The 284,406-nt window shown below is 37.6% G+C and overlaps 6 protein-coding genes and 1 long non-coding RNA gene across 15 annotated transcripts; 5 read left to right on the top strand and 2 right to left on the bottom strand.

The window, feature by feature from the left end:
* Nucleotides 1-1,871: 1,871 nt before the first annotated feature.
* LOC117399373 (ubiquitin thioesterase otulin-like) lies at nt 1,872-9,610 on the bottom strand. Of its 3 annotated transcripts, none has more exons than XM_059023072.1 (8): nt 9,537-9,610; nt 7,691-8,135; nt 7,107-7,144; nt 5,891-5,931; nt 5,238-5,363; nt 4,799-4,918; nt 3,946-4,215; nt 1,872-3,458 (listed from the first exon to the last, which is right to left on the bottom strand). In XM_059023072.1, the coding sequence occupies exons 1-8, from the start codon at nt 9,565-9,567 to the stop codon at nt 3,420-3,422; spliced, it is 1,110 nt and encodes a 369-aa protein (XP_058879055.1). In that variant the 5' UTR covers nt 9,568-9,610; the 3' UTR covers nt 1,872-3,419. The 3 variants fall into 3 exon arrangements, with proteins under 3 accessions (XP_058879055.1, XP_033854363.3, XP_058879056.1); XM_033998472.3 differs by lacking the exon at nt 9,537-9,610 and adding an exon at nt 9,293-9,530; XM_059023073.1 differs by lacking the exon at nt 9,537-9,610 and adding an exon at nt 8,541-8,620.
* Nucleotides 9,611-14,561: 4,951 nt separating this feature from the next.
* Nucleotides 14,562-35,849, top strand: LOC117399890 (transcriptional repressor NF-X1-like). Its single transcript, XM_033999323.3, has 24 exons — nt 14,562-14,812; nt 15,478-16,440; nt 17,330-17,491; nt 17,813-17,890; nt 19,194-19,299; nt 19,543-19,614; nt 19,811-19,950; nt 20,539-20,638; nt 21,144-21,361; nt 21,728-21,825; nt 21,921-21,951; nt 22,302-22,384; nt 24,687-24,795; nt 25,039-25,158; nt 26,858-26,937; nt 27,047-27,277; nt 27,827-27,900; nt 28,294-28,395; nt 28,483-28,524; nt 31,762-31,860; nt 32,081-32,147; nt 32,574-32,719; nt 33,036-33,140; nt 33,659-35,849. Exons 1-24 carry the CDS (start codon nt 14,791-14,793, stop codon nt 33,732-33,734), a joined length of 3,324 nt encoding a protein of 1,107 aa, XP_033855214.3. The 5' UTR covers nt 14,562-14,790; the 3' UTR covers nt 33,735-35,849.
* Nucleotides 35,850-36,365: 516 nt separating this feature from the next.
* Nucleotides 36,366-62,022, bottom strand: LOC117399888 (versican core protein-like). 4 transcript variants are annotated; one of them, XR_009328562.1, is made up of 16 exons: nt 61,733-62,021; nt 57,315-60,701; nt 54,108-54,333; nt 53,646-53,776; nt 53,341-53,509; nt 52,903-53,045; nt 50,661-50,795; nt 49,273-49,430; nt 48,432-48,558; nt 47,576-47,761; nt 41,730-41,879; nt 41,412-41,566; nt 39,615-39,741; nt 39,288-39,473; nt 36,538-37,289; nt 36,366-36,486 (listed from the first exon to the last, which is right to left on the bottom strand). XR_009328562.1 is itself a non-coding variant. In XM_033999320.3 (15 exons), the coding sequence occupies exons 1-15, from the start codon at nt 61,812-61,814 to the stop codon at nt 37,270-37,272; spliced, it is 5,382 nt and encodes a 1,793-aa protein (XP_033855211.3). In that variant the 5' UTR covers nt 61,815-62,021; the 3' UTR covers nt 36,366-37,269. The 4 variants fall into 4 exon arrangements, 3 of the variants coding, with proteins under 3 accessions (XP_033855211.3, XP_033855212.3, XP_033855213.3); XM_033999320.3 differs by having other exon boundaries at nt 36,366-37,289; XM_033999321.3 differs by having other exon boundaries at nt 36,366-37,289; nt 52,903-53,042.
* A 2,099-nt stretch (nt 62,023-64,121) lies between these two features.
* LOC117399695 (charged multivesicular body protein 5) lies at nt 64,122-70,798 on the top strand. The gene is made up of 8 exons (XM_033999035.3): nt 64,122-64,318; nt 66,162-66,266; nt 67,259-67,305; nt 67,873-67,966; nt 68,053-68,124; nt 68,971-69,079; nt 69,874-69,989; nt 70,345-70,798. Exons 1-8 carry the CDS (start codon nt 64,250-64,252, stop codon nt 70,393-70,395), a joined length of 663 nt encoding a protein of 220 aa, XP_033854926.1. The 5' UTR covers nt 64,122-64,249; the 3' UTR covers nt 70,396-70,798.
* Nucleotides 70,799-100,605: 29,807 nt separating this feature from the next.
* Nucleotides 100,606-223,066, top strand: LOC117400529 (transcriptional activator GLI3-like). 4 transcript variants are annotated; one of them, XM_059023069.1, is made up of 16 exons: nt 100,606-101,100; nt 109,442-109,534; nt 117,778-117,940; nt 143,722-143,967; nt 163,697-163,802; nt 183,573-183,778; nt 189,202-189,357; nt 193,932-194,133; nt 199,598-199,814; nt 200,601-200,714; nt 202,129-202,269; nt 211,656-211,805; nt 213,122-213,286; nt 214,640-214,927; nt 216,441-216,768; nt 218,760-223,066. In XM_059023069.1, the coding sequence occupies exons 3-16, from the start codon at nt 117,817-117,819 to the stop codon at nt 221,057-221,059; spliced, it is 4,743 nt and encodes a 1,580-aa protein (XP_058879052.1). In that variant the 5' UTR covers nt 100,606-101,100; nt 109,442-109,534; nt 117,778-117,816; the 3' UTR covers nt 221,060-223,066. The 4 variants fall into 4 exon arrangements, with proteins under 4 accessions (XP_058879052.1, XP_033856520.3, XP_058879053.1 ...); XM_034000629.3 differs by lacking the exon at nt 109,442-109,534 and having other exon boundaries at nt 100,607-101,100; XM_059023070.1 differs by lacking the exons at nt 100,606-101,100; nt 109,442-109,534; nt 117,778-117,940 and adding an exon at nt 126,496-126,718.
* A 25,672-nt stretch (nt 223,067-248,738) lies between these two features.
* LOC131736966 (uncharacterized) lies at nt 248,739-252,139 on the top strand. The gene is made up of 2 exons (XR_009328561.1): nt 248,739-248,947; nt 249,455-252,139. It is a non-coding gene; the product is annotated as an uncharacterized LOC131736966 (long non-coding RNA).
* An 18,120-nt stretch (nt 252,140-270,259) lies between these two features.
* On the top strand, nt 270,260-279,175 carry LOC117399556 (inhibin beta A chain-like). The gene is made up of 2 exons (XM_033998820.3): nt 270,260-270,896; nt 277,229-279,175. The coding sequence occupies exons 1-2, from the start codon at nt 270,500-270,502 to the stop codon at nt 278,005-278,007; spliced, it is 1,176 nt and encodes a 391-aa protein (XP_033854711.1). The 5' UTR covers nt 270,260-270,499; the 3' UTR covers nt 278,008-279,175.
* The last annotated feature ends 5,231 nt before the right edge of the window (nt 279,176-284,406 follow it).

The raw sequence follows: 284,406 nt of genomic DNA, 5'->3' as shown, positions 1-284,406 counted from the left end.
ATAAATAATAAAATACTCCAAATATATTTACCAGACACAAAAATCTAATCAGTAATAATAAAACCTTTTTTTTTTTTATTACGTTACATGCCTTGCCATGTCTGTTGTATGGGTTTTTAAAAATATGAAACACTTTTAATAAATAAATAATAAAATACTCCAAATATATTTACCAGACACAAAAATCTAATCATTAATAATAAAACCTTTTTTTTTATTATTACGTTACATCTATGCAATTTTGATAATGATTTAATGAATGTAAAATGTAAACATTTTCACGCTAGCATTTTACTAAATATGAACACAAGAAGTTACAGTAAACAGATAATGCTAGTCTGCTGTTTAAGATACAGTACATGCAAAACCATGTTAGACGTGTGGCAGTTAATGTTAACTATTAATTACAGAGATTTTAATGGAATTTTAAAGCTGGAGGAACCCTTTTTGTGAAGTGGAACATTTTTAAATTGCAAAATTGCATTGTGTTAATAAGGTAAGGGTGAATAGAAGACAAATATTAACCCAACTCTGAGCATCTGGTGCTGTACACATCAGAAATTGTAACATGATGACAGAGCTCTTCAAAGGTAGTTTTTACAGTGGAGACACAAGACTCCATCCCTTGAAATTAGCTATGAAGCAAATATGGGAAATCCATTAATGCTGTGCACAATGTTCATGTAGACCAGGGGTGCCCACTCCTGGTCCTGGAGGGCCGATGCCCTCCTTGTTTTTGTTCAAACTGTACACTAAATTGATTAATTGGACCAATTAAGCTTCTAACAAGGGCTTGATTGGTCCAATTAAGTAATTTAGGGCACAGTTGCAACAAAAGCCAGGAGGGACATCGGCCCTCCATGACTAGGATTGGGCACCCCTGATGTAGATAGAAACCCAAGGCTGGACAGAGTAAATGGACAACCATTGTGTATGAAGACAACCAAATGAATGCACTTTAGCTCTTTTATGAAAATCTGTGATTATTATAAAAGGACCAAGAAGCAGAACAAGATTGTTCCCATATTTCCACTGCCTATTTCCTATCGCAGATATTAAAATGCAGTTTTGTAGTATCAAGATCTATTAAGAAACGGATGGAATTCGAACAACTGGACCAGCCGAGGCAATACACTTGATTTGCCCTGAAATTCTGTCCAGTATACTGTACAGTCAAAACATTTCTAACTGGGCTGGAGTCACTGCAGTCTGTGACTTTAGATTGAACTTGGGAGATAAGCAGCACCATTATGTCAAGTGTACTGCCTGAGGAAACACCAGGAATAATTCATTCATTTGAACCATGCAGTTTTGACACACGTGCTCTTTTGCCACATTTAATACTGTAAAGATATATATTTTTTCCTAGTTGCTTTCTATAATTTGATACCGCAAACTGCATTGTATACAACCAAATAACACTAGCTTAGCACTAATTTTTCTTTGGTCACATATCACTTAATCATTGTTACAAAGTGTGGAACTATAATGGTACCAGAAAACAACTCAACTTTTCTTCTGAATGGTTAGAGCGACCCCTAGTGTTTTATTTTTGTAATCATGGATGTTCAGCCAAAAACAAATCTCAACTGCTACACCCTACATTACTATCATTACTTTAATAGGATTTTTTTTATGGCAGCTAAGGTACGACAGTTTTATAGATACTGCAGCAAGCACACATATGTTTGAAGTACAAAAAGAACAGTAACCTACCATTTAAAGTTATTTAAGTTGCACAAGAGAAGCAATGTCATATGAAGAATTCCACTTATCAAGTTATGTTCTTACAGTATCTAGTTTGATGCTATTCATTTAATAGGCTGTTTTATTTCACCAGTTCTGTAAAATATTCTTTAGATGTTGAAATGTAAATTGTCAAAAACATAATTATTTATTTTTAATAAATGACAAAAATAAAACAATGATGAACATGGTAAATATAAACGAAGGAAAGAAACCAACAACCAAAACTTATATTTTCAATAAAATGCTGTCGTTTACAAACTCCACGTTAGGAAGAGAATATACAGAACATATTTATACTATACATACTGCTATACAAAGTGTTCATATGATCTAATTGATTTATAGTAACATTACATACATTACTCAGGACAGACCGAGGAGGAATGATGCCTTATGAGAAGTTATACATTTACGTATTTTACAACATTGTAAGGTATCAGTAAACCAGGTTGGCATGGACTCAGAGTGCTCTGTATATTTTACCTTATGGACATATTCTGAAGAAGACAAAGTGCTCTTTTCACATTTAACTGTACAAAGACTACATCAACTACACCACGTGTTTGTGCTAGGCTGCTGCAATAACCCAGTGTTTACCTACATTATGTACCAGTATTTTATCTTTAGCACTACTGGTCTGTTGCCTATTGACTAAATTTAAAAAACAAATCATGCTTTTTTATATATTACACTGCCTTCCTTTTTGAGATTCTAAACGACAGAAGTCACATCAGACTGTATTTAGGTAAGTTAATGCAGGAGAATATGTTGTTTATAAGTATTCTAAAGGCTGCCGACACTGATAAACTGTATTTTACATATAGCCATTGACATATTTCTTCTGTATTAAAATCACTGCATAAACTGTGTAGATTATAACAATTGATTTTTGTGGAACATGATTTATGTCTATATGTTTTTAATATTTAAGCACAAAGACAAGGAAACAAAGATATATAGAAAAAGAAACAGAAATCTGCTGGATTTTTAAACAGGCTTCCAAGCACTAAAAACTTTTTTTTTTTCATATAAACTGAAAGTATTTCATATTCATATTCATATAAAATCATAATTGGTAAAACTTAATAAACACGCTGTAAAGATGTAGAAATGTTACCAAACATACAGTATCAATTTCTTACAGAATGACTGGGGGTGGGGATTTTAGTGCCCATTTTTCCTCACTCACCCTTACTTAGTAAATATGGTCCACCAAAATGTTCTCCTTTTTCTAGGAAAACAGTGTAACAGAGTGTTTTACCTGATAGCCTTACTTAAGCTGCTTGCTCAAATATGATCCAATTATTATGTATGCTGAATGACAACTTCTCTTCATTTTACCTTCAAAAATAGGTTTCTGTCTAAGGACTGCCAAGGACAACACTACAACACGTTTAAAGTTTTTATATATCATGTGGAAAATTAAATTAATTTAAAAGTCGTTTGTGAATAAATCAAAGTTGATATCCATATCTAATTTTGCTGTAGGGGGTCTCCGTTTCTTAGTTACAGAATCTTGAATTTAAACCGTGCACTAAAAATAGGAGGACATATGTGGTTTATACTGTGTTACACAATATTTATTTAAACAATTTACCAAAATTGTACCTCCATGACTTGTTAACATTGTGTTGGCAGCTTTAAATATAATTCATTTTAATATCTGCAGGTCAACTGAATAAGGTGTATAGAAGCAGCTCCACTTCCATCTAAAAAACAAAAAAAAAAACACACAAAATGAATTACTTTCTACATCTTAACTAGAAATTAACCCAGACTCCTATTTACTTGCTGTATATAGGACAAAGTCATGTACTGTGCAACACAAACTGACACAACACCATAAAAAAGAAGCATTTGTATTCACAACCCTATTGTAGATCCTAATAATTAAGAGTGCTACATAATAAGTATAAAATACAAGTAAAGTTAAAAAATAAAAAGATTTCCAACAGAAAACGGGACCCAAGTGTTAAAAAAATAAATAAAAAAAATACTCAAGCATGCTTTTTAGTCCTTACACAAACCTTACACGTTGTTTTCTACTTGTATGGTAAGATTAAGAGTTCCATTTAAAAAAATGATACAAATTGCATTTTGTTGTATACTTTGATGAATGTAACCCATAGTGTATAAATAAAACCTTTGGCAATGTCACACATTTATAAGAGCGTTCATCTTTAAGATGCACATTACCTGCTTCAGTCTGCTTTCTAATCCCAAGATGTTGAGATGATTAATCATGAAGTGATAGGGGTGGCGAGATGTGCTCCTTGCAAAAAGCAAAGTGCAGAAAACAGGCACGTCTTCTCCATCCCCCATCCTGTTATACATCTGAATGGATTTGCATAACATCAGGAACTTCAGGGCTTCACATATTCTTTCCTCGATCTCTTTGCTCTTTAACATGATTTCACAAGCCCGTTCTCTAGCGTGTTGAGGTTCTAAATTACAAATCGGTGCCCACTGACAAACACAACACAAAACAAAACAGAAAAACGGGTTAAAAGAAGCAGAAAAGTACCATGGAAAAGGTGTCACTTTAAATCGACAAAAAATCTCAGAAGAGTATGTGCTTTGTATTTGCCAGGACTATGTTCGTGCTTGTTCATATAACAGTTTATAAAAGCCTGTATCAAAAAGATATAATGCAGAGGAAGCCATGTAAAAAAAACAAAAACATATTGTACTGCACAGAAGAATGTTCCTCTCCTTTCTTTAATAGATAATTTGAGGTACCTAGTTTCTATTTATTACACTATTCCAATTTCTGTTTACATTTTTTTAAATATTCGAACACAAAAACCTATTTTCTCTCAGCACTAATAAATATCCTATGCTGCTGTCAGTGGAATATTTAATGCCATGCTCTGCCAAAATCAATGTGACTAGAATACCACATCCTCTCTCCACATGCGAAAAGCACATTACTTTTCATTAACATGTTCATGAGTTTTATACAGAGAAAAACAAAAAAACACTAAAAACAGATTTGGTCTGTGGAGGTTTTCTTCCAAAATAAGGAACCCATGATGAGCAAAACACTCACCTTTTTCAGAAAGACATCTAAACTTGCTTGAAGTTTCTCAACAGGATTTCCACCAGACCTATACTCAAAGTTCCACTGATTAATCCAGGCATAGCCTTCCTGGAACAACTTATTTGGCAACTTGAAGAAATATAGAGAGTAATTTCATTATGTTTAATTGGAATTTTATTTTACAAGGAAATGCAAATGTAAACCCTTATAAAAGGTTACCACTGTGAATTGACATGGTCATTTAGCAGTTTTTCTATGATTTTCCCATGGTTGTACTATGCATTTACCATAGTTTGCCATATTTTTTTTAAAAATATGCTTTACCTTGCTTTCACTATGCTTATTACACATTGCTACGCCTTTACTATCAGAAACTTTTATAAGGCTACTCATGTGATGTATGTGTTTATTCACACATTAAACACACTGATCAGCAGACTTGTCACACCTGCAAGGTTTCTTCTGTGTTGATCCAGCATGGCAACTCCCTGCCTGTGACCATGACTTTAAAAACAATCTTCCGTAACTCAAAGGAGGTGTCCTTCTTCAGGTTTTCTAGGAAACAATCATCATCCTAAGAAATACAAATAAAAATAAATTAAGTCGCTTTGTTCTGATATATTTGGGGGGGGGGAGGGGGAGGCGGGGGGGGGGTGTGTGTATCACCAGAGATACATGGCAGAACACTGGGCAACAACATTCTAGCCTAAGCTAGGTAAATACTGTGTGTCGACCTCTGCTCCCGTTGTAGAGATAACAGCACAAAGTACAGTTACCGTTTTCACAGAAACACACAAGCCCTCTTGATGAATGGCATCCTTTAATTGGTTTTCCACAGCAGCAGGGAAACATGGCCAGCTGAACCACAAGGAACTATTGGTCCATAATAAATTGGCTTAAGTCGGGGGAACAACATTCTTAATTTAAATGTTCAGTTTACCTTTTTAAAAAGAGTGCCTATGTAAAGTATTTTGAATATGAGCTACTTCAATTGATTTCTCGCTGTCCATTCATAATCAACCCCAGCTGCGTCTGGCAGAAATCTGGGGTGCCGAAAGGGGACAGGGTGGAGAAGAACAAGCAAATAAGGAAAAATATTACCGTGTATAGCGATGGCTGATGATACATATTACTGTCCAGCCCTGTAATGAAAATAACAGCAGTAAAATTGACCACGGGGACAACAAGCAAAGTGCAGGTTTCTGCCTCACAGATTCAGAACACTGGTTCACAATACAAAAGAAATGTAATGTTATTCGTAGAAATTTAATGTTATTAGTAGAACATGAAATACATGACGTTTTTAAAACAATTTCAGTCAATTGGCTACCCCAGACATGGTAGAGAAAGACAGTTACCTGGCTGTAAAACAAGTTGTTAATTAACCTTAAATCAAAATTGTACCTCCAAACTTAATCCTAATAAAAGTCACTATCAGATTGCAAAATGTTAAATTCAGTCTACCAGCAAAAAAACATGAAATGTGACTTATCCTTATAAGAAATGCTATTCAAAGTCTGAACGTTCCCAGAGCATTTAGTACCGGATTTGTTTTACCAAAGCAGAAATACCTAATTGTATTTTGCCTTTGTTTGCCAAAATGATTGAGTCACAGTGAATGTCTGTTTTGTGCGATCTGTCCACATCACACTGTCATGTGCCTTTTGACTTAAATGTCCGGGAGCAGATAGGCCTGATGAATATGGCTGCAGATCAACTTCAGATAAGAGTTGTTAAACTTAATCCCACAATATACCCTAATAAAAGTTTTCCATGGTAAATTTGCACAGTAATTTTGCAGTTTTCCTGTGCTTTTCACATTGTTATACTACACCTTTACAATCGTTTACAATTGTTTGCCATGTTTTTCTTAATATGCTTTACCGTACCTCTATGTTCTTCACAATGCTTACCTATGATTTAACATGCTTTATTACACTTTGCTTTGCTTTTACTATGGGTCACTTTTATAAAGGGAAACGAGGGATAATAACATTGTAAGGTCATCTTGTTTGCAAATATTTACAGTGGCTCATTATCATCTTGTTAGCAAATACTTACAGTGGCTCATAAAGGACATGGAAAAAAATGAAAATAAATATGTGGTATGTTGAGATCAGTTTGAAATGTCAAGAACCTGAAATAATTAATCTGGTAATCTGGACATAACGGTTTGAAAAGTCGAGTTCCTGAGCTAATTTATCTTGTGATGTCGACAGCAACACATTTCTATTTATTTCCCCCCCTGTCCTAATGAGACTCTGTAACTATAAGTCATCCAAACAGTGTACCCTAAAGAGACATCGTTAAATATTACCTTTGTCATCCAGATCACAGTAGAGATCTTCATCAGCACTAGAAATAAGGAAACAAATCCATGTAAATCACAAAGAAACTGTAAAGAAAATATAATAAACTATAGTACTGTTAAAAACCATCATTCTTTTAACATTATTGTACTTGCTTAATACCACACTATGCTTAATACACCAATGTCCACATATACTGCACATTATATTTAAAGAAACAGAATATTAGTTGAGTTATAAATTGAATTAATTAAATTTGGCCTAAATATTATATACATTTCAGTTCTCATTAGAAACTGAGATTTGCAAGTTATCTATTCATTTCCTGTAAATGTGCACACATGGTTTCAATTAATTCAAAAGTGATCTGAAGTTTATACAGCAGGTGGTTCAGGATGGCTTTCCCTTTTATATTCAAACTGGATTCAGAATTAAATCATTTATTTTACAAAATGATTCATCAGTTTACAAACAATTTTTTTTTTTTCTAAATAAAATTTTAAAAAATCTAAAATAATCCTAGAATGACAACAACAGAAAAAGACACCACTAGCTTTCATATATGATGCATGTTGTTCGTATCTAGGCCTACCTTGTGAATGGCTGATCACTGGCACGGCTTGTATTGCTCTGGTTTCTTCTGCTTAAACACCCATTGTCTTTGTCTTGAACACACAGCTCTACCATCTTCATGCGATGCACAGCGTCTCCTCCATCAGGACAATTTGTGACCGCTGTGGCCAAAGTCTCCTTGGATGTGACCGAGTCACTTTGGGTCTTTTTCTCACGCGCTGTACTGTAGTCACATTCTGTTGGACTATTGATTTGATGTTCAGGGGGAGATGTGACCACCATCTGTCCACCTGAGTTGTTTTCCCTGACATTTGTATACAGGTATCCTGTTAAAAGTGTCAAGATCGATACCAATATAAACACATTCAAGCAAGAATGCCCAGCTTCCCACATGAAATGACCTGTAAAGCACATCCAGTCAAAGATCCACACAATGAGACCCATTCCTATTGTTCTGAGTTGGCCTAGAAAACAAGGTACAAAGTGTTACTGCTGAAGGTAAAAGCTAGAAAAGAAACTACAAAAACAGCAGATCTTTGAAGGTCCAGTCCACAGTCCTTTCATTCTAACCAAGGCACGTTTTGTGCAAAAGCTGAAACAAAAAAGGTTATTTTATATATAAAAATGAGTAAATTGTCTCGACCCTTTGGAGACGACTATTTCAAATGGAGAACTGAATATCAGTTTGACAGACTGTATATGCCATTTAGTAGTATTTGTTAACACATTTTTTCTCATACTGTAGAAATAACAAACATACATAGCTTTGCAACAATGCATGTGCATCCAATCAGTTACAGTATAACAGAAATAACATTACATCATGCACAGATGACAACAAGGCATATTGCAGTTATCTTCGTCCTCACCAGTAAAGACATGATGGCACAAATGCATCTGACATAATTATCTGCAGCTAACAAATCAGATAGCAGGATTTTTCCAAGCAGATTTATAATGAAGTACAGAATGATTACATTATCTCTATATGGAGAGCTTGTGTGACGTCAACCATATAACCAGCGTTGAGCACATCAGTTCTGACTTTGAATAAGTAAAGCACGATTCTTCTGTAAATTGAACAATATACTGTAAAATCGATGATCTAGGTTGCATCAAAAACAAACTGGGTCCCTTTGCTCGACTGTGAATGCAGCCTTAAACTGACTTACTCGAAAAAATAAGCTCAGTGACAGTGTGAACGGTTTCTGTTTAGAATAACTGTGCGCATGAAACATCAATTTCCATACTTCACTGCACTGTATTTAAAGGAGATACACAGGCAGCGGCGAGACGCCACGATTTGCATTTCAAGTGGTGCGATTGGATTGGTCATGTCAGCTGCTCCGATGTACCACAACTAAAAAATAAATATGTATTCATTTTTTCTGGCTTTGTTTATTTTTAATATGTACATCATTTTCAATATCTTCTTTTAACAACAATTATTTTCTGCATGTGTACGTTATACTGGAACTAATGGAAACTCCCTCCTTTTCATTTAGAACAAGAAAACAAAGTTTCTTCCTCTCTCAATTTGCAGAATTACTCTTAAACATGGTACACTGAAACAGCAACAGATAAAATCGTGAACACTACTAAGCTCCAAAGTGCTGGTTACCTTCTCAACGCCGCATTGTTGAACCTGGCTTGTTTTCAATACGGAAGTTACAAAAGTGAAAGTAAAGACACTTGGCTCTTAGTTTAAGTAAATACATAAATGGTTTGAAAACTGCTGTTTCAAAACCATATTTGTTCGACTAAATAAATAGTACAGCGGAACGGACGGCAGCTTATATTATAAAAGTATAATTATATTAGTATCTGTGTCACGTCAATTTATGCTACTTATGAGTTTTTCCTACTTGCAGATTGTGTTCCCCTTGCACTGCGCATGCCCAGATATTTTTTTCTTCGTAGAACGAGACGCTCATCAAAAACAAAATCTTTGGATATGACGTGTTTTGTAAACCACACGCAATTAATCAGTTTTATATTAAATAAAGACAGCTGCTGTTAACAAACTTAAAAGTGTACAACAGAGGGAGTTAGTTAAAACATTTTAAAAGAAAAATAAAAAATGCAACTGCAAATGTTTTACATTGAAGCGTAGCATTTTCTCGAAACTATAATATAAGTAACCTCAAGTACACGTTTGTAAAATTGTTTTGCAAAAGTAGCATACTTATTATTATTGGTAGAAAAGCTTGTACTGTTGCTACTGTATGTTATGTGTGTTTTACAATAAGAAGTCTGTGACTCGTCCTTCGGATAAATGCGTCTGCTAAATGACTCATATATATATATATATATATATATATATATATATATATATATATATATATATATATACACACACACACACACAGTGCCTATAGAAAGTCTACACCCCCTTGAACTTTTTTCACATTTTGTTGTGTCAGTGCCTCAGAATTTCATGCATTTAAATGAGGATTTTTTCCACTTATCTACACACCATACTCCACACTGTTAAGGGGAAGAAAGTTTTTATTGAGAAAAAAATTCTATATTAAAAATACAAAACTGAAACATCATAATTGTATAAGTCTCCACCCCACTTGGTGGAAGCACCTTTGGCAGCAATTACAGCTGTGAGTCTGTTGGGATAGGTCTCTACAAACTTTGCACACCTAGATTTGGCAATATTTGACCATTTTACAAAACTGTTCAAGCTCTGTCAAGTTCCTTGGGGAGCGTTGATGGACAGCAATCTTCAAGTCATGACACAAATTTTCGATTGGATTTAGGTCGGGGCTCTGACTGGGCCACTCAAGGACATTTACCTTTTTGTTCCTTAGCCACTCCAGTGTAGCTTTGGCTGAGTGCTTTGGCTCATTATCATGCTGAAAGGTGAACTTCCGTCCCAGTTTCAGCTTTGTTGCAGAGGGCAGCAGGTTTTCCTCAAGGACTTCTCTGTACTTTGCTCCATTCATTTTCCCTTCTATCCTTACAAGTGCCCCTGCTGATGAGAAACATCCCCATAACATGATGCTGCCACCACCATGCTTCACAGTAGGGATGGTGTTCTTGGGTGATGCACTGTGTTGGGTTTGCGCCAAACATAACGCTTTGCATTTAGGCCAGAAAGTTCAATTTTAGCTTTGTCCGACCACAAAACTTTTTGCCACATGGCTACAGAATCTGAGTGTTTTTTTTGCATACTTATTATTATTATTATTATTATTTATTTCTTAGCAGACGCCCTTATCCAGGGCGACTTACAATCGTAAGCAAATACATTTCAAGTGTTACAATACAAGTAATACAATAAGAGCAAGAAATACAATAACTTTTGTTCAAGTAATAGTGATAGTTACATCAGGATATGATTAAATAGTGATAGTTACATCAGGATATGATTAAATACAAAATACTACAGGTTAAACACTTGGCAGATTACAGTATTCTGAAGTACAGGATTAAATGCAGTAAAATAGGGGGCAGATAAGAGCAAAATAAAGCACATTTAAATGAAGGATTCTTCAAACGGGATTCAAGGTGGGCTTTCTTGAGTAATAGCTTCCTTCTTGCCACCCTACCATACAGGCCGGATTTGTGGAGTGCTTGGGATATTGTTGTCACATGCATACTTTGACCAGTCTTGGCCATAAAAAGCCTGTAGCTCTTGCAAAGTTGCTATTGGCCTCTTGGTAGCCTCTCTGATCAGTCTCCTTCTTGCTCGGTCATCCAGTTTGGAGGGACTGCCTGATCTAGGCAGGGTCTTGGTGGTGCCATACACCTTCCATTTCTTAATCGTCTTGACCGTGCTCCAAGGAATATTCAAGGCCTTTGATATTGTTTTATACCCATCCCCTGATCTGTGCCTTTCAACAACTTTGTCCCAGAGTTCTTTTGAAAGCGCCTTGGTACTCATGGTTGAGTCTTTGCTTTGAAATGCACTACCCAGCAGAGGGAACCTACAGGAACTGCTGAATTTATCCTGAAATCATGTGAATCAATACAACTGAACACAGGTGGAGGCCACTTAACTTGTTGTGTGATTTTGAAGGTGATTGCTAACACCTGAGCTAATTTAGGATTGCTATTACAAGGGGGTGGACACTTATCCAACCAAGCTATTTCAGTTTTTATTTTTCTACACATTTCTAGAATATTTTTTTCACTTGGAAGTTGTCGGGTAGGATGTGTAGATAAATGAAAAAAAAAACAATTTTAATGCATTTTAATTCCAGACTATAATGCAACAAAAGGTGAAACTTTAGAAAGGGGGTGTAGACTTTCTATAGTAGGCACTGTATATATATATATATATATATATATATATATATATATATATATATATATATATATATAATTTATTTCTTAGCAGACGCCCTTATCCAGGGCGACTTACAAATACATTTCAAGTATCACAGTACAAGTAATAATACAATTAAGAGCAAGATAAATACAATGACTTATATATATATATATATATATATATATATATATATATATATATATATATAGATATAGATATAGATATAGATAGATATATATATATATATATAGATAGATAGATAGATAGATAGATAGATAGATAGATAGATAGACAGATAGATAGATATTTTGACAGTCCACACACCCATCCAATTTTGCTACCTTCAATAAAGAGCATTATCAAAGTATGATATATTTTAGCCATCTATCAATTGGTAGACCTAGAACAATTACTAAAATACTGTATTACATTTTCACAACACGCAGGATTTGGTATATATGGGAACTATATTGATTTATTATTATTATTATTATTATTATTATTATAAAATAATACTTTTGAGCTGTAAGTATATTATACTGAATGTCAGGACAGCTTACTTAAGATGGATGTCTCAAAATGTTTTGCAGTTAAACTAATATAAGACAGAAGTTTTCTCAGCAACAAATGGAACTTGCCAATTCTCTAAAAACAGGGCACTCTGTGGCTGGCACTGGGCACTCCCGATGTGGCAGTGGTGCTGGCAGCGGCAATGCTGGCAGCGACAATGCTGACATAAGCGCGGGGCACTCCGGCAGTGGCGGTGGCGCTGGGCACTCCAGATCTGGTGATGGTGCTGGCAGCAGCAATGCTTACATCAGCATGGGGCACTCTGGTGGCAGTGGCACTGGGCATTCTGGTGGCACCGCTGGGCTGTCTGGCTGTGGCGCTGGGCATTTTGGATGTGGCAATGGATCTGGCAATGGCGATGGTTACATCAGTGCGGGGCACTCTGGACATGGCGGTGGCTCTGGGCACTCCAGACATGGTGGTGGCTCTGGGCACTCTGGACGTGGCGGTGGCGCTAGGCACTCCGGACGTGACGGTGGCTCTGGGCATTCCGGACGTGGCGGTGGCTCTGGGCACTCTGGACGTGGTGGTGGCGCTGGGCACTCAGGACGTGGCGGTGGCTCTGGGCACTCAGGACGTGGCGGTGGCTCTGGGCACTCTGGACGTGGTGGTGGCGCTGGGCACTGTGGACGTGGCGGTGGCGCTGGGCACTCAGGACGTGGCTGTGGCGCTGGGCACTCAGGACGTGGCGGTGGCGCTGGGCACTCAGGACGTGGCGGTCTCTCTGGGCACTCTGGACGTGGCGGTGGCTCTGGGCACTCTGGACGTGGCGGTGGCTCTGGGCACTCTGGACGTGGCGGTGGCGCTGGGCACTCAGGACGTGGCGGTGGCGCTGGCAGCGGCAATACTGACATCAGTGTGGGGCACTCCAGCAGGGATGCAGGGTACGTCAGCAGCGGCAACACCTCACTCTCCAGCACTTGGGCGGGCAGCACCTCCCTCTCCAGGACTCGTGCAGGCAGCATCTCCCTCCAACGCTTGAGACGGTACCAGCTCGCTTATTTGCCTCAGAGAACGGCCAGCCCTCCTCCTCTTTCGCTTTGGGGCAGGCAGTACGTCCTCTTCCTCTTGGAAGGGACAGCTTACCACCTTGTGCCCGAACTCCCCACAGGCAAGGCACCAGCCTTGGTCCTCAAGGCCACTGAGGAGGTCCTCCAGTCTGTCACCCCACTAGGTCTGGAATGGGTCGGGGTTGCAGCAGATGCACTGGTCCATCTCCCGTCTCTTAACTGCTCCTTCTTGAGCTTTTCTGACGCCAATGCAGCGTTCTTACAGGAGGCAAAAAACAAGAGAGATGCTGTTTCTTTCAAAGGCTTGAGCGGGGAGGGAATAAACACAGCACATCAAACACATATAGACCGGGGATTATGTACACAAACACAACTGCACGAATGGCTACATTAAATACATACCTTTTTTACTGTTTCCCCTGTAGAGCAAGCCAGCGGGCGAGGTGGTGTTGCTGAATTATGATATATACAGTACCTTTTTTTACCGTTTCCTCTGTGGGACGGGGAGGCGGGGTTGCTGAATTAAGATATATACATACATGTTTTTAATGTTACCCCTGTAGAGCGAGTGGTAATAATGCATTACAATTGCCGATCTAAATTATCGGAAGTTTCTTGAGTCTCACCGGAAGACAGGCGATCACGTATATATCGGGAGTATCCCGACGAAATCGGGAGACTTGGCAGGTATGCTACACCTTTGTTTGTGCAAATCTTTATATTATAGTTTATTAATTTGCGTTTTATCAATATAAAATTGTATCTGGTAAAGTAGGCAGACGTTTAATAAATAATGAATCAAATCTTATTTTGAGCAAACACTGCAGTTTACATTTTTTGGGGGGGTCAAGTTGTTGACTCTCATCAGTAACCGCATCTTCAAATATATGCTATAAAGTAGGTTTGACAGTGTATACTACTAACTCGCTTAAAGTTATCATTCTTTTAAGTTTACAGTTTTTAAATTGTTTGAAAAACACACCCTCTATCGCCTCCTGTCAGCATTAGCAAGTTTCAATAAAGTTTTGGTTGTTGCAGCTACCATTGGGCATGCGCGAAGTTTTCCGCAGTCACTGAGTAGTGGTAAGGAAGGTAGGAGGCAGTGTAGTGAAATTATATACTATATTTTTATATATATTTGTATATATATGTAAACACGTTTAAAAAATATATACATTGTTATTGTAAAGACAAGGTGGTTCTGGTTATACATACTGGAGGAGGAGTCGCGGAGGACGACAGCAAGACCCAGACTAAATGGCTGAAGCTCAAACCTCAGGTCGGTACACTCAGTCACTGGCACTAGAGTTTTACATTATCAGCACTTCTGAAACAGCGTTTAGTTTCACTATTAAACTGGGGAAAATCAAGTTATGTTCTCTGTTTAAGAAAGATACTGTAGTTTATTTTTTTGACAAACAGATTGATGTCTAGTCCTTAGCGCTGCCTGGTGATGATGTATAGATGTAAAACAAACAAACAAAAAAAAAAAAACACAAAACGGTAATACAGGACATATGTTCACCAGTTTTATACCAATAAAATTGACATTTGGTCACGTTTCATTGTCGCAAACGTTACATCACAAGGATATATAAAATAAATAATTGAATATACAGCTGACTGTAGCCATTTTCAGTGCCGGTTGTTATAGAAAATGTAGTTATGCATATTACTTTTGAGCGCAGGTGATTTCGTTTCATAGGAGATGAAATACAATTTCAGTAGTGACCTTTGCAAGTTGTTATATGTGGAATAAAAATCTCATTCCTGTTGACAGTGATCAAAGAAACAAGAACATGGACTGCAACAGAATATTTCAATCTGAAATATAATGTATTTCGTTTAGGATATTATATGGACCAGTGATTTATTATGTTATTTAGCCCTTTTTACACTGTTACTGTGTTATAATTATATTATATCTAATTAATTAATTGACAGGTGAACTGGAGCTCAATCCAGATGCTGCAGATTTTGTTCCTGGAGAACGACAGAGCCAGTTTCAGTCTAGAAGTCGGCCAAGACCAGATTTCAACAGGAACAGAGGGGGTCGATACGCAGCCCCTCACCAGCAGCGTTATAACAGATCTTATTGCAATGATGAGCCCTTACATGAAAGAGGCTACTACAATCGTCAAACCTACAAGACCTGGGAGGCTCCCTTAGATGGTCGAGATGGCCCTAGTGCTAGAGGAAACCACAGCTTTCAAAACCAGCGGCAAAACAGATCCAGAAACATTAGAACTTTTCCAACAGACCATTCAAGACCGCTTGGTGGCAGCCATTCAGAGTCTTTCACAGAGAAACCTGACAATGATGGGCCTAGCTGGCGGACAGAGGACAAGAGGCAGAACGACTTTAAAAACGGCTTTGGGCCTGAAGACACTAGAGATGCCAGACCTAAAAATCCAAGGAAGTTTACTTATGAGATGAGAAGGGGTCCTGGTGAGAGGGGAAAGCCATCTTTATACAGGGACAATAGAGAAGATTTGATTGAAGGAGACAGGGAAAACTCATTGGAAATGGGTTCTGTGGAAGCTGCTAAAGCAAGATCAAATGAGAGTGCATTGAAGCACTCCCATTATGGCAACAAGAGAGCAGCCCAGGGATCCCAAAGACAACGGCAGCAGAATAAAGATGAACATCAGACAAGGCAGGAACGGAGTAGGAGTACAAAACCTCAAAGTGCCTCATCCCAGGCTGATCGCAAGGTAAATGAGATGGTCACCTCTGGGAAGACTCGGGAGCCTGATAGTAGATCTTCATGGAGAAGTGATGTGGAGAGAGGGCAAGGAAGAAAGATGCCATTACAAGATCATGGACCAAAGAAACATTTGAGTTCAGGCAGAACACCTTTCTGTAAAAAGCAGCTGGATGTTCCCAAGAGCAAAGAAACACATACAGGTATAATTATGGGATTTTTTTCAGAATTGAAAGAAGTTTGTCAGGTGCAGCACCACTGTTGAGTCTGTCATGTATTGTAGATTAACACTGTGGAAGATTGTGTTTGAACCGCAGTCATGCAATAATTAATTATTGAGCGATAATGGTGTGGAATAAATCAAGCTCAATTTAAGGCAATGTCCCCAACTTTAATTTCTATAACAAAATTGAATTGCTTGATGACTGTTTACTACGTTATTCCATGCCCTTCTGAGACACCCTGAAAATAAGAAACATTACTTTTATTGCAGTCCTGTTGGCTTATATTGACTATGATATTGCCAGATGTAGGCACATAAACTTCCTCACTGCTTGAGGTCTTCTTGCCACACTGATGTTATCCTGCTACTTTTTAGCAGGATCTTCTGAATTCAATTTATAGTACAAGCTTTTCTATAGCTCAGGAAAAAAAATTGAAAACTGAAGTGTAAGTAAACGTTTTTAAAGGAGATTTAAGATCAGTAAAAAAAAAAATTAAAAAATGATCCTTTTGATTTTTGGGTATAAGAAGTCTGGTTTTTGGTACTGCCAGAGCGATGGCTCAGGTATTATGCAATACCCTTTCTGAGTAAGGTGCCAACTTCCACTTTCAAAGAGACAGAATAGGGATTTGATAATGGCTGAGTTAACTTAGCAGGGAGGAATTTACATAATCAGCACTTGCTTTGTTGTGATTTTCCTGATACATTAGGAGTCACGGTAGTCACTCCAGCCAAACTAAAAAAAGGATGGAGGCTAATTTCCTTGGCTACCTTTATCTAAGATATTGCCACAGCTACTCCAGTTGCTTTAGCGGCATTCAGATCATTTTTCAGATCATTACCCAGTTTACCATTCTCTCCTCCTGCAGGGTGTCTAATTGAACAACTGACTGAAGAGAAGTATGAATGTATGGTGTGTTGTGAGGTAATTCGTGTGATGGCACCAGTCTGGAGCTGTCAGAGCTGCTACCACGTCTTTCATCTAAACTGTATAAAAAAGTGGGCCAGATCACCAGCATCACAGGCGGAGGGTAAGTATGGGGCAAAATTCGTGGTTGGTGTCTTTTAAAGTTTTCAATCAATGTTAAAGCGATTGGAGTTCTTCCTTAACTTCCAGAAATGTGCTTGCCAGGGTCATACATGGGCATATTAGCATGAGTTGTTTAAAGAATATAGTTAGTTTTATTGCTGGGATACAAGTCAGTTTAGTTATAATTCACTCAAGCAATGCACCAATACAGTGATTGAGAATTCCTATTCCAACAGTTGAGAAAAGAACAGTTACCCATGTATTATATATAATACTGAGAAAAGTTGTGTATACAGCAAAGATGATGTGTTTGAATTTCTAGATGGGAATGAGGGGTGGAGGTGTCCTGCCTGCCAGAATGTATCTGTTCGTGCACCAAACTCTTACACCTGCTTCTGTGGTAAGTGATGCATGCAATACATTTTATTGCAGAAGAAATAATTTAAATTTGTTCGTTATGAGACCATTGCTTTTTAGCATACAGAAATTGATAGTGTGTTTTTATAAATGTTCGGTAGCTACCTGTAATCGGTGTATTTCTTTGTTGTGTCAGGTTTGCCAGCAAAGCGAGTCGGGTCTCTCATGCAAAGAGCGCAAGAGAAAATACTCTCAATATGATTAGAGGTAGCCATCAGACACTTCCAAACATAATATAAATAATATTATAAAACAGACGAAAAGCTGGTGTTAACATATTTAATCTGTTTATTTTAGAATTAATTTGTTTAAATGTTTTGTCATTTGTCAGGGATCTGCAAGATTATAATTAATTGTAGTTGCTGTTAATACGTTCTAATGGAAACGTGACTTATAATTAGGGCTTTTCATTTTCGGTTTAAACCGATAAAACCTGATAACACCTCCGATACAAAAAAATGAAATCGGTGCATAGCCAATAAACAGGAAAAACACTGGAAACGGGTACTCAATTCACGGTGACTTCACCCCTTTCCCTGGAAAAAAATAAATAAAATACAGTAACCTACAAAAAAAAAAAATCTTCCCCAGTGCAGTTAGGCAGTGTTCCTCCTTCCTTTAAACCTTAAATCCACCCCAACTGCTGAGTGACAGCACATTCCTACATTTCTGTTGGAGGTTGTAACATGCTTGCGAGATTTGAAATGAAATTACAATTACTTGAAGCAGTGGGTTGTTCTTGCTCGCGAGGTTAAAAGCCATATTACAGTTCGATAATATTTACACGCTCGTGGAATTTAAAACAGAATTGCAAATTGTGGTGAAATGTAAAACTGTATGTAAGTGCAAGTGTCAATGCCTAAACACACAGAAAACCCAGGAGAATGTGCCCGTGACCATAACAATTTCATTATGGAAGACAGCAAAGGAAAAAAGGTTCAATCGAAATGTACAAGTTCTGTCAAGTTAAAATTGTGACAGAAAACAAAAAAAAAAACGGCTGCAAATTTTGGTAAGTAACCGAAAACAATAATTTCATACGCTATAGAAAAAGCGAAAGCCCCGAAAAAAACATAACTTGAAAATAGCTAAAAATAAGCACTGAAAAATTGAAATTAATAAAAATTGAAAAACAGAAGCCCTGCTTATAATGTACAGTATGCATGATTGAATTGTATTTTCTTGTAATAAAATATCAAGGTAAAACACAGTTTAAATGATTTACAGATATGGTTAGTTTGTTATCTAACGACACTCCACTTGTATATATTATTTTGTACTTGTAGGTAAAGTTAATAATCCTGAATGGAACAGAAATGAGATTCCACACAGCTGTGGAGAGCTGTGTTGCAAAAAGCGTTCTGGTCTGGACTGCAACCATCCCTGTAATATGTAAGTAATCCTCACAACCTCAGAACAAACAATGTGTGATGGAAACACATGATGGAAAACTGCAGAACTTGTGTCCATTTCTATGCACTGATGTGCCACGTTGCTTATGACCTAAGCAGGGGAAGTTGCCAAGCTTCTGAACCCTGTTGTCTGTGTGGCGCAAAGAGGCAATGCGTAGCGACGGTGACTGTAGTATAATGCATGGCATTTTCACACAATTTGAACTGTAGTTTTTTTCCGCAGCTTGTGCCATCCTGGACCATGCCCATCTTGCCCTGCATTTGTAACCAAAGCCTGTGTTTGTGGAAAAATAAGGTAAAAAAAAAAATATGTAGCAAAGTTATTTCGTTCATAAACTGTAAAATGTTACTTGGTGAATAAAATATGAATAATATTAATTTCTTTAAAAGTGTTTCAGTTGTGCAAAACATACTACTTTAACCATAAGGTCTTGGAGTGTCTTGCATAGATTTAGTAATTGTTGTTTTATCCCCGTCTCCCCTCCCCAAAGTCAATCTGTACGTTGTGGACAGGCAACTATGATTCGTTGTACTGATGTGTGCGGCAGCCTGCTAAACTGTGACAAGCATACCTGTGCGCAGGTGTGCCATAGCGGAAAATGCCAACCCTGTCAGCTCCAAGTCAGCCAAGGTAAGCATAAAATATTTGTTATGAAAAGGACAACATAAAAAAAAATAGACAATTTTAAATGTGGAATAAATGGATGTCAACTAAATGTAAATCTGATACTTTTACGTGATACTTTTTTTTTTTACTTTTACTTCACTTTTAATGATACTTTTTTAACGGCAAGTTTATTCCTGGCATCTGTATTCCAAATGTCCATAGCTAATTTGCATAAACAAGGAGTGCTACAGCTTTTGTTGTCTTTATTCCTTGTAAAACAACGCTGCCTGTTGCACTATTTTCCCCTTTTACCTCTGCGATCAGCTGTTTCTATGACATCCGAGTTACGGTAACAGGCAGAGGCTGGGCACGAACCTGTGACCATGCACACTGGAAGTGAGCATCTTAACCACTATACAAAAGTGCCAGGCTCATCTAAAGGTGTGGTTACAGAGCTTTTAGCATTCATAGCAGTTCATCACAGCAGTGCCTGTTAGATATGTATATTTGTGACTGCATTTGTATGTGGTGTTATTCTAAATAGGAAGGGGTAATTTGTTAGCACTAATTGGAGCTTTGTCCTAGTTAATCATTGCTTATTTTTCTCCACAGTTTGCTATTGTGGAATTAGTTCTCGGGAAGTGCCTTGTGGGACAGATAAAGAACATTTTGATGAGTCTGGACATTTTTCCTGTCAAAAACTGTGTGGAAAGTAAGTTTCAATAGCAGCTGGTACAGCCAGTGCTAACATAAGTAATGTAATCAAGCTGTTTCACATGGCTCTAGGTCTCTATAGACGTCCATCTCCAAACTACAGAATGAAGACGCATTTACTATAAAAATTATACCCAAATTGAATTCTGAAGTTGCATGATGCACCTGCATTTAGTTAGTATAACAGTGTTTACAAGACACCCCAGGGTGGCACAAACTGGGGAAAAGCCTTCCTCCCCCAAAAACAAAAAAAACAAACAAATCCTGCCTATCATGCCCTGCTTCTGTAACCAAAGCCTGCGCTTGTGGAAAAAGTAAAGATACAAATAAAGAGAAGTTTCTTTGGATGTAGGTCATGGGTGACATATCTACATTTATACTTTTTATTTATCTATTTTTTAAATATACCAACAAATGTAATGTATTACTTTTATCTTTAGCATGGAAAATGTTTGTAAAATACCCTTTTATTTTTTTTTATTTCTTGTTTGCCTCTCTTCCAGAATGCTTGACTGTGGCAAGCACACTTGTTTGCAAGTATGCCATCCACAGCCATGTCAGTCTTGTCCTCGTCTTCCAAAAGTGGTACGCAGCTGCCCTTGTGGGCAGACTCCCCTCTCCAAACTTTTGGAGCTTGGTTACCCTGAGCGCAAGAGCTGCACAGATACCATTCCATCATGTGGAAAAACCTGTGCCAAGCCGTTACCATGTGGATCAAATGGTGAGTGCTATCGGATTAACATTATTGATATGTATAATACAAACATTTTAAACGTCCCTGTGAGGATCTAACTACACTGCCACATTGTTTTTAACTTCTGAAGATCTTTTTCATGTTTTATAACCCATTCAATCTAATTCGACTTGCCTCTTAGATCATGTTACAGCGGATGCTTTGTTTTTGTTTACATTTGTTCCATTTGTAGTTTGGAAATACATTTGTGTGCAGAACCTCCATATCATCAGTTAATTGAACACTATTGAACTAATATTGTTACATGCAGCATTGTTAAATGGTAGGTATTGATAGTGCTTTGTTAAATACGCATGTTCATCTTTCACCATTGTTCTTTTAAATCTATTTTAGATTCAATTCATTTGTGTGAAAACCTTTGCCATGAAAAGGAATGTGGTCCGTGCTCGCTTACTTCTACCATCAAATGCAGATGTGGCTTCAAAACTAAAGTAAGTGAACAAAACCTAACAATTGATTGGCTCTGAGCAAAAACATCCACACGCATATAATTTTCTTAATATGCATTGCTTATTTTAATTTTTAGGAAGTTCCATGTGCCGTTATCCAAAATGAAGGTACGTTTTTAATTATTATTTTTTGTATTGTTTTGGGAAGATAAACCGCCAGATGTTTTATTGACACAATGAACTAGTGGGCTAGATCCTGAATGAGTATTGCAGATAAACTAGGTCCACTAGTCTCAGTAAGTTGCTTTGGATAAAGGTGTCTGCTAAATAAACAAATAAAAATAATATATATATATACTACCCCTTTCAGACCTCATGGTTTTGTAGAATGCATTTAGTATAGTTTATTTTGCATTTTTAAATGGGTGAGACCGTAAAGCACCTTAATTGTAAGGGGACTTTACATTTTTATAATTTGATCAACATACTAACTGATTGCATTTATTTCCCCTTGCTAGCTGACTTTATGTTCATGTGTGACAAGCGTTGCAATAAAAAACGTTCTTGTGGCCGCCACAAGTGTAATGAACTTTGCTGTGTGGTAAGTAGCATAACATATTTTTTGGGTCATAAATATGTAATGTGATCAAATGTCTTAGCAGTAAAAGCCTTTACACACCGGAGGCAATGCGACAAGCAAATGTGCTGTATGACACACCACACCACGACAAAAATGCGATCGGCAATTTTGTCGCACGGCAGCTAGGGAACTGACCAATGAAGAACAGCTTCCCTTGTGCATTTTCAGTAAACAACGGTGGAAGAAAAGATAATTCTTGTAGTATCAAAATACCCAGAGCTGTACAATAAAGGACACAAAAATTATAAAGACATGGCAGTGAGGGAGAACATCTGGCAGTCCATTTCCAGGGAACTGGATGTAGCTGGTGTTTATGATTCGTTTACCTTTACTGAAATAAGTATTCTGAAAAGCTATTATGTATTCTACATTTTTATCAGCTGTATAACAGGACTATCTGTCGCCACTGGTGTGAAAGGTAGTGTCGCAGTGAAAGGACAAATCGTATCGTGTCCAGTGTGTGGAGACCATAAGTGTTAAATTTCCTGTTTTAACTTGGTGTGCCAAAAAATCACTTTCACAGGCTAGCTTAATTTGTTATTACAAACCTATAACAAAAAGTGTTCCAGTTGAAGAGCTTCGACAATAAAGTAGAACTTGTCATATCCGATTTAATTGCTTCCAGGGGTACATTGGATATGTGAGTGGTTAAACAATAGGTTAACCACTGTTTAAAATAATGAAGTACAGTACTGCACATACACAATACAAATGTTTTTTTTGCACTGTGAGTGTATGTTAACCTGAGTCAAAAAAGTTTAAGAAAACAACAAAAAAAACACATGCACAGACTGTGTTTCAGCTTTTTTTAATGGTACAGTAATTGTATTAACCTGAGACAGACATATGTGGCGTAGCACACAAGACATTTTGCCTCCTGAATCGCTGCCATTGAATCCAGAGTGATTTTCTCCTGGCTGCCGTGTGGTACCGTCGGTGGATTAACCAATCACAGCCAAGTGCTGACAACACGTACTTGCCAGGAAAAATCACGAATGAAACTGCTGTCTACGGAGGTGTCCAAGCACCCTGAAGTGTTTGATCCCTCCCATGTTTCATAAAAGGACAAGCAAGTCAGTATTTTATACATCGCCTCTGATAAGCATCCTTCCTGTAGCCAATTTGATACTGTTATCACGTTTTGCCTTTTTTAATTCTGTAGTTCACTATTGCTAAATAACTGGCTATAAAGGATATATTTTTGAACACTTTAGTAGTAGGCTACTTGCTGTCAGCATCGTATTGTATGTTTCTTTAAGTTGATCACTCATTTCATACACCTGCAAATAGGTGACAGAAAAACGACGTTGAAAAACAGACCAGTGTTTTTATTAGCAGATTATATGGGGGGCATTACAGCTATGGCCAAAAGTTTTGCATCACACCCTATAGTATTGAAATTACATATCGCTTTGTAGTTTTCCAAACATTGAAAAATGTGACATTTCGAAATCTAACATGAAATACTCTACTACTATTGTAGTTTCCGGTAGACTTTGAGATACCATTTTGTAGTTTCTTAGATTGCACGATGTTAAATAAAATATCAATTATGTTCATATAGGTTTTTTTAATTATGTATGCATCCTAATGTTCTACTAGGTGTTGCAAAACTTTTGGCCATATACAGTATGTACATTATATTCAAGAAAATAGCCTACGGTGTGGTACTGACAACTACTCTACTGCGTAGTGTATACTGCTCTTGTGTGTCCAGGTGCAGACTAGCGGTACCGCACAGTGAAAATGCCCAGTGGTGCCACGCCGCACCTGTCTGTCTCAGGCTTTAATCCCTTGTTTTCTTTTATTGAACATGGTTAAACTGGGCAGTTTGTGTTATGTGAGTGGCAACATGTAAGAAGTGAAACTGAATTTCCAAACACTATTTTTTTTTTATCTGCAACTATCTGAGTCTATTCTGTCCTGCTAAGATCTGAATTTACTGTTTTAGACCCATATAATATCTGCATTGATCACTTTCCATCTGTATTGTTCAGTTGGTAGCAGCTTGTGTAAATGACACCTGCCATAGGTCCATCGGTTAATAGAGCGTATCGTATCTTACAGGATATGATATGATCGATTCTACTGTTGTGTTTATCCTTCTCTCCTTTTTAGGAGCATAGCTATAAATCTGCAAGCACTCATTGAATTAAGATTTTTTTTTTCATATATTGTTAAAATGATAATTGAGGAAATAATGTTTTTGGAGAGTTTTTAATCATGTTTTGCATTATGTAACGAGAAAATCTTCTTATCAAAGGACAAAGAGCACAAATGTTCCATGATCTGTGGGTACAAGCTGAACTGTGGACAACATAGGTGTCAAGAGCTTTGTCATCGTGGGAACTGTCACCCGTGTTGGCAAACCAGTAAGAATCCACTATCATCTTCCTCATTGTGAGCAATACAATGTTGCCAGGGGTAATTAGTCACTCGGACAGTGTAGTGGAGAGATTGGAAACTGTGTTCTTCCGAGGTTTAAATAGATTGCAGTTGTAGTTTTCACACAGTGTATCAATTTAAAATATATATATATATATATATATATATATATATATAATCTAATGTGTCTGCCTTTCTATAGTTTCTTGTTTATGTATAATTTCATGTAGGTTTTGATGAACTGACATGTCACTGTGGTGAAACAGTGATCTATCCACCTGTTCCCTGCGGTACAAGACCACCTGAATGTAAAAATCCATGTACCAGGAAGCACGAGTGTGATCATCCAGGTCAGGACTGTGTTTTGATGTATTATGTTTGTGGTAACGTACTTGGAGTTGACCTTGCACATCTTTTAATTTTTCTCTCAATAAAGTTACAGGTGGTGTCCAGTGAACACTGACCTTGTTTTAAGCTCTGGACAGATCTTTTTCACGCTTCCATTTCACCTTTCGATCGAGTATGATATTTCCCTGAGATTATGCTCCTGGTGATGCTCTGTTTGTTCACAAAGCTCGCATTTATAGTTATTAATAATTCCACTTGATGTGTTTTAATATGATTGTTGTTGTAGTGTTCAGTTCCTTTTTGCGTCATTCTCTGATAAAGTGGTATAAAACAAAAAGTCCAAAATTGTCAAATGTAATATACAAACATAGTAAGATATATTTAGAGGTTCTGATTTTTGGTTTTAACCGATTTAAACACAGCTAAAACACCCACGAAACCAAACAAAAATGAAACTGGTGAATATCCAAAAAACACTGGAAATGGTTAGTCACTTCACGTTAACGTGCCCCCTTTCCCCGCGAAAAAAATAAATTAAATACCTACCAAAAAGATCTCGCATTGATTTGTTCTGACTACTTTAAACCCACCCCAACTACTGAGTGGCAGCAAATTCCTACATTTCTATTGGAGGATTGTAACACGCTTGCGAGATTTAAAACGAGATGTTCTTGCTAGCAAGATTTAAAGCTATATTACAGTACGTCAATAGGGAGTATTTACACACTCATGGAATTTAAAACAGAATTGCAAATTGTGGCGAAATGTAAAAATATGCCTAAATGCACAAAACCCCCACAAGAATATGCCCATGACCATAAAGATTTTGTTGAAGACAGCAAAGAAAAGAAGGTACAATTGAAGTGTGCAATTGAATAGAAAAGTACTATTGAGTTACTATACATACTGTGACAGAAAAAAAACAAAAGTAACCTAAAACAATAATTTCATACTTTATATAAAAAGGCCTGAAAAAAAAAGAAAATTAAATAAAACTAAAAATAACTCAAAATAAACACAGAAAAATACAAACTGAAAACAGAAGCCCTAGATGTATTCCAACAGACAGATTTAGAAAAATGCGTTTATTATTATTATTATTATTTGTTTTTTTAGCAGATGCCTTTATCCAAGGTGATGTACAGAGACTAGGGTGTGTGAACGATGCATCAGCTGCAGAGTCACTTACAACATCTCAATCTCACCCAAAAGACAGAGCACAAGGAGGTTAAGTGACTTGCTCAGGGTCACACAGTGAGCTGGGATTTGAACTGGGGACCTCCTGGTTCCAAGCCCTTTTCTTTAACCACTGGGACCACACCGCCTCCTATTGCTACATTCCTCTTTCCATGTGTAGGCACACGTGTGCAATTGTGTTAATTAAGAGGTTAAGATTAAGAAATGGAAGAATGAGCAAAATTGACCTACATAGGATTAAATGCACATGGAGAATGCGGCGATAGACAAGTTCATTTTTGCAAATATAGCCTATGGTAGTTGATTTTAAATATTTATTAAATTATCAAAAAGGAAGCTTATCTTTTGTCAAATCTACACATCCATTATTGGACGCATATTGAAAAAACATGTATTAGTTTTTTTACTGTTTTGGTATATTTGAATGCAAAATGTTGTTAGTTACTTTTTGCTGACATTTGGTCAGGCTTTTTGTTTAAATAAATGTATTGTTTTTATTAATAGTTTTTCACAACTGCCACAGTGAGGAGAAGTGCCCACCTTGTACCTACCTCACTCAGAAGTGGTGTATGGGAAAACATGAAGTAAGTGAAAGACTATGCCAATGTCTAATAAAAATGTATTCATGTTAAATTGACTTTCCCATGTGCCAAGATATAGTAAAACCTTATTTTATTTTTTAAATTTTTACAGCAAAGAAACAATATTCCCTGTCACTTGGCAGATATATCCTGTGGCCTGCCTTGTAATAAACAGCTGCTGTGTGGTATGCACAAGTGTCGAAGGATCTGTCACAGAGGGGATTGTATGACAGAGGAGCAGTGTAAACAACCCTGTTGTGCCATGAAACAGGAATGTGGTCATGCCTGTTCAGCACCCTGCCACCAGGGGTCCCCCTGTCCCAGGGCTCCATGTACAGCAAAGGTGTGTGCGTTTTTTTTTTTAATTGTTTTAATGGTAAAGAAAATCATGGGTTTCTTTTTTTTTTTCCGCTTATGGTTTGGTAAGTTGCACACTACAGAAAAAAAATAACACTTCATGAGCACAGTTCAGTTGGCAGATGTGTTGATTTGCACACACAAACCATTTAGCCATTTTGAATGACTGCTTTTGTTTTATCATGTGTTTTTTTTTTTTTTAATTACTGGTTCTTGATACATTATTGTTAGATTGTGACTTTTCAACTCTATTGGCTCCACCAGAGGGAACCAATAGTTAAAAAAAAAAAACAGGAACCAAAGATCCTGTACATGGTAAAACAGAAGATGTGTGCTTTAGTGCTCATGTCATGTCACATGATCAATCTATTTCTGGGCTATGCCAGATCCATGCAGTGGGATATGTTGCATTAAATAAATACCTTGAGCAAAAACTAGCAGTGAATTTGATCTCTCTGCCACTGCCATAGGTGCATTTCTGTGACCCTTTATTTTACCACAAACATTCATGCCTGGCTAACTGTTTTCTTTTCAGGTAGTGTTACAGTGTGACTGTGGGCGCAAGAAGGAGAGCATGGTTTGCTCTGAGGCTTCAAGCAATTATCAAAGGTTAGCAAAGTTGTACAGTGCTCCTGGTTATAAGACTGGCCTTCATATCACAGAACTGGTTATAAGATGGTGTGGTCTTGGCTCCCATTTGCCCCATAATGCCATTACACTAGCACTTGTGTCTCGTTATAAGGAGTAACACAAATTGCACAGCCTTTTATCTTTTGGTGCTTAGAAAAGAGGAGCACTATCGATTTTAAACAAGCATGAGACACACAGATTTATTAACCAAAATATATTTTTTGTCTTCTATGATGTTAAATGTAACTTGTTTTTAAATTATGTAATAATCTATTGTCATATTCTAGAAGTAAACATCTACTGTTGATATTAATGGTTGCTACTTGTAATTGATATATTTCCTGATAAACCTCTGCTGTCTTCTATATCTAGAATAGCTGCTATAGCCATAGCCAGCCGACTTTCTGATATGCAGCTGGGAGACTCTGTGGAAATCGGTCAACTAATTACAAAGAAGGAAATGAAGCAAGCCAGGTAGCTCAAATGAGCTGTTTTGATTTTGAAAATTATACAAAACCTTTCTGTAGTGTCACATTTAATCGCTCTCATTTTACATTGTAGGTTGCAGTGTGATGAGGAATGTGCTGCACTAGAAAGAAACAGGTAGGTTGAACTAAGTCTCAGTATCTGTAACTGCAGTATTAAACCAAGAGACCATCAAGAGATCATTCACACTTTATAAGTCGGTGGTGGATTCCACCTACCCAGAGGTATTATGTGTTCCCGAACTCATTTTCGACATCGAGAGACTTGCAGTAAGGAGCTTGTAGGAGTTTCTCAACCCGCTGCTACCGACACATTTACTACTGCATATACCTCATAAAACCATTAAAGCTGTCAACTTCAAATTTTTAGTTGTAAAACTGCACTTTAACCTATGACTCATGATAGCTGCAATTTTGGAGTCATATGATGTACACAGATGTATTCTGTGATTCTGTAGGTCGTTAAATTGTGGAGGTTGTTCAAGAAAAACTAACCCTGACTCCACAAAGTCAAAGCCATTCGAGGTACTAGGTAGAGACTCCATATTTGCAGCGTGAAGGTCTCCACACACCGGACGCGATGCAATTTGTCCGGCGATAAAATGGTATTTTTGCTGTGACACTACCTTTCACACCAGTGGTGATTTCATGGCAGATTCCCCCCGCCATAAAAAATATATTAAATAACATTATTAATATGCGTCAAAACAACTATCGTTGTGTCTGTAATGAGACGAAATGAGTTAAAATGCATTCAAATGAGGTTTTTTTAATATATTACAAATAATATACACATGCATACCTACGATTTCATTATCATTATATATACAGTACTGTGCAAAAGTTTTGGGCAGGTGTGAAAAAATGCTGTAAAGTAAGAATGCTTTCAAAAATAGACATGTTAATAGATTCTATTTATCAATTAACTAAATGCAAAGTGAGTGAACAGAAGAAAAATCTAAATCAAATCCATATTTGGTGTGACCACCCTTTGCCTTCAAAACAGCATCAATTCTTCTAGGTACACTTGGACAAAGTCAGGGATTTTGTAGGCATATAGTCAGGTGTATGATTAGGCAATTATACCAAACAGGTGCTAATGATCATCAATTCAATATGTAGGTTGAAACACAATCATTAACTGAAACAGAAACAGCTGTGTAGGAGGAATAAAACTGGGTGAGGAACAGCCAAACTCAGCTAACAAGGTGAGGTTGCTGAAGACAGTTTACTGTCAAAAGTCATACACCATGGCAAGACTGAGCACAGCAACAAGACACAAGGTAGTTATACTGCATCAGCAAGGTCTCTCCCAGGCAGAAATTTCAATGCAGACAGGGGTTTCCAGATGTGCTGTCCAAGCTCTTTTGAAGAAGCACAAAGAAACGGGCAACGTTGAGGACCGTAGATGCAGTGGTCGGCCAAGGAAACTTACTGCAGCAGATGAAAGACACATCATGCTTACTTCCCTTCGCAATCAGAAGATGTCCAGCAGTGCCATCACCTCAGAATTGGCAGAAAACAGTGGGACCCTGGTACACCCATCTACTGTCCGGAGAAGTCTGGTCAGAAGTGGCCTTCATGGAAGACTTGCGGCCAAAAAGCCATACCTCCAACGTGGAAACAAGGCCAAGCGACTCAACTATGCACGAAAACACAGGAACTGGGGTGCAGAAAAAATGGTAGCAGGTGCTCAGGACTGATGAGTCAAAATTTGAAATATTTGGCTGTAGCAGAAGGCAGTTTGTTCGCCGAAGGGCTGGAGAGCGGTACACGAATGAGGGTCTGCAGGCAACAGTGAAGCATGGTGGAGGTTCCTTGCAAGTTTGGGGCTGCATTTCTGCAAATGGAGTTGGGGATTTGGTCAGAATTAATGGTCTCCTCAATGCTGAGAAGTACAGGCAGATACTTATCCATCATGCAATACCATCAGGGAGGCATCTGATTGGTCCCAGATTTATTCTGCAGCATGACAACGACCCCAAACATACAGCGAAAGTCATTGAGAACTATCTTCAGCGTAAAGAAGAACAAGGAGTCCTGGAAGTGATGGTATGGCCCCCACAGAGCCCTGATCTCAACATCATCGAGTCTGTCAGGGATTACATGAAGAGAGAGAAGCAACTGAGGCTGCCTAAATCCACAGAAGAACTGTGGTTAGTTCTCCAAGATGTTTGGGCCAACCTACCTGCCGAGTTCCTTCAAAAACTGTGTCCTAGAAGAATTGATGCTGTTTTGAAGGCAAAGGGTGGTCACACCAAATACTTTACTTTACAGCATTTTTTCACACCTGCCTAAAACTTTTGCACAGTACTGTATATATAAAATATTAAACCATATTTTTATGTTTTATTTTTTTTACTGTAAAGGTTATGTATTTAATCACATGCAGATCAATGTAATGTAAAGCATCCAGAGAAGAGAAGATAACAAAAGCAATACAAGTACTGTATAAACATTACGATTAAATACCAATAAAAAACGCAAAAATATGTTTAAGTTTTTACTCTGATACGATGTGATAGGCACTCTCCTCTGATTGTATCATCAGCTGGAAAAAAATCACACGTATGTTAGTACTGTTATACAGCTAATGAAAATGTAGAATACATAATAGCTTTTCAGAATACTTATTTCAGTAAAGGAAAACAAATCATACACACCAGCTAGATCCAGTTCCCTGGAAATGGACTGCCAGATGTTCTCCCTTATTGCTGTGTCTTTATAAATTTTGTGTCCTTTATTGTACAGCTCTCTGTATTTTGATACTGCAAGAATTATTTTTTCTCCTGCCATTGTTTACTGAAGCCACGCAAGGGAAGCTGTTCCTCATTGGTCAGTTCCCTAGCTGCCGTGTGACAAAATCGCAAACCAATCCTATTTCTTCTGTGTCACCTGTCGCGTCGCAGGCAGTGTGAACGTCTCGTATCAAATACATGTTTTATTTTTTTTGTTGTACTACACATTCGCTTGTCGCATTGCGTCCGGCATATGGAGACATTTATACAAAAAGCCTTCATGCTAAATGTGTAGCTGACCTCTGGCCTAATATGGCTGCCGTATTGAGGTGACTTTTGATGTTACAACTTTGCATAGAGACAGTATACTTTGAGTTATTGTATTCATGTTTGGTACACAGCTGGACTGATTTTCTTACTTAAGTTCCATTACCAGTGTTGTCTAGAAAATATGAACCATTTCCCTGATTCATTGCTTTAAACTGTGGCATGTACAGTTGGTACACAGTTGTATTGCATGTTGTTTCTAACCTATGGATATCTCAATGATACAGTCTTTTTCACATTTCTATTTTACTTCATGTTTAATGATCAAGCTTTTTCTTTTTTCATCTCAGACGGTTGGCTGAGGCTCTAAATATAGACCTTAGTTCTGATCCCTTCAACACCCGCGGCTCGACCTCCAAATTCAGCGACAGTCTGAAGGAAGACGCAAGGTGAGAAGCTACTCCATTTACTTGTATTGCATTTTAGTGTGATTTTTATTTTGTTATATTTATGTAAAATATATATAAAATGTATGTGTATAGCACGAGAGAGAGGCCATGATTGCAGTGAATGTGTTCAAAATGTACGAGATATAAATTAAAACAGACCAAACAGCCGTGCCCTTTTTCACAACATTTATGATCTTGTAATTGTATAATTTGAACGCAGGAAGGAATTAAAGTTTGTAAGTGAAGTGGAAGAAGTGATGAAAAATCTTGTGGAGTTGGCAAATAAGGTAAGTACAGAAATTAAACATTGTAATTTAGTAGAAATTTCATACATATTATATTACATTTGATATTACATTTGAGTACAACTTAAGAAAACATTAGTCATGTGCACCTCTAAAAGACAACCAGCACCCGGGAGGAGAAGAGCCTTTTTAAGGTTGGGAAAACAAGTCATCAGTTGCCTTGCTTTTTCACAGTTCCATCATTTACAAATTTGGTTAACTGAGTAAAGTGAAATAACAAGAGAGCGCTATAGAAATAAAGACTGCATGAAGATAATGCTGAATGAAGGGTGATAAGGTGAACGTTGTGTCCAGGTTGTACTTAGAATGTTGTTTCTCATAGATGAAACATGTCTGGCTTGTCTTGGTGTTTCATTTTTTCAGCATTCAATGTGATATCTTGACCGTATCCATTTAATTTCTTTCCAGGGAAAACAATCAAAACGGAGTCATTGCTTCCCTCCAATGAACAGAGATCACCGCAAGATCATTCATGAGTTAGCTGAGGTCTATGGGATTGAGAGTGAGAGCTATGACAGTGAACCAAAGCGCAATATTATCATTACAGCAGTAAGGTAACAGCTTTTTTTTTTTTTTTTTTTTTTTTTGGGGGGGGGCTATTAACCAGGTAAGTTTGATAAATGGTGCCAGATGTGTGCAATTAAAGTGTGTGTACACAAGCAATAATAAAAGCAAAAGCGTAAACTATAATGGGATTATCTATGTTGGCACAGGGTAGTTACCAGTCAATCAAATGTTTGTACTTTCTGTATGAGAATAATTTATTTATTTTAATCTATTAGCAGTCATGCAGTTTCCTGAAGAGTCCGACTGGTCAGGAGACTGCAAAATATAATGTAAACCTCTACAACAGTACATTTTGTTTTGCAGAGGGAAAACGTCATGCCCGAATACTACTCTGACAACGCTAATAGAACGTGAAACTGCCACAAGACCTCCACCACCCATCGCCCACCACAGGCAGCACATTGCAAAGTAAGCATACCTCGGGTCGGATTACAAACCATTAGATGAAACTCTAAGTTTTATTTTATAAAACATAGAAAAACAAAAGCTTCTAACAATACAAGGTTTAAATCCAAGGTAAAATTATGAATAGTTGTCGAAGCTGAGGTTTGCACATTCAGTCATCCCACCAGACATCTTTACAAATTAAACAGGTCTGGTAGCATAGCGGAAGTCAATCTGTGAGTAGGTGCAGAGTAAATGGAATTGATACAATAACCCAACCTCTGTACCAAACAATAGGGAATAGTGAAAAGCTCCCTTTCTAAAACTAGCAGATTTGCTTTCCAAGTATGCCTTGTTTCAGTGGGTAACTGTTCCACATTTTTATACCCATTCATTATGGTTACAGATCCTCATGTCTTTATATTTAAAACCTGGGTGCTTTTGGGCAAGTGTATGGAAGTTAAGCATTAGTGCTAGACTAATCCAGAAGAACATTTCTGTGTTCCCAATTTTCATGTGTTATTTTTTTCTGTGTTTTTTAGTTCTGGCAATTGCAGCGTCATGCAAAAGGTTGTTAAAGAGGAGCCCGTGATTGACTACTTTGATGTCCAGGATTGAAAACTTGGAAGTTCTTGCGCTAAAGAAAAACGAATATAAAAATGAAGCACACTAGCTTGAGAAAGCTAAGTCACTTATGCTTGTTAAAAAAAAAATATATATATATATATATATACAGAAGATCATAGTTCCACGTTTAAAAATAGTTTTCTTTTACTCAGAAATCCATGACCAAATAGTTAACTATTAGGCCCTGTATGGTTGCAGATGTTCATTCCAGTGTTGAGTGAGATACTAGCTAGGGGCCTGTGTTTTTTTTTTTTTTGTTGTTGTTTTTTCCCCCCTGCTGAGATTCATTTTAATGTCTGGTTTTGAAACATTACTGAATAAACTTTTGGTTTAAGTAGGCTGTGCAAAAACTGATTTGTTAAACTTGTCTGAGGGGAATTGAACACTGGACTGCACAGTAAAATTCAGTCAACGTCCAATAAACACTTCTGTTCCTGAAATAAACTTAAATAAACCCCACTGACTACTGTACAGCGATCTTGAAAGCCTCTGGAACGCAGCCAGATACCAAGCAACTGTATGAAAAGGTTTGTAAGGTATGCGGCACTAAATCAGCCATTTTACCAGGAATTGCCATTGTAATTACGATTGCATACGTATGTGTTTAAAGTTGATGCGTACAAATTAGGTTACATACATTAAGGGTACACTGCATAAGTAAAGTTTATAAGCACATTGGCACGTCAAACTCACGTATGACTTGCTGATTTAATAAAATATCACAGGTATATCCAGGGGAGAGAACAAAAAAAAAAAAGCAAGTTAAGTATTTTCTAAATACAGGTTAGCTTTAAATAATAATAACACAATTGTAAAGCACATTGTTTCTAATGGAGTTTATCTTGAGTAGTAATTTACACTCTAATCGCTGTGTAAAACATTCACTAAATAGGGTTCTTGGTCTTCTGTATGATTATGGTGTTGTGGGATGGGAAACGTCTCTGTTTGAGGGAGTATTGGCACAAGTAAAAATTAATTGACTAAAAGCAGAAGTCTGTATAACCCATACACAGGCGTAGTATTAATTGGGGGGGGGGGGGGAGAAGCAGTAACATTGCTAATTTCAGTGAACATTTATAAACTTTTGCAAGGGAAAATCCAGTCGTGACATTCAGCAGCGCTAAATATCAACTTGTTTTGAAATCTAAACACAATTTTGTACTGTAACATAGATAGTTGTCAGAATTCTTGATTCTATCCAAAGTATAGTTTTATTGACCTGTTTTTTTTTGTATCTCAGACACATGGTGTTGCTTGTGATTGTGTGTCTCTCAGCAATTGATTGGGTTATTCTAATTGCAGCATTTACGATATCACATTATTTTGGTCGATTTTGCATATCTGGACATGTTGAATTTTTGCACTGATAACTCCAACTTGCAATGTTCGTATTCTCTGTCAATACATGTCTAAATCCGGTTAACAAATCCCTTGAAAGTGAATGAAGATGCACAGTAGACCCAAAAAAATATATTTCAATTTTGCAACCATGCACAAAATTACATTTGAAGGAAATATGTTTCTATCAAGACTTGTTGCAGTCATCGGTAACATTCTATTTAAAATAAGCCTATTTCAATCAATCTATGTAGACAACATTCTAATTGATGTAAACATTTGGTTATGGTATCGGTATTTTGAGAGAGAATGGTCTTAAACATGTTTTAGTTGTAGTGATCCTGAAAAGACAGATAAAATAAGTTTATTTGTAGTTGATACAAATCGCGCTTTGTGTCCTTCTTGGGGATCAGAAGATATCAGATCTGCGGTGTAGACTTTGGGCCATCTTCATTATCAATTAACGCTATTTGGTTGAGGAAAACTGAAGGGGTTGTGCCTGAGTGTCTTGTCATCAGACAGAGGTAATATTAGGTTAGTCCAAATCTAACACCAACTAATAACCATCACCCAAGAATAAATATTTTTTTTAAAACCAATAAATAGCCCAACATAGGTGCTATTAAAATATATTGTTAAAGTATTCTACTGGCTTTATCTACTCAGTTGTGTGAGACTATATTTATGATTTCACTCATTTGATGTAAACAAAATAAAATTGATGTGCTGCAATAGTTTTCAAATAAAATGGCTCTGTATTTAACATAATTTTGTCTTGATTTTGTTACGTTCTGCATTTGTACATGCGCCATTAACTTTAATCTGTGTTTAAAAACAATGTTAAAAAAAAGCTTGAAATACGAAAAATGTCAATGGGAAGGGTTTTTGTACTTTGTGTTAGGTTTAGTGTCAGTGTCTATCCTTTTCTGAAGCCTCCATACTGTTAATGACTGAAAAGGTGGATACAAAAGATGATCCCATGTTATCTGGCAGAAAAAAATAATGTTTTACTGGATCATGGATTCATTAATAAAATGTTTTTTTCTATTGTTTGCATTACCATTAGAAATGCGTCTTAATGGAATAAACTGGGCTTCAATGTTTTGTTTAAAAAGTGTTGCCAAGATTTATCCTTGGTTTGGTGTGGCTTACTCAGAGTCAAGTGTAATTGTAACAGTATTAGAGACTATTGACTATTTTAAACTATTATGCCTTAAAAGTACATGTATAAACTGTTTTAAAGTGGTGCCTTCCCCCTCTCCCACACACAAACACACAAAATCATAAAGTTTGAATGGTTTCACTTTTTATTTCAGAGGTTCCAGGTTCCAACTCTTCAGTGTCTAAGACAAGAGTCTGGGATGCCACCACAAGTCTCTTACAGGCCCCCCAGATAATCTTCAGTCTTGCATCCATTTTTCTCTCTTGAGCATCGCTTATCAGCATTTAATGAAACTTTGCATGGGCATTTGTTCAGAAGTTTCCAATGTCCTAACATGAATTGCTTCATTTTTTAGTATTTATTTATTTATGTATTTATTTATTTATTTGCTCCAGGATAGATGACTAAGTACACACACAAAAAAAACTTTTACATAAGAATCTGTATGTTGTACAATTACTTACCCGCACAACAATCTATAGTTAAATTGGGAGCAAGCCACAGGTCCAAAAAAAAAAAAAAAAAAAAAAAAAACAGATGAAAGTAACAATAGACGTATAAAAGATGTGTTTTACAATATTTTTTTGTTCCTTGAAGTTTGTAAGATACAGCCATTTATAGTTTAACTAACCATGTGTCACTGTTAAATCATAAAGTGTGATCACAACAACCTACAGTCAAAGTACATATAATACATTTTTTGTAAAAGTATGAATAGTGCAGGTACCAAGATACAACCTTCCACTGGTCAGTCAAAGAAGTGTTCTGTGAAAAGAAGCGAGTTAACACCTGCCATAGCATCCATGAAAAACTTTGTGAGCATATCATTACAACAAGCAAAACCTACATGGTGGTTACAATTCATTTTGGTGGACCTGGAAACACAGTTTTTAAAGTCATTTATATAATGAAGTTTCTGAACTTTGTTTAAGCAGTGAAGGATTATATTGTGAGCTGTTTCTTGATAGGAGACGTCTACAGCTTGTCCTTTATGCACAGGATCCACTGTGCTGTAGAATGCATTCTTTAAAGCCTTTTGCATGAAGCTGTGTAATTCAGAAAGGAAAAAATGTTAGGACAGTGGCACCTACACTAACTGGTCACCAAAGGTATAAGACATGTATGGATGCTGAATCCATATGTCGGTCTCAACCTGGTGATAACAAAAACAGCTGCTGGATTTACTGGCTGATAAGACTAGGTGGATTTTCAATACAGGTGTCAATGTATTCCTGACAAACATATTACTCAATCACTGTCCAGGATGTTCTCTCTTTGTATTTGTTACTGTTTTTAGTCAAATAATTCAATAAATCTTACGTATTGTGCACTTTCTTTAACTACGTACTGTAGGTCTCAAATGTGCTGTCTTGAAAGAAACGCATGTTATAGGAAAGATGTATTTTCATTTTTAAAACATGTTATCTTTTACTTTAGGTTAAAGAAAGTTATCAGTTGCCTTGTTAGAGAATCTGTTACACTTGCACTTCCTTGGTAATTGGTCAACAAAGCATGTCAGTCAATATGGGAAACAGCTGGTTGGTTAATGACAGGAAAGAAGCCATTGAAGGGGTGGGGAGAGTGCCAGGTGAAATGACAGAACAAGTGCAACACTAACTGAAAGCACAGCTTGCAAACAGGTGTCTTTAACCAAGTGTAGTACCGCATATCATGCCCTATGTATCATCATTTTTTCCTTCATATATTAATTTTATTTTCAACTTTCACAGCACAACCCATAATGTATAATATGATGTTTTCATTAGCTTCTTTCATTTAGTTCCTGAAGCGAGCATTTTTCAACTCATTAAAGTTAATTTACATGTGATGTTTCGTTCACCCTATTTGCATATGTGTCCTTGTTACTTACTTATAATGTATGATGTGTTTTGTGGATCATAAATGTATTTTTGTTCAGGTAAAAACTTACCCAAGTATATTACTGGCGTAACTGGTGGTAACTGGTCAAGTTTCTCATTAAGTTGGGAATGTTTTTCTTTCTGACACATGCATACAGTAATATGATTTTTTTTTGGTTTCAGTTAATGTATGATTTATTTCCATTAATAAATAAATAAATAAATAAATAAATAAAGCCACAACCTTTTCAGAGTCATTAACAGTATGAAGGCTTCAGAAAAGGATAGACACTGACACTGAACCTAACACAAAGTACAAAAGGATCTTCCTGAAGCCAGACCTGGTTTGTTTAAACCACGTAACACATCCCTGGATTAACATGGTATGGCATTTAAGCAACGCTTTCGGTTACATTAAGATCCTCCAATCAACGTCAGATGCTATCCAATGACTTGCAACAGAGCACTGTACTCAGAGGAGTTTCTACAATTCAATTTTTACAATAAATGTCAACATGGCAGAGGTGGTAGAGATAGTGATATTCATAATCAAGTGTGACATGGTAACCTACCTGTGCTGTGTGTAGCTTTTGATAGTGCCATTTATAGTTTTATTCTGCTGGTAACGAGCGGATGGGTCAGATTTATTGAGCTTTTGTTATTGCAATGTATATAAACAATTTCGAGTTGTACAAAAGGTATTGCCGTAACCATACAAAAAAAAAAAGCTCTGAAAGAAAGAAACGATGTACAAACAATACATCCCTTGGGAAAAAAAAAAATATTTGAAATGAACGAAATTACAGCAAACACTATGATCCTATGATACATAGGGCCCAACATGTTTTTAAAACAGAAATACATGTAGCGTGTTTCTTTCAGACCTATATATCAAACAGAAGTGCACATCAGGTAAGATGTATGGAATTATTGTGTTAGCTACAATCACTTTTAAATATAAAGGCAATGTTATTCCGTTTTTTGCTGGGGGCAAAGTGTTGAAGTGAGAAGTCCTCAGAGAAAGGATTTTGGATTGAAGAGATAAACCTCTGCATATAAGGCATATTCACAGGAGAACCAATCTGAACGATGCTGAAGGATCTTTCAAAGTGGTTTCCAGTTACACAGCTTAGGGAATCTGACTCACAGTAGGCTCGTAACTCCAAGCTCTTCTCACAATCTTACCTTTTCCTTTGCAGGTCAATTTTCCAATGGTGTGAAAGGCCATTTCTAAAGGAGCGTCTTGTGTGTCACCAAAGTGCACAGACTTCACTGGCAACAATGATTTACCCCGCAGATAGCCTTCATCTGTTCTCCAAATGTGATCGTTACTGTCACAGTTACAGAGCCTCGCTGGACCAGAACATGTGCCTGAACAGGAAAACAAACAAAAAAATCTACAACGTGCTGTTATAATGTAGCCTTCTATTGCTATGATGTCACTATAATTGTTATGCTTTTTAATATAAAAAAATTTCAAAATTGTGAATTCTACACCAAATATACAAATACCTGTCATTCCACAGGCACAGCTACTGCTGTTGACCTCAGCCCCTCCCCAGTGAAACATCTTTTGTCCATTCCAGGAGACCCACCACCCCCAACCGGACTGAATGAAACGAATGTGTCGACAGTCAAGCTGTGAGAGAAAAAAATAAAAAATAACACATCTCTTGAGCTACTCTGTTTCTGTTTGCCAACATTTAAATTCATTTGACGAGAGATTGATACCGTAATTAACCCGACTTCATTTAAAAAAAAAAATCCTTTATGTTGTACTTTAAAACAATCAAAAACACTTATCTAAAATGAGTTTGAAAAAAAAAGTTCTTAATATAGCCTGGTCCCACTAGGCAAATATGTAATCAAAGATCATTTTCCATAGCTCTCTACTGAGTATGGAATGGAAAGAACCTGTCAAGGCACCTTCCAACTCAGCACTTGCTGTGCTCTTCAGTGGGAATGACAAGGTGGTCCTGTCTGTCAAACCGAATCTCGACGGACACCCGTGAGTGGGTAGTGCTCCCACGCGATGTAGCTGGTCGCCCAACTAATGATTCGTCAAAGTCAAGTTGTTGCACATGCTTGAAGTGAGAAAGAAATCTCTTCCTAAACAGATCAGGTGGTTCTATATAGAGCTCTTGTGCATCCTCCCCTTCAGCCTCAAGTATATCAAGGGTCACCTGCACTGTCAACCTCCTAGACTACTGTCTTACTACCAGTATTGCTAGTTTGATTGCTGTTTTACTGTGATTTACAAAGTGTCTTCTTTTATGCTCATCTGTGTGCAAGAGGTGAAGCAGGTTAGCAGATCCCAGAACAACAGAATAATCCTAGAGAGCCATAAGTGAGGTCTTAGACAATAAAAATAAAAAAGCACTTCTACTGTTCGTAACCCTCCTAACCCGAGTGTCACTGTGACCATATGGTAACACACATTTTTATGCGATCCGGAAAAGACAGCAACTGTAATATTTGAAAAAAGATTGTTTCAAGTTATAAAGCCGATAAGGGCGATAAAGGGCGTCGGCTAAGAAATTAATAATAATAATAATAATAATAATAATAATAATAACAAAATCGACATTTTTGGCGACCAAGCAGCAACTGAGAACGTTTGCTGCTGTGCATGACCTATGTGGTCGGGCCACCGGACTCAAACGATGGAATCTCAAATAACGATGTCTATACTAAGTGCTGAATACAAAATTGGACAATTGTTTGCAATATTGGCCAACTTAAAAATGCTTTTACTGTAGAACCTCTTAATTATCTGACCCAGTGGTTCTTTACTTAATACATACCAGTCCAGGAACTTTTTTCCAACCATGTCCATAAGTGTTGAATTGAACAGTCAATAGAACCTGGGTGTTGATAGAACGTAGGTGTGCAATTAAATAATGATGACCCTGGTCCTGGACTGGACTGAAAGAACCACAACTGTGTGCCACTGATCTGATATTCGTGTACTTTGGGGTCTAAAATATAGGACCTGGGTTATACGAACAGTATGGTGAAATAGAGTGATGGACCAGAGCAGGCTTTATGGAACAGATCGTTCTGAACAGATTGGTGCCAACTCGCAAACCACTTTTGAAGTAAAATTAAACTTGGCAGATATATAACTTGGAGTTGGCCACCAGGTGGGGCCAGAATGTAACTCTATCCAGGCATGCACACACACACAATAATCTGCATTGAGAAAGTGGGGGAAGTGGGCAGCTCAGCAGTGCCATCAAACACATCCCAGGGGGAGCTCACACTACCACATGACGGTATGATAGAGTTTAATGGATTTAAAGATCTCACCTTGACATACTGTTGGCAGGATTTAGAAACTCTAGTAAGCGCATTTATTTGAATCAAATCTGCTTCATATTTCAGCTCTCTGCCATAACAGCCCTGTTCTTCACAAGGGGCGACACGCATGCGGCTTTCACTGTCATGACTCACCACTGTGATACCTGCATCAGAGGAAACAGACAAATGAGGCTCAAATACATACTGTTTAACAAAACCAAGGGATGCTGGAAATATAGTATGTATGGTGGTTGCAGGTGGGCGATGAAAACCTAAACATGGTTAAATTATCTTTCTGCTAGGCTTCCATTTTCTGAAACGTTTTACCAGTCGTGGGGTTTGAGGTCATGTCACAATAAACCTCAAACTGGAAGACTCCTTGTCCGACTCCGTCAGGATCAATGACATAGCGTCCTGATTCAGCAAAGCCTTCCTCTTTGAGTGCTGCACAAGACTCAAGCACTGGTACTCTGTTCTCTGTAAAAAAAAAAACAGCCATTCAAAAATAAAATCCATTTTGTCCTACTTAAATTACTTTAACTACTAATTGGTCATTTAAAAGTATGTTTGCATTCTTATCAGTATCACATATCTCATTAGTCAGAAAAGGCCTGAGTAAAAAGATAGTGTGACAGGGCAAAGGCTGCATAGCTCCACTTGAACTTAGGGGGCCATAGCTTTTTTCCATATAGTAGCCTACTAACACTCGCCATATTTAAGGTGGTACGGCTGAATTACATTATTAGATGGTAAATTCTGATTTAAGTTTATTTTAACAATTCCTGCTTTGAAATAGTATGTTGTGTTGCTTTATGTTGATGTAATAACATTGTATTTAACCATAAATAAATTGACATATTTAACCATAAATATGTCATTTATTTTTATTTATGTTTTAATTACCAATGTTTAATTTTACCGTTTTGAAGCCAGTCTAATAAAGACACGTTATATCAGGGCAGCAATAAGTAACTTACCTAGTGAAAAGTTTATATAATATAACGACAAATATTTTAAATGGGAAATGTAAATATCTTAGAGAGGTTACTCACTACAACACTTAACATGGTTATCTGGAATATAATAGAATGGAAGCGAAAACACACCCAGATAGCAGGTTAAAGGCCAAACTTTCCAAAGAAACTCTGTTTGTATTCCTCTGTGCAAACTCTGATGCAGTTGAGGTCATATCTGTCAGGGTGAGGGTGTCCTTATGGCAGTACCCACACATTAAGTCTCTTCTGTGTTATTTTTGATCGTAAATAATTTTTTATGCGACAAACAGATGAAAAGCACCTTTAGTCAAGGATCGCGATCACGGCACCTGTGTGGACAGTCCATCGTGCAGGACAGAGAGTTTGCAAGTTTTGAGTCTCTGGTGACATGTCTTTCTTGAATGTTTCAAACAAGTGGGTTCGATTCAGGGATAACTTGATAAGGTGAGTCACCTCTAACTCTAGGTCCAAAGCACTCAAGCAGCTTCACACCTTTTACTTGCATCTTGTAGGCACAGGTTTCTACAATGTGCCAGGCAGGGAATATAAATGGCTGCAGGGTTTTGTTGCTTGAATTGTGTTGCAACACCACGGATGTGACCAGACATATTTGCTGCACCATTATATGCTTGTCCCCTGCACAGTCGGAGTGGCATGTTGCAGCGTATTAGAATGTCATTAAGAAGACTGTAGATAGTAGCCGAGTGAGTCTGAGGCTGGCTAATTAAACCAATAAAATCATGTCATTTTTTGCATTTTTGACATGTCATTTTTGTCATTCAGCCAACAACAGAGATATGGACAGTCTTCAGCATGTAGTTGCAAAAGCTGAAACAGATTTCCACTGTGGGCATCAAGCCCTTCTACTGCTACTCCTTGATACATGAGGTAACGAAGGGAGGTCAGTTGTTTCAATAAGTCAGTTGGGCCTTTAGTTGAGAATCTAGCTGTATTGCAATGCTTAGTTGTTTTGAAATCTGCGTTTGGACAACATGCCCCACATGTCGACCTGTTCCTATCCAATTTTAAATAACTTTAGCATAACAGAGGCAGAAGTGTTAAAGGGACCAGGAGCTCTTAAAATAAACAAATCCCCTGGGCCGGATGAGATCCTCCCAATAGTACTCAAAGAAGTTATTTACAAACCGCTAACCAAGATCATGCAACAGTCTCTTGACACAGGTTGTACCGACAGACTGGAAAATTGCAAACGTAATACCGATCCACAAAAAGGGAGACAAAACCGAACCAGGTAACTATAGACCAATAAGCCTGACTTCTATTATATGTAAACTTATGGAAACTATAATAAGATCTAAAATGGGAAATTACCTATAGGGTAACAATATCCTGGGAGACAGTCAGCATGGTTTTAGGAAAGGGAGATTGTGTCTAACTAACCTGCTTGACTTTTTTGAGGATGCAACATTGACAATGGATAATTGCAAAGCATACAACATGGTTTATTTAGATTTTCAGAAAGCTTTTGACAAAGTCCCGCATAAAAGATTAATTCTCAAACTGAACGCAGTAGGGATTCAAGGGAATGCATGCACATGGATTAGGGAGTGGTTAACATGTAGAAAATAGAAAGTACTGATTAGAGGAGAAACCTCAAAATGGATCGAGGTAACCAGAGGTGTACCACAGGGGTCAGTATTAGGTCCTCTGCTATTCCTAATCTACATTAATGACTTAGATTCTGGTATAGTAAGCAAACTTGTTAAATTTGCAGACGACTCAAAAATAGGAGGAGTGGCAAACACTGTTGCAGCAGCAAAGGTCATTCAAAATGATCTAGACAGTATTCAGAACTGGGCAGACACATGGCAAATGACATTTAATAGAGAAAAGTGTAAAGTATTGCTGCAGACAATAAAAATGTGCTTTATAAATATCATATGGGAGATACTGAAGGGAACTATGAAAAAGACCTAGGAGTTTATGTTGACTCAGAAATGTCTTCATCTAGACAATGTGGGGAAGCTATAAAAAAGGCCAACAAGATGCTCGGATATATTGTGAGAAGTGTTGAATTTAAATCAAGGGAAGTAATGTTAAAACTTTACAATGCATTAGTAAGACCTCACCTAGAATATTGTGTTCAGTTCTGGTCACCTCGTTACAAAAAGGATATTGCTGCTCTAGAAAGAGTGCAAAGAAGAGCAACCAGAATTATCCCGGGTTTAAAAGGCATGTCACATGCAGACAGGCTAAAAGAATTGAATCTATTCAGTCTTGAACAAAGAAGACTACGCGGCGATCTGATTAAAACATTCAAAATCCTAAAAGGTATAAACAATGTCGACCCAGGGGACTTTTTTGACCTGAAAAAAGAAACAAGGACCAGTGGTCACAAATGGAGATTAGATAAAGGGGCATTCAGAACAGAAAATAGGAGGCACTTTTTTACACAGAGAATTGTGAGGGTCTGGAACCAACTCCCCTGTAATGTTATTGAAGCTGACACCCTGGGATCCTTCAAGAAGCTGCTTGATGAGATTCTGGGATCAATAAGCTATTAACAACCAAACAAGCAAGATGGGATGAATGGCCACCTCTCGTTTGTAAACTTTCTTATGTTCTTATGTTTCTTATGTTCTTATTTAGTTTTTTCATGTTGTCTAAAGGATTCAACCGAATTTTTCCAATTTTGGAAACCATCAACTGTGAATGCCCTCTCCGTGTTTTTGTTAACGTTTAAACCCTTAGCTGTGCAGAACCGACAATATGTACAAAAAAGTTTTCCCCTTACTGCACAGAGTTTTAGCCAGTCTTTAAATCATTTACACTGCACCGTTTGCTGAGACGCTCCCGTTGCTTTACCGTCTTTGTTGTTTACAATATCGTAGGGTCCACTAGTTGGCAAGGCCTGATAAGATCTATACAACATTCGGAGGAACACACTACAGCGGTAATTGTGGAAGTCATCAAGACTGGTTCGGATTCAGTTTCTTCAGTTACATATTGGTGTGTAGTTGCTGCTTCGTTGTCAGTAATTGATTTATTTCCACACTTCATATTTGTAGCCTAGGACAATGCTCTTGTTGAATTACACACAGTCAGTGAAAATGACATAACACTGTTGTGCCACAAAAAAATCTTTCAGCGGCTCCAATAATCATGCTGCTAATTCTTTCTAATCTTGCGTGGTGTTGTGGGGGAGGGGGTTCCTGAATGGGGCTGAACGGAGACGTCACGGCCAGGGCCATGGCCTGTGTGCCCCCTCCACCCTCCCGCAACCCCCCCCGGCCACTGTGACAGGGTATCTGTCTCTGAAATTAGTTTCTGCCTACACACATACACATACACACATTTCCTTGAATCCCTGTTTTTTGTTTTTGTTACAGTAAAAAGGAATAGGGCATGAGGGGTCACATGACCAATTTAAAACAAAAGGAAAATGACTCATTTATTTTGTTTTTCTTCTGATGTAATTATTATTTGAGTATGCACTATTCACTTCTATGTGACTAACAGGGTGTGTATGAAAGCCAGCAGTTCCTGCTTCCAAGGGAAGAGGAGGCTGGCCACTGGATAGTGGAGCACATGGGCAGTAGCACACTACTAGTGTTAGTTTGATTGCTGTTTTGTTGTTTTACTGTGAGTTAAAAAGTGTTTTCTTTTATGCTCATCTGTGTGCAAGACAGGTTACCAGCTCCACAACAACCTAATAAAGTCTATTTATCCAAAAGAACTTTGTCTGTCCGAAAGCTAATTCTTACAGATAGATTTTTAGTAGTTACTTCCTGATACTTTGTGGAAGCACATTCCATTGCGTCCCAAACTGTCGCAGTGAACTTTGACCCACATGGTTACCCTACCAGTTCGAATCAGTGCAATCCTGACCGATCACCATGGTGGTCTTATATCCTATTGACCATTATGGCAAGTGTTCCAATCCAAAATGTTTAATGTTTATTTCAACTTGTGTATAAGCCTGCAGAGGTGAAAGTATAAAATAGTCTATGCAGTACAATGCAACATGCTTCTGCAAACACTTCTGCTGGAGAAGCTGAGGAAGTAATTTTAATGATGATTTTTTGGGTTTTCTCCAGACTTGTAATCAGGACATCTGCAGAGAGCAATGTAATCGCTTAGCTTCAAAAGCAGACTGCAGGAAGGGTATTTAGTGACTGATCACAAAGCACGGCTCACCAGGGCCCACATACTTCCTTTTTTTTCCCTGGGCGCCACTTTTCGTTTGGGGTCAAAAAATTGGCAACAGCTGGGAAACTTGGCATTGTAAAAGAGCCTGGCCTCTCTCTGCTCTGGGGGAGACATGGGGAAGTACTTACGGCCACATTGTGTTCCTGACCATTTTAAAGTTCAATGGATTTTCAAATAAAAACACCAAACTTTTTAATTCCTGTTAAACTTTCACAAACATTTCATTGAAATGTGTTCTAAGACAAATCAAATGGAGGTGGAACCCAAAAGTTCTATTCTATTATGCACCAGTTAGTGATACTAAAGAAAAGAGGTGTCTGGATTCATAAAGAGTTTCACATTTATTATACTAAACCATATAAACCCTTATTTATGGTGTTATTTATAAATATAGCGTCAGTATTTATGGTGCCTATTCTGCCTAATGGAAACCTTTTCCCTCCAATTATTATGTAATGTATGTCCCAGTATGTATGTCACACTTTACAATTTCTTTTGCATATATCTGGAAAATCACTTCTATTTTATTGCTAATTCTTACTCTACATTATGTAATATTGTTGACATACAGTATGACATGGTCATTCACATTTTCCCCACACTGATAGCTCTGATTTTGAATTTACAGTGGCTGACAAACTTGTTTAATTAGTTCTAATCAGCACAGCCAATCAAATCTGGACTAAAAGAAGGCATGCAAGCCCATATCACCACTTACCTGGTGCCTTTACTAAGTAATAAATTAAAGAGACTCCATTATTTCCCAAATAGAAAGAATATACCATAAAATATTCTCGAAGTTTGCAATTTTGGTGATTGCTATGTTTTGATGCCAGTGTGAAATTCATTCTGGTGGTCTGAAGCTGCACCCTCAGTCAACACTTCTCTGTAATAATTATAATATTTTATACAGGAAAGTATTCCTTGGAAGGTGTGTAAGGTAGTACTGAATTATGGGCATATAATTCTGGCCTGCATGTATACAAATTAATACTTGTGGGATCTTACTTTGTCCTCTACAGCGTAGCTTGCCTATCCTGTGAAACGCCATCTCTACCGGTATATCTCTTGTGTCGCCAAATCTTACTTCCTGAACTGGCAGAGAGGATGCATCTGTCAGCAATCCCTCATCAGACCTCCACACTTCATCGTTCGCATCACAGTTGCATGTAGATAATCCACGGTCACAGTCTCCTATCGGCACAAATACACATCATTAAAAATGAGAATCAGGCATTATAAGAAGAACTAATTCTTAGTTCTTATTGATGTATTCAGTTCATGGCTTCCTTCTCCAATCAAAATGGAGCTAAAGGACCCTGCACTTACAGTAATGCCTTCCTAACACATTTATACAAGACTAAAATAGGATTTTTTTTTAATTGAGAAGGACCTCATATGATCAGTTTTGAAATAAAAAATATTTTCATTTTTAAAAAATGAAATCTGGCACAATACTAAATTTAATAAAGTTTGATTGCTTTTCCTTCAGGTAATATCTTACTGTTTCACTTGGCATTTTGATATTATTTCATGTAAGGAATAACTGTCCCTGGGGACATGGATATGGTGGAGGAGCCATTGTATGCATTACACATGTTAATTTCCTGAGAACTGCTCATCAAACTGTGAGGAAACTTGGTTAAGCCATTCCTTAGTTACTATGCTTTCACTATGCTTCATTACACTTTGCTATACTTTTACTATGGGAATCGTTTATAGTGAAGACAGAAGCGATCAGCTCTCAAGATCACAAAGAATGACCGTAACTAAGGGATCTCCTGGGTTAATTCTTCAACAGTAGACACCAGGCCTGACATCTTTCTTGCTCTGAGCCCAAACGTGAACCCTTCGTTAAGGCCACCTCTTTCTCCACAGCCACATTTCCCACTGTCCGTGATGGCACCACCCCAGGAGTTTACTTTCTTCCCATCTCTGGACACCCACCACCCCCAGCCCTCCTGTAAAAAGCGGATATGGCGACACTCCAGCTGAAATAACAACAGGGAAATTATGTTAACTGTGGGCAGGCATTCACCAGTTACACTCACTATACTGTACATTCACACACATGTCTTGTATTATAGCAGGTGGCTTCTGTACTTTTTATCATTTTACATTGTGTTTTAAAAACATATTTCCCATAAAGTACAGTTATGTGTGCAGTACAGTAGTTGTCTATTTATTTTTAATTATAAGTATTATTGTTGTCTTTATTGAGTTTGTCTTCACATAGAACTATATTTTTTATTGTATTTAATTGTTTTTATTCAGATAAGAATTGGAATAAACTAAGCTTATTGAACAGTGTCACATTAGCTGATTTCTCTCCATAGTTTTAATCAAAGTAGGCACTGAGTATGTTGTATGTTCAGTTGCTTTACAGAAACGTACAGTAAGGCCCGAATTTCAATGGAAATGACAAAATCCACTACTTTTTTACACTAGCAAATCTGTAAATAAATATCCCTGTTTTCAAAAATGATCCTCCATTTTATACATGGATTGCATTTTATGCATAAGGTTCTTTGGTTTGTGAAAAATGTTAACATAATAAGCATTACTGCAGTTTTATCTGCTAAGTGTATGTTTTCCACTAGAAAAACAAACTAGAAAACACAGCTAATACCTGTGAAACAAAGTATGAAAGCAAAGCTGAAAAATACATACTTCGTTACTATATGATAATCAATGCTGATACTTACTCTAACAAACTGTTCACAAGACTCAGAGACCTCCGTCAGGGCCCTTAGCTGGTCTATCGATGCCTGGTTGTATATAATATGTCTGGAATAGCAGCCAGCCTCCTCACAGGGAGCAACACGCAGTCGACCCTCTGAGTCATGACCCACCACCGTGACACCTGAACTCGAAGAAACAATCATTTCATCCACATGAAGACTCCACCGAGCAGTACTTCATAACACAACCACTATTACAGCTTCAGACCTTTTTCAAAACAGCCTACAGTTCCTGTTATACAGTGCAATATACTGTATGGAGGAGTATATGGGCTAGAGACCAGTTTATATAGCAAACTCTGAATATCAGTTTTAAAGTCATGTTTTAAAGTTTAGAGCCACGACTGTGTTTAAAGAGCCAGTATCACACATATCTGTGTTATAACAATGTCTGTGAGATGTATTGGGCCTTGCTGTGTTGTTTCCTATCATCCAGAATAACATTCAGTGCTTTTTTCGGGATTATGAACAGCTTTGGACAACTCTGATCTATCCTGAAGTTTGGTTGTAGTGTTTACATTCTTGTTCCCGTGCCAGAATTAGCACTTTCACTCTTTCCGGTCAGGGAGCAGTATGGTGCACACCGATAAACGTCAGTGGATGCACCTATTCTCACTCAAGAGTTCCCCTGGGCTAAACTACAGACAGCAAGGCTGCAGTCTCCCTGACGTTGTGTGCAGCAGTGAGGGGAATGTCAGTCTATGAGTGTATTACTGCTGTGTATTCCTGACGACATCAACCAGTACAAACTCCTGCTCGCAAAAGGTGTAATCTGGGGTGCAGCCGATGTAAGAAATATAACAGCCTGTCGGTTTCAGACATGTTTTAATATTGTATCCTTAGACACCATTATATTGTAGCATTAAATACAACAGAATGGCATTTCACCTTCCCTTTCAATACATGTGTATCATTATCATTATTATTGTCGTTGTTGTTGTTATTATTTTATTACTGTTATTATTATTATTATTACTATTAAAAGGGATACAACATTATAATAGCTGTCCTGATGACTGGCCTATGGACAGACTAGACATTCTTTTGTTATATTTTTTACCCCACTTATTCTTTTATTCCCTGTATTCTTTAAGATTATGCAAGATTTGTGTGTTTTTTCACTATATGCTGGTTAAAAAAACACAAACGGTGTAAAACAACCACAGCGGATTGTGAACTGAATGTATTATAAACCTTCCAGCTCTCTGAATATTGGCACTGTCATTAACTTTATAAGATGCATGCAGTTAACCTTTAAGCTGTCTGTAATGATGTACACCGTTAATTTGGCTTTTCTTTCAGGAAAAACTGGTGAAAATGCAGCACTGGATTAAATACTTTGTGAATCTGACCTGTTGCTGGCTCAATGTCCATGTCACACTGGACAGCGAAGGGATCAACCCCCAGTTCCTCTCCATCAGGGTCAATAACGTAGGTCCCAGACTCCAGGACACCTGCATTCCTCAAGGCTGAGCATGACTCCAGAACTAGAAAGAGGCAAAGACAATAGTTTTATTACACTGATTGGTATCAAAGAACAAGTACAGTAAACTGAAATTTAAGAAAATGCAGCAAATTTTGTTTTGCATGGTTTTAAAGACTGAATGAAAGCTAGTCAGATAAAAATGTTTTAAAGGTACACCATTGCAATTTTCTGAATCAGGAACCTATATGTAATAACATCTTTAATGCTGCAGAAGTTCCTGATCTTTCCCAAACTTGTTTTTTTTCCTTATGCAAGATGGACAAACCCCCCCTTATACCCCCTGATTCTGATCATTTGTAATAAAGGATGGCCTAAACAAATAATCATGATTCATATTCAAGTAATATGCAAGTAATTTTCCAGCAAATGCACAGACACACATGTGCATAATACATGAGCGACATTACTTAGTCAAGTCTTTAACTAAAATAAAGATCTGTGTCGTTGACATATCGAGATGTAACAGCAATTGTTCACTGCACACCACCTGCAATGGAACTTTAATGAGAGAATCATAGAATACAACCGTGTACCAACTATATAGACCCTATGTCATAGCATGTGGTCTGTGTAATTGAAATGGCCAGAGGTTAAAGCAATGCGGCAGTGATAGGGTTAATTTTTACTGGGCAACACTGTAATGGAACTTAAGTACGAAAATCAAAGAATACAGCTGTCTTAAGATGTTAACCTAAAGTGTACTGTCTCTATGCAGTCAAATGGCCTCAATATGGCAGCCTTTATAGGTCAGAGGTCAACTTCATGGTCAACAACACATTTAGCAAGAAGGGTTTATATGATGCTGGAAATATGAAGTCACCTCAAACGGTTTCTGACATACAAATGTTCAACACTGTGGCAACGGCAGCTTTGAAAAAAAAAAGAAAATAGGAAAAAAATTGTTAATATAATAATAAACTTTATTTTAGATAGTGCCTTTAAAAGCAATCATCTCAAAGCACTTTGCAAGAAGAACACAAATCACAACAACAAAGAAACACAGAAGATAAAAACATTCACAAAAATGCCTTTCTAAAAAAGTAAGTCTTTAAGCCAGATTTAAAATCCCTGATTTCTTTAGATACCAAACAAACTCTCTAACCTGTCAAGTAGAATATCAGGATTTACAGTGTCAAATGCAGCACTAAGATCCAGAAGAATTAAGACTGATAATGCACCTGAATCCGCTGCCATAAGAAGATCGTTAGTAACTTTAACAAGGGCAGTTTCAGTGCTGTGCAGTTGTTGAAAACCGGATTGCAAAGGTTTGTAGAGTTTATTTGCAGTAAGGTTGCAATTTAATTGCAATGTGACAGCACGTTCTAATATTTTAGCAAGATAGGGCTAATTTGAAATGGGCCAAAAATTATTAAAGTTATCCAAAGCTATGTTTGGTTAGAAATAGCTAGATCTAGCATCCCTATATTCAACCAATGACTCCTTCCATGAGTGCAGATGTACAGTTAAACCAGAGTCCTGCCACCTACGCTCAATTTTACGACAACAAGCCTTAATAGAGCGTAGTTGGACGGTATGGAGCACGGCGAGTATAGGAGATAGACCAGACTTGACTGGGCCAGGGTGTCAAGAGTACTTACTAGGGAGCTATTGAAAAGCTGAACCTTTTCCTCCAATGTGCCAGAGACAGAAAAAACAGAGAGTGAAGAAAGAACAGAATGTGTGCGTGAAGGGATAAAGTGAGAGACAGGAAGTTCCAAATCAAATAAACTAGCCATGTGGTCAGATATGCCCAAGCCTAGATTAGTCAGATGAGAAGCAAGAGGGCAGCAGTTAGTGATAGCGAAATCCAACGTGTGGCCTTTGCTATGTGTCGGAGCATGAACAATCTGTGTAAGACCAACACAATCCAAAAGAGCTAAAAATTCCCTTGCCAGATTTCATGTGAATAATGCAGTCACCTATGATTAAAATACAGCAAAGATAGAAGATCAGAGAATTCTTAGAATCCTTAGGTAGTGTAGACACAAACAGCAAAAACCGGTATGAATTTATCAATTAAAATGTACTGTCAATAGGTATTATTTTGTAACTTTCATTTGAACTGCTTAGCTTAGGGTACAGTGCAGCTGTCAGACCCAATAGCTCACCTTGACAGTGGACTCCAGCTCTCTCAGTTGTCCCACATTCTACTCCCCTCTTGACCTCACAGCCATCCAGAGAGGTTTCATCTCCACTGCACTTCACATATGAGATGCTCACCGGTAAATCCCCTTCCCGCAGTTTAATCCTGCTAATTGGTAATCATTATTTTTATTAGCTATATATCATCTATATATCATCAGGAAATACATGCTTAGTCCAGTCAAATACTAATAGGCTGATATACTAGCTACTTACTATATAAAACACGTTCTGTTATCTAAGAAGCACTATTTAAGCCACAAACCAAAAAGGACACCTAGCCAATGTTTGACTCTGTGAGGTTTATAGAGCTTTACTGCTGTGGAGGTTCCTGATCTTTCCAAGACAGTAAATAATAAATACCAGTGCGGTATATATAATATGATTTGTAATTTCTGTAGTACCTGGTAGCCCAAGCCATTCCAGAGAATCCCAACTGCCGACAAACCACTGCTGCATTCCTGTTGTCCCATTGTTTGGCACAAATTCCTCCCTGGTGCCCCCCGTACTCCACTTCTACCAGCCCTTCAAATCGATTCATCCCTCCTCTCAGGCTGATCTGACCTGTAAGGACTGCATGAAGTTTAGTGAGAAAATAAAAAAAATTATTTGGCAAATTGTTTAACTAGTCTCTCTTTTTACATGCTGTTGAAAAATAACCCTTATCTCTTGTTGAGAGTGTGGAAAATTTGACATCCAGTATATTTACCTGCTAGTGATTTAACAGTACTGAACTGGGCTGAGAAACCATCTAGTTCCACAGAGGAGTCGCTCTTCATGACCACCATCATAGCATTGGATGTTGCTCTGAGCTGCGGGGGCAGTTCTGAGCCACAAAACCTGGTAGAATTAGTTTACTGATGAGTATACAATTGAGTTGTCATTTCAAACATGTATTAGATTGTTGTGAATACTACCTAGCACATTTGTGCCTCATTTATATCCGCACCATGTAATCCTTTAAATCTCATTTCATTTCACTATGAAACTTGGGGGGCAGCTGGTCTACCTGTAGTAAAACAATCCAGTCGAATACCGGTATACAAAGGTGAACAATCACCACTATAATAGATATCATATTTTTGGAGATTTCCTATTTAAAACTACCTTTAATATTTACAATAGCTCAGTCTCAGCCATCCTAGTTTAAATGAATCCCAGTCACTGTCACCTGCCCAGCTCCTGCTTTGCAGCTCCTCTGCCATCGTACACAATCACATAGTCATACTGGCAGGTTCGGTGCTCCTCCAGGACCAGGGAGTGAAAGTCCAAGTGGACGATGTGTCCGACTGGTGCTTCGATCACCCAGGTGCAGTCCATGTCACTCAGATAAGACTGAGGAAACCCGGGGCTCTGGAACTCTCCCATCACTCCCCTGAGAACCCCACCGCATGAAGCTGATAGAAAAGGAAATGATTGGTTACATTACGTAACAAAGCAGTCAGATAATTTTTCCTGCCAGGCATTGCGTATGTTGCGTCTATGTGTGCGGACGATAAGTCTTTAAAATGGAAATCAGCCCTGGGAATCTTGAAGTAGTAGTAGCTGACAAAATAATTCCATAATGCATAGAGATGCTTTTTCCTACTAAGCCAACACCAGCCCCCAACATGATTAATTAATAGTGTGTAAGCAATGTTTGTTGCTGATATGAATCAATATGGAATTTAAGAATGAAGAGGAGCGAGTCTTAGACAAACCAGTTTTTCAGATTTCACAGAAAGGTATTATACAAAACATTAACAAAACTAATGAAGAGAGGGAAAACTTGCTTATTATTTGTGGGACCAAAGAATACAATGAGTGGGGTCTACTCAAATGATCTAAAAGCCAGCTTCATTTAAAATGGTCCCTCTGTGGTACTCAGCAGTCACAGCAAGTGAAACAGACCCTACACAGGGAGACGAGCGCTGAGTACTACGTGCTCCAGTACCACCTACTGTAATGACACCTACTTACTGATAATAAAATCTGCAACTTTACAACCCTGCATTGGCCTTTCTCCTGGGGCTACCACCAGAATAATCAATGGGTGTCCATAGCATTTCCTTAGTGTATTTATGAGGTAATACATACCTTGGAAAACACCACAAGGAGAAGGAGACAAAAAAGGAAGCCAAGAAAGCTGTCTAAAACAAATGCCTTGACAGAGTATACAAAACCAGTACACTAAATAGTACATTATTGTTGTTTTTTATAACTTTTGCCCTATTTTAATGATCTAAAGAGCAGCTGGATGTAGATCCCCTGCAGTCTGTAACATTTGCAGAATCATGATGCGTCTTGAACTTGAGTGGTGTTCCATCTCAACACCAATAACTTTTTTTTCTGTTCTCAATTCTCTGTGCAAATAATTATTTTTATGTGTTTTTATGCCGTTTGAATGATTTCCTTTGGCAGTATCCCTAAGACACCCAGAAGCTTAATGAGTTCAGCAGGGTCCGTTACTGGCGTTACTGGCCTAACCCACTTCTCTCTGACAGTGTGTTTCACAGCTCAAGGCAGAACATTCTGGAGGAATAGACTACACACGCAAAGCAGCATGACTGTTGACCTGCTATTGGATTGATTTCTAATCTGTTACCATTTATTATACACACACAACCTCTTCCCAATTCAGTTTTATTTTGTTTCTGAGATTTGAAACATAATTATATTCACTTTCATTGGGATTCCAGATTCTGTTCTTGCAAAAACACAACACAAAGTGCCTATATACGCACAGCGACTGTTGAAGTTGGACAAAAGTCATAGAATAACTTTAAGTGTACTTTGTCTATCCAATCTCCATGCAGTTAACACCTAATTCGCTGCATAAATCAGATTTTCATAGCAATACCAGACACACTTTGCTAATGGATATATTGTAATTTCTGGCTAGAAAGTAAGAGTTTAAATATAAAACAGCCACGTTTTCAAAAATGCATATGCATTTGAAAATATTGTATCTTGAATGTGTTTTTATAATTATGGGTTCAGTGCTGTTGTATGTCCTGTAGGTTTGTTGTGTAGTAATATATAAAGTTTACATAAAAAGGGTGACTCTACAGAGAGTCAAAGTCCTGTGCACATTGTGGATCATGTGTATTGTACTGTAGATATCATGGGTAGTTTCCCATGGTTGGTTACACTGACTGTCATAAGAAATGTAAGTATTTTAGCTTGCAAAGTATACAAATGAATGTGGCCCCATGACATACAGTATTGTCACTACAAGACCTATATAAGCAGTGTGAGAGTTGTGTGAATATTCACCAACAATCATGGGAAAAAGTGACTTTACAGGGGGTGATATCAATCGTTTCGCCCCTTAACCCCATGTGTACATTGACCAACGTGTCCATCAAGACAGTCTACCAGATATTTTTGGATTGGCAATGTTTGTAGAAAACCACTACAGGAAAGCACAATTCCAGTCGCAAGTGGGACTAAGCCCACAGCTGTTTGTAATGTATTGTGATAAGCAACAGGAACTCTACAGGGGCCCAAATAACAGAGCCTGGTGAATGGATACAAGCCAGAAAGTAATCTGGCCAGCACAACAGGGTCAAGATATCTGCCGTCTCTGACAAGACCATCATTTAAAAAACATATCTCTGAGTTAGTATCACGAACATATTTTGGTTCGATGAAAGATACTTTAATTTGCCAATACTCTTTAAATTACATCCAAAGAAGAATAAAATGATAAACCATTGAACAAATCTTGGATGTGGTTCCCATTCATTTAAACTAATAAGATAATAATGATTCTAGAAACTCATACTGGTGTATCCTGAGCTGAAAGCAGGAAATGTTTGTATACCATGCTTTGAACAGGATAGCTTGTGTGTGATGTCAGACCAGGAAGTGCAGAGACACAGTACTGTGGTTGAATGCTGGTGCACGAGTTTCATTATAAAAAAAAGATTTAAACAAAACACTTTCACAATACAAACAAAACGGCACAGTGGCCAAAATAAACAGACACGGAACAAACAAGTATTGTGCTGGTGTAAAACCTCAGCCTGGTCTCTCATTCCGCCTCTGAACACACTAACCCCATTCAGCCAAAGCTGCGGGTTTTTATACATGTGACCGTCTCCAGTTTAGCAATAAATTCATCAATCTGGAGAGGGTCACATAATGCACGGGTTTAGCATAGATGGGAAATTTTAACCCCATCCATGCTGTAAAACAACAGTAACAAAACATTGTGTTTTTAAAATACCAAACCAGACATTTAAATAATAATACATTAAATACAAATACTAAATAACACACAAGGGCGGGCGGGGTTTACCCTGTCACACATGCATACATATTAACTATGCACATTGTTTTTATTTTCTTATTTTCACTGTAAATGATAATACCGGTACATATGAAAGCCTCTTACCTGATTGTACATTTGAAGATGGCATTGATGTGGGAACATGAGTAATTGTGCTTCCATCAGTCATAGGAGAAGCTGTCACAGTTTCTGGTTGAGAAGAGTGAGACTCAGGGAAAGCACCAGTGGGAGAAGATGATGGTGAAGCTTGCAGTGACTCACTGTTAGATTCTGTGATGGTTTTCTCCTCTAATTCAGCTGTAAAGTCTCTTTGATCAAGAGTCGTCCTGGTAGGCTTCATGGTGGATGATTCTCCTCCATAGTTCAGTTCATCATTACCAGCCTGGAATTCATTGTTCCCTTTGTGACTTCGTTTAGTTGCTGACTCTTCTGAAAGTAGAGAGCTACCTTCTGTTATCACAGGTACAGTTGTGATTGGGGTTCTATCCCAGTGTGTTGACAGTTGGATATGTTCTGTATTGTTGTTAACAGCGTCCAATCTTTTAACTATGGTCTCAAGAGATATGTTCCCTTTCTTAACTACATTCAGCGTAGACGCATCATGTTTTGAATCTTCTCTCGATCTCACGGTGGAAATATTCTGTGCTGTTTTTCCATCCAGGATTTCCTGCGATGATAGTTTGGGCAGGAAAGAGCCATGTGTCAGAGCAAATTCTTGTTGTTCTATATATCTCGGGCGAGAAATAACAGATTGATCATCAAGTTCAGGATTCTTTGTAGGAGTGTCACTAGATATTGCTGATGAAGTCTGCTTGTAATGATTTAAAAATCTTACAATAACTTCATCCTGTACAATTGCACTTGCATTATCTTTTGACAAACTCATATGGTCCTTGTGTATTTTATATAGTGCCTCACCATCTTTAGAAGTGATCGCTCTGTTGTTAAACAATGGTGAAGGTGACACACTACCAGTTCCTGTGTGCTCCGATACAGGCCCTGTGGAATTCTGTGCACTGCTGGTAGTACTTTCATTGTGTGCAATAGCTGTGAATGGTTTAGTTATGCTCAAAGTGATTTCAATACCTTTATTGAACTTGAAAAGATTGTTATGAAATGCTTTTAAACTGGTACTGGTAGCCATATTGCTTGAATGGTCACCAACAACCATGGAACTGCTTTGCAAGGTTTCCCTGTCTTCAGGCACCTCTTGAAAATGATCAGAAACAGGCATGGGGGGCTCTTGGGTGTGTGCATACAATCCATGATGAGCACTAGAAAAAGTTTCATTATGTGAAGCTCCCTGGGCTGCTTTTAATGTTGGCCTTCTGTCACCAGGAGTGGATGTGCTTGAATCTACCCTTTTGTCGGCCGCAAGAGTATTTTCAGCATTCTGCTTACTCATGAAAGATGCCTGTGTACCATCTTTATACAGTATCTGATCATTTGAGTCGCGACTGTTAAAACTGGTTGTTGTTGGAACTTGTTGCCAGCTTGGTGTAACCAGCTCTTCAGCTTCACTGTTTTCTGTAGTGAGCCCGGGTTTCATTTCATTGTTTTTAGATATCTTACCACTAGCATTTATTTTTATCTTTGCCTTATCCATGGTATTTCCTGTTTGCTCTGAATTTCCTATTTCTTGGTTTTCTGAAATAGAGATTGCATAACCTGTGTGTCTATCTGCACTGCCCTCTATGTGTTTTGGTTTAGCAGTAGCTAGGTAGAAAAAACTACTCTTTGTTGGTTCCACTGGTTTGAATAAAAACCTTTTAGCAAAGGTTGTAAACTCTGTTAGCTGTCTCGTATCAGATACTGTTGTTGAGACATAAGACTGTGTATTTCTTATAGATTCATTATATTTCATAGACATATTACTAGCAGAATCTGTAAAATCCACTGGCAGGTGGACAACTGATTCCTGTTCTTTGTTTTCTGCCATTTCTGTATTTAGTTTTAAAGGCTGGTGGTCAGAACTGACAGTGGTGGCTAAAACTGATTTAAATACTGCTGTCACTGATCCATAAGCAGGTAAAGCATTGATTTCCGTAGTTTGGGTAGCAGGACTTCCTTTCAGGTGCACTTTGTTACTTGACTGTATATCCTGGCTAGTAAAAGTTGGGTTAAATGTATTAGGATGTGATGAGTTATTTAGGGAAAACTCTTTTTTTGTAGGTAAGTTGGGTAAAATAGATGTGCTATATGCAGCTGTTCCCTTTTGCAACAAACGCAAGTTGTGATCTTCTGACTTGCTAACGTTAGTTGATGGAAGCACCTTATTTACTGAGTTCTGCACACCACGTCCTTTTATTTTCAGTGAACTCTGATTGTCAAAACGTTCTGATGTAGAAAACGTTGTGGCTGCTTCAGTATGCTGGGTTGTGAATAAAGTAGTTTTGCTTTCTGGTGCAGCTGTAGAGTTTAATGTTGATGTATCAGTCATGCTAGTAAAACTATTTGAGTATGGAGTCTTGGTCCTTTGCAGGACATCTTCTCTTGTAGAGGTGCTTAGAGTGTAATTTGTTTGAGTTTGTGTTAGTTCTGCATAACTTTTGTAACTCGCATCTGAGATTCTGGTACTCAAGGAAAGCACATCTGTTACCTGGGAAGTGATAGTATTTGCAAAAAAATTATTCAGAGCCTTGCCATCTACTTTTTCTGCAGGATTGTTTAAACTTTGTTGGGTGCTGGTTATAATCACTTCAGGTGATGCTAGGTGATGCTGTGTTAAAGATGATGAGTCTTTTGTTTGCTTTTTATTGGTTTCAATGCTGTATTCCTCAGTTATTCCTTCTACTTCTGAGGTTGTTGAATAGTTTTCTGTTGATAGCAGGGGGACCTCTGTTAGTGTATGGCTGTCAAATCTAAGTTCCTGATTTTCATCAAAGATGGTTGGAAAATGTAAGGTCCCATCTTTTCCTCTGGTAGTTCCAGTAGGACCCTCAGTCGGAACAGTTTTTTCTATAAAATCATTTAAAGGTGCTGCATCAATAAGTATTTGATCAAACTGTTCTGTGTCTTGGACAATATGATTATTCTGTAAATTTGTTGCTGCCACTGACACATACTTCAAGTCATCGCTTGCAGTAAAGCTAGCGTTAAAATCATTAGTTTTCAGAACACCATTCTCTTCTGTTTTTACCTCTTTCGGTGTCTGTGTATTAGGGAATAAAATACGGTACGCTGAGCAGTCATTATCATCTTTGTGACAAAACACATCCCATTTTTCTAGCAGATTTTTCCTGATTCCATATGTGATGACACCAGTTTGGTTCTGACCACACCTCCAATGTTGACTAACTCTGGGATATGCAACTTCTCCAGATGAGATCCAGCCTGCCCGACATTCTTCAAGTCCCGCCTTGTATGCTGTATACATCTGCTGTCTGTCAGCCATCGTGGCACCAAAGTTCCTTTGACAAACAGCCTTGGCTTCCCAGAATGTGAGGCTATATCGACTGTGATGATCATAGTGAAATACACCAGCCACACGTTCTGAACACAAATAAACAACAAAAAACATTCAAGTTAATGCAAACATAATGATTCCTGTTACAATTAGGCCATTCAACAAGTTAAGACACCACTGACATTTTTAAGGAAACCACAGGCCATTTGTGCTCTATTCACTAATAACAAGTACAATGTGTCTTCCATTGTTATCACTTAGTATGTCAGTAACATACACCCCTCACCATGGCTGTACATTTTAAATTAGAGCTATCAGTATGATGAAAATGCTGATGACTGTGACATACATATTAACAATATGCACAGAATAGTATAGAACAGGAAATGGCAATTAATATTTTAATGAACATTGGATAAGTGCTATTTGGATGTCATTAGGTAAGCAAATTAAATGTTATTATTATGGTAAAGTATATTAAAATGACTGAATTACACCACCATATACCCCCACCATTTGAAATTAATGTTAATATAAAGTTTAATCAGAACTGGATAAGCTTTTTTTTTTTTTTTCAGATACCAAAATGCCAGTCAATGCTTTACATGTCACATTGGAACAAATGGGCCGAGCACCCATCCCTCCAACCCTATCCTTCGTCCTGCTAAAACATTTACAACTTTATTTTACAATGTGTAAGGCGCATAGAATTGTCTGTAACAAGAAACCTGGCAGATTTATTGTTTGCATATCAGAAGGACTAAATCTCACTTCCCTTGCTCTGCCTTCCCAAAAAAAATATATATATTTTTGTAACAGGTTTTGTCTCGAGATATACTTTAACGTATACTATTCAATAACGAAATAATAATACAGTAATATATTGCACAGATGAATGTCCACCTAACTCTATGCACAACTAGTAGTAGTACACACGCAAGGTTCTAAATCAATGAGACTACTTTAAAACACCCAAGGAATAAAACTGGATTTTGTCTTTACATTTTTTGCAATACTATATCACTTTTATTCATATGGGAACAATATAGTTTGCAAGATATTCTATTTAACGATCTATTAGCCAAGGACAGTTATGTTTCCTGGTTATTTTACTTACTGTTTAGGTAGTACTCGCAGCTGGGAACTTCGCTGAAGCCTGAATGAATCACGGTCTGAATAATGAAAAAAATCAGCAACATGCCTTAATGTCTTGGTGAAAACAACTAAATGATTAAAAAAATACATACAAAATACAACAAATCACAAAATATCACTGAAAACTCACACCCATTCCAGAAAAAAAACGTATCAATAAAATAACAGTCCCCAAAAAAGCACTCTGATAGTATCACTTGCTGCGCAGAAGACTGCGCGTGCAGGTTTTCTAGTAGAGTCAGTACTATGGGTTACAACAATTCCGTGGTCTTGATATAATCACCTACAGGAAATGTAATCACAGCCACGCCACTTACTGGCTGTAAACATAGCAGAAATGTTCCGGGCAAGCTTATGAAAAAAAGACCATCGGCAGAGGTATCCATTCTGTAATACTACAAGAATACTGTATGGAACTATAGGGCCAGATAAGCATGGGACTGGACTTAACTTGATAGATAGTATTAACACTCATGAAGAAATTCACGCCTTCTCGACCTCAAATAACCTATATATTATTTCTGACTCAAAATAATGGCCCTATCCGATAACATCTGAATATACTGTAGTTCCTGAGACTATGCAATTTAGTATCTATTTTTAATTAACACCAAACAATTTGGGTAGCAATTTCTTCCCTGTTGCTATTTTTTATTCCATGTACAGTATAGGAGAATGTAAAAATATTAATATCCAACACACATTTACACACACGCATAGTAAGAATATAAAATGTTTACAGAAGTTATATTAATTTAAGTTTGTAGGTAGTCAATGACTTTCTAGTTTCAGTAAGGTCATTCAATTTACGTTTTCTATTGCCCCAGGGTCCGAAACGACCAGCAAGTGTTCAGAAATAGAAAACCTTAAATTGTTTTAACTGGCATATAGCACCCAATATACTCAATATTGAATTCCTAAATTATAATGATTCATACTTTTTATTGCATTTTCTATAACTTTAAATATTTCAACGAAATAAATACATAACAAATACAATTAACTATATATATATATATATATATATATATATATATATATATATATATATATATATATATATATATATATATATGCAGGAATTGTGTTTCAAACATATATCCTTAATTGTTTTGCATTCAACACTTGCCATGTTTCTTCATCTTGTTATTTATTTTTAGAGATAAACTGCTTTCTTCCTGAAACTCGATGAACCTTCCTTGAACATCCGTCCCTCATGACACTCAATCTGGTGCTGTTCTCTTTCTCTTCTGTTTTTTTTTCGTCTACCAGATCTCCTTTTGTTAACTATCATTCCACTGTTTTGAAACGTCTATGCTTTAACTGAACAGCAGAACCCCAGCAAAATGTGAGCGGTTCTTAAAGTGTTTCATTCTGTTATAACTAGTATCTGGCACAGACTTTTTAATATAGTTAGTTTTTTTTCTTCTTTTTAACACCAGGTGGTTAGACTTTAAATATTGTTTTCAAGCACAATTAGCTGCGAAATACTTTCTACAGGTGTATTCCTCACTAAGTCAATTGTTTCTGTTGAGTAAATTTGTAATGCTATAAATTTGTTTGTTTGGTTTGCTCAAATCTCCATTAAAAAACAAACAATCAATTATGATTGGCACATCAAACGTTGAAGTCATAAAAGGACCGAGAGCTGTGCTATTTATTTGTAATTGTCAGTAACACTTAATAATATAATAAGGGAATGGCAAAATTATTTAATCAATGAGATAAGGCCTTACAGTACTTACAAGGCAGATATAATGCAAAAAATGCATTATAGTTATGTTTTTTTTTTTATAACAATGAACTAAGGAATTTAGTTTCTGTATAAAGATTACATTTTAAAAACAATAACATATTTTATTAAAAATAAATAAATAAATAAATAAAAATTATATACCATGTTTTTTGAGTAGGGGAAAAGTATAACACTTTACCAAATGAACAACTGCAAAGTTGTATATATTGTTTACTGCAGGTGTTATTAGGACTTTTGAAAGCAATGAATAAGAATTTCAAGCAAAAAGATACTTTAACTTGACCTGTTTTTTCCTTGCAACACATGAAAGCCAGCATTATAAACTGAAAGCCAGCAAATTACCATCTCTTAGTTCAATGCTGGTCATTGTTTCAGCATTGTTGACATTGGATTAAAAAATACGTTTAATGTAATATTTTTTTAAAATCCTGGTTTAATTCCGTTTCTATATTTTGAACCTTTTCTAACAAATCATCAGCATGAGTTACATATGTCTGAAAGGCCACTCGAGAAATTACGAGGAAAAGTTTTTTTTTTTTTAATCATGTGATACTTATCCTCAACACGTGATGGAGGAGATACACGGAGGCTTCATTTTTTTTGCGAGTTTCCGGTTTGTTTTGCCAGTTGAAATATTTTCTTGTTTAGAGGAGCAGTGTTTGGTTATTGTTTCTTTATATTTTTTTCTATTTTTTTTTTCAGTGAGTAGTTTGCTGTGAAAAAATGAACCGGCTTTTTGGACGGGGGAAACCCAAAGGTCCTCCACCGAATCTGACGGACTGTATCGGGAACGTAAGTATAATAAAATGCATTCTTTGTGCTTAGATCACTGTTTTGTTTCTGGTTGGCACTCATTAACATATGGCCACTTTTATTGTCCCTGCCCCGTGTCTTATGACTATGACACTTAAACGTTTTTGTTTGACTTGATCATATGTATGTGCCTTGTATAGTATTGAAATAAACAAACAGATTGAATATTATTTAAAATATTTGTTCAACAAACACACGACCAATGTGTTTAACTGTCTCCGTGGTACTGTATCGCAGGCTTCTTCCTGTTAAGATTTTCTTTCAACATGACAAAAACAAAAGACACATTACATTTTTGTATTGTATGGATACTATGACTAAGCACATTCAGGTCACTAGTTTAACACTCAGACTCCTACTCGGGACATTAATGCTACAATATACAGTATATTTATTTTTGTTTGTTTGCATTTTAATGATGTAAATAACGCACACCTTGCTTAGTGATGATTTAAGTTTACAGTAAACAATGTAAATGTTTACATATCTATTTAAAGTTAGATGATTATCTTTATCTCTGTGATAACAATGACCAAGTAACACTATTGGTGTGTTTTATTTTAGTTTAGTTTTTTAAATATATTTATATATGAATTGATCTGTTATTTTATATTAAAAGTGAAAAATAATGTCACACCACCTTGCAATTACTTTGTTAGGATTCACAATGTCATGTTTCATTTGAGTGAATTTCATTTTAATGACGTCTGCCATCAGATGACATGTATCCCTCCCATGATGTGGGTGCAGTTTACCTGTAATTCTGGTCTGAGAATAAGCATTCATACTTGAAGAGAGACAGAGACTACAGTTCAGTATATGAATGCAAGTACTGATTCTCTGACCTGTTTAGGGCAAAGGTGTATATTAATCTACTGTAAGATACAAAATTATGAACTCTACAGTGCCAAAAAAAAAAAAAATTCTAAATAAAATTGCCAAGAAATGTGTTCAAAGATTTGGAGGCACCTATAGTATTGATAAAATCCTCCAAGACAGCCCTGTTTTATAGGAGGTCAGTCAAGATCGCTGTGTCCCTGGTGGTTGTTGTTACACCTTCCAAGTTCAAGTCAGGCAAACCCTTTTAAAAACCCATCAGTCATTCAAACACATAGTGCTAGATTTTCCCTCCTCCACCCTTCACTGAAACTCTTGTATTATTACTCCAGGTCAGTTTAATAGAGCCCAACCCAAGCTGCATGAATATTACCCAGGTTGATTACATCACTTTCTGGATCTCACGTAAACAGGCCTATTGCTTCTGTTTACTGTTGGAGAACAAACCGCTGTTTGTTTTCAACCTCCATATCTCAAGATCCCCAAATTTGCTACAAATATAGTTTAACCTAGAATTATTATAAACCTCCCAAATGTTTTTAAAAATAATACTGTTCATACCTAGGCACACGTTTACAGAACTATGAGTTTCCTGGTTGTCATTTGAGATACCTACTTTTGGTAACCACTGGGATACTGTACAGGAGGTGGTATCTTAATTTAGCTGTGGTATTACATTTATGTATTAATTGGTTTATTTTATGTAAAAGCAGTTTAGTGATGGGGCACAAACTAGCTTCATTACAGAATATATCTTAATTGAAAGACATTTTTGTACCACAGCCTAAATACAAATGAAGAGTGTATAGATTTTTTTACTGTCGTGTGGGTCTCAGACATACCTGAATATAAAGCATTGTAGATTCTGTCTCATGCTTTTAATGCTTATTTTGAGGAATACAATTGAGTTTTATGTGTTCCTAAATATGATGTATGTCTTCATACCCAGGTAAACAAGCTGTCTTTTTTTTCCTCTTGTCATAAGGTGGATGGAAGAGCAGAGTCTATTGATAAGAAGATTTCCAGACTTGACGCAGAGCTTGTTAAGTATAAGGATCAAATGAAGAAAATGAGGGAGGGGCCTTCAAAAGTAAGAATTTGTGTGCTATTGGAGTTGTCCCCGCTAGAGAGCTGTTTCATTTGAGTGATTTTTTGTATTTTATTTAAAAATATGGCTGGGTTACTTATTGGCTCCTACTTCTTGCCATTATAATGTTTAATAGGATTATTCCAGCGTTTAAAGTTAGAGTTGAATCTTTATTTACCATTGTTACCACTTACATTGTTTTTTCTTTTTCAAGTCAATGACTTCTTGATTCAGATTTTACACAAAACACTAATGAATATTTCTGATTGTCAATTATTGTTTTTAATCAGTAAAAGATCAAACTAAACTTGCAGTGTTTGAGAAGGTGAATTTGATAATCTGTGAGGAGTTTATATGTACTTGTCAACCCCCCCATCTCCACGACTTGAACTACTATCTAGTAAAAGTATTGTACAAGGAAAGTGAACCATTCTTTTTGACAGTGATTGCACACGGTTGCTACCGCACTGCCAAAGCCTCATATCTCAGAGACCATTTGAGCTATAGATTTCATATAAACACTGCATGTGTTGGTACCAGTAACATTGACCTCTGACCTAATATGACTGACATTGAGGTCATGTGAATTTTAAGTTTCTGGGGTAGAGACAGTATTAATCTTGTACTACCCAATGTTACATTATGTAAAGTAATCCAAGATTGGTGCTATTGAGTGTCTGTGAAACCAGCTGTTTGAACCGCCTTATTTTTTTGCTACACAGCTTTATTCTAAGATTTTCTTTTTATCCAAGTAATTATTGGGATATACATACCCCTACAATATTTCAATACGTATGCACTGCTGGACTAGAGAATAAAAAAATAAGTAAATCCATATTTTGTTAGAAATACCGTACATACGTTATTGCTTTTTAAACATGGTTTTTGAAACTCCAAAGTAATGTTATGCTCTACAAAAGCATCTGTCAAAATAGTTTGGACTGGCACGCAATGTGTCTTTTAATAAACCACTGAAATTTATTTTTACTTAACAGAACATGGTTAAACAGAAAGCTTTGAGAGTCCTGAAGCAAAAAAGAATGTAAGTACGTTTTGTTTCCTAATGGGGAGGGTCTAACCAATGGAATCCTGTACACACTAGAGTGTACTCTATTGTAAACAGCTAATCTTCTGTGTGTGAAATACACTACACTATTGGTTAAAATAACCCAGAAATATGTGTGTTATTTCTAGCTGCTCAGGGATGTATATTCAATTGATCTAAACAGTGGCAGAATTACATACCTCCACCGCTTAAGTTATTGAAAGGGGACTTTGTGATAATCAACATTAGTCATCTGGAGCACAAAGGCCAACCCTGCTGGTGTCCACTGGAGCTCACCGGGTGCCTGGCTAGTAGGGTCTGTCGTAGCAGCGACAAGGAGAAATGGTTCCTGTTGATTTTGCTTCCCTACCCAGTGGGAGCACCAGAGCCCGAGCAGTGACATTATTGTTCCCTGTTGAAGCCGCAGTGAAGACCAGCAACTTCACACAGTCAGGATGCAAACCTGCATTCCCTTGACCGTATGACTCAACCTGTACACCACGTGACTCACAATTAAGGACCCAGATTGATTTTTGAAATGAATTGATATTTTTCTATTATAAGGTATGAGCAGCAGAGAGACAACTTAACGCAGCAGTCATTCAACATGGAACAGGCCAACTATACAATCCAGTCTCTTAAGGACACAAAGACCACAGTAAGAATTACAAAGGCTTTTTTTGTATCATTCAGTGTTCATGGGATTGCTCCTTCATTAACTGACCAATACGTTGTTCTTTTTAGGTGGAGGCTATGAAAATTGGTGCCAAGGAAATGAAGAAAGCTTACAAGCAAGTGAAGATTGATCAAATTGAGGTAACTTGTAGCAATATCGCCTTCCTAAAATCTTATCCCCTTGTTGTGTTTTCATTTCCCCTTAATCTCTGTTTAGTATAACATACATTTTAGGTAGTAAATAGAGAGACAGTAGGATTGGATATATATTTTTTACACAACAGTTATATTCAAGTGCAGTTTTGTCAGGTGTTTTCAGCAAAACCGGTTTCAGACCTCAAATTATGTGGCTCAGGAGATCCCGAATCCCCTTTCCTACTCTTAGTTTTCTTAGAATTATAATTTTCAATTTGTTTTTTTGTGAGCTCTAATGAGACTTCTGCTGTGGAAGTAACCATGAGTTCTGGTCTTGCTTCTCTCAGCGATGTCATAATAAAGTGCATTACTCTTGAAGAAGGGGAATGATGACACTTCACCCAGCTTATCTGTTAGGTTAAACTGCATTCCTTCCAAGTACCATGTCACTGATGGAGAAACTGGATAGATGTACAGTAGAGTCTGTTTGTCTTTACACACACACACAGTCACAGTGTGTAGCCAAGCCCCTATTTATTATCCTGATTTACAACATGCCGTAATTTGGAACAGTGCGATTCGCCCAGTCGCTCTGTCTTTGAATTTTAATGAAGGCAAGGATATATTAAAAAATAATTGGTTAAAAAAATTTAAAAAAGATATTTGAATATGCAACAATTATTAAGTTGCATGCTTTTGTGGTACCATTTTTTGTTTATCATAAATACATTGTTTTGCAAATAAATGAGTTAGGCTTTGTAGTTCTTGGTCTGTGTAAACACATTTTCTTGAGATTATCGTCAAATTGATAGATTTCAGGGTATCCTTTTAATAATTGCTTTATTCTCAAAGGATCTGCAAGACCAGCTTGAAGACATGATGGAGGACGCAAATGAAGTCCAGGAGGCCCTGAGCCGCAGTTATGGAACACCAGAAATCGATGAGGATGATCTGGAAGCAGGTCGGCACTACAGGCTCAGCCTACATTTAGGGTTAAAAAAATATATATATATAATCCTGCTGCTAGATCGGTTGATGAATATGGCAAGCCGTTTTAACATTTAATCCTCAATTTCTGTTAAAAACAATTATTTTACTGATAGCAATAATATTTTGTTGATATCAGTAATACCATTTTTTATATCAACAATTCTCAATATTATTTTTTGATATCAAAAATAAAATTCTTGATGTTAAAAATAGACCTTTTTATTTTGATATCAGAAATAGTTGTTGATATCAAACTGGATTTCTGATATCAGCATAAAAGGTACTATTTTTTAATATCAGGAATTCTGTTTTTGACATATAAAATGGGACAAAATGACTGTTATCGAATAGAATTATTGATGTGAAAAATAGAATTGTTGATATCAGAAATAAATGATTGAATGTTAAAATTACTTGCCATAAAATTAATTTGGAGGTCTGGGACTGACTTTAAGCAGTCTACCTATCCTTAGATTCTAATGCTGTGTAGAATGAATGCTAAATAATGTTAATGCCAAGTTGGATATGCCATCACAACGGTTTTCCAGATATATGGAAAAATATAAAGTGTGACATTCATATATGAACCGCCACTATATTCCCAGTGCCAGAGATTTTATCCTCTGCTGGGGATAATTAGCAAGGGTAGGGTTTTTATTTTTTATTTTATCTCTTCACACATCAAATACATTTATAAATAAAATAAAAATAAACAAATTGTCAAGTGAAGTGACCATGATTAATATTTCGTTTTCTTTTATTCAGAACTGGATGCCCTGGGCGATGAGTTGTTACTTGATGAGGACACTTCATACTTGGACGATGCATCATCTGTACCTGCCATTCCACAGGGGGTTCCCAGTGACACAAAAACAAACAAGGTACAATTTCAATGTTGTGGCAAGGCTTTTGTTTCCTGACCAATGCTAAGAGTGCTTCTAGCAGGCAGGTGTCTATATAAGATGGTTTTCAGGGTCATATTTTTGTTAGCATTTACACAGTCATATACAGTTTAGGATAGTCTTAGGAGGTAAACTATCCCCCAACCCCTGTAAGATGGATGTGCAGAGCAGTGTGGGGAAGCTTGATTTGTGCCAGCTTGTACTTCCAAGCCTGCAATCTGTTTGTCAGGACAGTGCTTTGAATTATGCTGCTGTCAATATGATTCATTGAATTTAAATCATATCATTGGTAGATTACATTTCATTAACTAATTTGCATTTTTGTATTTTGCAGGAGGGTGTCCTGGTGGATGAGTTTGGCCTACCACAGATCCCTGCCACATAAGAGGCAAAGATTAACTGAAATGTAAAAATCCTGAACATTCTTTTATATGTAAAATGTCATTTATAGCTTATATATTTGCTTCTAAAAAATCTTTACTGAAACCTGTTGGCAAGATCCTTGTCACTACACTGGAATGTAGGTTTAAACTATTCATTGATATAAAGCAATGTTTTTAGTTTTAACTCCTTAGCAAAAGGTTATTTCTAACCTCTTACTTCATGCTTGGTGCATTTACGGCAGAGGATAGGTACTTGTCTAATGGATAATATAAAGTGCTTGGTGATCGTTGCTCATCCTTACTGCAGTTGTAAGCTTTTTTGATTTGTAAAATTTCTTGGTAAGTGGCTGCTTACATTCTGTAAGATAAACCTGAGTAACTCATTTAATAAAAATATAAATTGTACATTTTCAGACTGCTGTGGTGTTTAATTTAGGCTATACAACTTTTTAGTTTTTAAATTTGGGAAAAAAAAATGTGGTGAATTAAATGTTACAATTCCATTTTAATTCTGTTTTCTGACATTCATTTGCACCAGCTTAAAATAGAGGTGCTATCAATAAACATCACAGGTGCCACTTAATCGGGACACTGATAACCTGAATTTCTGCTTAAATGGGACAGAACTCTGGGAGACGGTTCTTCCCAATGCTATGTATGTCGTTTAATTGGGACATCACTTTGTTTAATTGGGATACGGTATTTTCAGTGTTATATATTTTTTTAATTATTATTATTTTGTATCTATAAATGGAGGGGTTATAATCCTTTGTCAATTTACACAAAGGTGTGTGCTACATGTCTTGTAAGTGATTTACATAAAATGGTCCTACATTGATTAATATCACAAGTGAATTATAATAGTTTATATATGAAACATTTTAAAATCAAGTTTAAGTAAAATGTAGAATCAAGGGGGGTGGGGGCAGTTTAATGACAAAAGAAAAACAGTTTTACATGAGATCACAAAGCTATGTCTGCTTGTAAGTTGTTACCATTTCATGCTGGTAGAACCACATTATGAAAGCATGATACTCTGATCAATGACTGGTAACACTTTAAAAATTTAAATAGGCACATAGGGGCTGATGTAAGGATAGGCGCAGTGCAAACAAAATGCAAATTAGTTAATGAAAATCAAACCAAACAAAAAAATGTCAGGCAGGGCAGTAAAGTCTGCTTGGCGCACAGAAAAGAAAAAAAGTTTTCCAAGGAAGAGCTGAGAGTCTACTGTCAAGGTCACTCTGCATGAAATTGAGTTATTTGGAAAAGCCTCAGCCAAACATCAGTTATGCTACCAAAGGTGCTATGATTCTCTATAGTGGAGAAAGTCAATGCTGTCAGTGTTCCCAGGATGACAGTAAACCAGGTGATGAAAAGGTGGCAGGAACTGCGTGAACAAAAACGAAACTCGCAATGCAGCACAGGCATGCAGCAGGAACAGGAGGAGGGCCTCCAGCCACATCACAGCTGACACTATTGGAGAGGTAAGCGGAGAGGACAGTCCATCCCAAACAAAGTGACCCAGGCTTCTCCATCTTGCCATTCTCTGAAGTTTTTCCTGCCTGTCCTGAACAAGAGCCAAGCGTTGCTGCATCTGGAAGTGTACAACAGCAGTCACCCTGAGGCGAATGACAGGTCTCGGAAGGTGAGTGGTTTTATACAGCCCTTAATTACTTCTACAATGGTTTTCACCTTGTCAGCACCTTGTGATTTTGCCTTACACCTTTGTAAGTGTATTATTATTATTATTATTTGTTTATTTAGCAAACACCTTTATCCAAGGCGACTTACAGAGACTAGGGTGTGTGAACAATGCATCAGCTGCAGAGTCACAATTACGTCTCACCCGAAAGACGGAGCACAAGGAGGTTAAGTGTCTTGCTCAGGGTCACACAATGAGTCAGTGGCTGAGATGGGATTTGAACTGGGGACCTCCCGGTTACAAGCCCTTTTCTTTAAGCACTGGACCACACAGATGTAAGGCAAAATCCTTACATCTCTTATAATGTTTGCGCCCGCTTTGTATTCCAGATCCCCACCCAATTCCATGCTCTTTTCTTCATTTGAATGCATTTCAATGTCATTTAAATTCATTAATGATGGCAAAGTGCTAATTTGATAGCAGGTGCAGAACGCCAGGTGAAAAACATTCTTCACAATACGCATTTTTAGTTGCCGCTGAAGTCCCACTTTATGCCACATAAACACGTTTTTTGGCAGCAATATGGGTGTGAGCCACATAGTGTTTTTGTTTTTGCTTTCTGCTTCAGCTGTAATTTTGCCAAACAAATAGTAATAGGACACTATTGGGTGGTTTCACAGACTACAATTAGCTATAGTCAGACTACCTCATTTTACCAAAGGAGAGGGACTTCAGAATTAGGGTCTGCAAAACCAGCTGTATAACATAAGAATACATCAACACCACTGATTATACTAATTACATTACATTGTTTTGAAATGCTTTATTGTTGGGGCCGCTCTCTACTTTTTTTCCAGATTTCTTCTTTCCACTAGATTTCTTGTTCTTTGCAGATTTTTTGGATCGGCTGCTCCCAGCTTTCTTGTCCTTTGGGTCTGAAGGTCTGGGAACGTACTCAGCCCTCTGACCTTGACATTTCTTCTGTCAAAAAGAAAAGTAGTATGGTATGTTTAGAACTAAGGGCTTTCCAATTTGGAAATGTCTTTCCCATAAAGAGACAACCTATTTCAATTTCCCTAGATTTCTAATAAATAGCCATTGTTAAATCGGAGGTGCTGCAGGGGTAAATTCATAAGAACCAAAAGAGAAGGTACAAATTTTCAGAAAAAAAACATCTGAAAATTTTAGGCTAATGAAAACATCTCAGGCAATTTCCCCCTGCATGGAAAACTTTTTATTGTCAAACTGTTACCAAGCTGTGATGTCTTGCATAATTTATTAGCAATTCAATGGATTAAATTGTGTGCGTGCTAATTGTTTTTGCAATCCACTGGCATGTTGACTGATACACCACCTTTGTTATGTCCATATTTGTTTGTATATCATCAAATATATCCCAATTGTAGGTCATTTTCACTTTTAGTCCAACAGTAGTGTCAACTGACTATTCTTGACAGAATAAAGTATACTGAAGATACTCACCTATCATAAATGGAGAATATTCAAGTGCCGGTGAAGTTAACTTTGGTTTTCCACTTGCCCTTATTAAGCATGTGAAATATACATAATGCATGTGGTAGCAGAATGGAGTTGAAGATCAGCTGGACAGCTAGTACATATTTAAAAAATATCAGCTCTTTCCTCTAAAAATCATTATAACAAAAACACATTACTGTAATTACTTGTTTAGAAATGCTTTTTATTTGACAATTGTATTTAAAGAGTTTACATGCCTTTTATTTACTCTGTAATTAATTATTAATCGAAATAGGTTTAAAAGTTCCTTTTTAAATTTGAAATTGATGGTAACCAAATATTACTTTTTCCTTGCAGTCATGGTAGCTCCTCCATAACTTCTAACACTGAATCAAATATTATAGAAAGTCAAGTTGTGGCTTATGCCTTCTTTAGGTGGTACTTCGCAAGCCACCGCCTCCCTCACCTCTGCTGTTATAACTACCACGTTTTCCAAAACAAAACGAGGGAGAGTGGCGGGGGACCAATAGTCTTTTGTCTGATAACCTCTCGCCCTAGGGCCTGGTAGGTTTGAGACAAGTTTGAATGTAACAAATCATCCATAACTTCAAAATGCTCACTCAAAACATAAAATAAATGTTTCATATTGTACCTTCTGTGCTTATCAAGTAATATCAATTATATATGGTTATCCCACAGAGATATTATTTCCTGAAATTTTCTAGCCGACCATCAATTAATTACTGAAGACACTGGACTCACATATCTTATGAATAGGGTTACCAGATTCCCAGAGTGGAAAACCAGGACATTTTTTTTTCTACCCCACAACTACCAAGTGAAAAAAAATATTCTAGAAATTTGTAGAAAATTAATTAAAAATAAAAACTGAAATAGCTTGGTTGGATAAGTGTCCACCCCCCTTGTAATAGCAATCCTAGCTCAGGTTCAACCAATCGCCTTCAAAATCACACAACAAGTTAAGTGGCCTCCACCTGTGTTCAATTGTAGTGATTCACATGATTTCAGGATAAATTCAGCAGTTCCTGTAGGTCCCCTGTGCTGGGTAGTACATTTCAAAGCAAAGACTCAACTATGAGCACCAAGGCACTTTCAAAAGAACTCTGGGACAAAGTTGTTGAAAGGCACAGATCGGGATGGGTATAAAAAATATCAAAGGCCTTGAATATCCCATGGAGCACAGTCAAGACAATTATTAAGAAGTGGAAGGTGTATGGCACCACCAAGACCCTGCCTAGATCAGGCCGTCCCTCCAAACTGGATGACCGAGTAAGAAGGAGACTGAACAGAGAGGCTACCAACAGGCCAATGGCAACTTTGCAAGAGCTACAGGCTTTTATGGCCAAGACTGGTCAAAGTGTGCATGTGACAACAATATCCCAAGCACTCCACAAATCTGGCCTGTATGGTAGGGTGGCAAGAAGGAAGCCATTACTCAAGAAAGCCCACCTTGAATCCTGTTTGAAGTATGCAAAAAAAACCACTCAGGAGATTCTGTAGCCATGGTCTGACAAAACTAAAATGGAACTTTTTGGCCTAAATGCAAAGCGTTATGTTTGGTGTAAACCCAACACAGCGCATCACCCAAAGAACACCATCCCTACTGTGAAGCATGGTGGTGGCAGCATCATGTTATGGGGATGTTTCTCATCAGCAGGGACTGGGGCACCTGTCAGGATAGAAGGGAAAATGAATGGAGCAAAGTACAGAGAAGTCCTTGAGGAAAACCTGCTGCCCTCTGCAAGAAAGTTGAAACTGGGATGGAAGTTCACCTTTCAGCATGACAATGACCCAAAGCATACAGCCAAAGCTACACTGGAGTGGGAAACAAAAAGGTAAATGTCCTTGAATGGCCCAGTCAAAGCCCCGACCTAAATCCAATCGGAAATTTGTGGCATGACTTGAAGATTGCTGTCCATCAATGCTCCGCAAGGAACTTGACAGAGCTTGATCAGTTTTGTAAACAAGAATGGTCAAATATTGCCAAACCTAGGTGTGCAAAGTTGGTAGGGACCTATCCCAATAGACTCACAGCTGTAATTGCTGCCAAAGGTGCTTCCACCAAGTATTAACTCAGGGGGTGGAGACTTATCCAGTTATGATCTTTCAGTTTTGTATATTTAATACATAATTTTGTTCTCAATAAAAACATTTTCCACTTAACAGTGTGGAGTATGGTGTGTAGATAAGTGAAAAAAAAAATCCTTATTTAAATGCATGAAACTGAGGCACTGACAACAAAATGTTCAAGGTGGTGTAGACTTTCTATAGGCACTGTGTGTGTGTGTGTATATATATATATATATATATAAATGGCTGTATTAACAAAGCACAAGTGGAAAAAGCTAACGTGGCTGGTGGCACTTCCAAGAAGTAGCCATGGTCCACGAAGTTAAACAGAATATGAATTATTGAACACATAATCAGAATTATTAAACAAATAATCCATACTTTTCTTAGCTTTATTTTTGTATAATACTGTAGCCATCTGTACTGTTATGTGTTGTATCATTTTGTGTCATTGTTAAATGTTTTGTCTATGTCCAGAGTGCCTGTGCATGTGAGCAAGTGCACCTGTGGGGTGGGGGGGGGCGTGATCGAGTCGTGACCCCAGTGTGCTTGTGAATGTTGTCCAATCATGTTGTGTTTGTCCCTTGTTTGATTTGTGGGGTCCAGTAATGTGTCTTGTTATGTCTACATTGTAAGTCTGGTTATGTCATGTTTTCGCAGTAATGTTGGTAATGTGGTAATCACATGGTAATGTTACATGTTTTCGCAGGGTTTTTCTGTATAAAGGGGCAGCTTGCACGTTGCTGTGGGCTGTGTTGTGGTGTGCTGACCTTGCTGAATAAAGTGTCCTTCTTTGCGAACGAGATATTGCTGCGGTCGTCTGGGAAGAGGTGGCCCTGGAGTTGCCCGCCACAAGAGGGCTGTGGGCACAATGGACCAGCCTGAGCATGAGGGATGTGGTCCTACAGAGACAGTGGAGAGATCCAGTGACCAGGGAAATGAGGTGGCAGGTGGTGGTCCCACGCACCTTGAGGACAGAGGTGCTGAAGGCGCACCATGGCACTCCAGGCACCGGCCACTTTGCCATAACAAAGACCCTGCGACGCCTTCGACAGAGCTTCTACTGGGGACAGTGCCGGCAAGATGTGGAGGACTTCTGCCGCCGCTGTGATGACTGCACCGCTTGTAAAGGACCCACGGACCAGTCGCACGCCCCCCTCCAGCAGTTTCTGGTTGGAGGACCCATGGAGTGAGTCAGAGTTGACGCCTTGCAGCCATTTCCGCGATTTGAGAAGGGGAACCGGTTTGTCTTGGTAGTGATGGACTACTTTACCAAGTGTCCAGAAGTGTACTCCTTGCCAAATCAGGAGGCGGAGACCATTGCTGAAGCCCTGCTGGAGGGGTTCTTCAGCCGGTTCGGGGTCCATCAGGAGCTCCACTCTGACCAGGGACGGAACTTCGAATCCTGGGTCTTCGCGGAGATGTGCCAGATCTTGGGGAGCCACAAAACCAGGACCACCCCTCTTCACCCACAAAGTGATGGGCTGGTTGAGCGGTTCAGTTGCACCTCGGCTGTTCAACTAGCCATCACCACCGGAAGTCACCAGAAGACTGGGATACCCACCTGCCACTGGTTCTGCTGGTCTGCCACTCTGCCGTACAGGAATCCACCTCCTGCACCCCTGCCCTGCTAATGCTGGGACGTGAGTTGCGCACCCCAGTGGAGAAGGTGTTCGGCCGGCTGCAGGACACACCTGCTGTTCCCCTGGTCCTGAGTATGCCTGGAGGGTACAGGATCGCAGGGAGGAGACCCATTGCCTGAAACCAGTTGGAGACTGCGGGCTCACAGTAGAAGCGCAATTATGAAGTCCGGGCCTGGGGGCGGCACTTAGAGAGTGGAGAGCTTGTCTGGGTCTACAGTCCCAAGAGGAAGTGAGGCTATTGCTCGAAGCTCGACACCCACTGGCTTGGACATTGCCGGGTCCTGGAACGCATCGGAGAGGTGGTGTATTGGGTCCAGATACCATCTCGAGGATGCCGGGTGGTTCTCCACAGGGATCGACTTGCCCCCTATAGAGGACAGGATTCATCACGGCCTGACCCGGCGCTACCTGACCCCTTCGTACCATACAGCCTCCTTCCAGTTCTCCTGCCCATGACGCTCCTTTGCCCGACAACCCCCTTCCTCAGCCCCCAGTTCCTGAATCCCCCTTGCCGGGGAGTCCCCCACCACTTGCCCCTGACAGCAGTCCCCCGGGCCATCAAGGAGACAGCAGCCCAGATGACAGCGCAAACTCCCAGGTAGTTTTCTAGACTTTGTCAGTCCCTCAAGGATGATGAACTAAGGAGGGGAGCTGTGTAGCAACCCAGGCATTTGCACTGCAAAATGATTTGTTGACTGTCCTGTTTGTTTGTCCTTTATGTTTTTGTGGGCTGTGTTGTTGTGTGCTGACCTTGCTTAATAAAGTGTGCTGCTTAGCGAACAAGATCTTGCTGCGGTCATCTGCTCCTTATTTTTCCTCAATGTTACAATACATTACTGTGTTGGCAACTTGCTGAGCACACTGCTACAGTTTTGTGCTTCTAAAAAATGTGAATACAAAACAGCAAAACCGGGACGATTGAACAATTTTATTGTTTCTGACTGGGTCAAATATGAAGGCTGAAAACTCGGACAATCTTAGTTTTCACCGAACGTCTACTAACCCTACTTATGATGGAATACATTAAAGTACTAGTGAAGTTGACTTTGATTTTCGACATGACCTTATTAAACATGCTGAATATCCACAAGGCATGTGGAACAACAAGTTAAATGTAATGTAATAGGAAAAACAAATATGAAACGCATGTAATTACAGGAAGTGTGATTATTGTGGAGAATATGGGTATTAGTGACCTAATCAGGCAGCAGGGGGCAGCAGGGAGCTGAAGCCATTGCAGTCTAAAGATTCTCCCACTTAAATCACCAGTTTAATCAGAAGCTAAGTACTTTACAGCAGAATGTAGTTGAAAATCAGCTGGACAGCCAGTACATCAGCTAAATTGTACTTGGCCATATTTCAATAATGGTTAGTACTGGTACTGTGATATTTTGAATGTTCCACGTTTTTTGTAGTGTAGATCAATTTCTAGTGTTATTATTTAATGCATGTTTATTTATTTATTTATTTATTTATTTTCTAAATGAAGTCCAGTTAGCACAGTAATTATGTATTGTAATTACTTGTTTATAGAAGCTATTTATTTGGCAATGTTGTTTAATAAGTTTACACGCCTTTCATCCATTCAGTAATTATTTGAAATATGTAAATCTAAAATTGACGGTAACCAAATGTTACGTTATGAATAAAATGTAAATTATCTTGGAACCATGACATGTGCCAAATAAAATGTCCTCAACCCAAATAACACCAGATTCTCTCGTGTGTATTTGGAAAGGCTGGGAAACTCCTGATTGCTTACATCCTACTCCTTCTCACTTTCACATACATTTGTTTTAAGTAGTGGTGCAAATGGGGCCCTAATTTCTTATTCTTATTTTTCAACAATAATCGATGAATTGGCATTTTATTTTTCAAAATAAACAACAAATATTAGTTTGTTTTTTTAACAGAAGATCCAATAACAAAAAAAACAAAAACGTTTTGATTAAGTTAAATAAAAAGGCACAACTTTATATTCAAATTAGAACAATTCCGATTATATATCAAAAAATAAAAATACAAAGGACTTGAGTTTTTAAAAACTGAAAAGAATATGCGTGCGTCCGCATCATATGTCCCCTTAACATTGTAATAATAAAAAATACTATATTTTAACAGAAGTCACTTCTATCTGAACTATGGTTGTTCATTACTGTTAACGTTTTTATGTCCGAAAGAAAAGCAAAACATTCGAATTAATCTCACAAATTCTAACTAATGTAACTATCCTAATAAATTCAGCTTCTTTTTATATAATATTGCCATAAAATCCAAACACATCATGCTTTGAAACAAAATAAGGTGATCGGTAAGTTTAATAGATTTAAAACAAACAAAAAAAAAACGTATTGCCTTAATTTTTAAATCAAGAAAACGTGAAAACAATAGGCCTACTTCTGATTTCGCTTGTCCAACGCGAATGTACAGGCCTACAGTGTGTATCCTAGTAACGCGCAAATCTACCGTACTAGCAATAAAAGAAGCGCACTCTCTCACACACGTTTTTAATGCAAACCGGCAACAGGAGACTTCAAACTGGGTTCTAATTTGATGCATCGATTCACCAATATGTAATCGAAGCTCAGGAAATTTAAGGGCAGATGATCAATAATCAATGCATCTATTAATTGTTGCATCCCTAGTTTTAAGCTTTTAAGTTTAAGACCTAGAAATATGTTGTGTGCACTGACTCTGTGAGCAAAGTATAACAGCCTTTGGCAAAACCTGGTTCTTGTAAATATTTTAAAAAATACTTTTCTCAAATAGAACGTAGCCAATCTAATATTTACTAGTTGTTTTTTTTAATCATCTGGTTACCTTAGCATATATTATTGTTATCAATGTTTTAGCAGAGTTTGGGAAGTTGAGTTTCTCACACTGAACTAAGCAGTGTTTTGTAAATACTGTGTTACAGTAGTTACAGTAGTTTGAGGAAAAACTTTTATACCCTCTGAATTGGCATATATGTGTCTGTTTTTATCTCTTGAAATGTATTCTTAATTATGATTTACTACTGTTTTGACACTCATGGATATCTGACATATACTTCAATAAAGTTATTTTACCTTAGAACCAGGACGGATTTCAATAATGAGGCCAGTATAATAATCATAACTAGGGGTGAATGTAGGTCATTTCTTTACCTCTGAAACAGCTGGCTTAACTCTAATTGCACTCATTTTGAACTACCTTACCTAAGGTAACATGTGAAATTACACACTAGTAAGATCATTTTTGTACTGCCGATGTTTAACAAGCTCAGTGTTTAAGGGGTAAGAGAATACACTGTTACAAACCCCTTGTGGTCATTTTTTTACTGGGCTGAATATGGAAACCCCATATTGCTCAGGTTTGCACAGACTGCTCCCAAAGGTTAAATAATTCTGGTGTCTTTATGAAACATGCCAAAGATATGAATGTAGAAACAGTGATCAATAATTATTAAGAAACACATATCATTGGATAACAAACAGATACAAATATAATTGATATAGTTGTAAAATAGATGAATTCTCTCAGATGATAACTGTGGCAAAAGACTTTCTCAGCTGCCTTTACTTGTTTTTGACTTATCACTATTATTTAATTTTCACACAAATTATGTAAATTGTACTTTTGTACTTTGGAAAAGGAGCTTGACTAAGGGTATATAAAATACATATACAGGGGTTGGACAAACTAGCATACATTTTCACAGTGGAATGAACAGAGAACTTCAGGTAGCTCTGTATCAAACACTTGAAACATTTGCTAGCTGCTAAATGGACTCTGTAATTGTTCTGTCTGTTCTACGTTCAAGCTTTAAACATGAAGGTTGATTAGTCAGGCCTTCTATCTACTTTGATAGCAAAATATGCACTGTAGCTAGATGTTGTGTCTGGAAGCTATCTGATTTGGACTTTATAGTTTATTTTGTTCTCTTTGTTAAGCAGCTGAATACCAGAAAACCACTTAACATTTTGAAGTGCTTTCTTCTGGTGTACATTAATACAACTATAGTCCTAACCCATAGCCTTAAATACACTGCCCCACCTGTGACCTCACTTGAAATGCAAGGACTACTTGAAGCTGTTGAACACTCACTGACTGCATCATCTTTTATTTAGATAATTTTATAATACAAAAAAGACAACTGAATAAAACAAAAATGTGCAAGTTACTGTCACATATGCTTGATTTTTCCCACTCCACCTTTCAATCTATAAGAAGCAATAGTCCTGTAGCACCTCATGTCACTCTTAGTATTACCAACAAAATATCATAAGAACATAAGAACATAAGAAAGTTTACAAACGAGAGGAGACCATTCAGCCCATCTTGCTAGTCTGGTTGTTAGTAGTCCATTGATCCCAAAATCTTATCAAGCAGCTTCTTGAAGGATCCCAGGGTGTCAGCTTCAACAACACTACTGGGGAGTTGGATCCAGACTCCCACAATTCTCTGTGTAAAAAAGTGCCTCCTATTTTCGGTTCTGAATACCCCTTTATCTAATCTCCATTTGTGACCCCTGGTCCTTGTTTCTTTTTTCAGGTCGAAAAAGTCCCCTGGGTCGACAATACCTTTTAGAATTTTGAATGTTTGAATCAGATCACTGCGTAGTCTTCTTTGTTCAAGACTGAATAGATTCAATTCTTTAAGCCTGTCTGCATATGAAATGCCTTTTAAACGCAGAATAATCCTGGTCGCTCTTCTTTGCACTCTTTCTAGGCAGCAATATCCTTTTTGTAGCGAGGTGACCAGAACTGATTACAATATTCTAGATGCGGTCTTACTAATGCATTCAATTTCTGTATCTCCCCTATGGTATTTATAATGCACATTTTTATTGCCTGTGTGCAGTACCTTACACTTTTATCTATTAAATGTCATTTGCCATGTGTCTGCCCAGGTCTGAATGCTGTCTAGATTATTTTGAATGACCTTTGCTGCTGCAACAGTGTTTGCCACTCATCCTATTTTTGTGTCGTCTGCAAATTTAACAAGTTTGCTTACTATACTAGAATCTAAGTCATTAGGAAAAGCAGAGGACCTAATACTGATCCCTGTGGTACTCCACTGGTTACCTTGCTCCATTTCGAGGTTTCTCCTCTACTCAGTACTTTCTGTTTTCTACATGTTAACCACTCCCTAACCCATGTGCATGCATTTCCTTGAATCCCTACTGCATCCAGTTTAAGAATTAATCTTTTATGTGGGACTTTGTCAAAAGCTTTCTGGAAATCTAAATAAACCATGCCATATGCTTTGCAGTTATCCATTGTCGATGTTGCATCCTCAAAAAAATCAAGCAGGTTAGTTAGACATGATCTCCCTTTCCTAAAACCATGCTGTCTCCCAGGATACTGTTACCATATTGGTAATTTTCCATTTTCGATCTTATTATAGTTCCATAAGTTTACATATAATAGAAGTCAGGCTTATTGGTCTGTAGTTACCTAGTTCAGTTTTGTCTCCCTTTTTGTGGAACGGTATTACGTTTGCAATTCTCCAGTCTGTCAGTACAACCTGTGTCAAGAGACTGTTGCATGATCTTGGTTAGAGTTTTGTAAATAACTTCTTTCTTTTCTTTGAGTACTATTGGGAGGATCTCATCTGTCCCAGGGGACTTGTTTATTTTAAGAGCTCAGAGTCCCTTTAACACTTCTGCCTCTATTACGCTAAAATTATTTAAAACTGGATAGGATGAGGTCGACATGTGGGGCATGTTGCCCGTATCCTCCTTTGTAAAAACTTGTGAAAAGTCATCATTTAATACATTTGCTATTTTTTTCTCTTTGTCTATGATTTTGCCATTTGTATCTCTAAAGGGGCAGAGCAGCGCTCTTCCTTGCACACCGCTCTGCAGTCGCCGCAGACCACTGTTCACACCGAACGCGGCAGTGAAGCAGCAGGGGAAAGTCAGTGGGCAGTCTGTTGTTACGTTACGGCTGCATGTAGTTACTTTTGGTCAGGGCCGGATTAACTTTTTGTGGGCCTGGTTCCCCTTGTAATAGGGGGTTTGGGGAAGCGCTGTAAAAGACTGAAGATCAAGACAGAAGTTATCTTTGACACGCAGGTGCAACAGTATTTACAAGTTTGAGTTGCAGATGCAGGTGGCTGCCACTAGGGTACCAGCAATGGTAGTCTTAATGCAGAAGGACATACACACAAGTGTACATACAATAAATTATTAATACAAAAATACAAAACAAAACACTGTGGGTAAAAACAGCTAACAAAAGCCAAAGCTGGCCAAAACACCAGCTGTGCGCTGCTCCCACTAAAAGGGAAACTTTACACTTTCTCACCCTTCACATTTCTCACATGAACTATCAGGGTGCCCAAAACACTCCATTTTGAATGCAAGTTGATAACACTCTAGACTAGAGTGTAATGAGGGTACGTTCAAAACACTGTTCTGCTCTTTAAATTCATGTTCGAAACACTGCCTTTCAAGACCAAAACACTATAGCTAGGTACTCCAAAAACACTCCCCTGTAACACAATCATATCAATAAACAGTTTAATACTAATACATACATATACCATATTTTCTAACCAATAAAAACAGCTACATCTAATACATTTAGCCTATTATTTTGTCAATGTGTTTTGTTGTTAGTAGCCTATATATACTGTGTATATATTGTTTTGTGCCTCTAGTACTACATTTCCGTGGATGTTTTCTCTATTCAATGATCTTGACAACTTTTGCTGTCTAAGACGTACTGAAAAAATAGTAATTAAAAGATCAATATATTTGCTTTACTGATCTTGTGACATTAATATGGAAGCTTACTTGATGTCATCTGGCTACAAGGAAACAGTATATACAGCTATGGCCAAACGTTTAGCATCACCTAGAAATGCAGATATTTTAGTTAACATCATGTAATCAAAGAAACTACAAAATGATATCACAAAAGTCAACCAGAAGCCATAATAGTGGTACAGTATTTCCTGTTAGATTTCGAAATGTAAAATTTTTAAATGTGTTAGTTTTTCATTAAGTATATGGAAAACTACAAAGTGGTATGTAATTCAACAAGTATAGAAAATGGTAAAAACATTTTCATCCAGAAACAATGTGATAAAATGTATTGATGCATTTGTCAAGTAGGCTACTGGCCACAATTTGAAGTTAGCATTGCAATAATAGAGTAAGATAACACAATGGATTGGTGCGCCGTCTCAATCCGTGGAACAGAGGAGGTACCAGTAAACAGAGACAGGGTTCCATTCAGGGTAAAGAAGTAGAGGAGCAATGCAAAACACAAAAAGACAATGGGAAGCATATTCTGGCAAGTTTCAATATTGCGGGTTTTGAATCTGGTGGGTTGCATTGTCTGGCTGACATTTCATATACAATCTTATTGATAGTTATTTCTTATTGTAAATCAATTTCTTGACGTGTTTTGTTAGAAAATGACAGTTGTGTGTTACTGGGTCAGGTTTCAGTACTTGTTATGAGAGCATAGAGCTCCCTGCTCCCTGCTCTCTGAACATGCAGGTCACATTTATATTCCAACAAATGTGTTGGTAAGCTAGGGATAAAAAAAAGCTGCATTAGTATTATTATTACTATTACTATTATTATTAATAATAATAATAATAATAATAATAATAATAATAATAATAATAATAATAATAATAATAATAATGTAGCAGAAATAAACACACTGGAAGCTTTAGTTTTATGTTGATGCCCTCCTCTGCTTGGGTGGCATGGTTCAGTTGGCAGTAGTCAAAAAGAACTTCATCTTGACGTCCTTCTTGGGGGCGGCCCAAGAGTTGGAGAGAAGGGTTTGACCACCTCTTCCCTCCAACTCTTCCTCCAGCTAAATCAATACCAACAGCTGAGGTGCTAAACATGATCAATGCAGTTTTAGAAAACAGTTATTTTACATTTGTTGATTTGTTTGTTTAAGAATTACAAACAAAACGATGGTACAGCAATAGGCTCTAAATTAGGAATGCATTTTGCCAATACATACATGGGGAAATGGGAAGAACAATTATTTTAGAACCTTTAGAATACATTCAGTTTGTAGATGATATTTTTGGGGTTTGGACACAGAGCGTTAAGTCATTTAAATCTGCTGAGTGTGCTTTCTGAGCGTTCCCATTGGGCGCGTTAAGTAATTGAGCCGCTCAGAAAGTACACTGAGCAGATTTAAATGACTTAACGCTCTGCTCCACGAGAGCGCTGAGGGACTTTTAAAAATGGTGAATAATAACGATTTGCTTGTTTGTGTTTCTGAGGTGATGGTAGATAAAATGGCCCCGTGTGAAGTTACTGTCCCCTGCTGTACCTCGCTGAGTTTGGCGCTCTGTTTGGACTGAACCTCATATCTGGCTGTGTTTAATACCGGCAATACTGACGTTAATAATGAAAATTATGAATAATATTAATACTACAAGCCTAATAATAATACATTAATAACTATAAAACAGCTCTACATTTAAAAAAAAAAGAAATTAAATGATAAAAATTCGAAAACAACAATTTTTACCATCTTATTTAGCCAATTTAATACATAACTTCATAACTCGAAACCAGTTCATCGTTCTTGACAAACGTATTTGTCAATCCTGCCTGTCATCTCCTCTTGTTTCCTGCAGGTGGCCATTCCATCCGCTCACTGTGATCACTGATGAAAAATGCTCAGGAGCCTGTGAGCGGCTCAGCGGGAGCGGAACTGAGCGAGTCGTTAAGTTGATTCTTTTACTGAGCCGCTCACTTACTTAACGCACCCAATAACAAGTAGTTATGCCTATAAATACCTCCAATGTTTTGATTCAAACACATGCGCCCTTGAGAAAAATATATACAACATATCGAAAGATGGGCAGCTGGCTCTTTGAGCTAATATATATATATATATATATATATATATATATATATATATATATATATATATATATATATATATATATATATAACGATAATAATCGAATTATTTATCGATTGGGACCCCACGATAATATTTTAATGAAATCGAAATCAGTCCCAACTGTTACGTCTGTCTTGAGCGAAACTAATAATATTTAACATTACTACGTTGTCAAGTGGCGCGGTTTCAGAAAACTTTTTTTTTTTTAATCTTTTCGTTTTGAAGCAATGCACTATCCGCAAACTTTTTCGTTTCTGATTGCTGTCTCAGGCTAAATGCCGGACTGTAGCTCGACGTATGTGATCTAATGAAACATTGCAGGTTGTAATGTAGAATGCAAAATTATTGTAAACGATCCACTGCAGTAACTATTGTAAAAAAAAAAAAAAAAAAAGTTTACTAATTTTGGACACTTGCAACATGTTCACTCGCTTATAAATGTTAGCCTTTAGGCGTAATTCGGGGGATGACATAGAGGGCGCGCTCCCGATTTTGCGCTGCTTTTTTCTTATCCTATATCATTTTCTTTAACCAATCTTACCTTCCCTCCATGGCGTCCTACCCAGTAGCTTCCGCCGATCTCTTCCGGGTAGAAGCTGCTCCCAGTTCAGCCTCATTTAGTATTTCCAGCCAATCACACAATGCAGCGCTCGCCTCGTCAATTATTAGGGCATGGCCAGCGCTGCTCCACGTATGTTATTGGCTGCCCCTCCTGTCTATCTCTCTCTCTTTTTCTACTTGACCCAGCACTATTTCTGCTTCCTTGTCTGTGTTTGTTTTTTGTTATTCGCTCCTTTCACTGCAGGCCATTTCTCAGCTCAGCGGTCGCAAGATAGTTTCTGCTATTTTCCTACCAGCTCAGTCTGCGCCGTTCAAAGCACAGTGACATTCTCAACTTGGTCTGCGTTTTCATCAGAAAGACTGTTTCAACGTCTCTTTCCCACCGGCGCCTCACAGACCATGGTTACCACGGCAACGCCTCATCGAGTCACTACTGGGAGTGGTAAGTTGCCACGGCGACCAGGCAGCTTTAACAGGCAATTCGAGCCTGTGCCTCACTACTGAAATCTTCTGGTTCCTGCTTCTGCGCTTTTGCAACATGAGAGCTTCAGCTCGCCAAATTGTGACATCTAAATACTGCAAGCTCCTCTTCTATACCTACGTTAACGTACTTATATCATCACTAACTGTTCTAAAGCAAATGTTTTATACATAGACGAGGATTTTAATCGCTGTAACCAAATATATGCTTCACTGAAGCCAATAGTTTCAATTCCAATCGCAACCTCTAGATGGCAGCATAACACCACAAGCTCTACATAATTTAAGCTGCTTTGCTATCGCTGTGAATCTCGCACACTCCAAACTTTCTATCAATTCCTGCAGTTTGTTGTCATTCCAAGGGATTCTCAGTACCCTCCTGCCTCAACCTCTTTTACTACATTATATTAACTTGAATTTTTCAAATCCAAACCCCTCCCCTTGAGGACCTCGTCATGAAGCCAAGCTTATCAGCTTTCTGAGATGTTAAGAATCCACCGTCACATTAATTTCCAGCTTCCCTGCATCAGGCCATTCCTGCAACCTTCTTGTTCCCAGTTTTGCACTTCCTCATTTTCCCCCAACTTTATCAAGGCACTTAATATAACTTTCAAAGTCCATTTCATTCAATTTGGGCTACCAGTCACATACGGAATCCTATGTGCTACGATTATCAACATTTCAGTCAAGCGTCCTCCTACCCTGCAATAGACAATGCACTCTTAGACTGCTCCTGATCAAATCAATAGGTTTTGCAGCAGCCTCCGAGCAACGCATTCCTATCCTCTCAGGTTCTGCAGCGGCCTCAGATCTATGCATTCTTCATCTCTGCCCAAAGGCAGCCCCATCGCCGACATCATCTAAAAACGCCTTAACTCTCAAATACCAATTTCCACCACACTCAGCAGCTCTCTGCTCTCTACAGCAGGCCACTGCACACTACTGACAGCATTCCATCGTCTATTCCCGCAGATCTTGCCTCTACTGTTAATATCTCCTCATTACAGCAAATCTCGGCTCCCTCTTCAGATCTGCTCATTACTGCAGCATACAAAAGTGGCTTTAGTTTACTGTTTAAATCTGCAACTGCTCTCCTCTAGAGCTTCCAACGCTCCAGCTTTCCTCCAATACCTGGATCTAAAATATATATATATATATATATATATATATATATATATATATATATGTATATATATATATATATATATATATATATATATATATATATATACACGGAGAGCTTGACTTCCTAAGCAATTTAGTCATGTCTGCTCACCCTCTCAGATACTACAAGCTTTAATACATGGTACGAGACTGGAAATCTGTTTGATTTATGAATTAAGGAGTTCCACTATCTGGAGAATGACACAAATCTCTAATTTATGAGTTCACCTTTTCCATTCCAAACAGACATGATGGTAGTAAACCGCTGATCAATCCCGTATTAAAGAACACAGGATGGTCGGCATCTCATCTCTCTTCCTTCGTTTTTAGAAACAACTCGGCAGTCGATTTCAGATATTTGTTCAGGTCCAGCTGCCACTTCAGCCCTCATCAAACTCTGCAACACCAACATCTGCCGTTCAACTAAATACAACACTCTCCAACCTTCTGCAATCTGCTCATCACTACATGGCCACACCCTTAGCCCCAGCGACCAAATCTTCATTTACCACTGGATGGAAAATATTTACAACTTTCTGCACTCAAAACAAAATACATCCCATTCCGATTTAATGAGCAACAGATTCTAGCCTCCATCGCCCATGCAAGGGATTCTCTTCACTTAGCCCCCACTACCGTTAAAGCCTACATCTCTGGAATTCAGTATTTCTGCCGCCTCATCTCCGTCCCTTCTCCCACTCCTATCCATCCCATCAGTTTGCTTGACACTCAGAGAGATCCTCAAGAGCCCCCCCCCCCCCCTGCTGCTCCCTCCTGGCTCCCTATATCAATAGACATCCTTCACTCTTTAATCTCTACCCTCAGAAAAAGCTGCTCTGTCTATTCAATGACCTGACCTTGGAAGTAATATGTCTAACTGCTCTTGTGAAGCACTTCCTCTGCAGGATCTGAAGGAACAGAGTGGACTCTGTGAACTTACCGTGACAACACCAGTGATTTACCGTTTAAAAAAAAAAAAGCAAGAGTTACCAGGACATCAAGGGGAATACAATGGATAGACTTGGAGCGTTAAGCCATTTCAAACATGAGGTCTTGTGAACCATTCCGTGCACCCAGATACTGGACTTTGGCCAGCTGTAGTAATTACTACAGAATACTACACCTTGCAGTAAAAAAAAAAAGTTAACCATGCCCAGTGTTAAACATGGTGGAGGTTGTTTGATGGTCCACAAGTTTCACAGTCTGGTCCCAGAAGCAGACCCCAACCCGCGACAAGTTCCTCCTTTCAATCAGCTGGTTTTCCACTAAACTCCACACTCTCCAGCCTCCCCAAGTCGGCCTGCAGCTTCAGGGAGAATTGCCTTCGCCCCTTCCACTCGCTCTTCTTATTCTACTGCCTGGTCTTCCTTCATCACATTCTGTGCCCTGATTCGTATCTCTCTCACCACCTATAACTAGGGGTCTACTTAAATTGCTGTAAATTTACGTATTTTTCACGGGTATGTTGCAGAATAAAATTAGGATTCCGCAGACATTTTGCGGATATGTTTAAACATTAAATAAAGCTAAATAGACAGTATTTCAGAACACTATAAAGCCTAAAAATAGTGGTACTTGCTTCCTTACTAAAACAGTGCTGGCATTTGTTAAAGGCGAGTATGCAACATCCCCCTTCAGTTGACTTGCCCATACATTGAGACTGCACGTTCTGCATCCACTGAATTGGTTGGAAGTTAAGGCAAAGCTTTGTCAAGTTATTCAGATGTGGAAATCGATTAGAAACAGCTCAAAAACTTGGTTACACAAGGGCATCTGGCATACTTTAATAAAGTCAATGTATGCAGCACGTTCGTTGTCATGTTATTTGTCCCATCCAATAATTTATTTTATTAGTACCGAGTCAAAACAAAGAAGACGTGGCTATTCGGGTCTAAAATTCCAACTGTAAGCAGCAGGTTGAAGCGAAGTGGCTGTGCTGGATCGTTTTAGTACTGATTTAACTTGCAGACAGGAATACTTCTTGTCTGGGCTGACTTTCCAGTTTGGTTTCTGAAGCTGTTTATTTTACGTTCTGTTCAGCAGCCTCTGAAGTAGGGTTGGACGATAATGACATTTTCAGTTATCAATTATCGGCTGTAAATTATCACGATAATCATGATTATCGGCTGAAAAAATAACATATGTAAAATGTCTTGGAATTTATCAAATTTAAAGCTATATATACTTGAGCAATATGACAACTGCCTCTACGAGTTTAGAAGAAATAAAACTAGACAATTTTCAAAAAGACCAGCATCTTTAATAAAAGTTATGAAACAATGGTTGGTTACAAAAAAGCACAAATAATATAACCAAATGTTTGTTTGGTAGCTTTTCAACTTTTGAAATACAGGCTACTTATTAAAGTGTTTTTTAAAAAAAATAAAAAAAAATAAATATAAATTGCGATTAAAAAATATCAGCTTTTCCACACTGCCTACAGACGGGCTTATTACCTTGCGGATCACTTTCTGTCACTCCAAAAAAACTGCCACACTGGACTGATGCTGTTTCTTTTTTTAAAAAAAAATCTTTTCGGAAGGTTTGGTAGTTTCTGCAGTTGCCATCGCCATTAGCTCAAACGTTTGCCTTTACTTGGTGAATCTTACGTCACATGTTACAACTTCCCACTACACAGTGTGCACAGATCATGTGTTGCGTCTCACGCAGACAGTTAAGTCCTGTCTTACTGCTTCAATGCAGAGTTACTGTTACAGACAAGCATATCATAGTGGATAACGGACGATAAAATGATTATCGATAATTATTTTTCAACACAATACAATTATCGATGCAAAAACATTATCGATAATATCACGATAATCGATTATTGTTCCAACCCTACTCTGAAGTAGCCTTTTGTTTAATGGGTGATTCTGAAGCTAAATAGTGATCGATCGTATTTTCTCCAAATACACATTAAGATATGGAAAACCATTACCTCAGTCTGCATGTAGTTTATTTGGGAAATATCTTGAAATGATCATCAGCCGAAATATACTTTGCTTTCTTTGTCGTCCATTTCTACTATTTTATCTCCAATGCTGAAAACTAGATTTTAGCAACCTAAATCAAAACAATGCAGCACCAACTTTATCCCTCCCCCTCCTGCACAGTACAGGTCACATAAAAGCAGTAAAGATGCACTGATAGGCTGATTAAAACTTTGTCATTTGAGTAGTAAACAAGAACGTTAACTGCTTTGGAGAATTTATTTTGTAAATGTTACTTGTGGACATTTTTTGTTTGTTTGTTTTTTGCTTAAGTGCAATGCACACGGGACAGCGAAGGAATAAAAAAACCCTATCTACAGAAGGAAGACACGTAGTTTGCGTCGCTTGCGTTGTGCAGTAGTTCATTTAAACGTTTTGTTTTTTTTTCCTCTCCGTACTTGTTTGTATGCATTGGCCCCTAAGAGGTGAATTTTGCGGTGACCCCTCAATTTCACGATCCCTACCTATAACCTTCAGCACCTCCTTGCCTTTGTGACAGACCTCAGGCTATCCCTTAACCTGGCCCCTTCCTCCATCAGGAATTATCTCTCAGGTATCCAGCACCAGTTCCTCCTCCGTTCCCCCCCCCCCCCCCCCCCCCTCCTTTCAATCCCGGAGGTCTGCCTGAGAGTCTCGCATCCTCCTCTCCATCAAGACAACCAATCTCATCGGAATCTCCAGTTTCCCAGCCATCAGCCTGCGGCACTTTGACCTCACTCAGGTCCCCGGAAATAACTTCCTCCTATTCATCAGGACTTCAAAAACAGACAGTTACATCAAGATCCAGAAGTTCCGCAACCTGGTCCCAGGAGCAGACCCCAACCCTTGTCTCGTACCACCCTTCAGCAAAACAATATTCAACTGAATAACTTTCTCTCCGGCCTCCTTCAATCAGCACGTGGATTCATGGAGAACACTCTCGCCCCATCTACCCGTTCCTACTACTTGACTGCCTGGTCTTCATTTACTCACTTTTGCGAGCAAAAAACTGATCTCTCATACCTCTTTCAACCTTCAGCACCTCCTCGCCTTTATCACTCACCTCAGGCTGTCTCTACGTTTAGCCCCTCCTTTATTTAGATGCTACCTAGCGGGCATTCAGTATCAATTTCACCTCCAATCTTTCTCCTCTCATCCGTTCCAGAGATGGCGGATCTCTAGAGAGAACGCTCAGAGGTATGGAGAAAAGCCTGCTCCCCTCCTCTCCATCAAGTTAACCAATCTCTACACACCTTCTCCTTTGTCTCATCACTGCTCTCCAGCAAGGATGCTTCAACCTATTCAACGACATCGTCATGGAAACCCTGTGCCTGATCGCCGCCTTTGGATTTCTCCGCTGTGCAGAATTCTCAACTCCATCAACTTCCAGCTTCCCAGCTCTAGGCCTCAAGTGCTCCGATCTCTCTCAAATCCCTGGAAACCACTTTATCCTCCACATCAGATCTTCAAAAACGGTCCAATTAAGCCAAGGATTCAGTGTCTTCCGTTGGATCCCCTCTTCATCGACAGCTCCAGATCTATACTTACGAGACACTGGTTCTCATCCCGTTTATGCACCCTCTTGTCACGGATCGGGCTTTCTTCGAACTATTTCTCCCCCCATTCATTCTGGATCGGAGCAGCTGCCTCCGCGGCCAGGGCAGGAATCAATCAACACTTGATTAAGTCTATGGGGCGCTGGATCTCTTCAGCTGTTGAACTTTATATTAGATCATCCTCTGCAGACATCGCCACAGCCCGGAGTGGGGGGCGCCCTCTCCGCCAGGCCCACCACAGGTTTCCTCCCTGCAGGGGGATTTTTCCTCTCCACAGTGCGGACGGCTTATAGGCATAGGTTGTCTACTAACATCTCTTGTCTTTTCTCTTTTCTTCTAGCTTTTGTCTGTGTGCGGCTCTGTGATCTCTTTTCTATCCCACGGTATGGTTCTTGCGGGGAGCCGGGGGTCCTCTTTTGGGGGGGAAGTGAGTCTCACTCCCCCGGCTGTCCGGGTCGGCCTCTCGTCTCAACCACTGCTGCCCGGCTGTTCCTCGCCAGCCTGAGGGGACCCCCGGCCACATCCTATTCTTCTGCTGTTTATGCGCTAAGCCTTCCAGGCCTCAACCTTGCTGTCCCATCTCCTGTCTTCCATTTCAGGTCCAGGACCATTTCAGCCCCCTCATGCAGTTTCTCTGTTTTCGTCTCTTCTCCTAAACGGACCGAGACACTTTTTCCTAAGCTCTCCACGCTGCCCAGCTGCCAGCTTTGCTGCAAGCTTAGCTGCCTGAGGATGCTGCACTGAGTTGCGAAGGATCAGTCCTTTTTTTTTTTTTTTTTTTTTTATATAAATTTAGTCGTTGCCAATTTATTTTTTATTATTTTCTCCCAATTTGGAATGGCCAATTATTTTATTATGCTCAGCTCACCGCTACCACCCCTGCGGTGACTCGGGAGGGCAAAGACGAACACACACTGTCCTCCGAAGCGTGTGCCGTCAGCTGACCGCTTTTTTTCACACTGCGGACTCACCATGCAGCCACCCAAGAGCTACAGCGTCGGAGGACAACGCAGCTCTCGGGCAGCTTACAGGCAAGCCCGCAGGCGCCCGGCCAGACTACAGGGGTTGCTGGTGCGCGGTGAGCCGAGGACACCCTGGCCGACCTAACCCTCCCTCCCCCCGGGCAACGCTCGGCCAATTGAGCGCCGCCCCCTGGGAGCTCCCTTCCTCGGTCGGCAAAGGAATAGCCTGGACTCGAACTCGAGGATCTGTCCTTTTGTCCTGTTCGTCCCCTTCCTGTCTCTTGCTCCACTAAACGCCCAGCAGCCAGAGGATGCTGCCTGACCCGTCAGGAGCGAGAGTCAGTTTGTTGTATGTTATGTGTCTAAACTTTTCTCTCTCTCTCTCTCTCTCTCACTCTCACTTTTAGGTCACCCAGCAGTCTGAGGATGCTGCCTGACCCGGCGGAAAGTGTTTATATCTAATCCTTTGCTCTTCTCGAGTCTCCCTCTCTACGTCGCCCAGCAGCTAGAGGATGCTGCCTGACCCCACGAGAAGGGAAAACTCTTCGTCCACCCTATCTCGTCCTGCTATCAGTATCTAACCTCAATGTTACTAAGCACCATTCCCAAACTCCAGCCCTCAATCTCGCCATCTCTCTCAAACTCGTCTCACTCTTAAACTCTCAAATGTCTCGCCCCTCTCAAGCCTCCTAAGCAACCGGAGAAATCCTCTCATCTTGTCTCATTCTTAATATCTCACTCACAATTTCGCCTCCTCTCAAGCCCTCGTAGGCAACCAGTGAATATCAGTTGAGGTCTCGTAAGATACTAAACCCGCCCCGGATGCCCATATCTACCAATCAGTGGGGAGACCCCAGAGTGGTTATTGGCTGCTGTTAAGTGTCAATCAATATATCCTGTCCAGTTTCCTTTTTGAAATTCAAACAAGCTTATAATCGCATCAGTAACCTGAACCGATACACATAACTTAATTGGATTTAAGTGCAGGGTAAAAGTACACCAAATAGACAGTTTTCATGGTAATGAATGAATTTCACGGTCCGTGTCACGTTTTTCACGGCCATGAAATAGGTAGGGCCTTAGTAATGTACTGTATAAGTGTAAGCGAATCTACGTGGGCGAAACTCTTCTCTGAGCACTCCAGTATGTGACACATTTTTGGTTGCGACGTGGTATGAAGATTGATTAGGCCTATACATGATATTCAACCTATCTTGGTTGCGATGTGGGCAGTAAGTCAATTAATAATAAATCCACATACATGTATGAAAGATATTATAAATATTAAAGTATGGAGACGCAAAATAAAACTATCAACCAGAGTTGTTGCTGTTGAAAGTTCAGTTGCAGGAAAGGGTAGGCTACCTCTAATGTACTGTTTGGAAAAATTAAGATATAGTTGTATTCACAGAAGATAATGCAAATCTAAGTGGCTATGCAGTCATGTAGAGTTTTGATTAAAATATGACAGCAAAAAGTGAAATGCATCTCTGCAGCCGCGGCACACTGGAAGGGACTGCTGCTGCCACTAGAAGCTGGGCCACGTAATTCATACATTATAACCAACAGCATTTTTTTTTTTAAATGAGAGATCAAGTTATTTCCATGTGAATAGACCATAATGTTAATGTAATTTTCAAAACATGTTTTTTTTTTTTCTCCTTTGGACAATGTTTTGTTTTTTTTTCGGTTTTTTTTATGGTCTTAATTTACAGTAATGTTTTTATATATATATATATATATATATATATATATATATATATATATATATATACAGCTCTGGAAAAAATTAAGAGACCACTGCAAAATTATCAGTTTCTCTGGTTTTACTATTTATAGGTATGTGTTTGGGTAAAATGAACATTTTTGTTTTATTCTATAAACTACTGACAACATTTCTCCCAAATTCCAAATAAAAATATTGTCATTTAGAGCATTTATTTGCAGAAAATGACAACTGGTCAAAATAACAAAAAAGATGCAGTGTTGTCAGACCTCGAATAATGCAAAGAAAATAAGTTCATATTCATTTTTAAACAACACAATACTAATGTTTTAACTTAGGAAGAGTTCAGAAATCAATATTTGGTGGAATAAGCCTGATTTTCAAGCACAGATTTCATGCGTCTTGGCATGCTCTCCACCAGTCTTTCACATTGATGTTGGGTGACTTTATGCCACTCCTGGCGCAAAAATTCAAGCAGCTTGGCTTTGTTTGATGGCTTGTGACCATCCATCTTCCTCTTGATCACATTCCAGAGGTTTTCAATGGGGTTCAGGTCTGCAGATTGGGCTGGCCATGACAGGGTCTTGATCTGGTGGTCCTCCATCCACACCTTGATTGACCTGGCTGTGTGGCATGGAGCATTGTCCTGCTGGAAAAACCAATCCTCAGAGTTGGGGAACATTGTCAGAGCAGAAGGAAGCAAGTTTTCTTCCAGGACAACCTTGTACTTGGCTTGATTCATGCGTCCTTCACAAAGACAAATCTGCCCGATTCCAGCCTTGCTGAAGCACCCCCAGATGAGTCCAATTTTCAGCTTTGCCCAACACCTGGTCGTCTAATGGTTAGACAGAGACCTGGAGAGGCCTACAAGCCACAGTGTCTCGCACCCACTGTGAAATGTGGTGGAGGATCGGTGATGATCTGGGGGTGCTTCATTTGAATAGATTTTATTGGACTTCCTCCAGGCGATATTGATTAGACCTATAGGATTTCCCCCAAATTGTTGAAGTGTCAGGTAGAGGTGGAGACAATAGTTCATTTTTGTTGGTTAATTTTGGTCTGAGGTTTACAAACACAAAAGTGGATCCAAACTTTTGATTGAGAGAAAACTCTTAGTGGATAGGTTGAAGTCTACTGATGCCCACTCTCTGCATGAATGGCAGTAGCATCTGGAATTTCTAAGGTAGAAAGGTTTAATATATACTAATATTAGTTTATGTTTATATTGTTTCATTTTTTTTCAACTGGTTATGTAGTAATGTAATATGTGTCATCCTAGTTCCTATTGAATGAGCAGTGCCCTAGACTTTACTTGAGAAAATTACAGAGGCCTGTGGATGGAGGGGGCTGGGAATTCCTAAATTAATATTTTAAAATCCTCAATGAACTTCAATGAAATTACCAAAAACATTTGTGAGAACCCCTTGTTTTATTGCATACAGTATATTGACCCACAAAGGTATCAATTGCCTTGAAGTGTTTGTAACTGTCTAAATCTATTTCTGCAGATGCATTTCCATGCATCAGGAATTGTCTTTTATTGAAATGCTCAATAATTCTTTTTTTAAACGACCTGACTAATGGAAACTGTCAAAAGTGGGGTGTTGGTGAGGCCTTTGCAAACTGATGACATTTCATTGCTGCTTGTACACATTGTCAAAAAAATGGATGGAAGATAGACGATTAACCCTTATAAAAGTTTACCATCATAAATATATAGCAAAATTGTAATAAAGCATAGTGAAAGCATGCTAAAGCATAGGTAAGCATTATCAAGACTACTGAGATATGGTAAAGCATGGTAAAACTACAACAATACCATATAAGAGATAAAAATAAACCTTTATAAGAGGCTCAATATTTTTGCATTTTATTGAATATTTAAAAATATTATACTTTTGCTAACACAGATCAAACACACACACATAATGACTTTCTGCAGCATACAGAATTCATTTCATGAGAGAAAGCCCTCATACAGTAAATGCCGTGGACATAAGGCTATGAAAGGTCTTCTGATTAAGTGGAATTAACATGGTTTCCCATTGGAAGCCATTAGATAATATATTCATACCACACAAGTCTACGAAACCTTCCATATCATTCTTTTTTAATCCTTTCTGATAAGGGATACTAGCGGTTAGGCTGTATTATGATGTCATCTGGAAGCTGCACAAAATTCCGTGGAACATTATCAAAGAAATTGCCTAAATAGAAATGGTGAATATACTTTGCATTATTTACACTGGATTCAAACTAACCCCTTAAATATCCAAGTGATTATGAATCCACTGCAATGAGCTACTATAAACACGTTGGACTGCTGTAGGACACCAGATTTGCCTAATGAATGAAGATGATCTCATAGGCATGTTGCCAAACTGACATGTTATTTTGCTCTTTCTTTTTCCTTGCTGCAAAGACAATTTCCACACATTTTAGTTGATGTTATGTTGTGTTCTCTCCAGGATTGAAAAAAAGTGTACGGTTGGATTTTGATGGCCAGTTTTAAAACACAAGAACATAAGAACATTAGAAAGGTTTGGGAACAGGAAAAGGCCATTCACGTTAATAAGATTTACAATATATAGCTCATAAAGTGTAAAATGTTAAATAGCAGTAAAAGTAGGGTTACTGATTCTCATCAACTATGGAATAGTAAACATGAAAGTTTTGATAGCTGGCTGGACAGGATCTAGAAACCTATTCATACATTTTTAAAGAAAACTTAAATCAAAGTCATTGTATTCACTGTCAGAAGTAGATTCAACCAAAAAGTGCCTGAATTTTATCTCCACTATGATGGCATTCATTTCAACATTACAAAGTTGGTTTGGGAGGAAAAAACTATAGAAAACTATACACGACTATAGATTTTTTTGGATTCCCCAAAAAAACTTTATTCACAGTATAGAAAGTAAAAAAAAGAGCAGTGAAAAGGTAAACATGAGGATAACATAAAAAATCAAGGTAATCGTGATAGCCATGAATTCTTGAACGCTATTGTTGTAAATCACAAGTACTGTGAGAAACATGAACGTGTACTTATATGGGCGTTCAGTTTAAAATAAACCACACATTTTGCAATTCCCGTGCAAAAACAATTAATCATAAAATCGTATTTAACTACAGAAAATAATCACTATAGTAATAATTTGAACACTTTGATATAAAGTCTTTCAGTGTCTTCAAAAAAACTGCTTGTTTAAACTTTGTCTGCGTGACTAAAATTTCTTAAAAGTTTTACCATTTATTCAGGAATGTAAAAGTAATTTATGCTGCATTAAGTGGAAGTCTCAGAAAATCTGACTTGAGCCAGGGGTCTGGAGGCATGTTTGTTTAGGTCAGATGTCATAACCTTTAACTCCATCACCTTCTTTTACTTCATGCATGGCCAATTAGAGAGACACTTTTCATTGTTCGGGAAAAACAGCTCATTACAAACGATTGTATTCAAGAGGGAAATGTTTTCTAACTTAATTTAACTGTAAAGTTCTATGCAGATTATTGTTAATTAGACTTTACGATGAACAGTTTTGTACATAAAAAAATGTAAGTGCTAGCAAACATCCAGACAGATATTTATTTATTTATTTATTTGTTTATTTATTTAAGAATAAAGATATTAATTCAGGATTAGTCCACTGAGATGCAAGGATGTTGTCACAGGGACTTCCTGAAAGCAGCAGAACAATACAAAAATATAAGGCAAGCGAATTACGTTTTAAAAGAATATCCCCTTCTTTAGAAGGCCCATTCTAAAAATATATCCCATTGCCCTACTCTATTGGACATGGAGTTGAAAAAAAAAAAGTGGTTTTAAATTAAGCAAAGATGTCCTATAACAACAACAAAAAAATATCTGTATGATGTTCCTTTCTGTTTGTTCTGAATAACTATTAGGATTATTAGGACTATACAGGGATTATAAAGATATATTTTGAAATGTTTACAGTTGTTGTTGTTTGTTCGGTTGTTGTTACTGAAAGAAATTTGTCTTTGTTGCTTCAGTTTTGCTAAAGGACAATATTTTATACACAGCCCTAAAAAACATAGTTATTTCAACCCTGAAAAATATAACCCTTCCTGACATTATTTTCACAGGCAGAAATACTCTGACATGCACTGTCAGGGGGTTGCTTTACTTAATTGTGGTACACAAAATGCAGTTTTTAAATGATCTAAACAGTGGTCTGGCTGTATTAAGATCCCTCTCTGTTAATTGAACAACATTCTTTTTTAAATTGAAAAAAGAACCTCATTAATTTAGACTGGGACTTGTAATGGATTATTAAGATATGCCTTTAAGTGGAGTTTTTATGAATATAGGAAACAACAACAGATTTAAATTATATATTTTTTATTCCCAAATGAAATACACTTTTCCACAGAGGCATGGTCATCCTCCCTTAGGGATTACTGGGAATAGTAACGGCATACTGTTCTGTTGGACTTACATTCCTTGGATAACTGATAAATGTGAGTTTTTTTAAATTCTCCTGTTACCTCTAAGTTGACTACTATTATTACTCCTACAGCAAAGAATGAAAAAATATTTGAATATGAGAATTATTGTTGTCTGCAATGGGAATGACATGCGTTTCCAATGATAAGTTCATGAATTACCAATGGTATGCTAGTTCACCTTACATAATGTTCTGAGACATCAATAATCGCCTATGACTTATTATGGGCAACACAAAATGTATGGTACCAAATTGAGTAAGTTAAGGTGTCTGGATAGTAAAAAATAATGCAACACAAATCTTAAGAACATAAGAACATAAGAACGTTTACAAACGAGAGGAGGTCATTCGACCCATCTTGGTCGTTTGGTTGTTAGTAGCTTATTGATCCCAGAATCTCATCAAGCAGCTTCTTGAAGGATCCAAGGGTGTCAGCTTCAACAACATTAAAGTATAACAGTGTTATTAATGATGTTATTAGCTTAAGTTTTGTTTTACAACTTGCAAATAAGTTTGTAACACCACTTCTCCGAACTGCTGGGTGAACTGAGCGTTAAGTCCCAACGCGGAGTGATCCCAGCGTATCTGAGGCTGTGCTGTGATTGCAGGCAGTGAGGCGGCGGGATGAGGAGAAGCAGAGAGAGTGTGTATGTGTGAGTGTGAGTGTGTGAGTGAGTGAGAGAGAGAGAGAGAAACCGAAGGGAGGAGTCATGGAAAGGAGAGCAGCTGGAGCTGCACTCGTTACTTCATATTAACCAAATTTACACTAAATACAGTAACACGCAAACCAGAAAAAAAAAAAAATATATATATATATATACTTCTTTCTGTCATTGTCCCAACTGTAATGGTAGAATGCAGTCAGGCTAGCGCTGTGGCTAAATCTGTGAAGTTTGAAGTTTAGGTGAAGGAGAAGGAAAAGTTTTGTTGTTGAGCGGTTTTGATTAGTTTTTGAAGTGGAGGTTGGGGAGAGCGCAACATTTTGGCTCAACGAAAACATCTGCAATTACAGAAAAACCGAAATAACTTTAAACAAGCAAACAAAAAAGGAAGCAGGAAAATTGTCTGGGAGAGGGAACTTTCAACCACGTAAGTACGAGATGAAACTGTAAAGTTACTAGGATGTTTTTTATACATCTTTCGAGAACAGCAAGGTTGTGGCAGTTTATGAAAGTTTTTTTTTTTTTTAAATAAATGTCTGTTGCAGAGTCAGTCAGAGGTATCAAATTACAAATTAGTGAAACTGCAAAATATGCAAAAGTGCAGGAATTGATAGCCAAGAGAGGTAAGATGAAAGTGAACTAAACGCATGCCTAAAATAGATTTATTACCTGAATGGTGAATATTATTTTTATTTCCAAGAATTGCGCCTTCTGTCTATATTCAATTAAAAAAAAAATTGATCTCTTCCAAAGGTCTTTTTAAACATTTAAAACATTTTTAACACGCAAGCGTTTTAACATTTTGTTGGGATTTTGGTTTTTCCTTGGTTCCAATAGAACTCCATCTATGTGGTTTCCCATAAGATCTGATTTTGATGCGTCTTAATTACTTTCAAATATGAGAAGATGTGTTTAACTTCTGACTTTGATCTGCGATGTAACAAAGGTTCTGTTTACTGTACTTTTGATACAGGTGTTTTAGCATCACTCCTATTATAGAATATATTCGTAAGGGTTCTACTCTTGTTCAGAAGTGGTTTGAAAGTTTGCTATGCTGTCAGATGCATGCTCCTACATTTTTAACGGCGCGCCCGCGCATAAAATGCTTGTGGGTATGCTTTTAATTTTCATTTGGGATGTGTTCAGCTCCTTTCATCCTTCACCTTTACTGTGTCCCTCAGCTTTCTCGAAGTTGGTTCTGTTATTATCGATTAGCTTTTCATTTGGTCCCCTGGAAGCAATTGATCCCTTGCTGTGTTGATTCATGTATCGCATAAGTTAAATGAATAATTGACACACTGTTCGTCTGTTTGTGTTTTTATAGTGTACGTCACATCAGCGTACGGCTACATTATTAGTCAAAGCAGAGATGTTTTAAATAATTTGCAACATAGTGCCAATCCAGCTAAACGTTGAATGTACTATGCATCTTTAAAACGGAGTTTTAAATTAAGAATAAACAAACAACACACCGCGATTTAATTTAAGTTTTTTTTTTTTCATAATGATTGCATGGGTTGTTTCATAAATAGCCAGACATGTTTTTACAGTTGCCAGATCAGTTTATGTATGACTGGTGGACCGTGAATATCTCAGATTTCATTAACAAACTCAAATTGCAGGTTGCGATGTTAACCACGTAATCAAAATATCGACATCATTAAGTTATCCTTAGAATAATTAACAAACAGGGCCACAGTTTTAAAGTATTTTCATTCAGTTTTCCCAAACTTGACAATAAGTGAATGGAAAGTTGCGCCTTTTACGAGCAAAGTACTTTTCTTATATATATATATATATATATATATATATATATATATATATATATATATATATATATATATATATATATAAATTCAATTGATTTTACTTAAAATAAGAAAAGCACACACACACACACACACACACACACACACACACACACACACACAGTGTTCACTGATTGTATTCCTTAGTTAATTTGTAAAATGCCGTTATTTTCCTTACAGTAATTTAAATTCGTATGTTATTGTTCCTACAATTCTCCGCTCAACACTTGTTTTGCATACAGTATGTAAGTTTTAAATTTCATTATTTTACTTACTCTTGGTGAGTGGGATTCTTTTTTTTTTTTTTTTTTTTTTAAATGTGACAAAGCACAACATAAACCCTAAAGGAATCTTTTTACCCAAAACAAATTCAACGTGCACACTTCAGTTTCTAAAGCCACGACTTGTATGAATACATGTTAAATAAACGGGCATCCTGCTTAGGTATTATTTTTCAGAACTCGACATATCCTATTTATTCTGGATATTTTTCTTCAAGACACAGTTAGTGCAACCACCATATTTTTTAAACCATCACAATACGTTTTAACAAGAACATTATTTTTATATGTCTGATATTTTTATTCTATATTTGTATTTCGTCAGATTTTTTTTTTGATGAATTGAATATAAAGCAAAATTCGTTCTTTACAGTGTTTGTTTTTTTTATTTTTGTTTTACTATTTTTATTTTAATGAGACATTTCCTTAATTTCTGATATTACATAAAGTTAAATTAGTTTAAAAGTAAACTATTTGAAATTTAGAGATTTGTTGCTTTTATTCTGCTTACAAAATACCTTTCCTGTATGTATTTGATGCATAAAACACAAAACTATATTCAAATAAGATGTAGATTGACAATGATTACACACACACACACACGCACACGCACACGCACACACACACACACACACACACACATATATAATCATAATAAAAACACTGCCAATCAAAAGAATAACTTTTTTTTCAGGAAGTCAGGAATGTGTTTTGCCAATTTGTCTTACAAATGTTTAGTAGACATATTCATGTGATGATATTTTGATTATGCTTGTATGAGTGAAATATTTATGGGTGACTTCAAAGTTGCATAAAATGATAGATGAGAAACAGCCACACAGTTAATGTATGCCTCTGTTCGTTTCATTTTAATATTAATTGTCAAATATATATCCACATTAAAAAAAAAAACAACTGACAATTAAAAAAAAAGTAGCTAAAAAGCTGTCTTGTAAATTATACCAGAGGTCTGTGGTTTTTTTTCTATATTGTTTCAAATTCTACATAATAAAAAACAAAACATGATTGTAGCATTAGGCTATTCAAAAGTACCTGCCATCTTCATTAACATTGTACAATATTTGTGTCATTTCGTGTGTATGTGGAATAACACACCTTTAAAGTAAGTCAGTGATCGCTTCAGGACTGAAATATTCAGAACACTTGTGTACCAAGTGGGGAAAGTGAATTGATGGCTCCTCATATCCTCAGGAAAAGCTCGCTAATGGAATGTTAATGCATTTAGACTACAGTAGATTATCTTAAAAGTCAGCCTTTTCATCTTTATGCAGTTGTTGTAAATCCCTGGCTAAAGGATACTTTGAATGAGGTGTTTTAGCTGGCAACTGTAGTCTTCAGAGAGCTCACCTTTTTTTTGTTGTAATTTTCAAGGATATTAGGTGTATATTCATATTCATACAAAAGGAGCAGCAGTATGAGGACCAAGAGAAGGTAAACTAAATGTAATCTTTCAGTTAGAATAAATACAATTGTGTGCATGCTATCTTGAGATTTCATGTGGTAACTGAAGCCATTGTTGCACATCTTTCTTGGTACTCTGTGGTCATGTATATCAATCATACAACTGTGTTAGACCTTATCTGAATAAAAGCAGCAAAAGAATACGTGCAGCTGCTGTAGGTTATCTATATTGAGCATCTGTACCCAAAGGAGTGTATATAACATGTCTTGAATTTATTTTTTGTTTACACTGGTGCTGTATTATTTTGAACAATTTAGTTGCACAAAAATTAGTCCGTTTTGCAGAAGTGTGACGTGTAACATCATTTACCACAGGAAACAGTTAAAAAGCGGATAATAATGGGAGAGCAGAATCAAGTCAATTTTTTTCGGTCGCTTTTATTTCACAGTTCTCTAAAATAGAGCTGTAGTCTACGAAGGACTTTAAATGAAATTTTACACTTTGAAGATTTTTAACTTTGATATATTGACAGCAAAAAAAAAAAATGGAGCTCCACATCTTTCATGAAAGTTCAGCAGCAGCACCAAGCAGCAGTCAAGTGTCTGAGCACATTTGTGTTTAACTGCAGAAGAGAAACATGTCTGTGGGCACCATGGCTTCTTATCAATCCCCTAATCCCAGATCCCAGCAAAACCTGGAGGGCATGCCTCAGATCTTGCTGAAATCGCTGTAGACTCTCTCTCTCTTTCTGCTTGCAGATTAAATATGCTATGTGTTCCTGGCTCCAGTAACATTTTTACAAGCTCACTGGGCTTCCTGTTGTAAGACCCCCTTCTGCAATTTTAGTAGCTGCTAAAGGCAACTTTTCAATGGTTGTCTGGAATAACTGGCCCACATGAGATCTGGGGGTCAGTGCAGTGAAGGAGCCAACCCACAAATGTTAATTGTAGAACTGCTGTTCTATTTATTTTGACTCAAACCTGAAACCAAGTCGATCACCAAAAAAAACTTTTTGAATCTGATCAGGGGAAAAAAGGATGGCAATATCTGTATTTCTTTTAACGTGTCAGGCAGGAGAGAGCTGGTCTTTCTTTCTAGTTATCTGGCAAGTCTGTGACTGAGACTTGAAAATAAACAGTTGATTTTATAGTAGCGCTTAAACAACATTTGTACCCTATAGTACATAATTCAACAGCAGTTCAAAGGAAAGAACTATATCCTCGATAGCATTACTTAATGTCTTTACATTATTTTGCACATTTTGCTAGTTGGTTGTTATAAACCATTGTGATTTGTAGCACACAGGGGTGAGATGATCGGACATAATTTATAGATTGTTCTGGAATAATATAATGCAGTGTTTAGAAATGTTAATGATCTAGTATGGTCATTAAACACACTTTGAGTCATTTGCAGTAGCTGATTTCTCACTGTTTAAAGGTGACCATTTAGCATGAGAAAGATAATGGCCTTCCTTGAAAGAAAATAATACCTGAGACTTTGCTTTTCATGAGCAACTTTAAGCACAGGTCTGAAAGAACTTTCAGCAATGTCATTTAAAGTCAAATCTGACTTTGTAAATGCAAAGTGCCCTTTAAAATACTACGTGGGGTGACTGTATGTTTTAACAATACTTAGCAGGGAGTCTGTGGAGCGAATTGTTATCCCTCTGTGATACAAAGCCTCAGTTAAAGGAACCCAACTGTTAAAGAAAGTGGCCATCCTTAAGAGTTAGCTTCAAGCATGCCCTATGCTGGCTTCTTGCTGGTACTATATAAACCTCATAAGCAAGTTGTAATTAGACATGGCAAAATAGCAATATCACTGGCCAGTAGCATATGTCATGCAATTCCTGAGAGATTTTGAGCACATTTTGTGCTTAAAGGTTACTCAATGAATGGAATTGTGAAAGGCCATTTGTCAAGGTGCTGCATGGTTTCTGTTAGGTTCCAAGCTCCAAACTCATTGTCTGCAAGGCCTGGCCATTAGTCATCAGTGTATTAGTGCTGCCTTCAGGCTGCACTGCCCAGCACCTCTTCACACCATTACAGCTCTGAAAGAGTTTGTACTTGGCCGACTTGTAGAATTACTATTCTTATTTCTGCTTGGCTGGTTTAGAGGTAAGTCTCCTCCCTACCTTCTAGCTCATTGTAAGCTCCGGATTCTGTTGAAAATTCCTTTCTGATGGGATTTAGAAGGATTTTTTGTCTGGTATACATTGTGCCGGTGTCTTACTATGGTTTTGAAATGGTATGCACTATACATATAAATTGTACCTGAGACAAGTTGTGTTTCCTGTGTGTAATATAAAACTGGCAAGCCTTTTGAAATCTTAATGCAATGGCCATCAAGAAAAAAAACAAAAAAACCCCATAATTTTACATTTTGTATTGATGCAAATCCAGAGAAACCCAGCTGACTCACAAATCCCTAGTTAAATATTGTTATGGAAAATCTTCAGAAAGCTGTTAGCTTTCAGAATTATTTATAAACTGGGTTTGTGGTTTTTAAATTCCTGTCTACTCGGATTATGTTAGTTTACCTGTACAGTTCTATGATGTGCGAGCTGGCTCCTAACAGAAGAGAATGCTGGATCCCTGAGTGTATTCTGCCCCACTCTAGAGTAGAATGACCTCTGTATATCCAGCTGAGAAACAGAGTTTAGCTGTGCTTGCCCTTAGAACCATTATAGTTGCTGCCCCCTTTGTTCTGGAAGTTAACACTGATTGTAGTAAGACCCGTTTAAAAGCCAGAATCTTTTTAAAACAAACTGATCAGAAAATGTGTTACCATTCCCCCACTTTCTAAACCAAGCTCTCATAAACTCAATACACTTCTTGACATTTGGAATGGTTAATGCATTTTGGTAATCTTACTAGCCTATGAATTTTTAGTGTTTTTAATGTTGTCTTCTTATTGCCCAGCGTATTTGTATTTTTTATAATAGGTGTTTGCATTCAGAATCAAATTATTAACACACCTCACTAGGTTCTCCATAGTATATTGCTTTTGTTGTGAAGACTACGCTAGATGTTCAGCTCTGTTTATTAGTGAATGTCATCTCTAAGCCACGTGGGGTTATTATTGTTTGGCATAGGTTTAGAAAGGCCATAGTCTGTGCTTCTACAACTGTATGGAGACCTTTTAAGGAGGTTTTTGTTTAGTGTCTACTGACAAGCCATTGACAGAAAGTATACTTCCTAAGTGAAGCAATGTGCCAAGTGAAACTGCAATTTTTCTCTAATTTCAAAACAATTTGCACAACAGTAGAGGAAGCTATGCTGTTTCCCATATTATGATATTTGTGTATTTTTTTTATTTACATTTTCTGCCGCTATTTTAATAGGTCCTTGCTATTATGTTACAATACCTTAATTGCATTATGTAATTCTAAAAATTCTAAAACTTACAGAAATCGACTAAAACATCAGTTATCTTGCTTAGATTTCTTTTTTGAGTAGGCTACTTTTTAAAGCTACTGATAAGGTGATACTAATTTCTAAGAAACTTAAGTAGACAAATGATTCAACAAATAATGCCTTAAAAACAAATATACATGACGTGAAATAGCACACAGAAAATGACCTGCTATAGTCCTAATAGAATGAAAATTATACTGAGCTCAAATGTATTTTTAAAAATTTAAAAGAAAGCTTTGCAGAAACAACAGGAATTGCAGATTTTACCATAACATTCAGCAATTGCATTCAGACCAATTTTCTCTCCGACTTTGCCCAAACACAATCCTATTATACCACAGGCCATATGGCTTTATCCGTGACCACAGTGCTACCTGAAACTGCCAGTTCTTTTTTAAAAACTGTAGATGACGTTGTAGTTAAAAAAACAGACATCAGGAAAAGTCTTCATATAAAGCAAAATAATGCCAGTCTAAGCAGAAGTGTAACAAAGGACATCTCGAAGAGTGAAGTGATGTTACGCAAAACACCAAAATAAATCACAGACTCTTCTGGGTTTTTAAATGTAGCTCTATTTTTTAAGTGTGGTGATGTACTGTAATTCTGAATGGTGGATACCTGCCATTGCAGTAATACACCGCGGTAAAATAAAGTATACTATTGCAGTAGTTATGCCTGTCACATAAACATTATGTGCAGAGGTTTGGCAGTGTCTAGTAAACTCTTTCACATTTTCTGAGCTTGAATGAAGAGGTAATGCTGAATCTGTTTTCAGGAAATTATGTATAGGTCAAATGGGAGGAATGTATGCTTTACTGCAGTATATATTTGTGCCAAGATGCACTGGTAGTTACTAGCATTAGAGCCAAGACATGTCAACCATAATATTTTCAATTTAAGGAGTATACTTTACCAGATTGCTTTAACATTAGTCTGTTTAATCCAGCAAGCACTGAAATGAAAATTATTTAGATTATAAATATGGCTGAGAAAGGGGTACAACTTTTTTGGCTATTACCACTGCACAAATTAGAGTTTCTAGTGGCCGGGAAGCATTTTCATTCAATTTCAAGTAGCTGGTAGCATAATAGTATTAAATTCTCTTTTAGTAGTGATAGTTATTAAAATGAGATTTATGTAAATATGAATGGTGTACCTGATAATAGAAAATATTGAAGACTGTTTCTTTTAAACAGGAAAATCAATCCAAGTGAGTCAGTGAGGTTTACTTAAATGATCTAAATAGTAGTAGACCTTAATACTTCTACTGTAAAATATATAAACAATACCTTTCCACTGCATATGTTTTGTATTTGGTAAAGTTATTAAGTGGGCCAATATTTCACCCCTGTGGGAAAAAAAAAACACTTAGATTAATGTAAAGTTTGGATCATTAAAAAAGACCCCGGAGTTTCCTATGAATTAGAGGGATTACATTCACAAACATGTCAAGACATTACAATTTTGTATTTATTTAGAAAAATATATTTAAACAGGTACAATTCTTTTTGAAATATCTCATATAATTTCAGAGAGTTTGTAGTTAATAACCAGGCCAGGTATTTGTGATGTTTTACTTAAATTTGCATGTAAAACACCTATAAGAAAGAATCTGCAATGGTGGTATGGGCAGCAGTTTAGTGCCTATCAGTACCAATGCTTAGCTCGTTCTTGTGGGTTGATCTGCGCTGAACAGGGATGTACATATTGCATTGCTGTCAATTAATAAATGATTACATATGCACATGTTATTTTGCTGGAAGTATCTGCTTCACCAGTACATGCTGTAGACATGCACAGCCGATAAACTCCCTGTATCTCATTACTGTTTTAACAGATGTAGATGTTTAATGGTTCAGTTTTCTCTGTCGCTGCCAGAAGCATCCCAGTGGAACCAGGCTGTCTCTCCTTGGAGTAAGCGATGATACAGGTACTGCCATGTTGAGACGCCGCTCGGGTCATTGTGGATCTTTAATGGAAAGAAGTGAATGGTTCCAGATTACTATGCTCTAGTCTAAGCGAGCCTGTTTCATCCTGTCAGAACAAAAAGGGGGAAAGTGTTTAGCATGAAGCTCTAAGCGTGCAGTTTATTTCATTCATCTTTAACTGTGTCTGTATGAATTGGTGCACTTATTATTCTTGTTACTGCAGTACAGTGGCAGCAGATGTTCTTATGTTTGTCAATTAACCTGAGGCATAGATAATAGAATTGGATTAACACTTGTTTGTTTAAATGAACTTCAGTTCTAATGGTTGAATATGTATGCACTGTATATAAAACAATAAGCCAGGCTGAATTTTAGGGAAAAAAAGGTATTTTGCCATACATTTAAATATAAATAAACAACAAGTTCTGGTGAAAATGTCTGATTCATTAATGTATGATTTATATTTACACGGTAATACTCATATGTGTTGTATAATTAACCATCCCCATAAGGGGGGCTTGTTTGAGTTTGTAAACCTGCCACACCTACTAATGCTAATATCATGTAATGTCATTTGCATTTATTATTATTATTAATTTCTTAGCAGACACCCTTATCCAAAGCGACTTACAATTGTTACAAGATATCACATTATTTCACATTATACAGATATAACATTATTTTTTTTACATACAATTACCCATTTATACAGTTGGGTTTTTACTGGAGCAATCTAGGTAAAGTACCTTGCTCAAGGGTACGGCAGCAGTGTCCCCCACCTGGGATTGAACCCACAACCCTCCGGTCAAGAGTCGAGAGCCCTAACCACTACTCCACACTGCTGCATTTGGACACAAGTTGTGTCACTTCCACCACCTCCGCGACTGGGGCAAAACAAATTCTCTCAGTGCATACTCAAATCTCGTGCTGTCTGAGCCCCAGTTCAATCCGTGCTGAAATCATTCTTCTGCCAATGGAAACGAACATGACAGATTGGCTTTCAAGTAGAAACCAAGTGGAAACAAGGCAAATGGAAGCTGGGCATAACACTTTGAGATATTAGTGCTGGGATGAGTGTGGGATTTTCATGTTCGGATGTCCGGTCAAGATTCAGAAAAGTATTTGACTATTCATTTACTTGCAAAACGTTAAAGCCATTACAGTATATGCAACACTGTATAAAGTAGAAAAATATCCCAGAACTAAGAAAATGTTGTAAAGGCCTAATTCACCTTAGTTAATTGACTACAAAACAAAGGATGTAATTTCTGGTAGACATGTTTTTTTTTTTTTTTGCCTTTGAATACAAGTAAAAAAATATCTGTTCGGATATTTGCCCCAGCACCAAGAGATTCTGGCTTCAGGTAGTGACTTACATGGCATTGACCTCTGACCCATATTTAGGTCATGTGACTTTGTGAAGTTACTTCTGCATTGAGACAGTACGCTCTAAATTATTTTCCTTTTGTTTGGTACACAGCTGCATTCTTTGATTTTCTTACTCCTTCCCCTTTTGACTGATGCATTGATTGAACCTCTGGCCATATCAGTGATACAGACCACATACTTTGACTTATGGACTTTAAGGCTGGTACACAGTTGTATTCTATGATTCTTTCAATAAAGTTCCATGATAGGTGTTGTCCAGTAGAAATTAACCTTTTCACTGCCACATTCTTTTTAACATCTGGATATCAATTGATCTCATTTCCATATTACTTCATGATTACAGCCATTCAATCTGATAATGACATGCCCCTCAGATTATACTACCAGTGATGCTTTGTTTTTGTGCACAAAATCTTCCATTTTTAGTTTATTGCATACATTTTGAATGCTATAGGGGGGAAAAAAGGTTTGTAATTAAATCAGTTTGCCAGGAGAGCATAAACTTAAAAAGTAGACTGCCACAGACATATTCAAAAATAATAATTTTAACAATAGACAGGTCTTTTTATAAAGTCTGACCAGATTAACTCTAATGAGATATTTAGCTGGCAGCAGTGTAGACCACTTGTAAGAGTTTGCCAAGTGTAGCTCCTTGCTAACGAGCAGGATACTTTTGTGCATTACACATGTAAGGCTACTGAAGTCCATTATTACGGACATGACCATTATCTTTGGAATTCATGACATCTGACATCTGGGATTTGCAAAGGGAATATATCCCTTTTTTTACAGCATGAAGGTTTTACATTTTTTCTTGATCTCCATGAATTTATGTCATGTGCTCACTGCAGTGTGTCGTACAGGACTTGGTCCAGTTATTAGTGCAAATGTACGTAAAAGTAAGAACCGTACACATGTTGTAATGTTTCATTGTCGTGTATAAAACATTCAGATGTGTTTTTTTCTTTAGCTTTAGCCGCTGCAGACAGCTATTTAAACTTCAAACAAATAAAGACCTTCCTTTGTTTAAAGGAGATTGGAGAGCTGGTGCTGTTTTCTGATGTTTCTTTTGTAGCACCTTCCTACACTGTTGTTAAAAGGATATCATGCTACCTTCAATACAGGGGAATAGTTTTTATAGCTTCTTCTTCTTCTTCTTCTTCTTCTTCTTCTTCTTCTTCTTCACTATAGCAGTACAGGATTAAAATACGATTTTTCTAGTCTGATTAATCTCTTTTTGTTTTTTATCTAGGCAAGAACTGCTAATTAGGGAATTGATAAGCCTGCAATAATTCTGTTTAGAAATCTCCAAGAGAGTCTTTAAATAAATGTTATACTTAAGGGAGGCATCACTTACACTTGATAAATAGGTCTGTGTGAATGCAGAATAATTTCTCACTTAGAGTCCTAATGGGGCTGATAATAATGCTGTTTTGCCTAGCTGATTGCCTTTTTGTTTGCTATTCCACATGATTGTTGCCCGTAGCCATTTAACTTATCAGAGGTAGATGTAGCTATCATTAATCAATCTTCCCTGTGAGTTTAAAAAGTTCATTTAAATGACAAAATGGCAAACTGTTCAAAGAGGGACCAAAAGTGTGGCTGTAGATACCTTGACCAGCACAAGCTCAGTCTGATGCATTGGTATAAAATGTTGGCACAAAAGGCATTAACCGTTAACCACTTATTGACAACAACCTGCAGTATGAATGGGTTACAAGCTACTGATTGTGCAGTAAGACACCCTGTAAGAAATGACTTGTGGTGATTCATGCAGCTATAAACAATTGTTATTTCAAAGTGTTTTTAATTGTAATATAGATATCAGCTTTAGTGTTGACATAGTTGCATGTCTACAGTGTGATTTCATTTTTTGTATGCACACAAGTGTTGTGCAAATATAGGACCCCATTCGTGAAACTAAGAATTGTTTTAAGGAATGTTTTGGTAAGGACTCTTCTTTTAAATCCTCTTTTAATTAATTCAATCACGTTTGCAGTTCATAAAACCCTTTTAACATCCCAACATTCCATACTTGCACAATTCGCTGAAAAATTGGTCTTTTTGTCTTTTTTTTAAGTTTAACTCCCTAAAATGTGTGAAAGATATTTTTGTTTTGTGAGTAAAATACACTTGACCAAGGGTGGAACCTAGAATAAAGGTGATATTCTGCATTGTAAGGTGTTTTTTGTTTTATACTGCACAACCTCTATATTTATCCAGAGTACTCATCATGTACATTAAATAAGCACATAGTCTTGAAAGCAGCATCGCCCAGTTTTGAATTTTACCATAAGGGGAGTGTCATTTTGAAACCCATCCATTTTGACAGGTATGAGGACTTCAGCCGCTGGTATATAAAAAATGGCAAGTTGTAGAACAATAACAGCAGTCTTTGGGTGTGGTTTTATAATAATTTACAGGAAGCTAATTTTGGTTTAGAGACAAGAGTTATTTAAATAGCAACACATGAAATTAATTGATGGAAAGACCCCCCAGGACAATTGCAGGTGCTTGGTTCAGCATCCCTGATGCATTAAGAGTGTCTACAAAGCAGATTTCTAAGAGGCAACGGAAGGTATGTAATACCAGGACTGTTACAATGCTCTGAGCCGTTTGTGGATTGATACCACAGTAATAAAAAGTCAGTTCTGTTGCCATTGCCAGTGATGCTGTGGTCTGCTATGGTTTCTTCAGGGAAATACACTGTGGTATACCAATGGTATTTTTCTAACATAGGTTTCTGTATAAAAGTTTACGCAGGTACATTTGCAAGTTTACCCTGCTTATGCCATGCTTTTACTATGCATTTGCCATGGTGTACCACGCTTACATGGGCTTTACCATGCTTTCACAGGGATTCAGCTATGATTTACCACACTCTTTTGCAGATTTACTATGGTGTACAGCAGTAAACTCTTAGTTCATCAGACCTGATCACACTGACAAAGCTTTAATGTAAAAATTGGGTTAAAACAGAGAACCAGAAGCCTTCCTCGTTATCCCTTAATCTGTTTGATATAGTCTTGTTTGAATTGCAGGCTGAACAAGTGTGGTTGTTTCTATTGAATTCCAAAACCAAACACACTTGGTGTATCAGAAGGAATAAGCTGTTCCAAATGTAAGTTTGACTTATTATGTGAAACTGATCCTTGAAATGCAGAAATTAGACTGTGATGGCTGCCATTGAAACATGGCTCTTACAGGCATTTAGATACATGTTCTAGTCCAGATTGGTTGAATAGGTTAAATACATTGTGTAATGAAGATATAACCTCAGCACATTTATTTAGTCAAACCAAAAGAAGTCCTGCAGATATCTGAACCAACAGAAGATCATTAAAGAAAAATATCCAAATCCGCATTCAGATGTTAAATGTGAAATGCAGAGACTTAACAACATGAAAGATATATTCATGTGTTATTTTCGCTTTGCTGTTATCTATGTGCTAGCAAGAGCAAATCATTTTGTAAGCATTAAGATTACATCATGTCTGTTTGTTACCCACAAATCTAAGATGCTTACAACTCATTCTGTCACGAAATTCATTCGGTCCCATACCAGCTCACTAAAGCATCTTAAGTGGAAAGGTCTGGGACATGGAGTTGCACACAAGGATAATCTTATTAGAAATACTGGAAGCTGCTAACTGCTTGCTGAAGCCAAAATGCAGAGTTGCCCTTGAAAAAGATAAAGAAGGATTTTCCTCTCTGCTTAAAAATTATTTGAATTCAGTAGCCGTCGACTAGATTGTGTATTAAACAGTTTTGTTGACATCTTTCTGTATCAAATTATTTTCTACCTCACTAGTCCATCTCACCTACGGTAAAGAAGTGTACTCTTCTTGATTTCATTGTTTTACTTAAGGATTTAGGAAATATTTGGTAATTTTATTTTATTTAACCTGTATTTAACCAGGAAAGTCCTGTTGAGATTAAAATCTCTCAATGTTGACTAAACATTGTCAACATTTAGATAAGTGAAACTATAAAATAGGTTAGTTAGTGTTTTATTTGTAAATATGTAGACAACAAAGATGGCACACCTAAACTAAAACATTTGTGTTATTTTTTGTAATGGAGGCCATTTGTCAAAAAGGTACTTGCAGAAACCCACCAAAAAACTAAAAAACATCATCCTCTAGATTGTTATCTGCCCACTCTGGCCCTTGTAATGAACTGTGTTGGGAAGTTAAAAAGGTGTTAGATATGAAATTCCGAATCTGTGAGAGTTTGGCTGATGAATAGCACCCATACAGCTAAGAGGAGAGAAGTGTCCCAAGTGAAGTAGCTCTTTCATACACCGCATGCAGTTCAGCCCAGAGTCGGAAAGGTTGTTGAGCCCAATCAAAGGTTTTATTAAAAAAAAAAAAAAAAAAATTAGCACGAAGGGTTTATCACTGCAGGTGAGCAGAATCTCAGAATCTGCACCTGGGTTTATATTGTTGCTCTGCAATAGAAGGCAGTAAGTACCGGAAGCTTGGGAATGAGCCCCCACACCCCCTAAAAGACAGAATTTGTTGTTTTATTTTTAAATTCCCAAGATGGGGTGTAAGCAGTTTTGATAAGATTGATAAAGAGTCCTTTCTGCTTGAGAAACTCCTGTGCTTTCCTGCTTGTTCTCTCCTGCCTCCCCCCACGCGACGGCTGTTCACACTTCACACTGTTTGAGGTTTTATTGTATCCCTGAAGAACGCTCCCAGTGGTGCGGATCAAAGTGGCACAGATGAACCCCCCGAATACCCAGAGTCATTTCTTAAAAATTAAACATGCTATGTTTGCTTGCACAGTGATCAGAGTGCTCTCGATGTTGATAACCATCAGTATGAACTTCCCCGCTGCTGATGTAATGATGATGAATGCTGTGACACTGCTGTTCCAGACAGCTCTTCCCAGTGGATGCAATGCATTGGCTAATGAAATGAATACAACTTCAGTCCCGTAGAATAATATAATAGGAGGGGGGTGAGATTAAAGAAAGGAAACCGATATGAAAAAATAGTGTGTGGCAGCAGAAAAAAAAAGGAATAGATCACACGATAGAAGTGGTAAAAGGACGGGTTTTGTAGAAAGACATGGTATCGTAATTATCCGTGAATGTAAAGGGACGTCATTTATTTTCTTGATGTTTTAATACAATGACATAATAATATAAGCATGTTTTTGTAGCAAAGCATTAATTTCTCCAGCGTTAAGGATTTTTTAGAAAACCTTACTTAAAGGATTTCATGTGGTCCCTATTCAGTGCAGCACACGCCCATTAAAAATACTTTAAGAGGGCGTCCTTTCGAAATCAGCCGTTTGACACACCAGTCTTCTTAGTTTAGTATTTTGAATGTTCTTCGTGTAATTTCAATGACAGTGTTAGCGACACCACACTTTAGCTCAGAGATCAGGAAATCTCCTAATTCTGTTACTCATTAGTGGCATGTTTCTTTACTAAGAGGAGGTTGGCCCAAGTCCACATTCATCGTTTTAGGAGAAAAGACACACCTGCTGATTGCTGGTTTGAGAAGGATTAAGTTGGAACAGGCCTGGATTTAATTGTGCTCTGTATTTCAGGCCTGTTGGAAAAATACAAAAGAGCCATCCACGGTTGAATGCAGAGGAACTGTGAACATTTGCTTTGAGAGAGGAATGTTTATCCCCTCTCTTTTACCTGGAAGAACTCTGATGAATGGTGTATAGTGAAGTATAGGAAGGTTGGGTGTAACTGGTATTGGTTTTGCGATGAACACTTGCCTTCTGTCCTTCATGGACCTTGCTATATAAACATTTCTATTTGTGCAGTGTCATAAGTCATTTCTATATGGTTTGTTTCTTACAGTATATCAAACATACATTTTGTTGTCTGTCATTATCATGTGTCAACTAACTGGATGATAACAGGCTTCTCTAAATTTGCCAGTCCTTATGTGAAAGAGGATAACTTTGACTATTTTATGATTTGCTGCACAAATATTATTTTGCAAATGTTCAGCATGTGTACCCGCTAGTTGAACTTGAACATATGCTGTAAAGTGTAATATTTGATTGAACAATTAGGGTAGTCCAAAGTGATTCAATTGATTAATACTGTTGATTTCATGTGCAAATGATTAAAGGGGAGATTTTTAAACTGTTTTGTTTGTTTCATATTGCTTTGTTTGGGCTATGGTATAATTAGGGTGCTTTTACAAGGATTACTTGCAGATGTTGTTATTGTGTTGAAATTCAAGTAGGATGCTCTTCAAAGGGAAGATAAATACTCTACTATTCAAAGCAGATTTGTGTTTTGGGGTAAAGTGGGTGAAAAGCTTATATTCATTAATATAATTGCAAACTTACCTTATCTAAAGTTATCCCCAAAAAAAGATTAAATGATAGTATGTACGGGCATTTTACAAACTGGGCCTGTAATTTTTAAAGCTTAGATATGGAGGGTTAATTGTGTTGTTTGCTAATCATGCTGTTTTATCAAGTGGAAAATACACACAATTAATATTTTAAGGAAGGTCAGCTTCCTATTATTCGTTAGATGCTAGTTTTATTTTATTATTATCATTTTTTGAAATGTTGAGCGTGGTTACTGATTGTTTTAACTGACTTGTATGTTGTGCTTATATTAAAAATCAGAAAACCTGGGCAATTTGTATTTGAATTTTGCTGTGAAATTATGTTTGGCTTTACTTGTATGGAGTTAACATATCACTGTTTTATCTGTTTTTATGTTCACGAGTAAATGTTAGATAAAATTGATCGACCCAACCCAACTATCTGATAAGCTAAACTAACACAGATTCTACAGGCAAACTCAGGTGACATTTAAGAAAAGAATCTAGCAGGTTAGTTGAAATGGTTTTCTCTGTTCTCCTAGGAGTCAACGCAAGGAGAGTTTAAGTAATGAGAAGCCATCATGGAAGCCCAGTCCCACGCCACCACCGCAGCTGAGAAAAAGAAAGTTCAAAATGCCATTGTGAAGGGCTCCACTCGAACAGATGTTAGTGAGAAAGCAGTCGCCTCCAGCACAACTTCCAATGGTGAGTAACTGAAGGGATTTACAAGCAGCCAAAACCATTACTTTCCACTTTCTGTCTGTCTGTCTGCCTGTCTGTCTGTCTTTCTTTTTTTATCGGTTGTTTGGTATCTAGTACAAAATAATTTGTTTTTGGTTGTATGTTTATTATTTCTTAATCATCGGGTATGGTACACTTAACTCACACACTCAAAAACACAAAATTCTACCAAATTTCTCAGGCCTTTATTATATTAATATAAAGAAACAAAAATGCAGACAATAAAAAAAATGTATTTACAAAAATATAGTAAAACAAAATATAGCTGTACCATACATACAAAATATATCATTGTACCACACATACAACTACGGCTCTCTTTGCGCTCGTGCAGCTTCTTTTTTTAAGCACCCAAACAAAAAACTCAACTATCCTTAAACGGGATATCTTTTAAAATCTTCTTTTTTCCCCTTCAACAGAACTAATTTAACTTTATTAAGTCGATATAATCAGTAAAATTTGTGGATTATAAAGAAATTCCTAAATACAGTGCTCCGTCACTGTAACGCGGGTCTCGGGGGACACACAATATGAGCGTTGTAACCGAAGAGTGTTATAAACAGGGGACGGGGTGGGGGGCACCACGGGACACATAACAACACACATCTGACTAAAATACAAAATAAAACTCCCTCTCTATAATGCACATATAGTAAAGCAAAAATGTAACTTTCTGTGAATTAACCATGCATAAAGCACCATGTACAACCAAACAAGCAAGATGGGCAGAATGGCCTCCTCTCATATGTAAACTTTCTTATGTTCTTATGTAATCAACTATATATTTTTTACCAAAAAAAAAAAAAGGTAACATTCCTGCTCGTGGATCATTTTAATTAGCAGTTTTTAAACTATAAATAGCTTGGTTAAATGGCGGTCGGGAGTTCAGTTCAAAGCGACAGACAAGCAAACCAAGTGTGAGAAGGAGAGCGGGTCGGGAGAGGGGAAGAGGGAATGGGCTCGCCCCAGGTTTGGCTGCCGGAGCGGGGATGAAGAGAAGCTGAAGCGTCTCGTCTCCCAGAGAAAGCCGCAGCTCCTCTCGCGCAAAAGAGTAAATACATTAGGAAAGATAACCACGTAATAGGCCTAATATTTATTTAGTTATAAAACGAATGTTGAATTAGGTGTCTGTGTTATAAAGTGCCAGCGCAGCTTTTCTTCAGTTCAGATATCAAAAGGGAGTGACAGAAACAGAAGTTAGACTGAGAAGTTGTTTATAGTTTGAACAACAGCGGTACTTTATTTACTGCAGAAATATTGCATGAATAGTATAGGGAACTGGGGGACATGCTGTAGGAGCGTTATATCCGAGATGCGTTATAACCGAGAGCCTTATAGCAAGGGAGCATTGTATATTTATAAAATATAGTGCTACAAGATACAGCTGTACCATTGGTCTATTCATTTTTGAACACCATTTGTTTGCACATCTTTTGTCAGACTGAGTTAATTAATAACAATAATTAATAACTACTGTCTTTCGTTGCATGTGACGTCAGTAGCACGGCTCAGCTCTGCAGTGGGAAAAAAAACCAGGCTCTCCTTAACCACACTGTGAGGACTCGGTATGGCCCCGGCATGGCTCGGTTCTACAGTGAAAAACAGTCACACAGCAACCAGCCTGGTTCATGCTTTACAAAGCAGCTGTTCAGTTTGCAAAACACATCAAATGCTTATTTGAGAGCAGCACAGCACTGGGGATGTCTGCAGTCATAATTGTGGGGTGATTTGTAAGTTGCCAAAATGTTGTCATTAGGAGTCCTTACTTGAAGACATCAAAAGCTATCAGTGTGTAGACAGGGTTAATGACTTTGTAGGTCATTTTGCACTCCATAGGTGAGATTTTAATGTTATTACAAGAAGTTAGTCCAAGTGGGGGCTTGGAAATGTATCTAAACCTCTTTGGATCACACTAATGTGAGCTTGAAGGTGATTCTTACATGCAGTTGTGGCTTGGCAAATTGTTTTATTAAACAGATTTTATTGTGTGAGGGTAGGTATAAAAAAAGCACACATACATTACAGACTATCTTGCATCTTGTATTTATTTAGAGGCTGACAGAACCCCAAGTAATGCCAAGGCCCTGGCACGAATGCTGCTTGGTAAAATTCCCAAATTGCTTGGAAATGCAGGGGGTACACTCTTTCATAATGTATTTAATATGTATGTATTTAATCACATGTTGCCTGGCTGCTAGGAGCCGGACGGGGCAGGTTAAAGAATAAAACAATTACTTAATAACATACATTATAGCCAAGTCATTCAGAGCATGTTGTTTAAAGTCACCCAGCCCCTCTCCCTCCCCTTTCTGTCATTGCAAACGTACTGTCATTGCCTATGCAAAACCAAGATGTCTAGCTGCGCTCAGCAATTTCTATACGTGTTTATGGATGTGTAGTTTAGACAATTTAAATAAGTTTAAAAATGTACACTGGAAAGAAAGAAAGTAGAATTTAAACAAGGCTGCTGAAGACAGAAACAAGGAAAGTGACTGTCATTTAAATGAAAAAAGAAGCTGATGGTATATATTATTTGAGATTATTTGTGATTTGTTGTATACTCAAATAGTACAAATAGGGCTTCTCTTGTAATCGGTATTCTATTTCTATAGGTTTGCTAAGTCTATGGCAAGCTGGGATCCTGATTTTTTCTTTCTTTTAGTTTTGGGTTCCCCTTTCAGCTCTGCAAAACATGCTGAGTTCTTATCAAGTGAAATACAACACTCCTCCTTTAACCCTTCCCCCACCGCTAGGAACAAAAGGTAATTGTTGCCAGATGCCAGTGATCATGACTGCCACTTCTCAGGAAGTGCCTAAGAAAATATTTTTACCATGATATAAACCAAACGTATAGCCTAGTCAGAAAGTAACTTGAACCCAAATGAGAAAGCTAACTCAATTAAAGCTAATTAGATAGAGGTCTACAGGCATTCCTTCTAATAGGGTCCTTGTGAAGCGGGACATAAGGCAATGTAGTCAAAACAGAGAGCTTTTAGTAGTATTATTTTTAGGCAGAATATATTATTACTGGAGGTGCTGCATGAGCTAGGAAATTAGTGCAAGATGGTTGCTTTATAAAAGAGAACTTGGCTGTCTAAGTTAAGCTCCCATTGGGAACTGGACAAACCAAGGATTAAAAATGAAAGATGCATTTAGATTTGAGGAAGGGTGTGTTTCTTTTGGTATTCCTGGGGTTGTTGGGGTGGAAGGGAGAGACTTGTTTCTGCAGACTGTCCAGGTTGAAGAAACGGGGGGAAAAGTATCTGAACATTATTTTAATAAGAGATGTCTGAAGAGCTGACTTGAGGATCATTGCTCTTTGTGCAATCTAATTGCAGACTGCCTTGCTCTGAAGCAGCTGTGATGCCCTTTAAAGGCCTCATGGCCAGTGCAAGAAATGACTGGTCATGTTGATTAGGTCAGAGGTGAGATGAGGTGATTGGCTCTGGAGTAATGTGGCCTGTGTTTCAGTCATCTGATGGGAAAAAAGGGGCTCCATGAACTGCAGATTAAGGAATGTCCCGTAACCGTATCCAAAAGTGCTGATAAGATTTGAAATAGAAGGAAATTATACAAGCACTTAAACAGACGGTATTTCCCCTATGCTTTTCCTTGCCAAATTCAGTCAGAATTTATTGAAGAGAAAAATAAATACTCTGCCATATATAGAGAGATGATGGTTTGTGTCAGGTCTCGAATAGAGGAATGCTTAAGGTTTCCATTTACTTACAGAATAAGAAATATATCCCATTCCAGTTGAGAATACAACATGTATTTGTATTTCATTTGACACTGGCAGATTCCCATAAGTCGTCTTTTGTACTGTAATGTGTTTGTCTTTCTTTTAAAGAGAAATTGTACGTTATTTTTGTTGTTGATGGAAATATTTAAGATTATTTTGTTAATTAATCTATTGACTACTTTTTTGCTGCTTTGATCCCACTCCATAACACTGCTACTGTCTCTCTTTGCTGAATTAGCTTGCTGTAAGATCCCTGGACTTACACCTCAAGTATTGAATTTGCTGGCTCTGAATCACCCTAACTAACACCTTTGAGTTGAATATACTGGCTATAAAATCAGTCTGCTAACAAGTTTTGTATTGAATTTACTGTCAGTAATATCCAAGCACTTTGAGAAATCACTTTTACATTTCCCTGCCTGTGGCTCAGGCTACAATGGTGCATTTTCTCATTAATTGCAAGAGACCCAGTTACGCTTTCTTTGTTATGGGTTAAAACAAAGGACTTGTTCGCGAGACATTCCTTATAGTAATTGGAAACCAAAAGGTTAACACACTAGTCGCGTTGCATACAGTTTGATATATAGGAATTTGATGTAAACATTTGCAAAACAGCTGTTTTAAGAAAACTTACTAGATATAACAGTAGATCCTATCATATGGATCCTGTAAGATACGATACCCTCTATTAACTGATAGACCTCTGGCATGTGTCATTTACACAAGCTGCTACCAATTGAACAGTACAGATAGAACCTGATCAATGCACATTGTGTTATGTGTCTAAAACATTAAATTTAGCTTTTAGCAGGACAGAGTAGATTGAGTTGCATATAAAAAACAGACTAGAAAACACAAGAGGGGTATTAATGCAGACCCACAGGCACTGCGTTTGGGAATGTAGTTTCACCTGTTATATGCTGTCACTGAGTTCACGTAAAACAGAACAGGAAAGCAAGGGATTAATACAGTTACTGTACAGTTAAAAAACTTAAACAATATTTTATTCACAACATTGCCGACCTTCAGAACCTATTTTTTCTTATTTTATTTTTTTTTACTCCATTTTCTTTGGATTAACACACACTTTAGTTGCAAAAAAACCTAAATTGTCAGATTATTTTCGGATGGACTGAGAAATTACGGTAAGAATTGTGTACAACAGAAAATAAGTAATGTTTTAAATGTGTGTCTACACCTTTAAATCACAGTTTTGAATTATTGTTCCCGCATATTGCATGGGGTTGACCTTTATGAAGGGGGATACAGGAAGTGAGAATGAGAGAGAAATATGAGTGACGCTTGTAAGCAAGACTAAACAGCTGCTCTATACCTTTTGCACTCTCCCAGTAAAGCCTATTGAACCACTTATTGTGTATTGACAATTAAACACAAGCCTTACAACTGTTTTTGGAATGCTGTTTTGTAAATTGCCAAATGCTGTATTACTGCACTTTTTTTTTTGCAGATTTTCTTTTGTATAGTATACATGCAGTACTGTACTTTGGTGTTTTAGACACACTAATGTACTTGACATTGTTAATTTATAATGCCCCGAAATTAATAAAGCAACTACAATGTTTCAATCAGATATATGGCAGGTTCTGTGGTACTATATTACACATGTATGAAAAGCATTATGCATTGACATCAATTTTCACATTCAATTCTTCAGGTTACTTTTTAATGTTGAAATTTATTTTATGCTCGGAATCACAATTACAATATATTTAAATTACACTGTATAAGTCATTTTGGATTACATTTCCTGTAGAGGGTTTTTATATGGTGAGGGTTTTTATTTGGTGAGGGTTTAGTCATCAGTAGATAACTGAAGAAAAGGTTAATCCTAAAGAAATAAACTTCAATAAATGACGTAGGCATTAGCCAAAACTTTTCTCAATGTCTAATAAAAAAAAAAAAATTAATAAGAGACCAGTTTTCGAAACAGTCGTGGACGTCAGCAGAAATTACCAAAGTGGATTTTCGAGTTCTCTCTGGAGCCGACTGATGCTGTTTTTCCCCCCTTCTCTCAGTAAGTTATAAAAAGTTGAGTTCCATTGCAATTACTAAGTCTTACGAGAGCATTCCCACATGGCTCAGTAAATGGTAGCTTCATCCTGAGTTCTTTCATCTCTTTTCCTGCTCTCCTGGCTTGACAGTTGAAAAGGTCTGACTGTGCCACACAATGGTTTGATTGGTTTCTCTGGGGGAGGCTTTTCCCTGCCTCATCATTCGCCAGGCAGGTGGACCAGAAAGTCTCTTGATTCTTTTGTTGCCTCTGAAAGTCTGCAGTCTTTGACTGAATAAATCCGCCGTCATGGGATAATTTGCTAAAAAAAAAAAAAAACGGAGACTGAAAGATGTGAGAGAAACGCCTCCACTACTTGGGTGCTGAATTAATGACATGCCGGTACAGGAGAATTTGCAATTGAAAAATCACGGGGTGAATGCTAAGGGGGGAGATGATCTTTAGAATGCATGAGTGCAAAGCCTTTTATTTCATATTTGAGGGCAAGTAGGCCTTAAAAAATGACGTTACTCAAAAAATTGTATATGTTGTTTACATGGCAAGCACATTTAAATGAAAAAAAAAAAACATTCTGTGCTTCTTTAAGGCATTTAAATTATTAACTGCAATCTCATATGACCGAAATAAAGTTCAGTTAACACAGGATGAAAAGTAATTTACAGATAGGGTGTCCCCGGCCATTTTTGTGGCTCCCACAGATAAGGTTTCATTTTAAAACGGATAGACGACAATTCCACTTACGGACCCTATTCTGCGACACCTGTGATAACAGCTTGTGGATCCTAATTGAAAATTGGTTTGAAAATGGATTTTCACTTTTCTTCCCCCGTCTCGGCAAATATTGAATGGGACTTGAGCTGCCACGTTGAATCCCAGATTGTGAAAATGGAGCAGAAAGCTGTGATCATCTTTCACAGCTGTGTCAGTGATATGACAGTTTTGTGATCTGTCTTATTAATGAAATCATTGATCACTTGATGGAAGCTGTAATGAACTGTTTTTTTTTCTGGGACTTCAGTTCTGGAGCCTGATTAGATTCTTTGAAATGAAAAAAATTGCAGTCAACGGACGCATTTTTCCAGCTACCCTAATAGCATCTGAAGAAAAGCATAAAACTCTGTGATTTGTAAAACAAACAAGGTCAAGTATTTCTAAAAGCATTAGCGTGTAAAACACAGCACCTGCTATCGTGGCCGTGTTATAGTTTCTTCTTGTGCATCTCAATACAATTAGGTACTAAATCTTACAGTCATACTTAGGAATTCTGCTACAATGTACAATGCTTGGGGAAAAAAATTGAACTGCATGTTATCTATTGATTATCAATGAGCTGTACAGCCATCAGAACTGACAAATAACTACTATAAATTGATATTAGCAGTACTTTCAAAAAGCTGATCTCCGATCCAGTTATTTCTTTTCATTACTTGTATGTAAGTGCCTTTGCATTTGGTGATCTATTTACAAGGCATTGAATAAATGTCAAAAAAAAAGAATTGTGTCTCTTTGCAGAAGATGTGACGTTCAGGGGTTAAGAAAAGGATTTACAGTCTAGCATCCAGACTTTAGGTTTGATAAGAGGCCATTTACTTGAAATGCTAGGAGTACTCTGTAGGGCTTGACACTGAAGTACCTGCAAGGTTTTCTATTTTATTAGCGCTGCGGGGTGACCTCTGCATCCAGTATTGTCTCTAAGCATGATACTTTTTTGCAGTCAACCTATACATGCATCATTCCAAGTCTTTATTCAAGAAAATACTGACCTTATTCAAAGAACACTTATTATCTTTAAGTGTACACTTCAAAAAAATGTATTTGTCTAAGAACAGCTTTGATGTTTATGATATAGAATATCTACTAAATGCTGCACAAATGTAAGTATTATACATAGATGTATACATATATGTGAGGTATCCAGAATTTTCATCATTAAAATAATGATTAATTATAATTTATTTTTAATTTCGGAATAAAACAATTTTCACCACCACAAGCACAACCAATGAAAGTGTTTCTTTGATTGAACTTTTAATCCGATGATGTTTAATGCTAGTTATAATCTCAAATTTGAATACATTCACAATTTAATTTGAGACAATGAGACAAGTGGCATTGATAAAATAACCAAAGGGAGACTGATACTTTTTGCAATCCTGTAACTCTTCACAGGTCTGCCTTGCCTGTGAGACTGGTTACAGAGACCCAGTTAGCATTTTTGTATTACGTTACAAATAAATTAAAAAAATTAAAAATCCATTAAAAATAAATAGCTCATTATTCACTGAAACGACAGCTCCGGATGCTGTTAAAAAAAACCAAACTTGGCCATACTAAATAAATTGGTACTAAAATTCCTTCCTTAAACCCTCTTTGGCATATTAGTTATTCATTTTCTTTATAACGATTAACACTAGAGGCAGAGTCCTAAAAGGATTACCAGAATTGTTTTTCTTTTTTGTGTATGTGTTTAGATGCGGTGGAATGTGGTTTCTGTTGTTCTAGGGCAGGATGGTTTTCCTGAGCGGGGTTTGGAGTCTCGCTCATATTTCACTGTGAATTGTCTCAAGGGTGTTTCCTCACTCTGTCTGCGTGGGTCACCCCAGCAGTGCCCATTCTGCGCTTGAAAGGGGATCTGTGATCAAAGGCCCTAATGATGTCACTGATTTCTGGTGATTGATTAGGAACAGAAGTCTTAAAGCATTTTACACTTCAGATCCATTAGTCTCTGCTGTTAAAATAGCTACAGTCTAGAAGGGGAAAAGGCTGAGTGTGAATGTCAGTAATGTTCCAAACACTGCTGTTCGGAGTTCTGTGGCAAGAAACTTTAGATTTTTGAGTTAACATGGCAGCAGAAATAAGTCTCTAGAAAGTAAGGAATTACATTTTATTGGACAGAAAAAGGAGAGTTAAATAAAATAAACAAAAGGCCTTCCTGAAGAAAAACACTTTGAAAAGAGGGGGAAAAAAAGTAAGTCTACTGACTTTTCTATTGTCTACAAAGGCGCTTTATATTTGAAATTGTTTTCTTTTTACATGTATTTAAATTAACCTTTAATTGGATATTAATATGGATTCTAAACCATTTAGCCGACATAAGAATACTAGACTTTCAAATCTGATTTAATCTTTTTTACTGATATTTTAAATAAGATAGATAATGTAGATAACTCACTGCTATGAAGCCAACACTAAAACACAGGTTAATAACAGCTACAGGGCTTTCATCAGAAAACAAAACATGAGGCCAGACTGATCATGGCCTGTGCAATGAAATGAAATTTAAATTAAGCATCATGCTTGTTTTGTAAGAGTAACCACTTTGACTTTTACAATGTGCTTGGTGTAATGACCTTGCTAAATCTGGTCCATGGTGTATTTTTAAAATTCGTAGTTACTAACTTTATGCAGTCTTAGTGCAGCGTGGGTTGTTTGAAGACTCAGTGACACGTGCTGCAAAGGCTGCTGCAATACCTGGAATTTACAAGGACTATTTACTAAACTAAATTCCTCAGTCAGTCAGTGGTTTGTTTAACAAGGTATGTTTTACGTCTGCTTAAGAACATAATGGTCACCCTCCTCCCCCCACCCCACCCCACCCCACCCCTGAACCTTCTCCCCCACTAACCACCTCCATTACTGGAATTGGGTTCTTCATTTACACTGTTGTCCGTTTCACAGCAGGAGGCGGCAAGTCTTAAGACTGCAAAAAAGAAATACAATAAAAGGGGGCTCTCTTTATCTGGCCGGGGCCCCATGCACACACCGTAAAGACTGCATGAGCCACACCCAGCGTTCAGTTTGATTGCACCTTCAATGGGAATTAATAGTGCTGTGAAAAAAAAAAACTCCTTTCATAAAAATGTGTGACATAGAACAAAGCTGTAAATCACCATTAGAGTTACTTCCTATGTTTTACCATTCACTGTCAAGGAAGAATGCCTGGGGCTTGTTTGGAGCTAATTCCCTCTTGAGTAAACTTCATTTTGTGGACTGGCCCAGCACTGAACTGGACTGATAACTTTGTTTATGGACCTGCATGAATATCTTATAGATAAGTGAGATCATGCAAATGACCCCGAATAAGAAATCTAGGAAGCAATTACAGATACAGGCAAATTGGTGTGTTTAGAAGGCCAATATCACTGATAAGAAGAAATTTCTCCAACTTTCTTCCTCCCCACTTGAAAGTTGGACTTAACTGTGACCGTGTTTTAGTTGATCAGAAGCTGGGAGTGTTTGTAACAGGAAGAGATACTACTTGAGATTGATGTATATTAACATTTTTTGAACATTTAAGATAAAATGATCTTATCTACAGTACTCATTTAAAACCTTTTGGAAAAGCATGTAATGGTTTGGGGGTGGGGGTGGGGGGTCAACATGGAGATGCAACACACATGTGAGGGGTGCCATTACACCAACACATCTGTGAGTGATAGTTTCCACAAGTATGGTACATTGGGTTTTCCATTTTCCTCAGCAGTAAGGACTGGAATAATGCCAATAAACATAGTTGTTTCAGGTTTATGCGGAGTTACTTTTAAGGCTGTCTATCAAGCAAAGATCAGTCAATTCTAACTCCGCTAACAGAGGTCCTTTATCTTCTTTGCATAACTGTGGACCATGCTTTGTTATGTTGGTGTTGGTTTATTCACCAGTTGACATGCACCAGAGATAAACAGCAGTTGGCTAAAGTCTGTAATGATAATAAAATGTTTGGCAGCTTGGTAACTTTTACTAAGGGTATACTAGAGGCTTAGTTTAAGCACTTAAATCATTTCATTTAATGGTGAGAATGATTTTTGTATTTAAAGTATAATTAAACTTGGAATTCTTGCGTGGGATTCTGGAACCATTGTATCAAGGTATATCAATTTACACATTTTTAATGAATGGAAAATAAAACTCAGTGTTGCAAACTTGTAACAAGCTACTTAAGAATTCTTAAGTGTGCGCTTAAGGTATTTGTTGCCATTTTATTTTCTTTTTTTTACACAAAGAATGGAGCGAATTGCACTTTGGTGTGAATGCACTGTTGTTGTTTTGCATGATGGTAAACAAACAGCAAACTTGTCCTTCTTTTCTATTTAATTGTTTTTGTATAAATTGGTGCTGTAGACAAGAGGGTAGGCTGCAGCACAGACAACCAAGCAGCTGAAACAATAGATGCTGCACTCCAGTCCAGTAACTGACAATTAAATTCCATTCCTGGCCTGAAGGAAGCGTCTGCCTTTGTTGGCCTCATTTGTGATGTGTTTTGGTAAATGTATGACTTTGATAAAGAGTAACTGTATTTAAACAACTAAGTTTCCTTCAACTATGTGCTTAATTTCTAAAGACTAGCAGCTGCCACATTAGTATCATCTTTTCCTGTACTGACTGCTTGGCAAGCAACTATGTGCTTAATTTCTAAAGACTAGCAGCTGCCACATTAGTATCATCTTTTCCTGTACTGACTGCTTGGCAAGCAGGTAAAAAACACTTATTGTATTTCTACAATTTCCCAGTTAAAATAGCAAAATGTGAAACCGTTTCTAACCATCTTTAAACTATGGCTTTGAAGCAGCAATTCAATTTGTACTATATCATTAAATGTGATACTTATCTTTGTTATCCAGTGCCTTGTAATGTTTAATATTTAAAATAACTACCTCAGAAAATACTTGGTTTCAACCCTTCGTCCTGTGGCCTATAATACCAGGTGGTTTGTCACCACAGTACTTAAGTTGTAATTAGAGTGATTGCCATAAGAACATAAGAAAGTTTACAAACGAGAGGAGGCCATTCAGCCCATTTTGCTTGTTTGGTTGTTAGTAGCTTATTGATCCCAGAATCTCATCAGACAGCTTCTTGAAGGATCCCAGGGTGTCAGCTTCAACAACATTACTGGGGAGTTGGTTCCAGACTCCCACAATTCTTTGTGTAAAAAAGTGCCTCCTATTTTCTGTTCTGAATGCCCCTTTACCTAATCTCCATTTGTGACCTTCGTCCTTGTTTCTTTTTTCAGGTTGAAAAAGTCCCCTGGGTAGACATTGTCAATACCTTTTAGAATTTTGAATACTTGAATCAGATTGCCACGTAGTTTTCTTTGTTCAAGACTGAATAGATTCAATTCTTTTAGCCTGTCTGCATATGACATGCCTTTTAAACCCAGAATAATTCTGGTCACTCTTCTTTGCACTCTTTCTAGAGCAGCAATATCCTTTTTGTACCGAGGTGACCAGAACTGAACTGAATATATAACAATATTCTAGATGAGGTCTTACTAATGCATTGTAAAGTTTTAACATTACTTCCCTTGATTTAAATTCAACACTTTTCATTATATATCCGAGCATTTTGTTGGCCTTTTTTATAGCTTCCCCACATTGTCTAGATGAAGACATTTCTGAGTCAACATAAACTCCTAGGTCTTTTTCAAAGATTCCTTCTTCAATTTCAGTATCTCCCACATGGTATTTATAATGGACATTTCTATTGCCTGTGTGCAGTACCTTACACTTTTCTTTATTAAATGTCATTTGCCATGTGTCTGCCCAGTTCTGAATGCTGTCTAGATCATTTTGAATGACCTTTGCTGCTGCAACGGTGTTTGCCACTCCTCCTATTTTTGTGTGGTCTGTAAATTTAACAAGTTTGCTTACTATACCAGAATCTAAGGCATTAATGTAGATTAGGAATAGCAGAGGACCTAATACTGATCCCTGTGGTACACCACTGGTTACCTCACTCCATTTTGAGGTTTCTCCTCTAATCAGTACTTTCTGTTTTCTACATGTTAACCACTCCCTAATCCATAGACACGATCTCCCTTTCCTAAAACCATGCTGGCTGTCTCCCAGGATACTGTTACCATATGGGTAATTTTCCATTTTGGATCTTATTATAGTTTCCATAAGATTACATACAGTATAATAAAAGTCAGGCTTATTGGTCTGTAGTTACCTGGTTCGGTTTTATCTCCCTTTTTGTGGATCGGTATTACATTTGCAATTCTCCAGTCTGTTGGTACAACCCCTGTCTCAAGAGACTGTTGCATGATCTTGGTTAGCGGTTTATAAATAACTTCTTTCATTTCTTTGAGTACTATTGGGAGGATCTCATCTGGCCCAGGGGATTTGTTTATTTTAAGAGCTCCTAGTACCTTTAACACTTCTGCCTCTGTTATGCTAAAGTTATTTAAAACTGGATAGGAACAGGTCGACATGTGGGTCAAAACTTGTGAAACGTAATCATTTAATATATTTGCCATGACCACATACTTCCTTAAGGTTTGTTTCAAGACACACTGGCCAGGATTTTCAAAAGGTCGTAAATGATAACTCCAGTGTTAATCAACAAATTGGTATGTAGCATTGATTTTGGCATTTTCAAGCAGTCTTTATGCCTATTTTGTTATTAAATAATTGTTCTAGTGTGATTTTCGAAATTATGTTGATTTACAAAATAATGTTAATATCTTAACGAGCCGTGCTTCTTGTGACGGTTTCTTTTGTTTGCGTGGGAATTTAAAAGGAAATCCGTGTTAATTGTCATAATTTTGGCGTTAATTTGTGCTTGGAAAAGGAGAAGTTTAATTAACGAAGGAGTATATAACTCGCCTTAAAACAGAAATTTAACAGACCGCGGCTCTGACGCCGATGATAGAGAGAGAGAATGTGTAGGTTAATTTCTTACAGACTACCTAGATAATTCAATTTTTTGTAGTTAAGAAAGTATTTTAGCTTTTTCTATACTTGTGGTTATGAATGCGATTTCTTCACTTGTTTTAACCATTTGTAACATTACAGAACGTTTGTTGTATTACTAAAATTATATACCGTTATTTGCACCCAGTGTAATGTTACCACGAAGAAATTATCAATGAACTCAGATAAGTACATTATATGACAGCTAACCTCCACTGTAAATTTTATTCGAATAATACAAATAAAAACCTAAGAGTAAAAAATGAAATCTTGGTATAGAAAACAGCATATTAGATATTACAATAAAGTTTCCTTAGGTGATTGCTGATTTGCAATGCGTCCTTGGCTTTTAACACCTGTGTCTAATCCACACAAGAACGAAGAACAGGCGTACAAGGACACACAGATCTACTAGGAATGTGATCGAGATCATTGACATGGATTTTGCCTAAATGTATTTGTAATGTTGTCAGATTCCTCCCACACGTTATGTACAATGTACACGTTTGTATGCGTATAAAATGTTCTTATAATACTGTAAGTGTTCGGTGGCTACTTCTAATCATGTTGAGTTTATTTATCACGGGGGTGAGCAAAGAGTACCAGAGAAAATGCATGATTAGAGGAATTCACTGAACAATTACTTATAAACAAATTGTGTATTGGGTTAGGGAGTTCGATTGTAATTTGAAAAACGTAATAAATATATAATGAAGCGTTACATACATGGTATACATGTATAATAACGAACAGCTATAAACACAAATTACACTTCAAACGTATTAATTTATAGCCTACAATCGTACATACTAAAATACATCAAAAAAAAGATATTTTTTTTCTTTTTAATCAAAAACCGATTGCAAAATGCACATTAAAAGAGTTGTATATAATAAGTTGTTGCAAATCCCCCTGAATGAGGGTAAATGACTAGTGGGATTTAATTATTTATTTATTATTTTTAAATCCGTGCCGTTTGATTTTCACCCACACACCAAGTAATCATAAATCAGCATTTTATATGTGAAGTGTTCTAAATAAATGTACATTCTGGATGACAATTTTAAATGAAGTTTACAAATGATACACAAAATCGATGTTCCCATTTTTTATTTCCGTATGGCTGCTGCTCGCTGGTGGGAGAGCCGTCTCCCTCTACGCTAGTAGTTTCCATCACAGCGAATTATGCTTCCATTCATTTTTCTTGATCTTGTTAACATGTATTTTGATTAACGAGTTCCCCTTATCTAGTCGTTGAGACAGGAAGTGATGTACGTGACCTGCGACAATTAAGCTTTTTAACGAGAAATGCGTTCATTAACAACCTCATCGACTCGATTTCAAAACATTAACAGATTCATTTTATTAACAAATTTTGTTTGAAAATCATTTGCTACGAAAGCTGTTGTTACTATACCATGAGTTTGATACAATGACACTGTTTTTTGAAAATCCTGCCCGTTGACTCCAGTTGAACCCAAATAGGTAAGAATACAAACTGCTAGACGGTTAAGCTGTTAGTTAACTTAAAAATAAAATCATAGTGCCAGAAACACAGTATTCCACATACCGCAAATAATCTTACTGTAGCTTCAAAGGACCCCCACAGCATTTCCTCTTAAAGACAGTTGCTCTTAAATCTTGGCCTTTGCTTGTATAAACCTGCTTGGTTTCACATATACATTCCAGTTTTTTGAGTACTTACACCTTTTTACTATTTAGTTTGCTTCTGGTAAAACACACCTTTTACACCTGGACCACAGTAGATATTCATGGCTTGGATTTCACGGGATTGAGGGAATCGCGCATTTTCCAAACTCCCGCATATCTCCAACTTTCAGTGTGGGAAAATCCCGCAGAGATATTTTAAGACACCAAGCTACTGTATTTTTCACCCAATTTAGAATGCCTGAATCGCTACAACAATCTATAAGGAAGTGGGTGTCAGTGATGAAAGCACTATGAGCTGCATTCTGAGTAGTTCTGGTTAAATAAATAAAAATAGTCCTGGATATTTTAAGTGCCGTGAGACTTTATTCTCTCATACGTGATTCTCGGCCGCTATCTTTAAGGATTATAGAAACTTAGTACACTGCAGTAAGTAAACAGTTTTGTGTGTCTAAAAGTTGTTTAAAAGTACAGACTCAGACATATTTAGTGTGTGTATGCGGTACTCCTAGCAGGAACTACCATCGCCTGGAGTTAAGCCTCTCATCATGTGACAGAGTTCACAGCTTAGGTTTCGTTTTGAGTCTTTTGCTCCGTCATTGTAGCAGCTAGACTGAAAGGGGCGGTATCGTTGGAAAGCTTAGAATCTCAGCTTCCCCCCACCCCCAATGTTCATTTCATATTGAGGTTCAATGGTGCAGTGTTTTTTTTCTTTTTTTCTTTTTTTTTTTTTGAGCTATCTATGATTACAATATATATACATATATTCTCATTATTACAACATATAGTATGTCTGATCCTGTTGCAACTTGCGTAATATGAAAGGATATTTTGTGACCTTTCATTTGATATCTTAGATGCATGCAGTACAAACTACCCAGTACTTAAACATACATAAATGAAAACAGTGAAAAACAAGCAGAAATACGGCTGAGCGTAAAGAGTTAAAAAAAAAGAAATGGAGCGCTGGTTAAAAAGAAAAGCACCTTTTTCTTCGGCTGCATGCAAAAACTTCACGTCAGGCAATGACAAAAGCAATGGAGAGTGCTCTGTCTCACAGTGATGAACAGCTTAGGTGTCCTGAAAGCAGCTTATTTTAAAGCAACACCAGTGTGAATAATGATGCAGTAAAAAAAAAAAAAAAAACTATATATATGCAAAAGTGCCTTTTCTTTTGCCATTCCCCCCTAAAATTTTGGAATCCCCCCCATTGGCTGCAGCATTTCCCCCCAGCACACAAAAATTACATTCAAGCCCTGATATTAATATTAATGTCAACAGACTCTTCACAAAACTAGGCCTTTGAATTTTTGCTACAGCTTTTGAGTGCATATGAGGCACATGCCAGTTGTATTTACTATCATATACATTCTTTTCTAAATTGCATTTCAAGTTACAACACAAACAGACATGTGGCTGTTTTATAGACGTGTGGCTTTAATTTGGAAGAGCGTTTATTTCTTTCTTATTTATTTTTTTACCATCATTTTACAAGACGAAATTGTTACCTGAGGTTAAGTTTTCTTTATGGCTTACCTGGTAACATCTGTAAATTACTGTGTGCATGTGCATCTGCAGATACTATGAAAGGTGGGTTTCTTGGCAGTGGGAGTTACTCACAATGCTTCCTTTAATACACCCTATAATTCTGTGAAATCCTCCCTGCTCTGAACACCTACATTTGTTTACTCATTAAGTTATCTCACGCACCACGGATATTTAGAAGCTCAAATCTCACCGTAGCCTTCACCTAATTTTATATAATCATTTTTTAGTTAGGAGTTTTATTTAGTATTAGAAATCAAAGTTTCTTGAAATGTATTATTCAAAAGATGCATCACTATTCAAAAGATGCATGCACAGGCTATAGTTACTGTTGTTGTATGACTTTAGCACAGTACCAGGATCTTTCTTATAAATATCTTAAACCAGGCTGTGAAGATAGACCAGGATGACGAAAGATCTGAGAACTCGATTTGGATCTGTTAATTATTGGACATGTTAATTATTGCTGGTAATGCATGCTGAAGTTTAGTTCTTTCTAAGACATGTGTGCAGTCAGATTTGATATGGTAACATGATATGCAACATGATTCGCATGTAAATCCTGATGAAGGTGCACGGCACTGAAACATTGATTTGATTTGTTCACTTTTTAATCTTGATGTTGCACAATAAAAGTTTGAAAATATTATGGTGAACAGTGGATACTCTCTGTTGCATATATACTTATTTTATCCAGCACCGGATTCTAGCGAGTGGCACAAGACAGCTTGACTTTACTGAATGATTCACATTTTAAAAAATGTATGTATAAGTCTTAAAACATATTCATAAGGAATCAATGCACTGTACATCACATTCCTCCCATGTGTAAATTGTTTGTGTTTTAACTACTGTAAAGTGAAAGAAATTAGCCTCATGGAGTTATAAATGTGTGACACTTCATTCACATCAAAACCTCTTCTTAGAAAAAGTGTAGTGATCTACTACACTACAGGGCATAAAACAAACAGTAGCAGGCACAGAGCTGTGAGTGAATAATGAATGAATTACCAAAGTGGAAGAAACAGCAAAAAAGAGTAAGAGAAAAACAATCACAAAAATGGAACTGCAGATACCAATGTTGATATACTTTTAACTGGTTGATGAAAGTCATATCTTCCAGTTATTTTTTGAAGAATTTGTGGGACACCTTATCACACTGTTTTGTAACGGATGATACAAGCTGGTTAGCAAGGTGCAGGTCTCTGGGTAGTAAATCTGATTAAGAGTTTTGTGAGTGACCAGAGGGAATTCTTGAGATTTTTCTCAGTTGAATAGGGAGTGACCTGTTAGGCCAGGGTTCATCTTCCAGTAGGGGGTTTATGGCTTTCTAAGCCGAAGCAATTTCTTGATAGAAATCTACAGAAGAGTCTTGCTTTTGTCTCTACTGTCACAAGCTGTAATTATATATAATAAGGCTAGCATGCTAGATCTTGTACTACCTACAACACACACAGTTGTCACGTGTAGTGAATTGACATAATAATTGCCCAAAAGCAATATGCATTGCTCAGTTTATGATTGAATTATATGGTGTTCAAATTGTTTAATACCATTTCAGGTGATCCAGTGGAAAAGGTAGGTGGCAAGGAAAGATCAAGAAGGAGAACTGATAATAACCTTGTAAGTCTACACTGAGTGTTAAAAGGGATTTGTTGTTTTTGTAACAGATCAACAATTAAGTTCTTCTCAAAGGATGGAGTCTGTAGATTAAAAAGACACTACCTTAGTGGGCTGTATACTACGAGATTAATACAAATAATACATTATAAATACAAATAATTTCATACTTTAAAAAAAAGTACAATCTATGCTATATGGGTATATTGTCATGTATTTGGCGGCTTTTTAAAAAAGCATTCCTTTTCTCAGCTCTTAAAAACTTCAAACACTTTCAATTGTATAATTGATAGATTAAAAAAACATTACAATTGTATGGAATACTCACCTTAAATTCTGGGAACACCCTTGCAATTTGATTGGTGACTAAAAACAAAGAGGAAATATAAATTAAAATATCCCATACAGAATGTTTACAAGCACAGTTGACGTGTGTCCAAAACAGTGAAAATGCTCAAAAAGAAGAAATAAAACTGAGCAAAGAAAAAAAAATTGAAATGTTTCATTTCACATCACAAGCTCATAATTAGTGATTTTTATGACGGAACATTTTTAATACATTATCCATTGTAGGCAGTAACATTTTTAGTCATTGATAAACTGCTTAGCATGATGCGAATTAATGAATTTCGCCAGCTTGAAAACCTTGTTTTTCGGGAGGTTCTTAATCCTGTTCCAGTTAAATTGCTGATCCCTCTCATTTTCAGATATCAAATGTCAAAAGTTAAATTAGCCTGCTACCCAAAGATAGGCGTAAATGTACTATTAAATGGGTTGAAAATAATTTTTTACCCTCCTGGGAGTGTATTGTAGTTTCTTTGAAGTGTCTAATTAGCCTGCTCAAAGTAAGTGGTGACTAACAGCCTAATAGAAGCTTCTTAAAATACTGCTTTACAGTATTCACATTTGAATCGTGTGTGCTTGTATGTGTGTAGGGGGTGGTGGCATTAGTCATTTTGTTTAACCCTCTGTGCTATTTTGTCTATGTTTAAACATATGTATTGGATAATGTTATTTAAAATGGTTTATGTTGGGATAAACACATTGGCCATTTTCAAAAGGGGTTTCATTTTTGGTGGAGATTGTAAAATCCACAGAATTTTTCCACCTGTTAATCTGTTCTATTTTCTAACGTGATCCTAAATGAATAAGTAATGAGCACTTAAACAGTTTTATCCACCAATACTACAGGATCAATTGTGTTAGCAAATGCTATGTAAACGCAATCGAAAATCGCAAATGCAAACACGAGGGCAAAATCTTATTACCATTCAGCCTTACCAATCGCAGGTTTAATTAGGACAACATAAAACAAACAAACGTGATCAGAACAAATTCTGGGAGTTATAGGTTTGAAAGGAGATAACTGCAGTGTGCAAAAATGAAAATGAATGAACACTTTTTTTTTGGATGTACGCAAAAGGTTTAAATGAATCATTTCTCATTTATTTCAGGACGCGTAATTTGTTCTCTCTACACAGATGAAGACGGGCTGTAGTCTAATACATCCTGAAATAAATCATGTAAACCTTCTGTGTACTTCCAAAGAAATCCCAAGCCAAAATACGACCCCATTGGGATCGGGTCAACCCCATCGTCTTGAGGACTGTTCATTGACATTTTCAGAAAATCTTATTTTTTATGCAGACAATTTACTTTACCCAAAGCCGACCTGAATAAGAACAAATACCAGAACAAGATATAACCACCCCTTTGTGTCAAAGTGAGACTAGATTGAATTATTTAACAGGGTAGCCCCAAATATGTCAAAATATACTTTGGAAATAAAAATTGAAAAAGTAATAAATAAATAAATAAATAAATAAATAAATAAATAAATGCACGCATTGCAGACATATGTTTTAAATAAAATAATCAATCATCCGATTTATTTATTTATATATTTCAGAAGTACTAAAGTGGGCTAAGTAATATTTAATTAAGTCAATATTGCAACAAGCATAATATTCCAAAATCATAAATATACACTAAGAAAAGGAACAGTGCTGAAACAAAATGGTACAGCAAGTAGTGTATATGCATTGAAATACTGAATACTGTATTGTTAAACTGAAGACGGTCCCTGAAGAGAAATGAAAGCTAACTTACTTTAAGGAATGTATTGTATGTATTGTATTCATCTACTTTAAACACTCAATTATAAACTCTACTTAAAATGAAAAACAACTGTATACATTTCTACTCAAATACCATGTTTATATTAGGTGGATGGATTGGTCATTTTATTTAAAAGCCTATGTCTGCAATGTATTTATTACCGCATTAACATGATGCTGAAGTTGGCTTCTTATTCAGCCAGTTTCTTATTCGCATCCCAGCTTCTTACTCCCTAATATGCACAAATGTAACTAAAATTGAATAAGTAACTGGGCCCTGGGGCTTGTTAAATAGACTTTTTCTTGTTCAAGTCTGTGTGAGTATTTTGTGTAATTATCCAGAGTAACCTATAGTTTGACACATTGGGGGCTACCCTGGAGAATAATTCAAATTAGTCTCACTTTGACACAAAGGGATGGTCGGATCTTCTTCAGATCGGCTTAAGGTGAATTGTGTGAATTGTGTGCATTGCAATGGGATTGTATTTCAATTTGGGATTGTAATACACACACACACACACACACACACAAACACACACACACACACAGCTGCTTCTAACACAGGATCCACGTTGAATGTCGGGGAGACTCGGTCTGACCTGCTGTCACTCTGTTTTTTACTGGCTGATAGAGGTATTGACGCAGGCAGAAAGCTAACTGGTGTAAGTTTACATTATCCACCACTTTTGTCTTTAGAAAATAGACACAGATTCTTAGACCATTACGCATTCCACCAAAAGAAACCGTTAAAATAACTAATGAACCAAACTAGCGGATAGAGTCCTGCCATGCTTTACACAGCTTTGTACTGAAAAAGTGGGAAAAACGGGTGCAGAAAAAAAAACGACTAAATAATGCGATCCTTCAGCGGATCTCCTTTGAAAATAACCCCCATTATATTTCAATTTCAAATGAGCAAATGCTGCTAGTTGTCTAGAGCTTGACTTGTAAATGCTTTTGAAATAATAGTTTCTCTGAAATGTATGTTTGAACAAACAGTACAGCAGAATGTTTAATAAGATGCCTAAAAGGCTGAAAATGGATCAAATACCTTTTTTGACTCCTGCTATACAGTATATGCACCCTGTGTCCTGATCATCATGTTACTTTTCACAAGAATGTCTTAATCTCTTTAATACACCACTAAACAGATGCTTAAGCGTTTGGTGAGAAGTGCAGTTCGCACACGTTATTAAAAGATTATCAAGGTTGAGCCTTGCACTTCTCAAGTGGGCCTGAGCAAACAAGCTCTACTGCGTCTGTTTCTTGTATGTTTATAAAGCCTGTGTGCTTAAGCTTGTCTTTCATAGGCAGGTCATGTTTGCTGAATTACAACAGTACAAGTTCAATAATAACTAAGATGTACATCGCAGAAAGCGCAAACAATGAAAGCTTCATACATACATATTTCAAGATAAGGATTATTTAAATACATTAAAAAGTGGAAAAATTTACAGTAAAATATTGTTGCTTATCACTTTTCACCCCTTCAAAAATACATAAAAACTCTAAAAGTAAAAAGTTGTTGCAGTATGAACAAAAAGTGCTTAAGTGACCTATATCAGGTTTTAAAAATGAATTTTCTTCCTAGTTCTTATGTTGTATAAGGTACATGCTGAAAATGTATGTCCAATGTTTTCTGCAACCCATTATAAACCATAATATACTTTGCTCTGCGATAGCTTCCATGTAGAATTTGTTTCATGTTTTTTGTGTGAGCAGTTTTCACCAAGTGATTGAACACATGTGAATGAGATTTACTCATGGAAAGAGCCATTTTGCTCATGTGATGCATAGGGCCTCATTCACAATGTTTTAATACATCAGTTATTTAGCAACAAGTTTAGAACAGTTTCATAAATCAAAATTTCCATTTAAGCAGTTTGGTGTCGGTCATCCGGGATTACTGTACCCCAATTAAAAAAGACCATCTAATATAATACACCATATCTGGGACCCATTTTGTCAGTGCATTGTGACTCTGAAATAGGATTTTAGAGACACCTTTCCATTAAATTTAAAACACGGGTCTCTGTGATTTGAAGATTCTTGAGTTTAGGAGACCTTTTTGCATGTATCAAAGGTTTTATATGTCTGAATAAGTTGGATGCTTAAGTGCACGTGGCGCAGCAATAAAGGTACTACATACATTTAATTTTATGCCCTTGAGGTACAGTAGTTTTGCAGTATCTCTTTTACATTTTCTATAGTGTTTTTTTTCCTGAAGAATCGTTTGCTAGGTAAACTGATTTTACCCATATCTTTCTTTGCATCTGTGCCCCTGACACGACTCATTTACGACTCATCTAATGAGCAATTGGAAGAGTGCAGGCTGGTTAAAGCATGGAGCACTATTATACTGCAAGAAAGATTCTGAAATACCAGAACTAGGACGTAAGCTCTGATCAGGGAGACTGAGAGCACAATTACCTTCTTTTCAAATCCTTCTGTGACACTGCAGGAGGAAAAAAAGGACTTTGAAACTTGAAAGGCAAGAGCTTGCTTTCAACCTCAAAAGCAAGGAGGAAAGGGCTCTGAAATGTGTTCATTACTCCCAATTCACCATTAGCCTGTTTCTTCCTTTAGCCTCAAGGCATTTACTGCTTTTTGAAAAGATGTTAAGAAATTCAATCACTATAGAGAGCCCAGTTTTTGAGCATGTTTCCGTTGGTCCATAGAGGTCTTGGCTGGAGTCTTTGTGTGGGGGTGAATAGACCTATGAACTGAGCCTGTCCAGCGCAGCCATGAGGCTTGTGGGGTTTGGGGGTGGGGGTAAATTAGTTACTGTCAACCATGTATTAAAAAAATAGACTGTTTTGTATATATATATATAGATGTATTATTGACTTATTAATGACACTTTGTTCTGAAATGATTTCATAAACCCAACTATTCAATTTAGCCCCCTCCCACCGCCCCTCCTGCTGTTAGACAGTGGTGTGAGTTTGCCCAGTAGGAATGATCCGGGGACTGGAGTTTTGAAGAGCTACAAACCACACTGAAAAGAGCTTTGTGCAGCATCTCTACAGACACTAATTCAGAGAAGTTAGATTAGCCCCCTAGAAATCCTACCTGTGGCAGTGCCTTAGGATGAGCACTTGCTAAAGTCAATAAAAGAGCACTCTTAGTTTAGTCGATAGTCCAGATAAGTTTGCTTTGCAATTCAAGCTGCTGTTGACCCTGCTTGGGGAGTATTTGTAAAACCATTTATTTTGCATAAACTGAAATAATAAACCCTTCTCTCTGTAAAGGCTGATTGTGATGGTGTGACATGAGTTTGATTTAATGATTAGCCGCTTGACCCCCTCAGCTAGAATGAGCTGCCTGAATACAGAGTAAGTTCGCTGAAAGGAACAGAGGGAAGAATACGAATGAGCTTGGCAAACTTAGCAGGGTTCCAGCCACTTGTGAATATTCAAATGGGTGAGGGAGAGGGAAGAGCAAGAGAGGGAGGAGAAGAGGAAGGGTATGGCAGAGGGGCCAGGGTCCTAAGAAAGAAACACACTGCTCGCTCACATGAGAGACCACATGGCTTGGGAAAACTCAAGCACAACTTTCAGAGGCTGAGTCGGTGGGTCTATTGGAGTTAGCTGTAAGTATTACTGAAGAATCTGGAGTCTCTTTTTTATGAGCAAAACAATGGTTTGGGTTTAGCACCAAGGATTATCTTCTGTTAGCAGATTAGAAGAAAACTGCATAGATAATGAAGCCTGGGCATAAAATATACTGTCTTTAACATGGGTTTCATTATAAAAGCATTGTCTGCTCCGGAAATAATGCATGCACCTGGATGAATAAGCTTTTTTTTTAAAAAAATAAAGTATTTTTCTTTTCTTTTGCACATTCGATATCAAATAATTGTTAGTGTGTTTCATGTTGTGGTAGTGTTGATTGTTCACAAAAAAATCATGTCAAATAAAAACTTAGATGGGGCACTCATTTTCTAAAGCCTGTGTTGGTGGTGCATTACACATTTTTAAATATTGCAGTTTTACTAAAAAGAAGGCTTGTTATGAATATGCATATTTAGTAGGAGTGAACAGTGCAGTTGGGAATTCACCTCAGATTCCCTAAATCAGTCAGTTTAAAAACATGTTTTAGGGTAAGAAAGCACAAGTAAAGACAAGTCATTTTGATATATAAGTTGGGCATTCTGATAGCAATTCATGCCTACCCACTGAAGTGCTGTAAAGTAATAGCAGTGCTGAATTCTGTCCTGAAGTTTTTTTTTTGTGAATTGACTGTATCTCCTGACCCTGTAGCTGGCTTTTGCCCAAATCCAGTGCAATAACAGTTGTCTTCTGTTTGTCTGTTTGAGTTCACTGGCAGATGCTGCTGATGACTGAGTTGTTTTCTTACATATTTGCTATGGAGTCACACTTGTTGCCATGGCAGGCAGCGCCTTTCTGTCAGTAATTTGGCCTGGCTTCAGCCTTGCCTGCATTTACTTAAAACTTATTGAACAGAACAAGACGGGACAGCTTGCTTGCCCCTGTGTTGTGTTGTGGTTAATGCTCTGGAGGAGAACTCAGAATAATTGCATGAATAGTTTCAAACCCCTGCAATGTGGACAGCCCTTCAACATGTTTTGCTTTCTACTCGTTTGCTTGAAAAGGTTCACAGACCATCAGATTTTTCATTTGGCCTCAAGAGAGAGGCAATGTATAACAAATGTTTTATAGCTTGCAAGCATGCAAAACTATTGTTTTTTTTGTTTTTTTTTAACGAGTTAAACATGCTTTCTATCTCAGTTCCTAGTTTGTTTAAATTAATCATTTGATGGAAAATATTTATAGGTAGATGTTTGTTTTGAGAACATATGTACATTTCAAAATAAAGCTGGGAGACTTGGACTCCCTTCTAACAGAGACCTACTGATATCAGTTTGCTGTAAAAGACTGTTATTGCCATCTCAAACTCAAAATGACAAAATATACTGTAAAAGATTTTAGTCATGGACAAAAAAAAAGAAAAAAAATGTGATTAATATTTTGTAAGAATCACCATCTGTGTAGGAAATGTGTTGCATGCTGAGATTACAGAAGGAATTATTGGCCAAAGTGGAACTCACTAATGAATATAGATGCACTTCATCAAAACAGCTGATGAGTGTCCAGAGCATATAAAAACATTACAATTCTCAGATCACACATTAACATTACAGTTACACACAGTGATTACATGTTGCGCCCTAACCTACTGTAACAGCCTTAATGAGTTCTGTGACTGCAGTAATACAAGATATTTTACATTTCTTTTTGGAGTGGAATGAAAGCCTGATTCTTAGGCTATATTCTTGGAGATTTAAAATGCTTTTACTTACTGTCTTTCAGAGGATGAAAGTCCTGGACAGCCTTATCAGAGAGAAAGAAGAAACGCAATCTCAATGCAGTCGCACTCAGGAGGACAAGGTCTTGGAAAAATCAGTGAGGAGCCCTCAACATCTACTGAGGAGAGAGCCTCACTGGTGAAAAAGGAGATCCATGGATCCCTTTCCCACCTGGCCGAACACTCGGTCCCTTACCGCGGGACGCTATTCGCGATGGACCCAAGAAATGGTTATATGGATCACCATTACCGTAAGTAATTGATCTAATTTAGCCCAGCACTACATCAAATTACCTTAAACTTTTCTGTACAATTTTTTCTGCAGTACCTAATGCACCAAATATGAACAAGCTCATTTTTGTCTCTGAATAAATTTCAAACAATATTTAAATATTTGTTCCAGCCCTAATATACAAATGTTTTAAATAATGTTATAGCCTAGTGACACAATAAGTGACATGCAGCTCAGACTAAGGGTAACAGACTTAGCTACTTGAAGTTAGAACTTTCAGCTATGAAATTTAGCTCAGACTTTCAAATCAGAACTTAATGCGTCAAGAATTTGCAAGCTTCACAAGATTCCATAGAAAAAAATTACAAACATCCAAAAAAGAAAATGTATAAAAACAGTATATGCACTGCCCATGCAGCTCACACACATGAATACTGTAGCTTCCCCAGACTTACTTTGAATCACAGCATAATAGAGATGCCTCTGGAATGCTCAACATTACATGAAAAAAAGAAGATATAATAAGGTTTTGAAATAAGGTATTGAAAAAGGAGTTGACAGGCCTCAAGTTATCAAGTTTATTTTTGCTGAGCAGTGATATAAAACGGTGTATGCTTAAGCACCCTACACAATCCTGAAGTTAGATCTAATTATGGCTTCAAGTTCTTGGAACTCCCTTCCTCTTGGAACAAGACACACGGTTTGTTTTTTTCAGTTTTTAAAAGAGAGTGATAATGGACTTCTTTTAACCACTGGGCACTTGTCTTTACCTTGATTATCGAATTTTTATGGCACAAATCAAGGGAAGTAATGTTAAAACTTTACAATGCATTAGTAAGACCTCACCTAGAGTATTGTGTTCAGTTCTGGTCACCTTGTTACAAAAAGGATATTGCTTCTCTAGAAAGAGTGCAAAGAAGAGCGACCAGAATTATCCCAGGTTTAAAAGGCATGTTGTATGCAGACAGGCTAAAATAATTGAATCTGTTCAGCCTTGAACAAAGAAGACTACGCGGTGATCTGATTCAAGCATTCAAAACCCTAAAAGGTATAGACAATGTCGACCCAGGGGACTTGGGACTTGACCTGAAAAAAGAAACAAGGACCAGTGGTCACAAATGGAGATTAGATAAAGGGGCATTCAGAACAGAAAATAGGAAGCACTTTTTTACACAGAGAATTGTGAGGGTCTGGAACCAACTCCCCAGTAATGTTGTTGAAGCTGACACCCTGGGGTCCTTCAAGAAGCTGCTTGATGAGATTCTGGGATCAATAAGCTACTAACAACCAAACGAGCAAGATGGGCTGAATGGCCTCCTCTCGTTTGTAAACTTTCTTATGTTCTTATGTTCTTATATGCATCTCCTCATAGGACTATCCTGTAGAGATGAAAGAAAGAAAGAAAGAAAGAAAGAAAGAAAGAAAGAAAGAACAGTATAATTGGATGGTGATACCTGCAAATCTTATTAAAGATATGCTTAATTCACTGCAGGATTTACTCATTTAGTTGCACTATTTTCACTCTCCTGACCTTACTTTGATTTAAGAAAAACATCTGTTGGTCCTGTAATTCGACTAATATACAAAAGTATAATATTTCTTCAATTGCACAAGCTGGGAAAGTCTGGCTGCCGGCAGTTCTCACACCAAACAGAACAATGACTTTTGAATTACTGTCTGTGGAGGAGAGGCCTACTGTAAATATGGGGGGCTGGAACCCAGGGGGGTTGTAGGTTATACAGAATGTTTACAATTTGAAGGTAAATGGTCATTAGCGAGATGAATGATTTCTGAAGACATCTGATTAGTGAACAGTTTATCGGCAAAGTTAGTATGAAAAAAAAAAAACAGCTCATTTAAGTCCTTCATTAGCTGTCTGGCAGCAAATGGGAATGTTCCCCCATCAGGGTTCGCATCAAAGTGCTCGACAATTATTTTTTTTTCTTTCTAGAAGCAGTGTGACTGGTGAAAGAGAAACAGGAAAGGAAAGGAGGCTATTGTTTCTTGCATTTGTATAAAATGAGTACTTGTTTAGTTTTACCTTAATTTGACTGCATATCTTGCTGGTGGAGTTTTTAATCTTGCAAATAAATGACCAGCACTAGTAGCAAAAAAAAAAATTATTTCTTTTTTTTTTTCAGGGGTGGAACATTTGTTCTAGTGGTCTTAATTCAGGGTCCCTTAATCAAGTAGTTACTAAATGAAATTGTTACGCCAACCTTAAGAAGCAATCTTGAAACCAGAGCATTATTGTCAATTATCTTCACATAACCCAACCAAGCTGCCAAATCTAATTTACTGTAGGGTATCCAGTTTTACAGCTCAGTGGTACAGAGGCACAATGAGGTTAAGTGACTTGCCCAAGGGTCATATAGCATGTCAGTGGGTGAAATGGAATTCAATACAGAACCTCTCGGCTCCAACTTTTCAACTCTTGGCCTTTTGGCCACGACAGTGTCTATCATGAAGTGAATGCATTTGGCAGGGAAACAGTAAGCAGCACAGGTAAGATTCAGGCTTGTCGCTACACACGCTTGTGCACATATGGGGTTTTTTTTTGCATCAAAAGGTTACACGTTTGGACCCTGGTGCTCCATCGTTTCAGGCTGAATTATGACGGATGCTTTCTCTCCTTAGCAATGGGGTCAGCAGTTGCCTTTTAAGGGCAAACCTGGTAAATGAATGAAGATCCTTCACTGACCCACATGCTGCCAGCTGCTTATTAGGACCAGACATTGGTTATTAGTTCAGGCAGTGGCTAATTCCCTCTCCTCTCCCAGCAGCGCCAACAAAGTGATTGGATCTGCTAGAGGTAGCGCAGTAAGTGTAATAGCTGAAGAAACATTACATTTGGAAAAATCAAAAGGCAAAATAAGCTATATATTTTTTTTAAACCAGAAGTTATATCCAAATTAATTGCAGAAAGTATTTAAAACTATAGTTTTGTTTTGTTTTACCTCAGTGTTTTATAAGTCATGGCTCAATAATGATTACTCATTTAAGAATAAAAGTAGAACTCTACAAAGACAATTAAATTAAATTGCCAATTAAACCCACAGTCGGACACCATTTTTTGGGGCACTGTTTGCTCAAAAAATCTATGTGAATCCAAATTCTGACAATACAAACCCCCTTTTTATATAATATGTGTATTTAATACATTGAGGACATTAGAACTATGTGAAGAGACGAGAGTGGTGCCAGATACTGAAAACCTGCGGCACAATGAGTGTGACCTTTACACTAGCAAATGCCACTTTGACCTCAGCGACCCTTTGCTTCACCTCCTAAATTTGTCACAGGTGTGAACCCTGCCATACTGCAGCGCTTGCAAAGAACACTGTTAGAGCTGTGACTGGGGCAATTCTTTGTTCTCTGCTGTCAGTGTTTATTGTAACTAATATGCCAACACCTGGAGCCATTAGCACCTGGCTGTTGTCTTTGTGATGTAGCACTTCTTTAGAGACACCATGCTAGCCCTTACAATACTGTTTTATTGTATGTGTGTGTGTGTGTGTGTGTGTGTTTATATACCCCTTGAAATAAAATACATGTACCTTATACATTTTTGCCCCTGGCATTGTTTAAAATTTAACCAAATTAACTTGTGAAAAAGCTTGGAAGTGTCAAGGCAAATTTTTGGTGAACAAAAACTACACTACTTAGTATAACTATTTTATTCACATGGTGTGAATAAGTGTTAAAAGTTAGTATGGTATAAATAGATTTTCTTATTTTACATTTTATCCAAGATAAAACTCCCTCCCATTAAAAAAAAAATGGCGTAAACAGTGAACGAACATCAGATGCAATTATATATTTTGTATTCACAGGGGAACGTTGGTAACTGTGTTACCCGGCTGTGCTCAGATAGTACAAGAAATAAAGCATCAACATTATTTTTTTATTCTGATTTGAGGAGTTCCCTTTCCAGATGGTATAAAAACTAAAAGCCCTGATGAACACATATCTACAAAAGAAAATATAAAAAAGATCTAATAATTTGCAAGCAACAATACCAATACCATGAATCATCTGTTACTGTAGTGTCTAGATTTGGATCTTGGATTTCAAATCAGATATTTACGTCCATTCAAGTAGCCAGTTTGGTGCTTATACTACATGTTGTTATTATTATTTATTTATTTATTTATTTATTAGCGGTCGCCCTTGCCCAGGACAAATTACAGTTGTATACAAAAAATACATATTAAGAATTACAGTACAATTAAGAGCAAGATACAAAATACAATGACTTCAGTCCTAATAAGAGCAAATACAAAACATTTAATATCGGGGCAGTTCAAGAGCATAAGAGATAACAGTGTTGATAGTTACATCAGGGTTAGATACGAGTGCAGGTGTGTGGCGTTCTTGCGTGTTGTCCCTGCACTGAAGCAGGCAGACAGGCAGGTGAGAGCTGGAGTGGAGGCACGGAGACACAGAAGTGCAGTGAAACACGCCAGCACGGCGCTCAGGATTTATTAACACATAAAACAAAAAAGCAAACAATAATGTCATGTGACGCTACCAGCAATGGTAGCGCACAGAGGACGGTACAAGACTGTAAAAACACTAAAAATAAAAACACAATACAACAAACTATAAATCAAAGGTGCCGTGAAAACGGCAGGCCTTGCAGCAGCCCTGATCACAGTGATCGCTTTATTTTTATACTAACGCACCACTGAGACACGCCCACCTGCCTGCTGGAACAGCTCATTGCTTTCAGCTGCTGCTCCACGCAGACAGGTAATCATCCCCAGCGGAGCGCCACAGCAGTTAAACAATTAATTAAATCAATTTACAACAAATAACGCAAAAATATACAATAAAATTACATATTTACCATGTGTAGGGCTTCCACCCTGCCACAAGGTGAAAATACAAAATACTACTATATGTTCCAGAAGGGAAGAGTTGAGTTTTACAGGTGTTGTCTGAAGTATGTCTTGAGGAGGCGCCGGAAGGTGGTCAGGGACTGGACAGTCCTGACATCTGTAGGAAGGTCGTTCCACCACTGCGGGGTGAGGGTGGAGAAGGAGCAGGCTCTGGAGGTAGGGGAGCGTACAGGAGGTACAGCCAGTCTTCTAGTGCAGGCGGAGCGGAGAGGTCGGGTGGGGGTGTAGGGAGCGATGAGGGTCTGGAGGTAGCTGGGTGCATATTGTTACCAGTCAGCTATTTTGATTAGCCATGATAATCTGTGGGTCTCTTCTTCATCATTAAACTTGCTGAATAAAGTATTTCATTGCTCTGCACGGTTTCCTTCAGCTGACTAACATTTGGGCATGTAAGAGTTGGATCTTTTATAACTATTGTTTGTATATCATTTATATAGACTAAGGCAGCTGTGTTTAAATTACTATCAATGGTGAAATAATTTGTTTGGCTCTTGCTTCGGTTAGAGGTAATTGTAGAGGAACATGTTTTCAAAACCTCAGCAACTATCAAACATGAGTTGTTAGCTAGACAAGTGCTTTAGTGTTAAAAAGCCAGTTTGCAAGCTATAAACCGACTGTAATAAGTGGAGTTAAATACAGCAGGCAAAAGACTCTTAGCTCAATGAGCTTTTAATAGCTATGAAAAATCCCAAGCCTTTACCGTTTTAGTGCCCCTGGTATGTTTTTTTCTTTTTTTTTGTTAATCACATCATTAGCGCACACAAAGGAGAAATGAATAATTTGTATAAATTAATGGAAAGTGCAGTGTTTTATAAACAGCTTATTACATCAATTAACTACCACTTTTTTCTACAAAATTGTATTCTTTCTTATTTCTGTAGTCCACAAGTACAACTCCGGTCACAGGCAACATGAGTCAGGTGGCCTCAACTCTGTCATTATTGGGCATTAGTGGGCTTTGGTATAATGGCCCCCAGTGACATATGGAGAAACCATGTACTTGTGACATTTTATGCAAACAATCCTTTTCCATCTTGTGGCAGTTAAGTGAAAACCTTGAAGTACGGTAGTTAAAGAAAGTTTAATACTTGAAGTTTTCATCTCATTATCATTAGAAACCACCACCAATTGCTGTTTATCTCTGTTGCAGACCAGTTGGTGAATACAACAATAGCAGGTCAACAAAGAAGGGGGACCTAATCATGCAAAAAGGCATACTAGTCCCCCTGTGAGTTAGTATTGACTAGCCTTTCTCCCTGCTCAAGCATTATTCTGTTGTGAAAACTTCACAGTGATGCTTATAATGAAGTGTAGCTTCTCATTAACTATGTTAAAGTCTTCTGTACTGTGTACCAATAATACAATTACAAGGGATAACTCAGCTGTTTTAGTATTGTAGAAAATAAAAACATGAAACAACTTTTTCAACTTATGTTCAGCTCCTGGCTCTTCATCTCATAACCTAACGTGGTAATTATCACTAGCAAATATTTGACTGTTGTGAAATTCCCTTTCTAAATTAAGCCCTGTGGATCAGTGTGTAAACATAAACTTTTATAGCAAATCAAATCATCAAAAGATAAACACAGCCCTTCTTTAGTCAGCGTAACATTGAAATACAAATGTATTGTTTTATATGAACAGCATCTATTATGCAAAATCAAGACATTATGATAGATTGTCCAGCTTTTTGTTTGTAAAAGGTTAGATTATTGTAGGATTTCTGATCTTGAAGGAAGGGGAAATCATTTTTGGCAGATTGAAGCGTGTTTAATCCTAGAACCAGAATTTTGGAAAATGTGTGCTTTCTGTTTATCCTACCAAATGCCTTCAGTTGTAATTTTCCAACTCTAACAGATTCTTAACAGCTGGGTAAAATAAATGATTTGCTGGGAGACGTGTTCCTTTGCAGAGCTGCGAGGGTTGGTGTTTAGGGTAAAAGGAATTTAATTAGGCCCACTCAGAAAACAAGCTTGAGTATCTCGGTGCCAGGAGCTGGCCTAATAAAAGCCAAAAACATGAATCATGCAAAGCAATTCGTGCTTCTCATCTTGCCATTGAAGAGTCAAAGTTGTGTGATTTAACAACTTTTGAAAGGTGTAAAGTACTATGTTTTTGACACCCTGTACCAGACCAGTACTTCAAAGACTTGTGCTTTTCATCAAAGGACTTATTCTACTAAACGATAAAATTGCCACATACAACCAAATGTAATGGTACGATTGTTTTTGTCAGTTACTTTTTTCGTCCAGAAGCAATTTCTCATGTTTATTGAAAATGTATGAAAGGGATTCATGGCAGCTGTTATGTATTTGGGAGAGCCTTTAAAATGTATTTAAAATTGAAAAACAACATGTAAGGTGAGTCTCTCCACCTAACTTCATATGTGTCAGCGTTACTTTAACTTAGTCTCTGTCTCACAGCCACATTTAACTCAAATTTAAACAGCAGTGGCAAGTTTTATTTTTAATGATACATCTGCACTTCAAACACATTTTCACCAACTAAAAGTTGATCTTGTTGGAATTGTTTAGATAATTAGGGATACCTTAAGTTTGTCTTTTAAAAAAAAGAAAATAAAGCTGCATTAATTCTAATAATGCCAGGGGCATGCTGCAGGCTGTTGGAAAGACTTTCTTCCATCTTCTCCCTTTTTTTAAAACCAGAAAATATTTTACTCACAGATGCAAAATTAGACTTTAGTTTTCAATCACCATGTATGAAAGCATCAGGCAAATTCATATTCCTTATTAAAGGACGGGCTATAGAAAAGTGAGGTGGTTTGTAGGTGTTTGAGTGATTGTTTTATTTAAATTTATTTTCATATTTAAGGTATACTTCAGCCTTTCGTTGCTAAAAATGTATGGCATCTAATTAAAAACAAAGAGGCTGTGGATAGAAGGGGTTTACAATATTGCTATTTTTTTTAGTATTATTATTTGGCCTATTCAATTATGAGGCATTCTTTTGAATAGATTTGCTTATTTCATGCAAGCTTTTGTTAAATTTGATTTGCTGCTTCTGGTGTGATCCGAATTCCCCCGGATTACTACAGGATTAGCATCCCTGCCATCCACCACTCCTGGATTTATTAGAACACAAGAAGCAGCTGAAGAATGTTCATAATTAAATGTTCTTTGGAGTATGGGTTGTCTTCCATTGTGAGATTGTGAGTGTAAAGCATCTTGCTGTATCACAGCTCCCTGTGCTCCATGTAGCGAGCGGCACAAGAGAGGGAAAATGTAACAGACCAGAAAATGAAGAAAGACATAAAAGAGTCTGAGCTCAAGGAGGTCAGATCCATCACAGGCTTAGCGTTGCCTTCAAAGATGCCTGGGACAGGTGGCAGTTCAAGACAATCAGAGAAGCATCCGCTAGCACTGAGATAAGGGATTCCTGCAGAATCCTGCTGTCTGCTCCCAGCTCGCTTTGATGTAGCTCAGCTAGAGGAGACTTCTGGGAGCAGACTGCCGCTTCCTCAATCACAGACTGCTGCTGTTGAGCCTTTTAAGGTCTCATTACAGTGGTCCTTAAGGATTAATCCTCTTTAAGGTTTACATGGGATGGTTTTGTCTGTTTGCCCAGCCAGGGACCTTGGTACCACCTGGGTGAACTATAACACAAGACTTATTTTTTTAATTTATTGTTATTATTTTTTTCCAGTCGCTGTCTCTGTGAAAATGTGTGCTGATGGTAGCATTTTGCTATTTATGGAGTTACCTTTGTTTCTGTTTATATTTGTCATTGGAAGCAATTGGAGTCAATTTAAGAAAATGTATCGAGTGCACCTTTCAGGAAATTCCCTTCTTTTGACAATTCATATGCCAGCGACTCTTGGATCTGTCAATGTTTGGATAAAGAGAATAGCCCAGAAGACTTGAATTGTAGGCTAATGATTATTACACTAAATTAAGTTGTTTTTTTTTGGTATAACAACAAAGGGCACCTTTCCTTTATTAGGTTACAGTGCTTGCAAATGCAGTTTGGACAGCAGAGGGGTTGAAAAGATAACCAGCTTCAGCATATAGAACACAGTGAGGAGAGATGGGAAGATAATTATCAAGAAAGCACTTAATGCTTTGCCAATTAAGCTTCAGCGAGTTTGTAGTGCAACTGTAGAAGGTGATATGTATTGGATCTGAAACAACCTATTTATTTTGCTTGTAAATGACTTGCTAAATATGTTTAGCCAGCATAAAGCGGCAGTATGATTCACACCTGCCTCACTAGGTTTGTTTCAGCTACGTGTGAAAAATGTACAATTGATTTTCTCTCAAGTATCTTAACTCCTAGCAGACTATAACGCTTCACAGGTTGAAATCTAAGGGAAGTATATCATCAGGTCTCAGTATATCTATGGGCTGTCTAACACAGTCAGAGAGAAAGGCCACTGGTATGGAAAGATTCATGCACTACACCTGCTGCATCTCAGCATGGATGTTCTCATACCGTATGAATAATAATTCTAAGACAGGCAGTGTGATACCATTAGGTCATTTTGGGAAACAACTGATTTTGCACCTGGAGTCCTCAACACATGCATCAATAATGTTTAAAATAATCTGGTTTACATTATGATTACTCCAACTACTAAACAAACCTTGCAGTTAAAAATTAGACAAATTCAGTCTTTCCATGCTCCTGTAAGCTTAATTAGGCACACACCAGAGCCTTTGACCTCTGCATTTTGTGTAATTTAACTAGGGTATGACTTATTAGGCTCTTAGAAAAATCGAATGACTAAAATGCTGTGGAATGGAGTCCTGTTTTCATCATTGATATATGAGGGATAAAAACCTACCTGTACAAGTGATAACTGTTTTCACTGTATATCCTACAAGTAACAACTGAGTAAAAAGTGCCCTGTATTATATTTATGAGAATAGGTGTGTTGAAGCATTTTAGGTGAAGGTCACCCCATTTTAGGTCACCCCTGGAAGATTGGTCCATTGGTTTCAATTTGGATTTCTCAGAGCCAGTTAGAGAAATTGGTTGATGAATTATGGCCTGAGCACTTGACAAGCAGGAAATGTGCCCATAAAATTGGCCTGGGGGCACAAATGGTGTTAAGAAACAAATCAGCATCTTTGTGAAGTGTAAATACACGGTGCCCCGGGATCGTTTTTTTTAAAGCTTTACTTTTTTTTTTTTTTTTAACATTGCTATAGTTATTTTATTTATTTATTTATTTATTTATTTATTTATTTATTTATTTATTTATAAATTTAGTCGTTGCCAATTATTTTATTTTTTTTATTATTATTTTCTCCCAATTTGGAATTGACAATTATTTAATTATGCTCAGCTCACCGCTACCACCCCTGCGCTGACTCGGGAGGGCGAAGACGAACACACGCTGTCCTTCGAAGCGTGTGCCATCAGCCGACCGCTTTTTTTCACACTGCGGACTCACCATGCAGCCACCCAAGAGCTACAGCGTCGGAGGACAACACAGCTCTCGGGCAGCTTACAGGCAAGCCTGCAGGCGCCTGGCCAGACTACAGGGGTCGCTGGTGCGCGGTGAGCCGAGGTCACCCTGGCCGACCTAACCCTCCCTCCCCCTGGGCGGTGCTCGGCCAATTGAGTGCCGCCCCCTGGAAGCTCCCATCCTCGGTCGGCAAAGGAATAGCCTGGACTCGAACTCACGACGTCCAGACTATAGAGCGCATCCTGCACTCCACGTAGAGAGCCTTTACTGGATGCACCACTCAGGAGCCCCCTACATTGCTATAATTATATTACTGTTATTTATGGGCAGCTTAACCATCACACAATTATTTCATGTTCATATGTAGCAGAATCTGTGAGCAAGAATACATAAAGGAAAGGAAACATTTCAGTCCATGTTAAATTTTACAAACAAGAAAGGCTTGCAATTTTTTCCAGTGTTTCTGCTATTAAATCTCTGAGTAAATCTTCCCAGTTGGGAGTTCAGTCAGCCTTTCTGTTCTGGAAGCAGAGCTTTGTTCTCATGTTCAGCTCAGCTCAATCTGAAATAATTCAGAAAATGTATTAGATAGATTGCTGCTCCCCAAAGACCAAATGAAATAACCTTCACTCCAAGCCATTAGGGGGGAAAAAACAGGAACATACAATCAGGGGCCGTGCATATTTTTCGATTAAACAAAGAGCTAACTGTGTGCAAATTGCTTGGTAGAAATTTGTTAAAAGCGAGTCCACTTTATAAATTTCTTACAGATGCTGAGCTTATATTTGTAATCAGGATGACTGGACTGCCAGAAGAAATAACTACCCCCCCCCCCCCCCCCCCCACACCTTTTCAACATTGAAAATGTTGTGTTTTCAAATCACGTAAAACTTTAAGCCATGTAGATTTTTCAAGCACTGATCTGCCTGGCACAAAGGCTAAATGTCTTTATTTACTTGTTAATCAATTGTTGCAATTCCAGGAACATGTGTTTGAGTCACATTTTTACCTTGGAGTGAATTATTTTCCCATTACAAGCAGGCACTACCTGCACCCCTTGTCTCCTGTGACTTTCCGGTGGCATGGACTTCCTCAGTCATTTTTTTTTACCTATAAACCATATACTAAATTTCAGACAAGGGACAGGAAAGAGGATTGTATTGATTTACAAGTAAAGGAAATTCAGACCCAGACAGTGTGTAGCACAGTGATGAATGGCAGTGTTGGACGTTAAAGTCAAGGGGCAAGGTATCCTGTAGTTTTTCCTCAGTATGTACTCATCTCTTTAACTTGAGGTTATAAACCATGAAAAAGAAACTTGAAAAGAAAGTTCAGTTTGGAAAATGTCATTTCCTGAAATTGTCTTAGCCTAATTGCCTTAGCCTACTCAGACTACTAGAATGTCTACAGATAATGTAATTTAAAGATAATTATGACATTCATAATTATCTTGCAATAAATCCAAGGGTACATGAGCACAAACAGAAAATGCCCCACTATGTAATGGATGTTGTTTTTAAAACATAAAGATGAACTTAAATCATTTTAAAATCAGTTTCTTAATCCAACCACTATGAAACGATCCCTATTAGCGGGATTCAAGCGTTAACATCTATTTTCTATCCATATTTTTTTTCAACTGTACCATTAAAGCTACAAAAATAATTATAAATAGAGGATTAGTAGATATATTTAATATTCTTGTGCACTAGATGGCACAGAAACTGTTTCCAAATACACCTAACAGGAGAAACAGCTAGGGATCTGTAGCGGCATGCAACACAGGAAGACCAAACTTGAATTTCTTTCAAAATTACACTTAAATATACACCAGATTCCCATTCATCACTTGAATCTAAACACCACTGCAAATTAAGATGTTTAAACTGTGAGATCATATGCTTGAAGAAAAGAGCTGTAATGAAATTTGGCAGCCCTAACCTAGTAGCATCATTTGTTCCAACCAAACAGCGAAAGCAGGCCTTGAGCAAATCTCAACAGTTTTTTCTAGTAGTGAGTTCCATTAATGATGCTTTGCACAGCTTTTCACAACCTGCCTATCCTGCTTTATGACATGGCTCACTGTAGGTACTGTATAGCTGAACTCCTATCCAAGAGGAACATGTCTGTCAGGCTGTATTTGCATGTTCGGTTATATAACATAAGTCATTCATAAGTTAGTGACCAAGTAGATAAAAGAAATGGCTTTATACTCGATCTTTGCCCCTCTAAGACACTGCCGTTCCGTTTCTGTGTTGTCTGCAGTGTGAAGGAGTGAAAAAGAATCATGCTGATGGTTGTAAAAGACAGGCCAATGTTAAGGCATTGCAGTTCAAATGTACTATTTTTTTCCCCAGCTCAGTCATCCTTCACATAGATGAGAAAATAGCTACCAGGTCAATATTTCAATGGCAGTTTTCTTTAAAAGTATTTTATTGGAACTTGGGGAGATCTTTAACTTACTAGCATTCAGTGTTTTAGGTTTCTTGGCATTATATGAAAGTCAAGCCAGTAGTTCAAAAACTTTAATTAATCATTTACAGTGGCTAATTGAAAACAGATCACTCTGTATGTATAGAATTTGAAAGGCTTTGTGCTTCTCATATTAGAGATATAGCTGCTTTAGAAACAATGAAACCCAGTAAACAGGCTTTTCTGGTTTACTTATGTATTTATTTATTTATTTTTGTACACCGTTTTAAGTGTTCTTCAAGATCTGGTACATACTAAATGCACATTTCACATAATCTTGCATACAATAATTGAATCAGGTTCTTAATATATCTTCACTGTGAGTGATGATTTGTACAGGCCCCTTCGAATTCTGACTCTCCCAGGCTTTTGTGAAAGACGTGTTATATTCAAAACGACTGACAGTAGTACCACAGAGTTTCCTGCATTTAACTTCATTTCCTCTTATAAATCATTCCACTTTCCAATAAAAGTGATGCAATTATCCTTTTTTTTTATTACCATGCGGGATAACCCTTTTAAACCACATTTTGTTAAACTCAGTGTTTGTTTAATTAAAACTAATGAGACTGGTCTTAGTTTATCTTCAATTACCCTTTCATTAGGGTTCTTTATAATCATTCTTAATTGACCCATATATATATTTAAAAACAGGAAAATGAATGGCAAAGGCTTATGGTAAAAGTCAGTTCGTTTTTAGACATTTGGGCTAGATCCGAAAGCTCCAAATTGCCATAAGCGCAATTTCTGTTCTCAAAAGAAAAAAAGCTGCAATACAATTCTAAAATGAGTAAGAGACAATTGGACACTGTTCACAAGCCCCTACATTAAATGTTAGAGTTGTTTATTTCTAGTTTGGTAACTTTGTTGTTTTTTTTTCCTTTCTGAAAAGACATTGCAAATGAGGAAGATTTGGAGTTAAGAGCTTTCAGACTAACTCTTAACGATAGCCTTAAAACTTTGCCTATCCAAGTGTGAAGTGTGTTCAGGGATTTAAATGTGTAGAAGTTAATCTGCAATTTCTGTAGAGGGGATGGACAAAAAAAAAAAAGAGAAACATATGTCATTACACTGTCAGTGGGACGTGACGCGACCATGGTCAACCAAAATGGCATTTCAGATTATTGCCTCTAATTATGTTCCTAATGAATCATCAGAAATTTGTGCACGTCATCCAACTAAGAGCATACTGGCCACGCTAAGGAAAAATACAGACTTTATATCTAACTGAATACATGTCAGTTACTTCCTGGGTAAATCGGGCATGGGCTTGTAAATTTGAACCTTGAGCCTTGACAATTCTTCCCTCATGAAGTTAAAAACCACAACTGACTGGAGTGTTTTTTCTCTCCGTTTGTGATTTGAAGCCCATGTAACTCACATTTTTGTATGTCAAGATTGGAATGGGGTGGAGGTGCAGTCAAGAGCAAATACTTTACTATGCAGTGCTTAAATACTCCAGTACCTCCCCTGTCTCCTGCCGTCCACTTATTACTTTTCATCAGATTTTATCCTCCTCTGCTGTAGCCCACAATTGCCCAGTCAGTTCCAATTCAAGGAAAACTCTAAACACTTACAAGACTGCGCCAATGTTTTGTCAGCATCTATTTTATTTCAATTAGAAATCTGGGTGATGAAAACAGAAGGTGGATAGAGTAAATCCTCAAGCTCCAGACGCTTCACTTTTGAACTTAAAGATAGCAGTCAAGTAAAAAAGAAGAAAAAAAATCAAATGCCTTTTGAAAGTCTTTATGTGTCCACTGCAGAAACCAGCGTGATAATAAACCAGAATCTGGTGGTTCATAGGAATTTGTTGCCTACTTTTAAATATATATTTTTTGTCTCATTGTATGTTTTTGTCTGGATCATGGGTGTCACTCAAGACAATCATTTTCCATCTTGCATTGTACTACTCTTTCACTCTAGGGTACAGTATGTGTGTATATATTTACATTATATATTTCTCAGTGTTTAATGCCTTGATAGATACTTTATAGAGTAAAACATCCTTTCTATATCATTAATATGATATGTGGCAGGAAGGAATGCAACTATGTGGTTAATAAATGCAACACAAATGGTTGGAACATAGAGAAGCTGTTTTAAAGGGGCAGATTGTGTTACTAGTAGCTACTAGGATTCATTTCAGTAAAACAAAGTCTGTGTATGCAGGTGATACTATTGGACTTGGTTGGTCATGGATTGTTTGGATTCTGGGGTGGGGGGGGGGGGGGGGGGGGTTGTATGTTTGTGTGTGAGTGTGTGTGCAGAGCCCTTTGCTCCAAGGTTTGTAGATTTCCAAGGGGGCCAGTTCTATATTTACATTCCGGATGTGTGAAGCATTTAAGGGAAAAAAAAAAGTATTTGGAAGTGCTGTTGCACATCACTGCCATGCTTTGCGACGAATGCAGCCTTTTTCTTTCAGCTTTGTTTAATTCTCTTCAAGTGGTAGTATGCTGCTGCTAAACTGTTTGCCTTTCTAATGAAGTGAGCTGTTTGTTTGAAATAGGTAGTAGAGGGTATTTAAACAAGAAGCTAAAGTAAACTTCAGAGCTGTTCAAATAAGCTGTTCTTATCGGCTTCTCTGGACACAGCCTGGCCACTGCTTACCTCAGGGAAGAGCAGTCAGGAAACTATGTAAATAATAAAACTGAGAGCAGCGGATGTCATTCAGATAATTTCTAGGTAATTGAATGACAATTACTGCTGTCCAGATGCATTTCAGTTTTCCAGTCCCAAGTTCTGGCCCCTGTGCTTTCTATTTATTGTATAAAGGTTTTGTAGTGCTATTCATTTAGCCTTCACGTGAGTTGTATAATCTGAGGAACCATACAGCTAAGTTGGATCCCCATAATATCTCTAGCAATGCGGGCTATACTAGCTCATCAGATGATCAAACAGCTATCATCAGTTTAGGTTTATGCCTCCACTGAGCCACCCTTGGCTGGTGAGCAGTTTCCTTGAAAGTTAAACAAATACTGTAGATAGCATTTCTCAGACCAGAACCCTGAAACAGATCTTTATTACAAGAGCAGAATTTACTGTTAAGGTAATAAAGTGCTCCTCAGGTTTTTTTTTTTTTAATGACTGCATTCCCCTTCTGCCTAAATGTTGTATTTATCTAATGTATAAAGGCAGACATAGTGTAAAGCTATACCACGTCTCCTCTCAGGTTCAAGTTTCTTAAACAAAGTTTACTGACATTTAATTATATGACTTTTGAGTGTAGACAGTACTGAAAGATGTCATATGTTTTTATTATTATTATTATTATTATTATTATTATTATTATTATTATTATTATTATTATTATTATTATTATTATTTTTTATTTATTTATTTCTTAGCAGACGCCCTTATCCAGGGCGACTTACAAACGTAAGCAAATACATTTCAAGTGTTACAATACAAGTAATACAATAACTTGTATTGTAACACTTGAAATGTATTTGACACTTGATATGTATAAAAGCTTATTAAATTTGATTCAGTTTCACTGACAGTAAGCAATGTGATAATGTTAGAGTGGGTAGAACACTGAATCAGGACTTCCAAGTGCAGCTAGAGTAAGGATTGCTTGAGAGGCAGTGGGGATGTTTTAAGTTTAATTAATAAATGGTAAAAAGCTGTACAAATGTTAAATAAGCTATTTGAAAATGACTCACTAATTTAGACTGCATTCTTTTGGCAAGGTTTTAGACATACTTTGTGTGAATTGGAGACATCACTGTTGCCCATGGCACACAGAAGACAAACCTGGTGAATAAAGGTTATTACTTTGCTGTACTTTTGTAAATATCTCATATATCCATCAGAGCTGCTGCTTAAATAAGAAAAAATATCACTCATGCACTACTATACAGCCAGCAATGGTCAGCAGTGTCTCAATATTATCCCATTACTGGTTGGAAGGATGATGTACATTTCTGTGGCAATCTCTAATTGATTAAGGGTTTTAATGAATTAATAATTAATCAATGAATCATGCCTGTGGGCTTTGATCGATTAAAAAATAGTTGATCAATCTACTTGAGTGCGGTATAAAAAAATGGTGCTCGAAAAAGAAATCTTGAAAAATGGCAGAGGGTACTTCCAAAGATATTTTATATTACCAAGACACTCAACTCCCTTTACTGCTGCGCAAGGGATCATGGGATATAAAGACAGCTCCAGGGCTTTTTTTCTATTGATTGTCTATGGAGAGGGCTCAAATTGGGCTGATTTTCCCAGTTTAAACATTTTAAAATGCTTTTGTAGTCTGTTTCACTGTTGCCCATGGCACACAGAAGACAAACCTGGTGAATGATGACATAACGTCATTGATAATAAAAAAAACTTGATTCTGGAGTTCACAATTCTTTTATTGGATTATATAAAAAACGTCTCCCATGCAGTTTAATTAAATACAATTGCAAAAGGGTAATCAATTAATAAGGGTCTTTGTTTTATTAATTTATTGTTTTTTTATATTTACAGAGAAGTTACAGTAATACACAATCAATGTGAAATTAGAATAAATGGTAAAAAACTAAAAATAAATAAAAACAGACTTCTAATACCAATAAATCCACATTTTAGAATTACATCTGCAGTAACCTCTGCTCTAATCTCTGCTTTCTGTGTATTTGCCAACTGATATTACAGACTGTTTTTTTTCAAGATACCCTGGGCAGCAGTAAAATAGACTTTTTAATTATTTTTAAACATCAATAAAATCAGCTCAAAGCAGCTCAATCTGACACCGCTCCATTGACTCTCAAAAGAAAAACTTCTCACCAGCTCTCTTTATATCCCATATCTTTGCACGCAGCATGACGGAAGTCCCCATTGAGAATCAGCAGAGTTAAGTATCTTGGTAATATAGAATATCTTTGGTACTTCTAAAGACATTGGCAAAAGGGCAACTGGAAGATACAGGCCTACCCAATATTTCAAAACATCTCAGAATGAAGAAAAAAAGACTGCAACTTGCAACGTTTGCTCATCGGTGCTTTCCTTTCACAGCATTAGCTGATAGTATTTATGTGCTATTATTTCTTTGATAAAGTAAAACAAATACATTTAAAACAAATCAGTTGTAGGAGAGCTATTTCAAAAGAGAATAAATTAAAACAAAAACAGTTCTATTTAAATGTAATGTTGTTATACATCTTTGTACTTAACAGAACTCTGGAAAGTATTGAACAAAATGTTCAAAAGGACATTTTCGTAAGGACAGTACTAAAAGTTTATCGTACCATCTTAGTCACAAATATTTTCTAACTGTCAGATTAAATTTAACTATATGTATATTAAACATGGAAAGCTGGAATTTTGAAGCATTTGCACTAAATAGCATTATGTTAATTATTTGTATTACTTGTAAGTGTCTTTCAATACAATTTCATATCACTAGCAAACGGGCAATTAATCGATCATATGTCGGATGAGTAATCGATCAATAGAACATGTCAAGATTAAAACCCCTAGTAAAAACACATCTGTGTGATGTGGCTCTACGTGAACGAGCTTGCATTACAAGTAGACAGTTGATATCATGAGTTATAAAATGGATAAAACAAACTGAGCAGTCTTTATGGTAATCCTAGAAGTATGTTAGGTAGTGACAGGCAGATTTTACAGTTGAATAAGCCAGAAGGGCTTTGTATGTGAGACATTGTTAAACATAAAGTTACAGCAGTGAGAAGCTTCTCTTAAAAATAATTTAGAGGCCAGAAAAAAGTGCTAATGTGCTATACAATTCAGTATAAAGTGTATGAACCAGAGTTTATATATATATATATATATATATATATATAATGTCCAATTGATTCCATTGCTGGTGCACATTACTCTCCCTGTCTCCCATTTAGCGTGTTAGTTTGCTGACAGTAGAGTACACAGCACTTAGCAGCTGGTTTGTGGAACCATCAGTCAGGAAATTATATGATAAATAGTAGGTAGCCAGGTTTAGTGGCACATTGTTCTGCTTCAGCAGTTTTAGCCTGACTTTGGAAAAGTCATCATGCGGCATTTTGTCAGAGGTTACAGTGGGAGACGGCGTTACACTGGTAACTTATTACACAGATCCTTGAGTTACGATGTCCAGCAGATGTATTGTTCATGTGTAAATAATAAACTGTGAGATGTGTAGTTATGCTGGGAGTGGGGATATGCAGGTTTGTGAAAACGAGTCCCTTGCAGTCTTATTTGCCAGTGATGAAGTACATTGCACTGCTTGGAAAACTACTGCGCATGCCCTACAGCTTGCAACAATTGAGAAATGCTTTTGTAGAAACTGGTATTACTCTGCCTCCAATTTGTGCAGCATCTTTAAAGATTGGCTTAAAATCAGAACAGCAAAAGTAATCTTTTCACGCACTGCCTTGAGAGCTTTTAGTCCAATTGACTTTGAATGTCACTTTGAACTGCTCAGTGAATTGGGTGTTACTGTCAGAGTAATTAAAGAAATTAGGCGTCCAAATTTAGACAAAGTAATTCTGAATCTGTTACTGCTGTTATGAGCATAGCTTGACATCTGGAATTCAGTTTCTTCCTGTACGTTTGTCTATATAAATTTGGAAAACAGTAAATAAATTACAGTAAGCCAACATTCACTTTTATGAGATTCTTCAATTGAAATGGTGAACAATGGCCTTCAGTTCTTAACCAACTGAAATTTCTCAGCTAAATTTAAATTGTACCAACAGTGTGCATTTTAGATTTATTCCTCCACTGAGGCCTTTTAAAAATGAGTTTGGTGCTTGTGGCACCAGGAAATATGGAGTGATGACAGGTATGCTAAACACTCTGAGCATTGGTAGGCCCGTGGGCATTTAAAATTGTCTTCAGTCCATTCCCAGCCAATGTAGAAGCCATCGCTTTTTTTTTCAGAAAGTTTAGTTTGGATTGAGATGCAGAAAGAAGGATCTGTGTGAATCTTACTTTTTTCTTCTCCTCGTTTCCAGCCCCACCACATCTTTTCCCAGCCTTCCACCCTCCTGTTCCGATCGACGCCAGGCATCATGAGGGCCGCTACGTGTATGAACCGTCTCCTGTTCCCCCGCTGCATGTGTAAGTATTATTTTGCAATCAGTGTTTTTATTTGGAAAGAGGCTGTATTTTATCCTTTTTTTTTTTTTTTTTTAAACTCGAAAGTCCTTAGATATTCAGTCAGATGTGGGGTGGGGTGGAGGGGTGAAGACATTTAGAGCAAAGGCAGTGCTTTCATTAGGCAGTGCTTAGTAAGTAAAGCAGAGAAGGTGTAATGTCAGTCAATGGTAGTCAGTTCAGAGATTTAAAATGATCACAACTGTGGCCGGAAGAGAGCTCCAGGGCAGACGTTATAGTCCCTTTATAGCACAGGCCTGGTCTGCACAGAAGGGAATAGTGCCTGCATGATTAAAAAGTGCCTTCTGCACCTTAAATCACTTTTCTAAAAAGCCTCAGCTGCTTGATGTCTCTGCTACAGCACCAATGTGTGCTTCTTCATTGATGAGTTTCTGGGGTGTACTTTGAGTAGCTCCTCCAGAAGTGGGCTACTAATAACAGGCTGAGAAAAGGAGAGAAAAAAGGTATTCTAGCTGTATTACACTGTCTGGCTCTCTGAGCTGTGGTGAGAAAAAACTCAGGGAAAGAAGCAACGGGTGTTATTATGTTTGATATTCTGCATCATTATATTTCATTGTGTGGTGTCATATCTTTTCTTAGCGACTGTTACTAACAGTAATGAATTTTTTATGCTACATTTTCCCAGTTCCCCTCCTCTGGATTTAGAAGCAACGGGTGATTGATAGCAATGTCACCATAACAAAATGGCAAATATAATTTAGCATTTAGCTTACAAGGAGATAATAGAGGAAACATGCTTGGGTATGGAAACATTAAACAAACATCCACTGTACATCAAGCAACAGAGGTTTCATACGATTCGAGTGTAGGTGTTGAAAGTTTTTTAATTGGTTAATACCATTTATTAAAGTTAGGTGAATATTTTATTTCACGATGTGTCTACTACTGAACGTAAGCATTGCCAGCTTTGTGACTGCTGTTATATTTTCTCAAATAAGTGCTTTTCACTTATTTGTGCCTATTTCCACATAAGATTCTGGTTTAGAAACACTTTTTGCTAAATATTCCAGCAGTTCCACATTTCAGCAGAAAATATCGACAGTCCTCCATAAGGAATTCCAATAAAAAAATACAATTTCATTTGAAGAATACTGATTAAATCGATAACAAATATTTTGTAAAGCAACAAAAGACAATATATACTAACGTTTTAACAGTTAGTTTTAACTTACTTTTGACATGTCGATGTATTTTACCTTATTTATATGTAATTATCATATGAGTTTATGCTGACATAACTTTATCATACTTTGCAATTAGATTTCTGAGACACGTCTCCTATTGTGCGTACAGTATGTTATATGGAATAAATTGAAGATGCACATCAGAAAGGACTCAAAAGATTTCAATTAAAGCATAAAAATCAAATGATAGAAATTATAAGCCAATAAATGCTTACATGATCTAAATAAATGTGACCCCTGGGACTCAACCTCTTCAAGTCAATTAGGTGCTTCAGAATCCCAGGCTGCTGTGAGGGGCATTGAACTGCTTCAGAAGTAACACAGGAGATAGAAATACTTGCATATACCAATACATCTGTAAACTGCTAGTACTCAATTTTGTGTATATTTCACATGTTTTATTTGCCATAGGGTACATATACACATATGTGCAAAGGCAGCCCCATAAATATTTAGAAAAATGAGCATACTTATATATTAAAACAAAAAAGAGGACACAGAAGCTTTATGTTTTAATAACTTCTCAATGTGGTTTGTAAAATTGCAAAAGATTGAGGAAGGGTATAGAGCATTTGTATTTTATAATTCCTTTTTTTTCTACTCTCCTAAGCAGTATTTTATGTTATGTGGGGCAATATGAATCCCTTGTTGAAAGACTTGGCACTCGTGTTTAATCATGTCTTATAATCACTTGTCACATCCAGACAATAAAAAGAAGAAAATCACAGATAATAATACTGAGCTGGATATTTAGATGGCAGTCTGCATATTTGCAACAATTTGTTAATGCCAGTATGATTACATATGTACTGAGGGGGGAAAAAAAATGAAATTGTTTTAAGACACGTTAATCGTTATTAACACTCTTAAATCTGTGCCAAAGTACACATCTAATATTATTGCAATACTTTCCTGAGTTCCTCATTACTGAGTTGTAATTACGGTTCTGATTCGCCTGGAGCTATGTAATAAATCCGTGCTACAGTCTCTGGTACACATTAAAGCAGAAGTGGGCATTTATGTTCAGAGAAACTTGTGATTGTGCGCTCAAGTAATATATATATATATATATATATATATATATATATATATATATATATAATTATCATATAGCATAACATGAAGTCATATCCTATTATTTAAAAATCTAATTGAAACATGTTTATTTATTACCCTCCTCTTTAGATAAAGCATCATACATTAGGGTATCAACGATATGAGGCAGAATTAAATTAAAAGCTCATAAAATGAAATATGTCCTGTATTAGCTGTTTGACACTTAATTTGCTTCTGAATGAGGGGAGGAAATCACAAATGAACTGTCCTTTGTTTTTCCAAGCATGCCCTATTAGGCATTAGAAGAACTGCAATTACAGCCCAATAATAATCTGCAACCTTATGAATATATATTCTAGTTGTGGCGTTTTACTTGACAGGAAAAAACAGTATTGTAGTTTCATTGTTTTAGCACTGGTTTATGGTTTATGGTTTCGTTCTTTGCAATCTTTAAAAGAAAAATAAATCCCATACTTAGGAAAAAAACCATTATTTGCATTCATTTGTATCCAAATGAGAAGATGTACACAAGTCTTGCTGTAAAATTTTCGGGCACCCTGTTCGTGGCCCTACCAGGAAGAAGGACCTCCTGGTGAATCTGCTCCTGGCTCTTGGTAGACTGGCCATTTACAAGACCAGGAAGCGTAAGTTCACCGGGGAGGGTCTCTTTGACTGTGGGGCCATGTTCAGGGCCCTAGTCTGGTCCCGGGTTACGTTAGAGCACGCCCACGCGAAGTCCGCTGGCGACATGACCTCTTTTGTCGACCAGTGGGCTCTAGGGGGCGTGCTCTGTACGGCCTCTCCTTTTGTTTTGCAAATTTAATTTACAGTCCTTTTTAAACCGGTTTTCTGTTAAATTAGTTAAGGCCTAGTCCTTGTTAGCACCCCTATTTGTTTACGACTACGACTAATAATAATAATAATAATAATAATAATAATAACCAGCAGAAATTGTAAACAGAAATTGTGTATAGATTAATCATCCATATCATCAAGAGAGACATGTTAACTATGTTTAGAAAAACATGGCATTACTGAAGATTAATTGCTAAAAAAAACTAAATGAAACAAAACAAAACAAACAAAAAAACAAAAAAAATCCACAGTTTCCCTTTTTAGGTAATGATCGGTTTGGAGAACTTGCAAAGGAAAATGGTGTAATCACTGTACAAGTACTGATTGAAATATCTAGCTCTGTAATCAGTGGCAAAGAAAACGGCCTGTAAATGTATTGCGTGTTTGAAGGGCTGGGCCGTTGCTCCTTGGCTGAAATTCCTCTGTTCTTTGTGCTGTAGTCAGCAGTACTAGTTGAGTGAGCAGATATTGACTGGGGGTATTCACGTTCAGTGAACCAGAATCAAGCCAACTCTATAGAGGCTGCTGTCAAACCTGTTGCAGTGGTCTTGTGAGGTACTGGACTGTGCCCTCCAAATACAGTGCACTTACTCTGGGCCTGGAAAAGTCCCCAAGCTTCAATGCGTACAGTGCCAGTGCTGTGTTTTAATAAAAAAGGGATGTTAGTTACCTGAAATCTTCCCTTATGACTGAGACATGGCATTGTTGCTCCATACTCCTTTTTATTTATTAAAAAAAAAAAAAAAAATGCTTTGAAGAGATGTCTTTCAGTCCAGTCCATTGTCTGAGGCTCAGTGACTGGAAGTTTGATTTAATTTGGAACTTTTGCTTTCCTCAAAGCACCGTGTGTTGTAGCATTTATTAACGGTGTCCAAGTAACAACCGAAAAACAAACAGAAGAATCTAACAGAACGTTAATGATCATTTCCCACATTAGTATATGTCTAATTCTTCAGTCATCATCATTTATTTTTAAAGAAGCAATCTTGTACTAAGCAATACTAAACATTTTTTATAGCTGTAAATAAAATTAAATAGTACTTTTTTCTATGAATTCACAAAGATTAGGGTCTTTTTTTTCTCAATAAAATCTTATTGTGCCTAAAAAAGGATCTAATCCTAAAACGAGGAATTAAAAAAAAAAAAAAAAACTTTCTAACGTCAATCAACATCTCAGAGCAGACATGGAAGGGCACGTTCATTTGTGGTAATGTGAGAGCCTTTCCAGGCAGTAAGCCAGAATAAAGAAACATCTTTTCGACTAGTTTAGTAGTAAGGGAGAAGGGCGTAAAAGAAGGTCAAATCTGTTGAAGTATTGCTTTATCCTAATTTAATAAACCTTTGTCTTTGTATTAAAGAATAAAAACGGTATTCATCCTATATACCTTCAACAGAATTCCTGAGATCTGGATTTCCAAAGCAAAATTCATCCTGCAAAACCATGTGTTGATTCAATTCCCCAAGCTGTGTTTACACAGCTGCTACTCTTAGATTTGACCTTTAAGTATTAAAATGTACTTTATTGAATGAATCGTGCAGGCATTCATAATTAAAGCTGAATGCAAAATGCCTACAACAACGACCTTAACTAAAGCAGACCTGTGTTGATTGCATGCACAGCAAGTTTGCAATGTCAAAAAAGAAGTGCATTTATACAGATTTAAATTGCTTAGAATCATAGCTATCACATTTTATTTAATGTAAAGAAAATAAGTACCAGTGCGCCAATCCCAGTTGCTATGCCAAGAAATAGTTTTCTTGCCAGAAACTACCAAAGCCACTGCTGCTTTATGCAGGGTCATTTAAAAATTAAATAAAAGCATTATTCAAAGTCTTTAAGTGTGACTTTTGGGGGGTATAAGCTCCAATATTATTTACATAAACACTTGTCATAGAGCCTAAACTAAGCATTTGATGTAGTGCACATTTAGCATGAAGACAGTTTAATCTTAACACCTCTTTCCAGATGGAAAGCTTTGGATGCTTGAACACTCGACAGACTCAGAGGAACAATTCACAAAGTTTATCAGCTCCTATAAGCGGTAAACACGCGCACACACACACACACACACACACACACACACACACGCGCACACACACACACACACACACACACACACATGTATGCTTGTTAAAGGTCTCCTTTGATGAGGTTTTCTTTTTGGTTATATTCATCCAGTGTATTCAAGCATTAGAAGTGCCTGTATTTGAGGGCTTTTGTTTTCTTTGTTAAGCTGTTTATTTAGCTTTCTTCCCACGCGGCTCCCTGGCCTCGCTCTGACAATTGCTTTTCTGCATGAATTCCATTCCTCAGGGCCACAAGCCTCCTAATTCATCCAGCCGATTTGCTCCTGCCTGCATGATTAGTCCTTAACTCAAAGTCGCAGGTATCCCAGGCAGGGGCAGTCCACTCACTAACTGCCTTTAACACGAGGGAGCCAACTACATTGTTAACCCCATTAGTGCATAGGGCACTGCTTCATTCTAACTTAATGAAGAAGCATTAAAAAGAAAATGTGTTGCTGTTGTAACTGGCATGTACTGCATGGCGGTGGTGTAATGCCTTAATAAGGGAGCTCAGTTGATAAGCTACCCAAATGTACATTTTTTTATGTACTGTGATTTGAAAGTATATCTTCCCTTTTTTTTACCACTTTGAAGTATTACACACTGATATTCATACATACCTTGTTCGTTTTTTTAATTATCATTGTATGTATTTTATTTATCACCAGCAGCTTCATAAACCTGCAGCTAATACAAATGTTTCTGTCTCAGCATTTAAAGATAAACAATGCAATTTGATACTGCCAAAAGGACCCAACTGTCATGCCTTAATTCATGTTGTTGATTTTGTTTTTTAAACTGGGCCTAACATTTTTGATTAATTGGTCTACTATTTAGAGGGAAAAAAAAATTATCCTGTAAATTGAGTGAATTAAAAAAAAAAAAAAAAAAAATGTTGTTCAAAGGCTTGACATACAAGGGGTTTCCATGCAAGTTTTTTTTTTACATGAGAAAAATGTCCTGTGTAAAATGCTTTTTTGGGTTTCCATTCGCTCAATTTATTTTACTTGAGTAAACCGGGCTTTTCACTCGACGTCATGTAAAATTAATGGGAAAGGTGGAGGTTCATATGTAAATTAGCTATGCGTAAAGTACTCGTGCTGTTTTTGAAGATTACTAGTGAACTTTTGTGAAAATGTGGTTTCCATGCGCAGAGACCTGGTACACAAGTGAATCTAAGCTACTGTAATAAAACAAAATACCTAAAATAATGTGTTTTACTACTCTTGCCCAAATTGTTTTTTAAATATCGTTAGTAGTGAATACTGTTTCAAATAATGTATCTTACGACTCGTTAATTAAAAATAAACTCAGAGGTATAAAATGAAACTGACCAACTGAAAATCGGCAGAGATGTTAATATAACTGTGTTTACTTTTCTTTTTAAACAGCTGAAGATTTTTTTATTAATCTATTGTACATTTTAAAAAAAACCTTTTCTTTCATATGCCTTAAATTTTGTACACTGCAGTTATATATATATATATATATATATATATATATATATATATATATATATATATATATATATATATATATAGTAAGATAGCAGGCAGAGGGTTTGATTCCTCCCTGCATAAAACATGTGCGTATGCACATTTTGTTTAATTGTTTAATTATTTTTGTTAATTGTTTTATTAGTAATGATCCCCTGCACCTGGCTATCATTGTAAATTACAGCCAGGTGCAGGGTATTTAAAGAGAGCAGCCAGTCTGTTTGGGGCTGCTGTGCGGAGAGCCCGCTTGTTAGTGTGCACAAGTGAATTACAAGAAAAGGTAGTGTAAACCTGTCTTGTTTTTGTGTTACAGGTAAACAGGAAACTTAGCTGTCCTGTTTTATAGTTGGGTTCCCGTGTTGTGTTTAGTTAGTGCTCAAGAAAGAGCTAGGTGTTTGTTTTGTTTATTTTGTTTTTAGTGATTATTAAAAAAATAGCGCAAAAGCGCTTGGGGGGGGGGGGGGGAACTCAATTTCTGTGTCCTGGGTCTATTTATAAAGGGGCAAAAAAACAAAAGTGGTGAAGTTTTATTACTATATATATATATATATATATATATATATATATATAATATATATATCCCTTCATTCAGGCAATACAGCATATAGGGGATCAGGTGATGCTGCTTATACTACCCTGGCTTAGAAGCCCTACTCGACTGGACGGCTGACAGCTGCTGAGGAAGCATTCAACATCACGCTTGGGCAAATACCGGTAGAGGGCACTTGAAAGGGAGGTGGCGGATACTGATGAAACGGACTGAAGTGCAGCATTAGTTCGTTCCCAAAAGTGGCACTGCCTGCTGTGAGACTGAAGGTTACCAGTGTTGCCAAGTCTCACGAGAAAAAAAAAAAGCGACACTGCCTTTCAAAACAAGCGAACCGTGTTAGAGTATGGGTGTTTATTCAAGTTCCAACCAGCGACTCTCAAAAAACAAGCCCAATTTTGTTTATTATAAGCAGACTTGGCAACTGTGAAGTTGACCTCGATAGCCAGTTACAATTTGACAGGAGCGATCTGAGGAGGCTCATGCTGTCAGAGACTGTTACTGTTGTGTCAAATATTAATGATGCAAACAAGTAAAACACAGTCAATACGTTCATTTATTTAGTCAGTTCTGAGAGAGCATCAACAACTTGTTGGATGTTGTTGCGCTGTTTTGGGCGATCGAGCTTGCTCATGACATCCAGTTCACAAACTATATTTACTAACGTGGAGGGCAGACACACGTTGTCTTTGGACATAGCTGGGATCAAAAAAAAAAAGGACGGGAATTAATTCAGTTAGAGATTTAAGCAGCAGGGGTTTTCTCAAACAGCTGCATTAATACTATAACACAGGTATAATGCAGTTCATGGTAAGTGGTTTTATACAGAACTGTAAACCCACAAGAGATATACAATATGACAGGCCAGGCACAGCAAAAAACAATAATAAAAAAAAAAGCCGCCCGCAATATCATTAAGGTGAACTACACCACTGCTAACCATAAAATCACCCATCAGCCACTACTTTCTGCCATCTTGGAATCCACAGTAACAACTGACCTGCTCCCTTGCAATATTTATAGTTAAGAATAAACACACTCATTAACATTTACACGTGAAATGCGGGTTTCCATGCGAAACTGGGTGTGGTTTTCTTGTGTGTTTCGTCATTTACCCTATCCCTCTCTTTGGCCGTTTGTTTTGGCCACAAACCTGATTTACCCAAGTAATTCTCCCAAACGTGCACGCGCATCGCCATTTCACATGTAAATTAACCTGCATGGAAACCCCATGATAGATGAACACACCTCTGGTCTAAAACAAAAAGGCCATGAAACTAGTTAGTTGTAATACTAGAATGAGTCAGGACTAGCTCATAAAGGAGACTTGTATGGAGCTGGAACTGACGCAAGGTACTAATTAATGCTGTAAAACCATGTGGAACATATCTGCTTCACTTCTTAAGTAAAAAAAAAACAAAAAAACACAAGGGCATGTACAAAGGCAGACAGAGAACTATGTGTTTTAACCATTATAAATGAATACAATAAATGTAAAGGATTCCCTCAGAAAGACCTGTTTATTTAATTTCCAGGATGCCCTACAGGCACAAAAAAAAAAAAAGTCGCAAGCATAAACACACACAACAGTAGGTCGATGATCAGTGGAGTGTGTTCAGCCTTTAAAGATGTCTCTGAAAAAACAAAAGTAAACTGTTTTACCCTGGTGCTCCCTGGGGTATCTGTAGGAAGTGATAGTTGTTCAAAAGAAACTGTTTGGCTAATTTGAAGATAGCATTATTTTTCAGATCATTCGCTTAAACATCATGCGTTATACCATGTATGCCACCCTACACTAAAATACATTTTTTAAATCTTTAATAAACGAGCTAAAGTACTCATTAGAGAGTTGCTTGGGAACAAGACATGGTTACTGCTGTTTTCATTTTGCATCTGGAGAACCCTTCATTTGCTGAAGAAGTAAAAGAGCACAGGTCACTTGTAAAGTCAGGAGGTTTTTTTCCCTCTTGCGAATGCAGAGGACAGCCACTCACAAGGCGAGACCTCATGATTAATGGTGTTTATTCTTGACAGAAGCTTCCTTTATTTATCTGTAATGCAGCTTTACTGATATTATCAGTCACCTGAATGAAAAATATTCAGTCATACCAATTTTGCAGTATAAATTGAGTAGAGTCACTTTTTCTTCTCTATCTCAGTGCCTTATCATCTACACAGTAATTTTCTAGCAGGGTTTGTGATATGGAGAGGCAGGATTTAGGTGTATTTGACACAAAGCCTCTTCAATTTTCACTAAAAAGTTGGGGCCTGCTCTTAGTAATGTGTGAAGAAAAGTATCTTAACCAGGCAATTTCAGGATTTATGGAGATACCAGGATCGAAAAAATATGTTTTTCTCATTCTTAATACAAAACTAGGATATACTTTAAAACAGTCTTTTTCACACTTTTTTTTATGGACCTGGGTAAAGCAGTACGATTTTGAAAGTACAGTGCATATTAAAAATGTAGTACAAAGTATAACTAGAAGAAAGATTTAATGTTTGTGGCAAAATGCATATAATTACAGAGGTCCCTAAATACTAAACGAGATGTACTTTTAGAACATTACTCTCAGGAGTCACATTAACCTTGTCTTCGCATCCCAATGCAAACGATGATGGAGGAAAAACACTGCATTTGAACTTGTGCCCTGGTCTCTGGTTTTAACTTTTGCAAGGTGTGTGCAATTCAATGTTGTTTTTTAATTAAAATTAAAATTGAACTATATAATTATTACCATATGAAAGCCTCTTACTAAAGTACATTTAGTTGTAAAGTGATAGATACAATTGTTATACTGTAAAAAGAGATATTAATATTTTCTCATGAAATTTTCAAGGAAACAAAACATAATTATTGCATTTTGTTTTCAGTTCTACCCTAAACATACCGGTACTCCCCATGCGCCATATAGGTAGTGGACAAAAAATGGAAACACCTGGGTAAATGAGGGACACCAAGTATATTGAAAGCAAGGGCTTCCACACAGGTGTGGCTCATGCGTTAATTAAGCAAATAACATCCCAGCATGCTTAGGGTCATGACAGGCGAGCAACTGCAGATCAATTGACTGTAAATTTCAACATGGGGCGTGAGCAGCCAGTTTCATCAAAAACGGTCCGCAGAGAACTCCACTCCACAGAGTGGGATACCATTGTGGCCCAACGCCCTATTAAGTGACTTTACTTTGGTGTTTCTATTTTTTTGTCCACTACCTGTGTATATATATATATACACACACACACACACACACAGTATTTCAATTCCTAATATTATATTGAACCAGCATTGGAATCTATAGATAAAATAATTGGGTTTATAATTCAAAACATTGACAACATTATGTATTGCAAAGCATTACAAGATTGAAAAATCCTGTGTTGCCCTATGATGAATGGGATGGGCAATCAAGATAAGTTAGTAGGGTTTTGTTTGTCCTGGGGAGTGGATCTTATCTGCAACTGACAGCAGAAGTATCTTCTGACACATCTTATTTTTCTGTAAAAAAAAAATGCTTTTAGCATTCAACCTGTGCCCAGGAAAAACAAAAAATGTATGGTTGTGACTATAGTAGTGGTTAGCATAGCAAAGAAGTCTATAAGAGTGACCTTAAAGAGTCTGCCCTGTCTTTACCTTTTCAATACTGATAGAAGCCCAAGCTCCTTGATTTTACAAACCTGTTGTGCTTTTGGGGTCCAGGAATTTCAAACATCCTGCAGTATATTAAAATGGATTACAAGTAATATCCGTCTTCTTGCTTTGAAGATGTACTAGTCCTATTTATTTTAATTAAGGAATATGTACTTTTGGCTTATGGCTTTGGATAGCTGGAAAAACATTCTACTGGTGCAAAATGAACCCCTCACCATTTAGCAGTTTAGAGTGTGTGCTCCAGACATATTTCACTTTTACTGAGAAACATTAATAATTCAACCCTCAAGATTCCCTTATTACAAACAAAAATGACAAAATAATAGTCTTTGGTAAGGCATGTGAGCACAGCTCAGCGAGTATTCTGCAGTGCTGAAGGCCTAGCTAAACCTTGCTATGAATGGGTGCGCACAGTATCTAAAAAGTCCTAAATACACTGGCATGATTGACGCTAGCTTCATCATCCTGTTGTGTACCAATACCACTGACGCATATCCTTCAAACACTGTTTTTCCTGTGAACTGTCAGGCTTGAGGAGTTTTCAACTGAGAACTGCAGATTCTAATAGATATAGGAAGCACAAATAATCATTAGAAATAAAGGGTTCCTTTATAACCATGATCAAGTGTGAAATGATGGATGAATGAACAGACAGACACTTCCAAATATTTCCAGGATCTGTTACTTATGTTAAATGTATGCTAAATAATGTACACACCAAGTTCCATGGCAATTGGATAAGCTGTGATCCAGATACTGTATATGCAGAAATGTACGCGTGACATACAGATGGGCGGATGTATGGACACAGACAGACACTCCTATAGACAACCACAATCTGATATTCCCGATAACGTATGCAACATGATACCAAGTTTCATGAAAATGGATTAAGCTGTTCACCAGATATATGTAAACAATGTGAAGTGTAACATACATGCAGATGTACTATCTTACGATGCCTTCACTATATCCCCTTTGCAGGAGATTTCATCCCCAGCTGGGATAATAAAGCTAAGTTGTGCATAACAAACAGCGATAGGCTTTGTGAAGCAAATTTTTTATGAAGCAAATAAACAGCCCATTTGTTGTTCATGTATGTAGATTTCAAAGTTTATTCTCTGGCTAGGGCAGACTCAAAAATGGTCACAGAAAAACACTTTGCTGCTCTCAGAGAATCTGCTGGAGAAGAAACAGGGGCAACCAGCAGTAGAAGCCTGTGAAGTTCAGTAGGTGAATTGTTATTAAGACATGTGATATTGGATGGGTAGCAACCAAATACTGCAGTCTCTTCATGCAGAATACGGACAGTACAGAAGTCATCAGTCGTCAGTGGTGCACTTGTTTGCCTACGTAGTTATAAAGCCTCACTCTCTTCTAATCAGTCATCATCTAAAACCAATCAGCACACAAGCAGACACAATCATTCATCCCAGGAGTCATTTCTGAGCCGGGCTCCATAATGGTCGCACAGCACATTAGTCAATGCGATAAGGACCTGTGACATGTGGAGAGAATACCTCATAATTCTCAAGACAAACTCGAGAATCGCGGACAAATGTTAAACAAATGTTTATTTGATTAGATGGCTCAGTAGCATGAAGTGTGAGGAGAGGACCACTGAAGTGTGGGTGTATAAGAGACCTGCAGCTCGTCCTGGAAGTGCAGTGTCCACACATTAACACAGTGACATGTGAGTCCAGCACTTCAAAAGGTTGCAGTTGGCAAGTGTGAGGGAGGGCCAGCAGCCTGTGAAGTAATGAGCAAAGGGGGGTAATAACCCTTCCACCCTGCACAGCAAGCAGTTCGTTACATTGACACCCTACTGGGTATACATTAGCCTGATACCGACAGCATAAGCTTGTTCGACTTGACAGGCTTGTATTGTTAACCTGCAGTAGTCTCTGGGATGTTTCCATTCTTTCTTATAAATGTTTATTTAATTTTAGCTAAACTACCGCAAACTGCTTCCAGTTTTATAATATGTAAGGCATCGTATGTGCGGGTATGTTACATAGCTGCTTCAAAACACTGTTTCTGAGGCCTGCCTTCCTCACTGCTTACCTTGGTCTAGAAATACATGGCGAACTAATAAAATGTTTTAAACATATTCCAGGGCACTTAGCAGTGCTCCTGGCCATTGCTGGAATGTTTTAAACATGTTCCAGGGCACTTAGCACAGTTCCTGACAGTTGCTTTACAAAAGAGAAAGATGTGAAGGAAACCGACTTCACTGTCTAACACTGAGAGTGAACAGGGGACATTCCTGTGAACTGAAGAAGCATGTGCAAATCTGGAGGAAAAGCAATTCAGAAGGATTTTATTCTTTGGCCAAGACAAGCAGTTTGAAGCGCTTTCTCCACAAGATGCTCTTATTGCTTCTTTGGTTCAAGGGAAACTGGGGGAATTTTACTTGTATGTTTTAGTTTGAAATGTGCCGTGTTTGCATAACTGAAGATTAGACATTGAAGTGAAAAGTAAATATGAAAATAAGCATGTTTTATGTGTGCAGACTTCAATGAGCAAGATAAAAAGAAAACATTGCTACTTCTAGCTGTTTTAATTATTACAGAAATGAGTTTACAGGCTTTGAAATAAGAAAAGTATATTCTGTATTATTCTATGCAATATTTTAAGCTAAGCCTCAGATAGCTATTTTAAAAATTGGGTCATTAAAAAAAAACTGCCCATTTTATTTGTGTGCGAAGAGCTATAACCATGTAAAGGAGCATCATTTAATATTCAATACAAACTTCATACTGTTCTATAGCATGTATTTTTAATGGTCTAACATAAAATATAAAGACTTTCTTTTCATGGTACAGCCTTAATCTCTATGGTTAGACACTTGACGTATTACACAGAGGCTTTGTTGCAATGCTGATTTAAGATTAAATATCAAGGTACGGTATGAACTGTGACATTTTATTAGACTAACAAGATGGATGAAATAGCAATAGTAAAGTAGGCTATATCTTGTTGCTGCCTCAGGTGGCGGCTAGCATTTTTATTTTATTTTCCTGACAACGAGAATAGCAGGAAAACATTCCTTTTTTATATCAAATTATACTTTCATTTGTTTTTTGTTTTTTTTTGTTTTTTTCTCCCTGTGCTACTTGGTGGCATAAGGGCTTAGTAATTGCTGTGGCGGACTTGCATGCTCTCACTGTGCTAGCCGGCCAGGTCCATTATCTCAAAAAAGAGCTTAAAGACTGTTCTCCCAAAGCATTTTTTCCCCAGTCTTGTCAGCAGCTTCTGGTGTTGGTTCTTCTTTGAGCTCTATGTCTGCTCTGAGTTTAACCCCCTGTCCAGGGATCTAACCTCTTACCCATCATTTCAAAAAGACCTGTGATAGCTACTGAGGCAGTTCATTAATTCATTCACTTAATGCATTCTGAAGTCGAAGATCACTCTGAGCTAAGCAAAGACCTCTTCTGTCACACATATATATTTTTTTACTGTATTTAGTTCAGCTTTTTCTTGCTTCAGATGATGAATTTCCTCTCAACACCAAATTTTGAACTGAGTAACAATAGACTTTTTCACGGAAATATACTCAGCTACACCAGTAGCTATTAATGCAGTCTTGTATAAAATATATAAAACTCAGTGACTCTGTTTGTGGAGGGGATGGGTGTTCATTTATGAGTGTATTGAACAATACACACATCCAGTACAGGCGAAGGCAGACGTCTCTTTTTTTAGTTCAGTTCCAACCAGGTACTCAGTTATTTAATTGATCTTCAGCAAAGTCAATTCAATGATCGAGGAACTGATTGGAACTAAATCCTGCAATGGAATGGACTGGAAGAGCTAAGGTTGCCTAGAATATCTATTACCGTGTTGGCAGAAGAGGTCACAATGCTAGATATAGTATTCTACTTTCCACAAAGTAAATATTTTTCCATGTAAAAACAAAATCATTAACAATTGTTCAACCACGCTCCTGAAAATACCTGAAATAACCAAAGCAGAATAGAAAAGGTTAAAGTTACTTTTTGTATTTTATTTGGTTTGCATTAAGTAGGCTGCAACAAATAAATAAATGACTTCTTCATCATAAAAATTGAAAAAAAAGTGATAAAGAAGTTATCTAAGGACTTGGATTCATTTGACTGCTTGGATGGACAGTAGCAATTATTATTTATTTCTTAGCAGACGCCTTTATCCAGGGCAACTTACAATTGTTACAAGATATCACATTTTTACATACAATTACCAATGTATACAGATAGGTTTTTACTGGAGCAATCTAGGTAAAGTACCTTGCTCAAGGGTACAGCAGCAGTGTCCCCCACCTGGGATTGAACCCACGACCCTCCGGTCAAGAGTCCAGAGCCCTAACCACTACTCCACAATCACATATTAAAATAAAAAGAGAAACAGCTTTTTTCTTTAAAAGCACCAACATACTGTAGACACACTTAAAAATACCCATCCACTCTGATTTCATTCCCTTTAGTGTTAGTCCAGCAATATTAATGTTTCATAAAGTGAGAAAGACTATGACTAATATTGAAAATACAAACTTTATTTTGTAGCACATACGTAAGTGACATTCTACACTCGTCAGCAGCAAACTTTAACTTATAAATTAAAGAAAAAAGCTGAACAGTTTTGAAGTTCTGGAATGATTTTTCAATGATAATTTTGTTATAAACACTTTGTACTCTGCATATTTAGCAGTAAGTGCCACACGTTCGCCATTGTATACAGAAAGAAAAACTACAAAAAATTATATTTTTATTGCATATGGTATCTTATCAAATAACTAAACAATAAAAATAAATAACGAAACAAAGAATTTGTCAACAATGAAGAATTGTCAGTAATGCATGCCTCAGTATGAAGATGCATTACCCGGGCTCACTATAAAACACAGATACTGTCTTTTCATTAAAAGCTGGTTTGCAGCAGTTTGCAACTCGCTGGGGTGGATTTGCACCCCCTGTTGCTGACGAAGGGTTAAAAGATTACATTTTATAATGTCATGGTATGCAGCATGGCTTAAGCCAAAAAAGAAATTGCACTTTTTTTTAACTTCGCCATTACAACAGATGCATGCAACAGGGGAGTTTATTGATGATACTGCTACTTCTTTGCTTCTTTAAACAAGATTATATCAGCTGCACAACAGAAGCTGAACAGAACTTTTTGCATTGCAAAGTTATTTAAAAGATACTGTCGCAGCAGCAGTGGCACTCTAATCAAGGGGTTTGAACGTGAGGTTTGACAGCATTCCTCCTTTGCACAATTACTACTGTATCTATGACTTTTTTTGTACAATTTTGCTTATAGTTTCACACCATGCAGTAAGTGCCCCTGATTTTTAAATACAATCAATGTATTTCTAAACCAGCACTTTAGCATGTTTTAACAAGAAATTTAAATAAGCCATATATCATCTGGAAGCACATGGTTAGCAGTTTTAAGCTCTAACACTCCAGAGCCTTGTAAACCAATATTGAAATAAGACTTAATGAAACACACATGGTCCTCGGAGCTGTCAAATGCCAATGTCTTGCATTTTGGTCATTTAACCCTTATTTTAAGGGTTTCGTCTCTGATTGATTGACCTTGAAGTTAAGCAGTGCGCTCATTACTGAACTGAATGTAGACTCTCTTTAGACTGATAACTGTGTGTCTTGAGGGCAAGTCTCTTTAGTTTAGCAACCAGTGACATCACCCTCCAGATATTTATGGTGAAGGGTCTGCTTGAAGCTTTAATAAAAAAACTGGTCTGTAACCAGTAAAAAATACCTCTATAAAGATCCCATTCTACAAGCCTTATTCATGATCTGTGGCTAATAGAATCCAAATGTGAGCCAAATAGCAGCAGCTTACAGCAACCAATAAATGAACACAGAATGAGCACGCCGCAAGCCTATCTTCATTTTACTGGTTTAGTTCCCTTTGATCCAAACGAATACGAACACCTAAAAGGGCCGCTGTCTCCTTTTCACTGGCTTCATTTGGTCAAAATCCCAGTCTTCTCTAAAACTATAGTTAACGAACAGAAAGAAGTACGTATGTTTGTCTTGCAAACTTTTTAAATGTTTGAAATGAGAATTCCCCCATTGAGTTTGAAACTAATTGGCTGCAACCTTGAGTTAAATGGTACAGCGTCTCCTTTATTGCACAGCTTCTCATTTTACTGAGAGTGATGAGAACTTTGTTTTAACCAAACACCTACTAATATGCATTTTTTGTTGATAATGGAGTGTTACTGCACTTTAAATTGTGGTCACCATGAATAGAATTGCAGTCTCTGTTGATGTATGTTTAAGGGCAAATCATTTTATTTACAGGTTCAATTAAAATTGAAACAAATTGTAAATGCTTAGGATTTAAATACATTAATATCCAGGTGAATGATTTTAAAATGTTTTACTTTTTTGTATTTTGATTACGTACAAATAAACTAAACTGTTGTAGCGTTAGCTCAAAATCCTGTAGGAAGGACATTGTATTTTAGCAAAACCCACTAACAACCCACTAAACTTTTCAAATAAACAACAGTTTTCTTAAAGGAGCTATAAATAGCCCTGGATATCCTTGGTGCTAAACCAGAAATGCCATGTGTTGTAACAGAAAATACTTTCCTTATGCTCAGAGGAGACAAATAGGTTGTTAAAAAAACAAAAATGACTGGCTAAAGTTATAGATAAGAAAACAAAAATAGAAAGTTGTTATCCAGCGTTTCATGACCCCCATACACTCCGGTGAATAACTTTGATGTGAGTCTTAAGTCAGATACAGCTAAAACTATTTGCTGGAAGCTGATAACTGGGCAGAAACTTCTCTCCCATCAGATTACATTCTATCATTTTAACTAACTCCAAACAGAAAGCCAGATGATCAAGGCATCAAACCCCCCTCATCCTACCAGCAGCACTGGCATGCTCTCCCCACTGCTTTCACAGCTGCTCCTGGTGCCTTTATGATACATGCTAAATTAATTGGAAAAACAAAGGACAAAAGGCATTTAGTTGGGGTCATCTTGTTGTGCTACAGCTAGAACATGACGGATCCAATCACTGTCACACCAGCATTGCTCATCTACATGGAAGGAGATAGTTACTAAAAGTGTTTTGGCTGACTAGTTTTCATGCAGTTATGGGGAGTTTTGTGACTCAGTGGCTTTGCAAGTGATCATCTGGCATTTTGAAAACAAGCCAAGGCTGTTGGAGGAATTCTTCTTTCTGTTTATTAAAAAAAAAAAAAATAATCAATATATATATATATATATATATATATAATATAATATATAATATACTATATATATATATATATTCCATTTAGTGTTGACTTATCCAAGGTGTCGAATTAACCACGGATTAGCCACGAGGCATTAACATGCATATAATTAACAGAACTCACACGTTTACAGTATTACAGTATTTACAAGTTTATTTTTAGTTAAATGTCCTTATGAAAATGGTTGAAAGAACTGCAGTGAATGAATCAATAACAGTATACAGAACTATATAGTTCAATTAAAATAAGAATTAATAAAATAACTACAGTGTTATATTTAAGTTATATTTAAGCAAGATTTGTTCTCTGTTTCACCCTCCCCAAAAATGTGTTGGCAGTCATTAGCCAGAAACCTATTTTTGAGGATAAAATGAAGAGAAAATGTCATACCCAGTAATTTTGCATTGGTAGTAAGTGGATCATATTTGGGATTTCATTGCACGTGTGGGACAGATTGCTCATTAAAATCTTTTGTATATTTTTTAAAGAGGTACAAAATATAGTAAGCTGAGTGGCGTTATCAGGCAACACTCTCCATCCCTAGCTGTACTGCTTTCCTAGAAAAAGGAGAGCATTTTCATAGCATTCTACTTGTGAGATGGCTTGCTCATTAAAATCTACATAAAAGGTATTTAATAAGTAAGGGATCAGAGTGAGGGAAAATGGGCAGTAAACTCCCCACCATCAATTGTTCTGCAAATGCCTTGTTGCTTCCAAACTCTTGAACTGTAGTGAATATAGACACAGAGAAATTATTTGTATTTTTTGTTTTCTTCTTTTTTTCCAATGAATTTAAAGCATATGAAGTTACACACAATAATAAATGCTGTAACAGCTTGCTGATTAAAATGTGTTATACATAGACTCTTTGGAATTCCCCCACTTTCTCATCTGCACTGCAAAATAGCTTGTGAAGCCGTGCACAGCGCTTTCCTGAGACCTCTGCAGCACGCCTGCTTTGAGTGCAGGTATTCACAACTGAGTGCAGGCACGGCATATCATAAGGGGCCGATGACAGAGGCTTGTCAGGATAGACGTGCTTATCTTCAGGTTGCAGCCTTAACTCTGTTATAGCCAACTGTTGTTGCCTGAGCAACAACTACCACTATTTTATATCTGTATCATAGTTGCATATGTTATTGAATTTGAGCTGGAAAGACTTAAAGGGGGGCATTATTGTTACACACCAACAATAGCATATACAGTAGCATTCCACCCTGTCATTCAGACGTTAATGAAGACTTGTTGTAATGTATGGCTAATTTTATTGCAAATAAAATAAATATTCAAAGTTACGGATTAATTACCTACCACTTGCAATATCTCACACACACAGATCAAATAATTCCACGACAGTTTTCTAACATATTTGCCATTATATCTCATACAGACTTCTTTGTACAATATTGACTTTGATGTTAAGGGTATTCTCTGATTACCACAAATGTACCTGAAGCAAATGACACGTTGTGAGATCTAACATGTTCAGCCTTGCTATTCTGTCCATCTGTTATGTGTTCTCAGATGTTGCAATAAAATAGACTGCATTGTGCGTGAAACACAAAAGTGACATGCTGTGCTGTGTTCTATTTGTTCCAGGCCTCCTGGTATCGCAGGCAGTCCCGCATTCTCCGACATCTCCCTGATCAGGATTTCCCCTCACAGGAACCCTTCAGCAGCGGCCGAGTCTCCCTACAACCCTCCTCACCCCTACATTAACCCCTACATGGATTACATAAGGTCCTTGCACAGCAGCCCTTCCCTGTCCATGATCTCAGCTGCCAGGGGACTCAGCCCCACCGATGGTGAGTTTAACCTGATTAACAGGCTTTCACTGTGCATTTTTTCCCCCTTCTACTACTTTGAGAACTTTATTTTCCTATAATTTAGTTTAACAGTCTTAGGGATAGATTTTCAAGATGTTTATTCCATATAGTCATTGCCATCATTTTTACATAGGAAAAACTGCACCCCCAAAAAATGTACAAAACCATAAATAAATAATATTCATTTAATTACATTTAACAAAAAAAAATGAAGTCACATAAGTTGGTGGCACTTGGTTAAATTCAATCAGACCCATTACTACAATAATTAAAAAGATATATATATGTACAGTTCTGCAGCAGATCATTTTCTGGTCCGTGATGGAATCATAGTCTTATAGATCTTTAAAGGTCTTTCTTTCTCTGGTGGATGTTTAGTTGGTTTAGTCATTTAGTTCCAAAACAGAAGCAAGTGGTTTAGGTTCTCAACCACAGTTTCCGCTCTGAATCTCAAATGGATTACATTGCTGGCAACACCTGTTTTTTCACATAAAGAAAAAAGAGGCTTAGCTTTAACTATGGTCTCTAAGGACGTTTTTTTTTTCTCTGTAGGAGCTGTATCAGAAAGGCAAGCTGCCGACCCTAGAGTACTGATATTGTAGTCAGCTCAGCATACTGCAAGGGTTAAGAAAATTATCCCACAGATTGCAAATTATAATAGTTTCTATAAATCTTATTAAACAACACTGCATTTGTTAAAGAGAGGTTTTTATAACTAAACAAAAATGTGAATATATTCAATTGTATAAATTAGACCCATAAAGTCATTAGTGAGGATATATACAGTATATACAGTCAATCTGTGTGTTTTTTAAATGGCGGAATCTATATGACCTGATTTCTGTTGTCGTTTTTTTGCCATAGCTCCCAAATGATAATCAAAGTTGAAACCGACATCCATTATTCAACTGAGTATTGAGCTGGGGCAAAACCATTCTAAAGGAGACCCAATTCACAAGGCTTGTGGGTTGTTTAAAGTGTTTGAATTAATTAGGTAGACATTATTACTTTAGGAATGTACCAATGTTAGTACCAGTGTTACTAGGCGACTTAGGTAATGGTGCCTGGAGAAGCAATAACGTGCTTGTTATTCCTTCCTAAACCACACCAAGCTGGTGGCAAGTTTGTGTTCTGTACTTCTGTAAACATCCATTTCTACTTTTAACAAGAGAGACGGAAGTCTGAGTCACTAAACACCCAAAGTTGGCTCTTTCCCTTCTTTTGTGCAGGGAGAAAGGCAGGCCAGGTACTTCTCACACAATGTTCCTTTTTAGATCACCGCCACCTGATCAATCTGGTCACCAATGCTAACCACTAAATCATTTGAGCTTGGGGTTTCGTCAGAAAGCACTCACTAAACACTAAGAATCCCGTTGTGCATCTTCAGCAAAACCACAGCTTCTCCTTATATAGCACAGCGCCTCTGTTGTTATTAGTTAACCCAGACACTCATGTCAGAACACTCAGGAAGTATTTTAAGAGTGTCTGGAAAGATACCACTGTGACTAGAAGAAAGCTATGACCTAATGCACTCTGCTTCAGTGCACTTCTTCATTCTTTGCATTCCCTTTCGCCCATGCCTGCTTACTGCTGAAACTATTGTTTTGAAGTGTCTCTTTGCAGTCATTTTCAGTGAGGTCCATGCACTTTTATACTGCTTTTACAGAAAATGTGTGTTAAGAGCTGAATCAACAAACACACTTTTGTTAGGTTTTGTGCACTGGGTCCATTTTGTGTTCTGTTTATTCTGCTCCCCCCCCCCCCCCCCCCCCCCACACACACACACTTACTTTCACTTTCTTAGGACAAAGATTAAATGCCTCTATGCAACGATAGAAGAATCTGTAAATAAATCATCAAGTATCTACGGTAGTTCAAGGACAGGCATTGATTGACTTGCAGTGTGAGTGAAAGGAGATATAAACAAACATTGCAAATACCTACAACCTGGGTTAAAGCCACCTCTTTTGTCAAATTGTATCACAGTAACAGTATCAAACAACAGTTACAAACTGAACATAATCCACTGTGCCGTGTTTCTTAGTGGGAATCTCACAACAATGATGGGTAGAGTGGTAAAAAGTTGTCCTTACCACTTTTGTTCCTGAACAGTGTTTTTACCTTTCTTCTTCCTAGCTTTTCTTCTTGCGTCTGTTCTGTAGCTTTCTAAATTGTTTAGCCTTGAGAGCCAGAGTTGTGACATTGCAGCTTCTTTATAAAAGGATCTGCAAACATACCTGAGATAACGCAAGCACAAGGGGCAAAATGACTGCCAAATTTGGCTTCCCTTCCCTTCAGAGAAGTGGTTAATGCTCATTACTTAGAGATGTATTTAGCCCAGTCATTCATTGCTGAATAATGTTCACAAATGCGTAGTAAAAAAAGTATTAAAAGCAATTGTGGTAATACATTAACCTATATATACGATGGTGTTTTTTGTATGTGCAGCTGCCTTCAGTAAAGCACACAAAAAACTATTTGATATATTTGGACAATTACATGTTTTGTTGACCAATCATAAGTGGGAATGCATTGCTGATTGAGAGCATTGTATGCATTGTTTTTTACTGCATCTTGTAAAGCACTTTGTGATGATGGTCCACTATGAAAGGCGCTATATAAAATAAAGATTGATTGATTGCTTGACTTACCATTGGTTAACACTAGAACCGCTGATAGCAGTCATTATGACGGTTACATTTTAAACAACATCAATATTAAAATAAAAGACAAACTATCAGATACAACTCAAAAGTTTTATTCAAGCACATCATATCAAACATCAGCACAGCCGGAACACAGTATTTAAATGAACAATAAACATAAAAGGGGTTATTTGCTAAATTACCACTTATAAAATTTAAAACAAAGTAACATGTTTTCTCTTGCGTGTGTCACTCGGTGCAGCACTGAATCCAGGTTGAGCTGCAGCAGCCTGCTGCTTTGCAGTTTTCTGATCGAAATGTTTCTGCTGAAGCGCTGTGGCTAGCTTCAAGATGAAATCTCTCCTACTGATATTTTCCCCGTTGCATTCCTTGTACAAAACGAAGGAATTGATGGCTGCCAGGTCCAGTAGAGAAAACAACAGGCTTGTGTATATATATATATATATATATATATATATATATACTGTTTTGGTGGTTCTAGGTTGGCGGGATTATAACTTCCTTATTTTCGTGATCCTGCCTTTCAAACGCTGTCAGGGTATTTATACATGTATTTAGGAAAAGTCATAAAGGGACAACGGCATAACTTTCAGACACGCAGAGTAATTTAAATTTAAAAACCTCAAACCGTCAAAATGATTCTAGTGGATGTTTGCTGCAGAACAAAGGGTTCTGGGGTAACAGTGTTGTTGGATCCTCCCAGGAAGTGGAGGTCAGAGGGGACATTTTGTTTTCTGCTTATGCTTATGCATTAAGAAACTCATACAAGATGGTGGATAGCCAAATTACTGCTTCCCATGTTTCCCCTTGCTTTGAACTCTCCGTTCATTCTTTAAGTGGATGATGGATGGTGGTGGTTGTTGACTTGAAGATATATATATATATATTTTTTATAAAGCTTCATCACTAAGCAAACTAAAGCCATTTGCAAAGATAAATGGCAGGCTCTTTCAATAGCCAAGACTCCACTTTGATTTGATAGAACATGTCCCATACTTTTTCAGCAGCTACTGTGGACTGCACAATATCTGCTGGTGTGTGTTGAGACAAGTTAGTCTTTGGGTTTTCCTTTCATCAGTCAGCAGGAGTACAGTAGATACATAATAAACTGAATGTTTGTGTGTAATGTCTTCAGAAGAGAGAAATAGAATCAGCCAAGGCATGCCAATGTATAATAAACAGAATGTTCTAATGGACATACCACAGGAAATGTGCACTGATCGCTCATATCTTTTGTTCCCATATTAAATAAATACTCTTGTAACACAACACATTCACACTTCCTGTATCTGACATGAAACAGTGTAATTCATTATGTTTACTGAATTATATTCAAAGAGATTACTGCAAGTTGATTAAAGATGTAAAATATCCCTAGGGGTTTAGTATTTGTAAGAGGTGAGTTGGATGACATGGGGGAGGCCAAGTTAGACTTCTCACTCCACCCACCACAGCAGCATATAGCTTTAAGCACTGAGCTGCCTGTGCCCTTTGCAACAGATTTTTATAAACAGTGTCTAAGCTTGAGATGGTCCTGCGGTACAACAGCAAAATCTAATATTCTGGCAGACTGAGTCAGACATCGTATGTAAATAAAGACGGAATGGGACACACTAAATGTCTGGAGCAAAGTACTGGTTTGGTAATGTTAGTGTTAGAGGTTACAACAGCTGCAAAGCATCAGAAAAAGTTTGGATTGTACAAGTTTAATGAAAAAGAACAGTCAGTGTTAACCTATTCTTTCTTCAACTGCCACTTCAGTTTTCAGGAAAAGTAATTTTTCTCACAGGAAGTTATCAGTCAGACACCTCGTATTTATATAAATGAACTTGGATAAACACCCTCATACGTGTGCATATGGAGTAGAATCAAAATACTATTGGACATCTACATATTTGTGTTTGTATTAGCAGCCAGTGAACTCAATTACAATGAGTGTAATGGTGCTATTGTTTCAATAATGCCGTGATCTCTACAGCATAGTTATAATTTGTATTTGATCTCGACCTAAATAAGAAATTTCTACAATAGGACTTGCTTAAGGTAAATCCAAAGTGTAGAAGAGCAGCAGAAAGACATCATACCCAAATCAAATTCATTTAGAAATAATTTCTTACATATGCAAAATGAATCATGGATGCACATTTTGCATATATATAGACTAGTCTTTAGAAAAAGCTTTTCACACTTTTATGTGAATTGTCCATGACATTTTCTGGGCTAAATTGACTTTCCATTTGCATATAAAACTGTGTGAATTTTACACCGTTGGTGACAGCATTTGCATAACAGATATGTTGCCAAATCTTTATTTTTAGGTTATAGGAAAACACTGAAGCAGTTCAAGCACTTTATAGTCTATGACTAAGAAAAAAAAACAAATGTGTGTAGATGTTGCTTACGAAAAATGTATGTAGATCTGTAAGGCTTTGGATTTTGGATTTATTTCTTTTAAGTAGCTTTCTAAGGATGTAAGCAGAAGTATGAGATGGGTTTTGCAGCATTGCTGTTTAAAATGATAACACCATGGGATTCATTTCCAGCATCCAGAGTGGCTTTAAGAACAATGCAAAAATGCTATTGACGGTGGGTAAGAAAATGTAACAAGAGGTGCTCCATATATGGATAATCTTATTTCTGAAGATCAGGCACAGGTGTGGAGTTCCAAAGGAAATATATAGAGCACAAATGTTGAAGTTGTTTGTTTACTTATTTTTGTTTCTTTATTTATTTTAGTACCACATGTGGGTATTGGCCCAACTGAATATTACCATCAAATGGCCCTGCTGGCAGGTCACAGGAGTCCATATGCTGACATAATTCCTTCAGTAGCAACCACAGCAGGGGTGGGGGCCACTGCTCTCCATATGGAATACCTACAAGCCATGGAATGTGAGTAAAACAAGCTTTTTACAGCACTAATCAAATCCTTTGCCCAGGCCAGTTACATACTTTAACACCACTCACCCTATTCCTTATTTATTAAATCCTAGTAGAAACTAACAAATGCCTTATTCTGGAATGCACATGTTTTTGTGAAAGATAAATACAATTTGCAATGCTATAAAACTAGTGAAAGAATTTTGTAACTGTACTGGTGTTTTTCGTTCACGATAAATGTTACAAAATGTAGGGAGTTTTGTACTGTAAACGGGCCCTATTGCAATATTAAAATGCGAAGAAAAGGCCTTTATTTTCAATCATTTATTCCTGTTTTTGAAACAATTCAAAAGCAAATACTTTTTTAAAGGAATAAAGCAAGATGTACATATTATCAAACAAGCAACATGTAAGATGTAAATACATTTTTTGCTAGCATTATATATTTTATTTGCTTTAACAATGAGCCTTTGCCTTTTCACTGGCATGAAAGTAGGGTGTTGTGCATTATGGGAAATAAACACAAAAAAATGAAATCTTGATTTAATAAAATCTTACACAATAAAAAAAAAAAAAATCCTTTCAATACTATTAGAAATCATTTACACAGATCTCAAACAGTTCTTAAAGGTGATATGTTAATCTTTTTTTTTTAAGAATTACTAAAAGTAGGTTCAGTTTTATGGATAAAGTACTGTTTCCTTTTTTACAACCATTTTGGGGATGCAACCAAATCATGGTATGTTTTTTTTATTTTTTATGTTCAACCACTGTAGAGATATTAAGCTAATGGCAACTTCACTTACAATACAGCATTTAAAAAAGAAAATTATGTGTGTGGTTGTCTTGATAATAATTTGATGTACTTGGTTTTGTTCTGCCTACTAAAACATTCCCTGCACCAGACTGCACAATTAACAACACTATTTAGCTCCAGTTAAAAATTCATGCACCAGCAACATTTAAATGAGGTACTGTCTTAATATGCTAGGTAGGAAAATGTGTAGCAGTAATATGCTAATGAGTTATTTTAAAGTGTAAATAGAAAATTAAACGCACAGTGAATCCCGGGAAGGTCAAGCCGCCTCACCTCCCCGTATTTGATGAGAATGTATTTAGTCAGGCAGTAGCTGCTTTTATATAAATAGGGGGTGAAGTTACCCTTTTACTGTACAAACTAATTAAAACTATCTAAACTTGCATGGGTATCAGAAAATTAATTGCTATTAAGTGGGAATTGGAATGTCCCATCATTCATCAGTGTAGAAATCCTTTCTTCTGTGTCAGAGTTTTAGATGAATAGACTGAAACAAAACAATTAGTGAAAATTGAAATGGAGATGTTGGCTTTTTTTAAATGTAAAACGTCTGTGATCATGGCTGATCATGGCTGGTAATAATTCATTGCATGTTTTAAGAATCTGTGTTCTAAGTTGGAAAATTAACACTGTGTCCTTCATGAAAGGACTGTGAAGACTATAATTTATTAAAAGAGCCTTTTTTAAAAGGCTGGCACACATCTGTACTTAAAAAGAGTACAACAAATTCAAATAGGAAACATTTCAAGATGCCATTATCAGTATAAAGAGTTGTTGTTTTGATGCATTTCAATAGCTTCCTTTGAGCTTTAATTTGTGGAGCAATGCATTCATAAGAACATACATTTCAGTCTAGCCTCCCTAATAATTGTAAATTAGATAATTATGCCCCTGACAATAGTTTTAAGCATTCATACTGTTGGTTTTTTTTTTCTTGCAAGCCAATTACCAAGTGAAGTCTATTGATTTCCTTTAAAAAATCAAATTTGATGCCAATAATATACTCTTACAGGATTGTCTAGTTTATTGATGTTACTCTCTTGGATAGCTAAGAATCATGTAATCTTACCAACAGTGAATAATATACTTGTTTGAATCCATTATTAATAGCTGTACACCAAAATAACTACACAATACTAAAGAATTTCTTTGCATTTTTTTTGCCAATGTCACTTGCCATATGATCATTTCAGATACATCTGGCACAGTTTTCCTCTGTTTATTTCTTTATATTTTTTAAACTTAAACATACATTTTTAGTTAATGTCAATTATTATATTTGCAAGCTTCTATTTTTTATGTACTACTTTTCCTTGGGGCGGGGGGGGGCGGGGGTCTTTTTACACTGGCTCCAGGTTATACATCAAGATCTTCAAAACCAGTCTATAATGTATGCATAATGTATACAAGTTTGTATGCACTTAAAGCAGAATAACAGAACTTGGCATTTGAAAGGGGATAATGCAGTAAAGGCGCACTAACCCCCAGCTACAGAAAACGGGTCTGACTTTGTGCTCAGGAGGCTGCTTTCCCTGATGTTTATTTTCATTTTGTTCGTTTCTGTGATTGAGGTTTCGTCTTATTGGTAGCGCTAGTCTGTACTAACACTGTCTGTCCGCTTGTAGTGAATTAATGATGTGAATGTCTAAGCAGCCGTCACATTCATAAATCACCTAGAAATGAGAGGGGTAATACATAGAAGCCTTTTTCTTTTTGTTTAGCCATTTATCATTTTGCACGCACATTAATAAACAGAGCTCCCCTGAGGTAAGCCACGGGAAGATACATTTTTCTTCCTAATTTCCCACAATTGTAGCCAGTAGATCACAGGTGGAAAGTAAGGCACTTGTCAGAGAGAGTCACTCTCTTGCCCTTTATCCTTTGGAGAAGACGTACAAAATATTGTCATAGGTTGCCACAGAATGACACCTGACCTATACCTGCTGTTTATAGTGTAGATGTTGCAACAATGTGCACTAATGCGTTTTAACACCTGCATGCAGATTGCATGTGCCTGCAATATGACTGTGTACAGTTCATCGTTGCCGTGTGGCTGTATGCTCCTGGAGGTCAAAAAACTTTTTTAGTCCTTTCATTATTATTATTATTATTATTATTATTATTATTATTATTATTATTATTATTATTATTATTATTATTATTATTTTTAGTAGTAGTAGTATTTATTTCTTAGCAGATGCCCTTACCCAGGGCGGCTTACAGTTGTATACAAAAAATACATATCAAGAATTACAGTACAATTAAGAGCAAGATACAAAATACAATGATTTCAGTACTAATAAGAGAACTGAAGTCATTGTAATAAGTCCTAATATACCTGCAGTTATGGCCAAAACTTTTGCATCACCCTATATAATAATCTAATTCTGCTTCATGATGTTGAATGAAACCTGCTGAATAATGTTACATTAACATATTGAATTACATACTGCTTAGTAGTTTTCCATATACTTAACGAAAAACTGACAAAAATTGAAAACATGAAATACTGTACCTCTACTGTGAAACAGGATTTTTTTGCAGCAACTTTCGCTGATGGCCTTCAAGGTCCATTTTTGCTGCAGTAAATGTTTGCGCTTCTTTTTCTTTTAATGTAGAGCACATGTATGAATAATATATTTCAGGGCACATTCATTTTGCAGATTTTTAATAAACACGAAATTAGCAAACATGTCTTGCTCACAAAATGTTCTTGTTTTACAGTATTACGGCTTCCGGTAGACTTTTGCAATATCATTTTGTAGTTTCTTTGATAACATGATGTTAAATAAAATATCTAAATTATGTTCATATAGTTTTTTTATTTTATTTTTTAAGCCTCAATCCTAAAATTCTAGGTGATGCAAAATGATTGGCCGTAGCTGTAGACCGCTCCTAACCTTCTTAGAATTTCTTGATTTTGATCCACTGATAGAAATCGGTAGGTCAGCTGTACTTTTATACTTTGGAATCTCGCACTCTAAGCACTGAGCTAATCCACTATCTTATATCTCAGTGCTGGACTGGTTATATTTAGCAGTATCATCAGCCCACCTCAAGAATGCTGAAATAAACATCCCAAAAACTACCCTCATGGGCTTCCATTGTGTTTGGCAATCACATCTTTCAGAGCCCGCACAGTACCGGGAATGCACTAAGTACTTGCGTTGTCATCCCTCATGTTTCTGAGTACTTACTGAACAATAGAAGCTGCACTGAAATCGTTCTTATGGGCACTCCATAGAGCCTGGAAAACAGTGTAAAATTGGCCAACGATTGGCTAGTTTTTTGCTCGCTGTGATGAATGAATGGGGCCGAGAGTAAAGAACAAAGGGAAAAAATTGTACTAACTCCAAAAGGGATTGTTTCTCTGGCAAGAAAACTGAGCCCAAGTTGATTCACTTTCCGGTAGCTCTGCAGCTTAATAATGCACCCTCATGTCAAGTTCTGAACATTTCGGGCATATAGTCTCAGTATTTATTTTTTATTTATTTTAAATAAAACAGAGGACACTGCATCAGCATGAAGAGAAAACAAAATCAGTAATGAAAAGACACACTGAGTGAAAGATATGTGGGACAAGGTTCAAATTAATATTTTGACAGATAGGTCATGTACAGAATACAGTTTCTTTTGGACCTCTTAGTGGTTACTTCATTGTCATTTAAAGATATTTCTATAAATTAGCTTTATTGTAAACATGAGCCACTGTAACTTCGTTGAAGAACACAGTGCTTTTCTGTAACACTGTACCTTTGTGGTTTAATAGGTTCCAGGTTTCCCAGTCCCAGGTTGTCAGCTCGCCCCAGCCGCAAGAGAGCCCTGCCTATTTCCCCTCTCTCCGACCACAGCTTTGACCTACAGACCATGATAAGGACATCTCCAAACTCCCTGGTTACCATCCTGAATAATTCCAGAAGCAGCTCCTCAACAAGTGGCTCATATGGCCACTTATCTGCAGGTGCAGTGAGGTGAGAGTGCAGTGCTGCAATCATTTCTTGTTAACACTTTCCTCCTTCTTAGCAAGCTTTTACAATGATCAGGGATGCAGGCCATATACTGGTTATGAAAAGCAACACTATAATGTGACACCTTTTCATGCCCTTAACAATAAATGTATGGCATGCGTTGTTTAATAACATTTTCAACTCCAGAATATTAGACTGTGGAAAATCATTACCAGCGTAGTACAGTTAGATGCCATGTTTTAGTTTTTTAGGTATATTTTGCAGTGGTCACCAATGACAGGCAGCTTCCTTCTTGTGATGCTGTTTTTTTCCAAGCAGTACCTCTGCACAGATATACTATGCTTTAAAGTTTCATTGCCTGGAGCAATCTAGGTAAAGTACCTTGCTCAAGGGTACAGCAGCAGTGTCCCCCAACTGGGTTTGAACCCACGACCCTCCAGCTAGGAGTCCAGAGCCCTAACCACTACTCCACACTGCTGTATATTTGTAATAAAAATGAATATTAAAAAGTTCCTGTGTAAGAAATGAGTACAATAGTGTTTTTAATTCATATACAGTCCTGTATATGCAATCCTGTTGAATTACACTGTGTTTCTCACAATATGTTAAATACATTTAAGTTTAATCCCTCAAGTCATTAAAAGATATTCAAAGTCTGATACTTTGGTTCTTTGAAAAATCAACATGTTTTAAGTGAATAAGTGAGTGTAATTAAAAGTATTCTAATGTCAGCCACATTATGTTGACTCAGCTGAAATTGTGTATCTCCAAAAAACATAATTAAAAAATCCATATGCAGCAGTCACACAGACTGAGTGAAAGGTTTAGGTTTCTGCCATTTTTATGTCAACCCTGATAAATGTCACTTCAGAATCCAGTATAGGTTATGGTTAGGTCACTTTGCGTAATTTCGTGTGCATGAATACACTCTTAACATATTCATGCCCAAACGCAAGTCTAGTGTTTAAAGTAATGTCTGCCTTGTCGAGCACCAAACAGAACAAGAAACAGCTTGAATCTATGACCTGTCTCACAGGATGGGGGAAATGTAGTTTATATGTTAAGACAAACACTGTATTGGTTTAGTTTCCATTTAAAATGTTTAAGGAAAGCAAATCAATCTGCAAGGCTTTTCTATGTATTTTAGATCACAGCTGGTAACCAAAGATTCCAAAGATATTCGGAGAAGGACTAAACACACAATAGACTTTCTTGATTGAGCTAGCATTTTAAAATTAGTTAGACCCTATAATTATTGATGCCGTGTTTGTGTATTTTTAAATCCTGGTTTGAATTAATTAAAGAAAAGGGGGGAAAAAAGCACTAAAACAATTTGATACACATATTGGTCTTTTCAGTTGAATAGGTGGTTAATCTAAATACTGCCACTGTTTGATAAAAAAACAAACACACGACTGTACGAGATGCTGGTTTTCATAACATTGGTTCATAAAGGGTCCCATTTTAACGATCTGAGCTGTAAAGCAGGGCAGCAGTGTGGAGTAGTGGTTAGGGCTCTGGACTCTTGACTGGAGGGTTGTGGGTTCGATCCCAGGTGGGGGACACTGCTGCTGTACCCTTGAGCAAGGTACTTTACCTAGATTGCTCCAGTAAAAACCCAACTGTATAAATGGGTAATTGTATGTAAAAAAAAAAAAAGTAATTGTATGTAAAAAATAATGTGATATCTTGTAACAATTGTAAGTCGCCCTGGATAAGGGTGTCTGCTAAGAATATAAATAATAATAATAATAATAAAGAATACTTCGATAAGCCATGGCTTTGAAAATCAAGGGAATTTAAGACTTCTATATTTAAGTGCAGCTTTTAGCATCATGGCTTAAAAAGCATTACCTTTATTGCACACCAGGATAAGCATATAAACCTTATAGTAATACATAGTAATACACAAGGCAAATAGCTGTGCATATGTGTCTAGAATATAATTCAACAGAGTAGAAGTGCAATGGAAGAGGAATAAGAAGAAAGAGAAAAAAAGGAAGTATTGGCTCATTGTGTTTTGTGATGAATGACCAGTACGTTGAAGAATAAATTGAACAAACTGGCATAGAGCTCAGTGAACATGAAATCTGCTATTAGGGGAAAGCGTGTGAACACATTTTCGAGCCAGATATGCATCTTCTGATTAATGTCCTATCAATCATTGGCAGCAGCTACCTAAACTGGACTGCTGCGTAATAATTCATGGTGACTGAGAGGAGTGCAGGCAGCAAACTAGCAGGCTGTATTAACGGACTGCTTTGCATGCTTCTTTTAGCGATGAACCGGTGCGTTTACAAAATCTGTCTTTAATTCAGCATGTAGGCTACAAAGCAATTTCTGTCAGCTTAGTTCATTATCAAAAAATAATACGAAGAACTGATCAAATAGTTCACAAGCCCAGTGAAAACAGTTATATGTGACACAAAGCACACACATAAATTAGTTTCATGTTTGTATGTTGATTCTTAACATCAGGCTTGCCTGTATGTTATTAGCTGAGACATGCAACGTGAATTCAACTTTTAAACAGTGTAGCATTTGGCAAGATTAGTTTCCGAAAAATATAAACAGAATATTGTATGCTTAGTTAATGCAGGTGCCAAAAACAAATACAATGTAGGGTATTAAAAAGGAAACTGTTTAAGGTCAAAGTCTGCATATAAGCTTTGTTTGGAAAATATAAACACAGGGAAATAAATGTCAAAGTTATTCAAATATATATACAATTGTGTTCTTTTTTTCCTTTTTTTTTATTGTTTAGCTCACCCCATTTAATAACGTTTTCATATACAGGTATTACCAAAAACATGATGACCAGCTTCTTTTTAAAATTCATTTGTTTGTTGTCTATCATGTTACCTTTACTGTTTATTTTCATACATAATACAAACATAATGATATTACTTTTTTGTATTTCTATTTTTTTTGTGTGAAATTATTTTAATAACTATTAAAAAACACCACTTAGTTTAAATGTGTTATTATAAGAAGAACATAAGGTTACAAACTAGAGGCCATTCAGCCCATCTAGCTTGTTTGGTTGTTAGTAGCTTATTGATCCCAGAATCTCATCAAGCAGCTTCTTGAAGGATCCCAGGGTGTCAGCTTCAACAACATTACTGGGGAGTTGGTTCCAGACTCCCACAATTCTTTGCGTAAAAAAGTGCCTCCTGCCCCTTTATCTAATCTCCATTTGTGACCCTTGGTCTTTGTTTCTTTTTTCACATTGAAAAAGTCCCCTGGGTCAACATTGTCAATACCTTTTAGAATTGTGAATGCTTGAATCAGATTGGCGCTTTGTTCAAGACTGAGTAGATTCAGGGGCTCCCGAGTGGTGTATCCGGTAAAGGCGTTCTGCGTGGAGCGCAGGATGCGTCCTATAGCCTGGAGGTCACCGGTTCGCGTCCAGGCTATTCCACTGCCGACCGTGGATGAGAGCTCTCAAGGGGCGGCGCACAATTGGCCGAGCGTTGCACAGGCGGGGAGGGCTTAGGTCAGCCAGAGTGTCCTCTGCTCACCGCGCACCAGTGACCCCTGTAGACTGGCCGGGCACCTGCAGGCTTGCCTGTAAGCTGCCCAGAGCAGTGCTGCGTTGTCCTCTGACGCTGTAGCTCTGAGGTGGCTGCATGGTGGGCCTGCAGAGTGAAAAAAAGCAGTCGGCTGACGGCACACGTTTCGGAAAACAGTGTTTGTTCGTCTTTTCGCCGCTCCCGAGTCAGCGTGGGGGTGGTAGCGGTGAGCTGAGCCTAAAATAATACAATTGGCTATTTCAAATTGGGAAAAATTGGGTAAAAATCAATTGGCGACTACTAAATTATAAAAAAAGGCTAAAAGATTCAATTATTTTAGCCTGTCTGTATATGACATGCCTTTTAAACCAGGAATAATTCTGGTCGCTCTTCTTTGCACTTTTTCTAGAGCAGCAATATCCTTTATGTAGCGAGGTGACCAGAACTGAACACAATATTCTAGATGAGGTCTTATGTTGTATCCTAAATGGATATAAGAACATAAGAACATAAGAAAGTTTACAAACGAGAGGAGGCCATTCGGCCCATCTTGCTCGTTTGGTTGTTAGTAGCTTATTGATCCCAGAATCTCATCAAGCAGCTTCTTGAAGGATCCCAGGGTGTCAGCTTCAACAACAGTACTGGGGAGTTGGTTCCAGACCCTCACAATTCTCTGTGTAAAAAAGTGCCTCCTATTTTCTGTTCTGTTATATCCTAAATGCTATAAGCAAGTAGTCATCTTAAAACTATTGGTTTTTTTTAAAAAACACATCCAGAATCAAGCAGTGATTTAAATGGATTATGTCACCTAATTATTCATCAGTACCTCAGACTGCTGTACAAAGAAACCAATGTGTAAGTTCAGCAAAAAGTACTCTAGTTAAATACAAAAAAAAAAAACTTGGCTCCATTACTGTAGCTTGGCAGTGCCCATTGACAGCAAGCTGCACTTCTCTTCTACTCTCACAATAGTCGAGGAATACACAGTGGAGTAATGGAGTGATGACAGGTATTAGCATATATAATGTTCTTTAATAGACATTTAATGTAATTTAATTGGAGGCAGGAGACTTGTCTTCCCTTTGGAATATGTCATCTATTAAAACTCATTGATCACTGATCGAGGCAGTTGCAGAGGGGAGGGGAGAGATGGGGGTTAATCCATCAATTTACTTTAACTAAACAGTCCTGATGGAAGTTCTATAGGTGACACCCTGGATGGACTGAGCTTGCAATCTTTACAAACAAATGAGTGATATGACAAGCATAGAGCCCAAAACACATTTAACCAATTGATTTTCTATCCTCTGGTAATAAGATCTGGAGACATATGGAACAACTTAGCCTGCGTCAGGTTTAAATAAATTGCTTCATGTGCTGGAAGAAGTATATAGAACTCGCTCGTACAGCCACATTCAACTTTTGTTTTTGATAAACTGTGAATGCTGCCTTTTTTGATGTTTTCAACTGTTGTATCGGTAGTTGTGTGTTTTTACATCTTAAATAGATATGCCTGCTTTCAAGCTAATTTTGAAGGTGTTGAATTTTTTTAATTCGATTTTTATTTGTAAACTGATAAGCTTTAAACCTGTTTATCATTATTGTAACTTTTCTCTGTGTCTTAGTTCTTGATGAACTGCAGAAATCAAGCATGCGTTTGAATGATCATTTTCTTAAAGGGGTAAAACCTTCTGTTTTAAATTTTAAAAAGTAATATGACACTACAAGGGATGTTAAAAAAGTTTAGAATATTTACTTAACATTTAACCATTGTAAAAGGGATTACGTAGTGTTGATATAATATTTATTCAAAGTCTCTTCCATATAAACAAACATTGCTGTGTATAAACTAATACAAAGATCAGCAGAAAAAAGACGAAAAATCTGTGAGAATGTCTTTCTGCTAATGAGAAGGAAGCCATACTGATCTTAGTTATTGTTCACTCCTGTTCTAGCCCTGCTCTGAGCTTTGCCTACCCACCTACCCCAGTGGCCCTCCAGCAGATGCATCAGCAGTTAATGAGCCGTCAGCCAAGCATAGGCTCTGCCTTCGGACACAGCCCTCCCCTCATCCATCCTGCTCCGACTTTTGCCACCCAAAGGCCCATCCCCGGTATCCCAAATGTCCTGAGCTCAGCACAAGTCAACACAGGGCCTTCCGAGTCCACACAGGTGAGAAGTAACAACATCTTCCAAACAGCTTGTTAACACAGTATGGCACAGTTATGTGATGCAATTAATCACGGGAGTCAATGGGAAACAGGAATAGAGTAACCTCCAGAAGTATTAATCTGGTTCACAGCGCAGGATGTTAAACACATATTGCTTAGTGTCCATGACATGTTTTATATGACATATTTGGAACCTAATAAATGCTTTTTATTTCAAAGCTTTTTATTTGTGGTGACAGTTTTGGCATCAGTCACTTTATTGGCCGTGTCCATTCATTTCCAATGGAGGCCTTAAGGTTTCAGAGTTAATAGCACAATAGAACATCTTTCTTTAAAACCCATTAAGATTCATTCCAAGACATTTCCAAGCAGTTCCATTTCAGCCCCTTATGGTTCAGTTAGCAGTACAACAGACACAAACTACTCATTGTTTTTAAAATACTTTAAATTTGTTTATAGAAAAAATGTTACAAGAAAATGGTGTTAGTACTAATCCTAATCCTCATCTGGATTCTGTTATACCAGTCTTTCTTATTCCTGTGCTACTTTTCAATCTTCTTCTTTTTTTACACTCGTTTACAGTACAATGGCCACCCCCAGATATTTCTGTTTATAAGTGTCCATGTTTTTATTTTAAATATTTTGCCACTTTCCCTTATAAATACAGCGCCTTAGAGGATCTAAAACCTGCTTGGTTACAGAACAACACAATCTTGTTAAACTGAGAAAAAAAGCCTTATCCTTTCCACCCACCCTGAATCGCCTAACAAAGTCTTTCTTTGAGCAGAACAAGCCCACCAGTGAGTCAGCAGTGAGCAGTACGGGAGACCCAATGCACAACAAGCGCTCCAAGATCAAACCAGGTGAAGATCCTTCCAGCCCAGGTGCAGGAAGCATGCAGGTATGGCATCCAGAATTCAATTAATCAGCCCCTGTCTCCCCCTTTTTTCGCCCAGAGCCGACACACTAAATCTATAGAATATTTATTGATAACATACTCCCAAAGACCCAAGGTACACACATTGCATCAAACACAGAGCTATGGGACCAATTACAGAATGTAATGCAAACTATTTTGCCCTCCTTTGTTTTGGCTTTGCTTTGCACTCAAAAAGATAAATATGGTGATTTAAGAACAGTAGAAAGCCAGCAGGCAGTGTGGCAGTTTTCATATAGCTTGTTTAATGTGTAAGTGTGTGTGTGTGTTTATAGATTGTTAAGGAATCTGCAGCCACATTCTTGTGAATGAATCTTTCCACTCAGTAAATACCTCCAAGTCATGCTTTTAGGACCTTTAAAGTGAAGCAGTATGGCAGCATAATGTAAAACATGTTTTGGAAAGGCTGTGAACATCTTACTTTCAAAAGGACAGGCAGGAGGGATTTGATTTAGCAGCCTTAGCGATCACGCACACTGTGGCTGTGTACCAGGGGAAATATTTACGTTTGTAATGCTGTTCTGTAAACCAGACCTGCTCCTCATTCAACAATGGAATAAAATGGAATCGGTCACTTCAAACACGAATCGTACCACTGTGCCTGAGAAATGTGAAAATATGTTATTATGTACAGCTGTAAGGAGGTCAGATTTCCTCACTAAATGCCATACCCTTTTGGCCCCTTAAACATTTTAAGTTGACAGTGAAATATACCTTCAGTAATGAAACAACCTACAGACAGGGATTCTTAACATACATAGCATACAACAGAACATATATCAGGTTTGATGTAGAATAAGGATTTGCTTTACAATTCATGCACTCATGTTTTAGAAAGGGGGGTCTGAAACACCTATTAAATCTAATTGACATTTCGCAATAGTCTTATACTGTCCTATACACCATCTAGACATCCCGTCACTGTAGGCAATTAAGGAGGTCAGCTGCAGTTGTACAGAAATGTAAACACGATTCCAAACAACCACTCTGTTTTACATTGCATTGCCAGAGGTAATGTTTCATTCTGAGGTAAAACTTCAGTGTTAAGAGTTTGATTCTGGTGTGAGAGCTATATTTAAACATTAAGGTGGTAGAAGCACTGTAACTGGGAACCAGGAGAGTACTTTCAACTTTTGACTGGTTAACAACTTGTTGTATCCTTCACCTACTTGTAGAACTATAAAAAAATAACACATTATAATTTGGTGTGGAATTTATATTAGAAGCATGTTACGTACTTTACATTTAAACCGATCATTCAGTCACTTTATTTTAAGCAGTAGTACAGTGTATCATATTTGACAGAGGCCACCTTTTTAATGCTAACTGTCCAAATATATTTTTCCTTTTTTCCACCCCACTCCATTTCTTCTGTTAGGAACAGCCTGAAGGAATGACCTTGGTAAAGGAAGAGGAAGACAAGGATGAAAGCAAGCAAGAGCCTGAGGTGGTATACGAGACAAACTGCCATTGGGAAGGCTGTTCCCGAGAGTTTGACACACAGGAACAGTTAGTCCATGTAAGTTATCGACATTCAGAAAACTATGTGACCTTTTTTCACGAGAGGGTAGGCACTCTGACACCCAGGGAGTTGCGACTCCTAGCTCAAAGCTTTATTAGAGAGACTTTGCTTTGTTTCTGGGAAAATAACCAGGACTCACCAGAGCTAAGAGTAATGGACATAAAGTGCAGATAATAAAAGCAATTAACCCATTCTGTGCTCTTGATCAGAAGATAGGGAACGTTAATGAGGAATTTTGACAAGTTTTAAATCAGACCTTGAATGGTAACTCCTGTGCAGCCCTGCTATTTACTGTTATGCAGCTGTAGACAGCTGTTCATTTAAGTGGACATGCTTTTTGGAAACTAGCATTGATATTTATAATTATTTGTGCCATTTTATATTTGAAATGCTTTAAAACAAATAAAGTTTAATGAAATGAAAAGAAACAATCAAAACTGAATTAAATTGCAGTTACATTAAAATTAGAAAGTTATGTCAGATATGTTGTTTTTTGATTGCAACTATATATACATATATACAGTACTGTGCAAAAGTTTTAGGCAGGTGTGAAAAAATGCTGTAAAGTAAGAATGCTTTCAAAAATAGACATGTTAATAGATTCTATTTATCAATTAACTAAATGCAAAGTGAGTGAACAGAAGAAAAATCTAAATCAAATCCATATTTGGTGTGACCACCCTTTGCCTTCAAAACAGCATCAATTCTTCTAGGTACACTTGCACAAAGTCAGGGATTTTGTAGGCATGTAGTCAGGTGTATGATTAAACAATTATACCAAACAGGTGCTAATGATCATCAATTCAATATGTAGGTTGAAACACAATCATTAACTGAAACAGAAACAGCTGTGTAGGAGGAATAAAACTGGGTGAGGAACAGCCAAACTCAGCTAACAAGGTGAGGTTGCTGAAGACAGTTTACTGTCAAAAGTCATACACCGTGGCAAGACTGAGCACAGCAACAAGACACAAGGTAGTTATACTGCATCAGCAAGGTCTCTCCCAGGCAGAAATTTCAAGGCAGACAGGGGTTTCCAGATGTGCTGTCCAAGCTCTTTTGAAGAAGCACAAAGAAACGGGCAACGTTGAGGACCGTAGACGCAGTGGTCGGCCAAGGAAACTTACTGCAGCAGATGAAAGACACATCATGCTTACTTCCCTTCGCAATCGGAAGATGTCCAGCAGTGCCATCAGCTCAGAATTGGCAGAAAACAGTGGGACCCTGGTACACCCATCTACTGTCCGGAGAAGTCTGGTCAGAAGTGGCCTTTATGGAAGACTTGCGGCCAAAAAGCCATACCTCCGACATGGAAACAAGGCCAAGCGACTCAACTATGCACGAAAACACAGGAACTGGGGTGCAGAAAAATGGCAGCAGGTGCTCAGGACTGATGAGTCAAAATTTGAAATATTTGGCTGTAGCAGAAGGCAGTTTGTTCGCCGAAGGGCTGGAGAACGGTACACGAATGAGTGTCTGCAGGCAACAGTGAAGCATGGTGGAGGTTCCTTGCAAGTTTGGGGCTGCATTTCTGCAAATGGAGTTGGGGATTTGGTCAGAATTAATGGTCTCCTCAATGCTGAGAAGTACAGGCAGATACTTATCCATCATGCAATACCATCAGGGAGGCATCTGATTGGCCCCAGATTTATTCTGCAGCATGACAACGACCCCAAACATACAGCGAAAGTCATTAAGAACTATCTTCAGCGTAAAGAAGAACAAGGAGTCCTGGAAGTGATGGTATGGCCACCACAGAGCCCTGATCTCAACATCATCGAGTCTGTCTGGGATTACATGAAGAGAGAGAAGCAACTGAGGCTGCCTAAATCCACAGAAGAACTGTGGTTAGTTCTCCAAGATGTTTGGGCCAACCTACCTGACGAGTTCCTTCAAAAACTGTGTGCAAGTGTACCTAGAAGAATTGATGCTGTTTTGAAGGCAAAGGGTGGTCACACCAAATATTGATTTGGTGTAGATTTTTCTTCTGTTCACTCACTTTGCATTTTGTTAATTGATAAATATAAACTATTAACATGTCTATTTTTGAAAGCATTCTTACTTTACAGCATTTTTTCACACCTGCCTAAAACTTTTGCACAGTACTGTAGATATATATCCTTAAACTTAATCTGCAATTAATTTGGACTATCGCAAAAGCATGGTACCATACTGACATAAATCACATGAAAGGCAGAGCACAGGTAGTAATATATACAGCTTTCATCCAGTCCATCCTTATAATGCTGCATATCCTTGCTCCCCCCTTCTTTTTTCCTTACGTTTAATAGAAAGATTCACTGCTCTTCATGGTTGTCTGTCTACTGTCTGACAGTACCAGCTGCTAGCTAAAGTAACCCCTATCTATAATTGATATCCTTGCCATGGAATAGGTTGCTGACTGCATTTGAAGGGCTTTGCTGCTGAAAGGTTTAAAATCTTGACAACTTCTGCCCTTGTTCTGGTTCACTCATTGAGCCGCTGCTCAGTCGGAATTCCACTGTAGTTTGAACTTCAGTGCACGGAGCCTCCATGTGTTTTACATTAGCCAAGTCTTATACATTGAGAGCAGAATTAGGTCTGTTGCTATGCCAGATAGGTTTTTTTTTTATTTCTTACAAGAAGTACAGTTGATAGCAGAGCACAGTTTAAAAAGAAGTTCCACAATCTCTTCTATAAAAAATATGCCAGACTTTAATTATTATTATTATAATTATTATGATTATTATTATTATTATTATTTATTTATTTATTTTATTTTTTTACAGCTGAAGCTGATAACAATGCTTCTAAAGTGTTTTATTTAATTTGTATGACAATAAAAATAAAAAGCTTACATATTTATAGTAAAGTGTAAAATTAATACTTATATGTTGCTCAAGCTATCATTTAAAAATGCCTCCCTCCCTCTCAAATCTGCTGTGCTTCTGTTCAAAATACAGGTTTCTCTGACCGTGGTGTGATTTTTATCATCTTCATAAACGCTTTGGTTTAGGCGATAAGATAACAATCATATCAGCCTGATTTAACTTGCTTATCATCTGTGTACAGTCAGTGAGTCGAGCTAATGTGGTTTTCCAAGCCTGCTTTTTTATGTTGGATTCTTGGCTTTTTTTTCTTAAGTTCTTTTTTTCATAAAAGGAGTCGCATGAACCACTTAAGACGGGGTTTGGTTTCAACATTTTTTTTTAAAAAGGGTGTTATTGATGTACAGTATTGGTTCAAACACTGCAGAGGCCATAGGTACAGCTGATATTAGGTCTTCATGCCATACCAGCGCATCACCCCCATTGCGGCTAAGATGCTGCCGTTCTTGGAGGGAGATAAAGTAGTCAGATTTAAATAAAACAAAGCTCTAGCTGTATTCCTCCCTTGTGTTCTGCCGAGATAAACTTCAGCAGAGTCTGAGAGCTGCCCCATATTTTGCTTCTGGCAGGGGTGCTTTAATTGGTAAAATGCAGATTCTTTTTTGATCAGTAGAAGAATTATTTCTGTTATCTGTCTGTATCTTATTTCAAGATGAAAAGGCTTCGCTGAATTACAGATGCCATATTTTTGGGGGGGGGGTTGTACAAAGCACATCGGCGATTGACATCTCAAAAGACATGATTTATTAGCCTGTAATTGATAAAGCTAAGTGGTAGCTTGGGTCCCACAGATTTGTGAAATTGCTTAATACTTAACGCGTTTCTGACACTACAATGCATATCCAGGACTTCTTTCAAATTAACTTTCAAAAAAACAAAGAAAAAGAAAAAAATGTGTGCTTTTATTTTTTATGTCTCCTTATGGGAAGTCCTGATAATTGTGGTATCACGTGACTGTGTGTTTGTAACAATAAGCCTTTTCCAGCCATCATATAATGTAGCTGCTAAATCCGTCTTGGTGGTGCTTTCACAGTTGTTGGCACATAAGCTGGCAGGGTGAAGATTAATAACCATCCCCTGCACTATCTAGCTGTTTGTCGATTCTTAGGGAAAAGACCTGTCTGCTCAGCATGGAAATTATTGATTAAATAAAAATTGCTATTAGATCATGATGTGATCCATAATCACAAACAATAGTGGACATTCCACTTTCGGAGCTTGAACCATGCATCAAGCTTTCTTCCACAGTCATTTATATCAGTTGACACTCCCAGTCGTTAGGTTTATGCCTTGTATACACACAGTCTGTGAGGAATTTGAACATGCTAGGGCATGGTAGGATATGAGGGGATTCCCAAATAAAACGCTTTTGTATTGCAAAGAACTTTCGACCCAAGATCAGGCAGCTGCTATAGGAAAAGAAAAGGGCAACAATAGAGGTTGGTGGTCGCATTTGGTTACAAAGGGTTGTTACAGCCTTAAACTTTTAGCATGTTCGCTTTGTCAGCTAGAGAGTATGGTAGTTTAGAGTGAGCGTCATGTCTGTTTAGTAATGTTAATACCTAAAAGATTGAAGCTGTTAACTGTATTGGTGTTGAGAGTCTTGATCCATTGTCTATACAGACAAAACAAAAGTTTTGATAAAAGTCTGGGTCTCAAAGTCCAGTTGTGCTTTCTTACATTTTGAAAGTGGATTTTGTTAAGAACAATTTATTTTGGTTCCAGTTTGTTCACTTTTGGACAAGCACATGGAAGCAGGGCATAAAGGCTGTATCAAGATTTCTAGAAATTAACCTTAGCACTGCCATATTGTGTTCAACATATAGCAACATTTCCATAATATTATGTCATATTTACAAACTATTTGATCTGATATGGCATACCCTTAGATTATACTACTAGGGTGCTTTGTTTTAGTTCACTTTTGATAATGTGTTCTAGTATTTTATTTAGAAAACACAGTGTTCTATATCATTGCCTATTGTGTTTCAAACCTGTAATAGCCAGTGCTGGTGTTGCATGTATTAAAACACTACATTTTAAATGATAGTTTCAATTTAATAATCATACCCTCTTAGTTAGAACTCTGATGGCTTCAAACTGACTAGAGGTTTCAGGTACTACTGATTGAGAGCTCCAAACGTTCTTCAGCTGTAGCATGAGCCAGTTTCCATTCCACCTCTTCCTTTATGCCCTTTAATTTCATTTTCACAAGTAAACATTGTGTGTCCCTCAAGAGTCAGTATTTATGACAGCATTGAATTAGTTATGAATGACAACTTCCTGTGCTACACATTGAATGCAAAATGCAAGAGAGACTGACAGAATTGGTTTGTGTTATAAATGATTGCAGAGAAGTTGAGTCCTAGATGAGTTTTTCACTCTTTCCCTTGTGTCCTTGGGGCAGATCCCTTTCTCCTCAGTCAGGAATGCAGTAATGCAGGTTTCCCCCTCTTCAGGATATTATGTCTGTCTCTCTGTGTTTAAATTGCCTCAGAAGGCACTTCTGAAAGAAGAACAGTATTTTCTTTGTAAAAGGGCCAGATGTTGACTTATCCCCAGAGGATTCTCTGTCTCTGCGTATTTTTGTTTTCATACCAGTCAGTGTTTAACCCATATCAGTCAGTGGTTGGACTCTGTAAAACTTTTACAACAAATGGCCCCTCAAAGTCTCTAGTCGCTGATTTAAGCTGTGGCATTTGCAATGCTTTGCCTAAACAACTTTGCCTTTTAAATCTCCCAATAGAAACTGCTGCAGTTGTATATCTGTCACCAGTCCTCCTGCAGGGGTGAATACAAAATGTAATGGGACAAGTTTTCTTTGAAATCCTATCAAATGTTAACATTGAGACTATGGTGCATCTGACAAATTTGCACTTATTACTCACATAGAACTCCTGTTCTGTGTCAGTGTAATGCAAGAATGGACCCCGTGCTTGAAAGATATACTGTATAATCTCTTTGATTTCCCCTCTGTAAATAACCAGAACCTGTTGTGAAAACAGAATAAGTGTGAAAGTCTGTCTTCGCACAGACAATTTAGCTATATGTTTACAAACCCTTTGTAGGTCTTGTACTGACCTCAGATTAAATAACCACCATAAACCCTTCCCACTGAATTGTAACCCCACTTCCAGGCAGGTACATAGTCAAAAAGCACTGGGAGCCAATTAACTACTGGCTTCCTGGGGGAGGGGGAAACTCCCTATAAAGGTCTGATTACACTGGGAGCGGTAGCAGAAAGCGTTAAGCGGTAAACCGTGCAGTTTTTCATATTACACTGGCGGCGGGAAATTTATGTAAATTTATTAACACATGTTAATGTTGAGAAAAAAATGAATAATTGATGAAGGATGTCAAAAAATAAAGATTAAATATATTTGTGTAAGCTATATTTGTGTATGTGTCTTTATTTAAAAAAAAAAAAAAAACATGCAGCGTTTCACCTGTGTAGCATTCTCCAGTGACCATTATATTTATATTAATAAGCGTTATATTTCTCTCACTGTACATAGTGCAAATAACGTCATTCAACAGCACTTCAGTTGATTGGTCTAGATGGAGATTTGCCACGTGGTATTATCAAAAAATCGCTCTGGTTTCTATCCTGTGCGGTTTTCTGCCGTGCCGCTTTTCCGTTCCGTGCTCAGTGTAATTGCACCCATTCAAAACAATAGATTCTGTTTCTTTTGCTGCAGGGTTTACTGCTTTCTGCTACCACTCCCAGTGTAATCAGACCTTAACTCTTCACACAGCTGGACTCGCTGCCCAGAATAAGCCATTAGCTGAAACGTTTGCCTGCTTGGCTTTGTTTCTTATTGTTTCACCTATCAAAGATGGATATGGGAAATGCAAAAAGCGTTCAAAAGCATGTTTTTCTCAGTAAAGGTGTGGAGGGTTCAAAAATAAGTGAGGAGAAAACACTGTTGTTTATCCTGGTAGATTTGATTACATGTTTAAATCCATACCGTAATGTTTTGTCTTCATTTGTAGTAATAGTCAACTGATATACACGATTAATGGGGATATTGTGAATCTTTGTTATTATTATTATTATTATTTATTTCTTAGGAGACGCCCTTATCTTAGCAAACGCCCTTAGCAGACGCCCTTATTTCATGCATTGATTTGTTCTGGCCTACGGATGTATAGAGATTCGAGGTTTAATTCATTATGTGCATTTAAATCAGTTTTTAAAGTGCTCCCTTGCATGGATTTCACATTTCCTTTTTGAGATCCTTCAGCAATGGCCATAGGCCCTCTTTTGGTATCCTTGTGAATTTACACCTCCATTACGGCTGTCATGTATTGTACTTATTGAAAGCTAATGCCACTCTTTTTACACAACAGTGCTTTTATTTTTGCTTCACACTGGTGTTTTGTAACTTACAGTCAACACTCGGATATCCGTTACCCAGATACATGTCAGTCGCATTTTACCGCCCTTGTATTAAGAAGAAAATCAATCTCCATTATATATATGTAACAAATTAATACATTTACCCGTCTGACGCGATTTCCGACTCCGTCACCAGCTTTCTGATACAAATCCCATCTCTTCAATGTTACAATGTACTTGTTTATCCGTCACAGCCCAGTTTTTTTTTCTCGCATGCCAAATCAGTCTGTCTTTATTGTGCAGTTACACAGCGCTTCCTCCAATTTCACATGATGAAAATGCAGCAAAAACAAAGCGAATGAGACCAGCTACGGTAATGTAAATGTTAATCATTAAACAGTTTTAGATACTGTCATGCATTTCTTTAAATCTGAGATCTTTAGTTGCTTTTGTGCATTTTCATTTGCAAGTGAACTGTGACATTAGGGCCTTATCGAGCACTATGTTCTGCAATTTAGAATAATGACTTTGAATACTGTTTTAATTCTGGAAACTGGTGGGGTTTTTTAATCTTTTGCTAATTTGCATGTCCTTTTATGTTTCACGCAGTTCTGTGGTAACATTTTGATTTCATGTTGCTGTTGGGTCGTTAATGGGGAATTTTTTCATACTGCTACAATACGTAAAAGATTTAAAAGTATGTACTGTATTACAGTCCACGTGTCCACAGTTGTCTCTTTTGGCAAGTGATATTTTCAGAATCATATCGTTCTGAATTAAAATACTTCTGTTAAATATAGTACAGTACATCTAAATGGAAGCCTACTTATATTAAAACACAGTCCTTTCACCTATGTATTTTTGACATTGTATCTTGTTTGTGTTCTGTGAAAAAACGGACAAGGGTTGGAATGGGGCAAAATGAAATATTCATATATGCGTCACACTCGGTTAACCGTTACTGAAGTCAAAATTTTATAGGGTCGGATATGTGAGTGCTGACTATATATGTTCATGTGGCAGAGTGGAAATAGGTGCAGGGGTGATGCAGTTCTGTAATTAAACAGACAGAGCCTTGTAATCCAGTTTGGAAAGTGACATTTTTATTTTATATTCCAGGTCTGATGACCTAAACAATAATTCCCCGGCAATACACAACAATGTGTACTGCACAGGGTAAACAATAACGGGATTGCAGCCCCAACTAATAAACACAATATCTGACCCACAATAATACATACACGGTTACCAGTCCTGGGTGCGTGCGGTAGTGCTCATGGTGGGTGATACAGGTTAGTTAGTGACAATTGGTCCAGTGCTGTTACGGCTTAGTGCTGGCCGTTAGCGACTGTGTTAGCTGTCTGGTAATGTGCAAGACAAAACAAGACAATTACAAACAAACAAAACACACCACTCACAATACTTTTCGCTTTCACGGGGTCACAGTCCTTCTCGGTTAATAAACACAAACCAATGCGAAGGGGCAGATTGCGATTGCGTCCGTCCCCTTTTATGCTGTCACACATGACCCTTTGGTAAACAAGTGCAACCGCCTCTCCAATCTGCGGCTGCCACGTCATTTCCGTTTCGGGTCAATGCATTATTGCAACGGAGTCTCGCCCCCTTCCTAGCTGGCTGACTTCCCTTGAACCCAGGGAAAGAACTGTCAGGCCAGCCCGTCCAGGGAACTGTTCTCACTGCTTAGCGTCCTCATAGGTCGGGAGGGAGATTTACCACCAAGAATCATTGTATTTCTGTCACAGTTCATTATAGTGGATCTTAATTAAAATGTACTTGATAGCCCTTTGATATCTAAGTATTATTAATACATGTTATACCCTTGGGCCATTTAATGTGGGAAATAATAATTTAAAGTTATTGACTACAGATGTAATACATGACAAGACCCCTTTTAAAAGTTAATGCTGGAGCCATAAATATACAGAGCATCTTAGCCTTCTATCAAAGTTGAAACAGTGCCTTATTATACATGTAATGGGGAATTCGCTTAACCTCCTTGTGCCTCTGTCCCAATAGAGACATAAATCGTGGTATAAGCATGAACACTCTGGAAATAAGTTGTGGCGTCTGACAGTGGTCTTTTAAAAAAAACAATTAGGAAAAAAACGATAAGTTGAAGACTTACAAAATGGCGTGTGTGTTTTTTGTGTTTCCAGCATATTAACAATGACCACATCCATGGGGAGAAGAAAGAGTTTGTCTGTCGCTGGCTGGATTGCTCCAGGGAGCAAAAGCCTTTTAAGGCCCAGTACATGCTGGTGGTTCACATGAGGAGACACACAGGGGAGAAACCACACAAGTGCACGGTAGGCTTGCAAACCACCATTTCATCTTTATTTAATTAAAAGTCTCACATACCAGGCTAAGACACTTTATTTGCGAGGGTGTCCTCTGGGACACCAGGCTGATGCAATTCCTACAAGTCACTACAAATGGACTTGATTGCAACATATCAGTAAACACAGACAATCACAGCCGTTCTATTTAAAATGTCAAGCAGACGTCACCACACAAGAGTGTATGTATCGACCACAACAGTATAGTGAGTGAAGAGCACTCACCCAATACATAACAAAAAAGAGCCGCTAAAGAACAATACAAGGCGTAAAAAAAAAATCAATTTTTAAAACTGATAGTCCTTCACAAAGTACCTGTGGAGACAGCAAAAAAAATCTTTCTTCACAAGTATTTCTTGATGAAAGCCCATCAGTTGCAATATTGATTTGTGTAGCTTTTTTGTTTCCTTTTTACTGCATGCAGTGTTTCATAACCTTGTTTGTTTTCATTACAGTATGTTTAAATTGAATGAATGATTTTTTAAATGGATTTAAAAAATCATTCATAAAATCATTCATGTTATCTTGCATAACTGGCCATGGTGAACAAAATTACTGTTTAATTAAAGCTTACATTTTGAACAAGCTGTATGAAGCAGGTCTGTAGTGTGTGATAAATGTACTTTTAGTAGAAGTTTTTCATTTTATAAGAAACCTCAGATAGATGGTTTGAGACACCAAACAGTGCTTGGCTGTTCAGTATCTTTTCACTGAATGTTTAAGAATCAAAAATTCCAGTTGCATGAAACACAAGAAAATACCACAAAGGCAAGTGCATAATTTTAAAGTAGCCAAGATAAGCACACAGCCAATTACCTTTTATTAGGCTTGTGCCCAGGCATCTCTTTGAAAATAGTTACCATTGTTTATGCACATTGTTGCATGGAATCCCTCTAATCTGCCTGTCTATGCTCATTCAAATAAGCCCATCTGATTTAAAAGATGTTTTTTTTGTAAGCACCTTAGCCTTTTAGGCCTTTTCTTGTGTATTTCTGAAACATTCCCATACACCTAAGCCTGTCATAACTTTTGTTTGGAATTGCTGACAGACGTGGGTCTGCTACATGTTCCTCCTAGTTCTTTGATAATTACAGCACCATTCAGCGCATAAAGCAAAGATTTAATTTCTTCAGTTTAGCTATAATCTTTTGAAATCTTTGTGGTGACTTTAGTTTATACTGTACATGACATAAAAATAAATTTATTTATTTGTTCAGGGAAATGAAATACCTTTTGCAACAATAAAAACAATACCCATTTCGAACAACACATGTGTTTTCTTGCAGTTTGAAGGTTGTATTAAGGCCTACTCCAGACTTGAAAACTTGAAAACCCACTTGCGGTCTCACACTGGAGAGAAACCATACGTCTGCGAACATGAAAGCTGCAACAAGGCCTTCTCCAACGCTTCAGACCGAGCCAAGCACCAGAACAGAACCCACTCAAACGAGGTAGCACCACACGCACCGCATGACCAGGCATTTCAAGAATGCTGCTGCTTTCTCATTGGTTATTACCCCATTCTCCGCAACTATTAGACAACTCGCAAATATGTGTTTTGTCAGCTGGAAATAAATGTACAAGTTATATTAAGCATCCAATGGTTTTCAAAACAAATTGCTTACATTTTATATAGTTTTCTAAGAGAGAGGTTATTTTAACAAGTGTACATTTTGTTATTATTATTATTATTATTATTATTATTATTATTATTATTATTATTATTATTAGTAATAGCAGTCGTAGTCATAGTCGTAGTATTATTATTATTATTAGTAATAGCAGTAGTAGTCGTAGTTGTAGTAGTATTGGTATTATTATTATTATTTTAAAATTATTATAATAATGTTACTTAAAAATAAGGCATTATTTATACATGTGAGAGTTATACATTTTTTTTTTTATTTATATGTTAACAAAATATAAACAGACAAGATGTTCCAGTAATGCACCCATACTGTGACAAACTGAAAGATATTGCAGTTAAAAGCCTAGATGGAACCAAAATGTATACTTTATCCTGACAAAAAAGACTAAAATGTTCTTCTTCCTGCATTATTGTTTAATGTTATAAAGAAGGAGCACCACATGATAATGCAGATCATGTTTATCAAGGTTAATGTTTGGACGTTTACTAGGAAATATGGTAGTGCCATGTTTCTGCAGTGATCGTAGTGGGCTGTCTGCCACGTCACCATTGTACCAAACTCAGTTTTAACTTTGTATGTTTTCTCAATTGAGTGCCAATAAATTAAGAACAAAGTTTAAAAAGGGAAAGAGACTTCTATCGATTCCTTTGGGTTACATTTCCTTGGCTGATATTTCTAAACTTGGACAACCCAGGCTTTGAGAACAGCTTTCCCAGCCCAGCAGGATTGTAGGTTTATTTTTTCTCAGGGGCTATGTTTTGTTACAATACTAATATGGATAGTTTTATTACTGGCTTAGTCAAATGTCATGAGATTTGTTATCCAATCCCGCTATCTGCGGGATGTATTCATGTACTTACTTAAGTCAGTTGCAAATACTTTTCTTTGGCATGAGAGGTTATCTGCAGTTCCCATTAAGGTCAATAGCAGGCCACAGTAAGCAAGACAATGGTGACTTTTCTGAGAGACTTCAATCTTAGTGAGATCATTCGATTTGGATGGATTTAAAAAAAGTACTCTTGTGTTCCAGTGCTCCTCAAAGAAGCCCAATGCCAGTCAATGTCTGTCAGTGCTTGCTCCTGGCATTGCAATGTCTGCTAGCTAAACTGTTGTAGGGAGCCTTTCATCTTACACCATTGTGATTTTCCTTGACAGAAACCTTACATTTGTAAGATCCCCGGGTGCACAAAGCGTTACACTGACCCAAGTTCCCTCCGAAAGCACGTCAAGACGGTCCACGGCCCTGAGGCTCACGTGACAAAGAAGCAGCGTGGAGACATCCATCCACGACCTCCTCCCAGAGACCCTGGCAGCAACTCCCAGTCCAGATCCCCAGGACAGCACCCTCAAGGGGGCTTCGGAGACCAAAGGGATTACAACCACACTACCTCAAAGCAGGACGAATGTCTGCAGGTTAAGGCAATAAAGACAGAGAAACCTATGGTGTGTAAACCAGTCTATTTGTACTTTTATGTTCCCCAAATAGCTCAGATTAGATTCCATATTTTAGTTGTAGTCAATAGTCAATAAATACATTTCTGTGATTCCACTTGTGAGTCCTTAGTTCTTCACAGCTGATAAAACTAAAGCCGTAATGTGTGTTTGACAGCAGTATTTGACTAATATAATTGCAATATTGTTAATACTTTAAGGCTGCCATTTATAACACCCATTGAAATGTTTTTGATTGGATAAATAATTTGTAAGATCTGATAGCATAACAAACTAATCATACATGCTATGTGGACTCTCACTGTACTCACAGATGCCCTAAAACTCTCTGAAGGTGCGTATACATGCTGCGGGGATCCAGCGTTAAAACTACAGGCTTATGTAAACACTAGACAGGAACACATGTAGACTGTCTGAAAAAATAAGAACAAGTTTTTCTTTAAAACCATTATGTTTTGTGAATATCAGCTTACATAAGATCAAACATTGTGTGAATACAGTATAGTTATATTATATTATTAGATGCATGTTCCTGCAGGGTTGTGAGTGGCCTAATACACTTTAAAATGACCCACTGCACTTTAAAACAAATGTAAGTTTGCTGGTTATTTTTTCTTGGCCTTTTTCCTCTATTAACTGAATGTCTCTTCTGTCCAATGCTCTTGCATATCTTGTTCTAACTTCCTAAGGACAGTGGGTAATAAGGTGAGGAGATTTTTAATTTCCTGCATCTTTCTCATGATTTCATTTGTCTAACATGATACCTCAGATGCCCATCACACACCTTGTTGGTCATATGAACAGGTTGCTTGGTCACACAGCAGTCAGTCACACTGTATATCATATACATCACACTGTCCAAGCTCCATATTCAACCTTATTTAAACTTCATTCTGGCTCAAATCATGTGCCTTTGACAGTAAAACTAAGGAACTCCTTAGGCTGGCAGACCCAACATTTCTACTCAAGAATTTATGTTTGTCTATCATACTAAAAAGTTCCTTTAGTTTTACTCAGATTTTATGGTGCTTAATAAAGTTGTCTTCCAAAACTACTTCTTTCATAGCACCTATGGCTAATTTGTACTAATAATTTGTTTGGAATTAATGACTTATTCCTCCAGAGAGAATTTATTCAGGCCTTATGGATACAGGAAAACTTTGTTGACATCGGTCTCAAAAATAAAAATACTATATTTTTTCATCCTAAAACGCCTCACACAAACATAGCCTGTCTACGTTTTACCAGTTCATATGCGATTACTCTATAAATACATAGCAGCAACCTGTTTTTCCACAATTACTTCCCCTCTGGAGTACTTCCTCTGCCAGGACCTACTGTTGATTTCAAAGGAAACACACACGAGAGAAAGTGATTTAATTTGGACCAAGTTCACTGTGAACCATTTCCTAAAGAAAGCTTTCCATTTCTACTAAACAGACTTGAAGGAGATATTGAATAGTTCGCTTCTGGTCAGCACTAAGAATGTATGGTTTATTTTTAGGCGTCTCAGCCAAGCCCTGACGGTCAGTCTTCATGCAGCAGTGAACAGTCCCCCAGCAGCAACAATTCCAGCAGTGGAATCCAGCTTGCTCTGAACGGTGGAGGCAGCATGGGAGACCTCAGTGCCATTGAGGAGGCCCCCATCATGGATTCTACAGTGTCCACAGCAACTGCAGCACTCGGCCTGCAGGCCCGGAGGAATGTGGCAGGGATGAGATGGATGGAGCAGGTCAAAATGGAGAGGCTGAAACAAGTCAACGGAGCCCTACCAAGGCTGAGCCCCGTTCCACCTCCAAAAGGCCCATCCCTGCCTCCCGTTTTAGGAAATGGTAAGATTCTGTTTGTAGAAAACACCTCAGCATCACACAAGCTAGCGAGAAGATGCAGGCACTGCTTGGATGGGAAATGTTGCAAGAAAAATGAAGTTGCTGATCTCTACATTAAACCCAGGCTTGTATCAGCACTTCAAAAACCCCACTGTGTAAATAGTTACTTAACATTGTGCTATTAACTTACAAAACTTCCTGTTATTAAAATATTCAACCATCAAAATGTAGCTTAGCTTGAATGGCTAAGGTACAGTAATGTAGAAAAGATTGCTAACTTAAATGTGTTTATTTGACATAGTATGCAGGGACTTAAAACCTGAAATTGTATGAAGGTCATAACCTAAATGTTTATTGAATACTGTATGTATAAATACATGAAACACAAATAAATGGTTTCTGTTTGAGCATGGAGAAAAAAATATATTACAAAATAAAATGAAGGTATAAAAATGTCAGGCAGTTGGTCTTCTAATAATAATGGCATAATATTTCAGCGCATGAATAGACTCACAATCTTCTCTGAGCCGCATCACCCTTATTTTAGCTTCCCCCAACTTTCCCTGCGATCATGATTCACATCTTGAATCAACCTCATCCACCTCTTTATTAACCAACTGTGTGGATCAAGACGGCTTATAATTGTATTTAGTCTGTACTACTTGCGTTTTCCTTTATCACATACATGTATGTGCATTGTTAAATACTGTTTGTAACTGCATTCACTTCTACTGGGTAAATGCAATAGTTTATGGATAAATACTGCATTTTATTCTTGTACTGTAGCCTTGAAAACAAAAGTCAGCAAACATAGTACAAAAAGCCCTGTATTGTCATCAGTAAGTAACTAGTTTCAGTTTGATCAATTGATTTGGTTGACATGACTAAACAGTATCTCCGGGATTACTGTGATTAATATACATATAAAAAAAAAATTAAAAAAAATGTGTTGCCCCCTAATAAACATATTAACTACCAGATAATAAGGCAAAGTGTTATTCTACAATTCAGTCATATTATTTTACTTTCTCTCCCCTTTATTTAAAACCTTTCTTTGCCCTTAAATTTAACTCAACTTAGACTGTTCTGTGTCCAATTGTATTATGTGCCAATATGTCATTTTTCAGGGCCAACTTCCCCATTCACATTCTTGTTAGGCTTGACTAGCCCACTCAACGATAGGCTATTGGTTATTTTGCTAAATGTATTTATTTTATTTGAAACTTTGTCTTGCCAGGATAGAACAATTGAGATTAAAATCCAATTTTTCAAGGACGTCCCATTGGCTAGGCAAGTAATCACTCACAAATGCATACATTCCAATACAAAAATACATATAAAATACATTATAAAAAAAAAATCTAAGCAGATAAATTAATTGAAACTACAGACACATTTATATACTACCCCCAAATGTAACAGTTTGGTTCTAAGCGTGCATTATATTAAAGATGACATGTAACATTATATACTGTACTTAACATATCATTAGACCTATGCCTTCTGTACCAACATTTATACTACTGAAAGATACTGACGTTCTTGTCTCCAGTTAATAATTTTCTCATTGTTTGTTGACCAAATACAGTATCCAGTTTGTTAATGTTTAAACTTTTAAAATAACCAAAACTTCCATAACTAAAATCCAGTATTCAATACTGCGTATGGCATTGTGAAAATAACCAGGTCACAAAAACATAATAATTAATTAAATTGTGTATATATTGGCTACATAATGGTTCCATGTGTGACATTGCAACTTGGATAATATACAATGGGCCCTAAGAAGTAGGCATAAGGCAAATATAAAAACAAAAAAAAATGTTAAATGTATAAAACAATAATTTAGTTGCTCCTTCTTTCAAGTTTTAGACTATTATTTTATCCCTCAGAATAAGGTTAATAGATAGTTATTACCAGCTTCTCCCTTGTATTACATTTTTCTTTAATCTGACTGTTTTCTGACAGCTTTGTCGATATCTGTCTAATTGCAGGCTCACAGCCCGGCTCCTACAGTACTGGCGGTGGATCCATGACCATCCTTCCCAATAGGAATGAGCTCTCCATCACTGACATCACAGTATTGAACCTGTTGAACGACCGACGAGACAGCACCACCAGCACCATAAGCTCAGCCTACCTGAGCAGCCGGCGCTCTTCAGGAATCTCTCCCTGCTTCTCCAGCCGCAGGTCCAGCCAGGCCTCGCAGGCCGAGGGGCGGCACCACAACATCAGCGTGACAGACTCAGCGTACGACCCCATCTCCACAGATGCTTCTAGACGCTCCAGTGAAGCCAGCCAGAGCGGCGGTGGGAATGGTGGAGGCTTGCTGAACCTCACCCCTGCCCAGCATTACAGGCTCAAGGCCAAATATGCTGCTGCTACTGGGGGACCGCCACCAACACCGCTGCCCAACATGGAACGCATGAGCCTAAAAACCAGAATGGCGATGATGGGCGACTGCAAGGAAACCGGGCTTTCTCCTTTGCCTCCTGTGAACGTGCCGAGGAGATGCAGCGATGGCACGGCTAATGGATATGGCAGGAGGGGTCTTTTGCCTCATGAAGCACTAGGGAACAGTATACGGAGAGCCAGTGACCCTGTAAGGACAGTATCTGACCCATTTAACCTTCCCAGGGTCCAGCGGTTCAACAGCCTCAACAATGTGAACCCTCTTCCCATGCCTCCGTTCACAGAAAGAAGGAACTTGAGCCTCCAGAACTACAACCGCTCTGATGGCAACCTGCGTCGCTCCATGTATTCACCTTGCCCCCCCAGCATCAGCGAGAATATTGCCATGGAAGCAATGGCAATGGAAGCAGAGGGTCTCCTTAGCGATGAGGACATCCTGCCCGATGATGTGGTGCAGTACCTTAACTCCCAGAACCAGGCGCTCTACGACAACCTGAACGTCATGCCAAGAAACGAAGGCCCCCAGGACATCACAGCAGGCATACCTGATAGGTATGATCAGTTGCAGGCACTAGCAGTAGGCCAGCAGTACCATAGCCCTGAGCATGAAACAAACAAGGACGACATGCCTATCCAGTGGAATGAGGTCAGCTCAGGGAGTACTGACAAGTCGCCTCCCAAGCAGAAGTATGGACAGCGACCACTAGCCAGCCAGCCCAACCAGACCTTTGGGCTGTTTAACAACATGGTGGTACAGCAACAACAACAACAACAACAACAACAGCAGCAGCTAAACATACCTAGGGACAGCCAAGAGATGTATGCCATCCAACAAAATGGCTACCAGCAAGACACTGAGGTGGACCCATATAATGTCCAGGATGCTTTGGGTAATACAAACAATGCTGGCAGTATTTTTGGCATACAGATGAACAAAGGGCAACAGCAATACAGACAGAATTTTGGGAGGATTGATAATTCTTACAACGAGGGCTCACAGAGCCAGGAGATCAGAAGCAATGGCATACAGATGATGAATGACAACCAACACAACATCAGGCAGGCCTCTGTGGCAGCAAGACGCCAAGTTGCCAACATGGCTGGTGAACTACAGCAGCGGGCACATTCTATCCAGCGTAATTACATGCAGACCCAGCCAATGGTCCAGCAAATGAATGAGGGTTTACCCTTTCAAGGATTGAACAGAGGGAACCCAATGGCTATGGCTCACTCTCAATCTGTCCAAGGCCAAGTGCTGCAGGGTTATTCTCAGTTAGCGCCTGTTACTCAGCAAAACAGTGTTATGTATAATTCCAACAGGCAGCAGCAGAGGAACAACATGGCACAGCAGGGTCAAATGAGGAATGGGAATCCAACATTTCAGGTTACTAATGTGAAGTTGGAAATGCAGGACCAGCTACAACAGACCTCCTGCTCTGGGATGCAGAATTACCCAGGACAGGTGTTTGACCAAAACATGGGCTTCAAACCGGCAACCGTAAAGCCTGCCTCATTCTCTGACCAGGAGAACAATTGCATGCTGGGTGCTACTACCAACAATAACAACCCCTCTGAGCTTCTGTCTCCAGGGGCCAACCAGGTCACCAGCACAGAGGAAAACAACAGCAGTAGCCTGGACAATGTTCAGTTGGATTTTGATGCCATCCTGGATGATGGGGACCATGCTAGCTTAATTTCTGGGGTCTTGAGTCCAAGTATCTTTCAGAACCTCTCCAGGAACTCTTCCCGCCTCACCACTCCTCGAGCTTCAATGCCATTCCACAGCGTGCCTGGCGGCCTCACCAATATGGCTGTTGGGGACATGAGTTCTTTGCTGACCTCCCTTGCAGAAGAAAGCAAATTTCTTGCCATCATGCAATAGACATTCATGACTGGTATATTGAACTACAGGAAAAGGGACTTTTAATAGACAAAGTTTAACAAAACAAAATCAAAGTAAGGCGTGTTGTAGCCATCTCATCCTTGGAAAGGGATGCTTTTAAAGTATATTCCTTTTCTGGAATGAAGACTTTTTTTTTAAGCCCTTATTTTTTGTATTTTTTTATTATTATTATATTAGGAAGATATTGTCTTCCATTGATGTAATTGAAACAGTATTCTGTGTATTGTCACCGTTTTTTCTGTAAAATTTAGATATACTGCATGTTGTAAGGTCAAATGTAAACACTGTCTTCATTGGTTAGTAAGTTGATCCATCTGGTGATGTTGTGACTGAAGAGCAATTAAGTGGACATCTGCATATAAGTTGTCGGCACTACAGGTTAAAACGGGTTTAAAAATCACATACAACTGGACCCAAAGGGTGTGTTTTTTCATTCTTGTTTGCTGACGTGTATACTTCATTCTTCAAAAGCTTAAGTCTTCCAAGCCGTAGTATGTGTTCTTCTGCATACGCTTACACCCACCGTCCTGATTAGAAACTGGTAATTTTTATGTCTTAATTGTGGATGGGTATTGTTTAGTAGCCCACATTATGAACATCTGCATTTTTCTATGTGTGTTTACACTGTGTGTATATAACTTTGGTGTTTGTACATTGCATATTCAGAATATGCATATATTGTTTTCGTACTTTTTTGCTTGTTTGTTTGTTTGTTTTACAGTACATGAACATTTGGAACATGCCAGCGTGCTTTCTCTTGAAGTTATACAGAGTATTTGAGCCCCTGGAATTGTATTGAGTGCATTGTGATTGGACAAGAGAAAATGCTGTGGTGTATAACTGTTTTAGTGAACTGAGGGGTTTATTTTCTTGTTAGGAAGACTAAAAATCTCCTAAAATGAGGAGCTATATGTTCTCACAAGTATGATTCAGTCTCGATGTGAGACATACTGTACATCAGGGTTCATCAACCAGGGTTAGCATGAACCATCCAACCTCGGATTAGAGAATACCTCCTTTATATCACTTTACGTGGGAGCTAAAAACTTGACTTGTTCAGTAAATATGTTGTGTAGACAGTGTGTCCAGTTATGTGGGGGTACTGTATGAAAAGTACTAATGTACAATTTGGGCAGTGAAGTTTTCTTTAAAAAAACAACAATTTTTGTTTCAATATATGTCTCTGTAAAAAGAAGGTACTGCTTTTTATTTAGTGTTTCCTTTTTTTTAGTAGTGTAAAGTATAAAGCCTAGGTACAGCTATGTATGTCAAAGATGTACCAGTATTTGTTGTCCCCTGAAAAAAAATGAAGGGCTGTGTTCATAAAGCATGTTTATCAAGGTTTTCCTATTTAAATGTGGTTACATATGTGCAAGTTGAGTTACACATTTCAGGCTTAAAGGAGCTTTCAGTGAAATTTCAACCGTTATTCATATAATATAAACAGGATTTACTGAGCCCTAAGTGTTTAAGGTATGTGCCTTATTTGTGTTCATGTTACAAAGAGCTTAGCAGGAACACTGCTGAATTCCATTGTTAAGTATTAATACTGTTTGACATTTCTTGTAACCTGTAGCATTTCATTGTTTGAAAACCCATTTTGTAAGCTGATGTATTTCCCCATCAGTTTTTGGGAGGCATTGTAGTGCATCTTGCAGACTTGTAAAATACACAACTTTTAATTATTTTTCTTTTCTTTTTTTTTAGAGCTTTTTGTAAAACCGTAATTGCAAGTAATCATTTTTGTATCTGTAAATACATTATATGTTATCTAGATTTAGAACTGACATAAAAACAGGATTCACTGGCCAACATTTGATGAATTTTACAGCAGGGATTTGAAGGTCCAAGCCTTGGCTCAGACAGAAGGCTCTGTAGCATTGTGTGCATAGAACAATGTGCGTTTGCTGTCAGAACCACTTAGCTTTTTTATAACTGAGGAAAATGTTTGTACAATTTTAATAAAAAAAAGAACTTTATATTTGATCCCTGTTTTTATTTTTGCAGTTGGTGATAGTTGAATTGGCTCAGTCCGTTTTCTGTTAAGCACAGTCCCAACAGAACATGCTTGTCAAGTTGACTAATATCACCCTAGACACCCTTTACTGGTATTGCAAAAGCAGTCATGATTAGAAATGCAGATAATGACATAAACTGCAACACTCATATACATATATTGCAAAATACATGTGCCAATGAGTAGCAGAAGCAATCTAATTAACATCAAATGTAAATGGCTTCACAATTTAAAAAGATACAGTATATCTAATTGAATTGTTAAAATGAAAAATCTTATATACAATTTTACCAGAGATTATGTTAAACCTAGGAATCTGGTTTTAAGCTCCTTTTTGACTACGACAATCTGTTAGAGATAGGTTGCATTACATAATGTACTGTATATGGTTTGGCATATGAATGCTTCAGTTAGAAATAAATCAAGAAAATACACTTCCTTATTCCTGGTACAAATGATTTCCTGTGTTCAATTTCGATTTCCATGGATCTTGCCTTCTCTGCTTGACAACAGGAGTGAGTCTCAAACAGGAAGTAAAAGTGTACAAGAATGAGCTAAATGCGAGCTTTACAAAACTATAACTACAAATGAACACTGTGGGGTGTGGAAGTGCTTTAAACATTTGTGAAAAATTAACTTCTCAAAATGTTGACAACATTATACTACATAGTTGTAAAAATGTTGATACAAGTAACACAAACGGCCTTCTCTAATCTGGAAAGGTCAATTTTATGACCTAAACACCCTTTTTCACCACCATAACATTTTTCTTCCTAATGATTTATTTTAATAACACTTCTGTTTCCTTTCCACTGCGTTTAGTTTTCTTTCTCGCTCTCTGCAATGGTTCATTTTAAACCATTAGTACACCCCTGTGCCTTGAAGCTGATTTACAATGTTGTTTTGTTTATCATTCCCACATGTAGGATTCTGGCCTCTTAAACGGCTTTAGTCACCATCAAATTCAAATGTTGCTTTAGGATATATTTTTTTATAATTGCAAGTGTACTGATTGCCAAAGTGTTTGATCAGAGTTACCAACGATATGTGCAGTGATGCTAATGTATTCCTACCTTAAGGCCAAGGCGCAGTAATATTTTCCATTACTGGCAGATCCACTGCCCTGAATCACACAAATCCTAATCTTGTGCGGTGGAAGAGGTAGCCTACAATGACAACCTTTTACACTTCTTTAATGTGATGCAGTAGTAATCCAGTCATGCCTTAAAATGTTTTAACATCATCTGAACTTCTTTCCTATTTTTATGACTAAACTGTTTCAGTTTGTATGTTCTAAGATAACAGGTAATATTAACGTCTGATACAAAAAATAAAGGGCTTTACATTGGGTACCTTCAATGTAAAGAATATGCCAATCACATTATCCTAAACACTTTTCATAAATATTCGGATTCTATTTTCAGTGAACAATAGTACGACTATGCCACTGGTGTTTTTAGTGCCTTCTGATTGATCCTCCCTTATGATTCTCTATGGCCAGGTCATGCCATGGTGCTGTAGTATCGTATTATTCACTTACTGTATACTGTAGTGGTTCAATTTGTGACAACTATGCAAAAAATAATAAAAATAATAATTGTTGGTAAACAGTGGTATGACATTTGAAATGATCCATGGGTTTTCTTCTCAGAAGTCAGTTTTTGTATCTCATCCATATGTTACACACTTGAAATGAGGCGCAAACTGATTTCATTTCTGTTTGTTTTCTGAAATACAAAAAATATATTTGAGCTGTCACTGTGCATTCACTTCATATCTCAATTAACCAACAGAATTAATGTTCAACATAAGCACTGAAATAGTTATACACATAACCATAATAACATATTCAGATACCTAATGCGAATAGTACAGATTTGTTCAACATTCTGAATAATATAGCTGTTATTCCTTTTCATTATATACTTTATTTCCTTTAAACGATATATTATTTATATATAACAGCTGTGTTTAACCCAAACTTCATTCATTCTGTCTTTAATATTATTTCCAATAATATAATTTTGCTACTGGCCTTTTTATACACATACTGTATATACTGTATTTCGGTTCCTTTTCAATTCGAAGACGACCACCAACAATACTTTTGGGATATGCCTGCCACAGGCCAGGTATTTACTGAGCATTTTATGTCAGAGCTGCCGATAGGCCCCTCTGGGCAGTGAAGACCGCCTACCGAGGAAACAAATAGTCACTCCACTGAGCTCACTTCCTCTTTTGTTTCTCACTCAGGTAAGGTAAGGTAGGTATAACTAACCTGTCCAGTTGCTGTGATTGAGTCTATGTGAAAGAGCTCTCACTCGAGTTTTCTGGAGTTCCCCTGCAATGTATATTGCTGGAAGTCAGCTTGCCACTTCCTTGGAATCAAAAACTCGGCTTCTGTGAACTAAACTGAGCTATAAACGGTGCGCAAATGCACTTCATTTAATCTTTTTCCTTTCAACAGCCTACATCGCTCTGCGATTGTAGACTGCTTTTCTAACCTACAGCGCTTGCTGTTTTGTGTTTTTTCTCTTGCTATTGTAAGCTAAAAAAAGATGTGTGATTCCTCCACCGGGACCCAGCTGTGCTGCACCCCGCTGTTGACACTCCTCCGCCAGATTGTCTTGGCCAAAAAAAAATAAATTTTTACAGTTCACCTGCCTGGCGTGATGACTGTTCCAACCCCACAGCTTGCTGTTGTGAGTCTGTGTGTGTTTTTCCTCTATAAAATATATAAATAAAGACTCATATGCTTCCTCCACTGGTGCCTAGTTCTACCTTGCCCCACTGTTGAGTAGACTCCACGGATACATCAGCCTGCCCACCTCGGTGTTGGGTCTTCAAAAAAAAAGGAGTACCTCTTTCTTTTTTCTTACTGTCTGTAGCATCAGCAAGCTTACCGCAGCTCTCAAGCCTGTGCTCCACTCCGGTGTTGCACGCGGTCCAAGCCAGGCTGTCTCCCGCACTATACTTCGGTACAGCACTGTGCGCTTACTATTACTGCTCTCTTATTGCCTGACTGCAGCTACCGAGCTTGTGTATCCAACCCAGCATATACTACGCGCTACCACGAGTTGTGTGACTACACACGGTTAAGGCTAGGCGCCCTTGCCCAGTACCCTCTGTGCTCGGTGCCCTCGGTGCCTCAGAGCCTTTGTGCTTCGGCGCCCTCGGTGCTTAGACGCTCCATGCCTCGGCGCCCTCGGTGCTTAGACGCTCCATGCCTCGGCGCCCTCGGTGCTTAGACGCTCCATGCCTCGGCGCCCTCGGTGCTTAGACGCTCCATGCCTCGGTGCCCTCGGTGCTTAGACGCTCCATGCCTCGGTGCCCTCGGTGCTTAGACGCTCCATGCCTCGGTGCCCTCGGTGCTTAGACGCTCCATGCCTCGGTGCCCTCGGTGCAAAGACGATCCATGCCTCGGTGCCCTCGGTGCTTAGACGCTCCATGCCTCGGCGCCCTCGGTGCTTAGACGCTCCATGCCTCGGCGCCCTCGGTGCTTAGACGCTCCATGCCTCGGCGCCCTCGGTGCTTAGACGCTCCATGCCTCGGCGCCCTCGGTGCTTAGACGCTCCATGCCTCGGCGCCCTCGGTGCTTAGACGCTCCATGCCTCGGTGCCCTCGGTGCTTAGACGCTCCATGCCTCGGTGCCCTCGGTGCTTAGACGCTCCATGCCTCGGTGCCCTCGGTGCTTAGACGCTCCATGCCTTGGTGCTTCGGCGCCTCAGTGCTCTCTGCCTTGGTGCTTCAGTGCCCTCGGTGCTTAGACGCTCCGTGCCTCGGTGCTTCGACGATGCCTCACCCTCAACGATGCCAAAAACCAATTAATTCCGGTGCAAAGTACGGTTTACTTGGGACTCCGGCTGGACTCCCTTACAATGCAAGCCTATCTGTGAGACAACAGAGTGTCTGTCATTCAAAATTGTCTATCCCTGTTGTGTCAGAAGTTGCTGGCCACTGCTTCATCAGCCCTCCAGCTGGGGCTACTCTATATGCCCACGCTTCAGGCATGACTCAATGACTTTTGGCTACATCCCAAACGCAACAAACACCGTCGGCTGACAGGGTCTTGCGTATGCTGGGAAGCACTGCGCTGGTGGAGGCAAGACCCTCACTTGCATGAAGGTGTAAGGATGGGGGTGATACACATCCGTCAGGTGGTGATGACAGACACATTCAACTCGGGTTGGGTTGTGGTCTGGGCAGGCAGAGGATTCTACGGGTCCTGGTCGGGCCGTTGGACATCCCAGCACATAAATGCGCTAGACTTGTGAGCGATTCACCTTGCTCTCCAGCATTTTCTTCCGGGGCTCCAAGCGAAACATGTCCTTGTCCAGATGGACAACATGTCAACCACCAAGGAGGACTTCGGTCCCCAGGGTACATCACATAGCCTTCAGAATATTAACCTAGGAACCTGTTATCCCTCTGGGCTGTTCATCTTCCCAGAGTGGTCAATTGGGTGGCGGATTTCCACTTGATGGAGGGTCCTGACCTGTCAGAATGGCGTCTCCACCCACAGGTGGTATAGCGCATTTGGCAACGTTTCGGGAAGGCCTGAGTCAATCTCTTTGCCATGGCAGAGACGAGTCACTGCCCTCTATGGTTCTCTCTCCACCTCTGCGGCGGTCCACTAGGTGTCGACGCCCTAGCCCACGAGTGGCCCAGAATGCTCTTGTATGCATTCCCACCAATACCGTTGCTCCCAGCCTTTCTAGAGAAGGTCCGGAGAGAGAAATTGACAGTTCTCCTGGTGGCCCCCAGATGGCCAAGGATAATCTGGTTCTCCACCCTTTCCCAGCTACTGCAAGGCCAGCCCTGGGAGATCCCGCTATGCCCAGATCTCCTCAGTCAGGCGAACCGGGCAGACTCCAACTATGGGTCTGGCCCCTGAACGGGACCATCTGTCCACCTTAGGGCTCTCAGACGCAGTCGTTAGTACACTGCAGAACACTAGGGCCTCCACCACAAGGTCGCTGTACACCTATAAATGGAGGTATTTTCAGATGACCAGAGATCATGACCCTATCTATTACCCTATAGCAATTATTTTGCAATTCCTGCAAGAACTGCTAGAGGTGGGTAGATCCCCCTCTACGCTGAAAGTGTACCTAGCAGCCATATCTACATGCCATGTTCCCATTGACTTGGTGTCCCCAGGCGCTCATTTCCTGGTGACCCATTTTCTGAAGGGCGCTCGGTGGTTACGTCCTCCTAGAATGGACGTCCTCCCCGGGTGGAGTCTAGACATGGTATTGGAGGCTCTCACTAAGGCTCTGTTTGAGCCTATACATTCCATAGAGTTGAAATATCTCTCTATGAAGACAGCTTTTTCGTTACTTATCACCTCCGTTAAGCGGGCCAGTGAGCTGCAGGCTCTGTCAATATACAGTTCCTGTATGCGCGTTTGGGGCAAAGGAAACAAGTTATCATTATGTACGAACCCTGTTTTCCTCCCTAAGGTGGTTACGGCTTTCCACTTAAACCAGTCAGTGGAACTAGAGACATTCCATTTTTCTTTGGAGGAGGATCAGAGATTAAACTACCTCTGCTCGGTTCGGGCATAACCATCTATTCGTCCCTCACGGTGTACGGACCTTGGGTCAGGCCCTTTCAAAGCAACGACTGTCTCACTGGATTGTGGACACAGTTTCGATTGCATATACTAATGTCGGCCTAACCTCACTAGGGCGGTTGGCCGCGAACTCTACCAAAGGAGTGACAATGTCATGGGCTGTCTTTAGAGGAGCCTCATTGACTGACATGTACTGCAGCTAGTTGGGCTACCCCACATATTTTCACCAAGTTCTACCGAGTTAACGTGGTAGACCCCTCTAAGCCTTCATTAGGCACTTGAGGTTGCACACTCGCACCACTAACTGGTTTTGCGGGTTCGAGTCGTCCCTCGTCTGCTGTCTCTGCTCACGCTCCCTCGCGAGGCTTTGGTATACTTTTCCAAAAAGTATTGTTGGTGGTCATTTTCGAAGTGAAAGGGAACGTTAGGTTATGGATGTAACCCTGGTTCCCTGAAAGAGAAGATGACCACCAACCTTCAAGGTCGCATCGGTCAATTTCGCTGGTTCAATGCAAAAGAGGAAGTGAGCTCCAGGGAGTGACTATTTGTTTCCTCGGTAGGCGGGACCAAGGACGTCACTCCTCGGAGGGGCCTATCGGCAGCTCTGACATAAAATGCTCAGTAAATACCTGACCTGTGGCAGGCATATCCCAAAAGTATTGTTGGTGCTCGTCTTCTCTTTCAGGGAACCAGGGAACACATCTGTGTTTCATCATTTGCGCAAACACTACCCTCTAGTGGTGGAGAGCTGTAATAAATTAATAATTAAGCCTTGCAGCACTTCACATTCTTCAACTTGATACAGTGTACTACAGTGTTTCTATATTTTTGACCAATCCCTGTTAGTACACTTGCAAGTCCTTAATTTAAAACACAGTTACTTATGTGTTTGCATTAACAAGTGTGTTTGTTGTTTTCTGAACCTCAAGTTACTTATATGTCAGTGTCACAATTATAAACTTAATCGTTTCCCCAGCATACTATCGCCATCTGGTGGCTATTAATGGCAAAGCCTCTGGGAACATTAATCCGTTGCAGCTCACACATTTCATTTTTAATTATATAATGTTACACTTTATTAGCATAATGCCTGTACTTTGATGTGACTTATATTAATGAACACACACACAAAATAAAACAATTTAAAAATTCCAATTGTCTTTAGAGTTTGTATGCCTGTTTTGAAGGCAGCATTAGGAATACTGTTCAAAAATAAATAAATAAAACAGAGCTTGTAGAGAACATTAGTGGTCTCCTATTAGTAGCAAGATTTTAACTGTTGGGCTTCTGCAGTGACAAGTTTAATGAGATATGAGCCATTAGCCAAAATATGTGTGCACTTGGCTTTGATTAATCTTCCTTTGGGGAGGCTGAGTGCACAGAAGCACATTTAGTTAGCAGACACTAAAGAGTCCTATTTGAGAGCATACATTATAATGACTGTGGGGCACTGCATTGTTAGAAATGTGATTTCTAATGATCACCTGGAAGAGCGCTACCTTCAAAGTTTTATTAAAACTTTATTTTCCATCACATCATCTGAAGTTAAAAAAATAAATGTGTGTCACTATTTTTAAAGCGCTGTGGGGTCTATTTTATGGATCTAAACCGTGGTGAATTTAATACTGACACTGAGATCATTCAAATTTGTGTACTAAAGTTATGAAAATTAAAAGACTAACAGTAAATGTGTGTCTCTTTAGAGCATTACTGTCTGTATAATTATGCAAATTGATTAATTTTACGTGATAATGAGAAATATATGATTGGTTATTCCCAAATCCATTGTTTCCTTGCATTTTGATAAACTCAAAGAAATAATGCAATCCAGGACATCAATAGTATTGTTCTTTCTTTGAAATGACCAGGTTATTATTATTATTATTATTATTATTATTATTATTATTATTATTATTATTATTATTATTATTATTGTATTTTTGTTTACGACTGTAAGTCGCCCTACAAAAATACATTTCAAGAATCACAGTACAAGTATTAATACAATTAAGAGCAAGATAAAATACAATGACTTCAGAGGTTAATATAATTCTACAATCTTTACCAGGCTCATAGATCAATTTCCCCTCTCTTTTATAAATCTGTTTATATAATCCTGTGCTTGAATCTATTTTTATATACCACTGAAGCACAACAGATTTTTTGTTTTGCTTTGACACTGAGTGGAAATGATTTCTTCCCTGAGAGACCTAGCTGACACTGAATTGAGATCACTGCGTAAAGTAGCTACTTCAAATTGCAGCTAAGTCATTATACTGTACTTTTAGCTTTCACATTGTTCTTGACGGTACACCTGCAAACCATATGAAATGACCTCCAGTCACAATGCAGAAAAATATTGCATTGTGACTTGCTGAGCATGTACACAAGGTGTCTAAGGGTGGGAAGTTGTTTGCCCATGTACCCCACTCAGACCCCTTGTTTACTAAACACCTTGGTATCCCTGAGTTGACAATCACCCCTTCTTCAATAATAGACAACAGCTTTTATTAAGAAAGATGCCCCACCAGTGCAGAGGCACACCAAATCTTCTCCTTTTGCTATGGGTGCAGAATAACTGGGTGGGAAGTTTGTCCTTCTTTAACCTCAAAATGTAGTATCTTCAGAGGTGAGTGCCAAGATACGAATCACACTGAATGCTGTGCCAGTCCTGGCAGTCAGCACTGCACAAACTTTGGGGATTATTAAGAACAAATATCCCACCCAGTTAGTCAGCACTTGTACAATTATCTATGCAGGGATACCATGACATTTAATAAGTAAGGGTCTGGTTGAGTTAAAAGGGGCAACATGATCCCCAGTCATTCTGTTGCAAGGCTGCTGTCCCAATACCGTCGACATGGCAGTGTGTATTTATATTAGATTTTGTCAGAATTCAATCACAAACATTTTGTGGATCCATACGAGATACCAGATGCCAAGAAGAGCATTACATTACAGTCTATTTTAGATGATTACAAAGCATGAATCAGCAGCTCAGAAAAAGGTTAGGAACGGTCTCGTTTTATACCTATAAGTGTTGATAAACTTACAATGTAACTTAGCATTTTTCTACTTTACTATGGTTTACCACAGATTTTACAATAACCCATTAAGGATTTGCTATGGTTGCTTTATATTGATTTCTCAGAAGACCAAATTTCAACCCGCACAGGAAAAACAAAACGCATGCACTAATACAGAGCATGTGACTCTTCGTAACTTTCTTATTTTGATGCATATGTTGTATGGTGTGGCTCTATTCCATGTTTGAAAATATTCTACAGTCCTTACCATTTGATTAATATACATGTGTATACAATAAGTTGCATAGCTATAAATGATATTGCATTACTCTAATGAAGAGTTAATCCAGAATTAATAATTTGTTTTTTCTTCCTGCATCTAAATATCAATTTCAATTGCATGGTTGTGGTATTATATATAAACAGATCAATTAAACAACAAGAAAAAAAGTGATTAACTTGTTCCTTTAAAACTCACTGCACATGTTTTAGTCTAAAGCTTGAACAGAACTCTCAAATATTCCAATGTACTAGGTGTTAGTAGAAGTGTGATTATATAGCACAGTCTGACTTCTGCATATCCACAATTCTAGTAAAAATGAAATCTTCAGCACAACAGGACTAAGGTAAGGTCATTCATTTGAAATCCCTGGTTATCATTCCTTTAAAACACTGGCTTTCAAAATCATTTAAAAATGTCTAATTTATTAATAGGTTGGAGCTAGAACGCTTTAAAAAAGTCATTAATGGATATTATAAAATACATTTTCCTGTTGGTAACTGGCTTTACCAAAATAAATATACTGTATTACCAAATCCTGATGTTACATAGCGCAGGAGGATCAGCATTACCAAAGCTACTATTTCAGTGCCACGCTTTAATTTAACTTACACAACAACCTCTTTAAATCTTCTTTAGATAGCAGTTTTATAATAACTTGTCTTCAGGGTCACAGATGTAACAGCTTGTAGTTTTACACTATTCTAAGCCATAAGTTTACATATAATAGAAGTCAGGCTTATTGGTCTGTAGTTACCTGGTTCGGTTTTGTCTCCCTTTTGTGGATCGGTATTATGTTTGCAATTCTCCAGTCTGTCGGTACAACCTCTGTCTCAAGAGACTGTTGAATGATTTTGGTTAGCAGTTTGTAAATAACTTCTTTCATTTCTTTGAGTACTATTGGGAGGATCTTATCCAGCCCAGGGGATTTGTTTATTTTAAGAGCTCCTAGTCCCTTTAACACTTCTGCCTCTGTTATGCTAAAGTTTAAAACTGGATAGGAACAGGTCAACATGTGGGGCATGTTGTCTGTATCCTCCCTGGTAAAAACTTGTGAAAAGTAATCATTTAATATAGTTGCTATTTTTTTCTCTTCAACTATGATGTTGCCATTTGTATCGCTTAGACATTGTACTTCCTCTTTGAATGTTCTTTTGCTGCTATAATACTGGAAAAAACTTTTATGAATTGGTTTTAGACCCCTTGTCAATGTTCTTTTCTATCTCTCTTTCTAACTTCCTTTTTCAATTGCGTTTGCGGTTCCAAGTACTCTTTCTGTGTACCTTGTTCTTGGTCCCTTTTAAACGCTCTGTAAAGTGCATTTTTTCTCTGAATATTTTTTTTTAATTGTTATTAAACCATTTTGTCCATTTTGTTTTAGATTTTGATTTGTCTACTTTTGGAATGTAATTGTTTTGTGCCTCTAGTACTAAATTTCTGAAAAACAGCCATCCTTTTTCTGTGGATGTTTTTTCTATTAACTACTTTTGTTAGTCTGTTTCATTCCTTCATATTTGCCTTTTTAAAATTGTAAACTTTAGCTTTAGTCATTACTCTTGGGGGTTTAAAAAGCACTTCAAAGGAGACCATGTTGTGATCTGAGTTTGCCAATGGTTCTCTGACCTCTGTTTTAGTTAATCTGTCTTCGTAGTATATATATATATACAGTATATATATATATATATATATATATATATATATATATATATATATATATATATATATATATATATATATGTGTGTGTTTGTGTGTAGAGCAGGTGGAGTTTAAAAAGTTGAAAATTGATTTTTGGAAGGCTGTCCACTCCCAGCACAATTCTCTAGACAAGCTCAAAGCCAGGTAAAGGCAGATTTACTGAACACACTCTGAATGATGGCACACACCAGAAAGTAGTGAGGGGGATGTGAAATAAAATGTAAACACTTACGCTTTAAATAACTGGCGAGATACAGATTTATGATTGGACTTTGTATTATAATTGTAACTTCATATGGCAGGAAGTAGATTTCTTTTTTTGCTAAACAGCTAAACTATTCTTAATACGAGTCAGTATAGCCCAGTTTGTTAATCTTACAGTAATACAGTGTGATAGCAGTCAACCTTGTAATCAAGTTAAATTAACTTTTTTTTCAGCCACTCAGTGAATTGGTTTTAGACCCCTTGTCAATGTTCTTTTCTATCTCTCTTTCTAACTTCCTTTTTCAATTGCGTTTGCGGTTCCAAGTACTCTTTCTGTGTACCTTGTTCTTGGTCCCTTTTAAACGCTCTGTAAAGTGCATTTTTTCTCTGAATATTTTTTTTTAATTGTTATTAAACCATTTTGTCCATTTTGTTTTAGATTTTGATTTGTCTACTTTTGGAATGTAATTGTTTTGTGCCTCTAGTACTAAATTTCTGAAAAACAGCCATCCTTTTTCTGTGGATGTTTTTTCTATTAACTACTTTTGTTAGTCTGTTTCATTCCTTCATATTTGCCTTTTTAAAATTGTAAACTTTAGCTTTAGTCATTACTCTTGGGGGTTTAAAAAGCACTTCAAAGGAGACCATGTTGTGATCTGAGTTTGCCAATGGTTCTCTGACCTCTGTTTTAGTTAATCTGTCTTCGTAGTATATATATATATACAGTATATATATATATATATATATATATATATATATATATATATATATATATATATATATATATATATATATGTGTGTGTTTGTGTGTAGAGCAGGTGGAGTTTAAAAAGTTGAAAATTGATTTTTGGAAGGCTGTCCACTCCCAGCACAATTCTCTAGACAAGCTCAAAGCCAGGTAAAGGCAGATTTACTGAACACACTCTGAATGATGGCACACACCAGAAAGTAGTGAGGGGGATGTGAAATAAAATGTAAACACTTACGCTTTAAATAACTGGCGAGATACAGATTTATGATTGGACTTTGTATTATAATTGTAACTTCATATGGCAGGAAGTAGATTTCTTTTTTTGCTAAACAGCTAAACTATTCTTAATACAAGTCAGTATAGCCCAGTTTGTTAATCTTACAGTAATACAGTGTGATAGCAGTCAACCTTGTAATCAAGTTAAATTAACTTTTTTTTCAGCCACTCAGTCATATATGCTGAAACTTTATGTATTACTCTCTTGATAAAGGGGAAGCGAGTGCTAAAGCCTATAGATTCTGAGGGTCCTTAACAATGAAGGTTCTGTTTGACAAGATTTAAAATATGGAGATTTCATTACACCAGCTGGAAAGGAATAGTTACAGAATGCTACATTTTACAGACTCATTTTTACTTCAAATGTATAAATCATTGGAACACTTCCAGATGCTCCAGATGCCAGTCATGTTTGTTTTTTTTTAAATATAAGATTTTCGTTGGGGACGTGCCAACCACGACACCAGTCCTAAATATTCGACAGCGTTTCTGTAGCTGATGTTTCCTAGTAACATGTACAAATAAGAACTAACAGTGTAACTACATGATTTTAGTAGACCATATGAGCATCAATCTGTAGCCAGTGGAAGGCTATGGAATTGTATTGTTACTTTAACACAGTGCATTAAATGCACCAATCCTCCTTCTTTTAATTTACCACAGGCCTGTGTGGTTTATAACATGCAACTGAATGACAGTAAAACTTTACAAGTGATAAGGGTTCGGGCAGTCTCAAACCACTTCCTGATAATTCATGCATCACATAACCTGTCTGGCAGTTTAAAAGCTCTCTGAGGTCCTCAGACTTGGACTGTGAATTATTAAATCTGTCAAACTCTTTGGAGCCCTCGAAAGGAGCTTTAAATAGGCAGTGTCAGGGTGAAACTAGACACACATTCTGAAATATCTTCAAGCTGAATATTAGTAGGCCACTTTTTTGAAAGCTCTCATCAGTAAAATGCAGGCCCTCCTGCACAGAAAACGTCCATTAAGAATGAATTTACAGGTCTTGCACATCACTTTTAAGGAAGTCCCTTTGAGAAATACAGAGCAGCACACTCTGCACCCTAACATTTCACCTGGGGCTTCTCCTCTTCTCACATAGCATTCTGTATAAAGGTCCAGTTATGTTTGATGTGTCACAAAGTTCAATTTTATGATTTGTTACTAGTTTACCCCTTTCCCAGGACAATGAAAAAAACATAATAAGAAAAAAAACCCTCTAATGCCAATTCAATATAGTTTGTAGAATGCACTGAGGTCACTTCCAAAAAATACAATTCTTAAAAATCTGGTTACAACAGTGCAAGATTATGGGGTCTCAATTCAATCAAAAAGTTTGTCTAACTGAAAATTCAGTCAAAATTGATTACTGAACAAAGTCTGATGCTCAATATGTAGAGAAAATAGGGGAAATCGGTTGGGTTTGAGGGATGACACTGTTAAGAAACTTTTGTTCACGACTAGAATTGATTTTGGTTCTTTTAATGGGGCAGTCAACATAGAATGTTGACATTTAAATCCACATTGTAAACCGAGACAGCTTTTAGACCAGAAGCAATACTGCACTGCATATGAAACAGTTGAGTTGACAGTGGACACAGGCTTCAAAACCTGCAAAGTGAAAAAATAAATAAATAAAAAACATCCACAAATTGATTTGAAACACAGGTTATGCACTGGCATCACAGCCATATTCTACTGATAGAGGCGTGCTATAGCTGGAAGCTGATAGGCTGGCAGTACTAAATTGTTTTCTAAATATTTAGGCATGCTGAAGGAAATCCTGATTGTAAGGATAGATGAAAGGAGTGTGATAAAGGGTTAGCAATCTGAGAAACAGTTTAACAGTAAATACCATCAAAGCACAGCTTTATCAACATTGAACAATTCTGTACAGTTTGAGCCATTCCAGGTTTTCCTGTGACAAATCAATAGAAACAACAGTAACAGTAAACAGATGGCCTGCATCTCTCTCACTGTGATGACGTAAAGGTGCATGACAATGCAATAGAGTGTACTGTAGTCAAGGTTAAGACCAACCAGAGAAACAAAGGCCCTTACTGAGCAGAGGAGGGGGAGGGTCACTAATTCATCCATACTTCCTGAGAAATACAGTGGTGATATTCAGGTGGAAAAGCTTTTCAGTCGACCTCTGAAAAGTGAGCACAACTTTTGAAACATAGGCACCAAGTGCAACTGTAATAAATGAACAACAGCCCTCCAGACAATGTCTAAAATGGGTCAAGGATGGATTATTGCTTGTGATATATTTATCACCTCAGTCATTGCCGAAACTATTACATACAGTATAGACACTGTTGTACTGTTTTACATGTGTTGTTGTAACTATGACCTAATTCCTCCTTGAGACTTCCACAAGGGCAGCTTTTGGGCTTAGACCAAATCACACATGTAATTTGAGACTACATTCATATCATTAACAGTGAGGTGAGTTTGCTTGCCTTTCAAATTGTCTATGAAGCCAGAGGGCATATTCATACATTGGTATACAATTGCTTTATAAACATGACCCATACATTATTGCTTTCCTTTAATATCTAGTGTATTTATTTTTTTAACATTCAGCTTTAATATTTACATTCACAGAGAAGTACCACTTGTATCATTTATTTAGGATTGCTGTGCATAGTTTCTTGATGCCTTCTTTTCTGTTTTATCTTTTGGTTGTCTGAAGTCATTGTTTCAGTCTGCTTCCTGGCTTTTTTTTGCAGTAGTTCCAACTGGGTACTTGTGAAACCAGAATTGGTTAGACCACGCTCTGCATAATGTACACAATTATGCGGCAGAAAGGACAGCAATAGTGTGCGCACAGTGTAATTCACTGCTTTGCCAGTAGATGTCAGTGTTTACTTCATGTTGAAGATGCTGCTCTGCGTTTGGTGGGTCATGTATTGGTTTATGAGAAACATTTACAATCAGGCTTTAACTTTAGGCCTAGTGTTCATGTTATCTTTCTGCTCTTCCTCGCTTGTATTTTGCTGGCCACCATCTTTTGTCTGTAGATGAGTGTAAAAAACAAATACAGAAACATAATACAGGCTTCAAAACATATTTCATATTAAGAAAAAAAGCTGACATTCCTCTACACCTCCTCAAACAGGGCCCCTAATATGAAGCTAACACATTGTGCCTTCTGGTGGTAGACTGATTGAACAATTTCCCTGCTGAAGGTCACATATGTCAACTGAAACATCAGAGAGGTACATTTTTTATTTAGTTTTTACATATGATTACATGTTTGTCCTTTTTCTTTTTTTAACATCTACATTTATAATTATATTTCAGTTATAACTAAATGGCCAACCAGGTGTATGATAACAGTCTTCTGAGTGGCTAAAAGCTGTAATGGAATCAGAGTTGTTATACCAGCAAGGGAAATGGTTGTCTCCAAGTTGACTTCCTGCATCCTGTTGCTATAGCCACTATGTGGCAAGTGCCATAGACTTAAGGTATTGGAATAGAAAAAAGAGCCAGTTACTGTTTGTGTATCTGACCTTATTGGAATCAGTCATTCAGTGGCAGGCTGTGAACGAGAGCTTTTGCGATTCTTGCATATCTAAATTGTACCATATATTGGTATCGCTGGACAATAGGATTGAGAATCCCAATGAAAGTGAAAGGCAGAGAGACTGTATGTTAAGAATACTTTACTCACGAAAAACACTTTAGAAAGGTACATTTCATTGTCTTGCAAAACTGTGTGCATACATGTGTGAGTAATGATTTTATTAATTGTGTATTTATACGGAAACAGACACTCTTATTTATAATTTGTGATTGGTATTTGCACACTGCTGTATGCTATTGGTCATGCCTATCTCCTGTCTCAGAGGAGCAATAGGACTGAAACGCTGTTCGCAGTATTTGTTCTTTTTTATTAAGCTTGTAGATCTGCCTCCCCCGAGGGCCCGCAGGCCCCCCCAAGTACTTATTTATAACCCAGCTGTGGATCAGACCTAGGGTCTTTTAAACAAAAGGCACCTGTGTTATACACTAGGCCACAGTTGGCAGCAACACTAAAAAAAATCAGCACGTGCCCAATTTACTCGGTCAAATGAAATAAAGCAAACCTGAGGTGAAGGTGGGGAATGACTGTGACTGCACCTCAGATTCTCAGCACCTGGGCATCCACTCACAATCCTTTGTTGACTTGCTTTTTTAATGGGATAAAGTCAGGGGAAAACAGCCTCTGTGCTACCATTAGAAAAGTCACCATGGTAAATTTGAATGGTAAATTTGCACGGTAAATTCTCAGGTTTACCCATGCTTATACTATACATGTTCTGAGCTTTACCATGGTTACAATGTTTGGTTTACCATGCATGCTTCTGTATGGTTGGCCCTAATTACTGCCATTTTAGCCATGCCTTCACCATTCTTTAGCTATTCTTTACTATTCTTTGATATACCTTTTTATACTGGGTCTGACCAGTCTGTTACATTTCAGAAGCTCCACATTTCAGAAGTAGCTTCAAAGCACTATATTCACATCATCAGGAGGAAATTGATTCCTTTGCCTCTCTCCGGCTCTCCTTTCACAGGCTGACCATATTTAAAGCACTGATGACTTAATTAAAAATGTGAATGAATTCCTCTATCTCTTGATTAGAGAGTCCATCCCCACATTTCCGCAGAAGAGACCAGATTTCAAACTTCATCTTAATGGCACTTCCTAAGGATCACCTTCTGCTTACAAAGCACATAAGGGGCACATTCCTAAACATGCCGGGGAAGGATCACATTTAGTTTGGGAGATTTAATTGGTTCCTGATTCTTGCAGCACCAAGACCCACTGAAAGTCTACAAAATAGTGCCTTCAAACTGTTGTTAATTATCTAAATGAAAATGCATTTTCTATTTGGTTTCAATTAGGAATGGCACTGGTGTCCTTGACTCAAACGCCAATACACATTTCAATAACTTTAAAAAAACAGAAACGTTTAGGTGTCTGTTTAGTACTGCTGTCTTTTTTATACATTGTTAATCAGGATGCAGCATCTTGCTTTTGTGAGGATACCAAGTGACAGCAAATATATATTCAGCCGTTACATTACAACAAAACAACGGCACAGTGCATAATACAAAAAGTAACACAACTAATTAAATGTTAATTCTTTTAGAAAATGGGTAACTGATATTAAAAATGAAAAAAAAAAAAAAACTTGGCTTGGTTCCTCCTTCCAGTAAGTATTTCTTTCAACTACACACCAAGGACGTTTTTTAAGGAAGTGATTATTTGTTTCATCCATCTGGGGCTAATAAAAGCGAAAATACTTTTTCTATAAACCAGGTTCACTCCGAGCTTTCTGTCATGTAGAGCTACAATTTACAGTTGTACGACTGAAGTGTAAATATCTGGACATTTACACAGTAAACCAGCCATCCTTTACCACCCATTCAATTCCTTCCACAAAATGCTTACAGTTTGACTTTGGTAGTGATAAAATATATCTGCATTACATATTATAAAGCACGTTAAATTTCTGCATCCCTGACAAAATCAGTAATAATACCACAATTGTCAAAAATGGATAAAGAAAACTGAGTTTGACACATGATAACTACAATAAGTATGCATCGCTGTGATCCAGCTCTAACCAGCACAAAATCCACAAAAATGATGTTAATTACACTTGGAATACAGAAATTTAATTAAAATCTAATACTATGCATAATATGAAATCCTTCTTTGACTTGAAAATAGTAGTTGACAGGTAATGTAAAATAAACCCCCTTCTTAAAATGTGAAACAGAGGGTGTTGCCAGTGATTCGTGTGACTGTTTACTTTGGTTCTCAAGAGCAGCAACATGTAAAAACTGAAGGCCACTTAAAGACTCAACAAGGCTCAGCTGAAGTATAATTTAAATATAATGCCCATTGCCTAAAGCCTTTGGTGAGGACCACAGAGTTTAATCTAGTTTTCAAAGCTCCCCAAAACATGAGGATGACAACAACACCACCAAACAAAAATCCCCTTCAAAACAAAGTTTCCAAGTATGAAACAATGGGCACAATCCCCAGTTGAGATCTCAGCTATTGTTTAACTACCATAGTCCTCATGTCTGACAATCTGGGCCTAGGGACTAGTTACTTAAAGATCTGGATATTCTGTGAGGAGTCACCTTTCCAATGCCCACCCTGGCTGAAGAAAATAAATGAGTCCCAGATAACCATTTAGAAGCTGTAACAGTTCCACAAAGCCCAAGCTCTGCGTGACAGTAGTAGCTAATTAGATAATTGTCTTCCAAAATAAGCAACCCAGAAAAGGTGAGCTTGGTAAATTTGTATCAGTTCGCCTTATCTCATATCCTGTTTCAACAGTGACTTTTATAAATATGGTGACTCGTACTGGTTTTAAATATCTCCTCCAAACCAAATATTGGTATTTCAATCAGACTGTTTTGTTCTTGTTGGTATTTCCCTGTAAGATACTTGCTGTATTACTACTGTATAGTTCCATGTTTGTAAAAACGTCATAACACTTTGGGGCATGCAAAATTATGATGCAATCAGTCATAGAAGAGGAAGCAATAAGTAAAATTACACTACCAGATGCTAGTGGACCAAAATACAATAAAAAATGCATGTCATCCTTAAATTATCTCAAATTTAAGGATGACAAAACTTAAATTATCTAAACAGTGGTACATCTAAATACTGCTTCCATTAAACCTTGTAATAACCCTGCAGGGCCGTGGTACATCAAGTGTACATGTTTTTGGTAGTAACTGGAAGCGCTAACTAAGGTTTTAAAATCAATTTTAGTAATAGTAGCACTAGCAACATTACCACTGCCCCCTGTTTAATTGTATTGAAGATGTTGTGGTTTGGGGTATGCAGATATTTTAAATACAACGCTATAGATGAAAAGTTGCCACTGTTACTTGATACCTAATCACTTCATGAATTGTAGTTCAAATTTAATCCAATAGTCCAGCTGCAATCAGACCACATGACCTAAAGATGCAGACAATTATGTACATCATGTTTAAAAAAATAAAATAAAATAGCAGATCTTGAATTAACATACAAAAAAGCAAGTGACAATAAAAGAGGGTTCGGTAATATGCTACATATACTGGTCTCTAAACTAATATCACATGAATGAATATATATATTTCTGAAGGATAGTGTTATGTTTGACCATTAACTAACTGGTTCAGTACATTTCAACTAAGTGGAACAATAAGTCCAACAGAACAGTGGAAATTAGATGTTTTATTTAATCCTCCATTTAGATAAGCTCTGTAATGTTTATATCAGTACACAAGAGGACAGGCTTCAGTTTAAACATCTCTTTTTTGGAGAGGATGAACGCAGCCATTATCACGCACACCTTGTTTCAAAGCTAATCCTGAGCTCTCAATAGTGGTATGTTTGTGTGTCTGTATGCGTGAAGTGGTGGTTGTGGGGGTTGGATTACTGACCAGAATTACCTATGGGCCTATTTGTTAACTCTAAGCAGGTTGACTGGATTAGACACTCTTCACCCCCCTTACTAACTGTAGCATGGCCTGTAATTTATGACTTGCAACTGTAAATATAGACTATATTATAGACCCACTACAAAATAAGTGGGGATAAGAATTTCTTCAAGAGAACCTTCATAGTTTTTTTTTTCAGATTAATTTTGATTATTGCCTGTTTCATGAAGTAACTATAGGGTAGGTGATGACAGGCTATTACATTAAATTTATATCCCACAAATTACATCCATGATCCACATCAGGTAAAGAATATGCAGTTCTGAAAAAACAAGTGGGAAAAAATAATATGTCATATAAAATCGGCCAGTACCTATTCAAATTTATACCATCAATACGTTTTTTCATTTGATACTCAGAATCGTGATCAATAATTAAGCATAAATATCAAACTTTAAGTTATTAAAAAGAAGATAAACAATCAAAATACTGCATCTCTTAACAAGGAATTGTATTTCAGAGCATTACTTTTTTGTTTGCTCTGAGCTCAACAGTTTCACTGTTTTATTAAACACCTTTTTTTGTTTAGTTATTATACAATGGTCAGCTGTTTTTATTGGACTGTTTGGCTACATATACAGAGAGAGAGAGAGATTGGTGGGTATGTGGAATCTGTTGCCCAGCAAGGTTGTTGGTGTTGATTTGTGGGAACACTTCAAGAATGAAGGCAACGTGCTTCCGTGTTGAAATGATTAGATTAGAGAGAAATGAGGCAGACTTAAACCGGGCCACAGATCAAGAGGCTGCTGGAGACTGGACATAACGACATGAAAGTTAAATGGTTGTCTCCAACAACATCCTGTTGTTATAGCCACTATGTGGTAAGTGCCATAGACTTGAGGTATTGGAATAGAAAAAAGAGCCAGTTACTGTTTGTGTATCTGACCTCATTGGAATCAGTCATTCAGAAGCAGGCTGTGAACAAGAGCTTTTAGCATTTACTGTTTTTAGCATTTACTGTTGTATAATAACTCTAGAGAAAATGATACATTTTGAATGTGACAATGTTTTTTTTTTCTGCTTTAATAAATATTATGTTTAATCGTAAAATCCTGAAATACATGTTTTTAGACTGTAAAATAAGCAATTATCATATTCAAGGCAACATGAATAATATTTATTTTCATGTTACAGTAAACATGGATTTAGCTTGCATAATTTGATGACCAAATAAGAAAACGGTTCAAATGTAACTTTTGAAGATTAAAATTAAAATGTCAGCTAGTGAGTCTTTGGATCTATACATTTATTGAATAGCGTTACACAGGCAACCATTCCTCCATCTGTATGTAGGAGACTGAGTTTAAGAGCAGGAGCCACTGCAGAGCAAGATCAAAGCCAAAGATGAAGACTATGCTGAGGATCCTTTGATAACTTACTCTAGAACAACTAGTATATGTGGAGGTGTCTTTAGAGATCACAGGGGAAACTTTATTCGTTACACTGCACAGCATATGTTAAAAGGCAGATGAGATTCAGTGAAACCCCTAACCTTACGTTCAGTGTGAAGCCCAGTGCAATGAAACACCTGATAAGTGGGATGTTTCAGTAAACTGTACACCGTTTTTATTATTGTGCTTAAAAATGGCATATAAATGTGAAAATCATATATTAGTGTGACGAGGCTAACAAGACAATTCCATTGGTTGGAATAGCAGCTAATTGGTGCACTTTTTTTCCCAGGGAAGAAATGGGAGGAAATTCTGCATTGTGATTGACTCTGGGTGGTTTGAATTGTAACTGTCACTTGCTGAAACCTTTGTCAATTGATTTCCATTACACGAGAGTAGATGTTAAAACTTCATGCTGATTTGAACTCGGCTCTCGCCAAGATAAGCACTAACTAAGAAGTAGCTTTACAGTAATGTGATCTATATGTGTCTCCATCCATTTGCGCTTCCTTCCATATGATGATGTAGATATCCTTCTGTCTGGTGTTAATGGCTGAAGTGTAATGCTGGCTCCAGGGATCAGCTTATTTTGCCTCCCTGGCGCATCAGCACACACAACGGCTGCGATGCTGGCTCCGGGGATCAACCACAGTGCAGCCTCCCCAGCGCATCAGCATGACAACCGTCTTGATTGAGCTAAGTAGGGTACATCTCTGGGGTCTTCAAGTGGGCACCTTCCATCCTCAGTGTTTCGTCGACAAGCCCACGACACCTCAAGAGGGCTCGACGGTGATTCTGGCGTCCCAGGATCACCCCCCTCCGTCCCCCACTCAACTCAGCCCAGCTTACTTACCTGTACATCAGCGTTTCTTGCTTTCTATTGTGCTTGAGATCCCCAGCCAGAATCTTTCCGTCTCAACCACAGCCAGTTGCTGCTCCTCTCTGCTGCTTCAGATAAGTTCTTCACTGTGTGATGCAACTCTTGGCCACTGAATCCGACTTCTCTGAGAAACCGGGTTGTAGAGTGTGCCACAAATCCTCGACAACCCACCTCCACTGGGTAAACCCGGACTCTCCATCCTCGCTGTTCCGCTTCAGTGGCTAGTTGAGCATACCGCAGTTTCTTCCTCTCATACGCCTCATCTACAGCATCCTCCCATGGTACTGTTAACTCTACCAGGTGAACAAGGCGTGCTGATCCAGACCACAAGACAATATCTGGTTGAAGGTTAGTGGTGGCAATCTCAGGTGGAAAAATAAGCCTTTGACCAACATCTGCCAGCATATTCCAGTCTCTAGCAGCTTCCAGTTGTCCTGGGCGAGGATTGGTTTTAACACCTTTTCTTGGTGGTTGCTCTCCTGGGCGGAGGAATATTGTCTTTTGTGTGTAATGTTTTGATGGAACAGGTGGCAACTTATTGGTCATGTTACGCTTGTCTTCCAATGCTAAGGCCAAACATCGCAGCACCTGGTCATGGCGCCAAGTAAACCGTCCTTGGCTAAGAGCCACCTTACATCCTGTCAAAATGTGCCTTAATGTTGCAGGTGATGAACACAAAGGACATGAGGGATCCTCTCCTACCCAGAGGTTTAGGTTCTGTGGTGATGGGAGAACATCATATGTTGACCTGATGAGGAAACTGATCCTGCTCTGTTCCATTGACCATAGGTCTTGCCAGCCAATCTTGCGTTGTTCCACACTCTCCCATCTCATCCATTCTCCCTGTTTGGCCTGGGAAATGGCCTTTATACACCTCATCCTCTCCTCCTGCTTTTGCACCTCGTTGACTACCAGCTTCCTCCTTTGAGCTGGGTCTGCCTTGTGCCATGTAGGAGGAGCTGAACTGAGACCAAGACCCCCTCTTCCATGCTGAAGGTGCTGCCTCCCTTACGCATTTGTCGCGTGACTCTACTAATGTCATTTCCAGTCTGACCTTGGCGCACTTAAACTCCTCGGTTAGAGCGGAGACTGGTAGCTGCAGTATTCCTTTACCATAAAGTCCCACTCTGCTGAGGCAGCATGGAACTCCCAAACTCCAACTCTTGGCCATTTAACTCCAGGCTTGTGCCCTTGAGGTTGTTTTCTCTCTTATGCTGGTTTGTCTGACCAGGTTCACAAGGATCATTAGGTTTATCACTAACTGTGTCCATGCAAGTCCTCCTCACATCTATGACAGGGGTGCTGATATCCTGCGAACTGTGGTTTGCATCCTGTCACTGGATTTCATTTGGCTGACTTGACTGACTTCGTAAGAAGTACTGATCAATGCGAGGCCCTTGTCCCTTCTCCCTCAAGCATTTCATTCTCCCTTGATGAATCTTCAAACCCCTGACCGTTGTCGCCTTGCTCCAGCCGCAGACACAAACCTGGAGTTCCATGTCTTTGTTAACTGCAGATCTTGAATTAGCCTTTTGTGAAGTACTCTCCATACTCATATCCGTTTCCATTCCTAAGTCATTAACCGTGTTGTCCAATGTTGAGTCATCTTCCTCCCCCGCTCTCACAGACTCTAGGGGTATTTTTCTCTTTAATTTCTTAGAAGCCTTGGGTGGGTGTCTCCAGCATCCTGTAAACACAGAGCTGGATACTGCCGACAAGGGTAGCTAACCCTTACCAGCCCCAATGGGGTCTCTTTCCTCCTGTCAACTAATATGCTTCTTTAGTTTCCTCACAGTGACATATATATATGTCACTGTATATATATATATATACATTTACATTTAAAAGTAATCTGTTTTGAATTAGGAAAAGAAAATATAATAAAAAAAATGATTATACTTTGTGTATATTTATTGCACAGCAGTTCCCCTCTTAGACTCAGTCTGGGTTAAAACAGAGAGTCTCTGTTGAGCCTTCCATGATGTTAGAACAATATCATAGTATTATGAATCAATTTTTCTCTTCCTCTTCAGATCTCCAGTGCATAATCAAAGCGTCTAATGTAAACTTATAGTCTGCATAAATACTTTCCATACAGCTCCCTGGAGCTTGTGTCAAACTGTGGAATCTCCAGAGAGCCATCATTCATGTCTGACAGCTTGCCATGGGAGGATTGTCATGTGGAACAGAGTCAGCAAGTCTTTCTCCTACCCCACTCTGGCCTGAGGTTTGAATAGAAGTCCATGTCTACAAACACCACTCACCTCTGTTGGTAGGAAAGATGGACAGTTTAACATTAATGTTTTGCCTGCGATACTGCATAACTTCTTATTTACACATTTACACATATCCACATGTTCCATTTGTGAGGCAGCTGTCTAAAAAAATTCCAGGTTCTGTTTGTGTTTTTCTAACATGTAATGTAATGTACCTGATTGATTTATAACCCTAGACTCCCTTGTTCTGATCAGCTCGATTTTAAGACCAGCTCACCTTTAAGACCGCTCTGTTCACAGCTCTTTTAGTCAGCCCCTCTGGCATCATAACAAAACGATTCCACTGTATACATTCTATTCATTGTTAGAAGATATTGCTCCACTGAAGTGCAACATCTTGTTACCAGGGATGTCCTGCCATTTTTTTTTTAAAGGAATTTGGGAATTGGAGCCGTTTTGAGAATTAGCTGGGCAAGGCCTGGTATTTTGCTAAATCGATTCTCAAACTAGAAGGGGTTTTGCCCGAAAAAAGCAAATCACACCAATTTGTGCTCACAAATGATTGTGCTCAATCATTACACTGAAACAAACATTCAGACTTCCAGAAAGGAAGTGTACAAGAACAGTATATGCTCTTAACGTTCTTCCAGGGCCAAACTGGAAACAAGTGCACTTAAAAACTGCTACAGATTTTCAAGTCATAAAACAATGCCCCACCAGAAAGAGTCAGAATTTGGATATCAAAACCAAAAGACATTTATTGCAGGCGGCTAAGGTTCAACACGATAGTCATTCAAATTTGAATTAACCTTTTCTTATCATATTTTTGTATCTTTCTTAATGTCATTGAAATGCTTAATCAATGTTTTCCATTGATATTGTTAAATGGCAACAGCCTACCTACCCAAGCCTGCTATGCATATCCTCTAGACACAAAATGAAAACACAAAAATCATCATACATTTAATATTAAATTCAAAGTCCTAAAAGCACAGCTGCTAACACTTTACATACCATATACTTCAGTAATTCAAATGTACGTGTTATAAAAAAACGTTTTTCATTATGAATTAAGGTATTAGACTTTCTATGATGTACACACCAGTTCATAATACATGCACACTATGCTTACTCATATTTGTGCCACTTTAGAAGCGGGGTTTATTCTTGATTAACTATGGTCATGGTTTGATATGAATTTAATATATATTAATGTGTGTTAGAGCTGATGTTAGACCGTAATTCTCAACAGTATCACATCCACTTTTTTGACAGTACATATTTTAGGAGAATTTCAGGAACATTTATATAATACAGACTGCAGTGTGTTTTGTTGGGGCAGTTTCCAGGAGGTGTGTATTATGTGTAACAGTGTAAAGGCTGGGCATGAACAGGCGGATTTAGAAAAAATAAGTAAACAATAAGTGACATTAAGTATTTAGAAATTACACCATTCAAGTCTTACTTCAGTGTTTTATTAAACCAATAGAATTGTGTGTGTGTGTGTGTGTGTGTGTGTTATGTCTAACATAAGCTGTTACATTGATATTTCTTTTAATTAATGAGCAATAGGGCTATTTATCTGGTATTTATTGGGTCACAGGCTTATAAAATGACATTATTGATATTTTTATCCTCTTTTGTACTGTGACATCTTATACCCCATCTGACCCGTGAGGGGAGGGTATGGTACTGCTACGGGTGGTTCTCCATTGGCTATTTGTTGAGCTGAGCAAGAACCAAACCATGAAACTCCGGTCTCACATACATCTGAATCCGGCTGTGAGTCGAGCCAAGCCAGGGGCGGGGTTAATAATATTCGTCATTATTGCATTAGTCACTACACTCCAAAAAGAAAAACAACAAACATGGTGGGCAGCGAGTGTGATGAGAGAAAAGTACAACCTTGGGACGCTGAGGAAGTGCAGGCTCTAGTTTCACTGTGGCAGATAGAAGTGTTCAGGAAGATCTGGAGTCTTGCGTCAGAAATGAGAAAGTTTATGCCCGAATTTGTGACGGTTTGAAGCAAATGGACGTAAACCACGGGTAGAGTACACTTAACAACACACTCAAAAACACAAAAATCCACCATATTTATCATCCTTGACCGTTATTATATTAATATAAAGAAGAAAAAAAAAATTAAAAGAAAAAAAAATCACAAGAAAAAAAAAAATCTAAACTTACTTACAAAAATATAGTCAAACAAATACTGTACAGCTGTACCATACGAACAACTACGGCTCTCGTTGCGCTCGCGCAGCTTCTTTTTTTTAAGCACCTAAACAAAAAACAACTAGGAAAAAAACTACTATCTTTGGCAAATCATATTTTTAAAACTTTTTTTCACCTTCAACAGCACTTTAGTAAGTCGATATAATCAGTAACATTTGTGGATTATAAAGACATTCCTAAATATATTTACAAAATATAGGATACAAGATACAGCTGTACCATTGGTCTATTAATTTTTGAACAGCATTTGTTTGCACATTTTTTGGCAAACTGAGTTCATTAATAACAATAATTAATAACAACTGTCTTTCGTTGCAGTGGAAAAACAACCCAGGCTCCCCTGAACAGCACCGTGAGGGCTCGGTATGGCCCTGGCAGGGCTTGGTTGTACAGTGGAAAAGAGGTATTACATCCTACATACTGGAATTAAATGCAAAGCAGCCAGAGACCTGGCCCCTGGGTCACAAGTAATCACTAGCTGAGCTGTTATAAATATCTCTTGGCTCTATATAATTGCTCATAGGTACAGTACTTTACCAGTAATGACTTTAGGTTGTATTAGACTGTGCCAAGAAGCCCCAGATGTAGACACCTTGACAGGATAATAAAGGACAGACTGATCTTCACCAAGATCACTATTTCCAGGAATGTACGACACATTCTTGGATTTTGTTTGATTTCTTTTAGTTGTATTTCTTTTTTTAAATGTATTTATTGTATCCTTGTCCATATGGTTTATAAGTGTTACACTCTACAGGCTGTACTTGGAGAATCTTCCACCAAACAATGCACCAAATGTTCCTTGCTATCCTGGGATCAAAAGGGTTTAAATGTTGAAGGCGTACAATTACAGATTTCCCTGTTGAATTCTGATTTCACCTTGCTTGTTTCCTTAGAAATGCATAGTCTGTGCAGTGAATTGTGATTAAACTCAGCATTAGCTCTTAAGGTAGCTCTAAGGAAATGTCACATGTAGGTGATGAATCAGTTGCATGTGCTAGTTTTGAGATAAGCAGCTTTTAACTGTGGAAGTTAAATGCCATGATTGATTCTTAATTGTAAAGGTGAGGGAAAGGCAGCTTTTCTTGTTGTGAAATGAACACATTTATTAATAGGCTTGTTTGGTTTCATTTGATACCTGCAGACAAAAAAAAAAAAACATCTTAAAGGGAATTACTCCAAGTATCTGCACATCCCTAGTTCTTTTCATATATTTAGTGTAACTTACTGATTGCTAATGGGTAAGGCTGTATTTTTTTCACAGTAATCATCGATTTCACGATTTCTGTGAAATGTACCTATTGCCATTTAATATGTCGTTCCCCGTGAAAATTTGAATTTCTGAAAGAATAGTGTCAATATTAGAGTTTTGCATCACCTAAAATTTTAGGATTGAGACATGATCCAAAAAAAAAAAAAGTAGAGGAACATCATTTAGATCTTTTATTTAACACCATTTAATCAAAGAAACTACAAAATAATATTTCAAAAGTCTACCGGAAGCCATAATAGTAGTACTGTATTTAATTTTTCTCAGTTTTTCGTTAAATATATGGAAAACTACAAAGCGGTGTGTAATTCAATATGTAACATAACATAATTCAGCGTGTTTCATTCAACTCTATGATCCAAAATGAGTTATTTTATAGGATGATGCAAAACTTTTGGCCATAGCTGTATAGATAGATAGATAGATAGATAGATAGATAGATAGATATAATCACTTAAAAATAAATACACCAAACGATTGCCTTATTGACACACTACCTGTCACTGCATTTAGGAACCTGGCAGCCAGTTTAGTTTGCTTCCGGTAAATGATTGCACAATTTGCACAAAAAATTGCTGCACAATTTTTTGTGATTCAACATTTACTGTTTTATCAGTTAAGCATTTCAATATTTAGGAACATTTGTTGTAAATAACTCTAGAGAAAATGATACATTTTGAATGTGACAATGCTATTTTTTTCTGCTTTAATATTGGATGTTGTGTTTTTGTAAATAAAGTTTGCTGTATTTTGAATTTGAATTTGGCAGGGATGGGGTGAAAATCCCATCCTTGTGGAATCCATGTGCAGAATGTGATCAAGCTGGATAGGCAATGAATGAATGAATCTCGCTTGATGACAGATCTAGGAGGAGATGTGGTGAGAAGCATGAGTTAGTTTGTTAAGACATAGGGCTGAGAGGAGCAGGTTGCGCTCTCTGTCCTGCACCGAGCTAGCCTTTGCTTGAGTGCTGTTTAGTTTTGTTTAACTGTTTATTACGTTTGTTTTGTAAATGTTAAACGTGTGCTACCTAGCCCTGACTGCAACACTACTCTTCCACAATGGCCAGTCATGACATTTTACCACGTTTTCTCCCCAACATTTTTTTAACCAATTCTTGTGCGCTAATTTTACTTGCTTTGTTTCTCCAAAGGTGATTAAATGTACCGTAATTGTTTATTAAGTTTCCTTAAATTGTTACAGAACCCCTAGCAGTGTTTACAAGAAGCATGTTACATCACTGTTGCTATATATCCTGTGTTGTCCATACCACATTCAGTCCCAATAGTTTAGATTTTTTGTGTATATTCACACAGAATGGGTAAATAAACTAGTGAATTTGTTATTTTCATTTTTTACTAAAGACATTTGCCAGGAGAAAGATTTTTTCTTCTATATATTGTGGCGTATCCAGTTCATGTTCCCTAATGCAACAATGCTGGTGCTCTTATGAGTGGCGTATTGAGGGAACAGAACATGATCTGGATATTCTGTGTTCTTTAGAATCCTTTTTTTTTTCTCCTGGTGAACACTATTGAGTAAATGTTGAGAAAAGATAAGGTAATGTGTTTTTTGTAAACTTTGTAGGGTGTTCTGTTCCACTTTAAGATTCAGTCATTGTACTTTATGTTACTTGTATTTTGTTCAGCATCCCGTTCAGTTACAGTTCATTATATAATAGCATGAGTGTATGAGAGAATAATTCCAAATTAAAGCTTATTACATAGAACTTGGATCAAGTGTTAATACTTTAGTGACTGGCAGCGGCTGAATTTAAAACCCTTTTATAGTTTAGTTACATAAGGTATAAGGCATTTATAGTGTTATAAGGGATTAAAATGGTAATACAATATTTTAAATAATAGAAAAACGTAAATGGAGAATGCAGAGCCTTCAGGTCTTCAAGAATGTGGGATTTAATTACACTGCAGATAAAAATAAAGTTCTGGAAATGCTACATGGTATTTAACTTTTGATCACTGGAAATATTTTGAAGTTTTCACCTGCCAGACCAACTAGTCTAGGTAGATCCACTGTACTGTACTTCTGGCATATGGCTCCAAATATGCAGAAAAGGAATGCAGTTCATTGAAAGACAAAGGGGTCTATTCAATTGTTTTTAACATTGACGACTGTAAACCACCATCCTTTAAACAGGACCTCTGGCATTTTACATATTTTTACAGTCAGAAATGCAGTTAGATGTTTGATTATTATTATTATTATTTACACCCTTAGCGCCCTTATCCAGGGCGACTTACAGTCGTAAACAAAAATACATTTCAAGAATCACAGTACAAGTAATAATACAATTGAGAGCAAGATAAAAAATACAATGACTTTGGTTCTAGCAAGTACAAGCATATGATAAAATACGATCAGTTCTCTCATTGGCAGTATTTAGATTTGCCACTGTTTAAATCAATTTAATAGACAAAATAGATCTGTAAAAACAAAAGACGATAAATTATATTTTGGTTCAAACAAAGTCATACTTCTAGTGACAAAACTACTGACTAAACTGTTTGTGTGGCGTCATGCAACATTCTTTTTCCTAGATTTAAATAAAAAAAATAAAAGACTTCTGGTCAAAACATTTGGTAAAGTTTCTTTTTTTTCTAAATGATCAGCAAAAACTAAAATCACATTATCGCACATAGTTTTACGTCATAAAGTGTATTGGAGAGCAGTAAGAGTCCATATTTGTTTCTTCTAAGGATATAACATTTTTATGTTAATTGTCTTTACTACTTTTACATTTAAACAGATCTATGAAAACTTATATTTCTATTTTCTTGACACAGGGCAAGACATCTGTCCATCCTCAAGGGCCATTGGCCTTGGCTAAGTCAGAATTCCTTCCTACAACATAGCAAAAGTTATATTACCACCGAAAAAGTGGTAGCAAACTTCTTGTACGAAACTAAAACAATGGGTTTTTGGCCTCTATCAGTGCTATTGGGATTGACAGAGAGGAAATAGTGTATGACCTCCAGGTCAATGAACCAAACTTTCAAAGACCACGCATTGCAATTATACTCCACTACCTCTTAAACTGAAACCTCAACAATCAACCTTTTCTTGATATTTAAGCTTCCACAATCTAATCAGCAAAAGAACAAGAATCCCTTGATAAGCCTTTGACCTCGATAAACTTCTAGACCTCTTCTCAATCTCTGCAGAAAGGTAAAATCAGGCTTTGGGTGGCTTGGCTCAAATTGTTTGCTCCTTTGGGATCAGTTATGCCCGAAGCTACTATACAAAACTAAATTTGCCATTAACCAGAACTTTTCAAAAAAAATCTGACAACTTAAGCAATATATTTAATTTTGAAGAAATAGAAAGAGCCAATGGTTGCAATAGTTTTAGTATTTCACACATATCTAAAGATTTTTGGATTAATTTCATGCCTGGAGATTCATTCAGATTAAACATGGTTCACCATTAAAAGCTGAGCTTCTCATAACATGCACAGCCTACTGCATTTAAGTTACTGGTAGCTACACTTAAGCATATGGAAAACTACAAAGCAGTGTGTAATTCAATTTGTTAACGTAAATTATTCAGCAAGTTTCATTCAACATTATGAAGCAAAATTAGTTAATTCTGTAGGGTGATGCGAAACTTCTGGCCATAGCTGTACTGCTTTTTTAATTTGTGTTAGCTATGGCAGAGCTGGGGTTAGCATCCCTTTAAATAAAGTGTGGCCAGGTGTTTGTAGCTGATTATCAATTAACCCTGGCCACATGCATTAAAAAGGACCACAGTGTGTCTAACCGGGACCGTGAGCACAACTGAAGATCCCAGTGTATATGTATATACCATCCTTGGTATTTAAGAATAGGGATTAGTTTAGGGGATTTTAATCCCACCCCAGTCTAACTGGTTGTGTGTCAAGGAGAAGGTTCCTGAAGCAGGACCTCCCTTATAGTGGGAGCAGCGCTCAGCAGGTGTTTTGACCAGCTTTTGTTTTATTAGCTGTGTTTTACCCACTGTGTTTTGTTTTGCCATCGCTGCTATTGGCACGTGGTTGTTTTTGCTTGTAAATAAATACACACACCTGAGTGCCATGTCAATGCCAACCTCCGTGTCTCTCCAATCTCTCCTCAGAGGATACCACACCCCTAATATAACGCTGATATTATTATTATTATTATTATTATTTATTTCTTAGCAGACGCCCTTATCCAGGGCGACTTACAATTGTTACAAGATATCACATTATACATTATTTTACATTTATACAGACATCACATTATTTTACATACAATTACCCATTTATACAGTTGGGTTTTTACTGGAGCAATCTAGGTAAAGTACCTTGCTCAAGGGTACAACAGCAGTGTCTCCCACTGGGGATTGAACCCACAACCCTCCGGTCAAGAGTCCAGAGCCCTAACCACTACTCCACACTGCTGCCTTACAATGCTATATACAGAGTATAGCAGTATTAAAAAGCCAAAGCCTTTTTGTGCATTTGCTGTGCTTCTCTCACTATTTACAACTGTGATAATTATGTATAAAGTGACATCTACTGTATATCATGATGTACACATTGAAGTACTACTTAAACAGGGCTGACAGGTTCTTAAAAGCTTAGCATATATTCATTATCTTATACCTAACCTACTCATAAATCTGTTAAAAAAACAACTTAATAACAGGGATTGGTATTAATAAACATGTCATGTGTTTATTTATAACATACTATGGCCTGCATCATTTGAACATACAAAAGCCACTTAAATCTAAGAGTACAAATACAAATACAGTAGTCTCCACGTATAGGAACAGCTCCTAAGTGAACATTTCGCCTAAGAGAACACCCTTGTGGTGAAACTGATTTTTCCCTTTGTAAATGCTCCACCTAAAGGAACAGAAACTTTGCTTACAGGGTATATAAGGACCTTTTTATTTTATTGTGTTACATGTTCCCATGTGTTGCTACAACTGTCTAAGTAAGGTGTGTGTATTGTTTAATTATTATTATTATTTTTTTTATATTTTGACCACTTTTTTAAACTTTTAAATTGCATTCCACTGCCTCCAAGATGGCTTCACATGGACCTGCATGGACCACGCAAACTACATTTCCCATCATCCTCCATCTCACATATGTAACTGAGATGGATTTACCAGTGAGCAGAAGAATGATGGGAAATGTAGTTCTGAGAAATACATGCGAGGGCATCTTGGAGCTATAATAGAAATAGCCATAGAGCACTGCAATTTAAAAGTGAAAAAAGTGGTCAAGATGTAAAATAAAAATAATAATTAAAACAATATACACACAGTTGTCTTTTACTTTATTATTATGGTTTATTAACATATACTTGACTATTGTTTTTCTCTTACTTATTCTATTCATTTCATATGTTGATGCAAGTGCGCCTGTTCTTTATATTTATTTATTTATTTATTGATTCTTATTGTGTTTGGTGGTCAACTCCGTCTTAAAGAACACTTTGGCTAAAAGAACACTTTGCTTGCTTCCCGAGGGGTGTTCTCTTAGCCAGATACTACTGTACAGTGAAAACCTCTTTAGTAAGAACTCACCATTACCAAAATAAATTCAGAATAATAGCTTTTTCAAATGTATATATTTAATTTCCTTTGAAAAAATTACAATAAACATTTTCTTTCGTATCTTGACTTTTCATAGGTTTTTGTGACTTCATAGACCTACCCGCAATGTATTAAAGTCATTTTCACTCCTGTAACTTAGTTTCATCCCTGCTGCGGGAGCTTCATTACGACTGTTCGTTTCAAAGTAGTTTCGTATGCAAATGTACAAATCTCATTATAATATTGAAGTTTCGCGCTTACCCTTAATGTATTACCATTTTTTCCTGATTTACATCACAGTCTTGCACCACGGCCCAGTAAATCCTAGCACTGGTCCCAATGAATTTATTTTGTTAGTTATTTCTTTCCATGTTTTTTTCTTAATGTTTTATGGCCCTGCAAAGTGTTAAATAATATTTCCTGATTTTCTTTTCCATTTCACTAACTAACAGGACAATTTTGTTTTTGTGGAAATGTGTTTTCCTTTTCATTTTGTCCAGTGCCATAGTTGCATCAAGTTCAAAGCCTGCAGAAGCCATAGTTCGATCCTATTATATTTGCCTACTACTTCTTTCTGTTCACTATAGCACTCATTTATCTTTGACAGAAGGAAGTTCTAAGTCTTGACTTTCAGCGTTGCAAATCTGTTTATAATGAGATGCAAATTCTGATCTCTCCTGTATAATTAGCAGTAATTTATGCTGTTCATAGACTTGTGGTGATATTATGGTACTTGTTCACGAAAAAGAGCTGCTTAGTAAATTGCAAGCAGAAATTCTACGAAGGACGGAGGCTACAAATTCGCAGTATTTACGAACACGTAAGTAATATTAGTACATTGAGCCCACCATGTATGGAAATAAGACTCCTATTGCATAACAGTTTAATCTATGTCAGGTTTTAATACAAGCTTGATTAGCAGCAGTGTATAAGAAACAAGCTCGAGTGTGTCTTATGTAACTCCTAGTAAAACCAGGAATGGATCAAACTGCTATGCAATATGAGTCTTATATCCCATCATACAAAAGAATAGTCATACCTTAACAGGAGTTTATTATGCTATCCACCCTCATTCATAAAACATATTAATACAGGTTTGGTTGACACAGCTCTGCATTCAGTTTTTGTTTTAATGTGTATACTGAATGCCGTCTTTCACAACCCTTTTCAACCGACATCTTCACCTGTTAGTCCCCAGTCACTTATGACCACCCTTAGTGTGTTCAGTTTGCCATTCCTAAACAAACTATGATACCTAATTTGCTTCTACCAATATTTTATGGACAACTAAGCCCTTATATACTACATGATAAGTCAGTTGCTTTGCATAACCCTGAATCGGGATGTGTCTACTGTACTGTATTTTTAAACAGCCACACCTTGTGTTACCATGGGACCAGTCATAGATGTCAGGACCTTACCTGATCAGACTAACAGCCCCTTCCAACAGCAACAGGTATCCACTAATACCAGTGTACCCTACAAAGTCACCAGTTGACTTTCTGCAACACTGTTAAGACTTGGAGATCTAAGAACCCCGGTTAGCTTCTGACTTGATTAGAATACAAAAAATGGTATGGCTGCAGGCCATTGATCCTAAAGAGCGAAACAAACATTTTGTTGTTAACATCGGGGCCTTTAGGTTCAACGGTAATGCAATTTCTTACTTTAACATCAGTGCTGGCTTTCTTTTCATGATGGTCCTAGACTCATACTGTCTACAGATACTGGTCTACAGATAATGGTCCATTTGTTACATTGGGAAAGTCATCAATATCACACTACTGGCAAACTCAAGACCTTTCAATGCTCAAACCTATGTGAATTAAGATAAAAGCATCATCACAAAATTTGGACCTGCCATTTGCCTGCTATCAATTACTTTTCAGTGTAATTATTTATTATTATTATTATTTATTTCTTAGCAGACGCCCTTATCCAGGGCGACTTACAATCGTAAGCAAAAACATTTCAAGCGTTACAATACAAGTAATACAATAAGAACAAGAAATACAATAACTTTTATTTTTAATTGCTATAATAGAAATGCACGCATACCAATTTCATGGCATGGCGATACTATATTATCTGTCTTGTGGTTATTCTTTTTCATTAGTACTGTAGTTCTAAAGTTTCTAGTAGGATATAATGCAAGTTCAGAGTCTCAATTGGTTTGGGTTTATTTTTAAGGTGAACATACTTGTTTCCTGTACCCATACCAGTACTGTTCTTTAATAATTACTGTGTTAAAATGACATCAGCCATGCTAAATCTGCTCTGGTCATGATGACATGCTTTCTTCCAAGTACAATCCAATAATGACCTACAGACTCTGATGACAGCTCTTACTGGTTAGATAACTCTTGCACTCAATCAATTTAGAGATTTGGCCTGATTACTGAGATTGCTGGTCCGTGATCACTTTAATAAAGGGTTGGTCACAGGAGAAGAAGATTCCCTTACCAATTTTGGACTAAAATAACCAGCAAGAATCAGAATTGAGTATTTCCAGAATAACTGCAATTCAGTATGGAAACTGAAGCTAGAAGTCTGTCTTCCCTCTTTGCATTTCTAAATAAGTTACATTTCCATATGGTGTTAGTTCAGAGGAAAAACTGTCAAGCCACACTGTGTCCGATACAGATGCATTTTTCAGAGCTGAAGTATATGAAATGCTTCCTTTTATATTTTTCTTTATGGAGTGCAAATTACATACTTCTGGTTCTATTTATATTGGCTGCCACTCAGACAATGTACAGACGGATGAAAATACCCAGCAATGTTAAAGCAGTCCGTCAGTCCCAGCGGCCATCTGTCAACAGCTTGACAGATATTTTGGTTTGTGTGGTTCATCCCCCACAACAAAATAATGGCAATTTAACTGTATACAATACAATAAAGTTTACAATAAAGTATCTGTTTTTATTCTCTACTCAGTCTTACAGTTCTAAAGGTACATTTCAGACATCACAATAACTGTTTGTCAATGCGATTTATTAAAGGCACATCTTTAAGAAATGCTTAGTTATATTGAAAATAGAATGACCACAAAGCATCTATGTTTTTATTAACTTGGAACACATTCACAATGATGAGTTCAACATGTTCCTGATGAAGTAAATGGCAAGCATGTCTCTGAGTATCACTGACATAACTACTGAATCACTCAGCAAAGACTGAAATGTCGTTTTTTTAACAGGGCTAAATCACGGATTTTCCATTCTGAAACTTCAGGGATGATTTGATTGACAATTTGATCTTATCGGAGAAAGGAGTTCAACCCTTTAGAGCAGGATCCGATTCCAGTTGTCTGAGTAATTAACCAACACTTTATATGTAAATCTCTATACTGTATCAAGTATGCCATTTTCCATACATTTACTGTCAGTGTTCCTTCCGAGAGGACTCCTGCCCAGTATGCCTTCCCCTCACCTTGCCAGATTACCCACTGACACCATCTACCTTCCACACCACTGGGAAGCTGTGATCGAATGTGCCAGTAGTCTGTATATATTGGCTGTCAGGACTGTGAAGAAAAATGTGTCACTGGCTTAAATCCAAGCCAATCAAGTTTGGCTTAACACTGTCTTTTCCAGGTCCAACTGGGCTGGAAGGAAACACACCAGCATACATTTCAAGGAGGACATCTTGAATAAATAAGTCATCCTGTCACTTTATTCATTGGAGAGACCCCAAAAGAGTTATCTGTTGAGAAGGGCTATTAGAAAGAAAACATGCTTCAAACTGTTGATTTCCTGAGTATTTCTCTTGTTCCTGAAAAGAGTCATTGAAATGTCACTGCACAGCTACAAATGCCTTTGTGTGTTCTTTTGTTTGCACTGTGTTAAATATTATTGTTCAACTACACTTTATATCAGGTATTTGATCAGCAGTCGCTCTATATTAGGGCAGCAGTGTGGAGTAGTGGTTAGGGCACTGGACTCTTGACCGGAGGGTTGTGGGTTCAATCCCCAGTGGAGGACACTGCTGTTGTACCCTTGAGCAAGGTACTTTACCTAGATTGCTTCAGTAAAAACCCAACTGTATAAATGGGCAATTGTATGTAAAAATAATGTGATAACTGTATAATGTGAAATAATGTATAATGTGATATCTTGTAACAATTGTAAGTCGCCCTGGATAAGGGCGTCTGCTAAGAAATGAATAATAATAATAATAATAATAATATATTAGTTAAAAGTATGGGCTCTCAGGGGGGTAACAGGATATCATTAGCGTTCTACAAAATATCACTGAGGGACTATAACTTGATACCTGACCACCACATCAATGTTTTATTGATATCGCTGTTTATATATATAATATATATTGTAGTGAACCTCAGTTCCCGCAGGCAGGCGCATCACACAGGGCGAGGCAATCCACACACAGGGCGAGGCAATCCACACACAGGCGGAGGGCGGGCACGAACCCGGGACCTCTCGCACTAAAGCATAGCGCCGATACCGCTGTACAAAAGAGCCAGCTCCCTTGCAAGGAGCTTATATCAGGCTTATGTCTTTGTGTGTGATTACATCACCTACCAGCCCTGCTGCTGCCTTCCCCCATGCACGCTACACTACATATAATATATATATATATATATATATATATATATATATATATATATATACACACACAGTATATACAAAGAGTGGTCATGTTGGCTTTAGTGAGTTCAAATCCTATAAAGTCAAGCCTGATCAATGAAAATCTAATGCAGGAATCAGTGCATGCATACACTTAATGTAATGATATTGAGAGACTCCAGACAATATAGAGAAAGGGAGAGTTAGAGCATCTGAGATGGTGTGAAGCACTTTTTTACTTTGAAGCTTTGAAGCTTCATGCCATCTAGATGGGGTTCTGGGTTTAATCAGCTAACTGTCCTTATGTTGTTTTATTCACCTAACCTGCAGTTTGGCCATTTCTCTTCAGGACACCACAGAACTCAAACCTTTGACAGTCTCCACGCAAGTTAATACAATTGACAAGAATAAGAAGCTCCTTCCCAGGTAGGCTTGTAAAATGGAGGCGCTCACTGTTTGTACTGTCTTTGCACTGTTGAGAAATAGAAAAGATTTCCATGAGGCCCAAAATGAAAAATGGAACCTCAGGCTCCAGCTTTTTCCTAATCCCTCCCAGGAAAAAAAAAAAAAAAAAAACATTAAACATACAAATGACTGTAGACCACAAAAGACATTTCAGTGGTGATTCAGAAACTTACAGAATTTATACCAGACCTTCTGAGACTCATACTTGTGGCATTGCATTGTAGATGGAGAAAGGCCTCAGTTACATACATCACTGATGTAAAACTGAAGTAAATGAATACAGCATGCTGCAATGTAATGTTATAGTAGGTTGCTGAAGTTGCTTCCAGCTAAGTGTCATTTTAGATCTTGTGTGCGCCTCCTCCTTGAAATAGAGCTTTGAAAAAGGCAACTCCACTTCTAATTAGAAGCCTGGCAGTGATTTCTTTTTAAAGCTATAAAGGGAAATCGCTCTAGTAATGACTCATCTAAAAGTAAAGAGGGTGGCATCCTTCACGCAAGAAACTGGAAATCCACCACTATTCAGGCAGTGATCTACACTAAAATGTCATCTGATTCAGTTTGACTCCTGTGATCATCACCCGTTTGGTGTGCAAGTTATGTCATTTTCTAGATTTTCTGAATAGCTTTTTAGATTTTGGTACTGTAAAGGGCACAAAATAAAAATGTTGATATAAGGAAACACTGTACTGTATAAAAAATAGATTTCAGACAGAATTTCAGAAAGCTTTTTGTCTGCGCTGTTGGTTCTTCAGTTTCAGAAACATCAACGTCAAATCACACCTGAAATGTGTTATATATATTCACATGAGTTACAGTGTAGTTACTCGGGTGTTACGTGATGCAAACTCCTGCAAAAATGTACCATCAATGAAACTCCATTTCTTGCAACATCTCACAAGATTGCAAATCCCAATCTGATCACAATAAGACAGTGTCTTGATTTTTTATTTAAGTGTTGATTGTATTTAATTAACTTTGCATTTTACTTTTGACTTCAATGGGCACACTTCGTACACACATCTGATGTTATCACATAAACTAAGATTAGTGGTTGTTTTTATAGAAGTTTTTCGAACCATTAATGTCAGAAATGAGCTGGAAATTGTTCTGGGGTTTGACCAGTTTTGACCAGGTTTCCTGTCTTGGTTGTAAGAGATCTTTGTACAGTGGCTTTCAAAAGTATTCACCCCCCCTTGGACGTTTCCACATTTTATTGTGTTACAACATGGAATCAAAATGGATTTAATTAGGAGTTTTTGCCACTGATCAACACAAAAAAAGTCCATAATGTCAAAGTGAAAAATAAAATTTACAAGTTGTTCTAAATAAATTACAAATGTAAAACAGAAAATAATTGATTGCATAAGTATTCACCCCCTTTGCTATGACACACCTATATAAGCTCTGGTGCAACCAATTGTCTTTAGAAGTCACATAATTAGTTGAATGGAGTCCACCTGTGTGCAATTAAGGTGTTTCACATGATTTCAGGTTAAATACACCTGTCTCTGGGAGGTCCCACAGTTGGTTAGTACATTTCCTAACAAAGACTACATCATGAAGACGAAGGAACATTCAAAGCAAATCCGGAATAAGGTTCTTCAAAAGCACCAATCGGGTAGGATATATGAACATTTCCAAGGCACTGAATATCCCCCGGAGCACAGTAAAGACCATTATTAAGAAATGGAGAGAATATGGCCCAACTGTGAATCTGTCTAGAATAGGCCGTCCTCAAAAACTATCCGGGCGAGAAGGGCACTAGTCAGGGAGGCCACCAAGAGGCCTATGGCAACTCTAAAGGAGTTAGTCTTCCACGGCTGAGCTGGAGACACTGCATACAACAACAATAGCCCGGGTGCTTCACAAAACTGGCCTTTATGGGAGAGTGGCAAAAAGAAAGCCATTGTTGAAAAAAACTCACATCAAATCTCGAATAGAGTTTGCCAAAAGGCATGTGGGAGACTGAGACCAAGTGGAAGAAGATTATATGGTCTGATGAGACCAAAATAGAGCTTTCTGGCCTCAACGCTAAGCGCTATGTTTGTCGCATAACACCGCACATCATCCTGAGAACACAATCCCTACTGTGAAGCATGGTGGTGGCAGCATCATGCTATGGGGATGCTTCTCTGCGTCAGGGCCTGGAAAGCTTGTGAAGATAGAGGGCAAAATGGATGCAGCAAAGTACAGAGAAATCCTGGAGGAAAACCTGCTGAAGTCTGCAAGAGACCTGGGACTTGGGAGAAGATTCATCTTCCAGCAGGACAATGACCCCAAACATACAGCCAAAGCCACACTGGAGTGGCTTAAAAACAAAATGGTCAATGTGCTGGAGTGGCCCAGTCAAAGCCCGGACCTCAATCCAATTGAGAATATGTGGAAAGAGTTGACAATTGCTGTTCACCAAAGGTCCCCATCCAACTTGACGGAGCTTGAGCAATTTTGCAAAGAAGAATGAGCAAAAATTGCAGTGTCCAGATGTGCAAAGCTGGTAGAGACTTATCCAAATAGACTCATGGCTGTAATTGCTGCCAAAGGTGCCTCCACCAAATATTGACTCAAGGGGGTGAATACTTATGCAATCAATTATTTTCTGTTTTGTATTTGTAATTAATTTAGAACAATTTGTAGATTTTATTTTTCACTTTGACATTATGGTCTTTTTTTGTGTTGATCAGTGGCAAAAAAAAAAAAAAAACCCAATTTTGATTCCATGTTGTAACACAATAAAATGTGGAAAAGTCCAAGGGAGGTGAATACTTTTGAGAGCCATTGTAAGTGTTACATATACATGCAATTACATTTTTAATCTAGTTACTTTGGTTCACTTTAATAGAGATTGTGACTTCATTTCCTGTACAATAAATCTTCCTTTATGTCAGGATGTTGAGTCTAGTGTGAGACAGCTATGGTGTAAAGCAGTGGTCCTCAAAGTGCTGCCCGCGAAGCCAGGCCATCGTTCCCGCGGCAGCTGTTCTTAAATTATGGGTCGTGAACACATTTCTGGTGGGTCGTAGAGTGAGAAAATAAATAGAGCTTTAAACACGTTTTCAAACAAAAGCGTCACAGCAGTCTGTTGACAGTGCTGCTCGCTTATGCTGTGCTTCTACGTACTAAACATGTTTTTCCTGAAGGGCCTCTGCGATATGATCAACCAATTGAATATCTGCAGCACTGAATTTCGCCGACTGTTATTGAGAAAAACAATACATTTCAGTATTTAGAATCTAATTTTCTCTGTATGTTTTTTAATTTCACCAGACAAGGGAAACACCGTAGTAGATTTGGTTACAAATCCACTTTCTCTGAATAATTGTACTGGAGATGAGCGATCTTTAAAACAGAGTAGTGTTGACACATTTGCCAAATTGAAAGAAAGCGAGATGCTATCGATCCTCTTTTATTTTAGTTTATTCATGGTTATCTGTGTAAATATGCTATTTACAAATATTCCCATTGTTTATTTTATATAAATTATTTAAAGAATAAGCGCAGCACTCACAATTACTGCCTGAGCCAAAAATAACTCCTACTAAAATTCTTTACTCTCTGTGATTTGAATTTGTATGTTTTTAATATATATATATATATATATATATATATATATATATCTATATATATATATATATATATATATATATATATATATATATATATATATTTATAATCTGAAGGTTGTCCTTTTTAAAACAAAGGTCTTTGCAAAAGTAGTTTTAGCATACAAGGGAAGTACATAAATAAATCGCCAATTAATTTTCCAATGGTGATTCTTCCAGTACAGGAGTCATTCTGATAGTGGTCATTCTGCCCACTTTTACTTTCTTTACAGCAGATGGATAGGAGAGAAGAAGGATAAAGTGAAGCAATTCTGATAATTCAGATCCCTCTATATTTCACATTCCATCACTGCTCTAAAGGAGTGCAGCAGCAGGATTGCTAAACAGGATTGAAGCAGATAGGATTGAAGTAGCCTCAAACATACCTGGGGGGGGGGGGGGGGGTTACAGGAGTCAGTTATACAGTTTTTACTCTAGTGTTCAGTATGGTAGTGAAAAGAGGGGATCGCTACTGGTCACCTTCTCTCCAGAGGGATACTGGGGAGTGATTTCACCTAACTCTCAACTGAGCTAATCTTACCCCTAGAGGTAGTTTCAATACCTAATTAATTACTAACCCTGAAGCAGACTGTGTGAAGGCAAGCAGCATACAGTACAAGTATTCAGTTCTTCCTCATTTCCTTTATAAACATCCAGGGCGTGTTACTTGGTTCCTAATATGTGTATCCACATGTAGAGCTAAATACGCTGTCTGTTACAGTAGACAGAATGTAAGCAAATCATCTTTACTGAGCTGAGGGTTTGGACTAGTGACCTATTATGAAGATAACAATGAGTGATGTGCATTAACTACTGGAAAAGTGAAACCCAGCTAACCACTATAACTACTGGAAAAGTGAAACCCAGCTAATCACTATAACTACTGGAAAGTGAAACCCAGCTAACCACTATAACTACTGGAAAAGTAAAAACCAGCTCACCGCTATAGCTACTGGAAAAGTGAAAACCAGCTAACCACTATAACTACTGGAAAAGTAAAAACCAGCCAACCACTAGGAGCAAAAGGGTATTGTGTATGGAAACGGTATAGTGGTTGTGCAAAGATATGGACCCCCCCCTTTCTAGGCTCCTTCCTTTTCTAACCATTTACAAAACATTGCCTTCTTATGTTGTTCCAACCTATAAGGCTGTCCCAGTGTTTATGACTACAGTGGGGGGCAAATTAGGCAAGGAGGCAACATTTAGGGTAAACTGAAGGAGGATCCTCAGACCTAAAATCCCACGAATCCTGAATCACACATTAGCTCAGTACAAATGGGGACAAGGTAGAATGTACAGGTCAGTACTAAGCAATACATTTCTAATAAGATAGTGGAAATCCTTTTAGAAACTAATGTATGTAAAAGAAAATATTAAAGAAAGGTTGGTGTTTCTTATGCATTTCACTTAGAACCGGACATTAGGGCGTCCGGGCTTGTTAATTCCTTCCACCCGGACACAGATGCCAATTCCCGGACTGGCCTGGTCAAACCTGGACAGGTGGCAACCCCATTCAGGAAGTTTTTTTTTCTTTTTTTACATAAGTCTGTGTGTCAGTAACATAAAAAGTAATTCAGAATTTTAACACAAACAGGAGCTGATGGACTAAAAATGGACTGCAGTTTAAATTAGTATAAGCCTAGTACAATGCAGTAAAGCATAGTTAAATTATAGAGAACCCTAGCAAAGCATAGGCTGAGCTGGCCAAGTAAGGTAATGCATACTACGCCATAAATCTATAGTAAAATCATTGGCAAAATATGAAAAAATGGCAAACTACTATCCATGTATAATATGGTAAACTTATATGGGAGGGGAAGTGAATCAGTGACAGAGGAAGGACAAACGGACAATGTAAACGGGTGGGTCAAACAGACAAACAGACAGAGATAGACAGCGTAAAAAGAAAATATACTGAACAGACATGAGTCACCCCACCCTCTTTCCCATTCCTATCAATGTTTTATTCCATAATTTACTATGATGAGTCACTGTGACAGGCTAGCTGTAGGGGTGACGTCAGACCAGAAAGGAGTACACAGACAGACAGTAGTGGCAAGTGAAACTGAAGCGCTGCGGCACTCAGTGATTTATTGTAAAATAAAAGGTTTAAACAGAAAACAGGACACGGCACCTGTGGCCAAAATAAACAGACAAACAAAAGGGATTAACACTAAAACAAACAGTGGACTAACAGACAAACAATCACGGTGAGTAAAAATACTTATATTTTCCTTTGTTTTTAAATTCTCTCCTCTCCACACCCGTTCTCGACTCACCGAACACACAACCCAGAGTGAGTAAAACATGCATCTATATATACTGTTGTGCCGGGATTCAATTACTAATTAATTATTCACTTGAATCCCAGCACGTGAATGAATCTGTGCACTCCCATGCTCACATACTATTAAATACTGCACGTGAAGTGATTGTGCAATCCCTGTGCCAAAATACAATTATACATTTTAAACACTTGTGCTCATTACCCACATTATATCCCATGTACCAACTACAATACACCAACATTAACACACCACACGCAACATATAACACACTAATGCACACAGGGGCGGGGCACATTGCCACAGTCACCCAAACCTTATATACAGGTTGGTCATCTGTCTCGTCTGGAGCGTGATGTTGCTTCAGGACTTAAATGCTTTCATATTTTGCTTACAGTAGTGCTGTAATAAGTACAGTACCACAATTAGTGTTCATAATGGGTGTCGGTCATGCTGAAGTAGAGTATGTGTTTTAATTCGCAATTCATTTCTCAACGTATGTGTTTTACAATTGGGTCTAATACACAGACTTCATCCTCACACAGCCATACGTAGCGTGAAAAATACATTTTAGTCCTGCTACTTCCTAAGAAATTTTCAGGAGTCGGTTCAGTGTGGTTGGAGATGATTTTGTTAACAGAAATTATGCCTGTAGCTGAAACCCAAAATAACAGAATGTGGCAAAACTGTATTAACTTGGTTGCTAAATTGTGCACTTCTGACTGCGTGGATCAAGTACTCTTTAAAAGCACTTGTGACAATTACAAAAAAGACCCTTCTATTAAATTGCCTTGCTAAAAATATAAACAGGGAAGCGTTTATATAGCGTTTCTATTTAAATGTGTTAACATTTGTTCAGTTCTAGCTATATATGGTAATGTAACTTTTGTTATTTTGGATAAGTCATCAGTATCGACAGCAAGCCCAAGAATCATTGGTGATTAAACCTCTTTGTATTATGTTTGACTCATTATGTTGGACTCATTGCCACAACAGTCTTGGATTTTCCATCAGTGCATTATCAATGTAACAAATGTAACATTCTTAGGGAATTACCCTATACACATTTTCTGTAAGGCGGGTGCCTGAGTGTCATCTCAAGATTCAATGTTTTGTGTACAGGAGGGTATATTTGGGGAAATATGTAAATAATACCAACAGAATAGTGCAGAAAAAATCAAGCTGACCTGAATCAGAGTCGACATCAGTAACACGAAAAAAACAAACAAAAATGAAAAAGAAAATTCAATAGGATGCTGTCATTGGTGTTGCTACAAATCATTGTATCCTGTTTTATTGTATTTTCCAGTTAGTTGTATTAATGCTCCTGGTAACAGCATTTATATTTTAACAAATGAAATCCTTTGATACCAGCAATATGTAATATTCCCCTTCAGGGTGGGATAGGGTGATCAGTTGCTGAATACAGCCTCGCTTTGTGCTGTTTCTGATCAATCAATCAATCAATCAATCAATCAAACTTAAATGTCTAGCACCCCCTATACATTTGCATGTCTTGGGAGCTTTACACAAGCCCTATCAAATAACAAGGTTTGAATCTTCGATTTGAACATGGAAATGGAGGTGATGCCTCTGATATCCCTGGGGAGAGAATTCCAAAACAAAGGGGCTATATGACTAAACCCAGTGCCAAATGTATTAGTACGACTAAGAGGGACCACAAGGAGATCAGCCTCAGCAGAATGAAGGCTTCAGCCGGCCATGTATCTTTGAGCCAACTCTGCTAGATATGGAGGACCAAGACCATGCAGAGATCCCATCTAGCTTCCTGACAATTCCAGTAGATCTACCTTAACCCTATTGTGCCCCTTAGTGGCAGAAGCACGTAATAGCTGATACAGGCTTTGACAATTACATCTTTTGCTACTGTCAGGTAAAACAGCCATGATGATTTACAGGTAATAACATGATAAAGACAGCCCCCTCTCCCAGCTCTAAACTTGTTTTTAAGGTTTTTTTTCAAAAGTACCCCCTGCTTACACTTTCAGCAGAAAGTACATCCCAGCTACTATGTAGACTATATAAATGAAGTGTCCCTGGAGGCCTCATGGCCACAGCTGCTGAGCAAACCCAAGTGACGCAGGTGGTGGATTAGTACGTAGGCGTTGTGGAACACCTCCGCAATTGAGAAGTGGTTAGCAAGTACTGTAAGTCTGGTACCCAATGGTGACCACTTTAAATCCAGCCTCCGCCATACTGACTGCACCTGCACTGAATGGATCCCAGGCTGATGCACTGGGTTGGGATGCGAACTCGCAACTTTTCCATCCTGAATGGGCCAAGTCTTGTACTGTTAAGCCACCTGTCTGTTCTAATCTGAAACACCAGCTGTGATGCTGAGAGAGTTGGCAGAATATATATATATATATATATATATATATATATTTTTTGAAAATAATATTCTTTTCCCCAAAACACTAGAATGTCAGAGATGTAATCACGCATACACAACACAGTGCCAGCATCATTCAAGAAATATATTTAATATGTGATGGTTATAGAGAGGACTGGAATTAATTACCTTTCCAAAGGGGTGTTTTACTATAGAGATGGAGGGAGAGTGGGGGATGAGAGAAAAATGAAAGAAGGGAATAAGGCAGGGGTGGAAGAGTGAAACGAAGGTAAGGGGTGAAAAATATAAAAGTAGTTGTGGTGACAAGAAAGAGAACAAGATGAAGGAGGGGAGAAGTTATAGAGACAATAAGAATAATTAAAAAATAAAATGAGGAAAAATAAAGCTATATACAAGTCTGTATACAAAGACTTCTTTTGTGTAGATGAATAAGACATTTGATGTTCATAAAACTCTTCTAGGTCCTTAAATGACTCATGAATAAAATCTATGGGGTGTCTACATGTATAACAGAATATCAATTATGTGCTATTACGTTTTTTTCCCCTCTGTGAATAGCTTTAGCTTCAGCTCCATTTTATTGACCAGTTTCATTTGACAAATAAATTATACTTTACAACAAAAACTGAATCAGTTTTATTAACTGATGTGGTTGAGGCACCTAAAGAAAAAAATTCCAATTACTTGAAACTTTGGCACGTTACATATGGAAAGAAAACAGAAATGAAGACACTACAGAGATCAATACAGAAAGCCAGGTGCTATAAAGTAATGGAAAATAATTGACAGATGGACAAAATATAATAGGAAACAGGAATAGGAAAAAAGAGTGAAAACAGAGGCGGAGGGGGGTAAAAGAAGAAAGGGAATAAAATAAGAGAGAGAGAGGGAGGGAGGGAGAGAGTGGGAAGAGAGAGAGAGATAAAACAAGAAAGCCCTGCCCACTTAATCACAAAACCCTCCCTCTCTGCTCCCTCCATTCAGCTCTTACTCTTAGCCACTGAGACCTCTCCAGCACTCTGCACATCCCTTCAGCACTTCTACACTCTCACAGACCTCTCCAGCTGACAAACTTTTTTGCTAACAGACAGAAGACAGCAGAAAGTATTTTTTTTAATTTAAAAAAGGGATTATTCTTTGTGGTTTGCTTAGTTTATTTTAATACCACCAAAAAGGGAAAACTACATTTTAAGACCAACTCTACCCATCCAGGATGTCCTTGCCTCTGCTGAGTGGAATTCTGGTGCTCTTCTTTGGAATGCTGGCAAGGAGCTCACCCACCCCTGACTCCCTGGACGGGCACACATCTGTCACCGACTGCCCCTCTTGTGCCCTCTCCAGAATGCAAAAGGATATGCCGGCCACTTCCCAGCAGGCAGACATGGTGGAGGCAGTCAAGCAGCACATCTTGACCATGCTGCACTTGAAACAGAGACCCAACATCACCCAACCCGTGCCCAGGGCAGCCCTCCTGAATGCCCTCAAAAAGCTGCATGTGGGCAGAGTTGGGGAGGATGGCAATGTAGAGATTGAGGATGACAGCCACAGCCGGACAGAGATGAATGAGTTGGCTGAGCAAATGTCTGAAATCATTACTTTTGCTGAGGCAGGTTAGTAGCCCAGGTTTGAAGTGGAGGGGTGTGAGATCGGGGGGAGGGGGGGTCTTTTTCAATTGAGCAGATTCTGCCAGTTTGACAGGTTTGTAAACACTTACAACTTATTTGTGTGTGTTAATGGAGGAGGGGGCTTGAAAGTAAGTCTAGTAATAGTGCACAGAACTTAAAAGGTAAGACCTGAAGTCTACAAGTGTATAAGAAGACTAGGCTGCAAGGTATCTTATTACCTATGTCAGCTTAAAAGCCAACAGGGCATTCTGTTCAATCTGTGCTGAAAACCTTGCTAATAACTTAAGTTCGCTGCTATGTTGTGAATTGTACTGGTAACTGACTGCTAGGCTTGCAGGCAGCTGGGTGCTCCCTGCCTCTGGGGAAAACAGGATGCTGTGCTGCAAGCATGGACTGCCTCCCAGAGTTGTGAATTTTACAGTGCACAGGCTGTCAACAAAGTTCAGAAGTCAGTGCTGTACCATCTGCTTCTGCACACTGATTGTGCCATTCAAATAACAATTTTACTGTGCACAGGCTATGACTACAAAAGTTGGGACCCTAGCTTTATATCTGAATAGGTGAATAAAACACTGTGAATATTAATTACATTCATAAGTACATAAGCCACAACGTAGGTAATGAGATTGTTTTTTTTTTAACACAAAGAGCTGCACTTAAAAACTATGCCTCATGCTGGGTCAAGGTACATGTGCAGTGGTTATTGACAGAATAGTACTCATTACAACTCTATAGTATAGAGAATAGGATTCTGTTTGCTGCAGTGCACTCTAATAGGCTGTACTGAAAAGTTTTCTTCTGAAGCACGTTTTCCTAGACAAAAGCTATAAGCTGCTGGAGAGGTAAGGAGTTTTTCTTTATACTGAAAGGGACCTGTACCTTGTTGAAGTGCACTGTGGAACAAAACTACGGTTCAGTTAAAAAGTAAAGCCTACTAGTAAACTAATACCAGTGGTAGTACAGACCGACTGTAAATACCTGTGCTACAGTGGAGCTGGGCACTGTATGAGGAAAGACTAATATTAATATATTTTACTTGTCACAAGACAGCCTAGTCTGCTCCTTTCACCATTGTGATTTGTTGTACAAAACTGTGCACTAAAAGGCTTGACTATAGTGCATGAACAGATTGTATTGTATTGCCCTTACTTCAGTCATGCGGCCATGTTATTAGATATTTGCTGTTGTGGTACAGTACTTGGCTGTCACCTGTAGCCTATAGGCTACAATAGTCGCAAGTACGTGCTATGCAGTTGTACAGAGACCATCAGTTTCTATACTGAAATATGTTTTAATCGCTTGGCTTAAGCAGAGTTTACAATAGCATGACCTTTTCTACAGCCAGTGGGGTTTTGCCAATTATTGATTAACAAATGCAGGGCTTGACATGTTAAATCATGTTACCTTCGATGAAACACGTTCTATTTTGGTAACACAGCAATTCAGTTAGAGATAATGACTACTGTTTGCGATCTGCCCAGCGCATATCCTCACATAGCACCAACAGATACAATTACGTTTGGAAGTTACTTGAAGTAGGGAACCAACCCTGCTAAATTTAATCCCATGATTTTGATGTTTCGTGCTAACACACATTGGTACTTACTTGTGCTTTTTTTTTTTGACGAAACAATCTGCCGACCTTTATGAAAAAATTCCAGCAAAAATGGAATGCTGCTGTTCAGTATTTCACCAGTAAAAACCCTTTCACTTCTCAATAGTGATCCTGTTTATCTTTGTCTTTATAAGATAGTAGACGTGCAGTAGCTAAATTTATGAAAAACCTGGTATTTCCCTAAATTCTTGGTCATGCCAATTATATACAAAGTTTTCTCTTCACGAGTATTCATTTAAATTGCTGCAAAATCAGATCAACCAAGGACTTAACTGAACGTGCTGCAGAAGCTGCACACGTGTAACATTGTGGGGTAGTCCATTCTTGACAGTTTTGCTTCTGTTTCCGTTTTCCGTTTTAAGTCTGACACTAACAAGAATAAAGAAAAAAAAGATTGTGTAATGACTAGAATTAACCAGGGAGCAGTGTTCCAGGTTGGTGAGTCATCTTTAAACCTTGTCTTTCACCCCATACAGTTTAAACTTTGACGTGTAGCTATGTGGGCTACAGCCAGGAGGGCACACAAACTGTTATTTTTGAGGAAGCTGTAGTGTACTTTTTTTTTCTTTTTTAAGACGCTTTAAAAAAATGTGTGCAGTGCAGTGCAGCGTCTAGGTATCTCGGTACACTGTTTTTTCACAGTCCTTACTTTACACCAGATCTGTCATTCACAGCGGGGTCAGATTTACACAAGCTCTTAAATGACACCCTAATGAGCCAGTGCTCAGTACAGGATTTAAATCCATGGAGTTGGTAGTATTAAAAAAGGAAATAGAAGAACATTATTGCCCCTTGTGTATAGACGTTTGGTTCTGTATTTGACTATTCTGGCCCATTGTGTTAACAAGTTCAGTGTATCTTCATTTTGAGATGCGAAAGAACCACGGAAAGCTGGCAGACAGACTTTTAAAAAAGCGTTTCCAAAAGCCTTACTGAAAACCTTTCCTTAACATTACCAACGAGTATCGCTAGAGGGCAACATAGAAAGAAAGCTGAACCAAAGGGATTGTTAAAAATTATTTATTGCATTCTTAATTAAAATCTGTGTCTCGTGCTTATTTTATCTTTTTTTGGAAACTTTTAAAGCTGTGTATCATTTGCTCCAGTAAAAAAAAAAAAAGAGAGAGAGAGAGAGAGAGAGAGAGAGAGAGAGAGAGAGAGAAAACTAAAAAATGCAGTCACAACAGAGCAGTTGAGGCTTGATAAAAACAGAAATAGTTGACACTTGGCCGCAAACAACTGATTGTGAACCAAAAACCATTGCTGTAAAACCTAAATGCATGTAACCTACTGTATGTTAGCAACTGTAAGTTAAATTAAAACATGATTCTGTCATTCCACCCTGGAGGTTTCTGAATCACTACGTGTAAGTGTGCACAACTGAAAATGGCACACACAAAGTGGTCTGTGTAATTTGTCAGACAATGCTGTGTTTAATTACTTCATTCAGAGAAATGTACACCCATCTGTAATTGCTTAGGCATTGCCACCATTATGAAGTGCAGTATGGGACTCTTTGAATGGGTTCCACAATGAATATGTAATGCACTTAATGGTGGGGAGATTCAACCAATTACTCTGTGATGTATTTCTATGAAAGAAGTAATTAAACACAACGCTCTTCAAAGATTTACACAGACTAATTTCTGAGCGTCTCTGTTCAATCTGTATACCTACAGCCTGAGACAACTGTTTATGCCATAATTTGTGTCCTTTATACAAGCTCTTATGAAAGTTATACATATATATCTTATAACATAGACTGTGGAAATCAGACCCCCTATATATCACAACTGGAGCAATGTCCTTAAACATTTCCCACCAGTATCAAATCTGGCTGGAATGAACTTCCCTTTATATATAACAAAATGTAAGCAACAAATATTAAAAAATGCTTTATATCGTACAATAGGTGACATACATACAGACAGACATACATTGAACGTGGTCAGAAATCGCATTTCATGCTACTTGTCTCGACTCCTCTGAGAGAGCACATCTGTATTAGGGCTCCGTACTTGTTTAAACATACCACCTGTTGCCTACCAGGGCATCCCTGGAAATCGGTAAAGATGGTTTTAATGCCCACTTTATAAATAAACAGATTATACAGATATAACGAGCTTCATCTACATGACAAGGTCTAGAGCTGAGGTACCTGAAGTGATATTTATGAAAAATTGTATCTTTGTATAAATGTTGTTGGATATAGTGTTATTGAGTTGTACAGTGTACAGTGCCATGCTGGCATAGTATATATAAATACATTGCTGAATTTCTTGGTAACATTATTATGACATACCCTGATGTTCTACAAGTGAGACGAGCCAAAAACAACTTTTGTAACATTCTGATAATCAGTCTGAACTTGGATGCCCACAACTTCCCTCTGATTAAAAGGTTTAACTCGAAATGTAAAAAAGAAAAAACTTTATTGAAAGCAGTTCCACTGAGTCTTCAGATACTAAAAATTATAGTGAGAGAGACATGTAATTCTGAAATCATAGATTCTGTGAGTCTACAGTTTCACATGCCTTCTCTACAATGGCCTGGGGACATTTAAAACAACACACTGGTAACACACTCCTAACATTTCTGTTCTGTGAGTTATTGGTGTAATGGCACAGCCAGGCAGGTGCCAGTAGACTGTAAGCACTTTTCCTGTAAGCACTTTTCAGTCATGACAGTGATGTCTGCCATTCAGTTCTGTGCCTCTCAAGCACAACATCTAAAGTATGTTTTAACTTTGCAGCTTTGCATGGCTTTGTGATGTGGCTGTAAACTTAGGATCAATTTGAGATGACAAAACTAATTTCACCAGCGATGTAAGCCAGATTCTTACCCAGCCCTTCAGAGGTGAATTAACTGAAAGCGTTCCCAGTTTCTGCCCCCTATTATGTACTGATTTTGATTCCTCCACTACTTTAACTGGTATAGCAAGGCTTCAAATCAGGGTATAGGTGCTTTTGAATATGGCTACATTAGTACAGTATTTAAGCTATTTAATTATTTCAACCAAGCTTGTCCTACACTGAGCAGCATTCCTTGCATTGAATCAGCTTTCAAGTGGGATCAAAGTATTAAAACATACTTATAAGATATTTTCCAATCCTTTCTTTGAATTGGTTACACTGTTTAATAACAATGCTTTGGCTTTTACACTGCTTGTTTCTGTCTCCCCAACACCCACGGCCTTCTCTTGAAACCCATTCCTCAACTCCTTATGCTGTTGGCTTGAGTGACATGAGAAGGCAAGATTATGGTCTTTGCATTAGTTTTGGGTCTTTGCAGTAAAATACAAGTGCCTGACTCAGGGTGTTACGTGACAAATGCCATGCCCTTTGGCACATGTGTGGCATTGGTCCGACAATCTGTCAGGAATTAATCTGTTACGTTCCCTGTAGGAGCTGCTCAGTGGAACGCTTGTGTTTTGAAAGGGAGTAATTATAAAGCACTGACTCCAAGGATATTGGAAGAGGGGATTGCAATATCAATGCACTAGAAAAGTTGTACAAATAAATGGTTGGAGAATCTTATTATTTTTAAATACAAAGAGGAAAATACATTTGATGAAAACAGTGTGATGTTAGAATTACACCTGGACTCCCACTTATACACAACCATAAGACCTGTCAGACAAACCACTATATCACAAATATCAAGCAAATCAGCAGGAAGCCCATATCAGTTATTAAAAAAAGAACTGTGCATAATACCTGGGATACCCTTTGCACTGTCTTGAGTTAAAAGAGTAGCTAATCAGGATATCTAACCCAAACATACTATGCAAAATTCCAGCTTACAAAATATGGCAATTCATATTTATTTTTTTAGACAAATTGGTAGGTATCAAGTTGGCTTAAACCTCCTCTTTTGCGGACCACTTATTCCCTGAAGGCAAATGTCTCAGCTCCTTTTTCCAGTGTGCCAAATTGTTCAGCATACAACAAAACTATCAAAAGCATGTTTTATTTGATATAACAGGACAATGGATTTTGGAAAAGGTGTATTAGAATTGGGATGTTGTGGGTTTGATCTCTGCTGGGAATTGGCTTAATTCAGCCTTCATGAGTATCTTGGGGCATGCTGGTTGGCCAGAGGTTAAAAGCGTACTTGGTTAGATTAAAACCACCATGGAGACTGTGGACAACAATTGCCAGTAGAGTTGAAACATTCTTCCTGGCAGAAAAAGGGCAAGGATGTGCTTTTTTTTAACACATTTTGTATAATGAATGTTAGTTACCAATTCAAACAAATTAAATTACTTATTTTATTAATATACTGCTTTGGCTAAGTCAGTCAGTTTGAAAAGTGGAATCACTAGTTAATTAGCTTTGGATCGTTTCTAATGTTTAGCAATAGTAACACATGACTGACATACCTTTTCCACCAACATTGCTGTAAAAACTGAACTGGTCTATAATGAAAGCATCCATTTAGTAAATCTTTCTGTACTAATCACAACCAGAGATATAAAAAACATACTTTCCTAAAAGCCACAGTGCCCTCACAGTTGGGAATATGTGGTTTATACAAACAATGTAAATTACCAGATAGGTTCAAGAAACTGCAGCACTTTTAATGCTTTATTGTGGGCAGCACTATGCCCCTTCAATTATGGGCTGACCTGCTAATATGTTAATAGATGGATTTCTAAAATGCTGAAGTGTAACTCATTCTCTTACTCTTATCTCTATTCCAGGTGCCTCGCCAGGCTTGGTGCACTTTCAGATCTCCAAGGAGGGCAGCGACCTTTCACTCATAGAGCAGGCCAATGTCTGGCTCTTTCTCAAGCTCTCCAAGACCAACAGGAGCCGTGCCAAAGTGACCATACGGCTGTACCAGAAAAAGCAAGGCACGGCAAAAGGGGAAGAAGAGCTGGTCGTCTCAGAGAAAGCTGTGGACACGCGGAGGAGTGGCTGGCACACCCTGCCAGTCTCCAGCAGCGTCCAGGCTCTGCTGGAAAAGGGACACAACTCCCTGGATCTGCGGATAGCCTGTGAGCAGTGTCAGGAGGCTGGCGCCACCCCTATCCTCGTAGAAAAGGATGAGCGGGAGCAGTCCCACCGGCCCTTCCTCATGCTGGTGATACGACAGTCTGATGAGCAGCCCCACCGGCGGCGGAAAAGGGGCCTGGAATGCGACGGAAAGATCAGCATCTGCTGCAAGAAACAGTTTCAAGTCAGCTTCAAGGACATCGGCTGGAACGACTGGATTATAGCCCCCACGAGCTACCACGCCAACTATTGTGAAGGGGACTGCCCAAGCCACATAGCGGGGTCCTCTGGCACCTCTCTCTCCTTTCACTCGACTGTCATCAACCATTACAGGATGCGGGGTATCAGCCCCTTTAACAACATCAAGTCCTGCTGCGTGCCCACTAAACTACGGGCCATGTCCATGTTGTACTACGACGACGGGCAGAACATTATTAAAAAGGACATGCAGAACATGATAGTGGAGGAATGCGGCTGCTCTTAAAGCCAAGCAGACTGCCCTGAACATGTAAAGGACATGGTAGTTGGGGGAAAGGCATTCCTCCCTTGCCTCCAACAGACCCACAAACCTTGACAGACACAGCATGGAGTTAAATTCATAGTGTGCTGGTTACCAGTCACTTGGACCAGCCTGTGGCACTTTCAGTTAAAAAAAAGTAAAAAAAAAAAAAAAAAAAAATAAATAAATAAATAAATATAATATATTTTTGTTACAAACAAGAGGAAGAGGGAGAGGGAGAGAGAGAGAGAGAGAGAGAGAGAGAGAGAGAGAGAGAGAGAGAGAGGAGAAAATATTTATGTTGCAGCATTCATGGTCCGCACTGCACTGCAATAAAAATTTACGTTTTGATAAGGTGCCTACATTTTCAAAACTATGCAACCTGTCGACGTTTTTTGAACTGTTTACCTTTTCAAAAAGAGGAAGACTTTTTTTTGATGTAAATGTTTTCATGTTTATGCTTTGTTGAGAGATACTTGAAAGAAACATGTTTGACCAGCTGCTGGAGCCAAACACTTCTCTATATAATTATTTTTATGATATATATTTTTTTGTTGTTGTTTGTATTTTTATAAACGTTCTGAACGTTTACGATTTGCACTATACCGACATTTGATCTGCCTAATCGTTATTTAACAGGTATTAGAGAAGAGGGGAGCTGCACTTAAATGTGAGCTAAATTAACTTTTACAACACACACAAGAGGTTTGTTTTTAAAACAAAGACACCAAAGATTTAGTGTGAGTGTTTCCAATGTCCTGTGTGTGGTTGTTATTTGGATAATTATTCACAAAATGTCTTGCTCAGTCAAGGGTTGGGATTTAAGGGTTAATGGTTTTACTTGCCAGCTCTAAGTAGTATTAGCTTCGAGTCCCTTTTACATAAGGTGACCATATGACCGTGTTCAGCCGGACAGTGGGATAGTTCAGGCTTTTCAACTCGCAACCCAATGCATTCTGGTACGTTTTACCTGTCTCAGGTACCATTCTTACTTTTAAGAGAAGCAGGACTACGCTTACCAGAATGCATTGGGCTGTGAGTTGAAAAGCTTGAACTATCCCAAACTGTCCTGCTGAACACAGAGCCATATGGTCACCTTACTTTTACATATCAACACCAAGTGCTTTTTTTTTTTTTTTCTACAGAGGTATTAGTTGAAATGCAACTTATACAAAAAAAAAAAGCACTACAGACGCAATTTGAGTAGGTGTAATTGTTTGAATATTTCTGTGCAAAAAAAAAAAACACAAAAACTTTTTTTTTTAAATAAAATAAAATCAACATTTCAGCAATTTTGTTTAAGGAAGCATTAATGACAATAGGTCTTCACTTTCTGGATGAATCCTACGTGAATCCTTACTTTCAAACATATTTTTAAGTAAAATGTACTGGTTTGTAATCATTTTGTGTCCTCGTACAATAAACACTGTACCATTGTGCTAATTATAAACACAATTAACAGATTATGTGGCTGGTATGAAATATTGTCGTTGTTGTAGTCTGGCATGAAAGAAATTCTGAACCTGGCGGGACATTTGTGATCAAATTCTGTGCATTTTTTTTTTTTTTTTTTTTTTTTTTTTTGCAAGAAAAAAATGATACTGAAGCTAGTGTGTTTGGTCTAATAAGATAAAGAAATAACAACTTTATTTTTATTCTGTATATATTGAAATGCAGATACATTTATGTTGCATTGCTTTGTTGTACAAATCAAAAAAGATATGCTTGCTATGTTTTCTATCTAATTTATTTACAGTATTTTTGCTTCTCTATTAAAGCTTAAGGATGTACACTAATGTGTGTTAAGAATTCTCATTGTTATTTGTTGCATTAGTATGCTATTTCACAGACACACTTTGTTTTCTTCACCTTGCTTTACCTGTTGGAAGCAGAAGAATCTTAGATTTTAATACATTGTACTTACTCCCTGTATCTTTCATGTTTTCATTCACACCATGGGTAAAGTTAAGCATAGACCAGACTGGTATTTACATTTCCAGAAATGTTGTATTTTCACTTCAGTATCACATGGTACGGCAGTCTAACTTGAAACGGTCTGTGCAAAAACCTGTCATTTCAATTGCAAGTACGTGACTTAACCAAGTGCAAAGCAAGGTTTTAAAATCATGGTATTAACCTTTATTAGCACTAGGAATGCTATCACTGGACCCACGTTTCTTCTATTGAAGATGTTTTGTTGTTTTGCTTGTATTCTTTACTTCAGTTGAAGTATGCAGATAAATAAAAGACAGCACTATACATTAAAGGTTGCTGCTGCTTCCTACAGCAAAGGTACCAGGATGCAGCAGCTGTAATGTTGTACTGTATTTGACAATATTTGCATATGCTGTATTATCATTCAAACATGAAGAACCAAACAATAATCAGAAGAATACAAGGGAGGGTGCTGACATTTTTATTTTACTTTGACAATCCCAGTCTATCTTGGTTTCAAATAACTGGGACTTTTGGGGTACTTGCAACTATTCCTGCAATTGCTTGTACAAATTAATTGCACCTTTGACCTTGTTTAACACTAGCATTTTATTTAATAAGGGAGTGAAGTCATTGACTAATACACTTTAAATGCCAGCCCAAACTCAAGGTCTTTGTAAAGCTATCCGACCCGAAATGAAACACTGCCAGACAGCATTGGCTGAGCTTGGATTTTTGTCTAGCCTTACATATGATATAAGTCTGACTGAACAGTGTGGGATGTCTCTGTCTGGTTTTGCTTTTTCCCATACTGCTCATGAAAGTAGGTGCTTATCAGTGTTTTCATACTCAGCTTCACTGGTGCTTTTCCACTATGGTATACTATAGTATCTGCAAAAAACAAACAAGCAAAAAAACACTATATGAAATAACTTTAATATGAAAGGGACTATAATTGTTTGGGGTGTACTTAAGGGGCATTGTTGTGACATGTTATTATTATTATTTGTTTATCTAGCAGACGCCTTTATCCAAGGCGACTTACAGAGACTAGGGTGTGTGAACTATGCATCAGCTGCAGAGTCACTTACAACTTCGTCTCACCCAAAAGATGGAGCACAAGGAGGTGAAGTGACTTGCTCAGGGTCACACAATAAGTCAGTGGCTGAGGTGGGATTTGAACCAAGGACCTCATGGTTACAAGCCCTTTTCTTTAACCACTGGACCACTCAACCTCCTTATGAGGTAATAATAGCACATGACTCACGAGTATTTGAATGAGGGGGTTTGATTGTACTACAGATTTTTAACTCATTGTGTGAAATAATCACTGCAGTCCGCTGAAAGAGTTCACTTTTTTAAAGCAGGACTTGAGCCGTGTGAAGCGTTTTTCGTTTTGTTTTGTTTTAAGTTATTTATAGTACAGGGCAGCCTTCTGAACATACATATGGACTTTGACAGCTTATGCTGCTGTGTTGACTGAGGACTCCAGCTTGATTGCCCGTGGAGTGTCTGCGTTAATCTGCAGCTGGCCTGATTCCTTGCAGAAGCCTCTCAAGATGAATGTAGCAGCATGGCAGCGTATCAGGTTTGAAAATTAAATGGACCTTAAAATTGTGTAAACTGCAGATTCAATACTTATGACACAATAAAGGCCTAATTCATAAGCTTTCTTTTCATTATTTCTATGCACTATCTTTGTAAGGTTGTATAACAAATTCACATATTTTCTTAAAGAGTAAGTAGCTTGAACTTTTATTTATGTATTTATTTATTTTTTAACATTTGCCCTATATGCAGTCATTCTGAGTGGTCTTGGGATCAGTTGTTTCAATATTTTGTAAGAATAATTTTTCTATCTGGCCGTATTTACCGGGCTAGGAGATTCTTTTGAGCTTGTCAAAAGATTCCTAACTCTTAATCCTCTCCATGACACGTCAATGTTTTATCCTCCTTAAAAAAGTAAAGGTAGTTCTTACGCTTATATTTCTTATTCAATCTCTGGATGATACTTCAATCTCCAATTTTCTGTACATAGTGTGTTTTTTTTTCATATATGACAGTGTCTTAAGTAAGTGTTCAGTCAAAGACTATTGTTAAGCTTAATTAAAGCTTAAAATGTGCAAACTGATTAAAAAAACTCTCAAAATAAGTGTTAATTGGCATAACAACTAGAAACAATCAGTCTATACATATACCCTGGTGATGAAGTGAAGATGCAGTTTGAGAAAGTGCTAAATCACTTAAAATAGGAACAAAAATAAATGCGACTGAAAATGGTCCCTCCTACCATGGTGTGTTTAAACTGTAGTAGAAAAACTCAACCATAACCTCTGGATCCACCATTCACAAGCTTTTAAGCTGTTCTTATGTTTTGTTGATGCAGGGAGTTCGGAGAGGAGGAGGGGAGGGGCTCAAGGTCCTTAAAATAAGATACGGTATCCCATGAGCCAGGCTTGTGAACACTTCTTTACAGACAGCTGCCAACCCTCACGGTTTAACCCGAGCCCTGTGGCTCAGTCCACATTTTATAATGTGCGGTGAGTGTTATTAAAAGCAGAGGGAAATAGAAAACCCTTGTATGGTCAAATATAGGAAAAATGTAGAATGCTAATCAAAGCTGTCTGTAGTTATCATGCAAAGACTATAATTTATTATAATTACGTCAGCATGCCATCAAAAAAGTGCATTTAGAAATTTTAGAGATGGATTACTCAATGTTACAGCAATGTAAAAATAAATAAATAAAACCTATACTTATACAGGGATGTACATTAGGTCACAACAAACGCTTAATTACAAGCTCTCTCTAACACCTGTGAGATAATAATCTTGTCATTCTCTAAAGCAGTTGCATCTCTTTAAGTGCTTGATGTCACGTACTAAGCTATTCATGCATCGAAATGAATCTGATGTCCCTTTTCCACTATCACATCCAAAAATACCAACATCAGAATTAGGCCCTGTTTTCAAAATGTAATTACAGACCATAGTGAACGTGAAAATAGGCCCTTTTGACTGATTTACTTTCAGCAAATGTTGATATACTTTCAGCAAATGATGATAATTTTGGACAGCCCCTAATATATGAAGAACAAAAACAAAGACTATAAAGCGTGCAAGGTTTTCAGGCAATAAATCTATAGTATCATTAATACAAGTGCCTAGTATATTCTTTGGTCAATCTACAAGGCCATTACCGGCAAATTCCCATCAACCTATAAGGTATATAAACCTACTTCGCAAACTCAGTCCTGCTGTCTTTTGAATTACCACCTCACACCCCAACAACCACCGCCTCACACCCCAACCAGTAAACGATGCCTTCTCTGCCTAAAACGTTTTGTTCACCGGGATGAACACGTCGCATAGATTTATTATTGTATTGTTTTCTTTTTTTTTAGCAGGCGGCACTGGGATGCTCCGAAGGATGACGCTGTGCTCCAACTATTTTTACTCTACTTATTTTTTTTCAACCATTGTTGGTGTTCAATGTTTTTGGAAATCTGTAAGATTTTGTATTACAATAAAGGTGGTTATTTAATACAAGATTGTCCTGACTGAAAAACACAACCATATCCTCTAGATCCACCATTCACAACTCAAATACAGCACTTCTTAATACTGCATCATCTACAGGCGACTCTGCATGTGCATTGAGTATGATGTCAGTTGCATGGCTCAGGCTCTGCAATGGAAAAACTAAGCCACGCTGGGCTGGCTCGGCACGGCCCCGGTGCAGATTGGTTGTGCAGTGGAAAAGAGCTAACCCTTGACCTCCTACTCATAAACCTGGTCAGTTCCCTTGTGAAGGAATATATCATTCAGCATGTGGGGGAGCTGTGCTGTTTGGGACACTATACAGTGAGATATAAACCTCAAGAGCCTGCATCAGCATAAGGACACAGATCAAACTGCTGGGATGTAAGTGACTAATGACCGCAAGCTGCAGTGAACATGTAGTGAATTATGTTAGCCTTTCAAGTAGAAATATAATCGGCTTTAGGTTCATAGTTGATAATTAAAATGGCCAAATTCTATCCCTAACCTTTACCCCAAGCCTATAGGGTCACATTTTACTCCTCCACAGTGAACACCAAGGGTTGTTTTTCTACTTGGTATCCTAACATACAACAGGAAAGCTATGAATTTCTATGCAGTATGTGTTTAGTTTGTACAGTTGACTCTCTGGTAGACCTGTTTTCTCATGCACAGTTTGGCGCAACTGTGAATTCGCTATTAATAGAAGAGCTGTAATGTCCATATTTAGTAAACATTTGAAGATGTATTTAAAAATAATTGTACATTAACCCCCCCTTGGTAATTAATAGTTTTTTTTTTGTGCTTGACAACATCGAAGTAAAAGTAAGATGTAGTAGAACAACATTTTATTTGGGGTCAGCCAAGCGTTTTTCAAATGAATACCATTAACTAAGAAGTTGTAATTGT

This window comes from Acipenser ruthenus, chromosome 4, assembly GCF_902713425.1.
Source record: "Acipenser ruthenus chromosome 4, fAciRut3.2 maternal haplotype, whole genome shotgun sequence".
NCBI lineage: Eukaryota > Metazoa > Chordata > Actinopteri > Acipenseriformes > Acipenseridae > Acipenser > Acipenser ruthenus.
The sequence above is the reverse complement of the archived record's forward strand: the minus strand, read 5'-3'. Positions and strand labels throughout refer to the sequence as shown.

Excerpts from the sequence above, each read along its gene's own strand:
- LOC117399373 (XM_059023072.1), bottom strand. The coding sequence starts at position 9,567 with ATGCGCAGTGCAAGGGGAACACAATCTGCAA. Across the intron at positions 4,216-4,798 it reads TAGATGTCTTTCTGAAAAAG|TGGGCACCGATTTGTAATTT; the intron begins GTGAGTGTTTTG and ends TGTGTTTGTCAG. Across the intron at positions 3,459-3,945 it reads TAGAAAGCAGACTGAAGCAG|ATGGAAGTGGAGCTGCTTCT; the intron begins GTAATGTGCATC and ends TTTGTTTTTTAG.
- LOC117399890 (XM_033999323.3), top strand. The coding sequence starts at position 14,791 with ATGGCTGAAGCTCAAACCTCAG. Across the intron at positions 16,441-17,329 it reads GAGCAAAGAAACACATACAG|GGTGTCTAATTGAACAACTG; the intron begins GTATAATTATGG and ends CTCCTCCTGCAG. Across the intron at positions 32,720-33,035 it reads ATTATCATTACAGCAGTAAG|AGGGAAAACGTCATGCCCGA; the intron begins GTAACAGCTTTT and ends TTTGTTTTGCAG.
- LOC117399888 (XM_033999320.3), bottom strand. The coding sequence starts at position 61,814 with ATGTTGCTGATTTTTTTCATTATTCAGACCGTGATTCATTCAGGCTTC. Across the intron at positions 53,777-54,107 it reads GCAAAGCAGGAGCTGGGCAG|GTTTTGTGGCTCAGAACTGC; the intron begins GTGACAGTGACT and ends TAATTCTACCAG. Across the intron at positions 48,559-49,272 it reads CTTGTGAACAGTTTGTTAGA|CTGGAGTGTCGCCATATCCG; the intron begins GTAAGTATCAGC and ends TTGTTATTTCAG.
- LOC117399695 (XM_033999035.3), top strand. The coding sequence starts at position 64,250 with ATGAACCGGCTTTTTGGACGGGGGAAACCCAAAGGTCCTCCACCGAAT. Across the intron at positions 68,125-68,970 it reads TGAAGATTGATCAAATTGAG|GATCTGCAAGACCAGCTTGA; the intron begins GTAACTTGTAGC and ends TTATTCTCAAAG. Across the intron at positions 69,990-70,344 it reads GTGACACAAAAACAAACAAG|GAGGGTGTCCTGGTGGATGA; the intron begins GTACAATTTCAA and ends TGTATTTTGCAG.
- LOC117400529 (XM_059023069.1), top strand. The coding sequence starts at position 117,817 with ATGGAAGCCCAGTCCCACGCCACCACCGCAGCTGAGAAAAAGAAAGTT. Across the intron at positions 117,941-143,721 it reads CTCCAGCACAACTTCCAATG|AGGATGAAAGTCCTGGACAG; the intron begins GTGAGTAACTGA and ends ACTGTCTTTCAG. Across the intron at positions 194,134-199,597 it reads TTATCTGCAGGTGCAGTGAG|CCCTGCTCTGAGCTTTGCCT; the intron begins GTGAGAGTGCAG and ends CTCCTGTTCTAG.
- LOC117399556 (XM_033998820.3), top strand. The coding sequence starts at position 270,500 with ATGTCCTTGCCTCTGCTGAGTGGAATTCTGGTGCTCTTCTTTGGAATG. Across the intron at positions 270,897-277,228 it reads CATTACTTTTGCTGAGGCAG|GTGCCTCGCCAGGCTTGGTG; the intron begins GTTAGTAGCCCA and ends TCTCTATTCCAG.